Source organism: Phallusia mammillata, chromosome 4 (genome assembly GCF_965637545.1).
Source record: "Phallusia mammillata chromosome 4, kaPhaMamm4.hap1.1, whole genome shotgun sequence".
NCBI lineage: Eukaryota > Metazoa > Chordata > Ascidiacea > Phlebobranchia > Ascidiidae > Phallusia > Phallusia mammillata.
Genome location: NC_137255.1, coordinates 14,132,271 through 14,348,192, shown reverse-complemented (window position 1 = coordinate 14,348,192; position 215,922 = coordinate 14,132,271). Strand labels below are relative to the sequence as shown.

The following is a 215,922-nucleotide window of genomic DNA, read 5'->3' as shown; positions in this document are numbered from 1 at the left end:
TTGAACATGGGTTTTAGTGTGTGTTAAATTTCTCAAACCTAAAATGCGTGAAGTGCATGAAGTTTGTTACTTGCTTAAAAACTAGTTTACTTTACCGGCGCACCGCGTATTTCAGAGGTGCACAACGTGCGGCTGTACGACCACATGCGGCCACAGAGGCGAGTTTGTGCGGCCGTGAACATGTTTATAAAAATAAACGCAAATAAAACTTTTTGCGAAATATTTTGATTTCCAAACTGCTCCAAACAAATTTTGTGGGACTGATAGTAGTACCAGCCTAGTAGCCACATGTGTCAGGCTTTTTGTACGCCCATTATGTGCAAATATTGCAAAAAAACAGGTATTACAAGCGTCACAATACAGATTATGACGTCATAAACAAAACTGGTGGTCATGCAGGCTGTTCAACTCGAGCGATCTGTGTATTAAGTATTATATTAACTATTAAGTTAGGAATTCAACAAAAACAAGCAGGTTAATTGGCGGTCGTCGGTAACATAGGGATCTGCGATGTGGCCGTCGTAGCGAAAGGTTGTCACCCGTCACCCCTAGTTGTGCAGTGTGCACCCCTGACTTGGATGGTAATAGTTCCGGTCACGTCTAAAACTGCGGGCCCACTTGGATCACTTGGCCCGCTTGGCCCAGCACTTCATGCAATTGAAAAACTGCGGGCCCACTATATCCAGTGCTTGTCACGTCTCTTGCAAGGAAAAACTGCGGGCCCACAATATCCATTGCTTGGCCCGTCTCTCGCAGGGAAAAACAGGCCAAGTACTGGGCCAAGTGGGCCAAGCGGGCCCGCAGTTTTAGACGTGACCCTAATAGTTCACATTAAAATGTGCTTGATTTCCAACAGCAACATAATTGTTTGTTTTATTATCTCTAGTTAACAAATAAATAAAAAACTTTTTTAGAATTGTGTGTTTCATAATGAAGCTCGAAATAACAGATATTGAGACAGGAGATCCAGCAAGCCGTGCACAAATTTTCAACCTTGTTGTTCGAATAATTTGCACTGGAGCTGCAGGATATTTTCTGTACAAATATGTGGACAAACTTATCAACATTGTGGACCCAACAAAAAAGCAGAAAAAGGCATCAGAAGAAAAGGTATTTCGATTAAAATAAAACATGTATTTTATACAGGTACATTGGTGATAAAAATCTGTATTTTTCTTTTTCTTAGGCACAAGAACTCTTGAAACAGTTGGGCAAAGGCAACATAAAGGACCTTAAATTGACGGAATATGAACTAAACATTGCATCTCAACTTATTATACCAAAAGGTGATGACTATTTTTCTGCTAACTTAGTTATTATGACTTGATTTTAGTTACATGTTACTTGATGTGTTGCTTTTTAGTTTAATGAATTATATATCTTTTGTGCAGACATACCAGTATCATGGAGACATATAGGTGGACTCAACGACATTATTGAACAAATTAAAGAAACAATTATCTTGCCCTTTCACAGGAGAGATATTTTTAAACAGTGCAAGTTATTTATGCCACCTAAAGGTAAGACTACAAAAAACTTAATAATGAGACTAATTTATCAAAATATATTTATAATGTACTGTTGTTTTAGGAATTTTGCTGTATGGTCCACCTGGATGTGGAAAAACCATGATTGCTAAAGCAACAGCAAAAGAAGCTGGATGTACTTTCATTAACATTGAGGTATCAAAAGTTAACACCTTTTTATCATGTTAGATTTTGACAAACATTTGTTGTGTTGTTCATTGAATATTGGCTATGCTATTTGCCATTGAAATCAGGTTCAACAGTTGACTGACAAGTGGTATGGAGAGTCACAAAAACTTGCAGCAGCCGTGTTTTCATTGGCTCACAAGTTGCAGCCAGCTATCATATTTATTGATGAAATTGATGTGTTTTTGCAAATGCGGTAAGAAAACCTGAAATAAAATACTATAGTTCTGTCTTGGTCAGTGTATGCTACATGCATCAACAAGAACAAACCCATTTATGCATGCATATATTTTTAATTATGGGTCCCCTTCCCTGAAGGGGACACATATTGTTTTTGTCCGTATTTTTTTTATTTTTTCTGTCTAACGCAGGTTTGTTATACGCGTTTGGTCAAGAAAGAGTGCTTCAAATGTATTTAAATTAGGGCAGAAGTTAGTTATTAATGTAAATTTGATCCTCCTGAAGTTTGACCTTGAATGACCCAAGGGTTCACCCACAGGCCCCCAAAACGATTTTTTTAAAAAACCGCTGTACTTACTAAAGTACAGCATCTCTGAGTGATATGCTTTGATGTTTGGGTGCAATGTAAGGTATTTCAAAGAATTTTGTATCTTTTTTTTCGATTCACCCATTTTCACCCCTTAAACCCCCAAAAATTCATTTCTGTCTAACGCTGGTTTGTTAAATGTGTTTGGTCAAGAAAGAGTGCTTTAAATTTTTTTCAAATTTGGACAGATGTTAGTTATTAATCCAATTTTGATCCTCTTGAAGTTTGCCCCCAAATGACCCAGCGGTTCACCCACAGGCCCCCAAAACGAAGAAAAATTAAAACCGCTGTACTGACTAAAGTACATAATCTGTGAGTTTCATGCTTTGTTGGTTGGTGCAATGTAAGCTATTCTAAAGAATTTTGTAAATTTTATTGGATTCACCCATTTTACCCCTTAAACCCCAAAATAATAAGTTTTAGGCCAAAAATACAAGCCCTATTGTGCTGAAATGTTAAACAATTGTTTGCAATAGGTTATTCGTTCAGTATTTAAAATTTTGCCTTAATCGGCCAAATAGTTACTTTTACAGCCCATAATATGTGTACACTGTCAGTCAGATAGAAGTCTCAACTCTCAAGGGAGTAATTCACTTGTTTACGATTAAGGCGGGTGAATGCAACCGGACGGACGTTTTACGAGACAGTCGTGTCGGTGATTAGAATCAGCTGTTTTTGCGTAGCTATGCTATGTCGTTTTATTAAGTTATTAAGCACATTTTCAGTTGTGGAAAATTGTGTTTAAAAACTGACCTTGAACGACAATATCAAGGTCAAAGCATGAGATTAAATTAAAAGTATTTTTCCTGTTCTTTTTTACTGTTTTATGTAATTATATGACAATAATGATGCAAAAAGAAAGAGACAAAACTTTTAAAGTTGGGTTATTGCTAATGTTGGTTAAGTTTTTCCTTAAGAATCTTAAAATAACCAGGACGTTTGTTTACTGTAAATCCGCACAAACGTGCGTGTGGGGACCGATTCGTTTTTGCTTGCAAAAACAATCATATGTGTATAGTAAATTGGTAAATATCATGTAGAATATATAAAATGGAAGTATATCAGAAAGCCACCTTTCTAGTTTTATTTATTTCTTTAGATCTGACAGAGACCATGAAGTTACTGCCATGATGAAAGCAACATTTATGAGCCTCTGGGATGGTTTATCATCAGATAATGAAAGTCAAGTCATGGTAATGGGTGCTACAAACAGACCGCGCCAAATTGACCAAGCCATTCTACGAAGAATGCCCATCAGACTTAATGTGCCCATGCCTGTAATTACCACATGCAAACATAAAAATGCCAGTTAATGAATAGTGATAACCTAATGCAAACACAATCTTTATGCAGGATGTTCAACAGAGAGCAAAAATTCTTGAGATTGTTTTAGCAGCAGAGAGGTTAGATCCCACTGTGAATTTATCTGAACTTGCAATTACACTGAATGGATTTAGTGGCAGTGACATTGGGGAAATGTGTCGTCATGCATCTGTTGCACGAGTTCATGAACACCTAAAATCTGAGAGGTATGTGGTGCAACATTTTCAATGTGTTTTTAACCCTGTGATCACACATTAACTGTTGTTGCATTGTTTTGTTATATCTCATTTATATGGAGTCTTAATTTTCAGGGATAGTGAAATGGCAGAGCTGCGTGCAATTCATATGGAAGACCTTGAAAAGGCCTCAAAGGTTATGCAGAAAAGCAAATGTTCTGAAGTTCCCTACCTATTTCCACAAAGTGTAGAAATCAGTGAATGAACTGAAGTTTGAATCTGTTGTACAATATTGCTTTATCACCTTGGGTGATTAAAAATCTGTTGCGATCCTTCGTAACAACTTGGATGTTGTTTGGTCATCATTAAAACATTTCTGATTTTGAGATTTTTGAAAAAACAATTTTGAGTTGGAATAGTAATTTATTGTATCAAATACATGTTTTGTTATTTATACATGTGAAAAACTGTGTGCAAGTGTTTTGCAGTTTTAGGAAATGATAAATGTAAAATGTTTTGTTTGAAGCGGTTTTTCAATGGACAACAAGCAAGCCTGTGTGCAAATATAAGTTGACAATTTATTCCGATTCATTGTTATAAACAAAGTGGATAAACATGCTTGGCTGATCAATTGTTTGGCAATGTGCTTTTAAAAAAAATGTCATAGCCACAAACTGGGTTGCCACTAGATGGTGTCACACGCCGTTTACAGTTGCAAAACGTTCGTGGGCGAAAAGGTGGTGCCTTTGGTTAATGTAAGCAATTGAACTCGATTCAGTCTACACACTGTAGTCCATCAAGTAGTCCATTCGTTTATATACTAGGTCCCGCGTTTAGTGGTGAATACACGATTACACGTGCCAAACATGGCGGACACCCCAAAAAATATAGTCACTCTTTTTGTAGCATTATGAAATATTGGTCATGATACATTTTTAAAATGAGATTTGAAACAAAACCATTTTATTAGTCAAGTAACGTTTTTGTTGAACCGAATTCGGAACCCAAAGAAAACAAATACTTTTCCGAAACCTAGCGGCCCTATCAGTTCATTCAAGCGTTAAATTATAAAATTTATTTTTTATTTCTTCTGTAATGTGTCTGTTGTTTTTCACGTGGACTGTATTAATTTGTTTTGATTAGTACAAAACATAGCGTCCATTGGAACAAAACTGAACTTTTGACACTGGCAGTTATGGAAAAAACATGAACTTGTCAATAAAAACTAGTCAATATTACTAAGGTTTCTAATTTCTTCAACAACTTATATTTTATTTGCGGTTTAAAGCCGGTTGCACTTAACTCCTTAATTATGAAACATTTGTTAATGTTTATTGTTGCAGTGTATATGACTAGGCTTAGTACGTAAATTCAGAGAAGCGAACAGTCTGTGCGTTTTTGTAACATTTTTAAGACAAATATAGTGAATTGCCTTGCTCTTACATATTTAATTGCGATATTCAAAGCAAATAACTTTTAATTGCTAAATTATTCAAGTCTTGCTAATAATTATGTAGTAGAAAACAGAACTATTTAGGTTAAACGTACTAATGAGCAAAGTTCCGCAAGTAATCAATTTTGTCTACCAATGAAGTTTTTGAAGAACACATGTTTATGTTGTTCAGATCAATGAACTTTAGTATTTAACTAGAGTTGATTAGGACATATTCTGGTGTTGCAGCTAAAATTGCATTACTTAGTAAGATACTACTGTACATGTCATATACTTTAAACAATTCAGAAAAATATGTGATTTTATGCATTAAAAATTTAAACTAACCCTAAAACAATATATATTCATTAATGTTTGATTAAATCCATAAACAAGTAGCTGATGTAAATCTTTGTGGGTCGACTTATAATGTTTATGCTGGATACTGTATTACATATTTTGATCTTCCAACAAAGTTGCTTAATTTGAATTTAGCCATACATGTAAGCAATCAGTTACACATACTTCCAAGCATCTTTTCATGGTATTTGATTTTTAAAATATTGCAGCATTTTTTCGCAATACATTTGTGGTGGTATATGTAGTATAGTAAACAGGTGTTGGTTTACAGGAAAATTGTAACTAAATTTAATAATAATGTCCAACTCACCAACTGTGGATTCAAATACAGAAGTAAAGGATGATAATCCTGGTTGCAATGAAGGTACTACAGAGGGCAGGAGTGCAAGTTTTTAGGGGTCAAAATATACCAAGGGTATAAAATACAAAAATGAATTAAACCCCAGTCATGGCAGTTTCCGCGAGATCTAGGGCTTGCAGGATCAACATGCCCCACATTCGCAAATGCATTGCACACACCAAGTGATAGTGGTCAAGACCAAGATAATTAAATGCCAAATTTCTGTGTGCAGCCCTCGAAAATTGGCGTACAAAAAAAGTTTTTACAAAAAATTGTGTGTACAGTTGCAATACTCTATATACTGCCCTAAACCCCTTTAACTGGGTGTACTGGTTTGTGTTTGACCTTTTAACTGCATACCAGACTATACCCAAGTATTTAATTGCTAAATTAAACCTATAGTTTAGGAGCAAATTACTAAATTGAATTGAAAATGTATAATTGTCTGAAAAGATATCTTAGTTGGCAAAATGAGTCCTAATTTATCAGTGAAAAGGATTGTACCTTGGTTTTGTCAACAATGCTTTTCTACTCTTTTATTCAGCTGATCAGCAGCAGAGCATTGATTTAAAGCGATCTATGAAACGCGCAAGGACTGGTTGTACATCCTCTGATAACAATGATGATAGTGAACCTGATGAGAAGCGGCCTACTTTTCGTTTGCAGCCACCAACTTTAATTCATGGCAAAGCGAAACCTGTACCTAAGCAAGCAGATGGAGAGGGTATAATAAGTTTGTTAGCTTTATATTGATCAGAGTCATCATTGGTTACCATTTATTCCTTTTGTGTTTCTGAATTCTGCTCTGGAACTTGTTTTACAATTTAGCTTATTTTTTGTAGATAACACCACAAGCAAATGCAAATTTTTACAACCATCGAAACTTTCAGTTCCATCAAGCTCCACAGCTGCTGCAGGTACAATTTATGAGTGAATAAAATGGCCTAAACTTTAGCACACCAAAGTTGTACGTTTGAACCTGATGGTTTGATATCCTATTACTTTTTTCAATATGTTAATTTTGCCAGAGAGAAGCATAGGATGTGATTATGACTATAAAAACCCAATTTCAGTTCAATAAATTCTTATAATTATTTATGACATTTAAATTGGATTGAATTGGTCCCAATGTGAACATACAAATGCCTAAAAAAATGGCCACTTTTGTTACTCTCAGTACCGTATTTTACAGATCATAAGGCGCAATTTAAATCCTTTTTTTCTCATAAATTGATCGTGCGCCTTATAAGCTGGTGCGCCTAATGTATCAAGTAGTGCTTTATTGCCTACCCTCAAAACCAGTACCGATACTATTATTATATAAATAAACCACCGTCTTACACAATAAACTACGGTAAAAGCAACTAGCAACTGTGATATTCACCAGGCTCATTTTTTCTTTTGCTCATTTTACTATTGTGACTTGCTTACATTTATTACGTAACAAATAAACTTTTATTTCTCTTGCTCCTCACAATTGTATAATGCGAATACTGCTTATATCACCCTTAAAATATGTTGCGTTTTATAGCCCAGTGCGCCTTATGTATGAACAAAAAACTAATCAAAGCAATTTATTGAAAGTGCGCCTTATAATCGGGTGCGCTTTATGGTCCGTAAAATACGGTACTTAAAAAAAAACTATGAATAAATTTAGAATGTTTTTGGCACATTCAGTAAATCAGTTTGCAGGGACTGTACAGGATTGCTTACAAAGCATATGCTTTTACATACAAACAACAAAATATATATTGAAACCTGTTTTGTTCGTGTCCACCTACTATTATTTCTGATGAGGAACATGTTGGTGGGCATTAAAATTATTGATTTCTTATCAAACATTGTATCTAAAATATGCTGTCAATAGAATGTGAATATTTTCTTTTTAATCTTGTTCTTGTTGGTTTTAACAGGCATTACCTGGTCCTCCTGAAACATTAAAATTGCTGGTTTTCTGGTTTTGTCACACATCTTAAACATTTAAAGTGAACAAGTGATACATGTAAAACATGTAGCAAAGTGATACATGTAAAACAAAAACATTATTTGCTTTTGGTTGTAAAGTTCATTTTAAAACCATTTATGCTTGTCTTTTTAAATTTTAGTTGCTGTAGAACCTGCCCCTGCACCTACTGAACCTGTTAGGATTGGTCGTCCTGTAGTATCACGAAGCAATCCATTCCTTCTTATGGCAGAAAAAGAAAACAATGAAGAAAATAGTGAAGTACAAGTACAAGTGGGTTCTAATATTAGTTTTAGGGGTTGAAACTTTGTGATCATTTTCAAGTTAATATAAAAGCTGCTTTACATTTTTTTTACTAAAACAGTGTTCATGTAAAATGATTTTTTTTAAGAACAACAACAATCAGGAATCTGGATTTGTATTCGGAAGCAATCTAGAGGGACGAGCCAAAGTAAATGGGGCAAAGGAAACTTCCTTGCCTGACAGCACCACCGACACTGATGTTACAGATAAGGTACTTTATATTTGTGAAGTATTTGCAACATTTAAATTTAAAAAAATGTGTTTTTATTTGCTTGCTTGTCATCTAGGTTTTGCACTTACGACACAGTGTTTAGAAGAAGGTTGGGCCTGAAATGTTTAAAATTATTGGTTTAGTTTGTGCTTAGTTACACAATTCATGATTTAAAAAGTGTGAAACAAAAAAAAACAACTTTTTTTCATGTTCAAATGAAGTGTTTGCTTGTTGCCTAAATAAATAGGACCAGAAAAATATTACTTGATATTTCATGGTGAACGGCTATGGTAGTAAAGTCACCAACCTAATTTTTTTGTAGTTATCACGATATGAACCAATATAATATGAAGCATTTAAGGGACACATTTTGTGTAAAAAGTTTTCTTTTAATTATCCGCCCTTTTCATTTTGCTTTTACTGAAGTTGTCTTTTACCAGGAAACTGATGGTGGTGAAAAACAAAACCTTTTCCTTTCAAGTAGTGATGGTGCCAACTCCTCAGAAACAACTCCAGGGGGATTTGTCTTTGGAAGTAAGATGGAAGATCGTGCAATGGTTAGTATTGTGAAAATATAATGCTATTTTTATGTGTAAAATTGGCTAAGAATAACTTGTTATGGGTCCCCTTCCCTGAAGGGGACACATATTGTTTTTGTCTATATTTTTTTTTTCTTTTTACTTTTTTCTTTTTTTCTTTCTAACGCAGATTTGTTCCCACGTTTTGGTCAACAAAGAATGGTTCAATCTTTTTCAAATTTACACACATTGTAGATATTGGTCTAAAGATGGTCCATGTGAATTTTGACCCCGTTTGATCCCTCGGTTCACCCACAGGCCCCCAAAACGTGAAATTTTTTGCGCGGATTTGTTCCCACGTTTTGGTCAAGAAAGAATGGTTCAAACTTTTTCAAATTGACACACATAATAGGTATTGGTCTAAAGATGGTCCATGTGAATGTTGACCTCGTTTGATCCCTCGGTTCACCCACAGCACCCCAAAACGTGAAATTTTTAGCGCGGCTATTGTTCCCACGTTTTGGTCAAGAAAGAATGGTTCAAACTTTTTCAATTTTACACACATTACAGATATTGGTCTAAAGATGGTCCATGTGAATTTTGACCCCGTATGACCCAGAGATTCACCCACAGGCCCCCGAAACGTAAATGTGTCTAACGCTCGTTTGGTCAAGAAAGACACTGTAGGCAGAAGTACCAAGAGAGTAACTCACTGGTTTACGATAGCGGGAGGGCTCAGCTTGACGTCGGACAGACGTTTTACGAGACATCGTTTCAGTGATTAGAAATCAGCTGTTTTGCACAGCAATGCTATGTCGTTTTATTAAGTTATCACTCACATTTTTAGTTTTGGCGAAGGTTTTACACCTATGACGTGATTTAAGCCTAATAACCGTGCTTCGGTTTTGTACATGTCAAGAAAAACTTTGTTAATAAAAGTTAAGATGAAAAAATTAACTTGACTTTTTTGCCAAATAAATGTTTTTTTAAATGCTCGCTGTCAGGTTGGCCGCCGCATGATCACGGGTTACTTAAGGTCAACTAGTCGGTATTACAAACACAGCTCAGAACTTTCTTCATAACGTAGCGTTTTTTTAACAATCAATTTAGGAGTCAATACTCAAGGCATGTATAAATTAGGCTTAACAGTATTGTTGAACACGAATGACGGCGTGTAAAAATCACCGCAACATTTGTTTACCGTAAATCCGCACAAACATGCGTGTGGGGACCCATTAGTTTTTGTTTACAAAAACAATCATATGTGTAGATCAAATGATGTGTATAGTAAATTGGTAAATATCGTATAGAATATATAAAATGGAAGTATATCAGAAAGCCACTCTTCTAGTTAAATGTTAGTTTACATCAACATGGGCCTTCTTCCCCAAAGGAGCTCTCACTCTAAAAATTTTTGCAAAGACTTAGGTTCCTCGCAGCCCCCTGAGCTGATCAAGTAATTTACACACAAAATAGTGTACGTAGCTGTAATCTAGACATCGCTGAGGTCCACTTCCAATGCCTCAAAGGTCCAGGTATGGACCACAGTCCCTGATGTAGGTTGTCAACCCATGTCATAAAGCCTTCCCAGCACTTTGTTTCTGCAGAAAAAAACATGTCTGTGTCGAACTGTGTTGTATATGGGCTTCAAGGCAGAATAATATGTTATACTTTTTTGACTATTGAAGCTCAAATGACAAAACGAGCGTGAAACCCTTGCTTAACCGTAAGTTAGTCTCATATTGAAAAAAATGTGAGTAAAAACTGTCAGCAAGAAATTAGCACCCCATATTTTTATTGCATTACTCCTTTTTTGTCACTTTTCAGTTTTATTGTGTGAATGAAGTTTATGAGACTATGGAAACTAAACTGCTAGAAATACAATTAACCTGATTGGTGGCTACATGCCAAATAAAGTACATTAACATCCAAGTGTACGTTTGGAAAGTACAGTCAAATTTAATGGGTGGTTAGAAAATTAATAGGGGGAGTTGTAAATAAAAGAAGACATAAAGTATGATAAAAGCAAACATTTAATTTTAACAATATGCTTTGTTTCAGGTAAATGCGGAAACTATACCTGATGAACATGAATCGGGGGATAATGCCTCTAGTGTATCATCTTCAAGTTTTGTTTTTGGACAAAATCTTGCTGAAAGGGCTAAGGTAGGTTTTTATTTTGTTTAATTTGCAAGCATAAGAAATTGACCACTTGTTTTGGGGCAGTTTTTTTATTTTGTTTAACAAATTACAGACAACAGGTATTTATGCTGGGTGCTTGGCAAAATATTGAAGTGATAATCGTGTTTAAAGTAACATATCAAAAGTTGTAACTGGTAAAGCATAAAATGATTTCTCACACCAAGTGGACCAGTTTTTTTTATTACACTTTTGTCTGTTATTTCTAGGCAAGGGTAAGAACTTTTATATTTAAAGTGTACAAGCACAAAGAAGGTTCCACAACTTTAAAGCATGTTTTATTTTATATTTCAAAAAGTACATTTTATTGTACCACAGTACCTATGTTTGTTTCTTGCACCAGCATTATGTCAACATAGCTGCATACCCAACCAAAAACTCTTGTTCATAATTTTACCTCTCCTTTCCACAGGTTTCACCAAAAAGTTCCGGTAATGAACCTGTTTCATTTATGCCTCAACCAGCAGTGGCTGAAGGTATATTTTTTTATTTGGTTTGTTTTTCAGTTGATTAATATGAACTTATAGGCATACAGTAAATCGATTTAGTGATAAGTGAAAAGTTGAGTTGTTCTGTTTCGTGGCATACACACTTATTAGTTTTTTTATTGTAAATGTGTACATATGCTAACTGAATTCTTAGTTTTTGCTGCAGGCAAATACACCATTATTTGTACTTTTATCAGCAAATCTATATTGCAAATGATTCCAATCTCTGTGCAAACTGCTTGCCTATAAAATGTACAGCAGGTTACATTGTGTGACTTAAAAAGCAGGTTGCAGTTTTCGGAAGGTGTATTGTCAAACTCCATGTAATTGTGAAGTCTGAATCAGATTTCTTACTGTTGTCGTTTACTGTAGAGGTTGAAAAAGTCAACAAACACTGTTCCAATAAACCACAGTAAAACAGCATGTTTTGCGCCTCAAACAAAACTATCTTTTTGTCCCATTTATCCACAGCAAGTGTCCACAGTAAAGGTTATATTTTAATGTTTTACAAATTATAGACTGCCAGGAATTGCTAAACCTAACTCCTTATTGTTTTGTAAGGAGTCCATATTTTGTGTAATCTATAACCCCACTACCACGTTGCAACTCTTTTTAAAGCATTTTCCGATTTCAAAAGAAACAATTTAACATTATGCATTAAAGCTGATTCATCCACTGGGACAAAAGACAGTGTGGAGAAAAGTGGGGCATCATCATCATCTGGAGGTTTAGAGGAAAGTGCTGCGGCACATTTTGCAGCTTCACAGAATCGAACAATCATGCCTGAAGTGGAAGTAGTTACTGGCGAAGAAGATGAAAAGAATGTTTTGCAGGTTCTTTTTTTTTCAACACTAAATATTATCTGTCATGGCATGACATGTAGTGCAATGGCAGGCAGTTTCAGCTGTTTGACGATTTAGACATGTCCTGGAAATTCAGATACAATTGTTGTTGTTTTTTTAGATGCAATGCAAGTTGTACCAGTTTGAAGCTGTTTCACAAAACTGGCTGGAACGTGGTGTTGGTATTTTGCATTTAAATGATGGAAATTGCTCGGATGATGACTTGCATTTTCCATCCCGCCTGGGTAAAAAAAACTTTCCTGTTGTGGTGCATTTTAACCGTTAAGAACGATTTAAAAAATCGTATCCAGCAGTGAACTAAACTAATCCACCTTCTTCTATACTTAGTAATGCGGACACACGGAAGCCTGCGACTTGTTCTCAACACCAAAATTTGGGCCCAAATGACTGTAGACAAAGCAAGCAAGAAGTCGGTGCGCGTATCTGCTCAAACTGGGGATGGCAAAATCGGAGTTTTTCTCATAACGGTAAACACCAACCCTTTATAGTTTACTTGCCTTTTGTGATACTCTTAAAACGCGTCTTACAGGCTGCAATCAACGATGCGGAGCAAATATACAGAGCCTTGGAATACAGGATCCTTCACCAAAAACAACTAGAGGACAAACGAAAGGCACTGAAGGAGAGTCTTGAACCAAAGGACAGTGACGTTGCCCCTAGTGCCCCTACAACGTGTGACAATGATTCTAATAGCGAGAGCAAGGAAAAGCCAACCGAAGATAAAACTTTACCGGAATGTAAATCCGCTTCTGTTTGCAATAGCCAGTCGACCACAGCCACCGTTAACGAACTGAAGGACCAAATCGACGCACCTCCCAGTGAAGGTGCAAACGATGTCACTGAAAAGTCAAAAACCACCACTGAAGACCAAACCTCCGATGTGACTACATAATGTTGCAATGCGTGCATATCGCGTACGTTTGTGCCACTTTGCCAGCTTTTCAAGCAACAAAACTTTCCGTTCGTTGCCTGAATGCTATTTTATGACCGACTGTATTTAAGGCTTTTCGAGGCCCAGTTTGTTCCAACAACTTTGATATCTTTGCTGACTGTCGCACCTTTACCGTTACTTTTGGGGGGGATTTGTTGGGAGGGGGCTTGATTGTAAAACATCCTGAGGCGTCTGTTTAGTTGATTAAGGCTTGTTTTTCCACAAACAACAATGGAATTTTACAGACCTTGCCACAAACAGTACCAAATAAGTTCCCGCATTTTTGTTTATATCTCGGTAAGTATTTGGCCATGTACTCTGTGAAATACTGTCGCTGGCCAGATAACCTTTTGTCATATTACACTGACACCATGTTTCAACATATAGTTCAGCATTACCCTGGATCTACGCGCTTCTACATCCTAATGACCACACATTGTAAAAACAGGTTGTATTTTATAAGCTTCAACATTTCGAACTTCCGTTTATGTTGACACTCAACATTAGAAAGCCATCTCACAGGTCTGGTCGTTTTTTTTTTCATTTTCCGCCGCCCTATAACTTACTGTTTATTACAAACTTTCCGTAACTGCGAACAAATGTGATTCTTTTATGAAGGAGATCAGATAACACAGATGTAAAAAGTAGGGGTAAGGTTATTCGTAGTAAACTCCATAGACAGTTGCAGTCGCCCACAAAGATTTGCCTTCGTAAAATGCACAGACCCAGTTGTCTCTTTTGTCATCCCACAGACATCGGCTACCCACCCGGATTCCTTGATCTTGAAGTTGTCCAATGTGCACTAGGGCTATTATTTTATGCCTATTAAAAATACAAGGTAACTGATAAGCTTTTTGAAGTAAAGTGGGTGCCTAATTGTAATAATTATATTGGTCAGTTTGACCGCTGTGTGGCGCCCATACACTTGTTTTAAGCCAACAAATAAGTTATTACTTTGTCGGCTCATAATCGTTTATCTTTCGATTTAACCGTTTTTTTGTGAAGAACATATTAAAATAAAGTGGTTAATTCTTGATTAAGCTTATTGTCATCCACTTCTAAATTTACCTTTTGTACCCAAGATTTTGAACAGCTTTCACAATCTTGTCACCTATAGTTTTGCATGCTTGACGACAGCCCGCCACATTGTATTCGATGTCTTCCAGGTAATCCTAAACATAGGCGTTTGGAGAAGCAAAATTAAACATATCTGACTCAAAAATGCTCGCACCATTAAAACTTGTTCTGCTATGGCTTGAACTTTACCACATTCGAAACGTTGGTCAGGTTCAAGCTTATATGTATTCTGATATCGTGTCGAAAGTTTTTTGATGAGAAATGTTTCGCTAGTTGGATCTTCCCTGCATAAAAAAGGCACACAAAATTGGTGATGTTGTCATTATAAGGCTCCAAACAAAGCCCATGTTGCTTTGTTGTGCGTTCTTTGCTGATAAATTATTACATATTACATTGATTACAATAATCTCCTTACCCAAATGTACGAGTGCTTGACCCGACTGGATTGAGACGGGCAAGGGATCCATCGAACATGCTCCCCCTTCGTTTCATTGAGGAATTCATTACGCTCGCCATCGGATTTGTCATACTTAGAAACTAAAGAAGCAAGAAATCTTATTATAAGCTCATCAAACACACAAACAGCTATCCTGTGTTATTGATCACAATTACAGTATAATCAGTCATTGTTACACGACAGACAACTAGTTAAACGAATTTTGTGCCGCAAGCGGATTGGTCAGTTTATCACGGCAGCGCCAGTTTGTTGCGTATTTGGTTTTGTATTTCGAAAGAATACCTAATGTTTTTTAATTATGTCAAAACGCACACTTGCTTTTAAACTTGACCTGTGAACTATGATCTGATTCATCCTTGTTTCAAACTCACTCTTACAATGTTTTCACAACTAGCAACATAACCAAAACGAACATAAAACCCGTACATTGCTTAGCTAACACAATGATACATACATCACTTTCTGCTTGATGTTGTGGTTTGTTCTCTGTAAGGAGTACGTGCGGCAATCGAAAACATTACCGCGATAACCATAGTTGCCATGGATTCATAGATATCAGTTGGAAAATATATTTATTGTATCTTTGTTTAATCATAAATCGATGTTTCATTTAACTAGTAGATAAGAGAGTAGCAACTAGTCCATTGGCAATCGTTACACAGAATGTTTGATGGTTCCGTAACTTTGGCCAAACAATACTTTCTTGCTTTCTTTCACTGCCTGCTGTCTAGCCTAAACCCAAAAGCAGAAAATATTTTTTTCAAACTTTTGACGGTAACTTTATTTTCCCATTAATTTATCAACCAACAAACGGAACATCGGATAAACAGGAAAACGATTTTATGATAACTAAAACGCCCACCACATCATGGTTGACGTAAGTGATACGTCATAAATATATATTCGGAGTCACTCGGAGTATACAAAAACAAGATTTAATTTATTTTGTGTTGAGAAGGTCGAATTATTAAACTAGCGTACAGAAACATTTTATCTGAGACAAATTTGTCGACCATTTTTTTTCATCAAACCAATGTGCAAAGTAAAAAATAAATACTAAGAGCTAGGGAAAGATCAAAACAAATTAGGGAAAGTATTTTTAAATGGAAAGTTTGTCGTTCTGTGCTAGAGTTATTGGTTGCATCTGTGTCGTGGCGGGAGGGATTGGTTCACGCCGGGCGCGCCATATGGACGTGTAATTGAGACCAGTAAAACAGCTTCGAACCATTGTCACAGTGACCAATAGCACTCCGTCTTGATTAAAAACAAACGTGTCCACTTCGCAAACTTTACAAATAAAGTCTGCCAAATAAAAGGGTAAATTGCACACAGGTTGAAGATCGCATACAAGCTGCAATAAAACAATGCTAGCCTTCGCAGCTCTAACTAAACGAGAGTTACTCATTCAGCCAAAAGCCCGTGTGAGTTTTGGATACAGTTCTGGGTTAAGACTATCCAGCGAACAGTATCTAAGGCAATCGGATTGCGAAGAGAAAAATAACATCGCCTGAAGAAAAACTAAAAGGTATACATATGTTAAGTACAGTTACAGACGCATATAGCGGACAGCTGTGCGGGATTCAAGTAGCTGTGATTGTGGAAAAACTTAGTAAAAAGCACCTGCTGCTACATAAGTAAGAAATTGAACAAATGATTTTTCGCTCGATCCCGCCAAAAAGCTGCTGATTTTTATGACGCATCCGTTGAATTAGTTTTGATTAAACATGCTACTCCGGATATTAGTCCAAGCGAAAAGGTAACAATGGAATAAACGTGGCAGTGTTCCGTGGGACTACCATACAAAAATATGGGCAAAAACACAATGCCGAGAACAGCAGCGGCAAACATCTCAATCGCGGAGAAAAAATACTAAATGATCAACAAGGAAGGAAATTTCCGTTCAATTCCCCCGTGGGCCATTGGATAAGTATATAAGTTCGCATAAGAGTGAAGAAAAATGCTGAAACGCAGGTAACAGGGCAGGTAAATGCAGATAGATGACTGCGCGCGTGTGTTTGTGTGACTGTTCCGTATCGGTGGCAGTCTGCGTGGCACCGCTATTTGCTTGTCTTTTGCGGGAATACCCGCTTGCGGTTGGGACACGTCAACCCCGGGACTCGGGGCAGGCATCGCTCTCTCTGAAGAATCCTCGAGCACAATGTCAATACCATGCCAATTTTGCACCCTCACGATTTTTCAACCTTGCGCTTCGACCGTCCGCTGGGTTTCGACTGGTCGTCTGCAATAGGATTTTGAAAAGGAAAACTGCTTGGACGGCCTTGACCTACTGGAACAGGTGTTCCAATATCTTCTTCATCCTCAGAGGCAGATGAATCCGCGTCGATGGTGCCTTCGTCGCTTGACTTCGAATGTCCGGTTTGAGAAGGACTAAAGAATTAAAAAATATGGTCAAATATGCATATAACACAAAAGAGTGTCATTAGGCGGGCATGAAAATCCGTGGTGCTGGCGATGCACATTTAGCATTTTTTATGGGCTATAGCCCCAGCCTACTTCGTCTGGCACAGTTGCTAACGACGAGAGCACATGAAATGCATGAGCGTTGGACTGCAACATTCATTAATCGCTGCCACGTTATAACGAGCAGTGAAATCAATCACGTTGCGCAATAAAACTGCCACATGTGCTGCCACAAATAACTGGCGCTTACGTCATTGCAATATTGTTACACACCTGCTGGGCATAAGGTTTGCGTAATATTCGCGGTTATTCGCCAGTGATTCCATGATTTCTTGTGCATAGGGGTTCACAAGGTCCGCCCACGTTTCGAGTAACGGATGTACGACGAAATCAATGAACATGACCTGTTAGAAAACAAGACAATTTTTATACCATGCATCGAGGTGGTAAAGTTATCACGTTCGTCGCATATTGGGGTTACCTTTAAATACCAATGCTAACAGTAAGTTATTCAGTCGCGACGTGCGATTGGTAAACAAATGTTTAGTTGTTTTAACAACCCAAAAAGTCTAATCTAAACAAAAAGTTTTCTTTTCAGCTTTGTATTTCTTACCTGCGACTTTTCGACAGAGGTGTTGTGGCGATCGCACATTGGACTGATTTCAATGCCAGCCTCCCTTTCTACGTCACCTTGCATCCAGTACTCAGCCATAACCCGTTCATTCCACTGCTTGTACATTTCAATAGGCTTTGCAGGATTACTGAGGTCAGCACAATGTACCATGTTTTGCAGCACCTTTTCAGAAAAATTTTGTTGATAATATTTAGTATTAATTTACATAAGGCATGCGTGCAGAATGTGCTCTATGGATGTACGTCATATGCCCACGTACTACCCGACGCGAATGGTTGATAGTTGGTACATAGCTTTTAATAATTTAGAGCTTGTTTTTTGCATGTGAAGCTGGGTGCTACTGTGAACTTTGGCTCGATTGTATTCAGCACACATTCGCATATATATGATTTTATACTTTTTGTTCGTTCATACAAAGTCTACCTTAACTTTTCCGCTTTGAAACGCAAATCTTAGGTGAAAATGTATGTTGTACCTGAATACGGTCAGTGTAATTGTCGAGCATGAGCACACCAGATCGAGCGACTTTCTTCGTTTCCACCATCGTCTTTAGATTAGAAAGCAGCTGCATATGTTTTGACATGTCAGTAGCCAGAACCTAAATCAAAATGAGGCGTCAGCGGGCTTCCGAAAAATCCATACGGGCGGCGAGAAAATTGATTTCTCTTTAGTGGTTGCTTGCCATAAGGTCTTCAGCACGACTAACACGGCGACGGGACTTACCATGTCGATAACCATCTTTCGCAGACTCTGCCATTGCTTCTGGGTGAAATTATCAAACACGCCGCAGTAGTCTTGCTGCATAAGCTTGAAGCCAACCGCCAGGTGGTGATTTTCTAGCACAGATTCGTCGTTGTACATCAACGCCAACTCAGTACCTGTGCAAAAGAAGTCCTGAAAAAAGGGTTGGACGTGCAACAAGAAACAATCGATGACGTACAACAAGCAACAATCGACCGATTCTGCACTGCCTGGTTGTCCCTGCCGTAACAAATATAGTGAATAATTCATGCCTTCACGTCTAAAGGGATTGACGGAACCCTAAACTTTAAACGGAGAGATTCAATCGATGGCGCGCCTGGAGCAATGTGTGCAGAAGCAAAGCGGTTCAAGTCACAGGTCGCGACCTGCATGCTGCTCGGGCGACTAAAAAATCAAATTAGATTTGTCGAAGTGGGCACTTACTGTTATTGCAGTGATACTGGTTGTTCAAACCGGGATGGTCAACGTCATGCATTGCGCTCGCCAGGAGAGCAGCCAAAACTTCCAGGTCTGTGAAGACGCTCTACGAATACAACACCGACATATTAGTACAACTAAACGAGCTAGCGAGCGGAGATCACAAGATTACGTCCAACACTATCAACAACGGCAAACAGGCCCAGGACACGATTCACTCGCCCACACAAATCAATCGGACACGCGGTGGATAAATGCTATCGGGGAGCAGCATCTGCAGCTGAGTGTTTGGTATGGGAACAAAAACTTACATCGAGAGCGGCTGAGGAGAGCAGTACGTGCACGGATTGTGCAACATCGCTCGCATGGACGCTGTTGTGGTAGGGAACGTTCCTATAATGATCTTCAAGGGTCATCAGGTACGCTAGAAATTTGTCTTGTGCAATTTTGAACTTGTTGAACATGTCCCGTTTCTACAAATTGAAAATTTCGTCAAGGTGATATTTCTCAACATTAGTAACAGTGATGGTTGTTGGAAGTTAAAATGATACGAACTCCTGACGTGGGAAGAACTCGAAATGTAGAGCCGCTTACCTGGCAGAGATGATACACGACACAGGTGAGTGGACGGTTGTTGCTGATCTCAGCAATTTTGAACAGGTCGATGCCTCCCCATTCGTCGATATTTGCCAACTCCTGAATCAAACGAAAAAAATTAACCCGCCTACCAAATTTCAACATCAGTCAGCAATGAAACTACTCGGCGCTGAGCATGAAACAATACCACCGTGTTCCAAACGATTGCCCGCAAAGGGCGAATATCGATTATTGGACATGGTACATAATTTTGCACACCCATTCGAATATAGGAACTGCATAGTATTTATGGCACCACCCTGGTGGTTCGCAGAACCAACAGTACGCTTTGCTATTTAACGCTAAACACAAACTTCCCTTTCCGCTGTTTTAGAGTCGTTTATTGGAGGTGTTGTTGATGTAGAACATTAACTTACCCGCGCTAAGGCATCTTCGTTGCTTACAACAACGCCGTATGCTGGGATTTTGTGCCATTTCAGTACAGTGTCTTTATGTCGGCTTGAATTTTTTATACCTGCAACGAGAAGTGGATTGTTGAATCAAAAAACAAACCTCGCACAACTTTCAAAAAGGCTACAACTAGCCTAATTTCATTGTATAACACAGCTGTTGAATTTATGACTGGTCTACTGTTGCGCAATATTGAAAACAGATGGCGGCCGTTTACATGGGATACTTTGACGTCAGACGGTGTAAACGAGCGTGACGAAATTGGCCGGTGGAAAATAAGTTAAAGTTAAAGCCGTCAACGGTGTAGCACTAAACGTACAGCTGTTGTTTTTCATGCACTACACAAATCCAATCGATACCTGTTATTTTTCCCATTATCCGCCCAGCAGGGTTGACGAGATGGGGTCGGTTGCCAGGTTTGGTGATGACGCCGTAATTCGGCGAGGCTGGTCGCTTTTCACGTTCGTCTGTTGGATCGTTCGGTGACATGACGTCATTCTGATTGTCTAAACAACAAACAAAAGATTGGATTTAGGCAAACTTTAAATTTCAGAATACGGGTTGTCGGAAACTCGGGAGTCTTGTCGCGCGCTAGGTTGCTGTAGCATTAATGACGCACTTTAGCTAAACGTGCGACGCAACGTGCCAAGTATATTTGCATGTACATACGCTTAATTGGTTGTCAGTCGCGAATTCTGAGCTCGCGCTCGACAGATGCTGCCACGGTAAATCTGAGTGAGCTTCAAACAACAAATTCTAATCGTAACATGAAAACATACTGAAGAATCCGGAATCAGCTGAGTAGCGCGCCGACAGTCTTCTGTGGGATCGTGGGCTGCCAGAAGCACTGACAGATTGATGGTGGAGGTTGGCGTCCAAGCCACTGCATTGCGTATAATCCGTTGACTGTCCGGGGGGAATTACATGCGTGTATCCAGAGCGTGTCGGTAATAGAGAAACAGATAGAGTCCTACTTGATGCGTCCCACGACGCGTTATAATACGACGGTCCCTGGTCGTTGGCTAAGTCCGTACTTGCGGTACTGACGCTATCAATGCTTTCACTGCGCGATTGATAAAAGTTGTTGCCATTGGTGGCCACTTTCTCATCCAACGACAGTAAGTGCTGAAGCCGCAGCGTCACGCTTGCTATCAATTGTTGTAACTTGTGGTCGCTGTTAATGACGTGGTTTATTGCATCACCGGACTGTCTCGGCGCCTGACCGCTAGGTCGACGGCTGGGGACATAGTGTGGCCCAAAACAGACCTCTGTTTCGCAACGCGAAGAAACAAAGCTGTTCCTTTGTCCCACTGTCGATGAAACAATACATCCACATCTTGAGGCGGCAAGGGCGATACCATCCGAGGCACGACGCAGAGTCGCATGTTCGTTTCGGCACGTATCCAACATACTGTCAGCGTCTGAATCAACGCCACAGCAAAGTCCAGTGGCAGAGGCAAATTTTCTAAAAGTTTTCAATGTAAAACAACGCGGCCAATTACTCTTGCGTTTATCGTTGGCGATGCTTAAAATACTCCGTTGTGAGTTTCGTCTCTTCGGCATCATACAGCGCAGATCAGTCACGACAGCGCTACATTAATCACACCTATTCTGCACGATTCAAATAAAACACAACATTGAATCAAATCTCTATGCACTGACATTGAATCCAAGTACAATACTGCGCGCTGTCTTACTGATCAATACTCTACTGCACTACTATAAACCTTGGGGACGTTGTCAAATCCAGGCAGTTGAGGCGCCTGAGCAATGTCGAGCGAAGAAGGTTCGTTTTTTTTTCTTTGCTGTGTGCGATCAATACCGGCCTGCATCACTTGAGGCGCTGAAAATGTCGTTATCGCATACATTCATCTTTTATGCGGGACACTGCAATTTCTCAGCGTCAAACCTTCACATAATATGCAACAGTTCACCTCTCCAAGCTTTTGAACTTGACTACGGTGTAAACTAGTGGTTCTCAAACTCGGTTTTCGGGGCCGCATGCGGCTCCCAGCTACTTATTTTGCGGCTCGCACCAGACCTCAGAAAACCACCAAACATTGCTATTTTAGCTTTCAAAGCAATAATCTTTAGTGATTTTCTCAAGGTTTCGTTTTTTTTGCGGCTCCCTACACACTTAAAAAAATACCATTTGGCCCCGACAATAAAAAAGTTTGAGAACCACTGGTGTAAACTGTCTATCTTTCGTATCGATAATGATAACATTAGCAGCTCGCTCGTTTAACGACTACTCATTAAAACTTCCTTTGGATTGACTCCTGCTAACGCAACAAACCTGCCAACGCAATGGCCTAAACTTTTTAACTAATGCAATTCATACGCCTCGCTCTGAGAACGCGTGTATTGGAAATAAGAAAACCAACAGTTGGTCATCATTGGTATCGCTCCAGTGACGCAAACGGACGTCAGAGTTGAAATCACCTGAGTTCAGTCGAGTGAGGTGAACCCTGTATACTTTTAGTCAGAAGCAATTAACGCTGTTCGCCAAACATTGATATCTCATCGGTCTATTATTGCTCAAACTAAAACCGACGCTTCCTGATGGCAGTTTGAGTCTACAAAATGGATATCGCCCACGATAAGATAACTCTAAACTCGATTCACCTTTGTGCTTTGTTTTTTCAGGGATGCACGTCGCTAATACTTGCGTCAGCGTTCGCCTTACAAAAATATTCGTTTATTTTCCATAGCCCGTTGATAGACTAGTTACGGAGCACCTTGTGGCGCCACTTTACTTACGCACGTTCCTGCGTTGCGGAATGCGGACGAGCTTAACATAAAATTAACAAAATATCTTAAACACCAAGTTATCGATTTTGTTGTTTCTGATTTTCTGAATGGCTCGTTTACTGTCAGGAATATTCTACAAAGAGCGCACGCACGACCTTTCCAAACTACGCATCTGCCCTTCTGCGCTGGATTTCACCATCTTGCTTAAAATCTCAGTGGCCACATTCCTCGTTCGTCACGCGGTTGTTGCTGCGGTCAAGCGCTTGACGTCAAACTTACATCAATTCTATGCTATTCACTCCCAATCTAACATGGATGACTAACCGCCGCTTGAGAAAGAGAGTTAACCACTATTGGCTACAACAGCCAAAAACCCCGTTACCGCTTGGCAGCCAGCTGTATCGCTAAGGTCTCTGGATCACTGCTTATAAAAAACGACTGCGCGGTTCGCTCCCCAGCGCTCCAGTTTCTGAAATCGTGCACCAGGCGACGATTGGCAAAAAAGGCGCTCTGACGTCACAGTCGCAACCCAGCACGCCGCGAGACCAACGCGATTCTCTGTTCCCGTCGAAGACAGGAACAAAGCATGCCACAAAGGCAGGAAGTTGCTGTAGGTAATCAACTGCGAGTCAGATTTCGCCTCGTTGCACTTAGTACCCAGTTCCCCATTACCTGTGTATATGTACCTGTGTACAAACATGTTTTTTCGAGCCCTTATGTTACCGGTTCTCCTGACTGTATCTTCTGAAAAAGCAAGACGAAGACCAAATATTTTCGCACCGCATACAAATCCAAAGGAAAAGCAAACAAACCAAAGTTGCCTCATTCAACTCAATAACAGCCATAGGTTGACCCGATTAAACCTAAGCTAACTAAATTAAAACCCCTCACCTGAACCTGCCGTGTGTTTAAGCATTTCTGTCAACACGCTGTGCCAAAACACTCGTATCAAAAAGTACACCGAAACGCGTTGCATTCTAGGCCCCTTTTTCAGCGCATACACGTAAAAGGCTGCACAATTCAGTGCTCCCGGAAATCATTTCAATTACCCATTGACGTAGCAGCGAGGAAACATGCAGCGTAGGCTCGCTGTCATCAGATCAATGGCCTGGAATGGCGCACTATTTGCAAATGATTGGCACCAACTCGGCTAGGTGCGGAAAACATTGGCCAGAACAGTGCGTTAACAAAGTTTATGGACTTCCTCAACTTTTTACGCCTGTGTTGTGATGAGAGGAACACCCAAATTTGCACGTGTTTTTTATTATTGTTTCACTGACAAATCACCTATCGCCAACACTATCGAAAATTGGCTTGACTGATGCATGGTACATGCGTCATGGTAGCTGTGCGCAAACCGCTATCGAATTTTATGTGGTCAATGAGAAAAGCGTGATAAAAGTGGTCGTTAGACAAGCGCCTTGAACCAGTGCAAATGTTCCAAAACATTCCGTGCATTAGTTTCTCACTTAAGGTTAATGTCAAAATGACCGAGGAGGGTTTTGTGATAACGCAGCGAGAATGTAAGTTTAATAATCCATCTGCGGTCATCGCTTGAAAGTCCCAGCCTTGAATAAGTTTGTTAAACTGTCACAAGCGGCTTGCTTCACAAATTGTTTCTCGACCTTAAGCTCCTAATTTAAAATCGATTTGTATTGGGATTAGTTTGAACTGTACTGGTGCGTGATCCTAAAACGTCACTGGAAAGTTCACTGCCTTTTTTGCGTTACTGGGAGTAGGAACAAGCGCCAAACATCGGAGTGCTACAATATTGTCATAACAAAGTGGCCTAAAGGGTACAACGCGTTTATCACATAAAGCGCTGGTCGCAATTATGGTTGCGGACAGTAAGCCACGTTATCATGTAAACAGAATGTCAAAACAAACACTCGAATTTCGCATTAAGTGCAGGCAACGGTTTTGTTTTATGGTGTTTTAAGCTAAAGCTGTTGCTCATTCGGAAAAAGTTTTAAACGATTATTATCTCATTCTCTTAACTGTTGCGGCTTTGTTGGAAATTATTTATTTAACGCTTATTTGCGCAGCTGCAGTTAAGCGCTTCACTTCAGAAATACGCAGGATGTAGTCAACCTCTTCATAACCGCGTCACCAAATTTTACCTACATTGTGACACATTCAAATCATCATATACATAGGCAAGTGGGTTACAGAGAGATCATAGACAAAAGGGGAACTTATTAGGCTCTCATGGAGTCCGTTTGAAAGATGATGACGCGAAATAAATTTAGAAACCAACATCATTTTTCTCGTGAGACGTATAGTAAAGCGCCAGCTAGGGCAGTAAGTCAACGCTGAACCATTCATTGTTGCTTGGGGTTCATGCTATGGCACGCCCCTTTAGTTGAATAATCTTTTTGTCCACACCAGCATGAATGCCTAGCAAGGTTTCATTGACGTCAGAGCGGTCTGTTTCGAAACATTTCGGCATTGTGCGGAGGTCTGACGCGCCCACTCACAGCCAGTACAAAACCGATCCTATTTTAAACAATCAGCATTCCAAAATATCTTTGCCTATATACTTCTCCCGGAAGAGATTGGCAGCCACGCTATCTTCGTTGCTCTCTGAGGTTGTTGGCAGCGATGTTATTTTTATGGTTTGTTATTTTTAATTTGGGTTTTCTATCAGCTCTATTCAATAAAACAATATATGAAACCAGTGCTATGAAAAGCTTCCGTGTACACATGAACAGCGTTTAGGCAAAATTCAGCTATCTTGTGCTTATCGGCAAGAGCACGTTCCCATGTCACAGTTAACACGCCATTGTTGATTTTACTTTCCACACAGACTATTCACACAACCGCCCACTGCACTCCAACGCGATGTGTACTTGCATTGAGGTGTGCCGGGCCTTAGTTTATAGGTAAGATGCAAATCACAGGTAACCACTATTCAAGGTTTAACGATCCTCCGGTAGACGCCAGGTTTATTTGTCTTGAGGTTAAATTTATGCTGTTCGGAGGAAAATAATGGCAGCGTTCCCCCAGGCACAGTCGGCCATCACCAGAATATCTTACGGCACCAGCTGGTTATATCACGTGATTGCCACTCACTACAAACATGACGTCACGCTGTAAGTAGTGTGTGTCTACGTAAAGACGTGAACGACAAGGAGTGAGCGTGCAAGTGTGAAGTGCGGTGACAGTCTCCTCGCGCAAGAGAGCAGATAAGTGCGTCATACTAGTGTGGGAAACCATGCATCCGTCCGTCTGGTGTGGCTGGTCATCACTGAAACTATCGATAGTTTCAGATGCATTTCATGTTTCGGTATCCGTCCCGTTCGCAATAACAGGTACGCAAAATATCAGTTTGTCCCATAAAAAACACAATTTCAGAAAACAAACATGACCCTGTGTTCATTTGATACCAAATCGGTTGGTTTTGATAAATGTTTTCTATTGTTGATCTCTTGCGCCCCATCGTGGATGAAAACCTTATATATTTCTACTGAACTAACATATACCACTCATTTACTCCATAGCGCAGGTTAATGTAACCGAAAAATATATATTTTATGTATTATTGCTTGTGTGGCAAAAATACTGGCGAAGTCTTGAACCAACGATTTGTCAACCGATGCAACTTACCTAAAAATGTGGAGGAAATATATTCTGACACCTCGTTGCCGGATTTACTTGTCCCCGAAAGCTGGTTTAACTCTTTGTTCAACATTCTTTTAAACTGCAAGTCAGCAATATAATGGATAAACAAAAGATAATTCGTTAAAATACACTAAATACAAACAATTATGGATTTAGTGAATGTTTATTATATTTATATGTTGCTAAATTCGGGATTTTTTCACCAGGCGTTTACCATCAGTTTTGTTGGGACACGAATTGAAATGTCTCATTATGCATGATTTGGCAGACCACAAGTAATCAGGAAAACATATCTGCTTATATTCTGTCACGAACGCTTTCGGATGTAAGCAAGTGTAATTTCATGTAGCATGAAAACCGTTTCCTAAAAAACCCAAACATGACCGCGTAAATCGTGCGGATGAAGGGAGTGTTGTAATTTTGAATGCTGATTTCGATGTGCTTTGCATATAGATTGGTAAACATAATGGCATCAAGACATACAACACCCTATTGTAAATACGCAAATCTATGTGATGAAAAAATACCCTACGGGTATTTCTTACGTTCGCGAGATATATACAAGCCTGGTAATTTACCGGGTTGTATTCTTTAATATTGCAAATCAATCAAACCAGCCAATAATTGATATTAGCTGCGCTTAAACAGCAAATAATTAATATAACCAACTCGTAGGAACCTGCAAAAAGTATTTTTATTTCGAAATGTATTGAACTCACTGATGGGCACAAAGCCAACATTATTACTAGAAAGGCGCCATAAAATGAAAATTTTTAAGGCCAAACAATGTGTCTATTGCGTTCCATGGATAATCCAGAAAATACTGCCTACAGGCGTAACAAAAGGAAAAATTCTCACCTTATTCGAGGCCATTTCGCTGACGGAACGATGCGTCTGCACCGTGTCAAGTTGATCCAGACACCAGTCCAGTTCTTCCAGTGTATTGCTGGCGCGTTGCATGAACTCCTCTGTGCCGGGAGTGACAGTGCCTGAGTGCGGTGCCGAGTTAAAGGTCGGACTCGGAGGGAGTTTGCTCTGCCCCACCGGTGACCGCCGACTGGAGATTGAACAATAATAGATCATGAGCACAAGGTTAAACAAGGTCACGAATGTGATTAAACAGGGTCAATGAGGGTCACGGATGGTCAAGTTCTGCCAACTATAGACTACAAAATTAACTACGGAAAAAGTATTAGATTGCCCGACAAAAAACATGATATCCGTTTAATCAGGGATTTCACATTTAAATGATTATGTCATGGAATTTTAGGTAGGTCATGTTCATTCATGGGTGACTAAAATTTTATGGCGGTAACACTCATATTTTCGATCATGTTTTTGAACAATAGCTCAATTCAATTGAAAAATGCGGTTTTCCTATCCGACAGAATAATATCTTAGATCATAGGATACAGTAGCATGATCAAACCTAACCTGTTTTGAGGAAGGTTGGTTAGTATCATGAAGTCGTTTCTGACACGTCGCAGACTGGCAAGCACCTGTGCAACATACCGTAAACGAGATTTAGTTAAACAGGTTCCACGCATAACGTGTGACTGAAGTTGGTACAGTCCATGCGTCATAATGCTAAGCTAGCCACACAAAAAATACGTCATGTCGCGATACCACAAATGAAATAGCAGAAAAAGGGAGAAATGTCAACGACATGGTACTACTACCTATTGTATGAGGTTCCTCAAACTGAATGCAGGGCCAGATAGACAAGATAGACAGTTATTTTTTTACACAAAACCTCCCTAACCCCCATTATCCTGACCCACTAATTCAATTTTTACAATAAAGTAACGCCAGCTGATAAAACGTGCATCTAACCAAGGCGTTTTGAAATAATCATATACAAGTGTACTGTTTAGGCGTCAGTCATCATAAAGATTGGTGCTATTGCTGACATACTGAGTCTGTGCCAGGAGCGATGATTAATGTGACTGATCTCATCTTGTAATATGTCAAGCGACGCCTCGAAATAACTGCTAATAAGTTTGAGTTGCGCTAATTTGAATGTGCAAAGTAATTTCTGCCATACTTGTAGTCAATGTGCCTGTATGTAATAAGGAGCTGCATCACATGTGTTACGCAAACATTTGTACTCAAGCCCCGAAAAACTATGATACAAAATGTCAGTTTGTGCATTAGAGTGTTGGGTTTAATATGCGGAAATTAGAAAACACAAAGATTTCAAGCTTTACAAAGCTAAATGATGCGCAAAGTCGCACGGTCATTTATTATAAAAGCCTATCCCCACGAACTATACGTAATACAATAGGAATACACGTCACTGATCAAGCGAATTTCACAAACCGACAAGCGTGCGGTCACAAACGGATTTATGACCGAGAACTTCGCTGTTCCAAACTGTCGGTCACGTGAGAACCCGTAAAAAACTCTACACCAAGTGGAAAAACGGGCGATATGCAATCGAATGACGCAAAGGCTATGAAAAGCTTGTTGGTTTTGTTGTTTAAGTTATGAATCATACATACGCCTGGGAGCTAGCGGAGAAATGCTGGGTTAAAATTAGACTTTGGTGCTTAGGGCTAACCGACATTGCCAATTGAGAAACGAACGTTTGCACTTTAAAGGAGTGTTTTAAACTAAAGTCTTTTAGCCGCAAATACTGCTTGCATTTTGTGGATCGTGACAATGCAAATTTTACTGCGGTACGAATAAAACGTTCACGTGCGGTTAATGCTTTTGATTTGCTGGTATTCGGCAATCGGTAACAATATACAGATGGACTGTGAAAACGCTGTTACGGATAACGAAAGTTATTGGTATTTGTTTTAAAATGGCTTTCATTTCAAATACCTAAAGCTAAACAATTGCAATTTGCAAAGCTTTCGAAATCGATAGATCAAGTCAGAAAGTGCACTTAACCATGTAGTGCAGATAAAAAGCTGAGGTTAGTTTGGCTGCGCTAGGGAACCCCATTCCCCCAATCAATCCAATTGTTGCCTTGTAAGACATGAAAAATACGGATTGCAAGGAAGACTTTAAATCTACAGCAACAAAATAAAGCGGAAAATTTGACCAGCAGGTTAAAAACCCTTAAACGGTCAAGTACCATATACCGTCCAACAAGTATACACTGTTATCGGGGGTGTACGTCATGTATATACTTCACCAATCAGTAGCCCATTCAGACAAGTTGACCTGTAGGTCGAGCACTGCATATTGCCAAAATTTAGGATTTGTTTAGCTATGCTACTTTTAGCCACGGATTCGGTTCGCTGAACTACTTAGGAGGGATTTTAGAGTAATTACTTCTTTCGACTGAAATCATTATTTTGCTTTTAACTGGGGAAACTCCAGTCAAAACACAAATACATACTTTCCGTTGAATATGTTTATGACGTTAAGCACTTCCCAGAAAACCGATATTTTACCGTTTGTGACAGTTGTAGGTGAATAAAACAGTGGTCAGATCGCAAAACCAGCTGCCGGATATGTCGAAGGGTGCAACGTGGCTGAAACACGGGCCTAACAAGTGCTGCCCTTACAGTGGATTAAGGCAGAGTTATGTTAAATCAAGAGTTATGTTGGCGCAGTAGATGGGCTTTGTTTTAAGTGCGTCTGACAAAACTGGATACAGATCTACGTGATCGTGACATTGAACACATTATGTGATTGCATTTATATCTTTGCAATACAAAACAATTACTCTCGTTGTTTTAATTACGTGTAAGGTGTGATGTATCATCAGATTTTTTTGCAAAAATGAATTACTTTTTCGTCATTAGTTAAGTTTTGGTTATGTTTTTTAGAGCCATTTGTTGCTACGTTACACTATAAAATAAAACTTGTAAAAATTGAATCCACGTAAATTGGCAAAAAATCGTTTCGAAAAGGTCGCTTCGGTTAGGTGTTCTCGATAAAGGAACCTCAGCATGACTTTTTGCTCCGGCATTTAGATTATTTGCCGTTGGCTACTAGCAAAGCATGCAAATCTGGTAATACACACCTGTGCAAATGGTGTAACGATAAGGTCCTCCACACCATGCCTGGAATACAAATAACATTTAGATAACGGGTTGAAACTGCTTTTTGAAGCAAAAAGTTACAACAATCCCTTCTAAATCTAAAAGTACAACAAGTCAAGAAGTTGAAAGCTGCAATATTACATAAATTACAAACACTTACGTGTCGCTGACAAGGGACGAGTTTCGAGATCCGATCTTGGGGGACGATTGATCGAAGTCATTGTCAGACCGATACAAAAACGATTCGCGCCGCTGGCTATGTGGCATGTTACCGGAATGCAAAACCATTCCTGGCGACGATTGCGGATCAACCGGGCTTCGCATGGGAGATATCCCGTTTTCCACATCGAAACTGCAAATAAAAATCAAATTTTAATTCTATAGACAGTCTATTTCATAACCCTTAAATGTCACACACAAAAGACACACATGTTTCTAGGATCTTGGATCTATTTACAAACCAAGAATAAAACCAGAAATTTATGACGCGGTGAGCTTTTGAAATATATGTGTGATACAACAGATCCACCTGTATACTCTCTATGGAACCTATAATCATATTATTAAGCAAACAAAGAACTGGAAACATCACCACGAGGACAAGTTCCGCGCCACGTTCTAGGGCAAAACTGCTATTTGCGGTAGCAGCGCAAAGAAGTGAAAATATACCCGCAGCACATTGCATTTCAAACAATTACAGACCCGTAAAAAGCATCAAGACAGTGGAACAACAGTTGCTATGAACTTAACCGTGAAACCAATAAAGGATCGATGTTGGGCAACGACGCGCGACAGTACGAGTTTCGCGGGTGCAAAGTGATCGACCGCCTTCCCATTGTATCTCCTGATGAACTGCGCTGGTACTCTGGATTACTCAGTCTCACACGTAGTGGCCTCAACACACGACTGTCGTGACCATCCGACAGACCCCTTCTGCATATTCCCACTTTCTTGCGTTCCGGTAAGTTTGGCTGTTCTGCCATCGTTTACACTTTCACCTTGTATCACCATGGACAGAAGTCACAATATAGTTACACCGACACAGCTGGTATCTTTCACTCAAAGTCAAATTACAAAACTGCGGAGACCGGACCTGAAAGTGGCACCCACACAGTGTTATCTGCTCTTGACGCTGAAGCCTGTCTGGCAAACAAAGAATGCCGCCGTCCAAACAACACAATACACGTTACTTTTTCAACCGACTGCTATGGGAAGCAAATGACAACTGTGGTAGAAGCGCTTGGTGGTTTTTAAGTGCGCGTTTAAGCCTCCCGTCGACAATGACGTACAACGGGCGTTTGCGATCGTCCGGGCAATGACACAGAAAGGGACCATAAACATTTCTCTAAATCTACAAAATCCTTCCCAGGCCCGCGACTAGGATATTACAAAATAAGGGATGGTACCAAGAGGGATGTGACTAGAAACATTGTCCCATAACACATTAGTTCTTGTGCGATAGCCGGTGCGTTATGCCGTGGAAACTCTGCAGCGATAATAAGCTACAATCGAGTTCCATGGTTTTATGGCATATAGCCCCGGGCCTGTGCGCGATATTAGCCACGGTTTACTGTACACAAACCTTTCTAAATCGGTAACACGTCTATATTTCATTTTTAACACCCAACAACTAGTCGACTGAGTCTTATAGGTTTGAAAGACCAATTCCTGGCACCTAACACAACTTTGAAAACTACAAGTACGCAAAATACTTGTACCCAATATCTGCGTTACCCAAGATTGTTAAAGTACTCCTAACTTTAACCAGATGCCTATAAAGTGTATACAACGTCTGCTCACCATAATCTTCATCTAAACGCGTTCTAGCACGAATATTTAATCGAAAAACAGTGGGTGGCGTCATGAAACGGATGTTGCGTAGGCAACTACTGTGACGAGCGCACAAACAACGTCCTACCAATTAGTCAAAATGCATTGCATAAAACATGGGTAGCTTGGGTTGCTTGGGTTGCTTGGGTTGCTTGGGTTGCTTGGGTTGCTTGGGTTGCTTGGGTTGCTTGGGTTGCTCGAGTTGTCGAGCCATTCCAAAGCATTTCAAACAAATTTCGCCATGCAGCATTGTGTCGAACACGCTTGGTTTCTCTCAGTAAACCGCAGATCAGAGTGAGCGTGACAACATCATTTCAACAAAAACGACAAAGCCTCTCTGTTTTCTCTCTTTAACTAAAAAACACAGGCACACAGCTGAACATCAGATGCGTTGACAAGAAGTCGTTCGTCACCTGAAGCGACTTCCTTTTTAGTGGAAGTCGCACACCGACGCACACAGGCTGCAATGCAAATACAAACAACTGCTGCACAACGCCCGTTCACCACGCATGGCCACCCTTACGTACAGTGCTCTACAACCTCACCACACTTCTGCGAAACTGAACTGCAATCCACCACAGGAAATAAACGCAAGCTGTGGATTAGGCAGCTTACCACACTAAGGCTGATTAAACTAATACTTAGTTTACCCTTATTGATTTTGATGCAAGTATAGTGCAATATAATATTACGGGGCAGACCGACATTTAATTATGCCACAACGACAAACCACACGCGCTAATAAACAACGCCTACTGTGTGTGCAAATGTTATGTTCAAGTCGATTGCGAGTAAATCGACAAATAGGAAGTCGTAGAGTCGAAGTTTAAGTATTTTAGCCTGTGCGAAGCCAAACAAGGCATAGTATCTGGTTCGGTAACCTTTTCCCTCGCGAACGCATCGTTTAACTGAGCAGACCTTGGAATTAAAACTAAAAATAGCAACTCGATTTGAAAGCGCATTGAACCGCTAAGCTCAACAACAAAACGCTTGCCACTAACTGCTTGGCTGTCTTGCACTTGACGTTACAAAACCTTAGTTTGCTAACACTTGCTAAAATCTTTGCAGTTTTGACTTTTCGCCGCCGTCCATGCCTACTGGCAAAACACTCTTCACGACATTTACCTACCAGCAGACTTTTTGCGACACTATTGGTACAGTGGGGAAACGTGTAACAGTTACTCGCCAGTCGTTGTCCGCTAATCGATTGGCAAACAAATTGCATCCAACAAAAGCAATCAATGAATGTGTGTCCGCTCCAAGTAACTTGTCAACAAAACACAGCACTTAAGCAAACAGCCAGGACACAAATGATAAACTGCAATCATAACCACGCATACTATATTGCTTACCTGAAAGCAGCTCTCTTGGTTTTTGGAAGAAAACTAAATAAATTCGGACTTGCCATGATGTATTGTAAGGCGTCGACAACGTAAAACAAAGGCAACATTCATGCACGACTGCGCAACCCTAAACCAGCGTGCGTTGCCAGCATTAAAAACACTCGCCCACACTCAATCACGGATAGACTTCCTCTACCGACCAATAGAGCTAGTTCCTCTCATAAAACGCATGACGATGGCAATATCACCAGCAGCAGTAATATAGCTAATGGGAATGAGCATTTAACATCGATCGTTTAGAGATAAAAAGTTCCGAAAACTAAACCGATCTTAACTGGCGGTAATAGATCATTGCAACAATCAGGTGCTTTTGATGATAATCGAGTTGTTTTTTAAAACCGTTTAATGAATTTTATCACCTAAATAATTTATCATGACGCACGAGACCCTATAAGTTGAGTACGTAACCAATTTGCACATAGCCTGTTGGTCACAAATACCACTTCCCTGCAATTTAGTTTGAAACGGTAAACAAGCCAAACTATTACCATCTCACTATCCAGCACAGAAGTGTAAATACATTTATCATGGAAGAACAATAATTCAAGGAAAGTCTGACTTGTTAGTAAATAATTTTAAATGTGCTTTGTACAATACTTTTACAAAAGCATTTGCTGGATTAGTCTAATAATGGCACAAGATACCATCGTTTAAGTCGTAAGGGGACAACAAACTACAAGGCGATATGGATCGCAAATTGAAGTTAAACCAAGAAAATATTCGCCCCAAGCAAGATACGTCCGGTGTAGGTGAAACCAAGTCAACCCGAGTGTCTATTTAAGAAGTTATTAATCAGTGGGTGGTCTATAAATACGTCACAAATGAGATCAACGCTTATCGTTCTGAATCCAAAGCAAACAACTAAATAATATAGTACGTCAATTTAACAATTGATTAAGTCTTTTAAAATAGTCAGAGCGTTTACCAATGCCAACATAAAACTGATGGGCACGCAAAGTAAAAAATGTCAAAGCAAAATATAGACACACAAGGAATTGAACTGTGCCGAGGGTGTACCCGTGCATTGAACCATGCTAAGTGGCCAAAGTAAACCGCTATGCTTATGACATGGGCACAAGCTAATGAACTATTGCAGTGCTTCCTAAAACGTTCAGGGAAAATTAAACGCCTATTAGCGACGAAGCGTAAATAGGATTAGAGGTTACTTAAACGTCTATTCAGCATCTGCTCCGTATAATGATAATACTTACTTGAATGAAAATATTCGCTTCACCTTTGGTGTCGGGGTTGATATGTTGTACACAATACTTAGTGGGGCCGGTCGCATTTTTCCTTTTGACATAATAATAAATCCCTGAAGTCCTCACCGTAAAAAACACAGGTTCCATACCATTACAAAGTCAAACACGCAAACAGGATACACCTCTACCCATCCGCTCGCCTGCGATGCACATATAAATCAAAGCTTTGTTGGCGAGAAACAAATTAATCTTGCTCGCTGTTTACGTTTGGTCTATCCAAAGCTAGTGCTTTTGCTCAGGTCGAAGGCATTATCCATGTCTAATGCTGCCACTGATTCACGAAACCTTTTCTCCTGTCAGTTATGGTAAGTGTGCCAAGGAAACGCCAACCAAAGCACACGTTCCTAACTTCTTATCGGCGTCCCGAAAGGACTTCTACCGCTGCTGAACACTATATAATTGACGAAGTCCGGCTGGCTGAATACTGCGCAACAATGACCTGCTTATGCTTCGTTTTTTTCACGCAGCCAAGTGAGTATGCATCAGTCCGGATGACTAAAGGCCATAGCTCAGTGACGCGGACGTTTGTTTGCGTCGCAAGTACGATGTAGGAAGTAATACTTCGACGCAAGTGATGCTGCCTAGATTTTCTGCACGCGCAAACGAAGAAATGCGCCCAAAGCTTATCCCGTCAGTGCAGCAACCTGTGCCACGCCTGAATGGCTGCTGGCGAACGGCTTACCGCAAGTGAATAGACGCGGCATCGCACTGGTGCCCATGCTGACTTATATGTACGCATACATAGAACGCAAAGTTTGCCCAGCGCTATTGTTTTGCCCGTCACTGCTACCTCGATGCTGGTGAATCACATGTAAAAAAGTGGTTGTACGTTTTGGTGCAATGTTGCAAAATTATAGGCCGGTATGTCAAGATTTTGATATTTCCCACAAGAAAAAAATAACATAAACTAGAAGGGTGACTTTCTGATATACTTCCATTTTATATATTCTGTACGATATTTACTATACACATCATTTGATCTACACATATGATTGTTTTTGTAAACAAAAACTAATGGGTCCCCACACGCGTGTTTGTGCGATCAAATGAAACAAATGTTGCCGTAACTTTTAGATTTGTAAGGACAAATTTTTAGCAAGCATTAACCCAACAATAAAAAAATTTTGTTCGTATTCTTTTTGCACTATTATTGTCATATAATTACAAAAACATTAAAAAAGAACGAAACAAATACTTTAATTTAATCTCTTGCTTTGACCCAGATATTGTCGTCCAAGGTCGGGTTTTAAACACATTTTTTTCTAGAAAGCTGTAACAGTTGTGTTACAGACATTTTAAATTAAAAAGCAATTTGCTACAAGTGTACACATAACAATTTGTTTTTCATTTAACTTTGTTTCGCAAAACCATTGACCTGTAGTAACCTCTCAGGGTGCACACGCCAAACGACTGTTTGACCTATTGACACCGTTTTCAATAGCACGCCGTCCTTACTGTTCAACAACGCCGTTTAACCTAATTTATACATGCCTTGAGTGTTGATTCCTAAATTTATTGCCAAAAAAAACGCTACGTTATGACGAAAGAAAGTTCTGAACTGTGTTAGTAATACCTACTAGTTGACCTTAAGTAACCCGTGGTCATGCGGCGGCCGACCTGACAACGAGTATTTAAAAAAAAACATTTATCTTGCAAAAATGTCAAGTTTATTTTTTCAACTTTATTTTGATTAACAAGTTTTGCTTGACATATACGAAGCCGAAGCACGCTTATTAGGTTTAAATCACGTCAAAGGTGTGAAACCTTTGCCAAAACTGAAAATGTGAGTGATAACTCAATAAAACAAAATAGCATTGCTGTGCAAAACAGCTGATTTCTGATCACCAAAACGACGTCTCGTAAAACGTCTGTCCGACGTCAAGCTGAGCCCTCCTGCTATCGTAAACCAGTGAGTTACACTCTTGGAACTTCTGCCTACAGTGTCTTTCTTGACCAAACGAGCGTTAGACACATTTACGTTTCGGGGGCCTGTGGATGAACCGCTGGGTAATTCGGAGTCAAACTTCTGGAGGATCAAGTTTGGATTAATAACTAACATATGTCCAAATTTGAATAAATCTGAAGCACTCTTTCTTTACCAAACGAGCGTTACAAACCAGCGTTAAAAATTTTACGTTTCGGGGGCCTGTGGGTGAACCCCTGGGTCATTCAGGGTCAAACTTCAGGAGGATCAAATTTTGGTTAATAACTAATATCTGTCCAAATTTGAATAAATTTGAAGCACTCTTTCTTGACCAAACGCATATAACAAACCATGTTTTAAAAATTTTGCATTTTGGGGGCCTGTGGGTGAACCGCTGGGTAATTCGGGGTCAAACTTCAGGAGGATCAAATTTAGATTAATAACTAACATCTGTCCAAATTTGAATAAATTTGAAGCACTCTTTCTTGACCAAATGCGTTTAACAAACCAGCGTTAGACAGAAAAAAGAAAAAAAGAAAAAAGAAAAAAAGAAAAAAAAATACGGACAAAAACAATATGTGTCCCCTTCAGGAAAGGGGACCCATAATAAAATCAATGTTATATAATCCACTCAACAGGAGGAATTCACGTGATAAACATATCGACAAGGATATAGTCATGGCAACTGGCCGTTGTGCTACACAGCGACAACTAACGGTCAGCAACCAACAACAACCAACCGCCACGTGGAGACATGTGTATGCGTTATATGAAATCAACACAAATCCAACCCGCCGCAACAACAACGCAACTGACAAACCACGTCAATGCACTTACCAAAGTCCTTTGTCTGACTCATTCAGTTGCATTTTTACCATTGAAAGAATTTGATCCTCGTCATAAGTCAAATAAAGATCGTATCCGAGTGACGTTTTGACCACTGTGATGGGCACAGGACAAAATAATAAGGTAGACTGATAATCTGACGTTGGTTCAGTTTGATAAGTCTCGTGGTAATAGGCTCCACCTTTTTGAAGATCACGACTTAGGGCATGGTTTTCCATGTAACGCAAAAGTGAGTTATAGGCCAAGGAGTTGGCGCCACTTCTTCTCGAAGCCATTTCTGGTGACGACGCGGATTTTGTCATCGATCCGCGGTCGCTGGGTTGTGTGTTCACTGTTTTTGCATGAGACGAAGTCGTACGCGGCGCAAGCGTTGAAGGTACTGAATGTCTACCTTTGGAACTGGAAGCAAAGCTGTTTGAATCATTGTCAAATGTCTGTGGCCCGTCGGGCGAATCACAATTCAAGCCAGTACGCGATGTCGTATAATTGTCTGTCAGCCTTTGCTTAATGTCGGAACCAGTGCTAATGCTTGGGCACGATTTTCTTGAAGGGGAAGAAAATGAAGATTGATCACTCGTTCTGTTTCTTCTCCAGCGACGCGATCCTTCTTGATAGCTGCTCTCTTTGTTAGAGCTTAAACTTCTACAGCGGTCTGTGTTTGACCGAAATACATCGTCATCATCGCCAATCGCGGCTAGATTGCTACCTTGTTCTCTACGTTGTCTGAATGCCTCGCGTCTTTGTGCAAGAGAGGAAAGACCATTATCCCCTACAGATTTGGAGGTTGGAGATCTTGAAGATGATGACGTTGCTGATGATAGAGATCCGAGTCCATAACGACGACTCGAGCTTCTTGAATAGTTATACGATGTCATATCACCTGAATATGTTCTAAGATTCGATCTTGATGATTTGATCATGGCTTCGTTTACGGGCAATGGCTTCAACATCGTTCCTTTGGATGGCTGTGAAGGGCTTTGAGTCAATGATGGCGGTTCGGATGATGAACTAACTCCCGAATCCAAACGACGCCTGTTGTGCTCCAACGGCATTTTTCGAGTTCAAATTTATATACTTGCAACAATTAACTACAACTGTTCACCACTTTCCAAACTTTTTCAACCTTCTTTTTAGCAAACTTACTAGCCACTAAAGTTCCATTTCAAAATTTGAATTTTTCATTTTCGAATAAAGTTCTTTGTTGCTAGTATACTGACTACGATTAAAGAGCGCCCTTGCAAACACCCAAACAATACCTCGAACCGACCGTTGCCACAACTTCTATACAGCTGGCGTTGTTTGGTGTGGGGAAAAAAGCAATCGACAGAACAAGGCCAACATCAAGCGTGTTAAACGACTCAAGGCTGTCAACACTTTAATGTCTGCCTAGTGCGCGTCCAACTGACCCAAAACATGAATGTAAACAATGGTAGTTTTGCTAAAAAGTCTCCAAATACAGAAAAATAACCTCGATATAACGGTAATATTGGCCACAATACACCTTGCTATTTTCATCTGTTAACTGTAGAAACATGGATTTTTTGGTTGATTCGACAACTTGTAAAATGTAAACGAAAAGTACCACCGAAATATGTTTTACGTGTGCATGAAATAACACATTTTCTCAACCTACCGAAAATTTTATAACCAGTCTCATACACCAAACCGACTCATGACATCACCAGTCCGACAGTGACGTGAGAATGACGTCAATACATCGTTACTGTCCGCTGAAAATCTCATTAACATATCATTAACAAAGTCGGACCCGGTTGTATTTTCCATCAACAAACCTTGTGTATTCTATCGAAAACATACACCTTTTTGTAAAACTGCTATGGTACATCTTCAGTTTGACAAAACTGAACATTTTGGTCAGTATTTATAGGCTACTTTCATTGAAAAGTTGCCTAAAATATTTTGCTATATCTGAATACCAAATCACAGTTCAAGGTTTTAAACAAATGTACCAGATGCATGTTTAAATCAAATATGTTCGCAGTACCACAAAAAGTCCACGGCTTACCGTAACCTGACTTCGGGGCTACTGGATACAACAGGAGTGTTAGGACTGCTGCACACTCTACGAACAGGGATAGGAATGGGACGTGAAGATTTGGACATAACTATCATATTTCGTTTCTGTGTGCCCATACGTTGGTTCGGCACAGACTGTTGTGGAGGTTGGGCGTGAAGCACATAATTCTTTCGCAGCGCAGTGTTGGGAGATGGAGACTTTGTTTCTCGACGGGACGAGGTGCGTCGTTTTTCCACTACAGCAAGTTGCTTTACGCCACTTGGGGTTTGGCCAGTATCGATGAACCACGACTTGGGAAAGGAAAATTCGCTGGACTGAAGCTTGCTTACATCAACAGACATATCAGGAAGACATCAAGACTAGTATATCCACAATTAATACACAACCAATCTAAAAGTTGTTTATCTTGTTTGCTATGTGGTCTGTAATGCTGCACCTGATCAAAACACAACGTATGACTGTACAGAAAAACATCAAGCCCTATAAGCTTTTAAACCTTAGTGTCACATTAAAGGACAGCCAAAATAAGGCAACCTAGGCGAGGTCAATAATCGTAAATTAAGATGCAAACAAGGAAGGGGTCGGTTATAGCCTTAAACAACGCGGCGGCGTTTATTCACCTCGAAACACGATTACGAGCTCTTTAAATACTATTTCACGATTGTGTAAATTTGTTTGCGTAGGAGCAAGGGAAAAGCCGCGATCTAGCTTATCGTTTTTTACCTCACAAAAGAGCGCGAGCACCCTTGTTGATGATTAAACAGAGCAGTGTATACGAGAGCAGGTTTTGTTGTCATACCGCCCCGTGATCTCACACCCTACTATTCAAGTGCGCCTCGCTGCTCGCCATTGACGTCATTCGGCATTTACCAAACAAATCGACGAAGCCGGTTACCACATTCACCACCTGACCCCACAATCGACCTGTTGCGAAATATTTTGTCGATAAGCGGAATTTGCTCACAGTAATTTTTGCGCCCGCGTTATGATATGACGCCAATCTATACTCTGCGAACGGAGATAGCGTATTCAAACATTTACAAAGCAGTTCTGAAACTTTTCAAGAATTTGGTATTACCTGGCTCGTCTGACATTTCACATAATGTCTTAAAGGTTCGACCAAAGGTTACTTGCCTTAAAATGCAAACAAGTTCAGCATTAACATCCAACGCTTACAAGTATTTTATGACCCGAAAAAAATCTTGATGCATTCTATGCGGAAAACCAAAAAAATATCATGTAGGTATTGCAGGTGTTTTAAATGTACCAAACCAAGGATTTGGGGCAAAACTGAATTTCGTAAAGGTATTTTATTTACCTTACTATAAACTTACTTTGTATTCTTGTCTGTTACATTCTCGAATCCTAGCATGAAAACATTTTTACGTTAATGACAATCCGTCACCTACAATGCTGACTATCTGATAGATGAGGCAGTTGCAACAACTCGCACATCTTTTCACCGCGTTTGGCTGCAATAAAACTGGTTCCAAATGGACCGCGCTTACAAACGACCGTAGCTCAACGGATGGCCGCACTTTGTTTTTAAACGAAAAACTTTCGGTAAATCATGCGGAAAGACAATGCCGATGCCCCCTATTAAGCATCTACGATGCACTTTGATAAACCTTTTTCTCTTCCTGCTTCAATAACAGGCTGTAAGCGCAGGCTTAACACCTTGCAACTTCTGGGGCTATCCATGGTATTTGTCGTACAATACAACTCTGGGCAGTGAACCATTGTTTGTTTTGACAAGTTATCTAAAGATTACAACTGATACAAGAACTGATATACACACAAGCTGACTTACTTATATGCGATCATTTCATGTATTGTGTCTGAATCTAAATCTTTCATGCAAAACATGATACTTCTGTCATACACCAAAGTTTTAATCATTGAAAACAGGTTGACGTTTAACCCAGCTAGTCAACAAACCATATCCCTGCGCTACGCCTCAATGCATATCAGTAGGGTTAACACGTCATACTTGTTTCTAGGAAACGTCCAGGGAATTACAGTTAATGCTGAAAACCAAGAAACCGATGGTTAACCGATTCAAAGCAATTGCGTTTCGATTGTTGTCGAAGTTCGGATTAATCTACATTCGAGTGATGCAGTCACGTAGGATATTTAAATTTCGACACTATGACATCGCTGCTTGATTTTCTATGTTCTTTGGTGTGCGAAAAAACTTGCACGCCTTGTGTAATTCGTTGTTCGCTTTCCTGTAACTCGTCGGCGGTCTAGGCGACCTGCCAAAGAGTCAACAATTTCCTACTGCTGTCACACAAAGTACCAGACTACAGCAGTACCATCCGCACGTTGACAAGTTACAAAGTACGATTGTCGTCCAAAAAATCACTAGGACAGTGTTCTCACCTCGCGCTGCATAAAACCCCCAATGCAAGATTTAATCACTGTTGACTTTAAACAGAGTTCCTGCCTGTCAATCATTAGTGCCTAACTTGCACGTCATGGGTTGAATTTTTTCTCTTGTGCCAAAACATCGTTCATTGCTCTTATCTTTGAATATGTTCATTATGGTTGTACGTTACTAGAACTGTCCCCCAAAACCTTTTATCTGCGTGGTATTTGCTCAACTATGCCTTAACCGGTTAGGAATAATTAGAAATAGCTTTAGCTAAGTGTAAGTACCGCACCGAGTCTAAATATATTGACGATGGGTGCCCTTTGATAAATGCTGTTTATTCAGCTCAATGGCAAACATCCACATTAAGACGACTAACTCGTGTACGCCGCTCAGTCACAATTCATTCCTCGAAACTTGTTTTCGTATTTGGGTTGCGATCATTTTCTCCCGCTCAATATGTTTTCACATGGAAGCGACGTCAAACCACTGGGCTACGACAAGCCACCTTTGTCTAATTTAGTCAAGATGGAAAACCACAACTCAGAACGCGTTATTTTGGCCTCATTAAATCCGGGCGAACACAAATGTCTAAAGTTAAAACCAACCTCAAGGTCAATCGCACACTTTTGTTTACCTGATTCGTTTCATAAATTGACAAAAATTATGAAAACTACGACAAAACCAAACATTCGCTTTGAGGTTCTGCAAGTAGTTCAAATACAGCAACATTTGTCCATACACAACATATGTTGATGTTTGTCGGTTCGCTTCACTCGCTATATTACGTGCGGTCGTAATTCTCTACAGCAATATCAACAGTGCACTGACGTGCTGGTGCACTTGTTCAATAGTAACAAGGTTTTTACAGAAGACCAATATAAATTTGATTTGCAGCCAAAAAGGGAAGCAGCGCTTAAAGAGCGATCTCTACTGGTCCCGCTTAATTCAGTTCACAAACCCAAATGAACTCGTTGTGACAAAAACATCGGGAAAAACATAATCTGCTGTACAGGAAAAACATATGGGCAATTTGATATAATGTTCCCATAGGTTTATATCCCCCGCAATGTATTTTCAAATAATAAATCAACACAATATAGCAAAATCTTTTGTTAAGGTTTCGCAGCATATCCGATTCCAATCAACAAATCGTGAATCATAAACGGAACCACCAAAGTCGAAATTCGAAGCAAGGGGAAATTGACAACTTGGCGGTGATTCATGCGTGACCCACGGTAACGTCACGTAGTGACGTACAGGAAGGCGTAACCTTGGGCTCGAACAGATCTGTGTCATAACATTTTACTGTTTCATCGTCTGCGGTTGGCGCCGGCGAGTCTGTTTCACTTACCTCAAAACACATGGGGTTGCCGAAACTGGTGTGGTGGAGTAAAATTAAATCCTAGATAGTAAGAAGATGTGAACATGAGTGCTGGGAGTAACGCTGGAAACTCAAATTGCGAAAAAAATCAACTAAACGCACGAAACCCACTTTCCCCTACAACTGCACTGGTTCGTTACGCCCTCTGACGGACACGCACAATACTTTCTTACTATGATATATTTTACATCCTAATTCACGTTTAGCACACAAACATGACTTTAATGAGAAAACTAGCGGCCCAAATAAACTTAAAAAATGACATGCTTTATTAATCAAACGTTTTGGCAAATGATAATGCCATCAAACATGACTTGTTGTATGGTTTCCTAGTGGAAATTTACACCAAGCACAAACATTACATACCATATCCAAGAGTGTCGTCGGAAGTGAGGTGGACGTGTGACCGAAAGGCGTACATGGGAAGACTTGGATAAATGGTTACTGCGAGGATCAGCACAATTACCAAGATGTCTTGAGTTTAAATACGTAAGTTCTTCGTTGATTCTATCATCGTCACTGTCGTCTCCGCTACTTTGACTAGGATAAAAATCACTGTCCCCTACCGAACCACAACCAAAGCGTTTGGTCTCACCATTTGGCTGATATGGTTCAGCGATATTACGGCGAAATCGATGGACAGTTGACAACTCGGGCGAGCAACCCAGAGGCGAAGGGGTCGTCGGCAGAGACTTTGTAGCGTTGCGCTGCTGCGGCACAGAGCATATCTTGGTTGCGCTACTTCCGTGCTGTTCTAAAGGCTCATCAATGTCGTTAAGCCGAATAGTTGGAATTACCGGTAAACTGGTTGGTATCTTGCAACAGTTTGTCTGATTTGTACAAATATTTGGCATGCTGGTCTTGAATTTGGTTGTCACATCCATTTACCAAACTCCAGTGGACTAAAGCATGGTTTCATTCACTTTGCAACCAGTTTTGTACCGTAAAATTCCTTATCTAGATAATATATTGTTAGGCTCACTATCAGAGAGCAAAAAATCTGAATATCCAAACCACTTTCAGTTAAAAAATTCCTATAACATTTCAATACAACAAACATCAGCTAGACAACAACAGCAGCATATAGAGTGTTGGCAAATTTGCGACTTTTAGCTGGCTCCAAATTAGTCATAACACGTCAGTAACATCAATCGGGTAACCTTAATTAAAGCCCAACAGCATAGGGTCAATATGGTGTCTGCTACAAATGAATCTGCCAGTTTCGTCACAAATCATTGTTCCGCAATAAAGGTTCCACCTGCTCTATCTGACTACTTATATCTCAGCCACATGAATTCACGACAGTTTATGATTGTTAAACATTTTCGCAACAGAAAAGATTACAACCCGTTAAGCGCCAAGACTGCGTGCGCAATGCCACGGAGATTGGCTTTTAATAGCGCGCTTGATCTGTCAGTGATTGGGTCGCCATGTTTCCGCATGCCGCTGGAAAATAATGCTCTATTCCACACACTCTTTGATCAAGCTAACCCTCAGCACTAAACCGCGAGGTTAAACTGTGATAACAAGCGTCATTATCTCCATACCACTCTGCGCTTCAGATAACCTGTCCTCTCTAAACACGGCCTCTTTAACCACTTGCGACCCTGAACGAAAACGGACCAAAAGGGCAATTAGTCGTTCCATTACTTGCGACGGCAGCAAGCTAAATAGGCCAGTGCACAAATTGCGACCAATCGCATCGATTACCCTTGCAAGCGCCTTTGAATTTGTGTCTGTCCCCACTGCAAAAACGAAGCTGACAGGCGAAACATTTAGCGCTATGTTCGAATAGGAGATATGATAGTAACATGTGTTTAATGTCATTTTATGACGCACTTGCGGCGAAGCAAAATTGACCACGCCACCGTGGTACATAAGGGCGTATGTAAACATGTAAAATCTAATTTAAAAAAGCCTTTTGTTTTAAACCCTACGTTCGTGCGGACTGAGGCTTTGAATCGAAAATTTATCACTGTGCAGCAACTCGCATCTTGCAAAGGCGTTGTAACAAAATTCCGCTTATCAGCACATTACACCCCACATGTTAAACCAACTGTAGGCGAGATATAAATAAACCATATTGCCACTGTACACACACTAGGTCTATTTTTAAAAGACATTGCGCATATTTGCAAGATTATATTACGTTGGATACTATGTCTTTTCAGCATAATTATTTTGGCTTGCACAAACGCTTGGGTCCCCATTGCACGTAAAAATGTTAATTTCACATGTAATTCGAACATTGGCAAAGATTCCAATTTTGACAAAGATTAGCATTTCAACATGAGAAATCACTACAAACAACGTATTCGCTTCTGCAAGTTGATTATGTACAAAAACGTGTTGATAGCAAAACGTATAAAACACGTATTACTTTGGATTAATGGAAGTAACGTGGTACCTAATGAGACAAACTAGTCACACGAAATATTTGGTACACCTACATAGCTATGTATAGCAGCTTGGTGGGGCTCACGTGGACACCCATAACGCAGGTACATGAAGCTGCATTATTCATTTTGTTCAAGCGTTTTATTATTCATTAAGAAAAAGACAGCACGCAGTTGGGCGTTTTGCATCCATTTCAATGCTTTTATTTTACTGTTTCAAAGCTGGCTGCAACTCATGTTTTGGTAGAAAACGTCACTCCCGGACGTTGCCATGTTGAGCATATCCTGCTGCAGTTACCAGCGTCAGTGAACTGGAAAAAAGGCGCTCATATGTATTGGACTCTGCCTGTCATCTTGCTACAAATCATGATTAGACTACAACAATTGAATCTTTACATATAGACACAAGCCCTTGCATTAAACTTGTTCCTGTCCGAGCTCCTACATATTGTGGAAACGTCCATATTTTAGTTGCGAAATAGTAGCACAATACATACCGGTTTTAAAATCACTGCCCTTGAAATAGGCGTCCTTTTTCTGACATACAACAGCACGTTACATAACCGCTGATTTGAACTACTCAGAAATTCTGACTATCTTACATTGACGTAAAAGTAACGCGACCAAGTCTTTTACACAACGTTGGATAACCCATGTTTTAGTCTAGTAGCAATCAATTGTTTCCGTCTTATCTTGATCTCCACCTTCCTCTGAACTGTGACTTCATTTCTATGCTCTGACCCTTAGCTTTGCTACTAGAGGCTTTCGGTGATGCTACGAGTCCACAAAATCCAATTACAGCTGCTATGACGGTGGTCGCGCAATAGTACTTAACAACCCGATTTTGCCTGCATACATTCGATGATTTTTATATTTAACGTTCGTTTACGAACACAGCGAGAACACTCAGCCTGACACGTAGACATTATAACAACAACATAGTGTTGTTTGTTAACATTACTACCCGCAGCCAGCAAGGCACGAACTGGATACAAATGCCAGGCATTGATGTCCTTCAAACTTTCGTTACGGGTTTGCACACAAACATAACTTTGGGTATGCGCACTGGCCGAAGCTATACAATTTCATTTCAAAAAGCGGCATAACTGCGCTCGGGGCATGTTCCCTCACTTCAGCGGCGACACCAATAGAGTTTAATTCGCCTGACAATCTTAGATAAGGACTCGCATTTTCTCTGCAAAGCACGGTCATTCTCGTTGCTTTTCAGCTCGAAAATAATTCTTACTGATAATGCTGGCTTCACAGTGCATAATCATCTTTACAAGTTCTATACCTTGTTTGCATCATTAACATGGAAAATCTACTCACAGAATTCATACTGATGCAGTGAAATAATCGCGTGCTGTAATCCGATCCATGCCACGACAAAGGAGGCCATTTGGACATTTTAAGGGCTGAGTGGGTTTGATATTGTTAGGAGCGAACAATGCTGAGGAACTCTGCCACAGCCCTATTTAGGTCCGCCGGCGATACCTGATACCTGATTCATTTACTTAACGAAATTTCAACTGGTTTAGTCAGTCGGAACCAAAACATAAGGGGTCTGTCATACCACGTAAACAAAAAAAAAACAGAAATATTTACTGCTGGTAGCAGTACCAAGAAAGAGTGACTGCCCCAGAGAGACTCAGCACTGACATGTTGTCACGAACTGATGGTAATAAAACTGTTGGTGGTAAGGGAGGGAATTCCAGCTTTTATTGTGGTCAAGTACTCAATCATCTACCCGCGGCACGAGGCCCAAAATAGATCGTCAACTGGACAATTCGGTAACGCGCACTGACAAAGATAAAGATTTGGACAAAGCGACCAGATCTAATATCTGTTGCAAATGAACATTCGTGTACAGCTGGCTTTTACACCGAGCCATGAAATATTTATAGCGTCGCTGAACAAGACCAGAGCTGCGCTCCAAAGAGCGAATTTAAACACCAAGCGAAGGTTTGATGATGGTATTGATGTCAGTCGAGGCGTGACGACTCGGTGTAAGTGACCCCACTCAGAGAGGATACTTGCCAAGAAAACTGCAATTTTGTCACATAGCAATAAAAAGTATTCTAGTCGTCTGCTTTTTTCGGCGCCAATAAAAAAATGAATATGGCAAAGGAGACCCAGCTATTTACGATTGCTAGAAAGTAGAAACAACATAAAACAGTGACGATGGACACATGTTGTAAGCACCACACCATGGAGACCTTTACAAGCAGTTGTCTTGGAACTACAAATTCCTGCAGTCTGCATGTATAGAATAGAAAAGCGGCTAGTAAACTTATACATATTCGCTGTGACAAAACTCGCCCACTATTAACATACCAGTTCAACTGACTCATGAATGCTGTTGCGTCATAGCTTGTCCCTGCCAAATAGCTTTCACCTAACTGTTGACTTACCTACTATTTTCCGTACATCTATATTAGTCCTTTAGATTTTTGTTTTTACAAAAAGTAAAACAGAAAACATGGCGGACTTTTAAGTGGCTTGTTGTTATTCCCACTGACTACGGGTAAAGTGGAGTCTAATTTAGAGCATTTGCAAAACTGCTGACAACTGACCCATTGTTAACTGCCTGATACATTTGCACGACCGCATAACACAACCCTGACCCCCCAAGTGCCTAAACAAACTATTACTCTCTGTCCAACTGTCAAGCGCAGCTACGAAAAGCTCGCTAGTATATCAACATACAGTGCATTATACTAATGAAAACCAATCCACAGAAGCTAGACCTTTATTTACAGCAGATGCATTGCAGCAGCGATGGATGTGGCAAAGACTGCTCGACTGCGGCAGACGAAATTAAAAACATGATGCAAAGGACTGTGACCCGCCCGAAGTTTGTAGCTGTACAATGTTCTTACCATGGCCAATTTTAGCGTGGATAATTCTCCCGTAAACCTCGAATCAAGTTTCGGCGCCTGGTTGTATTTGGCACGCAACAGCCGCAAAAAGCAGCGACAAAAACCTGTTGTTACGGACAACACATGGAGGCGTAGATTGATGTGGGCGGCAATATGATTACCTGTTTCGAGTTGTCACTTAACCTAAGCACGCTGCCAAGCGAATTTAAAACAAAATGGAAAACGGTGTATTTGCTCGATAGTCTCAAAATAATTAATAACTTGATTGCAAACTGTTTGTAGATGCTGTTTAAAACATGTGCTGCAATACCTCCGTGTTTTTCCAGCATCAAATACGAGACACTGAACACCACAGTTCCATTTACACGCATCATACGACGTAAAGTTCAAACCGAAAAGCGACACAAAGACGTCCGGCAAAACCATTACCCCCGAGAGCTCTGTAAAAGGTCTTGTACGCTCCCCATAGGTTTCAGTATATTATCTTAACATGTATAATTTCAAAAAAGTCTACAAAGCGCCTAAGTTATGTATTGTTATCTACATGTTTCGAAAATAAAATGCAGCACCTGGTTCTAGCGACAGTGAAGCGACGACTTGAATCTCCACCTCGCTTTATCATGAACCGTCGCATAGTTTGTGGCGAGACCGGGGGTGATGGACCAGGACTTGTACCGCCTTGTGGTATCAAACCGCTTCGTTGTCTTTCCTGCTGGATCTTAGCATACTGGTGCTTCTGTTCCAAACGCCGTAAAGTCCTTGGCGATAGGTGCGGCACAAAACAGCTAGGCTGCGTAGGCACGTCGTCCGGTTCTTGTATTTCCATTTTGGGATAGACGCTTGCATCGTGCGCCACATCCAACCTTGTGTCTGCATTTACCGTTGAGCTGTGACTAGAGTCCCTTTCAGGCAGCGTGTCCAACCTGTTAAATCGGCGGCTGAAGGCCGGGGACGAAAGCAAGTTGTGTCGTTCCGCTTCGCTAAAGTTCTGGGGTTTGCTTTGGCTCGTCGTGCTTAGCTGCTGAACTTTCGCTCTGCGGCTGCTTGACGTAAAGCTGAGTGGATGAAGTATGCTGAGTTTTTTCCCGCTGGCCGACATGTTTTGACAGTTGTTGCTGGGGATTTGTTTCTTTTAAGTATAGGATCTCACAGACATGGTCGATCGAAAGTCAAGCTATTGTTTACTAAGCTCTAAAGAACAAACCGTAATTTACATGAGAGTGAAAAACCAACAAATTTCCCACTTATCCCACTAATCAGCATCGAGGAGAGTAAAGTCAACACATAATTTTAATTAAAAGCTAGCCAATGGTGACTGCCCAACCTCACAAAATAAATTCTACACAATAAAGCATTCTCCCTGTTGCCTCCTTGCAAGTTAGATCGTATGTAACTCGAAACACTTGCCATAACCTCATCTGCACCACAAGTCAGTTTACAACAGTGCTGCAGACCGCAATGCGCCCGTCGTTCTAATCTAATTGTACTCCGGAACAGAGGGCTCAAGCGTCACACTGTTGATTATTTGCCAGGCCACCGAGAAGGATCTAATCAGCGAACAACGACGAAATCAATACCATCTTTCAGTGCAAAAAGCTGTCATACTGCCTTGGTTATCTGTTAGGAAGTGCTTAGTGCCGTCGTCAACTATCATAAATCACTTGTTTAGGTGTATGACCACCACGTTAGTATTACGTTTGTTGAAAATGGTTTAGAATTAGACGCACCCTGAATAATTGCACAGCCTGCCTCTCACAGGAACAGTACGTCAAAAAGTATTGATCTTTGAGAACAATAATTCTAATGCAAGCATTTCAAACAAAACGTACCCGACAAAAAAGATATTTTGATGCTTTGCACCTGTGCGGTTACGATATATATGTTAAAATTGCGAAAATAACAAGAGGGCCTATACCTGCACTATTTTATTTAAAATCTTTGGTTGAACATGCGGTTTTAACGACGACTTAAACGTGCGACTGGAACATTTCGAGCGTAACGCAAATATGGTAAATGTGGAACAAGGCCCGCTAACTGTGTGGAATAACCTCTATGCAAACTTCGGATTTGTATGTTTGCACCTCGCGAATGACAAAGAACATGTTGAACAAGATAAAATGCCAATAAACGGACGAAAGTTCTTCGCTTCAACGCTATGTTACGATACGAACAACAAAATCGTCAACTCCCTTTTACGTTGCACGGATTGATGTGTTCTGACTCATATATGATACCGCCCATGGCAAGGTTTAGGCACCAGGTTTGGTTAAAAAGCAATTAGAATTCGTAAACGAGTTTTGTTTGAGACATAAAAACGCAAATGGAAACTCTTACTATGAAACTTAAGAAACAGTAAATTTCTAAGATGCGAAAAGCATCACACGACAAAACCACCAGTCAGTAGAAATTAATATCGAGCAATGATCAATCAATACGAAACCGACGCCTCTGGCAGCAGCATACAGTTCTCGGACTACACTTGTGGGAAGTTTTGCTTTATTCTACCTGTTTCCTCAATTAATACCATCAAACATGTCAAGCACTAACATACATACATTATGGTTCGTTGGTTTATTTGTGCATCGGTGACTTGCTTTATGCTCAAGAGCGCGTTAACTTGTACTTGAGAGTGACATCTGCATTGCGACCTCTGTTGAAACACCAGGCAACGTTTAAAGCCCCCTTTTCATTCTTTGCAGTAAGGTAACAAACTCTTTCTGAATACTTATTGACTTAAATTAACAAACTGGACAAGTTTATAGGACTTTCAACCCATACATGATTTTTAACAAAACATTAGGTTGTATGCAGCCTATTCGTTGTTTAACAGCAAAAACCAATACCGCATTTTATACGGCTTCCTATGTCTGGTCAAAGCGCCTAACCCCACTTGTCTGAAACCGCATCTGCTTTTAGCTGCTGCGTTTAGTGCTTCTTACCAATACAGGTAGGCACAGCAGCGCGATCTATTTGTTTAATTAATCTTCGATTCATTAAAAATTTACGGTCTCGTCTTGCAACAACCCATTTGGTCCGAATGATGCATGATGTTCGTCAGCATCTGCGGTCCACTCTGCCAAACGCAAAAAGGTTAAGAGCGTTATTAAATTTCTTCCATTACAATGCAATGGATATGCACGCGATTACACGTCATTGGGTGTATGGTATGTTCTAAGCAAAGTTGAGTTTCTATAGCGGACATGTATAAGGCTTACATCCTGACGAGGGACATGCAACATTAAACTTTCCTGGAGAGTCATCTGAAGTCAAAGCTCGTGGAGTCTGAAACAACCTACGCTTAAAATCGATACTAAAGATGAATTATACATTAATCCGATGAAATCGAGCCCCAACAAAAAAAATTCGAGCACTTTATTTGGAATTTGTATTGACATTGCTGGCGCATTCCAATAGTCTGTGCCATTATCGTCAAGTCGTAAACGTAAACGCTTCACCTGCCTGAACCTAAGGCGCTACTGCCTTACTTAAATAGCCTATAGGCTAGTACACTAAATATCTTACGATTGCTTCACAACAACTTGCTTTAAAGGTCTAATAAGAACTATGAGCAGAATGAATGATCATCGGCCCTGATATTTCACACGTCTGTACCAATTCAGCTAATGGTATATTTACTATAGTGATGTTACCCAAGATAGAAATACCACCCTAGATCCGCTCAAAAGGGTACCGAAAACGGTCGATATCGGTGTAAATATTTACACAATTGCCTATAAGCTTAAGAAAGCCGCAGAGCCTGACTACGTTGTTTACAAATAAGTTCCAGGCTAATATTACGACTGCCGTTGTCGATTTGTGCAACATGTCAAGCGACAATTTTCGCGGAACAAATGAAACGCATCAGCAAGCTTCCGCAACGTCCTGCGTTTAGAGCCTGCAAACAGCGAGCATAACACGACCGACTGTTACTGCACCAGGTGGAAGTCGAAGCAACGTTGCGCTTTGCCTCTGGGCATTGCCAGTTACCTGCTACCAATTGACTGAATACAACTCCACAAAAAGCATTAGGGCTGCTAATAGCAGCGTACGTATACCGGACTTGCTGAGTTAGCAATACACGTCGATATATATATTGATTGCAGCTCTGCGCCGTGCAAAACCAAGCTTCCAAGCTCGCTGTGTTTGACAAGAATGAATAATTAAACGAATATTACGTTCAGGCCTGCTTGCATAACGATGACCAATATACGTCGCTGCTTAATGCCGGTAAGACCTGAACTGTGGACTGTCGCCGTGTCAGTGAACAACAGACGATCTTGTAATAAAATGTCGACAAACCACTTTATCCATTGTGAAAATATGTATGTCCACTGCTATACTGGCAACAGGTGTAGAATTACAAAGGAAACGTACCTGTCAAAGCCTTTCGGGTGTAGACAGAATCTGATCTAATGCACGTAAATGATAACAGGATGGCCTACACTGAGGTAATCGTTTTGATTTCGGTTGTCCGGGAAAGACAAAATGCACACAGTGTTTTTCTTTGCCACAGATCCACATACAATGTTTGCAATGTCAAATATCATAAGAAGGTGCGTTTACCTTCGTTGATTGGTGGTACTCAAAATAAAACAGCATCAGTGTCTTCTTTAAATTGCTCGGCCAAATATCGATGTAATTGAATATTAGCTTGTTTTGTTCAATGTATTGGATTGGCTCGAAAATTGAATGTTTGTTGGAGCCGAACGTACAGTGGAAATAAGTAAACGAAACATCGCAAGAGGGGAGGGTTTGACAAGTAACTTGATTACAGTTACAGGAAAAGAGCGAAAGAGCGGGAAAGGGTAGTGAGGTAGAAATTTAGCCAGTGCAAACTTCCCGCTATAACTTCCGTTCATTATTTGGGGAAGTAAAGAGGACACGAGCGTTGTTACAAACGACCCTTCCGCATGGCCAACGAGGAACAGTTCAAAAACATCATGTAAAAAATTGTTGTTCTAAAATTGCATTGTTCTTATACAAATCCTAATACATTTGGAGAAGATCCTATAAATCCACTGATGTTTTGACAGGAGGAAAACACAAAAAAGCTTGTAGAAAGAAGGGTCTCGTTCAATTTAACATAATGCACGAACCAATTATAATAGATTTTTTAACGGGATTCGAACCCTGCGCGTTCCCGACTACGAATTCCAAATTTTATGTCCGCATATACAGATCAATACCATTCGGTTGAGTTTTTGCCGAATTCAGAGGGATTTTACGCAGTTTAAAGCAATGGCGCCATCGCCTGGTGGAAACATATTGAGCCTCAAACATATGCTTTTGTCACAACTCACTTGTTTTGTTTGGGCCATATCTAAATGACATATAGGTATTTTTGTAATCAAATGGACTAACCCAGATGTTCAGGTATTCAATTACAAACGCTAATAAACATAAAAACGCTAAAGACGTTTTGTGAATTACCAGGACAGCAAGGTAAGTCGGGTTACTAAAAAAATGCTACCTCTTATGGGTACACGCAGTTTTATAGTTCCCCGAAGTCAAAAACTGTATTCACAATCCAAGTATTCAAAAACCTTAATGAATGTGCAACGTCAGCACTAAGCAGGCATTCTTGGGTGGTTTCCAGCGCACTTCGCTTCTGGATCATTAGTTATCACACAAATTGCAAAATTCTTGAAACAAGTGCAATGCAATGTGCAATCAACTCAAACGTAAAATCAACTCGCTGCACTTTATTGCATCTTACCAACGTAAGAAAAGTTTAGTAAACATGTTTTGCACTGTTATTGTAATGGATGCTGATGTAAACTACTACGAATATTATTTTATTCCCATTTTTGAAACGGCTACTCTCTTGAGGTTCACTGTAATGAATGTTTAATGATTTTATGGTAAATTGGAAAGTGGAATTTGAATTAAGAAAAGCATGAGGGACGAATGGACGCTGGTGTATCGTTTTCCATGTTTATGGTTGATCTAAATTATTCATTGAACATGATCGAAACACACTCAAAAACGGCACTCGGTTTATATTTGGTTCATGAATAAATCAGCTAAAACCATTAAGTGTTAGGAAAAAACGGTCCACTTGAAGCGGGCAAGTAATCATTTTTCCTGTTTATTTACGAACTCCTACAACAAACCTGTAGTTCGCGTAGGACCATTCACTCATGCGACGTCTTGCGCTTAAACTAGGAAGTCTTACAGCAGATGCTCGACGAAGAAAAAGTGGACGCAGTTGCGAATCTTCGTTTATTAGGTCCAAGTCATCACCTGTTCAAAAAACGAAACCAATGAAAATATCAACCGATAAAGGCATATTGGTGTCAGTACACAGCCTCATAGAAAAGTTTGATAATCTTCAGCAACGGAGAGATAATGGCTAGAGATACAATGCTGTAGGTTATATAAACACTTCGGTGCCTGACTAAATAATATGAACCCATCCGAAACGATGGTGATTGTTGCACTTAGTTTGGTTTGGCCGTTTCAATTTTCGTGGATTTACTACATACAAAACTGTTTAAAATTCTATTTTAGGCAAGCACAACAGAGTGCTCCAACAAGTCAGTTTTCCATGTGATTTGCAATGCACAGACGCGTTCAAACGATATAGTGTTCAAACATTAATATTTGGTTTGAACGTTATTTAGTTTTTTTATTTCCTTGCACGAAATTAGCAACGAAAAAATGTTTTTTGCCAATACGACTGAAATTTTATGCCCCTTACAGTTTTTTTTTACTAGGACGTAAGGTTTCAACTCAAAGTTATGAATTTTTAATCACAGTCTTTGTATTTAAAAACACGTTAAAAAGTCGAATCAAAAACCCACCAACGTAATCGACAATGCAGGGTCGGTGCCCAGTGACGGCGTCACCAGCCGATTTGGATCTTCCCATCGTGCACTTTCTTGATTCTTCCACTGCTGAAACGAAAAACAGTCATTCAAAACTCTTCACACATGTGTACATGTAATTTCAGTAACAGGACGAATCAATAGTACACATAACCTTACTGCGTAGGCTAGCTATAATTAGTCGTTCTGTCCACGTCGACGACAGTAAATTAATTATATCCGTTCGACATTAACATTTCCTCTGTCCTGGCGAGTTGCGTTGTTGTTCGGTGATAAATTATGCAGGAAGCTAGACAATCCACTTATGTATAAAAATAATTTAAAACAGACCATAGGGATACTGGATACGATCCAACTGATTAAATACGCTTTTTTAAACCAAAAGCAATTCTAAACTCGTTTTGATGCACTTTAGAAAGATTGCAATAGGTCAAATATGCGTTTTGCGATGTTGACCATAATAGAATAGTTTTCCCTGTATGGTCCAATGTTTATTGCATAAAGAAAACAGGCTAACCAGCTTAACGTCAAAAACATAACCTCTTGACGAATAGCGCCAGGCGAACATGACGTACATGAATTTGCCTGCAAACTTTTCGTTATGTCGTGTAATCGTGTTAACGAAGGACGCATTTACATGCAACCAAAAGTAACTCTTGTGTTTAAACATTGACAATGTGCGGTACATTTTAAAACAACGAAATGTTTCGTACATATAAATAAGCACAATCATCTGCTAAAATGCCAAACTTTCGATGGAAACAGATAACATATTATTGACATGGTACATCGTTCGAAAACATTTGCAACATTTATTCAATAAGAAAAAGTTACGACTTACCGATACGTTGGGGACTTAGTTCAGCCATAACTACCAAACAACTTTACAAACTTAATTAACTGTTTCAAAATACGAGCAAGGCTTGAAAGTAAAAACAACATCATTATAGCCAAACCACAAAAGTCAATTAGGCAGTGTTGTCTGTTTATGTCAGTATCTTTACTGCTTTAGCTGTGACATCTGCCGGGCACTCACTAACTGATACCAGACAAAAAATGTGACGATAGCAGGCACGGTAAGTCAACTAAATGAATAGCTTCCCGAAAGCTTTTACCCTATCAGAGACCCTTACCGCCAACCTACACAATGCCCAAGAACAGCACGAGCAGGCAGCTGGATTGCCTACAAGAACCACCTGAGCGTAACGACAGTCTTGTTAAACGCTGTTTTTCTCCATGCGTCTTTTTGCAGCATAAAGCCTTTGGCATTGTATTACGTTCTAGCAATTGCCTGATGTGTGCAATCTGTTTCGCTCTGACAGCTTTTAATTACCTCATATCAAATAGGAGCTTAGTGACAAACAAAGCAACACAGTACTGGCACCAAGTAGGAATCGTAAACAACTGCAATAGACTGTTGATGACTAAATGAAAGCATGATTTGTTCAAGGGACAAACAGTGCGTGATGTTATATTAGTAACATAGCTGCCACAGAATTCTATACCGACAGAAGCTTGATGACTGAAGCTTTAAATTACATCCCCAAGCGGTATTTTAAGGAACTAAAAGTGCGGTTGATTTGTCAAAGAATCTAATCATGAATTACTTTCAGGCTAATCATGATCGTAACTTTCAGGCAGCTATAGATCACAATGCAATTCGCAATTCAAAATTGCAAACATTTTTAACTGCACTTCAAGATGCTTAGTGGCCACACAAGTGCAAACATGGTCACAGCGAGTAAAACCAGCTATATTATGACGTGATGTGCGTCAAGTACCTCTTGTGCACCTCTTACAAATCTTTCATACGAACACTTGACCAGCTAGCTACGCGATTTTTACGTCGCAGTCTTGCCACTGAATCGAACAGCAGTCCCTTAAATCTATCAAACGCAGTTATGTGTCCACACCATGACTAGAAATGTAGTGCGGTGCGTAACTTTATGACACTGTTTGGTGCCAATGTTTGCCAAGCAAATAGTGTAAAGCGAATGGACGTTTTATCTCACCAGTTGACATATTACCTTAACTAAATGTGCCACACAAGAACCTTCGGTTGAGGTAACACAGAGGGCCGTAATATGAAGTCATACACCGGAAGTTTATCCTAGGACACAGAAGCCCAGGTTGAAAGACATAATGGAGATACACGAACAATTTGCTTATTGATTTACAATTGTTGCGATAGCGTGCACTGAACTTCTTCGTTTTCAGCTGCACTTTTGTTCCCTGACACAGCCTATTATGTTGCGCAGTAAAAACATGCGGAGACGAAAGATTTCTTTTCAGTTCAAACTCACTTGGTTTTATGTCTTTATTCCAGCGTTGTCGAATTCTGTAGTTCGATTCTTCTTCTGAAATTAAGTCCTCGCCATCGTCGCTGTTAGTGCTTTCCTCGCAAGGACTAGTCTTACTGTTGATACCAGTTTCCGAAGCAAATCTTTGAAGAAACGATTCCCAACTGCAAATACCTTGATGCTGGTTCGACTTGAGTCTTGTGAACTGACCAGTCGCGTTTCGCTCCATTCTTATTCACAATTCAGATTTATAATACATGTCCATTCGTGTTGGCCTTTTAGCTCGCACTTGTTCAGGTGAACATATTGAAGAAACCTACACCGCCATTCTGTCATGTACATTAACAGTTAAGTCTCACAGCTGTGCGCTACCGATCGTTGGCGTCAGATGGTTTTATGTTGCAACTACGCCTTCCATAAATCTGTGCTGTGTTCCAATACCGGACACGCTGCTTCATGTAACCACCTCGACTGCTGCCTACTCATTCACATAATAGGCAAAGACAACAGACATTATGCGCGGCCAGCTTAAAATCTACTAACGCGTATTTGTGAAAATCGAAAGGCAGCAACTGACCCTCTCCCGGCGCGGTGCTATAATTTTGAAAGTTTAAGCAGCCACTTGAAACGTGCGTATGACATTCAAACATTTAAAAGAAGGCTACAATTAAATTCCAGAGACATAATCATGCACACATGTTTAGCAACAAAACATTCAAATGTTCACAAAATAAATTGCGCTGACCAACACCGATTCAAAGGAAACGTGCCTGGATTAGGTTATTAAGGATTAAATAACATTATAAAACAGCTCAATAGACTGCCGCGTGCCTTGGTAACTGCCAGGCCCAAACAATCTATCATGAAAAGAATTACGTGCTCTGCATACTAAAAGCTGCATTGCAATCCACAGTCCAGTTTGTTATTGACTCAACAGTGCATCCGTCGTTTTGTTTACTTTGCAACTAAGCTACAGTGATTTCTCCGAGCAAAACAACAGGCTGTGATACTGCATTTCTTATGAGTGCCAGAACTACGAAGCGCCATAATGCTATGAATCATGTCAACAACATCCAAAAAACGACAATATACATTATAAGTCTTTCTTTTGCGGACGCCTGAGCCAGCTGCAGAAGAAATCTATGCTGTGGGTTGGTCGTAAAATAACTAGAACTTGCGCATACTGTGTGGCATATACGGTTGGTTGAATTCCAGTTGCAACCGATGGACAACAGAAACAGAGCTAACACAACCTCGTCGCTGGACAACCTGAAGAGTGTACGACCAAAATTGCCTTTAAATGTCGTATCTTCCCGTAGGCCAATGCGCGGGCTTAACGCTTAAACTGGCAATCACACTTTGAATAGCTGCTACGCCACCCACCTATTGCTGCTGTCGGTCAAACACTGGACAAACAACCAATTCGAGACAAACATCATCACACGACTAAACCTCCGTTTTAATTTTGACAAGATAAGCATGCAGTTTCTGCACTAACTCGGTATCATGAATATTTTATCCGGATGCAGCCATTTAAGTTGCAACAGTTATATTAAATTTGCTGTGCATAAATGCCAAGGCGGTGTTGTGTTCGGAAGCGTAAACACCTGCCTATCGTTTCCTGTCTAGGCTTAAGTGACCTCAAGAGATTTCATCTGTAAGTTACAGACAAACAAAGTTTTTGTGTCCAGAGAGAAAATAATTTAAAAACGTGTTGCAAACATCGTGTTATTTTTTTACACCCCCCAAAACTAAACAAGATTTGTTTCCTTTAAATGCACACAGATCAGTTTATCGGTTGTCAGTCCAACACAGAAAACAAATGCACAGACGTTTCTTGACTACAATTGCTTTTGACTTTTATGAACTATGTCGCCGAAAAATTATCACACCCTGTTCACCAGTTTCGGATTTACGAGATGTTCCCCTTAGGCTTAGGGAGGCAATGTTAGGAAACGATCGAGTAAACCATATTAATGTATGGAAGAGACTGGGCGTCTATCAGTTGAGGCGTACAAACGCCCCTTATACAGCGTGAGGTTGTCATAATTGACAGGTCTGGCAGGAATTCATGTCATCATACAATGTCATTCAAGTGTTGCTTTAGGTTTGCACTGATTTAAATTTACAGTTCTGATTACATAGCTCCATTTTCTGATTGGTAATAGGAAGTTGCCAACGGCTTTTAGTTCTGAAAGATTACTATTACAATCACCGAACAATCCCATTCAAAATATCTTTACATCAGTACAACGGCCAACTAAACTGCTCTGTAGATCCTTTAGTTGGTAGATAAATGAAAAACTACTTCTAAATTCTCAAAAATTATCAGGGTTATGGGCATTCAAGCGAGAAAACAAGTGAATGCAATCTTCTGTAAACCCAAATCGTCTTCTGTTTACCAAAACAAAATGTTTTGCGGAAGTAATACCGCAGTAAAACTTTGCCAAACACATTTGCTAGATTTGATGTGAACTTACAAGGCTACATCGAAAAGCTTTTAGAAGAATTAAATTTAAGAAGTGTGGTTTTGGGTACTTGACTAAGATTGCAAGTATGCGAAGCATGCGATGTCACTGAACCATGAAAAGGGCTATTTTTGGTTTCCCTGCAACCAAAATAGCACTTACAAAACAAGCAAGATCTTACCTCGCAAATGGTTGAACATGTTTTCTTTTGTTTCTTGTGTGACTCCACCTTGAAGCTATAACCACTGCTATGATCAGCAATCAGCAATTTCCGAGTAAGCCCATATGCCGTATGCGGTCTAACGCAGTACAGAATTGGGATGGCGTGTTACGACAGCAAACCGGCAATATACCGCTTGTTACCACATACGTCCTGAAACAAACGCAAGGAAAACGTTAAATTCGAACACTTGTACCCCAGATATTGATTTTGACTGCGATATGTCACATTGAATTGTTACTGGCCTTGTATACGAATTAGTCGAAATTAGCCTCAAGCTATGTTTTTAGCTTCGCGTCACTGCTCTTTTTGCGTCAACCAAAATGAGGAAGTCATGTTACTGTGAGTTTGATGTGCCGCTGATGACCTCTTTATTTTATTCTCCCACGATCTGTTTTGGTGCATTTAAAAAATTGTTCGCGCTTACTGACAAAAAACTGGAAATCTTTTTGAACATGATCGCACACATTTCAAGCGTTTAACAACAAGGGTTTTTAACCAGCGGGTGACATTTATTTGCCCGTGTGCACATATGTTTCCTATCCAATCTCTTGTCACCCGCCGTTGTGACGTAAGCGCGCACGTCAGCCAACCAGGGCCTTCGCGTCATCAAGGGAAGATTTTCGCGTGCCCAGTGCGTCACCCGTTTTACTGTTCGATATCAGTTTTTGCTGCTAGATAACAAAAACAGCCTTTGAACAAAATCTAAAAGACTGAGGCAAATAAAACTGAGATGTACAAAAATCGTGAGTTGCATGTTCTGATTTCTCATCACTAGCATTGCGTTCATACTATTTCAAGCATTCGATAAACAAACAATTGAGCTGATACCTCCCTACAAGTTTAAACTCAATCTCAAATCTAGCAGCATCCAAAGAGTACACTAACTTCGCGCCTCTGCGATATTCCATAACTATCACATTCGAGTCTGTAACAGGCGATCAGACGTTTGATGTTTTGTGTTTTACGACGATCTACAAAATCTGCAATGTTCTTGCGTTAACAAGGCAGATAGCTTTTCTTGAACCAGTTTGTTGTCTACTTTCAAATAATGGAGCATCGTCTACGTTTCACTGAACTGATGAAAACGTATTTAAAATCATCGGCGGTTTAAAAGCGGATATTATTTGACCACACGCGAACAAGCCCTGCTGTCAGCATCTTGTCATTAATCAATAAAATTGACAAACCGACCTTTTTTTCTCGCAAAAACGTCGCCTTCTAAAATACGGAAAATGTCAGCGAGTCTAACACAATAATAGGTATTTGATATCGTTGTACCTGCGCATTCTGCCTTCTGTTAAATGTTTTCAAGGCGTGGGCGTATTTATGGAAAACGCCATTACATTTTTGCTGTGTGAAAAAAGACGAATAAAAATTGCAAAAAGATCATCCTTTTACTAATATAAACCACTGGGTGCAACCAGAAATGTAGGTTACTACATTGTTTTTTTGTTTATTATACTCGGACCTAATTAAACATAAGTTTCGCTGCTAAAACAGAGGCAACTATCCTAGTGCCACATTTAGTACTCGCGTTACATATTAATAACATAGAAGTATTTTTTTTCGAAATAAAGTATTGGTCCTTTGCCTGCCACATATTTTACAAGTAGTCAGCATAACCTTTGCAAACATGAATAAATAAAACGATACGTTACCAAACAAACGACTACAATACAAAAAATGGACCGGTTACATAATTTTGGAGTTATTTGTTTAAATCGCATGTCATATTTACTACCTGAAACAAATTTTCGCACGCTTGTATTTGATATGTAATGTTTAAAGGTAACAATGACTTTCAACATCCGAACACAGTTAAAGCAAAACAACAAGCATCAACTGATAACATCCGCATTGTGACGTGATTTGCAGGACATAAACCTGTTATGCAGCAAGTAAACTACCTGTTGATGTTTGTTTACTTTTCACGTGAAAACCGACAAATTTGTTGTAATTTTACAACGTATAGGATACAAAAAGTTTTGTCGCATGGTAAGTGTGATTGCTGATTGTTTAGTTTTGCTTGTAAGTCTGAAAAAAACAGGTATGTTGTAATACCAAAATTTTTTTTATCAGGACAAAACCAGTAGACGTTTCCACATATTTGCCTTTGTTTAGGCCGGTCTACAACGTACATTAAAAATTGGGACAAATATCATTTTATAATAGGCTACCGTATTTATGGATTATCAAAGAAGGGGACTTTTATTGCCACTTGGTGGCATGAGTAAACTCTATAGCGAATTAAAGCAAATGCTGGCTCAAATAGAGTCAAGCACTTGATGTATAAATGTTTAAATTTGAACCAGGTTTCAAAACCCACTTGAAACGCAAAAACTGAGCCAAGTCAAACATAAATAGGGTAGTACATCTTAAACTTTGTACGAACCAATATATTTTTGGTCGTTAATCCAACGTTGGAATAACAATAAACCAATAATTCCCATATTTTGTTTGTCATATCTAAATCAACTTTTATAGCATGAACACCAAAAATTAATAGCAAAAAAGAGATGCTTGGAATCCGCACAGCTCCAAAGGAAGACCTGCAGGCTTCATCGGCCGAACTTGTTTACGGCTCTGCCATCACCGTTCCAGGCGATTTTTTCCGCCCAGAACACAACGAGCATTCACCCCAAACGATTATCCCATCGTTGAAGGCTACGGTGCGTCACGTTTTAAGCAAGACAAAAAGACAGTTCAAGTATTAAGCAACACAGTTGCCGTCGCGTAAGGAATCACAACCTGACTGAAAACGTAAAAATAAAAATGATTGACAGCAAAAAAACAACCTTTGTTTTAATTATTAGTTTAATATTTTCGGATCTGAATTTGACTAGATAACGTTTTTTGTAGAATTTTTGTTTCATGTGATCAATACATGTGTGTTATCTTTCCAACATGTGGCGAGGTTAACCATTAACAGCTTAGATGTCGTATTCGTCGGATTTGTATTGGTTGTACAATTAAATGGATTTTACAACTTTCTCGCTTTTCCAATATTTGTCTGTCGCCATTGGCACAAGGGTGCGTTGATTCGCAGCTCGTTGAGCAAACAACGGCAACAGAGAATCATGATACGACGACAGTCACTAGTGGATGCAGATTTTGTGCGATATGAGACAATAAACAGATTATGCATAGCTTATCAGTCAGTTGGGCCTAAATGTGACTTTGTAACTTTTTAGTTTGTCGTTATAACTTTCCACACTTTTTGGTGTTTTGTAGCGTTTATTGTGTAAGGGTTTGATAATTTATGTTGATTTTCGAGAGTCTATACTCTACAGTAACAACAAACACGATGCCTGTTCTAGCATTACGTATGCTTTTTGTAACCAGATAACAATAGTTTGCTAACATAACAAAGTAATGCCACAACGTTGTCGTAATGCCAGAAAAACATGATGACCGTTTTGGAGCAAAGTTGCCTTTTATTGTTGTCTTGTAGGTGAATGACTAAGATTTAGACACAATGAAAACAAGCCATCCCACTGTAAGATTTGCGAAAACTATAATCACTATCGAAGTCAGGTCTTGGTGTGTTTGGTTGGAGTTTTGTTTTGATAAGCAGCAACGTCGAGAATCGCCGATACGCCGGTTAATGTCCGATACAATGGACGCCGAGAAACGTAAGGCGATAAACAAATTTTCCTTTGTCTAGGGGGGCTCTGTCCTAACTTCAACCCCACGCCTTGATGCTCCAACTTCTGGATTGACTTCAGATTTAAGTTTTGCTTTATGTACCTTAATCCATTTGGCTAGCAGAACTCACGCATCTAGCATTAAAAAGTTGTTTTAGACTAGTTTAAATGGATGAAGCTGCTTACAGCGTTCTAAGTGTTGAAAGTATGCCAACAGAAGCAAAGTATAAAAACATCGATCAAGAAATAGGACTATAAGTTTGTTCAAAGTGTGAAGTTTTGGCCGCTCGAAGTCGTAATATTGCACATTAACAAAGCATTGTAGTCAATGGCAAGTGTGTATTTGTAAGTGCAAACAGAAACCCTCAGTGTGCCTGGAGCTTTGTTAAACAAGAATGTCGACAAAATTAATGACAGCGAATGTTTGCGAAGCTGCTGTGTCACCCTGAAAAAGTACACTTACAATGTTTTTTTTGTGAAATTATTTTCAAATGTTGTGACATATGTCTCTTAGGCTACTTGTGTATTGGTAAAAAATATGAAGGTAAACATGATGGAAAGTCGTTCGTCCAGATCTATTGGCAGACCTAGATTCAGTCAAGAACAAATGAGAGATCATTTTTCCAATGAACTTGAGGAAGATGATTACTCGGGTAGAACAAGTAGGGAACGCAACAGCGTTATACTTCAGCGTGATGAAGCTCTTAAGGTAAGCAATTTCGTTGTTTACTTCCTGAGGTGATTTTGTTGTAGTTTTGGCAAACTTTTGGTAGTGACCATAAGATATTAAATATACTCGGTTTTAATGGAGAATGCGTTGTTTTCCATCGTTGCAAAACGAAAAGACAACGTGGTATCATAATAAAAAATCGCATTAGATGTAATTTTATTTGGGATATGCAATAATTAGGAACCCACAGCGCGTTCTGCTCGTCAAGTAAACCATCATTATACGTTACCACTTCTACTACTTTACACGCAGTTTGCAATGTCAGCGTTGCTTCGACAATCGTTTAACTTCGAGAACTTCTGAACAGTTTATCAATTATGTCCACAGTCTTTCACAATAGGGTAAAGCACAAATGAAATATAATTCGGCCGCCTTTTCACATGACTTCGACGGTTAAAAGCCAACACTTCATTTTCAGTTGACGTGTGTGAGTTCAAGGGAGCATTTGTCGCCTGGAGTTCCAAAACTCCTACAACACATATCAATAGCTCGATCTAGTTTTGGATAAAAGCCGATAAGTTCGCGGTCTTACTGTGGCGCAAATAATGTACTTTAGTTGACAGGCAACTAACTTTACAAAAAAACTATGTGGTTTCAGCGAGAGGAAGCCCTTCGCGACCGTCTCAAGTTACAGGAAGCGATCAACCAGAAGCAAATGCAGGAGCTGAGAGCGCAGACCAAACGTCTATCCGCCGAAAACCTCAAATTACAAAGAACTTCGATGTTTGGAAGCTCATACAAAACGGACAAGAAAAAAGACGGAAAGGTATTGTTTCCACCTAAAAATTGCAAGTGATTTGTTGTTGTTTTAGATGATATTTTGAGATGTAGGAATTGAATACATAATTTTATCTACAAATAAATGATACTTATACTCGGTTAATCATTTTTTAGAGTCGAGAAGTTAGAGAACTAAACAAGAACGTGGAACAACTGAAGCTTGAAAAACAATCTCTTCAACAGAAGCTGGATGGACTTTCAGAATTTATTCGGGTTCGTTAAAATGTAAACAAATCTATCAAACTCGTATAATGATTTAAAAATAGTTCATAAAACTGTAAACTAATTAAAACTATTATTTTGTATTAACTCTTACTAAATTCACTATAAGGTCACAAGTTAGGGCCCTCATAAAGTTTACATATTCCTGCATGCTTTTAGGTTGCCGGTGAATTAAAAAACGAGGCAGTTTCGCAATGTCGTGAAAAGAATGAAATTATTCGACGACTGCGCGAGGAAAAAGAACTGGCACAACAGATGAGAAACGAAGAAACTCGACGTCGATTTCAGGTGGAGGGAGAACTTCATTCATTGCAGTTATACGTAGAATACACAGAGCGTAAGACGCGAGAGAAATGTCGAAGCAAGAGCGTCCAAACTGATACTTCCATTCCTTTACGAATGGGTTTAGCTGGTCAACGAAGTTCGACTTCAATCGGAAACCCGCCCAGAAGATCGTCATCGCTGTTAGGCAGACCAAGTTTGCGGTCGTCGCATATTGGTAACACGACCGATGGTGGCGCCAGTTACAGCGCCCTTACATCAGCTGCCGCGCTGTGGAAATTGCGTTCTGTAGAGTCTGGGTTTCAAAAAGACAGTATGGCTATGAAGAAAAAATTTTGCCAAGCAACTCAGGATTATCCAGGTAAAAACACCAAGGCAGATGTTAACTCTTCAAATTTGCACGGAAGGCATTCTTACCCTCCAACAAACACTGAGACACAGAACAGAACAAGGTTTGCTAATTATGTAGACGTCAAGCGGAGCAATATGCAATCAAATGTCAATCAATCAAACCAACAAAGCAAATCATTGATCCTTCCCCCTCCCCCACCGCCACCACAACGACCCCCTTTGGGGAATGGAAACAGTTCAAGACAGAAGTACACTCAACACACTGCGACAATGGCTCCGGCTGCAATGGTCTATAACTCTAGAATAGAAATGTAGGCAACTCTGTTGTACAAGAAGAAACAAATCATCGTTGCACATTCGTTCCTTCCAAACATAAATGTTTCAGCCAATAACTATATTGCAATTTTACATGAGATTTTTGTTGCTTAAGGCAGACTAATTTTATCATTTTGCAGTTTTGTGGATAAAAACTTTCTTCTTGTATACCGACTTACCTTCTTCAAATGACCAGTGTTTCCTTCAATCGTCGGCAAGTGTTTAATTCTGGCCTGATACGGGTACGACTTTATGTTTTGTTTACTTTATAGACTGATTTATTTACATGACGATGCGTGCAAACCTGGTTTGTTTTATGTTACATTATTACAGTTAGGACTATTGGCGGCAAAGAATGTTTCAGCTATCTTTTTACACACACATATGTGTAGATTAGTGACAGAAATGCCACATTGTAATCCGAAACTGATTTATGTGTTTAGCTCGTAAATAGAAGAGCCTATGTGTAGTGTTTTGCCTGCGTTTAAGTTAGTGCGAGTCCAATAGGCTGCATGGAGCAGGGGTACATAACCTTTTCGTTTTGACGGCAGCATCACACTTTTTCTGCCGCCAGTGTGCCCTAGTTTTTGTTAATAAGAACTGAGATTTATTTCATGATATGCCCCAAAGTCAGAATTGTTTTCTAACTTTGTCCATACATTGAACTAAAGTAAAGGAATTGTTGGCCACTTTTAAATGTTCATGACGTCACTATTAATATCGTTATGCCTCGAATTTTCTGTTTATTGTGCATGGTTTGCACACAATGAGTTTACAAAAGTCTGGCGTTTGTCTACGTGGTTTGTACCAGGGGGTCGAACCGGAACTGAACCCGAACCCGCGAACCGGTTTCAGCGGTTTATTTCACTATAAACCCGCACCGAACCCGAACCGCTAATTACGATTTTCTGAAAAAAACGAACCAGAGTTGAACCCCATATTTTGTTTGGCGGTGGACCCGTACCGGAACCGAACCAGTATATATGCAGTCTGTATATATTTTTTTATATGTTGTGATTCTGTTTCAGAACAGCGCACTGTAGAATACGCGAGATAACAGTTATAGGGCGTGTCAAAAATAAAAGTGCACAGTCAAAATTCTTTCAGAGTTTGATAAGGCCAGGTAGATGATGATTAGAATTAAAACTATAAACGAAAGAAAATTTAAACCGGTTTGGTCCGGATAATTTGGCCGAACCGGAACAAAACCCAAACCCGAAAATTTTCATTTCAAAAACCTGAACCGAACCCGAACCCTTAAAAACAAAACAAAGTGAACCCGAACCGAAGCTGAACCCATATGACAAGCGGTTCGACTCCCTGGTTTATACTATACCTTTACAGCTCTCAAACTACCATGCCAGCCTTAAAAGCTAATACCCTATCTTGCAAAAGAGTTTTAATTGATACACGGCCGCTAATATGCAAAGCTGTACCCGCGGCGGCAACCTGCGGGTTGAAGTTGTCTAAAACGTATGACAATTTGTGTTTTCGTTAATTCGAGTCATTTTGCCTTTGCTGGTTTTCAAGGCTACATCATTGTGGTTGTTATCACTGAGACGCCAATATATTATAGTTCAGAATCTCCCGTAGATATAATGCAATTTAGTAAAGTGAGCTTAATGTCCCTAGATAGTATCAAACATTCTGCTTAAGAATAGCGCTTCTCAAACTAGAGTCCACGGTCTTTTAGGGGTCTGTCAAGCGATATTAAGGGGACCACGAGGAGCTTGAAGTATTTCTACAATTTTATGCAATATCCAATCTTGCAACCGTATAGGCAAAGACGTAAATAAGGTACATGAGTGTCCATTCACATAAAGCGATCTTTTATTCCTTGCATAACTAATTAAAGAGGATATTGATTGCGCACATTATTAATATGATTTTCTTCCTGTTTGTGACGTCTTCTTGTCACCACCCATATTTTCAAACGAATCTTGAACGACGCTGGGGTAAAAGTGGCAATGAAACCCCTTAAAACAATTGGACAGTTGCTACCAAAACCTGAAGATGCCACTATACCACAGGAGTTGTTTACCAGGTCCCTTGTCGTGATTGTAATATGGTATACATTGGCCAAACTAGGCGAAATCTAAATTCACGCCTCAAGGAACACAAAGTGGCAGTCAAAAACATGGACGTCAACAAGTCCGCCTTATGCGAACACGTTTTGGAATGTGATCACCGCATTCATTGGAACGATGCCCAAATTTTGAAGCAAGAACCGAATTGGTCGAAAAGATTGGTCTTTGAAAGTTGCCTCATAAATTCTAATTCAAATGCCCCCCCTAAAAACGATCCTAGATACGCCACTGTCTGTGACTCTGTGTAAAATTGTTGAACAGTATCTGAGATATTGTTGTGCCCTTCATAGCAGATATTTATTGATTTCTATAATTATAATGTTTTCTAGTGCTAGTGGGCGCTAAACTCGTTCCACTTTTGTAAACATTTACGTTCCACATGAATAATCGCCGCTTTTCTCCAGAATGTGCAATTTCGTGAAAAATAGTATGCTAAAACGTTTTTAAAGCTCTGTAAAAATGTGATAAGCAAAGAATATTGAAATGGAGAATAGCAAAGAACATCCTTTGGTTTTAAGAGGTAGTCATGTTTAGGCCTACCATAAAATTGTACAAAAGACTACATAATGTTTAATAAATATTATTTTGCAGTAATGAGGCTGACCAAGCCTTCTATTATCACTTCTTTTCCAATATCAAGTGAAAGTCATAACTTGAACCCTAAAACTCTTGGTCAGTGCAACACCACCCTGAACTCATTTGGGACAGGTATAATCAGTGCTTGTGTGAAGAAGCTGTCATTGGATATGTACATTGTTTGTTTGTCACTGTAGGTGAATTACTGGTGCTACCACAAAGCTTTGGAAACATTTTTCTTGGTGAAACTTTTGTAAGCTATTTAAGTGTGATCAATGAAAGTCCCGGCAGTGTGTCTAATGTCAGCCTCAAGGTATGTTACAACTTACAACTACAGGGTGATACGAAACACTGCATGTGAGAATATCAATCTTAACGAGTATCCAAGACCATGTTTTAATGTTATTTTAATGATCGATCCTCACTCCAACCCGATAAAACTGCATTATGATGGGTATCATTATATGGCATATAATATCACTGTAACTACATGGGCAGGTTTGTAAGGATTAACTTCATTACAAAACTTTCTGACAGGCTGATTTGCAAACAGAATCTCAACGACTTCCAGTTTCACTTGCCAAACCTATTCCCAATCTTGCTTCTGCAAGTTCACTGGATGAAGTAATTAATCATGAGGTCAAAGAGCTTGGCACACACATGTAAGCTTTGCACTGATAACACCTTTGTCAATTACCAACATTTTAGTTATACCTTGCAGGTGTTTTGTTTTAGCGTATGGTTTGTTTCTTACCCTAGTAAAAAGTTTATTTTGAAACTAAATTATGTACAGACATGGTAAAAAATTTGTGTTGTTACAAACTTCAACTCATTCTTGATCTTTTTCAGACTGGTGTGCATAGTTTCGTACAACAGGCCTGACGGTGAATTGAGAAGTTTTCGTAAGTTTTTTAAATTTCAAGTGTTAAAACCATTGGATGTGAAAACGAAATTCTACAATGTAGAGGTAGCTCACACTGTAATTTTAGCATCATATACAAGTTCAACTAAACTATCTATTTATCTAAGTGTGATGAAGTGTACCTTGAAACACAAATCCAAAACATCACCCAATCGTTAATATGTATGGAAAAAGTAAATTTGGATCCATCACCAGCCTATGAAGTAAAACCATTAAACAGTGGCACAGAACAAAGCAGGTACATATTTAACATGCAAAACCTCATTGCTGAACTTACAAATAAAGCTTTTGTAGTGTGCCCATGCAGACGTACATGAAGCCATCTGAAATCCGTCAATATTTGTACCAGCTGAAGTTAAAACCAAAGTACTCTTTACAAGTGTTTAGTGATGGTGCTGGAGCTATTGGCAAACTAGACATTGTTTGGAAATCAAGTTTTGGAGAGAGGGGGCGCTTGCAAACAAGCCAACTGCAACGGGCTGTATGTTAATATACATCTAGAGCAGTGGTTCTCAAACTCGGTTTTCGGGGCCGCATGGCTCCCAACTACGTATTTTGCGGCTCGCACCAGACCTCAGAAAACCACGAAACATTGCTAGTAGTTTAGCTTTCAAAGTCATCTTCTTTAGTGATTTTCTCAAGGTTTCGTTTTTTTGCGGCTCCCTACACACTTAACAAACTACCATTTGACCCCGACAATAAAAAAGTTTGAGAACCACTGATCTAGAGTCTCAAATGTTTTTGAGGTTAATGAATAAAATGTGTTCAGGTTACAAGCCAAAGTGACATACGATTAGAGGTTGATTCTGCACCAAATGAGCAAGAAGTGAACAAGCCATTTGAAATGAAATATAAAATCACAAACCACAGGTGCACTATACAAACTAATTAATTATGTAATGAATTTATTATTGGTGTAATAGTGTCAAAAAATGCTGGAGCCATTTTTTTCATTGTCTAAATTATCTGTCATATAATTTTATTGAAAACTTATCCAGTCGATAATACATTTCAGTGAACGAGTGAAGAACCTAATGGTAAAATATGAAAACAGCACAAGGATGTTGTGGCAAGGCCGTTCATCGTACCACCTACAAAAGTTAGCTCCAAAAGATCATGTTTATGTTGCAATGTCTTTGTTGCCAATATCTCCTGGTCTTCAGGTATATATACTACTTAACTATTTTTGATTTATACAAACAAATATATAGTATTTATTTCTTGTTCCAGACCATTTCTGGATTGCAAATAACTGATACGGAACTGAACAGAACATACGACTTTGATGACATTCATCAAGTGTTAATACTTTCGAACTGAAACGAAACCCTTTTTTGTGCAATAATTGTTTGAATCAAAACCTAGCATTTATGTGTGAGTTGTACATATAAGAGGGCCGGGCAATAGAAAGAGAAATTGAAAGTTGAACAAATAGATAAAAGGAAACTCAAGTCAGTTTAACTACTGTAGGAGTGCTCAATAGCACCAGGCTCTGCAGTGGGCAACCAATTTGGCCAACAGCTACTAATCTTAGTTTTATAGCAGCAGTGCATGAAATGCCAGGTGGAATGCGGAGTTTGATTGCAACATCTTGCCAACTGCACCATTTATTCCACAAGCATTTGTGCCTCCATTGCATCAATAGAGTTTTCCAAACATGGAGGAAACTGTCTGTTTACAGGCCCATTACTCTGAAAGTTCTCACCATTACTCATGGCAGCTTTAGAAGTGTTGGAGTCATGGCCTGACTTTAAAGAATCCTTTGACACTTCACACATAGCTTGTTGAATGTCTTCTAACATTGATTCACTGTATTGCACTCCTGGTGGTGGTGATGGGGGAACGTTGCCTTCAAACATGGGTGGCCCTGACTGCTGCTCATTAGATGTGGCACTGTCATCCCAGTTTATTTTGAACCTTGTAACACGTGGTTCACTGCTCAAAATGTTTCTTACCAGCTGCAAAATTAGTTTATACGGTTAATAGTGCTATGTTTGTAACAGTGGTTGTAAAACTTTATATGGTTGCCCCTCACCAACAAACTGTTTTTTGCAGTTTAAAAACACCAAAAATAAGTTTTAACTATATTGCGGTAGATGAGACTGCTTTGGGTAACAAGTAACCTCACAATATTGCTGTAGTATTGTCATGAACATCCATACTTTAGAATTAAAGCCTAGAACATGAAATCAGAATTAAATTCAAATATTTCAAGGAGCAGTAGTAAGCTGCCGCTTAAAAGTTCATGGCTTAAAGGTCATGTCCTTACATTTTACCTTTGTAAAATCTGGCTTATCTGGTGGGTTTTCCCGTAGTTCAGGATCAGAATACTCGTTGTTAACATAGTAACCCACTCTGACAAATTCATGACCATGATATGTACAAGTTAAAATAACAATGGTAACACCAACAACATCCTCAACTGGAATTCGCTCCGGCTTTGGTGGTTCCGCCTGAACATACAATTGTGTTCAGTCTTATCACTTTATTAAGCATTCCATTTTGTAATACAAGCATTACCTGAAATACAAATTTATGTCTACCGGCAGGTACAGGTCCAACCAAAACAGAATCTAGAATCTGATCAAATGCTTCACTTTCAGCAGAACCAACATAAACAATTTTCCATTCTAAATCTAATAAAAACAACAGAGGAAATAAAAAAGGTGTTCACACCAAAGTATTGCATTTTTTCTGCAAAAACACACATAAGCATCAAGTAACGCTTTTATAGTTGTTTTCACAGTCTCTTACCATCTCTTAGATTCTCCAGACAATCAAATGTAATTTGAAATTGAAATGGATTGTAAAAATTTGAGGGATTATCTAGAACTTCAACATTTACAATTTGTACTTTAGTCATTTTTATGTTTCTGGAATGAAAGGAAAAAGGTTAGGAAATTAATTCTTATTTTTGCATGTTCTTGTATATTTATCCAGTTTATTATTTGTCTTTCACACTTTTCATATCTGCTATATATTTGAGGGAATGTATCTAGTCAACTGATTAATGACAATAATGAGACACATGTCAAAAATAAAGTTTTGGGTCACACTTTTTGGCTGGTTTAAACATTTATCAGTTTTAAAAATTAGGCAACATAAGGTATAGTTCCTTGTGTAATGAAGAAAAATGTTTTAACTGACAACAATGCACAAAACAAAACAGAAATTTAAGTGTGTAACTATTCACATCACACATTATCCCACTAATGTTGTGAATAACAAATGAAAATCGCCCGACTTTGAAAACTTATATTCAACCCTTTTTTAGACATGTGGTATCAGCCAGGGTTTTTGAAATGTACACAAACAAGTAATCTGTTACAAAACATGTTACAGTCAAAGGACATGTTTAGATTGTTTAGAAAACGGTCTCAGGTTGTTTGGTGGCCAGAAAAAAATTTAAGATTAGATGCTTTCTGGGATGTGACAAATGACAAGTACAATTTCAGAAGTCAAAAATATACACATACTACAGTACATTTATACAACATGTCATACAATTTACTTTTAAAGAGTATATTCAGTATGTTCCAAGCTAAAGAAAGAAACTCAACTCCGGTTCACATTTTCTAAATTCTTTGCCGCGGTTAGTGGTAAGGATTTATGGATAAACTTTAGGCACTAACGTCTTCGACTCTTCGTCTTGTGGTCTATCGGTATTTCGTTAATATACCAATTAATATAATTATAACATACTACTCCGAAATGCATGGCACATACTCAACCCCTTACGTGCAACTTTGCAAGTTTTTAGTCTACCAGAGGCCATTTTAAGAAAGAGTAATCACAAATATGAACCACGACCACCGTCCATCTCTATTGTTCTCAGATCTCACAAAATTCCGAATAGCGCCAAAAACTCTTTGGGCGCCAAGGAAAAAGATACGATTTATTAGTCAACACTAGGGGGCAACGCACCACAGATTACGTAAATTGTGATTCGCCAACGAAACCAGTCTACATTTCAACCAAAATCATTTTATTTAGTTGTATAGTTTTTGCGACTTACATGACAAATGCTTTCTTGTAAAAAAAGTACATGTTGCACAACGTAATGCATGAACGACTTTACTTCGTGCTCGGTCATGCAGAAAATTGTAAATAGCGCGACTGTTTAGATGTCTGCAGAACGATTGAACCGTAATGCATTGAATTGCCAAAATAGCGTTCTTTTCCAAGTGTTAAAATGCTGTAAGATGTTCTACCACCTACGTTTTTTCATGTTCTTTGCTGCCGTTTTTTTGGGTGAGTATTTGCATTTTTGTTCATGATTTTGGTAAAGGTATAAACAAAGGTGAAAATAATCTGCAGAACTTTACCCGTGCAAAGGTCAGGACGTATATGAAACTGCCCATGGATTTTCATGTAGTGATTCAGCTTTAAACCGAGACTTTTGCTCAATCCATAAAGAGCAGGGACATTGTGATTGGCAATTCGTGACTGATCAATGTCGTCAAACATGTGAATTGTGCAATCCTGCAAGAAGGTAATTTTAACAGCACCACAATGTCCATACTAATATGTTTTAAGAATAGTAGGCATATGGAGCTATTCTTAGTATTAATCCGTATGTTTTGGAAAGATTGTAACATGAGTTTTTGTTTATGAGGTGGGGCCCATGGAGTAAGTGGAGCAAATGTAGCAGAGAATGTAAGGGTGGAAAAAGACTGCGCACCAGATCATGCATAGACATTGGCTGTAACAGCATTAAATATGACATGCAGGATTGTGCATCCTATCCCTGCAGAGAGACAAGGTAAAAAAATACAAGTAAAAATGCATGTGTAGTGCCATAGGTCTAGGCCAGGGCAACTCGATTAGTTTTGTCAAAGGTTCAGGTAAAAAAAGGTAAAAATTACCAAGAACAAACAAAAAACAAACACTTAAATTAGTTGATTTTCCTTGGGATACATGGGCAAAATGTTAGCATTTAACTTGAAAAAGTATACAGCCCGGTAACAAACTCCTCGCAAACCAGCACCGGGTTGCGGACCAACGGTTGCCGACCACTGTCTTAGCCTATTTTGGTTATAGCTAATGTGGAGAATCGTTTTCTAACTATACACAATCATCTGTAATTTTACGACTTAAATGCATATGGCCACTAAAATGGTAGCATTGTGTGTGTTTTTTATAATCCTTTCTTGTCCCAAGTAAGGTTTAAATGGTTTGGTTTAATTTTTAAATATACCTCAGATGCAAATTCAAATAGTTATACTATGTTTGAAGAAAAGCATTTTATAATGCAACATTCATATAGAAATCCACATTCTGCTCTATCGCCCATCTCATATAAAATCGGACGATTTTTTGATTAAGTGATAGGTTATGGTTTGTGATTCACCCTCCCTATGCAATTAGGTGATATGTCCATATTTGTTTGTTATATAGTGTTCCTCAGGGAAGAACAAATGCTAATGATTCGGAAATCTACCTGAAACCAGGTGGAAGAGCCGCATCTAGTCCAAGTGGTAGATCTGGGGGAACCATCCATACTTGTGCTGCAAAGCAATTTTCATGTGGTGATGGACAGTGTGTTGATGAGTCAAAGGTACTGTTCATATTTTAAATATAAATTACCATTTTAGGGTTTGTTTGCAAGTTATATATAACTTTTGTTGTTATTTAAATGAAAAGAATTGTTGTTTCAAACTGGCACGGAATCATTCCAGTGATGTTTACAAATTGCAACAAAAGTATCCTCTTTTTAATTTACAAAGCAAAGAAGTATATTCTTTGAAGTAATATTATACATGGTCAAATGCACTCCAAGATATAAATTAGGTTTAAACTTTTATGGGCCTGCCTGCAACTAAGTTATCAGTTTTGTTTACCGATAAAGCGGTTGTACTTCTAGCCACAAAAATATATTACTTTATTTTCCTCATAACTTGTCGACAAGTTACCCTAGTATCCATAGCACACCAAAATCTGTAAAATTATCAAATTATGTTTAAATTGGATACAGTTTGTAGAACATGCAACATTAATGTTTGAACATAATGATCCCAGCATTTGCCTTGATAGTACAGTACCTCATAATGACTAAAACTATCATACAATATCAGTGTTACAGTGTTTAATTACTGCTATTGCAACAATATGTTTTGAACAGGAATGCAGTGGATATTACAATTGTCGTAATAAAAAAGATGAGGACAACTGTATCCTTGGACTGCGATGGGATGGCTTACGAGTTTTAATGAATTGGAATTCACACAAATGTTTAGATGCCAACATAACAGCTGAGGGACCTAAACCTTGGTATGAAACAGGTTGTAGATGTCTATACTACTTGACAACTGTGGTATTTTTGTCTTTGCTGCAAATGCGAACATTTGTTGTTTCCCTGAGTTATTGCAAGGGAATGCATAGTGAGTTGGTATGATATAGTCAGAAAAAAGTAAGGATAAAAAATGTATAAACAGTCTGCTTTTAAATGTTGCCAAGATGGGGTATAATGTCTAAGTCTAAGAGACGATATCAAAAAAAACTGATACTTTACTTTGTTGTTTGTGTTCAATATATAAAAAGTTGTTCATTTGATGAGTTTTGAGCAAATTATATCACTCATTTGTATGTTAACTTTATATTACGTAACCGACCTTGGAATTCACTTTTTTTCACAAGGGCTTTTCGACGCTGTCCTGGACACAAAAGCCCTGATTTAAAAAACTTTTGGTGGCAATGGAGGCTTGATTTTAACCTTGAGCATATAGCTACAAAGCAATGTCTAGCTGTAAATCGAACTGGTCCTAATTTGACAGAGGTTATTGTCATTTTTAAACCTTGTGACATTGATGATGCACATCAAAATTGGTACTGTAAGTTGATCTACTTTTGTAATTCTAGAGATTTCTGTAAAACAAAAAATATGCAGAGTTTAACATAGTGATTAGCAAACTTTTCCACTTGTTCCAAAAAATCATGCCATACTACAATAGCCGCCATCAACACAGTATTTTTGTTTCATAAATATGTGAAATGCGAATAAAGTATTTATGGCACAAAGTTTTATCTAAAAGGTCATACTGATTAAATAAATCTGATTTAACTATTTTTAGCTAAAGTAAACCACTAGAAAGGCCTTAGCCTTAATATACCCCTGGTCATAGGGTTGTCACACTAAGAAAACAAACTTTTTCGATCCACGAACTGCTTTAAGACATGCATGTTTCATCAAAAGAATAATGAATGTTGCCAAGTGGTTTATTGCATCATTTTAGGATAATGCACGCTTTTTGGTATCTTCTTAACAATTTACTTAATTGCAAATAACTTATTGCAGGTGAATATCGTTCCCTAAGAGTTCGATTGAGATTTCTTCATGTTTTACCCAAGGAAAAACCAAACCATAAATATCTTGCAATAAGTAATAGTGGACCTAGCTTAAATCTTGAGATGAGAGAAACTCGTGGCAGTTCCACTGATTTTCATTTGCTTAACACTGACAGGCTTAACATCTGTGCAAAAAGAGGTAATTAAAAAACGGCAAAAAAGATGGTTTCATAATTTTGATAAAAAACTGTTTTATCAGAATTTAGATGATGAGTGAATCTTGTAAATATTTTTTTCAAAGGTCATAAACCAGGTGCCTAAACATTTTATATGTTGCCTAACACAGTTTTGTGTGGCCTGCAAAAATGGTATGTATGCAGTCTTTGAATAGATTTGCATAAAAAATGTTTTTCTTAGCCACAGCCCTAAATAGAAATGCATCAATAACGTGCTGGTCAGCAAACGTAACTCTGCATTAAAATATGATCCATGTCCTGTATCATATCTATTTGCATTTGCACTCAATTAAGCAGTGATTGAATTACAACACACAGAAAAGGATGGCTATTGAAACACCATTACAATAGTTTCAGTAGTGGATGAAAGCAAATTTTCACCCAAGTAAAGTTTTACCTTGTGTAATGAAAAGTTGCAGTCTAACTATGTTAATTATATTCAACATATCAGTGTTAATGGTCACACACCCCTGCATTGGATTGATTAGAACCAAGGTAACTTACTCCTTTAAAAGAAAAAGTCATCTTTGTCCCCAACTCTATGTAACTAACTGTATTGTAGCCTTTTTTGCTCTCAGTATTGGACCACCTCAGTGTTATATATTATTTTAGGGGTGGAAGTTGTTGCACCACCAAAATGTTCACGAACCTGCGGGACTGGTACCATCAAAGTATTAAGGGCTTGCGCGAAGTATGGAAGAAGTGATTGTGATGGCTCTGATTATGAAGCCGTCCCTTGCAACACTCAACCCTGTCCGATATTTTGCCCCCCTGGTTGGGATTTTATGCAGTCTTTTTTCTATCGAGGCGATTTTACCTGCTATAAGGTAAATACCCCCTGGAAACGGTCTGAAGGCAAATTTTATTATGAATGCTTTACAAACACTGGGTAATGATGGGGAACTTTAGTGTATTTATATATACCATGACTCTTTAAACACACAGGTTTGCTGATCTGTTTAAATTCTTATTCCATCTGACATGTGTTGATAGTTTGAAAATGTTACAACATACTGTATTTACAGTGAAATAATTTAAATGAGAAAATGAAAAAACTTTTTTGTATGTGACTATCTAAACTGTGTATGATCCATGTTTGTTGAAAAAAGTTATAATTTTAGGCATTCTCAGACCCCAAAACATACATAGAAGCTCAATCATTTTGTGCAGCCAACAACTGGACCCTGGCTTCTGTCAAAAACAGGCAGAGTCTGAATCGTGTGTTGCTTTTACAAAGACATTCTGAGAAGTCCTACATTGGTATGAACTTTATAACATCACTAGAACGCTAACTGTTAGATGTATAGTGCATAATGTTATGCTTTTTATGCATGCATTTTTGATGCACAAGGTATAGACCAGAAGAGTAGCATCACCACTAAGAGCAAAATTTACATTAACGTCGCATAAAAGATAGTCGCAACTAAAACAGTTAAACATGTTGCATGGCTTATAAATTTGTTTGATGGTATATACTGTACTCAGGATATGTAACTAAATACTATCTATGAAATAAAACCTAATCTATAGGAACTGTTGTGTTCTTAAAATGTATAAAAATGCAAAACAGACATTTTTATAAATGGACAATTGGCATGGTTTTTATATCAAGGTATGTTTGAGGACTTGGAGCATCCACAACCAGACAGTGATACACATACTCTGCGTTATACTTACGACCGTCAGTTGGTTGGTGGAATGCACCCATGGAGTCTTCAGGGGACCAGCACAAGTGTAGAAAAACCAAGTTGTGTAACTGGTTTGGGAAGTACATTTTTTGGGGCAGTTCGTACAGCCAGCAATGGACTTCCATGTGAAAAATGGTCTGTTGCTGCTGATACAAAAGAACACAAACCACCAAAAAGGTTGGAAGCTGGTGGGCTTGACCCTCCAGAAGGTGACAATCACTGTCGCAACCCAAATCTTGATCTGAAAGGCGTGTGGTGTTATGCTGGAAGTGAAAGAGTCCCAACTACTTGCAATGTAACGGATTGTTTGGATGTCATGCCAGAAAGTGGGTTTGGAGACAGGTTTGTACGTCCTGTAAGTCTAGTATTGCAGTAAATATTCCAGTGCAGAACATCTAGAATGTTTTTGGACAATGATTGTATTATTTATTTTATTGTTTTACTTGACAAGACATTAGATACTAAAATGCTTTTAAGTCATCTTATTCACAGTCGATTTAGAATTTCAAAAATAAAACACGGTTTAGAATATGTTTCGAGTGTTAGTTTTAGGTTTTAAAGCAACTTTAACTGTCAACTTTAACAAATAAATAATAAAAATATTTTTCTTTGCCAGGGTTTTTCCTAAAATTGATCTGCAACACCAGTTTCTCATTCGTTCACTTCAACGCTCGGCAGATGATCAGTATTTTTGCTTGGTTGCAAGATTTATAAAAAGAACTCATGTACTTCAGATTGATAGATGTGATTTCAGTGATAAGAATCAGAGGTTTTTCTGGTGGTCATCACAAGCAATCGTCAACATGGGTTACAAGCTGTGTATTAGTTTATCAGCACGAATTCCCAAACATGGTGATCCTGTTGCATTGTTTCCTTGCAAGCGAACACTTGGCAAATTGTCTCAGTATTGGATAGAATCAGAAGATTATATTTTTTCGGGATGGAAGTTTGACAGCAGAGAGTCTGGTCCCCTTCACAAACTTACTTTCGATGCTTTAACAAAGGTTCTTGAAGTTCTTATGTATGTTTCAAAGTTGCATCACCGACCACTGTACATGGGTCTGTTCATAAGTCTAATGTTTTAAAGCCATTTATTTACATAAAGTGTTTGTAAAGTTGATAATGTTTGAGCGAGTTTCTAGGTTTATAAATTCTCTTATATCTTATATGTGGTAAAACAAATATTTGAAACACATTTTCTAAAGTTTTATGTTGAGAAAAATGAAATAATAACCAAGATTTTATGCTATTTACTGAAATTTTGTATGTTTTTTTTTGTTTATTTTCAAAGGTGTACATATCTGACCTGAGAAGTTCGTTATTTACCACCTGGTTACCTGGGTCAGGAATCACCCCATTTTCAAAAATGTCGGCAGAAACACCACCTGGTGCATATAAATTTCTTACAGGCTGTGGAAACTGTCTTTCTCATGCTGTCTCACTCTCTTCTAACCTCATTCATATGACACCTTGTGACGATGAACTTTCATCACAAAGGTATGACTACTTGTGATTGTGATAACATGTCATAAAAGATGTGGTGAAAAATTTAAAGCAGCAAACTCTGTGGGCATTTACAAACATATGTACCTTACCACTGGTTCTGGTGAGTCGGAGTTTAGTTGAGCATTAAATACATATGTTTTAAACATTATGCAAAAAAGACATTTAAATCAAGCATGATTGAATAGGATAATTTTCTATTGTTAGCAACAAGCAAAAGTCGGAGTCAGACCTATGCAATTTCTAGCAATTGGTGTCGAAGGTACAGACAACCGACTCCCCAGGCCTGCTAACAACACACCAAAGTAAAAGGGTAATTTTTTTATCTTAGGTGGATAAAATTTGGAAATCGACAGTTAATGAATGTGGCAAGTGGACTATGTTTGTCATCATACCAAATGCATATGTATGTGATTGCTGAAGATTGTGATTCAAGCAAACCTTCACAGAGATGGAGATGGTTACCACACGAAACTGATGTTGGGTCGGAAAGTTTTAATCTTCTGCATATTCAAAGTAGATTTTATCTTCGCTGTGGTTGTAAAGGTATTTATTTGGCATACTTTTGTATAATTGTTTATCAGAGTTAAATACTGAACAAAACAAATTGCTGCACTATATACGAATCTGTTCATAAGTTTAATGGTAACATAAGCATATACATGAAAAAACATTACCGTATTTTACGGACCATAAAGCGCACCCAATTATAAAGCGCACTATCAATAAATTGCTTTGATTAGTTTTTTGTTCATACATAAGGCGCACCGGGCTATAGAACGCAACATATTTTAAGGAGTATGGGTTATAAAAGTTTACTTGTTACTTAATAAATGTAAGCAAGTCTCAATAGTACAATGAGCAAAAAAAATGAGTCTAGTGAATATCACAGTTGCTAGTTGCTTTTACCGTAGTTTATTGTGTAAGACGGTGGTTTATTTATATAATAATAGTATCGGTACTGGAGTGTAGGCAATAAAGCACTACTTGATCCATACATTAGGCGGCTTATAAGGCGCACGATCAATTTATGAGGAAAAAAAGGATTTAAATTGCGCCTTATGGTCCGTAAAATACGATACATACTTGCAGCAATTTAATGGTGAAAATAACGGCCCAAATAGACGTAAAAAGCGACATGCTTTATTTTTCAAACGTTTTGGCAGATCACTGATGATGGCATGAGTATTTGCCTAAACGTTTGAAAAATAAAGCATGTCACTTTTTACATCTATTTGGGCCCTTGTTTTCACCATTAAATTGCTGCAAGTATGTAATGTTTTTTTCAAGTATATGCTTAAGTGTATGCCCATTTGTGCAGTTTTATTCTTAACTTTTTTGACATGAAATGTTTTATTAATTTCTAGGAACCTTTTATCATTACTATGTGTAAATATGATATGATTGTCTGTAGATCAGAGAATTACTTCATGGGTAATTTTTGTAATGTTCTGTTTTAAAGGGATTTGAATTGCAATATATTATAGGTCTCAGCTCAGCATGTATGACACCCACTGTAGGTGTATCTAACATCACATGGCAGTTTATGCCACAGTCGTCTGAGCTCACGGAGCAAGCGGAGACAGATTTTACTAAGTCAGGTGAAAGTAGAGGTTCTGCTGGACGCTCGTTTGTTTTTCAAAGCCCATTTGATTTGACAAAATGTGCAAAACCAGAGGTTGAACAAGAGATGAGTGGCAATAAATCTGTACACATTAAAGTTGTGTTTGTCCCCTGCGAAGTCGAAAACACGATTTTCTTTTGGTGGCTGTCAGGTACGTACTTAACGTTTATTTGTTTATGTATGTAGGATTGTCCTAAAAGTCAGAAAGGTTGTGTATGCACACTTTTTCCAATTTGTGTTTTACACAATAGTGATCACCGTCATCAATAGTTTTGTTTGCACCTTGTGCCTACATTATTTTAATGTTAATTATGGATCCCCTTCCCTGAAGGGGACACATATTGTTTTTGTCTACATATATTTTTTCTTTTTTTCCGTCTAACGTGGATTTGTTCCCACGGTTTGGACAAGAAAGAATGGTTGAAACTTTTTCAAATTTACACACATTACAGATATTGGTCTAAAGATGGTCCATGTGAATTTTGACCCCGTTTGATCCCTCGGTTCACCCACAGCCCCCCAAAACATGAAATTTTTAACGCAGATTTGTTCCCACGTTTTGGTCAAGAAAGAATGGTTTAAACTTTTTCAAATTTACACACATTAAAGATATTGGTCTAAAGATTGTCCATGTGAATTTTGACCCCGTTTGATCCCTCGGTTCACCTACAGCCCCCCAAAACGTGAAATTTTTAACGCAGATTTGTTCCCACGTTTTGGTCAAGAAAGAATGGTTCAAACTTTTTCAAATTTACACACATTAAAGATATTGGTCTAAAGATGGTCCATGTGAATTTTGACCCCGTTTGATCCCTCGGTTCACCCACAGCCCCCCAAAACGTAATTTTTTTAAAACGGCTATACTTGCTAAAGTAGATGATTCTGGAGTTTCATACTTTTTGATTGGTACATTGCAGCGTATTTTAAAGTATTTTGTAACTTGAAGTTGTATATATCCATTTTCACCCCTTTACCCCCAAATATTTGTTTGTTTGTTCACATGTTAATGAGGTCAGAAATACAAGACTTAACGTGCTGAAATTTTACACAGCTGTGGATAGGGTGCTCTTTGTTGCCTGGTAAAAATTTCAGTGCAATCAGCCCAGTAATAGTAAAAATATGTTTTTAAATGCTGTCTTTTTTCAAATTTGTGCTCGCTCAGTGCACAGCTGACGCAATGGGAGTGATTGACGATAGTGGCGCATAAAAAATGCCTCTGCTTCACGCATGAACGCAGTTGTCACTTGACCATTTTCTCACTGGTTGGAATTAAGATGTTACGATGTTAGTTATATTGCGTTGTAAACGTTAATGTAGGTCAACTTATAGGTGTTTCAAAACGCAGAGCGACAACGCAGTACGATTTGTTACACCTGTGTAACGTGACTTCTCAAACTGAAAGCGTTAATATAACTGTTTTAGAACAGGTTTTGGACATAAAAAGCCCAGCTAAGCAATCGTATTGTTGGTATGTAGAAACTTAACGGCGCCAGGGTACGCTATGTGCTGATTAAAAATCATAATTCAACAAACAAAGGGCTGTGACTGTTACAAAACAAAAGTTTATAAATATTTCTTTAATACGACAAATGTCATCTGTGCAATTCAAATTCTTACCTAGCATATGCATGCGCCATTCATCCTGTTACAAATTCAAAATATATGTGTGTGTGGGGACCCATTGGTTTTTGCTTGCAAAAACAAATATGCTATAACAGGCCACAAAAGTATTGGTACCATACTGAATGTATCCATCAAATATATATCCCTTAGAATTATAATGAATGGTGCGTAAATATGGCACCGTTTCTGTAAAATGGAATATATAGGAAATCCATTATTCCAGTTTAACAATGATTGTGCCCTATTTCTACTGTTTATGCACAGGTGTGGGGACCCATTAGATTATGCTTGCAGAAACAATTATGACATAAAGTGCCAGGAAAAAGATAGGGACCCAATGAAATTTAGGTGCCCCATATATATACATTATAAATATAGTAAATGGTATATGTGATACATCGTTAAATATGATGTAGTATATATAAACTGGCAATATATAGGAAAACCACTATTCTAGTTTTAAAAGTGGTTAAATTCTACATGTTGTTTTTAAAACAATTTTACTGTCTTAATTTATAAGTGTGAAATAATCTTTTTTCTGGTAATGCTATTCTTACTACGATACTGACTCCAACCCAATGGTCCGTTGTACAGCTTTGACTCTAGCAATTCTAGAACCCTAAACCTGATTTCTTCGGGTTGCCATGTGTGTCTAGAAGGCAGTTATTGATAAAATAAAGTTTTAATGCACCCCAGTTAAAAAAGTACTTTAATTAGTTTTTTATCTTTTACAAAACTTATTAAATCAGAGTGAGAAATCATATGATTACCGTATATACTCGCGCATAGGACGCAACTTTTTTCCTTATATTTAAAAAAAATATATAGGTGCGACCTATCCGCTGGACATAAGTGCAAATCACCACCTAGTCGGAACAAAATTGAAAGTTTTGGGCTAAACAGGGTTAGGGGTCCGAATGTACTGGCAATGACATACAGTTTTGTAGCGAGTTGGTTATTCATGAAATCGTATGGCCGGCGCTTGCGTACATGCACTTATTACAGCTCACAGGTGTCGATAAACATATTTTGATTATATTAAACGCTACAAAAAAACAAAATAGGAAGATATATATGCAAAAAAGCTAGAGAAAAGGGCGTTTTAAATCTCTAGATTTTCAGTGCGACTTATGTGCGAGTCAACTCTAAATTACACTTTTTTAACACAAAACTAATAGTGCGACCTATCGGTGAGTATATACGGTACATTCAAACCTGACACCTTCTTAATCTTTTGAGTTCTTACTTTGCACTGCTGTTTTCTATTCAATACTTCATAGAGTTTTTGAGACTATTTTGCAACACAACAAAAGTTTTAAATTTAGAACTGAACTAACCTACAAGCTTAACTTAATGTGTAAAATATCTGGATTGCAGGATATTTAACCCAAATTAAACATCGCAACTTGGACATGTGTCTTGATTCAATGCTTGACAGTGCTGACGAGGGAGTAAAACATTCTGTTATGCTAAAACCTTGTGAAGTTGTTCGGTTAAAGTATCAGTCATGGGTATATGAACCTGTAGCACAACTTCACGGAAAAGAAGAAGTTGTGGGAGATTTTATCCGACTTGCTTCAGACAAAGAATATTACTTGTCCCTCGATTCATTTACATCAGAAAGTGGAATTGCATATAATTTGGTCCTGAGAGTAAGTAACCTAAAAGAAACCTGTGCCTTCTTTATTAACTCTTTTTTCTAATTTTGTGTATGTTTAGCAAAAGGGATATTCTGATAAATGGGAAGCTGTAACTGCGAAAAGAAATCCTGTAGGTGTATCGGAAATGATTGACTGTGCATTGCCATGGGTCAAAATGAGAGACTATCGTGGGACAAGGTACTTGTGGTTAATGGTAATATGTCTGCACAAAACAACTTTTAAAATGCATTTCACATATTTTCAAGCTTTTAATAACTTGTTGCAATAGGTTGGTTTTTGTAGTTATACGACAGGCAAATAAATTTTCAGATCATGGACCAGGGATGGTATAAGATGTCAGCCATGGATTTCAATGGTAAATATGTAGTGATAGTAGAAAGTATAAATATGTCTTTTTGTGTAATATGTGATTTTAGAGACCTCACCGACACCCTTTTAAACCAGAAAATTTCACTGAGTATGATTTGAGTGGTAACAAATGTAGAAAACCTCCTGGACCTCCCAATGAAATATTAAGAAAAAAATCAGAGGACCATGCTTGGTGTATGACCTTAAAACCTGATGCACCATGGCAAGACTGCCTTGTTTCCAAGTAAGTCCTTTAATAATGATTTAGTTTTTTGTAAAGTTTCAAGTTCTAAAAAAAATTATTTAAAAAAAATTCAAAGGTGTCCAACGCCAGCAGTTGTGGTATTAAATTCTGCCACAAATGAATGGGAAGTAAGCACTGGAGAAGAACCACTGCCATTTACATGTCAATCAGCTGGAGAGTGCTATTATGGGACTGGGACGAATTACTATGGTATTTATTTTGTATCATTTTCCGAGTAAAACAAGTTTTAATAAGTAAGTGATTTTCAAAGTGGTTCAAAAAAGATGACTTGAAGGAATAGAATTGCTAATTATTAAAGATTTTTGATGTATTTCTGAAACCTTAGTAACAATTATAGCGGATTTTGTTATATGTAAGGGTCAAGCTTTCCAAATTAAGATTATGCAATGTACATTATTGTGTCTTGGTTACTGTTTTTATGCTTTATTTGATTCTGTCTTCTTTTTTGGTAGTCATCTGAAAAACTGTGGAAGATAAATGATCATCTGTTTAAAAAAGGTTTCAAAATCACTATCATTTAAAACAGAAGACTTTTTAACATTAGATTATTACAGAAAATAATAATAAAACCCAGTGTGATAACCCTAAAATAGCAGTTATAGGTTTTAACATGTTCTGGTTTTCTGGAATGGCAATTTTTTTCTACTAAAGTTAGCATGAATAAAACCTGAAAAAAACATTTGGCATCCTAGTAAAAAATAATGCTCCAATGCCTGCAAACATTTGCCAGAAAAGCATTTTCTACAGCCTTACTTTTTAGGTTATACCAATTGGACTGAAAAAGGTTACTGTATGAACTGGAGGAAATATTATAATGGCGACACAAACTTCCCAGACCACAACCATTGCAGAAATCCTGGTTCAAATGCTCCCCAACCTTGGTGCTGGGTGAAAAAGAATGTGGCACAGTTTTGTACAAGCATTAGAAAATGTACATACACTTGTACATTGCCCAAATTAACAAGGTAATAAAAGTTTTAACAACAGCATAACAATTTTAACAACACAAATTTTTACTTTTGAACAAATCTGCTATGTACAGGATGAAACTAATGAGTATTTCATATTCAAGTCCATCATACATGTATCCAATTCTTACAAGAGTGCAAGTCATTTGCAGGAAAGGTTACAACATAACTGCAGCTAAGCAAGTTCAAGTCATCACTTGTTCGAGAGGTAATATTCATTGTACTTGGATCTATGACCTGGCCTTTGGTAATTATTGTGGTTTAGGTTTTTGGACGCCCAAACTTGTGGAATGTAACAGAATATTTTGCAACCAGCCAGCAGAGGTATCCAATGCAGTTTTGCTCACTTCAAAATCACAATACAGTTATGGAAGTGAGGCTGTGTTTCAATGCCTGGATGGTTACTTAACACAACCTGGTCAAAAATTGGTTCAAATTATCTGCCAAGAAGATGGGACGTGGTCAGGAGCAAAGCACACTTGTGTACCTTCTTGTCCACCGGGCTGGTTTTCATTTAATAGATGTAGGTTTGCATGTTTCAAAAGCACCTACTACTTTTATTATTATTATTTGAAAATGGAAAATACTGTAGCTACAACTAGGTTTGCTTTATGACAGTGAGTTTTCCACCAGTTTTTGTTGGTATTGGAATTTCTATGACTTAAATTTGAAGATAACCGTCAGCAAGATGCAGACTATAAATGTTTTCATATCACTACGTTTTGAGTTGCGGCTTCTTAAAGAAATGCCATGTATATTCTATTGTCTTGCAGCATGCTATCATGTGCAGTCAGATTATACAACATTTTCCAGTTATAATGAAGCTCAATTAGTGTGTGAAAAATCTGGAGGGCACTTGGCTTTTCCACACAATGAGATTACATACAATCTGTTTAAGTGGTTAATTGAATCAGATGCCGGACATTCAAGTAAATACATTTTTTGTATGTGTCCTGTGTACAGTGATATTTACAACAAGGTTTTATAATAGTCTACTTATTTTACTTAATTTTAAAAATTTTGCTAGTATTCTTTTCAGAAATAAATTTTTAGTATTGCATCCGTTAAACTAGAAAAAGTGCTTTATCAATTTATGATGTACTTTAGATTATGAATACTGGTTGGGGATTAAAGATATTGGTGCCAGAAAATCTGACTTGGCAAAAAGAGTATGGCAAAGTCATGATGGCAAGTTAACTAAAGATGGTCTCTATCTCGAAACTTTACAGAAATACCATGCTTTCAAAATACAAAACCTTGGTTCCTTGTTGAAAGGAAAAAGAAGATTGGCATATACTGACAGGTACGAAACGTAAACAGTTTGTGTATGACATGCCGTTGGTCGTTTTATTGTTCAACAGGTGCCTGTCTGGTGATGAAAAAACTAATAACGTTTTTTTGAGGTCATGTTCTTTTGAGAACAATACTGGGATGTGGTGGACTTGGCTGACCCATGATCATCTTTACAATGTAGACTTAGGTAGCAAACAAATAGTTTTATAAAAGCAATAAGCTGCAGTTTAGTTTTTTGCAGGTCTGTGTCTGCAAGCAACAGCCTATGACCACAGTGGTGGAACAAGTGGAAGAATGAATAATAGTGTTTTCATAGGAACCTGTGAGTTTTCCAATGTAAATCAAAGTTTTACATGTGGACCACATGGTGGATATCTTTTAAGACTCAGGTAACTTTGTAGATTTGATGAGCCTCAGCCAAGAGAATACTTTTTAGTTTCAAACAGCATTTTTATGTAGCAGCATTTTATTTATTTAAATTTTTTTTTAACACTTTAGTTGAAATTGACAGTAACATCTTTTACTATTAAAAAGACTTTTGCTTCAGTTTTTTTATCAAAATACGCTGTTTTGTGAAGGTTATTGTTTTTCATATTTATCAGCTGTTATTTTGTTTGTTAGGAGAAATTCCTCATCTAATTTTTTAGTTGTTGACCCAGACAGTTCACAAGGGGAAATAGTAGTCGGTGGAAAACATGTAACTGGTCCACTATCACTCTGGGCATCGCATGAAACCTTCCAGTATTTGTGTCACTGGGAATTAAAACCACCAGGTTTAAGGCAAACTGAGCATATTTTTTACTTTTTAACACATTTTATGTTTAGATTCCTACTTCATTGTGCATAGAGGTGTTGCTCCGACTTTTAACAGTTTTACGTACTTCGAGACTCATAAATGTTTACAGAACCGAACTGGTGCATCAATGGCTGTTTCGGACAATATAACTGCCATTGGCATTGTTCAGGAAAGTATGTTTAAAAACGTATTTTTGCATGATGTTTAAAGTGTTAGTTATACCTGTTTTCTGTAAAATATTTGGTTTTTATTAAACATGTTTGTTTAGTGCACTATAAACTGATCTGTTCATAAGTTTATTGGTGAAAATAAAGGCTCAAATAGATGTAAAAAGCGACATATTTTATATATTTCAAACGTTTTGGCAAATGCTCATGCCATCATCAGTGATACGAAGGCCACATCAGTTACACCCGTTTATATACACTTGAGTCACATGAAGGAATGATATAAAGGTGCAAAACAAGCGTCGCATAAAAACGATAGATAAAAAGGTGCACAGAAGTGAGGTGTCAACCACCTGCAAGTGTGAGTAGTAAAGCATGTCCCTTTGTTACGTCTATATGGGCCATTATTTTCACCTTGTTTGTTTATTGTTTGATGCCTAAAATTATTTACCCTTGTACGAAGTAGAAAAACTTTTACTAATCCTTGTGATGTTTTGCTTAAGAACTCAACTGGTGTGGATGTCTATACATGAAAAACATTAATGACACAGAAATCAGTGCAGCTCCAATCCAAGATACTGATTGTTATGTTGCCGACAACAAGTTTGCAAACTTTACAACATCTGGGACATACACATGTAATGTAAGATTGAAAATGCAGTTTTTACTAATTTTTACTGATTTTTTATGAAAATGTCTCTACAAAAACCAAGTCAAATTTCCTAAATACAGGATCATACAGAAGTAGTAATTTTATTTACAGGTACAGGAACTAGGTGACAGCATTTGTGAAAGAACGGATGGAAGTTCACCATCTCAGACACCTGTACCCAATTGGTGTGTGGCCATGATAGTCAAATCCAGAGGAATTCATAAAATTGAGTCAAGGTTTTGTTCCAACAGACTTGCTGGAAGTGTTTGCGAAGCAAAAGCCAAGTACATAACTATTCATTGTGGTGGCAAAAGATTTTCAGCAAATATGTTGAAAAAAACCATATCAAAATGCTTTTACACTTATACTAACGTTGTAGCTGCAGCCCGTTACCATCCATCCACCAATTGTGCCCTCACCTTTGTTGTACTTTATAGTGTCCCAATGTTGCACAGCTATTTCCGGCTTAATTTAGCACAAATATGCTGCTACAATTTGTATCATCCGGCAAAATAAACTTAACTCAACTTTTCAGTTAAAATATTACAGATGGGTTTGTGAAGCACCATTTCAACCTCCACACTCAGTTTCGGTTCTGGAGAGTGTTGGTTTCTCTGGTACAAAGTTTGCATATGGTTCAACCATTACACTTAAGTGTAAACCTGGTTACAGGTTTCTTCCTCCACACAAGACAGCTTCCATTACCTGCAATCAGTTTTTAAACTGGGAGGTAAGCTTGCAAAAGTTTTTATTGATAAATGTGGTAACTAGTGGCAAACCTTTTAAACGTACAAAAATAAAATGTTCTTTGTTTAAATTTGTAACTTGATTTTGCATAAAAACAGTTGGTCACATGCAAATAATGATGCTTTTTGTGAGCTTTACCACTAGTGCAGACTACTGAACTGAATCGTTTAACCTAGATAACAAAGACAGTGAAAGATTATGAACTAGAAGCTTACATTAGTGACCGCAAAGTAAGGGAAGCAGAGATGTTGAGTTTGCGGTGCTACCACATTAACTGCACAAAACCTGAAAATATATCAGGAATGGATCTTTCTGTACCTTTTGTTGAAGGTTGGCAAATATTTTCAGTTTCTCATGTAAGGTAATGTTTATCAGGTAGTTATGGCATCCACCATCATATAAAATGACTGCATCACAAAATGAGTTAAATGTACTTTTTGTAACTTGGTAAAAAATTAGTAGTAAATTGATTCTCGGAATTAATTCCTGTTTTGTTAGCATTCCTACAACCATTTCCATCTTTCATTTTATATGATCACAAGTGGCTATCTGATCTTGTAGCTGACTAATTTTAACCTGGAAATAAACATTTTAAACATAAAAAATTGGATTTACTATCATCAAAATGTATTTGCAAAGGTGACAGCTATCGATTTGGGGTAAATGCATCTTACACCTGCAAAAAAGGAACTATACTGCAATCTGGCAAACCTGAACACACTGTTACATGTATGGAAGATGAAACATGGCAACCCAAACTACACAATGATATTTGTGTTTCTGTATGAGCCTTTACACATCATTTAAATTTGTTTTATTGTATGTTTCCTTATATTTGTTCTTTAAGATTGAATGCAAACCTCTGCCTCTTATTCCCCATTCTTCTGCATTTTCGCCTTCCTTTGCATTTGGTGGTATAGCTAGGTATGAATGTGACGAAGGGTTTTGGTTCAAAAAGAATCAGTTTGGTATGGAAATTAAATGCAACAGCAGTGGGAAGTAGGCAATGTTGTTCTTACATTTGTGGGTTCTGGTGTTAAGCACATACATCCTTATTTCTAAAAGGTGGAATCCAGATCCAGATAAATCAAAATGTTTACCTGTGACTTGTGATGCTCCATCTGTTGCTGATTTAACTCGAATCAAAGCAGTACAGTTGGCCCCCAAAAGAAGCATTATTCCACACAGCTCTAAGATGACTTTGAGATGCCTTCCAGGTGATGTGAATAACATTTGTTGATGACTTGAATGTGAAATTGTTGCTTGCAAATTTTACTTTCCTGGTATATTTAGGAAAGTGGCTGGACAGGGAAACATTTACAGCAGACTTTAAATGTGAGATTGATGGCACCTGGTCCCCATTGGCTCCATCTAAGATTCGCTGCCGTCCGCTTCTTTGCCCTCCACCTAACAGTGTTCCTGGAGCTATAATGCGTGGTTCAGACAGAAGCAGTGGAAATATAATACGGTGTGAAGCCGGTGTATTAAAGAATATTTGTAGATTAAAAGCAACACCACTGAAAAAATTATTTAACAAAAAGTTCTTAATATTTAATTTAACTAAAAACCTGCTGTTCTGTGTGTGCCACCCACCTCAGCATAAAGTACAGACAAATTGGGGATTTATATACAAGTATAGATATAGGAAAGCTGATATGAGTTTCTTTGTCTAAATATAAATAAGGTGTACATTGATAGAACTTGTCATGTTTGTTAGCTATGAGTGCGCTTCTACACACTGGGTCAGACCGGCCTTTACTCTTTATTCACCTCATTGGGATGTATGCATTTATGTTGATGGAGGGAAAAATCCTGAGTTTATTGATGTGGAATCTGATGATTTGATCCCACCGCCAATTAAAGCTATGTTGCGACCTAATTGTATTGGATATGCTACTGCCAGGAATTTGTGGGTTTGGCATTGGTCATTTCATTTAAAGAACAAATACACTGATACTTGTCTCACAGCTGTTGCCTTGCCTGCACTGAAGGTAAGTTAGTTGATTTGGTTGGTGGCTTGTTTGTCCATCATCTTAATAAGGTGTTGGGGCAAGAAAATAGGTACCTTAATCCTAAATTATAAATGAAGATCATTTCTTAGCAGAACTTATATAATTAGTTGTGCAAAGAAACATTGCTAATTTTTCAATTTTGCTTTTCGTTGCTATAGTCAGCTAATATGGCTCAGTGTTTTATCTCTTTGAAGCCATAATTTAGTTGAAAAAGAAGTAAGACAATTTTTTTTTCTTTTGGCCTTTAGGGCTCAATTAGAATTATGGGTCCCCTTCCCTGAAGGGGACACATATTGATTTTACTCGAATTGTTTTCTTGTTTTTTCTTCCCAAAGTTTGTCCGACTCGTTTTTCCATCAAATGTTTGATGGATTTGGCTGAAATTTACACAGATGGTAGATATAGTTATGTAGATGTGCATCCCACTTTGTTTTTGTTGATAACCCCAGTATTTACCCCGCTAGGCCCCTAAAATGGGTATTTTTTACCCAAAGTTTGTCCAACTCGTTTTTCCATCAAATGTTTGATGGATTTGGCTGAAATTTACACAGATGGTAGACATAGTTATGTAGATGTGCATCCCACTTTGTTTTTGTTGATAACCCCAGTATTTACCCCGCTAGCCCCCTAAAATGGGTATTTTTTACCCAAAGTTTGTCAGACTCTTTTTCTATCAAATGTTTGATGAATTTGGCTGAAATTTACACAGATGGTAGACATAGTTATGAAGATGTGCATCCCACTTTGTTTTTGTTGATAACCCCAGTATTTACCCCGCTAGCCCCCTAAAATGGTATTTTTTACCCAAAGTTTGTCCGACTCGTTTTTCCATCAAATGTTTGATGGATTTGGCTGAAATTTACACAGATGGTAGACATAGTTATGTAGATGTGCATCCCACTTTGTTTTTGTTGATAACCCCAGTATTTACCCCGCTAGCCCCCCAAAATGGGTGAGTTTTTAAACAGTGTCAGAATTGGCTGAAATTTGGATTTCTTGAAAAGTATGCCGTTTATAGGTGTCGATTGTTGTGTTCAACCCTGTAGTCCTAACATTTACCCCACAAGCCCCTAAAGTGTAAAACGTATTTGTATGTTACTGGGCACCACAAACGAAAGATTTCTTAGGCGCAATAGTGTTACAAGGGCAAGCAGTTGTATGTTGCTCGTTGGTGGTTTGCTTGGTGGTCGTTTTTGCGCCATGGCAGTTAGGGGCTTGTTAACAGCCCTATGACGTCAGAAACATTAACGGTTGTTGCTCAAAACACCTCTAGTGGTCGAAATTTTAAACATTGGCGGATTGGGCTGAAATTTTGCAGTACTATTGATTGAGTCATTGTGGTTTTTATATATTTTTTAATTTGTGTGTCGAACCCAATTAGTTGCCCTACTAGCCCCCTAAAATGGGTCAGTTTTTTAAAACGTTAAATAGGACATACTTCAAACAATATCTGGGGTGAATCTAATTTTATAGTTTGTATTCTACATAGCACTATTATTTAAGCCCAGTGCCGATCACTGTGTTTTACCTTACAACACCCGACTTTCTTATGGTTATCTCTTGAATTGCATTATTTTCAACTTTGCATGTGTGGGGACCCATGAGTTTTTGCCTGCAGAAACGACTAAAGTTATAAAAGACGGTGACTAATATGGGACCCAATACAAAATAAGCATAGGAAATATATTTATGTTTTAAAATAGGTTATAGTGTATATCCAAGGGCAATATGTGCTAAGCCACCCTTCTAGTTTAAAGATAAAAACATTAACTTGAAAAATTCCATAGTAAGGTGCAAATAATCTGAGTGTCGCATGCGATACCCTTGGGAAATTTTTTATTAAAATTGCATTTGTAGTTCTATAAATGTACATTTAAAGCATGTTCATTACACACACACAATATTGCTGTTGCAAATTATAACTAAACGTTTTGGCATTTTTTGTGTGATTAGGAAGATTTAGTCAATGTTGTCATGAAATTATGTGACAAAAATAACATCTATCAACATTGGGAGTGTATAAAAGCGAGAGATGGCAGTAATGCAAGGTTACTAGCTTTGCGAGCAGCAATGTCTGGTGGTTATCTTACAACCAAAGCTGCTGAAGTTGCATATGAATCAACAGAGAATGCTGTAAACCTTTTTGTAACAGGTATTGGTTGCTGACTTATTATATAGGGTAGCTAACATGATTACTGCAGAGTCTTCAGCTACCCCACACATTCTTAATTTTTAATGTTTTGTTTTTGAAATATTGTGCAAATAAACTTAGCTACTGGAGCAGTAAATAGTAAAGTAAGTAAATAAAAAAAATATGCCCAGCAACATTGTTTTGTTATGTTCTCGCTTCAACAGGTCACATATTTTTTCTCAAGGATGTGTTGAAAAATATTTGTATGTAGGATTGTCTAAAAACAGGTTCTAGTAAAGAATATTACAAGTACAAACTGAGAACCCATAGTTTTTGAAATATATGTTTTAGTTGTAAACACAAAATGTTCCGTAACCTGCTAGATAAAAAAACTCAGCATATAGGGTTTTATTGCCACATGTATTTCTTTTTGAACGTTGTCACCTGTTAAACTATAAAACTTTAAATGCAATTTGAGAGTTGTTATTCGGTTTACTCGTTTAGAACTCAAATTAGGATTTTTCTATTTATAGTAATTATACAAATGTTACCATTTTGTACTACAAAAATGACATAAAGCCTTGCCAAGGGCCTGAAACTGTGTGAAAACATTATTGTTCTTAAAAGTATTTCTATTTTTAAAGGCAACAGACTTGCTACAGACGTGAAGAGTTATTGGCAGGCTGGTAAAATTGGAGCTGGTAACTTTTTGGATGTGTGCACTTATAGGGAGGGTTACCTGTATGAAGAATCTGTATGTAACAGGTGGGATATTTTAAGTTAACATTTCTTGGCATTTTTAAATAACTGAATGTTAATTACCAATACAAACTGAGTTCATTTTCTGCCATTAAGTTTTGGACGTTGGAATCCAGACACATATGACATCGAATGTAGTCCTGTTGATTGTGGGCAGCCTCCTAGTATTTCTCACACTTCAATGACTGTAACTAGCAGACCTGAAACTAAGTCTTTGGGATCTGATTTTTCTGCACCAAACAAATGGGAACATATTGGATCAAACTATAAAAGTGGTAAGTTGAAACAGTACTTAAAATATAGGCATTTTTTATGTAATCAAATTCTGCAAAAAGCATTACAAGTAAAACAAAATTTTTTGTTTTTAGCTGGCAGCTTTCCGGTGACAACAACTGTGAAGTATTCATGTCATAAAGGAAAATGGGTGGAACCAAACAAATTTTCGTTTTCTCTTCATTGTAGTGCAATTGGTGTTTGGCTTCCACTGAACTCCAGTGTTGATAAAATAGTATGACCCTTTATTATGATAAAAAAGCATAAGTAAATATGTATGGCAAACAGAAAGGTGGATTTCCTATTGATAATACTGTCAATGTATGTAGTATATGATAACATTCAAATATTACTTTACATCACATTGTATTTGATAAATATCGCACCATTAGTTGTGACTAAGACTTCTTCTTCTGCAAGGTACACTGTATTCACTGACCAAAGTTCGTAACAACAAAGAAGAAACACTTATTTATAACTTAGGATTTTATCTTTGACCAAATGGGTCTGCAGAAAGTTTTGGGGTAACAGGTGACAATAGAATAATGTGGTGAATTAAATAAGTGACAGGATTAGAGACCATCACCTCTTGAACACAAGACAGTCTGCTAAGGCAGTGTATAGTTACTTTGGGGTTTAAAGGTGTATTGATCACCTAAACATGTGTGTGCTCAATAACACTAAATACCATTGATTTTATTTTTTTAATTTACAGGCGTGTGTTGATGTAACTTGTCCTATGCCCACAATACTTGCTCATTCTGTAGTTGATGTTTACCCTCCAAAACACAACTCGGATCCTGATTCTGGTGTTTTTGGAGCTCCAGTTATTTATGCAAAGGGGCTTAATCAAACCTATGTCCCGGCTTATGGCTCAAAGGCTGTCATTAGCTGTTTTTATGGATATTGGGTATTAAATGTGTTTCTCCAAGATCCACCAAACATTAAACGGAATGGGTACCAATTTTATAAAGTTCGACAATCATATTTTATTGCACTTTTTAGGTGCACAAAATTGTGTTTCAAGTTGTATCTTAAGCAATATTTCTACATTGTAGATCACTTAATACATAAAAATAAATATGATCTACTTCAAGTCTGGCTATTTTCACCTCTGATTGTTTGAAATATGTTTAAGGTCAACAAGTGTGGATGCTGTGTGTGGAGAAAGGGGAAATTGGTCACAGACTATCATTGAAGATGGAATTGAATGTAGAGAAATAGCATGCTCAGATCCTGGTCAAATTCAATTATCACATCGATCACCAAATACATCAGACTTTGTGTTTAGTTATGGCTCAATTTTCCAATATCAGTGTTTTCAGGTTTTTATTATTTTTAAACAAAATAATGTGGTATTTTTTTCTGGAACCTTTGCATCTTTGAATAAAATTTATTTGATAATATTCGTAGGGCTATTGGTTCAGTCCAGCAAGAATTTATACAGAAACAGTTTGTACTCGTGAAGGAACTTGGAAGCCAGATCCTTTGAACTTGACATGTGTAGTTGCCTCATGCAGAGATCCTGGTCCAGTTCCATTTGCTTTTCGGAAGGGAACTGGATTGACAGTTGGAAGTCAGGTAGTGTAAACATGCTCCTGATTACAAGTTGAATGCAATAATTTCGTTATACGTAAACTGGAACTGAAAAAAAAAACTCTTGTAAAATCCAATTAGTTTTCAACTCTTCCTGAATTTTCATGACTGTACAAAAAAATAGAAGTCATTTATGTTATGTTTAAAGTTTTTGATTTAGAACACAAAGTGTAGAATTCATACATTTACTTACATATAAATATTTTTGTGTTAATGTAATTAATCAACACTAAATAAACTTGTCATAATGAAATATCACAGTTCAGTTACTGCATGTAAAAAATATGTACTGAAAACAAAAATGCCCTGTTCTTTTTGCAGGTTACTTACACATGCATGCCTGGTCGTATGATTGCAAGAACATTGACATCCACAACAATCACATGCCAATCTGACAATTTGTGGATTCCTCCAACCAAAACAATTAAGTGTGAACTATTGGTTTGTGACACACTACCAAAGATTGAGCATTCATTCTATCATAACATTTCCCAAGTGGGTTTCATTTTACTTATAGCTTTTTTTCGGTTTTGTCCTTAAAGTTTTAATAGACCAGGATAACATTTTCATGGATGAAACAACTGTTAATAAGCTAACAAGCGTTTAAAATTGGTCCTGTTAAAATTGCCGAATGTGGTTAGATTTTATATTAAGACAGATTGTGAACATGCTATTGTAGTAAGTTTAAAGAGCTCTTCTGGCAAATGTGATTTTATTCCGACGTTTCGACGTCCTATACAGGTCGTCTTCATCAGGGTAAATAACACTGATGAAGACGACCTGTATAGGACGTCGAAACGTCGGAATAAAATCACATTTGCCAGAAGAGCTTTTTAAACTTGATACTATGCCTGGCAGCAATAGCTTATATATTGAATTGAAAGGTCTGTATGGACCCGACGTGCTTTCCACCATCAGAAAGTACGTTGACACGAGACACTCGATTGCGAGGCACATGGTACACCTGCATTTCAACCACGGGTGTATCAAGGAAAATATCTTGCCGCGCTCTTTGCACTTTAAATCGCCTGACAATTCTTCAGGTGGAAGGAAAATCATGAGAAAGTGTGGATTTGCGTTTCTAAAGTTACGCATTAACCAGTCTCACCAAAGAATAACGCAATGCAAGGCTCGTTCTGATGGAGTGTTAGCTTCGCTACGTGCAGTTCTGACGCAAGACCAGTTAGAGCGGCTTTTAGATCACACCAACGTAGGAGTTAATACACGTTACAATCGTGCGATGATTGATTGTAAAAGGCGTTTGACATCGCTGAGTTCCATGTGCGACAGACGAAGACCTGCAGTGGAAAGACAGAAGATGTCTGATTACCAACCGACGGTTGATGAAACCAAAGTTTTGCAACTTGGTCTTAATTTTGCCACTGCACCACGGGCAGTACCGAAAGAACAAATTATTGCTGCAGTCGAGAAAGGAATTTGGTAGCAACCCGCGCACATTAAAGCATTCATTCAAGGCAAACTTGCATACTGCCTTCGCACACACAGAATGGGTCAAAGCAACCTCAGTAACACCGAGCACCAGGCGATCCGAAGTTTAAGGTCAAATGAAGATATCTCGATCTTATCCGCAGACAAAGGTAACTGTACTGTCATCATGAACCGCCCAGATTACGACAAGAAAATGTCTGACTTATTACTGGATACTTCGACTTACAAGCGTTTAAAGCGTGATCCAACACGTAAGTCGGAACGCGTCCTTAATAAGTTCGTGGGGAAATTGCACACAGAGAGGCAATGCATTTCTGAAGCCGTATTCCATCAACTGCATAGCACGGACGGCTCCGCTCCGCGCATCTACGGCTTACCAAAAATACACAAGGAAGGCATCCCTCTGCGACCAATCGTTTCGTTTGTTGGTACTCCAACCTACAATCTTGCGAAGTACCTAGCGAAAGTTATTTCTCCGCTTGTGGGCAATACGGAATGGACTGTTTCGAACTCGTCCAAGTTTGTTCAAGAGATAGCACAGTTGCCGCCCCTGTCCAACGAAGAGTTAATGGTGTCGTATGACGTCGTGTCACTTTTTACAAGTGTTCCTGTGGAATTGGCGATGGACATCGCGTCATCCAGGATTTTAAACGACTATAGCCTTAAAGACAGAACACCATGGGTCCCGTTGGATATTGTGGACGGTTTGCGGATTTGCTTGGAGCAATCCTTTTTAACATTCAGGGGAAGCTTTTACCAACAGGTTCAAGGCACAGCGATGGGTTCCCCGGTCTCCGTGGTTGTCACAAACATGACAATGGAAGCGCTTGAGGAAAAAGCCTTATCAACATTTGCCAACCCACCAAGATTCTGGCGGCGATATGTTGACGACATTTTTTGTGTCATTGCTAAGAACAAGGTTGAGGCATTTTTACAGCATCTCAACGAGGCGCAACCAGGCATTCAGTTTACCATGGAACTCCAATCGGTAAACTGTCTTCCATTTTTAGACGTTCAAGTCACAAGAACCGATGACGGCGTCTTGTACTCGAGAGTGTACCACAAGCCAACGAGTACCGGCAGGTATCTCAATTTTCGATCTCATCACCCCACATACCAGAAAAGAGGGGTGGTTCGTTCCCTAAAAGATCAGGCACGACGCTTGTGCACTCATAGCGACGACTGCGAGGCGGAACTGGCTAAGGTTCGCAAAGCCTTGAAATACAACGGCTACCCCAACTGGATTCTCCGTGATGGACGGGCAACGTGTCCCAAACAGGTGACCCATCCAAAAACAGAGGGTTTTGTGACACTTCCGTACATACCGAAATTGACGGATATTCTACGGCGTATGTTGCGTGACTTCGGCGTAGCGGTTGGCGTTCAACCTGCCAATACTCTCCGCAAGCTACTGAGTCACCCGAAAGATCCAATCGACACCCTTGAACAACGTGGTGTTGTATATTCTATTCCCTGCGCCGAGTGTCCGTTAATATATATCGGGGAGACTGGAAGGTCACTCAACACCCGCCGAAAAGAACATCAACGGGATGTTGCCAACAGCGACGCAAAGAAGTCGGCCCTGTCCAATCACGCGGTATCACAAGGCCACCGTATTGATTTCAATGCGGCATCTGTTGTGGCCCGGGAGCCTGACTACAGGAAAAGACTATTTCTTGAGTCATGGAATATTCACCAACGGGTCAACACAATGAACATCAAAACAGACGTGATGCTGCCAGCGTGCTACAGGCACCTGCTTAAAGATTAGAGGGTCAATCATTTGTTATCGCGCGGTGTTTTCGTTGCGTTGTTACGTGCTTTCGTTCTATTCTTTTTTCCTTTGTTTATCGTGCACTGTACTAGTCGCATTCAGTGTTATTTACCCTGATGAAGACGACCTGTATAGGACGTCGAAACGTCGGAATAAAATCACATTTGCCAGAAGAGCTCTTTAAACTTGATACTATACCTGGCAGCAATAGCTTATATATGCTATTGTAGTGTTTATTCTCAGAACCTAAAGGCTTCTCTGCTTGTTTCTTTTAAGGTGTCAATTGAACAATTAGCACACTGGTTTAAAAATTTGGGCAATTTATGTCATCAGCCATTGTGCTGTATCGGTTGCTTTTTGAAGGCAAAATGAAAACTCTTTGTAAACATGGCATTCTAATGTTTAAAATACTGTCACCCTTACAAAAAATCAAAATATTAGTATATTTTTGCCCTCAAGTAAAACTGTAGTCATATAAACAAAACAATATCCATTGGATAAAAGTTCATGTTACCAGCACATTTTTTTTTCAGCTATACAAAGATCAGTATGTGGCTGGTGACCATGTTAGTGTTTACTGTGATGATGGATATGCTATAGACAGCACAAGCTCACACATTGATTTCTCATGTAGTCTTGATGGGGTTTGGCATCCTAAATTTACTGATAGATTTAGAACCATATGCAAGCCTGTGCATTGTCCAACACCACCTGAAAGGTTAAAGTCAGGTGCAGTGCATAAAGGTGGATCACTGCTATACACAAGTGGTGATACAGTTACTTATATCTGCCCACTGGGGCAATGGGTTGGACCAAGTGGTCCTTCACACTCATTTACTTCTACTTGTGTTGCTACACGTTCTTTAACAAAGGTAGCAGGTGTTCCTTCATATGACACTTCTTGGGTACCAAATGTGGATAGTTTCAGTTGTGTTGATGTGAATTGCCCCCAACCAGGTATGTTGTAGAATGTGTGTTGGCAAGGATCATTTACTCAAACCTAAAAATAATATTAATTTTAGTATAACTTTCATATTGATGTTTGCTTTTCTGCAAAAAAAACTATTCTAGTTTTCCAAAATATTTCAAAAACAAGACTATACTTCAAATAAATTAACATTTAAATAATAAAAGTTACCTATCAAAAAGATCTTCTTATTATGGGACTGTTACTGTTTTATTGTATAATTATTCTAAATTAAAATCTCACGCTAATAAATTTCTTTTTTTTTTGCATAGGCTTTGTTGATCATGCTGGGTATTCTGTATCTACATTACTGTATCAATCGATTGTCACTTACACTTGTGAGTTGGGTTACCATATCCATCAGCCACTATCTAAGATGTTTTCCATATCTCAAAAATCCACATGTAAAGCGAATGGGCAATGGAGGCCTTCTTCAGATCAAATATTTTGTGTACCAATAACATGCGATCATCCAAAAACAGTTAAAAATGCACTTGCATCTGTAAAGCCTCCATCAGAAAATTACTATTACGATGATACAGTGGATTACCGATGTAAAAAAGGATTGTACTTTGTCCAAACCACATCAAAGCAGATTAGGTAGCACAGTTTTGCAAACATCAATCACAGAATTCATTGGTTTCCGAACTTTTTTGTGTGCAACATTATTAAAATATTTGAAAATTAGTCTTTATGCTGGGAAATGAGCACTGTGTTTTGGTTGTTAATCAATAGTAAAGGGCCTTTTTCAATGTTACTGTGAGTTTACTGCACCACAATGATTAATTTACAAACAAAAAAGCAGAAATTTCAGTGCAGGTTCCAAACCACCAAGTAATAAGTTTAAGATTATGCACAATGGTTGAAAGGTAAAAGTTTAAGTAACTGATTACACAATTACAGGACTTACAAACAAAACAAGTGGACAATTACCTGTCAGTATGACGGCTCATGGGATATGCATCCTGATGACATACTTATTGCTTGTCAACCTATTTTGTGTCCAAGTCCCCCAGTTATCCCTTTTGCTCAGATTACAATCAGCTACAGAGGGAAACCAAGTAAATAGTGTACATTGACCAAATTTTGTTAGTTTTACTTATTTTTTCAAATGTTTAGCACCAGCCTACTACCCAACTCATACTGTATACAATGTCTCCTGTGTTGCTGGTTATGCTTCTTCTACTTCTGGAAAACAGATTTCAACATTTTCCTGCAAAAGTAATGGTAAGTTTGGGTTTCATGAACATGGAACAGACATGTTAAAAATGAGTTTTTTACTGTACACATTTGGTGCTGACGTGGAAGTTATTGAAACAAATCAATCTCCCGTTGATTTTTTAATCCACTTTATGATTAAATATTTTATATATTTTTTTGAGTAAAACAAAAGCTATATAAAAAAAAAATATTACAATGCTTGTGACTTTGTAGGTGAATGGTTACCATACAGCCCTGGTTTAACTGTTTGTGAAAGAATAAATTGCTTTGATCCTGGGGAGCGGCCACATTCCACAAGAGTTGTTGGAGGTTTTCACTACCTTGATCGCATCACATACTTTGCGGATGACGGCTATGCATCATCAACATCTAATTTAACAGCAGCACAATTAATTGTGACATTACAATGCAGTGACAACGGACAGTGGAATGTATTAAATGCAACTCAATTAAATATGGATAAAGGGGATGGAACGTCCAGGGTTAGAAGGTGCTGTATTACTTTAGTGTATTTTATTAAGTGCTTCAAGATTGCATATGTACTGGGCTATACACTGGGCAAAGGTTTAATTTTTTGATTTGTTTTACAGAGCTGTTGAAGATGGTACACCTTTTATTGGCATGCCATTGACATATATCACATTTGTACCTGTAAGTTGCAAAGCACCATTTGTTCCGAACAATTCCAGTATCAAAGACTTGGGGTCAGGTCACTTTGCCTATGGGACAGAATTAACGGTTGAATGTAATCATGGTTATTTTGTTGCTGGTGATGTGAACAGCTTAACAATTTCTTGCAGTGGTGGGATACAAACGAGAAATGTATTTTATTATTTCCTACTTTGTTCATTTGTTTCAAAATAGGAAAGGGTTGGTGGCCAGACCCAGAACACATTCTTTGTTTGGAATCTTCAGACTTCAATTGCAAATTACCATTGCCACCTGAAAATGCAATAATTGAACGTAGGATGATTTTTTTCAAATACCTTTATATCATGTCATACAAATGTCCATTCTAATCATTAGTTTTCAAGCAGTTCAAAGTGCTATCCTATCTCCATGCCTTATGACACATGCTATGCCAATTAAAAAAATGATTTTGCTAATTCAGTCGATAATATATATATTTGATAAGCTGCAGACAGTGCACACTGTTTCGACCTATAAGGTGTAGCCACTAGCCAATGCGGCCGATCTCTCGTCACCAGCTGCACTGATGAGACCTTATAGGCCGAAACAGTGTGCACTGTCTGCAGCTTATCATTTATTGGCTCTATACTTTTACAATAATATATTTGTTAACCAAACACTGATATTACTGTCGCAAACTAGTCGGGTCAGATATCCCTACTGTTGCTATTTGTGTTGACGCTGTCTTTGGCACACCGAGAACTTTCGAGATGTTTACTGTATTCTCTCCACAATAGAATTGACCTCGTTTAAAAACGCACACGACAGCACCCAAAACACAGGTTACTCTAGTTCAAACACAAGGCGTGACATGGCGTGATGATAGAACCTATCAGATGCATTGTTACGTCATAAGATGTCTAGGTTGCAATGTACTGAACAAGTTAATTTGTGGCAATTACCTTTTTATGAAAAATTAAAACTTTTTTGAATGCAGTGCACTCCTACCAGCTTGATGGAACAGCCACCATTCGTTGTCTTTCAAGTTTTGAAGTTCGCCCAGGAATAACAACAGCAACTGTTACATGTTTAAAAGGATTGGTTTGGGATCCTGATCCTGAAACAATTTCTTGTGAAAGAATTGCTTGTGAAAATCCACCTGTTATACCACACTCCATTTCTAACTTTACTGGAACAAAGTACCATGATTTGGTAAATGTGTTTTAAACCAAGTAGTTGTTGTTTTAAGATTTCTCATGCAATAATTGGTTTGTGTGGTTTTTCTTACTGCCAAAAAATTGTTCAAACAAAAAAAAAACTTTTGTAATGATAATGATATCACAGAATTATAATGCCAACAAAATCTGCTGAACACTTATTATCTGGAAAAAAATAATATGCTGTGTTTCTTTGTTCTGTTATACTCCACAAGTTACAGCATTAGTGCAGAACTTGACACTAATGTACAGTCGTGTACTTTAGCTACACTTATCTATCATTTGTACTGAAAACTAAATATGGTATTTATGTTTGTATAGGTGCATTATACCTGTAATGATGGCTACAGCTTTTCATCAATGGCAAACAACACTAAACTTTCCAGCATGTGTGTAGCTCACAATGCATGGCAGCCTAATCCCCACAAAATGCAATGCCGTCTGCTTGACTGTGGTCCACCAGTAAAACTTATTCTGCCAAGGACACAATCAATCTCCTACACAAAAACAACATTTGGATCAAACGCTACATATAGCTGCGAAACTGGATTTAATTTTGTTGATGGAGTTGGGGTCTATTCACATACAGTAAAAGGTTTTTTAATTTTCTTATTAAGTGAAATATTTTATTAACAAATAAACATTTGATAATAAATTAGTAGTGGGAAGAGTATTAACATGGTTGCATTAAAATACCGCTTTGTTAGGGAGTAAAGAGGCCCAACTTTTAAAAAAACTGGTGTAAACAGAATAGAAATGTGATACAATATGTTTAAAATAAATACATAAGCTTAACAAGGTGATCAAAACACGAACGAACTGTTCCAAAATAAACCAAGGTGTCTAGTCCAACCTAAAATTGAAACACAATAAGCAAGTTGAAGGTTGCCATAGATACCCACCATAGGAGCAATAACACATTTTGCTAAAAAAATGTTGGTTACTTTGTTTCTAGCTGTTTGTGGAATTGATGGTCATTGGACAATTGATGCAACAATACTTTCACCAGATGCAGGCTGTGTAGCCATTACATGTGGAGAAGTACCTCCGATAGAAAATGGGGTTGTGACGGTTGTTACTGGTTATGGTTACATGGTATGAAAAAACATTGCTGTTTCTTGTCTTACATTTTGATATTGGTTTATAGACAAAATATACAACGAAATAAGACACATTTCATGCCCTAGCAAGTGCCAACAAATACTAAATCTGAGAAGCTTTTACATAAAAAAATCATTTGAACTACAACAAATTAAGCTCAATTTTTGTTTTGCAGTCCAATGCATTTTACAGATGTGATTTAGGATATAATATACTTCTGCCTGATGCTGAAACAAGTGTAACAACATTTTTTGCAACTTGTAATGAGAATGGTGATTGGGTCACTTCAAATTCTGTATACCATGCTAAATATTTTTGTGAACTAATTCAATGTCCAACTCTTTTGCCAAAGTAAGCAACAGATTTTAAGATTAAAAACCAAATCATAATATATATTTTTCAAAAGTTTCAGCAACAGCTCTTGTTGGTGAATTTAAAGATGACTGTCTATATTAATTTGATTTTGTGTTAATTCTGTACTACAAATACTGTAACAACATTCATGTATTGTGCATCTTTGCAGGACAAATGCACAGTTTGCTTATGTAAATAGTTCACACACACAGTTGTTGGTTGGTGCCACTGCTACTATTTCCTGTGATGATCGACACTCCAGTTTAGTGTATGGACAAAATATTACCTTGGAATGTATGTGGTATGGACAGTGGGAACCAGATCCTAGTTCCATAACTTGCACTTCTTCAAAGTAATTTATGTGACAAATTTCAGCTTTTATGTTTTACACAAACTATTTGTTCAGTAGATGTTCCTTTAACCAGGTTGTGATTGGTAATTACTAAATCGTTAAATGTGAAAAAAGGTGGGTTATTATCCAAGATTTGATTGCTATTTATGGGTCCCCTTCCCTAAAGGGGATTTTGATGGTACTCAAAATGTTTTTTTTTCGCCCTGCAGTTTGTCCACCCTCTTTTGCAATCAAATGTTTGATGGATTTGGATGAAACTTACACAGATGGTAGATATACTTGTGTAGATGTGCCATCTGCTTCTTTTGCCTTGAAAACCCCAGTATTTACCCCGCTAGTCCCCAAAGTGTAACATGTTTTTGTATGTTGCTGTGCACCACAAACGAAAGGTTTCTGTAGTGGAATAGTGTAACAAAGGTAACCAAACATACGTTACCTGTGTTTGTCATCTACTTGCATTGCTTGGTGGTGCACATGGCAAAGGGGTTTTACTAGCCAAGCCTTGTGACCTCAGAAGAATTAGCTGTTGGTCATTGTGGTGTGGTATTTTTTCAGTTCGAGTGTGGAAACCCATCAGTTACCCCACTAGCCCCCTAAAATGGGTCACTTTTGTAAAATGTCAGTATTACATGGAATTTAGACAGTTTACATAATAAATCATTTTTACCCTATGAGCCCCACTTTTACCCCATTAACCCTAGAATGTGTTCAATTTGTAAACATTGACCAAATCGGATAAAATGTTGACAGTTTATGTAATATGTTATTTTTAGGTGTCGCTTGTTAAGTTTTGCCCTAGATTAGTTAACAGTTTGCTACATATGTCATTTTGAGTTGTTGATTGTTAAGTTTTACCATGCAGCCCCATCATTTACCCCACTAACCCCTAAAATGGGTAAAATTCTGCATAAATTATCATGCTATTTGAGCTACAAACTATCTAAATTGCATTCAATTCAAAACAATTCATGCAGACTCTTTCATCACTGTGTTTAAACTCATATTACAAACTTATCATAGTTATCTCATAAAATGCATTATTTATAACAGCATGTCTGGGGGACCCATGAGTTTTGCCTTGCAAAAACAAACAAAGATGATAAAAATGTTGGCTGTTTTGCGACCCATAATAAAGTACCTAAACAAAAAATCTATATGTTTTGAAATAGGCCATGGTGTATGTTCAATGGCAATATGTGTTCAGCCACCCTTCTAGTTTTGTTTATTTTTCACAATATAAAGTTTTCTTGTGTGTTAGTTGTGAAGACCCAGCAGTTTTGCCACATGCTACTGGCTCTGGCAGTACACTAATTGGTGGAGTGTGGACATACACATGCAACTCGGGATATGAAATTACACTTGGTGTGAATAGTGTTGACATTCAATGTTCACAAATGGGTAGGAAAATACATTTCAATCATTCAGAAAGAAAAAAAAACTTAACTCAGAACAATCAATAAACTGCTTGCTGAGCATTATTATATTATTTTTATATTTTATGCATATATTAAGCACTCTGGGTCCCACATTTTTCAACTTTAAAGCACTGTGACAAATTGTCATGTTGGGCTCCAGATGTTTTCCCTTTTTACACTGATCTGCTCGATTTGGATGGAACCAAAATGGTGTTGAAAGGTAAAAGGCTAATACAAATATATTTCAAATAAGCCCAATATGTTGACTTTTTAAAACAGGCTTACCATCTGACACTTTCCTGTATATTGGAACAGTACTTCAATATCGCTGTCAGCCAGGATATTTTGTTCGTATTTTAAACAGCACCACACAAAACATTAAATGTACTTCTGAAAAAATCTGGGAACCTTCACTTATTTACTTAAAAAGCTGTGAAAAGGTCGTCTGCCTTGCCCCTCCAATGGTAAACCATTTTATTATCTTGCATTATTTTATTATTGTTAAAATTTTGTTATTAGTTACCATTGTTACCTCCTATTAACAAGGCTGGTAGTAATGCATACATTTCAATTGCTTTGGTATTTACAAGGTTATTGGAAATGCAAAGGCAATGAGTAATATTTCAACTGGCATTTACATGTACGACAGTGCTGTTATCTATACCTGTCCTGCAGGCATGTTTTTTGTTCAAAATCGAGAGCAAATTATCAAGGTATTTGTTGTTTTTCTTGTAATGTTTATCCAACAAACATCTGTGGTTCTGTGTTGTAGTCCACTTGTGTTGGTTTGGGAAGATTTAAGCCTGATCCATTCTCGCTTAACTGTACAGACATAATATGTCCTGATCCCCACATGTCCAATGCTGGCAGGACATTGTTTACAAGTCGACATGTAAATGGAGAAGTTGGTTTCAGGCAGGTTTAAAGTTTGAATGTAATTTAGATTTTTTTACAATTTAGAAATGTTACTTTTGGTGCATGAACTGTACATTAAATATCGAGGGTTTACCAGATTGTTTTGACTATGTTTCATAACCTATAAACTAGCATCGCAACAGAACGTTATACCAGTACGAAATAAATAATTTTTGGCTCAAATACCAGAACAAAATGCTGACATTTAAAATATTAAAAATACCGGAACGAAACAAACTGCCATTATCATTTATTCCAGTACTTCATTTGACACAAAAAGTTGCTACAAATTTAGTGCCATTGCACCATAAAAACAATCAAAGCTCGATCTGTTTCACTAATTTCGACATATTTTATGTGACTGACAATAGTTGTTGTGTGATGCATTTTTCTTTTTTTTACTCTTAAGAGTTGTTAAGACCACAAACAGATCTTTTTTGTCAAGACCGAAATACCAAAAAAAGATCATTATAAATTGATTTCGGTCAGACAGACAAAATGAAAATATCTGCCAGGAATGAGCGACGAAATAAATAGTTTGCACACAATGAACAATGCCATTTTGTTCTGTTCGTGTATGAAACACTGACTAAAACCCATCTTTTTTTTTGAGAACCAAAAACACAACCATATGTGCAGGTATTTAATAAGTAACAATGTATTGTTTGAAATAGGTGTAATACTGGTTATTGGTTTGAACAAAATGTCACCAAACAGTCGTACAAATGTGATGTGGATGGAAATTGGGTGCCTGATATAAACACAGCCAAGTGTGTACCTATTACATGCTACTTCAAAAAAATCCATAATTCCATTAATCAGGTATGAAAAGTTTTTGTTATACTTACCAGGATAACATACAATCTGTCAACCTGCAAAATAGTGTAGAGACAAATGTGGTCAATCACATAATCGCTTTGCCAAGCTATTTTATCCATTAACCCATAATTTTTTTAAACAAATGGATATGGGTGGGATTTACGATCCCTACGCAAATAAGCAGATTGCACATTTAACCGGATTTGTCTGTATTTTTAATTTAAAGCACTTCAATATGAATAGTTTAGTAATGTGTATGGTCTGTTATAGATTGTTCCAGCAAAATATTTATTAAGTGCTGCCTTAATCTCTTAGAGCAAGTGTGTACTTTTTAAAAATTAAATTTGATGAATAAAACAAGAAGTTTTATTTGACTAGGAAACTGAAGTACTATACGGTGCTCCTTTGACCATTTCTTGCAAACCAGGCTATATCATTGTTGGAGATTCAAAACTAAGGTGCCTCGAAAATGGAAAATTACAGCATGCAACAGGACAATGTCAGCCAGTCTATTGTGGTTATCCACCCTTACCAAAGTTTTCAATCTTACAAGGCTCAGACTTTTTTTACAGTAAGCAAAACTGCCCTTTTCTCATCAATAAAAATATGCTTTGGTTGTTTTGTTTTTCAGATAACTCAATTACAATTGAATGTACCGAAGGTTTTTGGATTTCATGTGGCGTGTTTTTAGCTGACTTCACATGTCAGGCAAATGGAACATGGCATGAAAACATTACCAAGGTAAGTTTACAAAAAAATTCAGGCCAATGTATACAACTTTAAATTGTTCTTAGTTGCGATGTGAACCTTTGTCATGTGACATACCTGCCCCAGTTATCATGGGAACAAACACATGGAACAGTACAAACTACAATGCAAGTAACTTTCTTGAATGTGATGAAGGATATTGGATTTATGAAACCAAACAACTCTCAGTAAAAAGCACATGCAGTCATAGAGCAATATGGCTGCCAGTTTTACCCAATGCCTGTTGGAGGTACTGTTTTTGCATAAAATGACATTTGCAATATGAAGCTCTGCTTAACCACTACAGTTTGGTTCATTTGTTAAAAGAGCTGTGAACTATGAAAATGTTTTGTTCATTACTTTTTTAGCTCTTGATTATACTATTGTGATTACATTAATAACACTTTTGTCAAATTACCTAATCGTTTCATGCCCTTTGCTTTCATAAAGTTGTGGTTAGTTTTTTGGAGGGACATTGCAAAACATTTCTTTCTGAAAACTGTTTTGTTTTGACAGTATTTCATGTCCTACTCCACCTCAAATGGATTACTCTATGTTACTGTTGAATAGCACTGGTTATAAAGCTGAGGCGGAATATATATGCAATGTAACTTATTGGATGGCTACCAACAATGGCACACATTATGTTCACTTAGGTAAATTCTATGAGCTATTTAAATTGTGTTTTACTCATAGAAATTTCATGTGTTATGATCAAGGACTAAAATAGTTTTTGTTGTCAATTTTGGGTGCTCTGTTTCAGAAAAAGAAAAACAAAGAAAGTCGGTTTGTACCAAGTATGGAATTTGGCAACCAAAGCCTGTTGTAGATTATAGATGCACAGCTATTGATGAAAGGCCCTTTCCTATTAATGGTATATTGGACCAAACAGAAAGTACTTTCTTTTAAATACACATTTACATCCACTTTTTTTAGGTTTGGAGGGCAGAAACATTCCAAAAGCCCCTCCCACTCCTGGCCCGCCATATAAAAAGTTACTGACAACTTTACCAATGAGCTGGCTCAAGTTTGATGAAAATACTATGGGAATTTCAGATGGATTCAAAGCAAGAAATGTGTCAAACACAACTCAACCATATCGTAGTGTAAAGTAGGTGTTGCGGAGATCAATATGTTTGTAATGTACATTCATATAATTAAATGTAAAATATCAAGTTTGGTAATATGTATTTACATGTATTTTAAATGTTACTGTCAGATTCATTTGGGACAATAATCCACTGACTTTTTGGCAAGCCCAGAACTGGCTAGGTTTTGGAAAGAAGGAATGGTCAATTGAAGTCCACCTAGGAAAACCCAGGGCAGTGTTTGCCATCATGATTATGTGTGCAGATGATGGCTTGTCCGATATAACTGACTTTACATTGGAGTATGTTGGGAGTGACAGAAGATCAAAGAGGGCTGGTCCCTTTAAGGTACATGTTATGTTTAATGTTACTAAATTTTTATGTTAGTCTAATACTCAGGTTTTTCACTAATCTGAAGCTAAAATAAGGGCAACTGGAAAGAAATCCTATATTTTCTACCAAAATTAACAAACATTTAACTCTGGATAGGATGCTAATAGTGGTCTTTTCATAAATAAAGTTGTAGTTTTATATTAGATTACAAGTCATGGTGGTGAACATATAGGGTCATTTCTTTTGAATAAGGATAATGCTTTCTCTAAGATGTTGTCCATCAAAATAAGGACAAATTTCAAAAAGCACAGCAGTCCTGCTTAATCTGATTATTTAATTATTTTTTACCACAGGTTTATGGGGATTCTGGAATTAGCGGTAAAACTAATGTTAATTTGGACTTTAATATGCCCTACACATCTGTCGCAACGACTTGGATATATGATGGCATACAATCAGAAATGCTTTGGTTTCGGTTAATTATACATGGTACTCTGGACCCAAGTGTCCCTCCAGCCATACGAGAAGTCAGTCTCTATACTTCAGAAGTTGAATGGATTTTATCCTACCCAGTGGACCCAACCCCTGTACTGTTTTTGGTCACTGGCATTTTGTGTGTTATGGTTTTGTTCTTTCCTGTTGTGTATTATTTGCAAAAGCAAGTTACAGAGACCAGTCTTGCTATTCCACCACCAGTTAAACGAAGAAAAGCTAACTACGAATTAACCTTTTATTACCAATGCACCCCTAAACCTGACTGGTATCGCCATGTTATGATGCGACTGTCCAGCGCAGATGCTCCACAACTACCTGTAGTTTGGCTTCGAGGCAATGACCACACTCAATTGTTCAACACAGAAGTTGGAAAATGTATAATTAATCTGCCTACATTTCCACAAGGTATTTTGCCACAGACAATGAAACTGGATGTTGTCAGCTGGCTTTTGGTTGAAGATCCTTATGTTGGGTACGCAAGGGTTACTGCACAACAGGAAACACATGAGCTTCAACTATGGATAAATAGAATTAAATTGCAGCATCTGGCAAGTGGTGCAGTTTGGTGCTCAGAAAAGCATGGAAGATTCAGATCGGTGAAACATAATGTTTCATCTGAGCACTTGTGTTCTTTGACATTAAAGCAAGTTTCAAGGTCTTTGTGGCACAACAGTTTCGTTAAGTTTATGCAATGCCATTTGTTGGTATCTTTTTTTATACCACCAGCAAACTCATCTTTAACAAAGGTGGGTCGCTTTTTATGCTTTATGGTGCTCTCAGTGACCTGCATAGTTTCAACCTTGACTTTTCAAATTATGTTTTTGGTTTTGCCTGGTGCAGAATCAAACCCAAGCTTTGTCAGTGAGTTAGGAAAGACACTAAGTCCTTCAGATGCATTTGGTGGTGAAATGGCATTTATTACCATGGCTATATTCGGGGCTCTGGTATGTATTCCTTTAGCCATCATTGTGAGACTCCTATATCTGTTTGGACAGTGTGTATGTCAGTCAACTGCCACTGAAGGGTATTTGTATGACTTTTGTTCACATTTTGTTTTTATGCGAGCAACTGCTCTCCAATTGCCTTTTATGAAAGTGATCAAAGGTCCTCTGATAAAGTTGCTGGGCATTACACTAACAGACCTGCCACAGCAAGATGTAGCTACAATGGTTCCACGCAACATGATAAATGACTCACTTTTTATTGGAAATGATAGTGATCTTAAAAGAAGATGGTCTGATCCAGCCATTGCGGGCAAGAAAAGCATGCAGAGCTCCCTGCATCCAAGCTACAAAACTGCATTGACTCATATTGAAGGTGATGACCAATACAGTAGTGGAAATATGGAGGTTTCTGCTGGGGTAAGGGCAATAAAATTGCATACAGATAAAGGCCTAATTAAACACCAACCAACAACAGAAAGTTGCAATAACAACGAAAGTGTAACAGTTGACTTGACAGATGCATGTAACTTAACTGGAATTTCATCCCAGTTTTCTATAGCAACTTTGTCATCATCATTCACTGAGTTTAACATGGATTTTACTACTGATCAATCTGTGTGTGACAATACAACAGAGGAACAGAATGTGCAAAGAAATGACAAAAAAGTGATCACTGAAATCGCCCAATTATTAGACATTGAAAAGGCTACAATGTCAGATTACTCCCCCAATGTAGCTGAGCCAACAGTGGAAGAAAGGATTGTGCAGGAAGCAAAAGTACAGAAATTTTTTATCAAAAAAAATATAAGGGAACAGGTTGGATCTCCAGAATTAGGTGACAGTTACTTTTCGCAGGATTCAGACAAATTGCTAGCAGAAGCGAATTCCAGTGAGCAATGTACTTCAAAGAAAGTGCCTATCAATGAGCACCATAACTCAGACAAATCTAATTTGGTGTTGTCATTAGCAGAATCACAACTCACAGAAATCACAGGGGAGTTTAGGGACATATCTGAAATTAGTCCCCAAATGGAAGGTTGTATTTTCAGTGAATGTGATACACCCAGAAGTGAAAACTATAACAGCATAGCCTTGGTGAATCCGAACATGATTTATTCCATTTCATCGCAGTGTAAAACTCTGTCTTCCTTGGAATATCCATCAACAATAGAAAACACAAATGTTATACAGTCCAACGAAAGCTCTACACAAGATTCCTCAGTAACTTTGATTGAACAGCCAATAGTTTCTGCCATAGCGAGTCAAATTGTAGGCAACAAGAACTTAGTTCCAGTTCCTTCAGCTAGAGTTACTACAGATGAAGAAACAACGTTAGTGTCATCTGAAAGTGAGAGTTTGGATTTAAGCATAACGACACACTCCACAATCACAGCAGAAAGCAAAAAGAGTGTTGAAAAAACAGCAATTATGAACCGAGACAACTCTCCGCCTAACTGTTCGGGTGAAAGTAAGCTTCACCATGGCATTGTAACACATTTACATGAGGATAAGGGCTTGTGCCCAATTCCACTGAGTTTTAATTCCATGTTGTCATGGATACTAGCCTGCATAATTGTTGCTGGATGTGTTTATCTTATTTTACTAGGACAGTTTATCAACAGCAATTCAAAACCAGATGTGTACAAGGCATGTTTGCTATCACTGATTTTAACTTATACTGTTGTCATGTTTATTGATGCAGGAGTGGCAATGTTAGTATTTAATGAACAGCACTCTCGTCTCCGGTCAAAATAATGTAAAAGTGTTGTGTTTGTATGTTGAGTTCAGTTATAAATATATAATACACTGTTATTTGCCTCACGTTTTTTATTAGTAAGCCAATTACAAATAGGCTTGTGCAAAAGGATGATAATAAGTCTGAATATGAAGAATTGCCAACACACAAAGACCAAACAATAAAAGCACATAGCGTAGGAAACTAACACTGGCACAAAATCTGCGACTAAAATAATAAACAATCACACATTTCATTCAATTACGTGTATGTTTATAATGATTAATATTAAATAAAACATCTACTTGGTAAAAGTACTCTAAGCTAGCAATTTTGGAGCAGCAACTACATTTTCGTGCTATGGCACACTTGTTATTAGCTGGGGCAATGGCAGTGTTGACATCATAAAAGAAATAGAAAACAGTACTTGCTTAGCAACAGTCAAAATACAACTAGTACCTCTCACAGAGTTAAAGATGGGGCACAATTACCTTACACAATGGGCACAAATATCCAATTTTCATCAAGCAAAGTTGTGTTTTCCCACAGAGGTTACTCAACCAAACAATGCTGGTTAAATAATTTCATTGTGTTAGGAATTAAAATCCAAGTATTGGATAACAGGTGGGACAAAAGCATCAGTAAACATTACCACTTGTCATTTGACATCAAGTCTGATCATGCTTGGTGTGAACAGTAGGATGATAGTGGTGTAACAAATAACTAAGAAAATTGAAACTTGCCAAGAATAAAACTCATAACATGGAACTTTTTGAAGTAAAAACAAAACACAAAATACAGTCAACAAGTATGAACTACACCTTTTTATGGTTCATCACAATTATTTGCAGAAACCTTTGTAGGTGGGCTAGAAGCCAGTTGCATGAGCGCCAATGCGCCATCCCATCGGTCAGAAAAAGTTTCACTCTTGTTTGGTGCAGGGGATCTTCTGGACTGTTGCTCAGCAGAATCCCTTCTGACTATAACACTGCATGTATTTGGTTGCTTCACAGGTGTGCTTTTTTCATGTACAGATTCAAGATCCTTCAAAAAGCTATACTTTTGTAAGGGTGATTTCTGTTGCTCAAGCTGCAGCAAGCTTTGAACAGGTGAGAGTGATGAATCATTACCAAGGTTTAACTTTCTTTTGGGTGAGTTTATTGATGGAAGAACTGGTAATGAGCGCTCAATTGGTGGCAAAGTAACCTTGTTCTCTGGTTGGTCTTTCATTTGCTTCATTAGCAATTGGTTGTATGCTAGTATTCTTTTCTTGACTGGTTGTCTGGGGTCAATTCGTGGCACTTGTACAACTTGGTTTAAACGTTTCGGAGATAAGGGTATTCGGACTGCACCATCTTCAGCTTCATTGAGTTTTATAAATGACTCCTTGTTTTCATCTGTGAGCAACTGTCGTTTCACTGATGATCCTCTACTTGGCATAATAGTGGGACATTTAATGAGAGGAGAAGTCTGTAAATTTAAAAATATTGTTGTAGCCACATGCATTTTAAATCTTGGCAGCTTAACAACCAAATCATAGATGTACTGAATATGTTTTCAACTTGTGTAAGAGCAGGGTAGACTCCTGGTAATTTATACAACAATATTATAATGTACATTTTTACCAGACAAAACACAGTGTTGAAAATTATAATATTTTTTTAACTTGCATGTTTTACGTAGAAGGTAAAACACATGAAAGTAAATTTTTTTAGGAAAATAATTCCTAAACAACAAGCCACTTTGCTGAACACTTTTTAGGAAAATCACCCATTTGGTCAAAGCACTTGTACTTACCACAGGTTGGTCTGAACTGGTTGATGAAAGTGAGTCACTTTTTGACATACCAGATTCTTCATCTGAGCTTACACTTGTTTCTGAAGATTCTCTTTTAAGATGGGAACGTTGAGTATTATTGGTTCTGTCAAGCCTGCAATGCATAAATTTGATTAGGGTTTATTTGGGACTTTGACAATAGTCTTACATCAAAAAGTATATGTATTAATTTTGTATTTATTTCAAGTACTTGCTTTGGCCCACCTTAAAGAGACCTACCTTAGTCTCACATATTTATCCAGCCACTCTGTTATGGTAGAATCTTGTTTCTGTGCTCCAACCAGGAGTCTCTCTAGTGCTCCCCTGTCATCTCGAACAAGCTTGGCATTTGGATGATCCGGACAATGTCTGTTGGCATGAGTAAACCGCACCAAACAACCATCATCTGAACACTTAAAGGGTTTTTCTCCAGAATGTAGTCTTTGGTGTGTTTTCAACTGTCCACTTTGCACAAATGACTTTGTGCAGTTTGGATAATCACATCTAAAAGTTAACATTGACATTAACGAAAATCAATAGCAAATTTTGACAACCAGACAAGCGGCACAGCAGAAGTAGTTTTAAATTTTCGCGCCATTGCTTCAAGTGTACTTCTCTTGAAAAGAGCACATGGTAATTGAAACTTAAGTGGGCACCTACATATAACAATTTTGTCGACTTTTTGCGCCCTGTGACAAATCACAAGTTTCAATGAAAATTTTATTACTTCAATCCATACCTGTATGGTCTTTCACCAGTATGGGTTCTTAAGTGTGCCTGAAGAGATTTTTCTCTTGGAAATACACGGTGGCAAACATGACAACGAATGGTACAAGAGGAATTTGATCCAAAATATTGCAAAGTTGAAATGACATCAGCTCTAGGTCGCCCACGCTTCGATCTGAAAAGATTTTAAAATTTTTGGTGATGGTAAAACAGGCAATTAGCAAAAAATCATCTAAAAATGATAGTGCCTTCTACAAAAATAATATGCATTTGATACACACATACCCAGTGGGTGTTGAAGTTAGGGGGCTGTTTGAAAATGATGACAGACTTTGTGTTTTCAAGTCATCAACATTTGGTGAAGGTATTCCATGCATTATACCAAATGAAGAAGCAGTCTCTGGTACATGCATGTTACATCGCAGAGTATGATTTACAGGTGTGGGTAGCACTGTGCCTGGTCCAAACCTTGTCGCATTAAAAGGGAAATATTAGTTGAAGCAAAACATGCAAGTGCGTTTGTTGTTTGAAAATCGAAGATTGCCCAGGTTTTAGTATGGATTTTGACATACACATATTTACATATATTTGTTTTAATATTGCTACAATGCAAGCTTGCATACCATACCTATTAAGATGTGGCAATTGCATTGGTGGAATGGTATCAGCAGGCCATTGCCAATTCGAATAAAACATGAGGTTCTTGAAGTTAGCATCTGCAACAACAAACATTAACTTGAAATACTGTTTTCTCCAAAAACATTACAATTTTAATCCACTTGTTCTTACAAAAACATTTGCAAATCAAATTTTACAGCTAAATACACCACTGCTGACCATAATCAGTGTAGTTTGGTACACTTGGTGAGTGTAATTTCATGGAAGGTTGCATCATAATGCTACTTTGCTGGTCTCTTGATTGAAGGTATGGATGTGAATATGTCATATTTATTACAAACTCATTTCTGACACAAACAAAAACTAAACACAAATCATACAATTTAATTACTGCACTGCTACATAGTTTTTATTCTGTAAGCACTTGTTTTTAAAAAAAATCGAAGACACTAATCAGATAGTCAAAAACATGCACATAATAAGCTACGGCCTATCTGCTCTTTCACACTGAATATGAAACAAAATGGGGCAGATCAAACGAACATTGCTCCCATTTCGCGCCAAATCAAGTGGTTGGTTCGCGAGAAAACGCAAAAAGCCCATCCTTCCTTCCCCGCTAACAATCGGGAACAAATCATCACAATGCACGTGCTGTTTCGCGCGGTTTTGTTGGATATGCGTTAAACGTTTGTCGTTGTGCGCCGTTGTGTAAACAACCATGTCGTCCTTACTCCTTACCAATACCATCACATAAATGACCCTGTGTGCCTGCGCGCCTGTAAAACGTAAACTGAACAATTATTGTAACCATAAAGCCACTAACTACACCATGATACAGTTATAACGTACGATAACTAATTTATCGACTAAACAAACATATCTAGCATATCTGCTATTCATTCAACGCTCATCAGTGCACACTGCCCAGCATTGTAAAACTGTTTCCCGCCGAAACGTTTGGCCGCGTTCACGTGAGCAGCGTCAACGCGATTCAAAAGAAAAAGGCGAGTTAAATGCCCGCGCACGTCTCGCTCTAAGCGTGTGTGTAGCGTTAGGTAAACAAACGAAAAGCCGTTTAATTTTCGCGTCAAAGGTCATGCCTAGACTAGATCGCTTAGCCCCGAAAACGTTAATGCGTCCTCTTTTTCAAAACTCAGTTCTCAAAGTTCTCACTTACAAATAGACGCGGAAACGTAATTGTCTCAAAGGAAACAAGCAGATTATGTTCCATTTTAAAATGTGGGAGTAGACATTGCGCCTTGCAACGTGTTTAAACCTGCAACTATCGACGTCACCTGTCGCAAAACGAATCATTTGTCCGAGGTAGCCTAGCCTAGCCAAGTAGCATAGGCCAATATGCTCAAAATAGCTGCAGAAATTGTTTGACCCAAAAGAGTTGGCCACATATTCAAAGTAAAAACTTTATTTTAAATCCTTGTGTTTGTTCACGTACGTGCCCTTTAAGTATCAGAATAGGATACAACTCCCTGTGTGCTTGTTAACCTGTTGTAAGTTTGATGCTACCTGCTTGTAAAAAAATGGTTTTGACACAAAACTAGCAAAACGGTTTTCTGTGGGTTCAAGTAGCCTACCTTTATTATAATAAGCAACAAAAAAATATTTTTTTTACTGGTGTCAGTAATGTTTTAATTGATTTTGACTAATTTTAGTGCCCTGATTTCAAAAATGCAATCGGTTTATCTGTATCACGTCTAGTTTTCATGTTATGGTACATCCACGTTTGAAAAACAATCTATATGTATACACTATAGTGAAACTGGTTTTGAGTATTTTATGTGGAATTACCGTTATTGCAAGAACAAAGTTTCGATTTAATTTTAAATGTAACAGGTAGACACTCCTAACAAACAAAATTCCACACAAAAAACAAAAAAAAGGTTTCAAATTTGTAAGTTGTCAGGTAGCCTATATCGGATATAGGCCTACCCTACACATGTACTTCTGTAACTTTTGGAAATGACTGGCAGCAATATCGTCCCGTTTAATTTACCACCAGTAATTAGCCAGGATCACATTATTCCTTCTTCCCCGACACGTTTCGTTTCACTGATATCCTGTTGGAACCTTAATTCTCATCATTTATATCCCCTACGTTTTAAGGGAAGTGTAGCTTTATACTCATTTTCGTTCCGAATTTTTCAGACCGCTTAATAACTTAGTTTTGTACTATGTCTAGTAATGTTAGTATCTTTCTACTGTTTTTGTCCATTACTGTAATATTCCAATCAACATTAGGTAAGTGGAGCCCATTGCTTGTCCTAAACCCCCAAAGTCACATCTAAGTGTGCAAGATATGAACATTTGATACAGATCTTTTTTTTCTTTTTGGTTGTGTTCTATGGGTATTCACCAGTAATGTAGAATAAAACATCTTGGTAATTCATGCAACACCTTATAGATGACCTAGCCACTATTAATTTTAGTTTTACCACCTTGCTTTACTAGTCTGAAATCACTCCATAAAACACGTATAGTTTAAAGTTACCACTAGCCTACACCAACCATTTTTAGACAGAGCATAAGCATAGAACACATGTTTATGTTATAAAACCGACTGCACTGTAGAAAATTGATGTGTTTAATGTAACAAAACTTTAACAAACATATAAAAGCGTGATTTTAAAGTCATTGAACCAATATGGTCATAAATTTTGGTTTTGTAAATAACTTAAAAAGTTGACCTGATTGAAGAAAACCGTAATGATTTTTGAAATCAGTCAATATCAGTTTTAACATTAAAGACACCAAAAATTGTGTTGGTCAGTGAAATTATCAATCCGCACACGGCCACCTATGTTGTGTGAACGCTCAGCTGTTTGTTGATTTTAAAACTTGTATCTCTTCTTATCGGACTGGCTTAATTTCTACATCTATGTCAAGCAAGCGCCATTCTTTACAAAACTACACGAATAACGAAATACTTTTAGTATTTTTAAATGTCGAAGAAGAAATACAAGTCACAGATATACAGTATTGCAACAAATTAAGCTTAAATAAAAGCTCCATCGGCGTAAGCTAGACGTTGTCGACCGAAGCAGAAGAACGACAATTTAATCATGGCTCTTGGTGTTGAAAAGTTTAGCAAGTCGCTTGGCTGTAAACAATAAATAAAATATTTTGTAAAGGAATAGTTCCAAACCCACGCTTTACGCAACTTAAAAAATAACATCAGTCCGCTATTTTCACAAAATCCAACATTTTCAAACAGTGGTAGTTACACGGTATAGTGTAGAAAAAATACTTCCTCGTTAAAGACAAGCAATTTTAAACCTGAATGAAACGGAACCTAATTGTTATTTTCTCAAGAATTGCAACAAAAGTTTCCAATGCGTACCATCGTTCAAAGCAGTGCGAAACTTCGTTGCCCGAAGCTGAGAATCCAGGTGACCGGCCGAACCTTCGCTGAGCATTTTGTCCCCAACTTTTTTTAAAGTGTCCAGTTCATACAACAGCATAACTGAATTTTGTATATGATCCATCTTGAAAAAAAATCCATTTAATTTTTTTTAAATTTCAAGTTGTGCTTATTTCGCCGTGTGAAACAAATCGTAGCAGTATAATTGCGCTAAAATATCCACCAATCCGAAAGTTAGGAACTTCTTACCAAGTTTTTTCTTTCCTGTCTTGTTTCGCAAATTTGTTTTTCAAGTTCACCATAGCGTCGGAATTGTTCTCTATTGGCAAAGTGTTCGCAAGGTATTTCTTTGGGACACTGAAAATTAAGGTCCCTGTGTAAAAGAACAATGAGGTTAAATGTGCTATATATCTGTTTGGCAGAGGTTTTCTTTTATTAACAAGAAAAATCGCTTGGACACTTTATTATTCTATGGCAGTGTTTTCCAAACATTTTGCATACCACCTGGAATGTTTTCATGTACTACAGTTTGGGAATCTTTAACCATGGCCAAAAGTTGTTTCTGCATTTGTCCATATTTAGGCAAAGTTGTCAATAAACATGTAATACAATATATAAAAGACTGATGCAGTCAAAACATGCAACGTGAATTATGCAGTCCAAACTAAACACATATTGGACAAACATACTTTTAATAATTGTTTGGAGAGACTAGCTCATTAACTGGTAGGCTAGTAGGATCAAAGCTATCCATGTACTGCAATACTATATTGTACAAAATGCATCTCAATCATTTTTGTTGTTTGACATGTAAGCATAAACACTTAAATGGGCACACTATTTCGACATGTTCTTCAAACTGTCCCAATATCAACCAATTCGGACATTGTGTCAAAGTTTTTATTTACTGTAAAGGTAATTAATTATTGTGAATTGTGGTGTTAAAATTAAAACAGATTTGAACTAGAAGACAATATCATAACACTGCAAAACTCCAACTAAATCCATGAAATACTTCATGCCTAAAGTATGCACACAAGATGACGAAGATAAACAAATTATTGAGTTCAAATTATTACCAACATTTAAACTCTTGTGACAAATTTCAATGCAGTAGAGAAGATATGATGAGCATAATGACACCAAACAACAGCTAAGTAAAATGGGCCCACCTTGAGGCTTGCACCCAAAAGCTTTTGGGAAAATTCTGCATTGTTTCTTTTCCCAACAACGTTACTGCTTCACTTGCCAACTTTTCCACAGCCTTGAAAAAATGTCCCATGTTAAGCACAGATTGCATTGTTTATATCAAGCTGTGTGACTTACGGAGGAATTTGCATGGCCATGGTGTAGCAACTTTTTGTTGTATTTCTTCACCACATTTTCTATAACAGACTGCTTCATCTGGGAAGAATGTCCTACAAGACAATATTTTTTTACAAATAGATGTTAAATATGGCGACCAACATGTTAAAATGACATCACTTAAAAATAAATTTTGTGGCAAATCATAAATCCCTAGCCTAACCAACATATGTCTGATACCAACCTGACATGCTGGTCTTGAATGATCGTTCAATAACTCCAGAGAACATGATCGGTTCCCTTATGGTACTAATTTGTCTTCGTATAAATGATCGGTGATCAGGCGATGTTAACTGTAAGTCTGCTTCTAAACAAACAAGTTACAAATTATTTAACAACTACAAAACTGTTTTAAGATAACTTCAACCTTTTGATTTGGCTTTTCTGGGTTCTGCCACAAGGAGATTGGAGTCATCAGTTTGGGGTGTTACTTCATTTCCGGTAAACAAGTTAATGTCTCTGACATCTTCTGTAGTTCTGTTTGCTAGTGATGGTTGCTGATTATTCACTTTGGGACTACTTAATTTATCATTAGACCTTTTCGATTTTGTCTTGGTTTTATTAGTTTTAGATTTCTGTCCAGTTTTTTTAGGTGAAAGTGTTTCTGAGGTTCGTGACAAGATATACTTCTGTGTTATAGATTCTGTTGTATGATTTTGCTCAGTTAAACCTGCACTTTTAGCCTTTCTTTTTTTCATTTGATTTGGTAAATGTCTGTTTGTTTGTATTTGTTCATCACCTTCCTTGGTATGTTTAGTCAGTTTTGAACTTTTACTTGAATCAAAAGATGCAGAAGGTCGTTTTCTCAGTTTTTGCTGTCTTTCTTGAACCAGTGTAGCAGAATGCACTTCAGGCAAATCTTCTGTGTAGGTTACAAACCTATTTGCTTCATCTTGAAGTAATTGTAGTGATTTTCGGGGCCCCCTCAAATTTTGTTTTTTTCTGGATTCATTTTTCCTTGATTGTTTTTTCCTAAAAGTGTTTTGTACAGTTTCTTTTTGTATTTTTACTGCATCATTGCTTGACATTCGATTGGGGTCAATAGTACCAACAGCAATGTCATGGTCGTTGGCAGACAAATCAAACATGTTTTCATGTAAGATTGTTGTTGTTTCAATATTTTCTGTTTCTGAAGGAGGACGTAAAGTTGTAACTAAGGTGGATGATGTATGTATTTCCATGTCTTTCATCTTTTGAATTTGTTTCAGCGATTTGGCACTATGTCGGATTGATTTGCGAGCAGTTTGAACTTTCCGAAAAAATTTCTGTTGGTCAGGAATGTCCCTTGATGTTTCCCCTGTTTGTTCAGTGGTTTTATGTTGATCCACTTTTTCTGCAATTAACCATATTAAAAGAATTTTAAAATATAATATTGTGTAACTACTATAAGTTTGTGTTGTACATTTTAGTTCTGCAAATCTACAAAGCATGGTCAAAAGTCGATATAAGTCAAACAATCAGTATTTTACCTGTTTCAGGAGCAGGGAGACCAGAATATAGTGTATTTCTGCAACAAAAAAGAATACTAATTGCATGATACATGGAACTGCATACATGTTCTGTAAATCACAGTATGTGATATTATGTTTGCACTATGTTATGTGTGATGGCCAAGTTTGACATAGTGATTTTTTAGTAACATTCAAGTGTGGTTAATTCAACACATGATCTACAGTGAGACAAGCTGAAAAAGATTTCTGTTGCTGCAGTTTAATTAGCATCATCGTATCATTTTTATATCTGGGTAATCGTAAATCATCGAATAAACATATGCACTGTTCATACTGCATTTGGATTATCAAAATTTGTCTGGAACTCCGATTATACTACATGTTATATACTACTAGGTTATTTATAATCAAGTTCATTTACATTTGTCTGCCCTTTGCCATTGGAGTTGATGTTGCTGAGCTGCTTGCCATCTGCAGTGATTTGAAGTATCTATTTAAATTGTCATTTATGTTTTCTTGCTGGCTGTTGTAATGTTGTAATGCAGCTTCATTGAACAGCCCTGTCAATGACTTTGCAGCTTTCCTGCAAGAGATATTGTAGATTTAGAATCGTGTTTTCGATAGCTATAAATGATTTATTAACTTACCGATTTGTGCTTTTTTTCATGATGAAAATCCACAAGCCCAATTTTTTTTACTTTTTTATAAATAATGCCTGTACTAATAAACAAATAAATGAGTGATAATAATAATGCGAACTGGATCACTAGTATACACACTACAGCAGTGGTTCCCAAGTCCCAACTATGCGTCGCGGCACACTGGTGTGCCACCAGATGTCATTAGGTGTGTCGCAAAAAATATTGAAATTAAAATCAATCAAGTAGAGTAGTAGTACCAGGTGCTTCATAGACCACTAGGCCAACATGCTCCACGTCTCTGAGATGTTCAACTAGGCTATTTAGCTATGAAAGTGACCTGTATAGCGGCTTTATGACCTCATAGTTAGTGCCTTTGTCAGCTAAAAAAATTATTCAAATGTTCGAAGTGCGCCAAATAATTTTTGTTTTTTTCTAAAATGCGCCTTAAAAGAAAAAAGTTTGGGAACCACTGCACTACAGTGATAACTGATATCAATTACCATAAAATGTAAAGAACACGTCGAGCAAAACAGTTTCTTGGCTAAAGTGTTAAATGTTGACGTCAACATCTAATGCAACTCTTTTTGCTGTTACCTAATTTTTTTGTAAAGAATTCGCCGTTTGTCTTCCTCATAGCTTTCTGTGCTTACTGCTTAATTAAGTGCATGAAGTCCGATTCTAAGAGGGGGATTTTTGATGGAAGCGGGAATTTGAATAATAGTTTGACCGATGCTGTAGCGGTACAAAATTTATGACAACTTGCAGTTGCAGATGCTCAGTCATTAACAGTGTTTATTAAAACAAACTCTCTTCGACGAAAGTGCACGTTTATATATTTTTGGATAAAAAAACATTATAAGCCGGAGCTCACAATCGAATAAATACGGTAAAAACCCTCGTTCGCATGTGGTTAAACCATCCATCACCACGACCTTTCTCTGTTTTAATTTAATCCACTCGTTACTTTATTTAAAATCCATCATTGCGGTCCGCACCACCCTTATTCGGTTGGCCGCATTTTGCCCGCGAGCTGGCAAAACGGCAAAAAAAAGCAAAGCGACATTGTGCCCATATGATATTATTACAAATTGGAAATGTTTATTTCCGGGTTAAAATTTTTACAAAAATCATTTCTTACACATTCCTACAAATATCAAATACAACACATTTTGCTAAAAAGGCAATCAGTGTCTATAAAGGGCAATAAAGGGTTTGTGTAGTATATGATATTAGATTACATATACACCTTTCTCTTTTAAGACAAACTATCAAAATTATTGGGTGGACAAAGAGTATTACCAAGAAAAATTTGGAAGGAACAACACTACCCAAAGAATTGCAGCCGTGGCAGATATCCATCGATTCGCTCGCATTGTTTTGTTGTCACGAAAGTTTTTTAGCGTCACTTCTTGCATTAGTGCTCGCTCCCAGGTTTGCAGCAAACCGAAAAAAATGGCACTGAAGTTGTTTGTGAGTCGTATTTCCAGCTAGCTAGATTTTACTGGCCTACTGATTTCTACACAAGTGTGCGCGGATCGCTGGTCTGCATCGACGCTTCAGTGCTCATCCCAGCTATTCATCTATGTCTTAATGTATTTTCAGCTCAGTATTATATTTATAACAACAAAATAAATTGCATGGCACGACAGGCGGCAATATAGCTGTATTCCAGCAAGTCCCAACACAAAATTACAGTTTTTACACAAAAATGTAAAATTTTTAGTTTTTTACTCGGTCCAGCACTGACTGATTCTTTACCTGAGATTTCAATCAATGTCACTATGCAAGCAGCATTAGCTTCTATTCTGCACCAACGCAATGTGAACAGGTCGGATTTAAATATGTGGCTAGCAAAAGTACACCTTAGGTATGCGCTACATGTCAATTTGTTTTCTTATCCTCATCAACATTTCCAAATTGAAAACAATGGAAAACTCCTAAAAAAAGTAAAAACGATGTGCATGACAGCGTTGATATCATGACAGGAAAAATATCTGGATATCTTCCTGGTGGTTTCAAAACATTCATCAACACCACAAGTGCAGCAGAGCAGATGACTGATAACCAAAACTAAAAAAAAAAACAATATTACATTTACCATTATGAAAATACATCATATAGCATAAACACTAACACATAAATTGCTGCATTTCTATCTTACCACTTTGATAACTAAGTTGTCAAAAACTCTCTTCATAAACTTGTTTGTGAGGCCAATATTTCTTGACACCATCATGATTGACTTTATCGAGAACCCATGACACATATAGCTCAACACAAGAAAAATCATAGACGTTGCAAAAAGCTGCAATGTTAAACCATCTTTCATCAGCAATGGACTCATACTAAAACTTGTTAAATACAAAAACCAGGATATAAAAAATCCAGGGATCTCATCATACAACAAACAAGCAGATCTGTAACATATGAAGTGATTAACAATAGTTCTGTGAGGGTAATTAAATGATTTATACGTACACGGCAGGAATAAGAATTGATTTTTCATGAACTTGGTAAGAAAACAGGAAAAAAATTAAAGAAACATTAACCTACAAAATACAAATACATGTTATCCATAAGATACACAGTGGAGAACATTAAACCTTACTAATGATAGCTTAAAGTTTCTGAAACTCGGATTGCACAAGAGGTGTAGGGATGATGGCAATGAAAAAAAGAGAGTTGTAAGTGCACATAATCTCACAATGGCTTGTTGTTCAAACATTTCTTTGATTTTAAGTATCTGAAAGAACAGCATTCATAATGTTTAGAAGAACGCCATCATTAGCAAAAACTAAAAATGGAAAAATTACAGGCGCAACAGAGCACCAAAAACTGGCAACTTTGTCTTCATAAAGGCCACGATTCAAAGGAAACAGTCTTTGGAAAACAGTGCTTGCACTTTCAACGTCTGACAAAAAAGGGGCCCAAAGTATTGCAAAACTGATGAGTACAGTTAATCCCAATTCAACAATTTTCTTCAAGCTGTCAGATAAATGTATATCAGGTAATTATAACATGTGTTTAGAAATTTCAAAGCTTACCAAGTTGACCAGGAATTTTTCATGGACTTTCCCAACAGGTAAAAAAATACTGGTAGGGCATGGTATAATTCCATTTGCTTGTAGTTAAGAGCTAATGAAAAAGCAACTGAGCCAAGTAAGTTCCTCTCACATCTAAATGCAGTGATAGACCAAATCATCAGGCCTAAGCTAAAATTGTTGTATTGAAAGTGGCCATGATCAATTAGAATCAATCCGGGGTAGAAAAGAGTCAATAGGGTTGATGTTGTGTACAAGAAGTTGCCCTTTCCATTGTTTCTCATTTGTGCAAGTCTTAATACAAATACAGCAGGAAAAAACATCAGAATATCAACCAACAAAACTGTAGATCTCATAAACAACTTGTGTTGAGAACTTTCAGTGCCCCTGGATGTTGGCAGCTTAACCCAATCCGGTTCAATATAAAATGCTCTAAAACAAAATTATCAACAAAAAATCGTTGGTACGACTAAGGGAACAGAAAAGTAGGTTACTTTAACCTACATAAAACCGCAAAGCCAACTGTGATATGCTGTTAAAGGTGGATAGTCCAAACCCCAATAAAGCATGTCATTCATCGATGAGTTGGTGTACCATTCTTGAACAGGTAAGTTTAATGTTATTTCTTGCCAATGTCGTTGTGCTTCATAATCCCCAAACATTGGCGGAGTTCCTTTTCCTGAATACAACACATTTTATTTTTCATAGACCTGGAATTGTTTTTCATGTGATTTTTCACACTTACCTGAGTATGGCCCAAGACCAACACACCATCTTACTAAAATAGAGCCAATCAAATGTATAAACACTGCACCAGTACCCTGCATCAGAAGGACTTGTAAGCGCTTCATTGTATTTTTGGCAACAATCTACAAATTATAAAATTAATGCTACTGAATACACATGTTTGGAATAGAGTGAATCATTATAATTACAACGATATATTTGTTGCTTTCATTAGTGTCATGTCACATAGTGTCATTTTATTTAAAAGTGCAAATATTTGTTTTCATAATTATTTAACAGTGCATGCATTTGCCACAGATTAGGAATTGCATTACACAAAAGGGGTGCAAAAACTGTTTGCTGAATTAATAAACAGACATGTAAATGTTTAAAAAATCACCGCTTTTATGGGTATGTTATCCGTTTTTTCTGCTATGTAAAAAAAGCACTATGGGGCTAACGCAAATAATGTTAAAATATCAAAACGTACCTGGAAGTACAAGCACCGCCAACGAGCACGAGCTGCCTAAATTGTCATAACAATTACACACGTCGGCGTTAAGTTAAAAAAAGGTTTGTTTCTGATCAGATGTCACTACGTTTGAAGTGACGTAGCATTAATCAGCATTTATAGAAGATTTAGATTATAGCTAAGATTATAGCTACTATAAACTCATTTAATGAGATTTTTTCCCAATTTGTTGGTAGTTTTTTTAAACAAACAATAGTAATAAGGTAAAGGCATAGAATCGAGATGATAAATGTTTTTAGTTTTCCCCGCTTTGAGTAAATGATGACGCATGACATTACAAACGAAAAAAGTGCCAGTCTGCCGGCAATCAGCAACTGGGGGGAACTACAGTTTCACTTCGCAATCTCGAACCTTGATAAGGATTAGATTTTAGAATATATTCGCCCCATGTATAGAAATGACCGTAACTAGTGGTTTGCAAAATCAACTTTTTTGTTCTCTGTGACTTTGTCAATTCTGTGTGTTATTTTGTTCTGCTTTCATGGTGTGGTCTGTAGATACAAACATAGTGTGTGAGTTGTGAGAATTTGCCCCGTATCTCGCATTGTAGACGAAATTTGGTCGAAGATGTTTTGCAATTTTAGCGGTAATTCAAAAAATGGCTGTCAAAATATTTATCCCAGAGGTAAAAATTTGGCTGTAGAGAAGCCTTCTGCTCACAAAAAAATGTCGATGATTAACTTATATGGTTTGTAAAAGACCATCTTAGAAAAACTTTGTTGAAAATGTTTACAGTAAAGTAGCAGATTACACCCAGATTAAGCTTGTTTTAATTCAACTGCATGATCTAAAAACGCATATTTCGTTTGAAGAGAAAACAACATAAAGTTAGGTATTGTGAATGATATTTTTGGTAAATCTGTTTTTTCGGCAAATCAAGCATCTGAGTCACAAAATGTCAAAGCCAGAAGTTGTCATGGTTCTTGGTGGACCAGGTTCTGGTAAAGGTACTCAATGCTCCAAAATAGTTGAGGTTAATGCCCTTTTAAACATTTTGATTTAAAAAAAGTAATAATAGCATCACAGTTTTTATTGGCATCAACAGAAATTTGGTTACACTCACTTGTCTGCTGGTGACTTACTTCGAGCGGAACGAAACAATCCAGAATCAACAGTGGGTCAACTAATTGCTAATTACATTAAAGATGGAAAAATAGTACCTGTTGAAATTACTTGTGGACTTTTAGATAAGGTGTGTCAATGTAAAATTATTGAAAGGTGTTAACAATTTATTAATATTTTTAAATAATTTCTACAGGCAATTTTTGCCTCAGGCAGCGATAAAATACTTGTTGATGGATTTCCAAGAAATCAAGAAAATGTGGATGGCTGGAACAAGCAAATGGGAGATCGGGTTTCCCTTAAATTTGTCCTCTTTTTTAGCTGTCCAGAAGAAGTAAATATTTTATTTATTTTTTACACGTACTATTTTCTATTTTTAAAAGATAGGTTAAATCAACATATACAAGACTTAAACTTTACTTTTTTCCCTATAAACCAAAGGTGTGCACAGCAAGGATTATGGAGCGTGGAAAAACAAGTGGAAGAACTGATGACAACATAAAAAGTCTTCAGAAAAGATTTATCACATATATTAATGAAACAATGCCCATTGTTAGGTATTATGAAGACTTAGGAAAAGTTCGAAAAGTGGATGCAGACAGAAAACCTGAAGAGGTGATTTGTATGAGATGGTTGTGTGCCTTATCACTTACTTCTTTTTTATGCAGGTTTTCTGTGATGTTGAGAAGCTGTTTTCCTGAACTACATCTTCATTTAGGCTTGTCTGTCAATGTATGGACAGAAAGCAGAATAATCAACATTAATTGCGATTTGAGCTGAATCATTTTAAGAAATTAAACAGTTTTTTTTTTCCATTTATGTAGATGATAGCACTACATTCTTGAATTGCTGTCAGTCAAACTATACAATGTCACACGTTTTTTTTACACCCTTTGGCACTTATAAAATTATTTTTGCTTTTTACCTGGCTGTGGGAGTTTTTATGACAAACTTGTGACAAAAGTCACAATGACAAAAGCATGTTTACTAAAATAGAGTGCTAATTGTTTTACTGAAGCTTAACAAGTTCAAAAATTAACAAAAATTGTTCACTTCTTTGTCCTGAAACTGTACAATTTGTCCACTTGTATTTTTCTTCCTCCATCCTTAACTGAAAGTGTGTGTGTGTGGCCCTGAATGTTTTTTTCTTCTGCTTGTCAAGCTTCAGATAATTTTAAAAACAAGTTTCTTACGGAATTTTTAACTTCCACATATGTTTATATATGTGATAACAGAATGTGCAGATATGAAAACTCTGATAATACATAAACAAGTCAATATTTATGAGTAAAATAATGCAAATCGAGTTGACAGATGGTAGGTTTAGTAGTATAGTCCGAAAAAAAATTGTGACTTCATACAAGTTGGTTCAAAATTGCACCGAATTGTGCACAAGTGTTTATCTTTTGAATGCCCCCCGGTATACCAAAAGGTAGCCTAGATTGCAAAAAAGACATGAATTATGTTCGGTTTATTTACACTATAATCGATAACAGATTATGTCTGTGCGGTCTACTGCACTGCGTGGCAAACACCAACCTTTTGCAACACGGCGATCGAGCAGCAGTTCACTACCTACAACAGTGGTTTTGAACCACGTAACACAGTATGTATTAAAATAATTTAGCGCGTACCAAACAATATTTTATAAAGATGTAATAAAGTAAACAAACTCACACTCAACTACTTCATTGCAATTAAGCAGCAACAGACCCACGCAATAACATACTTATTAATTCACAACGAGGCGTATTATTATACAACAATAAATCTCAATGCAATATTCCCACTGGTGATAAGAGGCAATTACTTTCATACAAGAAATAATTCTTTTATGGACAGGTGATCTATGGGATGCCAGTCAAAAGCAACAAATTTATCGCGGAACACCAGTTGAAAATTACCTGACTTAAACAACTTTCGTCTGTTTCGCAGAAACGAAATGCTGTGAACGGCTCTTGAAATCGAACGTAGTAAGTGCGTTTAAATATTAAAACCACACTTGGCTTAAGCCAAGGTAGTTGATACGGTTTGCAAGTCTTGTAAAAATACAGAAAAAGGTTTAACTAGTAATATCACATCAAATATTAGCAGACACATGCGATTGTCAACAATTTTCTTTCATTGGCGTTGTGTGTGCGTAGCGAACTGGTCAACGCTGTCAAAAATCCCCCTACTTCCATTGTCACGTCAAACTTTGCATGGCGTCTTTAGATGACGTCTACGATTTCCGCACATGCCAGTTTGAGTTTCAGCATTTAGAGAATGTTACGGGTTTTGCTACAGCAGTATGCCCCCCTGGCATTTTAACAGTTTGTCATTACGCATTTTAAAACTTTAAGCATTCATTACAGTGATTCATGAATCTTTACTGACGTATAGTTTATTGTTGCAAGCTGCTTGTCAGTCTTACGCCATCGATTAACGCTGTTTATGTCATACCAGTACCTAACAGCACTAACTTTCGGATCACTAGAAAACATTTGGCTAACTCGAGATTACTTTTAGGAAACTTTAACATTCAGCAAGGTGGTAAGCAGTACAGACGGGCTAGATTGAGCATAAATCACATTATCATGGCTTTAAGGGGGCCTTAATAATTGTTATATTCTCATTTATTTTAATTTGAAATTTAAATGCCTAAGTTCACAGGCTTTTATAATTTTCAGTGAGTTAATGCGCAGAGTTAAGGGAGTTTAGGGCTAAATAAAGTTATGGTAACGTGAAACACAGCACTAATCTTTTTTTACAAACTTTGCGATACAAAGAACTTTTTCGATACAAACCACGCATATTAGTCAATTCAGTGCTTTACGAAACTTCCAAAACCATTATGTATATAGACCAGTGGTTCCCAACCGGGGTGCCGGTTGGGAACCAATTCATGTTATTGGGATTGACTCATTCTATTTTTGACATTCTATCCATGTGAATGCTGGCGCGGAAGTATGACTCATTATAAGACTAAAGCAACTGAAACATACCGATGTTTTTCCCATAACTTTACTATCTTATTTTGTGTGAAGGTTTTGTTAAAAATGATTGTTACGATTTTATTATGCCTCACCGCATTGAAAAAGTTTGTGTACTTGGAGATACAGACGTTGGGAAAACCTGTATAACTTTGCGCTTTGTTGAAGACCGCTTCGACTCATCTATCACAAACACTATAGGCGCTGCTTTTAAGTCGCGCTATTTTACTTCTGAAGCTGGAACAACATTTAAATTTCAAATTTGGGACACAGCTGGACAAGAAAGGTACGAGATGAAACAAAACAATTTTGTAATGTTTGTTATTTGTGGTGATGTTTTTGTGGATTTGTGGAATTATTTGTCCAATGTGGTGATGTACAAAACAGACCCACTGGACTATTTTTGGGTTCTCTACTCTATATGACACAGGTGAAGTGTTCACAGGTGAAGTGTTGCATATATGGGTATGACCTGTTGGTAAATTTTTCAGTCCGACAAATTTATTCAGACCAGTTTTTAAAGACGGCCGCGAGCACACAACATATATGTTCATGTCCACCAGCAACACTTGGCGGCCGTTGGTGAAATAAAGGCCCCTGATGCGGCCGTCAATAGTGAAAAGGTTGTGCACCCCTGGCCTAAACCTAAACTTTATACCTGAAGGTGGTAAGCCTGCGCCTGTAATTTCAACCGTAAACAACTTTACTTTGTATAGGTCTGTATGTACGTGAGGCATTGTCACAAAACGAACTTTTTTCTCGGAAATCCAGGGGAAGCGTTTTAAGGTCGAACCCCCTGGCTGCAGGAATTGCCAAGTTTTTAGTCGTTTTATGGTCATGCGAGCCCATTTCCAAAGTTGCTGTGCTTTTTGGTCAGAAAATTAACACACATGTATTTCCCAGAAAAAGGTATGCTTTGAGAAACTTTTTAAAAGTTGTTTTTTACACAGGTACAAAGCTCTCGCGCCTATGTATTACCGTGGTGCATCGGTAGTGGTTCTTGTATTCGACCTAAACCAACGCTCATCCCTTCAAAGTCTGCAATATTGGATTCAAGAACTGCGGCAGAATGGTCCTGAGGACGTTATTATTGCACTTGTCGGAAACAAACTTGATCTCGCTGCACAAAGTCGCGAGATTTCAACTGTTGAGGGAAGGAGACATGCCAAAGCAATCAACGCCTTTTACTGGGAAACAAGTGCTAAAACAGGCGAAAATGTTCTGGAGTTGTTTCAGGACGTTTGTACCCTGTTAGAGGATCGAGCACCTACGATTAGTCCAAGCCATAGTTTTCGTATCGGTGCAGAAGCAGTGAACGGTTTATCCAAAGATAGGGAATCAGGCAATTTAAAACACCGACTCTGTTGTTCCACCTAATTTCGGTCGCATTTGCATCATGTTTTAACTCTGTGTTTTTTGTTCCTTTTGTGCTCAATGCCTGTTTTTTGTGACATTTAGCCTAAACATTAGGTATAGGATGACATCTAAAATTTTCACTGGAAACGCTTTGTGACAGTTCACTAAACGGTTAACCAAGATACTTCACAAAAAAAAACTTAAACTACGCAATTGAATGAAGTAAATGACATTACGTCACTATAACTGCGCATGACAGGGCCACTGAGAGTTCATTATAGCAGCTTGGCTGACGCATTGCAAAAGTTTGTTGTAGGTCAATATATCTGGGCTTAACTAAATTTAGAATAACGGAAGTTTTTTGTAATTCCACCACAGCCAGAGCTTTTTATTGGAACTTGCATGGGCTATATCCATGGGTTTATAGCACAAAAGTTGTTTAAAATTAGACAGCTGACACAAAGTATAATTCACAAGGGACACAAATGTTTCGGTTGAATGTTTGGTTAGTAAGTTTGCAATGAGCAATTGTATTGAAAATCAGGAAATGAGAGAAGCAATGTAATGTAACGCATGAATTATTTATGTTTGTTTTTCTTGATACTAATTGCCCTTTTGGTGCTGTATAAGTGTTTGCACCTCACGTGTCTGACCGTCTTCTGTGAGGCCAAATTAATAAATGTCTTAATTAAAGCAGGTTGCAGGGGTTAAAGAGCTTTATTGTTGCAGTTGTTTTGACGACTTAGAGCCTCTTAAATTCGTGCTATTTTCATCGAAATGCTTATCTACTCCTTTGTTAATATTGTCTCATCACTCGGTACGTCATACATAAGATTTATTGACCAAATGATTTCTATCAATAGACGAAAGCTACGAGTGGTTGTCCATTTGTGATACTTTTTCGTTTAATTCACAAATATACTAAAAAATAAATACGATATAGTAAACGTTCACTCTCTCATACCATTGTGCGGGATCGTATTTCACATTATAATGGAACTTGCAAAGTACCCATAGGGCCATATAGCGTTTGGTTGACACTTTCACATCCTTGTGTGATGTTTTCGATTTCCTCGTTTTAAACCAACATTGTGGTTTACATTCGGTGGTGGTGGCGCAAATAGACACTTTCAGTTCTGTATCACACTATACTGTTGCACAAAGTTTCGGTTTCTTATAACAGTATTAAATTTGAAAAATATCCTGAAAATTATATTCCAAAAATAAGCATGAAGTTATAGTGGTGAAAAACGTGTAAAACTTAAAGTACATGAAATTATCTACATGTATTAAAACGAATAAAAAGCGCAAAAACATCGCAACCCTAATGTGCCAAAAAAGCACAACACAAAGGTCTTTAGGGATTATATTAAAGTACTAAATAGAAAGAAAAAAAGAAAAGATTTGATAATGTGTTGGAGTTATTGTGATTGGCTTGTTAGTCGGTGTCCACTGTGTCGCAAATTTTCCACCCAATCAGTTTTGGAAATGCTTTCCTATCCACCGCATTACAGATGCGTGACTAAACTATTGTCTGTGTTTGCTTTGTCATACTCTTCGAGTAGGTGATGCAGAAATTGCCGACTATATAATTTCTGAGAAGAGGTATTACTACGCTCAGTGGTGCGAAAATTTCAGTGGAGAGATAATGATGGCAATAAAAATGACCATAGGCGTGACGTGTTTATGAACCCTAGGACAGTTGAAATTAAATGTACTTCACTGTATGGTGAGGTTTGATTCGTGAGCTTCAATGAACAAGCATGAAAACTCAAAATTTTCTCAAGTTCAAAGCCGCATTAATCACTTGCGACTTAGTTTGTATGGTAAGTAGAACAATAGTGTCGAAAATTTGTTTACAGGTTCGCTTTTAACTGTTGGCTAATACTTGGGTCGAGTGATAATACCCACAAACGGGTGGTTTCCAAATCATTGTTTTTTTATAATTAATTGATAACAATTAGGTTTGTTGGCTATGTTGATACATAAACAACCGTCGTAGTTTATTATATAGATAGACCAAAGTCTATATGAGACACAATGGTCTGTAGCTTTTAACGTTTAACTTTAGCTTTGGCTCGTACGTTGACATAATTAAAGTATATTTTAAAATTTATTCTGCTGTTTCTTTTAGTCATACGTCTGTTTAAACTCGGTATTTTTAAAATGAAAATACGTTTTTTTGTACCTTGTTAACAAACGTCTTAATTGTTATGTTAAATCAGAAGCATATACAATTGCTAATATATATATATATATATATATAAGCTATAGCGTATATAATTATAAATACTTATTTCTTAGAGAAAACGTTTAGAAATATTTACAAGTAAAGCTGTTCGTTTGCAGATTATTGGATTCGCTGTGCTTGTTGTTGGATGTTGGACCAATGTGCATTTTAGGTTAACCAGCAATATATTGTCAGCAAAGCCAATTAGTTTTGAGGACGCCACGTATTGCCTTATCGCTACTGGAACCTTAACAATCATTATCGGCCTTTGGGGAATGTGTGGAGTTTACCGGGACAATAAGATGCTGATTACATTGGTATGGTTGTTCATTATTTTTTCGTCTGTATCATACATCGCTTGTTTTTAGTATGCAGGTGGTTTGGTAATGATGGTAATATTGGGAATGGCAACAATAGTCCTTACGTTCCGCTTCAGGGGAAACTTTGCAATGAACTACAAAACGGTTGCCCAAGCATCATTGCAGTATCGCTATTACACCAAGGCTCACACTGCTGCAACAGTCACCAATGCGTGGGACAATCTCCAAATCAAGGTGTGTCTGTGACAGCGCCGGTTATATTGCAACAATGTAACAGATTTTTAGAAAAACTTGTTATTTTATGGTAACCTTTTATTAACCAGGACAATTGCTGTGGCTTTACAAACGGCTCTGACTACACCGGGAGCGTATTTTTCAACTCAACTGGACGGCCTTGGCCAACATCGTGCTGCGTGCTTACGGCAAGTGGACATGTCAAAAATCATACAGTTTGCACTGCCCAAGTTATTAATAAAGGCGCCACTAACGCCCACAAGGTACAACAAGAACATTTGTAAATACCCGGTAGTATTCGATTAGTTTGTAACAGGAGTGTTGTGCTTTATATAGGGTTGCGGTTCATTCATAGAAGATCAAGTTTATTTATACGTGGTAGCAGTTGGAACTTCTGCAATAGTGTTGGCTATCCTGCAGTTGCTTAGCATTTCGTTGTCTTGTGTCATAATGTGTACAATGGACAACACATGGATACATCTATGATAAACGATTTAACTGCAAAATTCTCCTTTAAATACATTCTTATTGTCCACAAATAGAGTAAAATTGCTTAATCCGTAAAGTTTCTGTATCCGTATATAGGCCTATCGTGTTTTTGCTGTTTTGTGTTTTACACACATGATTCATTTGAAATGAAATAAATATGGTAAATTTAGATAAAGCACAACTCCATGGCTCAGAAAGCAGGCTTGTAGAAGCGATGCCGTAAGAAGTTAGAGGTCTTAAATTGATTGAGACTAGGACTCCACCAATAAAAAGTCACATTCGGAGCCGGATTAGGATTAATTTATCCGCCACCTCTTTCTACAGTCCAATGCCCGGTGACTTTTGCAAAAGCAGAAACAAATTATCCGCGAAAGCGCGGATAAATGCTATGAGTTCAAGTCAGAAAAAAGTCTCATAACCTTTCGACTGCAACTACGGCAAAAAGTCAAAGAACTGCAAAAACCGAAAACAAAGCAAAATCGAAGAAAACCAAAATTTCCACATAGAAACAAGTTTAAAAAATAAATAAACTACTCAGTCGAAATTATATTATAAAACTTTGTTTGCTGTCATAATTTGGAGCATACGACTGGCTTTGTTTGTTGTTTGTCTGGTAATTTAGTAAAAACTGCCACCTCTACAAATTAAAGTAATTATCAGTTTTGTTATCCAGTAGAGCTATTAGCGCAAGAACTCACAGTATCACAGTAGCCAGGTTTCCTCAAACTGTTTCAACCCATCAAAAAGGTCTTATCAGTGCAGCTGGCGAAGAAAGATCGGCCCTATTGGATAGCGTATCCATGCAATTAAAGGCATTCCGGTTTGTTGGGAGTAACAATGTAGGGACTAAATTTAACATAAAGAACTAGGTTTACAAGTTAATTTTATTGCTATTAGTATTCTGAAACCTCAGACCAACCCTAATAACCTAACCGTTAGCATTTTTTTTTAATTTTTTTTCACCGGGTTTCAACCCAGGAACCTCCCGGGGACGAATCCCGATCAGGGTTTTTTATGTCTGTATATGAGTCAGGCGCGCCGGACCATTCGACCAAGCACAAATTTTGCACAAATTGCATTTAAATTATTTGCGTGCGTCACCTACTAGAAATTAGCAAACCTGGCTACTGTGAGTTCTTATGTTAGTACCTCCACCTTGTTATCCGGTGACAAATGTAGAGCGAAAGCCCTCTTTTGTCGCACTACTGAAGCCCTGTACCGCATTGTACAACAGGTGACATTTTACCGCCCCTTTGTACCTGTCGTTTTGTTTACGTCACAAAGGCTCATTTGCGCGATTGGACAAGCTACATTATACGTAAGGGACAGGAAGGCGAGTACCTGATATTAAATATTTAACTCAGAGAAATGGATCCACCACCACGCTGTTTTGTAATTGTTCTCTTCTTATTGTTTTTGGTAAGTCGTAATACAGTTTTTCTGAACTGTGTTTGATAAACTGAATTTTTAAGATCATTAATTGTGAAATGTACAATAATGATTCAGATCACCACAATTGGTTTAAAGTCAAGTAGGATACTCTTGTTGCAGGGTGGAAGCATAGCATTGTTTGGGGTTTCGGTTTGGGTGCTGATAAAATATGAAGCAGTGCAAAACTTGGTTGCATCTACCCCGACCTTGTTGGAAGACTCGGCATTTTGTGGTATTACTGCAGGAATCGTTGCATTTCTCACAGCAATATGGGGCGCGTGTGGGATTCGTCGCAACAACAAATTCATACTTAGTGTGGTAAGCAAGAAATTTGCTAAGTTGTTCTTAACCAGAAGATTTCTGAATTTCCACGCAAATATGCAACAAAATCAGAACATGAAATCAAGTTCCATCAGTTGCTTCTGAAAGTAAGAGGATAAGTGTCAATTTTAAGACTGGAAACTTTTCTGTCAAAATTTGCGCTAAAAACCTAAAGTAAACCTAAAATTATATTTTTAATCTTTTTAATTTGTTCACAAAAATTCACAGAGCGTGGCGGGCTTGTTCATGACGGCATGTATAGAATTTGTGGTCCTCATCATGGCGTTTTTGTTCGTCGGACAGTTTGATCAGCAGTATGGCAGCATTGCCACTGCGTCATTGAAAAGGCACTACCGGTGTACAACTGCTGCAGCTGCCACAGTCACTTCAGCATGGGATGATTTGCAAACAACCGTAAGATTGTGTATCGCATTGTGCGTTTGTTAAAATGATAGTTGTTTGGCGTGACAGAATCACTGTTGCGGCTTTTTCAATGGAACCGATTATGTTGAGAGTTTTTATGACCTTACAACTTCCCATCTTCAACCGTGGCCCTTTTCTTGTTGCTTAACATCAGAATCTGGTACCATTGTTAACATGGCAACTTGTCTAGACAGTGAGAATACATCGTACACTCATGCAAACACGGTAACATAGATTGGTTTAAGCATTTTCTTTTTCGTTTGATAAAATGGTAAAAAGCTTGTAAAGTTCAACGTGAATCATAATATTGGTACTACTGAAAAAAAACTTGCTTAATTTAAAAAGCAAACCAAGTTAACAAAACAAGTTTCTGTATCGCCAGGGAATGCGCTTCCTTCAGCGCTGGCACTGATCGGTCAAACCGAAGTTATTGTTTTCTAATTACACTAGCCAACACAATTTTTGGTGTCTTTAATGTTAAAACTGATATTGACTAATTTTGGGGTGCTGATTTCAAAAATCATTACGGTTTTCTTCAATCAGATCAACTTTTTAAGTTATTTACAAAATCAAAATTTATGACCATATTGATTCAATGACATTAAAATCATGCTTTTATGTGTTTGTTAAAGCTTTGTTACATTATACACATCAATTTCATACAGTGCAGTCAGTTTCATAGCATGAATATGTGTTCTATGCTAATGCTCTGCCTAAAAATGGTTGGTGCAGGCTAGTGGTAACTTTAAACTATACGTGTTTTATGGAGTGATTTTCAGACTTGTAAAGCAAGGTGGTAAAACTAAAATTAATAGTGGCTAGGTCATCTATAAGGTGTTGCATAAATTAACAAGATGTTTTATGCTACCTTACTGGTGAATATCCATACAACACAACTAAAAAGAAAAAAAAAAACGATTTGTATCAAATGTGCATATCTTGCACACTTCGATGTGACTTTAGGGGTTTAGGGCAAGCAATGGGCTCCACTTACATAATGTTGACTGGAATATTGCAGTAATGAACAAAAACAGTAGAAAGGGACTGAAATTATTAGAAAAGAGTACATAACTAAGTTATTAAGCGATCTGAAAAATTCGGTACGAAAATAAGCATAAAGCTACACTTCCCTTAAAACGTAAGGGATATAAATGATGAGAATTAAGCTGAAAGGTTCCAACAGGATATCAGTAAAACGAGACGTGTCTAAATAATGTGGTCCTGGCTAACTGCTGTTGGTCAATTAAACTGGACGATATTGCTGCCAGTCAATTCTGAAAGTTACAGAAGTACATGTGTAGGCCTATACCTGATATACCTAAAAACTTACAAATTTGAAACATTTTTTTGTTTTATATGTTGAATTTTGTTGGTTAGGAGTGTCCACTTGTTACATTTAAAATTAAATTCAAAATTTTGTTCTTGCAATTAAACGTTAATTCCAAATAAAATACTCAAAACCAGTTTCACTATAGCGTATACATATAGATTGTTTTTCAAACGTGGATGTACCATAACAGGAAAACTAGACGTGATACAGATAAACCGATTGCATTTTTGAAATCAGGACACTGGACATAGTCAAAATCAAGTAAAAAATTATAGACACCAGTAAAAAAATATTTTTTTGTTGCCCAGTGTTATTAGCCCGCACTTTAATACGTAGGGCAATTATAAAGCATTTGTTGTCAGGGGTGTCAGGATCACTTATCATCAATGTTAACGGATTACGGCTTGGGACTTGGAATAGCTGCAATGATATTGTTGATGATCCAAATTCCACTTACAATCGCTTCAATATTTACACTGAAGTTGACGTACAACCAAAATGAAGAGTCAGAGTCACTGAAGCCAATCAGCATTGCTCTCCAAAAATCTTCACGAGCTAATGTTTACTACGATTCTTAAATTGTCGTAATTAAGTTGATTTAAAGATTTCAAAATCATTTTGAACGCACAAGATTCCTCATTGTGTTTTTTGATCACATTTTAAAAAGGCATGTGTTTTTCTGTTACCTTTTTTAAAACTTTGCAACCTAAGCAATGTATTTTGAATGTAACTGCGTTATTTTGTATCCGATCTTGCTTATTCAAAACCTGAATATCATTCCCATTTCGATTTGAATTTGAATTACCTTGCTTTGTTTCAGATGTTAATAACACGTCAAGTACACAACGTTTCATGCTGTACCTCAAATTCTGATAAAAAGCATTATTTGACATTATTTGCGATTTTGTGTTTCGGAATCATCTGCTTGTATCAGTTTTGTTAATTTTATGGATTTTGTACAGTGATTGTAACGATGCTATATTTTGTAACGATGCTATTGTGATTTTTCTGCAAAAAATATAATTGTTTCTAAAGTTTTGTTTACAGAGAAAATTGTAACGATTTAATCAGACGTAGTGCAATGCTTTAAGCACGAAACGTCGTGAAACAAATTTAGGTGCCGTGAAACAAATTTAGGTTAAAAAGTGTCAGAAAATAATTTAAAAAATTAACAAAGAGCAATGTAGTCTTTGAAATAACCTAAGTATAGGCTAAAAAAACTTCCTTTCTTTAGGAGAATTGAACTATTACATCTACTACAGGGGTGTCCAACACGTGGCAGTGGCACGCGTGTCAAAAGTGGCACGCAGGACATTTGAAAATGACACACAAGCTTTTGTACATTTAGATGGTAAACATTAGGATTTGTCACGCAATTAAATTCGTTTCTATTGATTCTTCTTGGTCTTTATTCTAACTTCAGTAAATACTATCAGTAGTAAAGTTACACAACCCACAACTAAATTGTTCGTTTTTAAAAACTGAAGCCCCGTCGCAAACTGTTTGTATCTTGTGTCGCATAAACAGAATAAAACGTTTCTATAAAACGCAAGTTTACTCGCATTTGACGATATAATTTTTTTTAACCATTTAATAGGATTCTACATATTGGCCAGATTGTCGGATTGAGCCCGTACCGCTAAGACGTTTAGGACATTGTTAGGAAAAGTACCAAACGTTGGCACGCGAGTATATTTTTAAACCTAAATTGGCACGGCGGTGTGTCCGAGTTGGACACCCCTGATCTACTACATAGGCCCATACTCCTGCATTGTGTGTTAAATGTTTTCGAAATGAGTGATTTCTTGGCAACCCCGTTACTGTATCTCTTCTCTTACCTATATTATGACGTAACAATAATGCAATTCTTCTCCCGAACGTGTTTTGTCATTGCCTAGCAGTTTTCATACATTGTGAAACACATTCACGTGAGCTAGGAATTGATTTCGCTCCGTTGCGTGAGTCGCCTTTGTCTCAATTGTTTCTTCAAGTATCATTTACATTGACACTAAAAATATCCCTTCGCGGTGACTGGGTTTGTGTATCGGGTGCCTTGTCTACTTTTTAAACAACGCGTACTGTGGGGCAATGGTACATTTCAGAGTGTAGTTGGATCACGAGTGTAGTACCTGCAATTTTAACATCACAGAGCAAGCAAAATGGAGGAAAAATCGTACAGGCGGTGCAAGAATTTGATGATTGTTTTCAATATTCTGTTTTTGGTAAGAAACAAAAAACATTTCTTATACGCCTTTGTATGGAAGCACTCAAAACTTTTAGTTAGTTTTCATACAAAGTTTGGAGATTAAATCTACCAAATAATGTTTTATCAGTAAAAGTGTTCACAAAAATTGGAGGAAACTGTTTGATTTATGTTACAGCTGGGAGGCCTGACATTACTCGGTCTTGGAATATGGGTTGTTGTGGATTACCAGTCTTTCAGTGGTGCCATCTCATCTAACGTGATTTTTCAATACGCAGCCTACATCGTTATTGGAGTTGGTTCGCTAATCGCTGTCATTTCTTTCTTTGGTTGTTGTGGGGCCTGGAAAGAAAACAAATGTCTTCTGGTTACAGTAAGTTAACATTTTTTACACTTGAAAGTTATGTTTTACTTGAAAATATTTAACACCAATTGTTTCCAACAGTTCATCACCTCAATCGTGATATTTCTTGTGATCGAAGTGGTAGCTGTTGTACTTGCATTTCTTTTCACGACCACTTTTGAATCCGTGATTCAGGATGCTTCCCTGGCCTCCATCAGACTCTACTCTGGTGACTCGTCAAATCCAGTTACTTCAAGTTGGGACAGTGTACACACGTCGGTAAGTAGTTTTGGACGCGTTTAGTAGACATTAGTCACAACAATATCATTGTTTTTTTGTAGTTCAGCTGCTGTGGATACAGAAACGGACAAGACTTCGTTGGTAGCGCTTATGATGTTGGTGCAACCCACAGTAATCCGTGGCCAGAAACTTGTTGCACCCGTCAAAGCAGCAACAGTGCCTTGTTTGTGGATCGTAATTCATGCCTAAATTCAGCGACAAATGCGGCATATACAAACGCAAATACGGTAAGTAATAATAAGCCAATGTTGATGGAAGTTACCCTTTTTCCTCGCTGGGGACACTTTTCTAACCTTATTTAATAAACATGACACGAAAGTTTATTGTTGACCGTTGGTAAAGCTTTGGTGCCTACTTAGGCTGAAACAATGGAAATGGGGGTATTTAAACGATTTAGGTCGGGTAGGGGTTGGATTAAAATCAGTAGGGCGAGGTTATGTTATGTCATCGAACACCAACGCGATTTCGCAATATAACAACCGTTTTGTTCTCAGGGTTGTTTTGAAGCATTGAGAAATCTTGTCACAACATATGCTGGGGTGGTAGGAGGTGTGACAGCTGGTCTAATGGTCATGCAACTTCTTGCCGTGATTTTTGCGTGTTGCGTAACGACCAACCTACGGTCCAACAAGGTTCACCAGACTTGGGGCTAATTGTAATCCTCAACGGATGGTTTTGTTCGTGTTTCACTTTGTGTGTTTTTGAACTGGGTTTTACTGTTTTACTTGTCGTATTTACCAACGTTACTTGTTTTTACTCTATAGATTTGAATCTGTCGTGTAAGTATATTTTTGAGATATGCTGCCATTTTTCGAGACAATAACTTGTAGGTTGGTAGACTTTCGTTACCATAGGTAAAAAAAATATTTTTTTAATTCAAAACTAAAAAAAAAAAATTGTGAATTTCTCACGTCTACATTTCATTTTTATGGAGTTTTACTGTGTACATGACTTTTGCACACTCCACGCAAAGTTGTCAAAAATGATGCACTTTTAGTAGTTCTTATTTCTCTTTCAGTTTCTTTACTGTTATTTGTAATAAATCTTTTCTATTGTAAAAAGAATGTCATTACACTCGGAACGAATTTCAGCAACACTTTTTTTGCCAACAAACACAAATAAAATGTAGAGAAAGGTAACGTAACAAATTGCAACGGCACAAAAACAACACATATCTATTTTGATAAAACGCAACAAACATTTTGGGGGACACAGATTTAGTAAGCACCACTTTTGTGATTTTAATTTTAACCACAAGCACACATTTATAACAGCCGCCTTCACGGTTGCTAGAGATATAATTTACGCCAAAGGTATGAAAAAGACGGTTTATAACAAGTTTAAAACTTAGTAACGCGAGTCATCCTACAAATATCCCAAGCCTATTTCAGGACAATAATTGCACAATGTCAACCAAAAACATGCTTTACTCATAACTTTCCTTTTTGTTTAACATATGCATCACCGGTTGAACAACGAGGAAAGTTAATAATATATAACTGGCAACAGCACTATATTCACACTTAACTCGGTTTTATTGCGTTGGGTCACTGTTATAAACCTGAACGTCATCTGAGACACTCACCACCACATAACGCGTCGCTGTTCCCACCTCTTCGCCTTCTTCCTGCGCAACAATCACCGACTGCATGTTGGGGTCAATCGAGCATGACTCCCCCTCACCCACGTGACTTTGCAAGGCAAGTTTTTTGATTGACGAATATCTTGCGTCATCATGTTGGTCGACTAAAACTTGCCCACCGTCCAACAACGACGCATCAATATTGTTGGCGAAAACCACGCCGTCAGCCATGATGGCAACGTGCATGGGAAGTCTGTCACGTGACGACATAGACAGGGATGACGTAACGCTGGTGGCAGACAGGGACGGGTCAGTTTCTGTGGACATTGCACTTGCGATGGACGATGCGCTGCAAGTCACCGATGCGGCGCTCCTCGGCAAAAATGATGAGATGCAACATTGAATTGGATTCGACAGCGAACTTTCGTCCGACTCTTGAGGAATCGCTAACAAATGCAAAACAGTTAGTTGGCTTTTATAGTTTTCTGAACTATATCGTTTTATGCTTCCAAGCAGTGGACAATATGTTTCTTAAGGAAATTACTTCACAAAATTAAAAAAATGTCACCAATAACAAGTGCAGTCAAGTCAATTTTGCTTTTAAGTTTTTAACTGAAATAACTAAGCAGCACTGAAATAACAAGTGTTGATAAGTAACAACTAGTTAACCAACTATAATGTGGAGTACTTACTTGATAACAGATAGGTTTTTCCGTCAGTGAGAACGCCTTCCCCTATTAATTTGTCAACAGAAACCACGCGTAACATGGACGGATCCAATTCCATGTTTCTTTCCTGCGCTTCTGGCAATGTCTACCAACAAACATAGGAAATAAAACTCCACAACACATATCACTATGCACTACAAGGAGTGTGTTTACAACTACCGAGTACAATGCGAGCTTCCGACGTCCCATATGTGTTACATTAAACATTCGGTTATTCGGTTTAGGCAAATAACAATACAACCGCATAAAGGCACGGAATTTAAAAAAAACAAAACAACTTTGATGACATCAATTTGAATTTAACCAAGACCGGTTACAAATGCACACTGAAGTTGTTCGCGCAAATCTTTTTCACATTTAATAGAATCCGCTTACCAGTTTCGTGTCGTCTGCAATTTTGCTGTCATCGTCTGACATCGTCAAGTCCATGGCAGGACATGACACTCGGTGTCGCTCGAGGGCAGCAGGATTCGACCAAACAAATCCGCAGTTTTCGCATTTTTGAGCCTTATCATTGGTAACCACAACCACCGGACAAACCGGACGATGGCGCTCGAGAGCTGATCTACTCGCCCACCCTAACCCGCATTTGTCACATTTGAAGCTACAAAATAAAAGGCATTCGTGTTCACCCTTGGCCGTGTGATCCCCTCACAAAATGAGCAGACTTGTTTTGTGGCCAGAAAAAAATGACTTGCCGCGAATTGGCGTGGGGTAAACACCACATCAAATACATTTAGTCACATCGATAACTTGCCAAAGGCATTGGAGTGATTCCGAACGAGAATTTTCTACACACTAACTATGAAACATATAAACAAGTTTTTTAGCAAAAAAACGAGTTTGCATTGCGATGCCGCTCTCGTATATATTCCCCAAGCAAGTGAGGCAGATCTTGAAAACCGTATTGTTCAGCCAAAACAAAAAGATCACCACTTGGGCGTAATGAACCAAAACAAAGACCTACGCAGTAACGTCGTGGATTTTGTGGACATGCTCTCGCATGTATTGAACTCTTGTAAAACTTCGTGAGCAAATGCTGCACTGATAGGGACGTTTGCCGTTGTGTCGAAGTACGTGTCTGTTGAGATCATCTGAAATATATTGCATCGAAAATAAGAAAACTCAAATATAGAATTGTACTGGAACATTTTATCCCTATTTACTATCCATTGTAAAATTAAATATATGTGGCATTGTGGTAACACAGCATTTTGATATGTTCGGCCGAACGAACAACTTTGACTCACTTTTATATTGGAACTTTTGCTCGCAAAACTCACAAGCGAAACGTTTTTCGCCTGCATGACGTAATTCATGTGCACGTAGGTTGGTTTTCTGTCGAAATGAAACCCCACAAATCTCGCAAAGGTAGGGGCGGCGATCAGAATGAATAAGTCGATGAGCGTCAAGCGGACCACGCTGTGTAAATCGCTTTTTGCATATTTTGCACCTGAATTAAAGAAATGAACAAAATTAAGAGGGCAGCTTTCACTATTTTGTGGTTGTGAGATATTGATTGTACACGTTACACGTACATAACACACAGGTTTCCATTATACTCAAAACCACCAACGTGCAAAAAGTAAGAGTTTGGGTACACAGCAGAAGTGTGTAAAAGCTAAAAGGGTCAGAATTTTACATCCTCAAAGTATATCTTTTAAACCCATTTTTGCACAGTTCAACAATATATAATTTACCAAATCAATGCAAACGGTAGCGGTGTATCCAACGTGCCAACGAGGAAAAGTCGTCCAATACCAAAATATAACAGCTACCATAAATCTGTCCCTAAATAAGTTTAACGCGATGGAATAAATTTACAATGTCACTTTGGTAGCTACGTGGCAAGACAGAGCTGAACTTACTCGAATGGTTTTTCGCCAGTGTGAGTTCGCATGTGTGTGGACACCGAACTTGCTTCAGTGAATCTCGCACCGCAAGTTTCACACTCGAACCGTTTCTCCCCTGTGTGAGTCTTCAGGTGCCGATACAAGTTCGCTTTGGTGCCAAATGTTTTGCGACAGGACGGACACCGGAACGGTCGATCACCAGTGTGAGTGCGCAGATGGTCTGGGAAGAATTTTTTAAAACGTTTGTTTATAATTTTTCAAATGTCTAAAAAGCAAAACTTATGCAAGGCGCCCTTAACAAATAGCGATCCAATACTTGTGCATACTTTCTTTTAAATTTTACAAGAAATATTTCAACAAGTTTGCAGTAAGAGTTTTGCAAATAAATGAATTAGAAAAGCGTCATTTACAATTTTTCTGGTGTAATCACATTTGCTAACGAATATAGAAGCTTAAATTAGCTAAACATCCTTTTCTTAAAATTTTACTGTGGAAAAGTTAAAAACTGTGGTTCTAGTAGTACATGGGGTACCTGTATCATTATCAAGTCTTAAAAAATATCACAAAACGCACACTAACATATTTTTGTTTCAGAAATTTGTGGTTCTAGAAGTACATTTGGTAACTGTATCATTAGTTTGTTTTATATTTGGAACGAGTACTTGCAAGAATTTTAGATTAGTTTGACGGGAAATTTATTTAAAATTTCTTACCGACAAGAGCACCCACTGTCTTCATGGACCTCAAGCACACATGACAGGTGTACGCTTTATTTTGATCGCGCATTTTGGCACTTGTGTGACGTAATGTGATGTGTTCGTGAAGGTGTTGGCGTGAGGTGAACCGTTGTGAACATACGCCGCACACAAATCTGTCCATAAAATTTATTTCCCAATTAGATTGTTACAAACAACAATTAAACTTGTTTTTTCCGTTTACAATAGGTATTTCGTTTTTACTAAATCTCAAAGCCATTTTGTAAACAGCGATGCTGAAACATACACAAATATAAACTTTGTGCTTCATAAGAAAGGTGGTGTGGTCAGACAGTAGTGGCAATAGGGGTGAGAATGAGAATTCGTAGGGCTACAACTGTTGTTTTTTTTAATTCCATAAACAACAAACAAATCGTAAATTCCAAATCACAAGATATTTATTTGTAACTTCACAGGGTGTAGACTCTAGACTTACCTTGAAACGTCTGTGTTGACTTTACTTTTTGGGCATAAAGATAATTCTGCTTTTTCTTCTTCTGCAAATGCATTATCTGATGTTTATTGTATTTTGAAACGATTCTAAACAGAAAGTACTTACCAACAACTTCTAACTTTTTTCTAGCTTGCAGCTCTTTGGAATGTCGCAAATTGGCTACCAGCAACGCTCTATGACGAAACGAACATAAGGACGAAAGGTATAATGGTAAGTGTTAACATAAAAAGCGCGTTGCACAAACGTTAACACCTAACCTTTTACTCATTTTCCGATGCGTTCTTTTTTCATGGCGTCGCTCGTGGCTGCGTTTATTTGACACAGTGGCAAATCTTTTATTGCACGTTGAACACTTAAAAGGCCGACTTCCCGTGTGGATAAGCTGGTGAGCTGCAAAATAAGATATTAGTTATCTCTATTCCTGTGGTCCACAAAGCCTTGACTTACTGTTTAGCGCCAGTTTGCATCCAAGTATTATTCCACAGCCAGGCTCAGGACAAATTAGTTTATTGCCTTGTCTACCAGAACCCTTTGGACTAAACCATAATCCAACTTTATTTTTTAAAGATAGGGATGAAAAAAGGTTTTAAAAGTTTTACATCCTTTTATAACTGTGAACAGTACACATAAACTGATGTAGGTGTGTTCAAAATGATGTGTGTTTTGTATTATCACACAAATAAATACATTACAACCATAACAACCAATTATATTCCTGCAAGAAAACACAACATACACTAGTCGCATCCTACCTTGAAGCTGTTTTGTTTTCAGGTGATTCTTCCTTTACTGCAACACATACATACAATAAGACAAATATAACATGAATGCAATTTTATTTGCCATGTGCATTGTGTAAAATACCTGCACCATATTTTCGTATTTGTTGTTCACAATAGTCAACTAGTTGTTCAGGTTCAAGTTGGAAATCAGCAGCCAATGAATCTATCAGTTCACCTGGAGGCTTTTTTTCTTCTTCCAACATCTTCAATAGTTCTTTAGGCAGGGTAAGAATTGTTGGGCCAGGGCGAACTATAATGGAAAAAACATTTTACTACAAATAAAAAACAACATTTTCTTTAATCCATATGTAATGTTCGTGTTGTGCCACTGAAGGTTGTGGTTAAACATCCCTTTACAGCGTTCAAAATAATAAAAACAATAAAAGCTCCCATTGTAACTCCAGGTTTGGGACAAAATAAACTCAAAATTAAATGTTATTGCTCTTCCCACTGACATTAAGTGGGCAAAAAAATACCTGATGTATATCCCTCCTTTAATTTTTCTGTGATTTCCTTTATGTTTTCTGCATTAAGGAACTGCATCATTTTTGTGTACATTGTTCTACCACGAGTTGAAAGATCCTGCCATGGCTTGGGGTGGTTTAGAAGGTCACTAAGTGTTCCCTGAAATTTGAAAAATTTAAACATCAGCATTCTGACTTAACGAAACACTTTCGTACGAATAACAATCAGAAATAAAACAAACAAACCTTTTACATTTAAAAAAACTTTGCTACGAAAATCGTTATTTTGACAGAACAGCACACAAATGTGATATACCTGGGTTCTCTGCAAGTAGTTTCTTGAGAAATTACCAAGTGATATTGACGTGTTCCGTAAATAGTTCCGCATGTCAAATGCAACACAAGCAGTGTCCACTTCACACACATCATCAACCAAATTACTGTGAGGTTGTTTTGGTAATTTTATGTACCACTCCTCACGCACACAAGGGTAGCAAGCTGGATCAACAACTTTACGCTCTTTGGAAGGAGTTGATTTTATATCGTCAACTCTGAAAAAAAGCAAAATGACATTCCCCCATAACAAAAATGTAAGCCTAATTATTTTAAGAGATGAAGTAAAAAGCTACAACTGTTCTCTTTGAACGAACAAAGAGCACTGCAAGTGATGCTTGAGTATGCACAGGATTTTGTGAGGTCACACGTATATGACACAGCAATAGATTACGAATATTTTTCTATTTCAAAAATAAAGTTCTTCATATTCAAGTATTCACAACATGAAAAAATCACACTAACATTGTTAAACCTACTTAAACATTGTTCAAACTTACTATTTAATGCTTAAAAATTTTAGTTCAGTACTACAAAACATAAAAAAATCACAACATAAACTTTCACTGTTTAAGACAAAACAGGAAAAACAAGTGGTTTAAAACATTCTATGGGGAGAAATGTCAAATGTCAAGTATATAACAATCTTTCTCATGCAATAAATGTCCTACCCATTAGCTCCAATAACATCCACAGCATCAGTGGTCTCAGTTGTAATAGATACCAGTATTGTGGGATCAGTCACATTTTCTTGCAAAAATAACAAAAATCTTAATAAACTAAGTGCCGACTTGGCCACAGCAAAGACACTAGAGAACTTAACATACCAGTTGCATTACACTTAGCATTAGAATTAAAAAACTTGCTTGTATCATCAGCATCAATTGTGAGACTGTCTTCTTCCCTGTCTATATTAAAATATAAATAACCATACTTATTTTGTTGCACAAAACTGGTATATTATAATACCATATAGTTAACAAACTTAATTTATTTACATACACAAATCTGTGACAGTGTTCATTGACAAGTCCTCAACTTTTACATCTTGAGCTTTTAAGTCACAATCTGATGATAAGTTGATTTCATCTCCATCAATACTCCACTTATATGTGTTGTTGACACCACTTTGCTTAATAGGCTGCACAATAAGAACTATAATTGTAATTTTACCTGTACAAAGCTACTTTCTATTTATGATGAACTTCATACAAAATGGGATTTAATTTTTAACCTGCCATCCCTGCAAAAATGTGTTTATGGTAGCAGAAACATGTAAGTCCCATATGTGAGAAAACAATTTACCGTGGAGGCTAATGGAAAAAAAAACTAGTACACAGAAGAAATACATGTCAAATATAAACAGCCAAAGTTTATTTCACTAAATTGTTGCAAATCAGTTCTAGAAAGAAAAAAAACAAACAATACCAGAAGTTTAGCATCTGGAATATTAACTTGCAGATGGCAGCAGACAACTAAGAAATATATTTATGTCCTAGTGACATTTAAGATATATTGTACATAGAACTTTCCTTTTGAGCTAGAAACTAAAAGGGTGAAAAAATGTGTCCGAAGAGATCCAATAATAATATTGATACTTCAAAAATGGCAACATGTTGATTTTAAAAAAGGTTAAAGTTGATAACCTGAGCAACAATTTGCCCTTCATCGCCCTGAAACAAACCCCATTCCTCTGGATTAGATGTATCTAATTCAATTGTTTGATCCTGAAGATCGGACTCAGAAGTCTGCAAATTAAACATCTTCATGGTGAAAAAGTCAATAACCCGAGAGTTTATTTTGCTTTAACAACATTATTATCACAACAATAATCATCAATCAGAAAAGCAAAGCATTCCATACCAGAACATCAAGTTTGGATGTTGCAGTAGGTATTTCATCTTGCTGCAGCAATGTGATTTGAAATGAGCCATTGTCTGTTGCTAGCGGTTTCAACTGTACCTGCAAAATAACAACAGAAATCTTAAACCTCTTGTTACAAGCGAAACACATCACTGTACCAGTAAGTCAATAACACTTTTGTTATACCCACATTAAAAACAAAGTTGACATATCAATGTTTAAATATCAAAACAAAACATTTGCTGAATGAACAAACTGTAATCATTAATATGAAAACCTACATCTTTTTCAGTTTGGAAGGCATTTAACCACAACTGCATTCCACTTGGGTGCATTGTTGTAAGGCTGGGTACAAGCTTCATTGCTTCTTCTAGCTATAAAGACACATAATGTTTACATGTATTACCAAAAAAAAAATGTGTTCATTATAATTTTTCACAGTGGTGGACTACGAATTGTAAGACTGCACACATATGCACATTGACTAAACTAGTAAAATAACATCCAAATGCATGATCTGAAGCAATTACTGAGCAAGTCTGCATTACTACGATTATCTCATATCTGTAGTTTTAAATACATCTGTAAATCACTCCATTTTGTGGTGCTAATGTACAATGTGACTAACAAGTGTGACTGGGGCTTCTAAACATCCATACAATGTTTAAATTTGACTTGATGGCATCATTGTAGTATTTAAATAAAAACAAGTGTTGATTTGAACAACATTTTTTTAATTTACCATACGCAATAAACATTAAACCTACTTTGTCTTTGAAAAGATTGAACACTGTCGCATCGTCCTCAGCCATATTTGGGGGCTATACGTTACTTTAAACAACCAAAAGTACATCCAAATAAGTTGATTTTAACAGTGAAACATATTTCAAAACTCTGCAGCACCGATTTTTGACAAGAGACCAGAGACGGTTCGGTAGAACTACTAACACTGCAATCTGGCTGGCCCCTGGTTGAAATTTGTTCGATAGGTGGCGCAACGGAGCATAGGCGTTTATGGTGCCATAAACCCAAATTGCTGAGTCAGCACCATAAACGCCTATGCTCCGTTGCGCCACCTATCGAACAAATTTCAACCAGGGGCCAGCCAGATTGCAGTGTTAGTAGTTCTACCATAGATAACTTAATTCACTAGATGCGCAACTCGGCGAAATCGCTCAGACAGGTCACGCTCGAATGAACCAGTACACATTGGCTTATTTACAATGGCGGGCAATGGGTGAAGAGTGAAGATATTGGCAAAAAATCGCAATTTATTGCATTAAACGTCAAATAACTTTGGAATTGAAGTGATAATAAACTTGCAGGTTACGTAAGTGTTATGTATCTCGTGTATTTTATTCGTTTTTAGAAGTTTATTGTGTGTTTTAAAAGGATCACTAACCGTTTTTGTTTGATTGATTTTGTATGTTAAATATACCATGGACAAGACCAAATTCTCGTATTTGTGATTTAGTTGTATTTCTGTGTAATAGCTAGGTCAGCCACATCGTGCCAGCCAATGGCAAAAAATCTTTGTTTAAAATTTGCAATCCTGAATTTCAAAGCAACTCTGATATGAAGAAACATTACAGCAATTTACAAAAATGTGTGCTCTCATTGCTTGACCCAACTTAGGGAGACATAATACATGCTTCATAAAGAAACGTAATATTAATTTCCTTTTAACCCACAAAATCAAACAGTAATTCTTTTCAAACTGAGCATTCATATGTGAAGATCACTTTGAAAAAAACGATCTGCTGATTATTGGTTGCAGAAAAAAGTTAAAAATTGGTGCTTTGCCATCCAAAAAAAATCCTAAACAGCAGTACAGGACAAAATTGGTAACATTGCCCATGAACATATAAATGTTTATTACAGCTAAAATCATTTGTTGTGGCCAAGACAAGCAGAAAAGCACCATTTGACAGAAAGGTTCTTTCATAAGTTAAACACCACAGCGTTAAAAGTGTTGAGAAAGCTTTTAAACAATTAGGTCCTCAGCTGAAAGTTAGTACACACTTCTTAAGTTAACAATTTATTTTAAACAACAAGTTGTACAAATTTAGAAAAGTCATTTTATAGAAAAGGCAAATACCTTTTGGTAGAACAATATAAAAATAAAATTGTTAAAGCATACATAAGGTACAGTTATGTTTATTATGAATTAATCTGGGTTTCTGTATGTTATACTTTTTGTGGCAGACTTTGCATCTCAAGCAATGTTGAGGTTGAATGGGCTCCATTTTATGGATGGTGAGTTAAACCACTATTTTTGGGTATTACTCCATTGAGGAAATCAACTTTAAATGCATTTTTAAGTATAACACCTGCTTTTAAAACAAGATAGTTTTTACTATTAGGCTTTTATTGTTTTTTGTGCATCATTTCAGGTGAGTTGGATAACTTTGAACTTTGTACGGGAGTAAGCAGGAAAAAACAAGAATATTAACAAACATGTCATACAAGCATGGAACGCCCCGACAGGCACAACCATAATGTGCTCACCTCACTGCAATGTAGCCAGTAGATATGGCAACACATTTAAAACTAGATCACCTAATATTCAAACACAGTAACAGAAAAAGGGCCGGTAATGTGTAAAATGTGTGCAAAGTATGGCAAAAAATGGAATGCAACAGAGTGCAGCAAATGAAATCCAGTGCAACTAGTAAAGAAGAATTGGTAACAGTGGATGACCGAATTCATTAGGATATCTTGGTATGCAGATTCAAATGTTTCTCATTTAATTTTGGAACAGTAATGTGTCATTTCCCATCTGCAGGATTTGGTTGAAAGTCAAAAACACTCACTAATGAGTGGCAAGCCTCATTTTTTCAAAATGCAATGTAAAAATGCTTCAAAGACCATTAATCGGAGACGGTACCACCCTGATGTGGTTCATTGGGCAATTGAGTTTTTTGCTAGAGCTTCAGCAGCATATAATCATCTCAGAACCAGTGGTGTTCCTATATTGCCATCATCACGTACTTTACAGTAGTACAGGTATAGGTTGCAATTTTACACATAATTTTTTGAACTGACATATCATCACACAATCCTTAAAAACACTGTATGGTAGATTGTTAAAAATATTGGCTCTGGTGCATGTGGTATCAACCAATTGACAGTCAATGCTCTGTGGATGCAAAGTTAGTTAACAGCAGCAATTTATGCACTTTTTCATGTTTTTTTAATTTATTATTCTCATGTAGTCAAGAAAATTGGTATTCTAGGAAGGCCACTTAGTTGGATTTATTGACTACGGGGCCAGAAATGCAGACACCATAATGGCAACCCATGTATGTAGCAATGTGGTACACATACTGCAAATTGTCCAATTCAGCGAATTCAAAGTCCAAACTTGCTACATAAATAAGGTTAATAGCCATTTTTTTATGATATTATTAAGAAAATTCCAAAAACTAAAACATTTTTATCAAATTAAACGTCGCAGCTCAAAACACTTTCGACAAGACGACAAAATATGCGTATGTTCTTACCAATGCACACGAAATGTGTACTTGTTCATTCGAGCGTGCAACGTCTGAAGGAAGGCAAAACCAATATATTCGCGTTCGTGGTAATTAAATTAGATTTGTTAAAATAAAAATGTTTAAAAAATACATCAACCAAACATAACTACACATTAAAAGTTACATCTTGTTCTATGTAGTAATTCACCCGAGAGATTTTTTTTATATTTAACCGGCAGACGAGTTGCGCATCTAGTGAATTAAGTTATCTATGGTTCTACCAGACGGTTCTGACATGGTCGGTTAGTCAAGCGATAATCACATGACCAAGCTCAGTCAACCATGCAAGCACGTTGAGTCGATAAAAGTGCAGCAACTGCAAACTATTTCTTCATGTTTACAAACAATGCACTTTATCAACCATTTTATCACTACAATGACCTAAAATCCATTCTCTGTAGGCGCATGCAAGTTTATGTGTTTTTTTTCTGATGGGAAGGGAACAGAACGTCGTTAAAATAGGATGTTATTAATTAAGATCTTTAATTTTCACTATAAAATTGTGTGACTCAGGACTGTCAGATAAATTAAACAGGTTATTGAAATAACCACTTTTCCGAACACTATATACGGATCTATTCATAAGTTTAATGGTGAAAATAACGGCCCAAATAGACGTAAAAAGCGACATGCTTTATTGTATCACTGATGATGGCATGAGCATTTGCCGAAACGTTTGAACAATAAAGCATGTCGCTTTTTACGTCTATTTGGGCCGTTATTTTCACTATTACACTTTTCCGAAATTTATAACTATAGATGTATAAATTTTACTGGAAAGTGGTATAATGTAAAGACCATAGTTTTTTTTCTTCCTGATGTATTACCATACCGACCTTACAGTGCAATATTTTTTTAAAGTTATAGTATTACTCCTGTGTTTATTATAAATGTTCTCTTGCACTACAAGTATGCTTACTATCATGAAAATAAATTTGTCTTAACCACTGTAAAGTTGTAAAAAAACAACTAAAAAATATGTTGCAGCTTAATTGCCAATCACTTTAATATCGTTTGTGCACCTTTCTATCACCTGGTGCATCTTTACACCGCTTGGTGCATCTTTATATCGCTTGGTGCAACTTTATATTGCTTGCTGCACTTTTACCTAGCGATATAAATGTGCACCAGGCGATGTTAAGGTGCATTAACAGACATAAAATTGCACCAAATGGTGATAATAATACACCAAGCGATCTAAGTGATCCTGTATATTATAAATGCACCCGGTTTTCTATGCTTCAGCAAAATATCAATAGCTATTTTGAATCCAGTTATATCTCTATTAAAAACAATTACAGTATATGTAATGGTGGCTCATGTAAACATGTGGGCTTAATATTACTAACCTATTTGTGTCTCATTGAACACTATCACCCTTATGTTGCAGCATGCTAATGTAACAAAACAATCCCATGCACTTCACCAAAATAGTTGCATATTCAAGATTTCATTGCACCCAACACTAAATTGTACCTTTAATACCTGGTTTATACGTGAAAACATTTGCTAACTTGTGGTACAGGAGAGTTTTGCTCACTTTGGTTATTAAACAAAAAAATTGATTTGTGCTCTTTGACAAAAATGTGGGCCCTGAATAACTTTTCATTGTGTAACTATTCAATGAAAAGAGATTTTTTTTCTATGAAGGTTCATTGAAAGATTTTTTTGACAATTTTTTTAGGCTTTACCATTTTTAGATTTCAATCATAAAATAATAAAGTATTGTCATTGTAAATTAAAATCCTGGTTTATGCGTTGGTGAAGTTTAAAAGAATGAGTTCATATTATGTTGGAGTGGATGTTGGAACAAGTAGCATAAGAGTTGCTGTGGCAAGTTCTGTAGGTGAAATTGTGTGTTCCAAAGAAGAAAACATTTCTATTCACAATCCCAAACCTGGGTATTATGAGCAAGCATCAGAAGAAATCTGGTCAAAATGCTGTGATTTAATCAAGGTGATTGTGTATCAGACTTTTCCAGATGCCAGGTGGGTATTTTAAAAGCCTGTTTTTACAGACTGTTACCAAAGATTTACCAAAGGAACAAATAAAAGGAATTGGGTTTGATGCCACATGTTCATTAGTAGTATTGGATGCACAATTTCAACCAGTTTCAATTGGTGGTAGATCATAACAAATTGAAAAATCTAAAAACAATTTTTTTAAAACTTTATTGTGTTAGGAATTTGTACTTTGCCGGAAAAGTGTTACAACATAATCATGTGGATGGACCATAGAGCAGAAAAACAAGCAGATGCAATAAACTCTACAAAACATGAAATACTTAAATATGTTGGTGGAAAAATGTCTTTGGAAATGCAACCACCAAAACTGCTTTGGTTGAAACAGGTTGATTATCCAAGATTTTTTAAATAAGTTTGTAGTTAATTTTTGTTTGACCAAGCATATTTTTTCAATTTGCGAAATATTTTAGATGAATGAACCGTCATGGGTTAAAGCATCAAACTTTTTTGACCTGCCTGATTTACTTACATTTAAAGCAACTGGATCTTTGAGTCGGTCATTATGCTCACTCACATGTAAATGGGGATATGTACCACAACATGGCTGGGTGAAAGACTTCTGGTCTGGCATCGGACTTAATGACCTTGCAGATGACAACTTTAAAAAAATTGGTATTGTTTATAGGTGTAGTCCATCTAAACCAGGGGTCACCAAACTGCGGCCCACATGCCGGATCCGGTCCTCATGATCATTTCATCTGGCCTGCGACCACATTTTTTGGTTTGCAAAATCGTATTAATAACTTTGTAACATTTAAAAATAATCCACTCCTTACAAATGTTTCCCTGTCATGACATGTACAATCAGTGGTAGGATTTAACTTTTTTGTCAGCTGGTTCTATCACAAAAGTCATATTTTTCAGCCGCTTCTGTTACAAAAAGTCTATTGACATTAACCAGTAATGCTTACCAGAGAATTTAAAAAAGCCAAAAGATAGTTTCATATACATAACAAAACCACATGCGGTTCAATTTTAATTACTGCTCAATTTCTATTTAGGCAACGAAATAAAGATGCCAGGAGATCCAGTTGGCAGTGGACTTTCACAAGAAGCTGCCGGGGCAATGAATTTGTTGCCTGGAACTCCAGTTGGAACTTCAATAATTGATGGCCATTGTGGTAAAACTTTTTGCCTACTTTTGAAATACATGTTACATATTTTCTTGTCACATTATATGACACATGGCACCAATATAGGTGGCATTGGTTGTATTGCTGGTAATATTGGCTCTGTGTTTCCAAACGATGATCTTCCAATGACAAAACGACTTGTACTAATTTGTGGCACCTCATCATGTCACATGGCAGTAAGCTATTGCAACTTTTATATTTTCCATGACAACAAAAAATGTTTATCAAGATACATTTGGTGTAGATAAGTGAACAACCAACTTTTGTTACTGGTGTTTGGGGCCCATATTTGTCTGCCATGGTTCCCAATCTTTGGTTAAATGAAGGAGGCCAAAGTGCAACAGGAAAACTGGTGGGTCAAGTTCTGGATGGGACATTTATTTGTTTTTTAATGGGGCTACATTTTAAAACAACTTGTTTGTAACCAGATTGATCACATAATTGACAGCCATCCAGCCTTAACGGAACTAGAAAAACTTGCATTAGAACGGTAAGACATCAATGTAAATATATGTATGTTGGTAACCGAAGGTTTGACTGTATCTTTAGATGATGTGGTGCTTGAAAAATCATTGTTTCTGTTTTCTGCTCATAAAAATTATGACAGAATAGAAAACCACTGAAGCAGCTGGTGGTAAAGACTTTTGAATAACAATATGACTTAACATTTCCGAGACATTGATCAGGCACAGGAAGATTGAAAATGGTTTTAAAAATAACTGTTGTGTAATGTTGGCAATGGGCTTACGGTTTTATGAAATGCTTTGCACATGTAACATTAGTGCAATAAGCAAACATTGTGCAATATGTTTTGTTAACTGCTACATGGGAATCCCAGTGTAAAAAAGAACATGAAAAGTTTTTCAGTTTTAGGTTGTAATACACATCTGAACTTAATTTCAGGAAGGAACATAAACATCTGCATCTTAATCATGTGCTTGAAACAATTGCTGCATCTCAGAACATGACCCATGTTGATTTATTAACCAAAAACATACATATTTGGCCAGACTTTCATGGAAACCGATCCCCATTGGCTGATTCATCCCTATGTGGAATGATTTGTGGGCTTACCTTGGACAATTCTCTTAAAAATCTTGCCAAACTCTATCTTGCAGCATTACAAGCACTAGCGGTTTGTGTTAAACTATGTTACTGTTAAACTAAATATGATTTTTTAATATTCTATTTATTATTTTATTGCAGAATGGTACCCGTCATATTGTTGATGAAATGGAAAGAGCTGGCCACCGAATAGCAGCTGTATTCATGTGTGGTGGTTTGAGTAAAAATCCATTGTTTGTACAAATTCATTCAAATGTGCTTGGTAAATACAATACAACAAAGGGTATTATTTAAATACTTTTATGAATAATTTAAATGTAATGCAGGGAAACCAATTATTTTGAGCGAGGAATCAGAGACTGTGCTTCTGGGTTCTTGTATTTTGGGTGCACGTGCATCTGGAGACTTTATGTCACTAGAGGTTTGTTTACTGTATAATTTTTAAATATTTTTATGATTACAGGTAAAATCAATAATATTTTTTTGTTTTTAGCATATGTTAGATTTTAATAATTAGATTTTGAAACAAAACAACAATAATACAATCTTGATTCCTAGGATGCCATGAAAAGTATGTCAAGGTGTGGTAAAGTTGTTCATCAAAATTCTGCAACTACAGACTTCTATGACAAAAAATACAAAGTATTTTTAAAAATGTTGGACCATCAGTTGGAATATAAAACATTGATGCTATGAGTGTGCAAATATCCATGCATAATTTCCATTTTGCAGATATTTTATCTAATTTTAATTGCTTGATTTTCATGTGCTTATTTTACTTTTTTTTACCTACATTGTGTTGCAAAATTATTGCTTAAAACGACAAATATTTGAGAAACTTTTCTGCTTTAATTGTGCAATAAAATAGAAAAATCGCCACTGTTGTAGTTTAGTTAAATGTTAAAATATTGTCAGTTGATAATCAAATAGCTTGTATTAACATCTTACCGCTGTTGGGTTAAGATTTACTATTTTAGAAAATAAGTTTCACTTATGTTATAATGATTTGTACAAGAAAAAATCAAGTGTCCTGCAGTGTGCTGAGCAAATCAACTGTTGTCATATATGAATTAGGACGAAAAACCTACATTGTCATGCCTTAAGGTAGTGTTTCCTAAATTTTTTCGCCCAAACCACACCTATTCAGTGAAAATGTCTTACTTCCTCTTCACAAGGGATAGTTTTTACGATTTAAAGAAACTTGACTTTCTTTGAGATCAGTGGTTCCCAAACTTTTTATTTTTTTTAAATGGCTCCATTGCAATATTTTTTTATTTTTCAAAACTTTACGTTTAGAAGTGAAAGTTAATTTTTCTTTCAATTAAAGCACAGTTGTTGACAATTACGCATCACTTTGTGGATGAAGGAAGTCAGACATTATCTCAATAAAAAAATTGGTTTGAGCTAGATCGTAATTCTCCCCTAAAAAAATAACTTGTCTGTATACCTGTGGGATTGGAAATCACTGCTTGATGGCAACTAAAGAAAAAACACCTTGCTTCCTAAACTGGCTTGTTTCTTACATCCACCCATAATATCACACCCAGTTGGGCTGCTGACTTCCTAACTTCTCTGTTATATGTTAACGAGTTATAAAAGTACTCTTAAAGATGTGGCTGTTGAGCTTTTTTATATTTGTGACCATGTTTTTTCACCAATGAGGTTTCACGTCAGTTTCCTGATTCTGTTTCACTAGTGTAGTGTTTTGGCCTGTTAGGTGCTGTTTTTGTGTGCAGATTCAAAACTTTCCTGAATTTGTTAACACTTTTTTTCTGTACAGCAGTGTATTGCATATTGTTAGTAAAAACCATAAATAGGTATACCATTAAAATGTGCAAGAAGTAGTATGAAGCCTTAAAACACATAGACGTTAAGACACATAACAATTTACAAGCTAAAACGTTACCATAAAATATTTAAAAGACACCGACAAGAAATTGAGCAATAGACACTTGATAAACAAGATAGGAAAAGTAAGAGGTCATTTACTTTGATGGCTGTATTATGAATTGTGCAATGAAGTTTAAGACACCAAGAACAATGATGGTGGAATGAAATATGATATCGAGCACCGTAAGGTTTCCACTTTGTTTTCTGGATAGCATGTATACAACAGAAGGCAAGCAAAAGATGTACACTAGTCCACACAAGGCGCCGCTATATCTGAAAGAACAAATTATGTACACATGGCATGTGTTGTTTTCTTAAGCAATATTTTCAACAGAATTATTTGTCTTAATTTTGTGTATTTTTAATATAAATTTCAAAAGTACCATACCTTATGATATCTCCAATGTGAGGGTAAAACATAGCAACAAGAACACAAATGAGAAGAATGGACAGGTTCACACATATCACATGCAATCGCCTGTAAAACAGAACTAGTTATTGAAGAATTGATCAAAGTGCCTATCATACTACTTACCCTGGCCAGGCTGTGTGAAATAGTGCATATAATGCATTGACACGATACATGTATGCCAACAATGGAAATACTGTCATCATTTGAAACAAAAGGAACACTCTTGCACCTGCTGCAAATGGATCTACAGTGGAAAGATTCTCTAAAAGATTCTGCAGAAAGTTGAAAAATTATAATTGTGTGTGATCGGTAAAATTATAACACACCCCAACTTACAGAAGCAATACAACTTTTTGGCAACGGAAAAGAGCCGTAAAACAAAATACCCACAGAGAGGTATGTCAATGCAGCAAGAAGATATCCAAGACCCAAGTCACGAACATTGTTTTCAGGATGGCGATTGTTTTTCACTATTGTAATTACAGCACTGAAAACAATTCAATATTGCACTTAACTGTACTAATTCGATTAAATGCTATTGGAAAACATACTTGTGTAGAAAAAATGCCAAAGACAACATTCCCGTCAGTGCAGGGAAAGTTGGTCTAAATTGTGGGAGATACTGATCTGTAGAATTGGTTGTCATGTGGAATTCAAAGTTCCAACCCCATGTAACTGCCTTTGTGGTAACAAGGGCCAGCAAAAAGAAAACAGACAAAGTACCTAAAAAGAAATGCTTTTACAAGTTGACAACATATATTGCAACACTAAATCAGTACCTAGACAATTGAACTTTGTAAAAAATGTAGGTGACTTAAAGTTGAGCAAAGGGAACACAAGAATAGCAAGAAAAACAGGAACAGTCCATTTGGAGTTCCACACTCTTTCAAATAGATCAGATTCTTTGTAATAGTTAAGTGCCATAAGACTACTTCCATTGTCAGGAAGTGGTTGTCCAGACGGACAAAGCAGATCTGGAACTGATGAGTTAAAAACACTGACATTTGTAGGCATGGTTTTATCTGCAATTCAAAATAAACAATGTTTTAACTATGAATGGGTGAAAGCTTGCATCTTGCATGTTATTACTTACTGTGTATAAAAATGCCTGTTACATACATGAAGTTTGACATCAGCACCCAGTACACCATCATTCCGCCTAAAAATGTTATCAGGGCAAAAATGACTGCAATCCATTCCCCACACCGACCCAAATAAAATTTGCAAACATCAGAGAATTCAAATACTTCGCCATCTGAAAATAAATTGTCACTAACATTTGCGTTTAACTCACCAAACAGACTTAAATACCAATAAAATCTTTTGATTGAAGGACTCTGTAAGCAGTGTACAATGTGAGACATCCAGTTAAAACAATTATCATCACACCAAATGTAAAACCAGCTTGACCCAACCCCCACGGCATTGATAAAAGTGATGTTCCCATCATTGTGTTCCAAATTGCAAATCTACAATGACAAAACACATTTTTAAGCAATTTATAAAGTTATTCATTTTAAGTAACAAAAGACAAATTCTCCTGTTCTGCTAAGCCTAACTTTAGAAGATTTGTAACGTTGCTTACATTGTCACTAAACTGCTTTGCTTGTCTGTTGACGTTGTAGGGATAATGTGAAATAATGATGATGGAAGCACATGGTTGGGAATTTGCTGAAATGCAAGTCATATTAACTGAGTAAAACGAACCATAAATGCTTTTAACAGTTTTAACAAATAACACACAATACCCATACCCAAACAAAGTAAACTATTTTGCATGTTTCCAAAGCATATAACTTAAAAAGTATTTACCAATCTGTTATCTGTTGGCTCCACCAGTCTGCTATAGTATTTGTGTCTATTGAAAGTAATTGATAATCGTGGTAGATCACCGTTTAAAACAGAATGATTAACATCTTCATGTATCTCAGAATCATCCTCCAAAGTTGCTGACACCTGACTTCCTATAGAACCAACTGCTATAAAATAACAATTTAAAGTTAATACAACTTTTTTGTGAACTAAAACAGTTGTGATTCTCTTATCGTTAAATCTTAAACTGAGTGGTGTATAGTAGTAAACAGCAACTTACAATTTGGGTTGTTGTTACTGTACCATGATGGATGCATCAGTGGTTTTCTAGGTTTGTTTGTTGTAGGTGAATTTTCAAGCTTCAATTCAGCCTCCACACTTGGAAAAATATTGTCATAATTAAAATCAGAAGTAATATGCTATTTACCAGTTACTTTAAAACAAAAGCTTACAGAGTGTAACAGTCATAAAACCATTGCAACACTAAAAATAAAGTCATGCAAAACTCTTAATATCACAAAAAAACTTACCTAAACCAATAAGAAACCAAAACTTACAAATACTTTTAACAATATTGTGGTTTTCTTGTATGTTATATGGTTAAATGTTATACAAGTTATGAACTGTTTTATAAGTTGCTGTGCATATTAAGTGATCTATAATATATTGGAGCACCAAAAATGTCAAAAAACTTTTATGTTTCCTACAGCAAATTTACATAGTTTTACCTTTTTGTAAGACGAGCGTCAGTTGGAGTAAACGATATTGGTCCGTATTCGCCAGAACCAAACTCCGAATTAAAATCCATTGAGGTCATCTTCAGGTGGAATTAATGCACTTTATCAGCAAAATTGTTGCGGCAACTTTTCGTGCAAGAATGATCCATTCATATAAAACTAAGCTTCATCATTTGCTCTTATACCTACGATGTTGCAAATAAACCGCTTACAATATCCCGTAGTCGCTCTGAAGGTCCAAAGTCGAGACAAAAGAAAACAATCGCCGTCTTAACTTTTTTGTCGTAAAGTTGTTGATCAGCTGTGATCGGCGTTGCGTGACATCTTTGTAAGTGTGATCAACCAACCATTAATTATTTAACATGTCAATATTTTCAGTTTTTAGAGGTGAATTATTTACTTTCTGCAAAGCTAAAACATATCAAATTGTATCAGATTTATTTTCTAAATTTTTGTAGTATATTTTACCTTTCAATAAAACCCATTTGTATTTGCCGTGGTCGCGTTGTGATTGCCATAACTTAGCCAAAACGAAGAAAACTTGCCTTCTAGCGATGTATACTGCCACATACATGGTAGACTACTAGACTAGGCTGCACAACGGAGCATAGGCGTTTATGGTGACAATAATTCCTGATTGCATTAATTTAATTATTGTCACCGTTAACGCCCATCCCCCGTTGCGCCACTTAGCGGAAGTTCTCTAACCCTGCTAATGTGAGTTCTTATGTTAGTAACTCTACCCACATCACTGATGTCTATAGAGATCAGTGACCCACATACATAACACTAGTCTTTAGCAACCAATTGTGCTTTTGCTTTTCTTTGCTGCCTTCCATAACGTTTTGGCAATTTTTTGGCTTCTGGTTCATTGATGGGCCTAGTGAAGGAGTGTTTCGCTATGTGTAGGCTACTTTTTCAAGAAATTAACGCAAAAATATTTCAATGTCGCCTTGAAGGATTTGAACGCTGCCGAATGTAAACATTTTTCTTTCAACCCATTTATTGAAGTTGCAGCTGAATATTTACAGCGAAGTAAGAAAAAATCATCTTTTCGCAACGATAGGAATTGAAAATTTCACGTAAATCGATATAGAATTGTGGACAATTTGAAAATGTTTAAATTGCTTGAACTAGAGCAGTGGTCGACAACCACCGGGCCGCAGCCTGGTCCATGAGGGTTTGTTATACCGGGTCGCATAAAACTTGCTAAAGGTTCACATTGAATCAAGTTGTAATAACTGCCATTAGTTTTCAGTGCTGTACATTTGTGGTTTTCAAAGGACGGTCCGTGACACAAATTTCAGTTTCTATTTTTTATTTCTTTTTTTTTCACGGGGTTCGAACCCAGGACAATCCCGGGGCCGAATCCCGATCAGGGTTTTTTATGTCTGTATATGGGTCAGGCGCGCCAGACCATTCGGCCAAGTTCCTGAACCGGTATGCAGTGCAAAAAAACCTTGCCGACCTCTGCTGGACTAGATTCTATAGTATAACTTTCGCTTGTGAAAACTCAACTTTATAAGTTTAATTTTCGTTTGACAAATAATTTTCCATATTTTGTCAATATAATTACCTGTTTATTTAGCGTGGCATATCTGAAACAGGGTTGCAGGCGTCGGTTTACCTGACTTTTACCAGACTATACAAATATACTGGTATACCAATGCAATTTTAGAAAGGCCACATCTGAGATATGCCGTACGTTAGTTGCACAAGATTTCATAAAAAAACGAGGGTAATGTTTCATTGGTTAAGTACTAATACGCTCTTACGGTCAGGCCGATACAATAAGTGATTGAGCAGTAATGTAAAACATATTTAACCAATTAAGCTCCCCAAGCTTGTCATGTTTGTCTTCGTGCACAAGTTCACAAGTGTTATTTTTTTGTACTACTTGTTAAAATCTATTTCAACTCGAATTTGTACAAAACAGAAAAACACGCAAATATGTCAAAAAAAAATTAAACATTACTGGACGTTGCAATGGAACGATTTGTCTGGTACGCGGAATTCGGATCGCGTTTTCGTATAATGCGGTACAAAAATCTCTTGGTTTCGTGTCTCATCTTTCTGCAAAATTAAAAGAAGCAATGAACTTTCTAAAAAAGTCATCTTTTGGTAATTTCAAACATTTGTAGTTTCGATGATTGCAGTGCTTAGTTGCAAAGGTAAAATAATTAGACGAAAAGAAATGCAATTGAAAAGGTAAGTAACCCAAAGGTCAATGGGGGAATATTACCTTTATAGTTTTGGATTAGATTTTAACATCAACGTTCGAGAAGCTTAGTAAACCTAAGCTTGACAATAAATGTAATTTTGGAATAACCACTTACGCTGATGCTAAGTTGTAGAAAACGGGATTTAAACATTCCGAAAAACGCAGCAGCAGATATTGGACCATTGCAAATCTCCAGTCGATAGCGTTGGTTACGTTGTCACTCACGCTGAGGGTAAAGCCCGTGTAAAAATGGTACGCTGTAATAGATAAAAGCGGTTGTATGAGGTGCTGTTTAAATGAATTTCAATTTAAATAAAGAAATATCTGCTTTATGTTTACGTGCCATTAAAAAACTACTTTGCAAAGATTTGCATGAACTAATTAAAGACAACATAGAATTTTAAAGAGATTTTGGTTTCAAAACAAACAAACAAACGAACCTGTTAACGGAATGTAACCGAAAAGGAAAGATCCAACGATAAGCCAGAGCTGAATAATTGCTTGTTTGTCTTTTTTGTATCGATTCATTTCAACAGCGCTCTTCTGACGATGTCTTGTGGTTGGTTTGTGCTGAATGTTCACGTTTACTGTGGAAGATCCCAATGTCTCTGTTGAATCTGCGATACTTTTTGAAACTGACGTCAACTGCCGATCATTGGCACGTCGGTCACCCGGCGGTTTTCGTTTTTTAAGAATGTATGCAATCCAGCAAGAAATGCCGATAATAAGAGTAGCGGGTAGATAAAGGAAAAAAGCATAAACGATTTGTACGTAAATCTGCCATGTGGGTATCCATTTGGGATCAAGGCTGCATGAAGCCCATCTCGCGTTCTCTGGATCATTTTCTCGGTCGACAATCTTAACGGTGTTGAAAAGGAAATGCGGCACAAACGCACAGGTGAAGGTCAAAAACCAAATGCCACCGATCCATATCTGAGATAGGAAAACAAGACTTGGATTTGCGTGTGACCTGAACCCGGTGTACTGTGAACAATACTTACAGTCATGTGACGAGGAGAAATTCTCTTAAAAACCGTCGGCCACTTTACACCTATCATTCGCAAAACCGCAAAAGATAGAATGTGTAAAGCTGTAGCGAAGGATGTCCACAAGTCGACTCCCCAATATAACTGCACAAACGTTTTTTAGGTTAAACAAGTTAAGCATTGTGGATAACACTGCAGATTGGAAAGATGTTATATTACTTTGCTTTGATGATTTTTAATGAGTTATGACACTCATGACTTATATTAAAACGCCCTTACCCGACAAAAAAATTCAGGCCAAGCAAAGAACAGAAAACCCCATGTTCGCCGATAAAGAAACAAAATGCTCACAAACGAAGACACAATATCTGATGCACACATGCTTGTGATAAAGGTGTAATAACGGTTTCTGAAAACGAAATGGAAGCTATTTAAATGTCGGCATTGTATTCACGAACTATAAATTTTATATACTCACTGTAATCTTGGTGACGTTTGTATTACCACAACGGTCAGTGTATTTGCGGACACGCCAAAAAGGAAAAATACAGCGAGGATACATGTTGACACAATGACCCAAGCGTCCGTGTAGGGCAAAATGTAATGATATCTGTAAAAGGGGAACATGTCATACACCCGGTTGGGTAAAATAAACAAATTTAAAAGCGAACAAGCATCGTCAACAGTGTACAACGCAATAGGTTAAGTAAATACGCATTTTTACGGACAACTAATCGCAGTTTTAATTTTCTCATGAACTAACGCTGACCAATCACAACCATAATACAAGAAATAAAATTTATAGATTTACCCTGAACTGTCTGTTGTTTCCAGACTCGAATTTGTTGTTGTAAATTCTGCTGTGGTGATCCACGACGATCCAGTAGTGCTTGTCATTGCTTCACGGGTAAATATTTGTAGAATCAGTCAGGAGTAATAAAGCAGGAATTGAAACAGGATACGATCGATTATAAGAGTATCCAGAAAATCGTAAACACAGAATTTGTGCAGGCTAAAACACAAGGTTGCCCTGAGATAAAAAATACTATTGCACATCTAAATCTAAAACTACTGCAGCTCCGGGAAGGCTCGAAACTAACTGAATTAGAAGAACGCTTCATGATCGTGGTATAATACGTAGTTTTAAGCCGATTAGGTTGCAGTAAACATGCGCGCTAAACAGATTTAAATGACAGCTGTTCGTACATAAATATTAATAACGGAGTATTATTTAGTGCAATCATAATGATCAAGTACAAGTCGTGGTTTAAAACCAACACCGCGTTTTAATTTTTAATATTGCATTGTTTCCGTCTATCTTTCATGTCTCAGTCCGGTACTATTTGCCTATATCGTAGTACGAGCTGTTGAAGCCGCGGTCTTCACAGCATAAATGTGCGATGTTTATGCGCCGATAGCGTTATATGTGGTTAGGTGCACCCTCATGGCGGCAGCAAAATATTTTATCAGTGCACGTACTTACATCGCACCGTCTCCAATACGGAAATGATGTTTAAGGTAAAAGTCCCATTGTGTAGGGGGGGATAAATTCGGTTGCGTTAAGAGTTACATCATCAAAGTGACACGATTTTGCTTTATTTAATACCAACCCAGGCGAAAACTATAGTCGTTCACTCAAACTGAACCACTGAACTATCATTTTTAACATTGCAACATAACAGCAAATTTCACTAATGTTTCCATTCCAACTAATTGTCTTGAACCGAAAGCAAAATACAAACGGTCATTGCGACCCCGTCTATGCTTAGGACACGCATTTAAAACAAAGCAATGTGTTTATAGAATGAATTGAGTTCAGTCGGTGGACAGGATGTGGTCCACCCAGCTCGCTTTATTATTTCTAAATTACGTAAGGGCACAGATGGTAATTAAGCAATGCTAAAACGATGATCTTAATCCTCCAAATTCATTAGCAAAGTTGTCTTTTTGGATGGATAAACAAGTCTCAATAATGAATTGCATGCACCTATTACACAAATCATGAAAACGTTCTGTTTAGCAACTAGTATTCCGCCATCAATTGCTGTTCCTTACATATTTGATCTTTTATTTATCCCTGTTCTCTTTTAATTTATCTAAAAAATTAGCTATATGCCTTGCGGTACTTTGTCTCTTCATCGGTCCTTCAAAGAAGCATTTTTGTAACGTTTTACATAATTTTGCACATGACGACAAACCAAGTGAGTGATGGATTTGGGTTTCTGGGACCAAAGCTAACCCACGGAAACGCTGTGGTTGCGGGCTGATCACGTTTCAGGTATTACATGACGTGTTTTAGGTCACGCACTTTACTCGCTTTTTTGCGACTGTCTAGCAAACTGCTTAATATTGAGAGACTGACCGCATGCAAATCAATAAACAGTTAAATTTACCAATTCAACTAAACATCATTACTGCTGCATATTTTACTTTTACTTTTAAAAATGCGTCTCCTAAAAAAGACGGTTTTATAACTTTCTCTCATATTCCCACATACGTATAAAAGTTATTGGTAAGTTTAAATCTAGCTAAATTTTCAAAATTTTTTGAACTGATGACCTTTGTTGCTAAGCAATAGCAAAAAATTATCAATCACTATACTACTTGGATGACAACCATGGCTTCAGGCTAAACTTGATTAATTGTAATTAGATGCTGTGACGTCGCAATTAAACAAATTTTGTTATCATGGGCGGATAGCCACCGTGGACTCGCATAATCTCAACATGATTCGACACTCACGTTTTCAAGGTGTGGCTTTTAACCCAAGTATCGCCACTTCCCCTGTCCACATTGTTAATCCATTGTAAAGCAATTTTGGTTGTCCACATTGTTAACAAACGTGTTAATCAACCAGAAATTGTTTGTTTTGTGGCAATTGCAAGTATTTTATACCAAGTTCAAAACCTGATAACGAATCTATACCAAGCTTTTACAATTGTAAAGCAATTTTGGTTGATTATGATTACATATGTCCACATGTCTACTTCATTCACACATTTTTACATAAACTTATTTAAGTTTGTCCCTCTTACGAAATTTCCAGATTTGCCCCAATTTTTGTCTGGTTTTTGCCATGTTTTAGTTTTTATTTTAGATTTAATTATACAACATGAATACATAGAAGGGCATTGTTGGACCAAGGTTCAATGAAGCGCGGCGGCAACAATGGATTTGTTTCAGTTGGCCTTCTATGTGTTCTAGCGTTTTGGACGACATACATGTTACTTAATAAACTATAGGGTCGAAAATGTGCAAAACTCTTTGTAAAAAGCTATATTTATTGGTAACGCACTACAACAATCAAATTTGAGTTGTTGCAAAAAACTGCGTATATATCAGACCTGTAAAAACACAGGTTGGGAAACAGTATTTCAAAGCAAGGCTAATTGTTTGCAACAAGAAGTGAAAAAATATATTGGAACGAAGTTTTAAATTTGTTGCCCAATTGTACAGTTGCACCGCAAAAAAACAACATAACACGCTTACAGAGAAAACCTAAATCGTTCTCTTGAAAGCAAGCGTCAACATCATGTTATTAAAAACAGCAACACGAAAACTGTAATTATGTGCTGATTACATTGTGAACGTCAGACGTCGCACGCGAGCATTTAAAACAACGATCTTTGAAAAAAACTGTTTTAGGACGAGAAACTGAAAAAAAGTTCAAGCAGTCCGGAAAATATTCAACCCCCCCCCCTTCAAAAAAGTTTACACACGTGTTATTAGCAAATTGACAAAAAAAACTGATTTATTTAAATACAGCGATACTTACCAGCTATAGCTTTATTCAAAAAAATCTTGATTGGTTTGATTTGCATGATTAGTACAAGAGTATATAGCACATAGGATTGCTACAAATGATGAATGTACATCAAATATACTTCCAAACTTATAATGCAAAAAAACACAATAACAAAAGTAAATTGCGTGTTTGTTTGCTATTGCATGAGGAATGGGACAAAGTGTATCCCTAAACTTTGTCCATACATGCGTTTTGCGCAGCGGACTTCGTGCTGTATCTTAACTTTTGCTCACTTATTATGGGTCCCCTTCCCTGAAGGGGACACATATTGTTTTTGTCCGTATTTTTTTTTCTTTTTTCTTTTTTCTTTTTTCTTTTTTCTTTTTTCTTTTTTCTTTTTTCTTTTTTCTGTCTAACGCTGGCTTGTTAGACGCGTTTGGTTAAGAAAGAGTGCTTCAAATTTATTCAAATTTGCACAGATGTTAGTTATTAACCAAAATTTGATCCTCCTGAAGTTTGACCCTGAATGACCCAAGGGTTCACCCACAGGCCCCCGAAACGTAAAATTTGTAACGCTGGTTTGTAACGCTCGTTTGGTAAAGAAAGAGTGCTTCAGATTTATTCAAATTTGGACATATGTTAGTTATTAATCCAAACTTGATCCTCCAGAAGTTTGACCCCAAATTACCCAGCGGTTTACCCACAGGCCCCCGAAACGTAAATGTGTCTAACGCTCGTTTGGTCAAGAAAGACACTGTAGGCAGAAGTCCCAAGAGAGTAACTCACTGGTTTACGATAGCAGGAGGGCTCAGCTTGACGTCGGACAGACGTTTTACGAGACGTCGTTTTGGTGATCAGAAATCAGCTGTTTTGCACAGCAATGCTATTTCGTTTTATTAAGTTATCACTCACATTTTCAGTTTTGGCAAAGGTTTCACACCTATGACGTGATTTAAACCTAATAAGCGTGCTTCGGTTTCGTATATGTCAAGCAAAACTTGTTAATCAAAATAAAGTTGAAAAAATAACTTGACATTTTTGCAAGATAAATGTTTTTTTTAAAATGCTCGTTGTCAGGTCGGCCGCCGCATGACCACGGGTTACTTAAGGTCAACTAGTAGGTATTACTAACACAGTTCAGAACTTTCTTTCGTCATAACGTAGCGTTTTTTTGGCAATAAATTTAGGAATCAATAATCAAGGCATGTATAAACTAGGTTAAACGGTGTTGTTGAACAGTAAGGACGGCGTGCTATTGAAAACGGTGTCAATAGGTCAAACAGTCGTTGCACCCTGAGAGGTTACTACAGGTCAATGGTTTTGCGAAACAAAGTTAAATGAAAAACGAATTATTATGTGTACACTTGTAGCAAATTACTTTTTAATTTAAAGTGTCTGTAACACAACTGTTACAGCTTTCTAGAAAAAAATGTGTTTAAAACCCGACCTTGGACGACAATATCTGGGTCAAAGCAAGAGATTAAATTGAAGTATTTGTTTCGTTCTTTTTTAATGTTTTTGTAATTAAATGACAATAATAGTGCAAAAAGAATACGAACAAAAAATGTTTATTGTTGGGTTAATGCTTTCTAAAAATTTGTCCTTAAAAATCTAAAAGTCACCGCAACATTTGTTTACCGTAAATCCGCACAAACACGCGTGTGGGGACCCATTAGTTTTTGTTTACAAAAACAATCATATGTGTGGATCAAATGATGTGTATAGTAAATTGGTAAATATCGTATAGAATATATAAAATGGAAGTATATCAGAAAGCCACCCTTCTAGTTTGTTTTGCTACGCGTGCTACGCACTGTTAGTGAAGCGTGCACTAAACAGCATTACAAAGCTCATTTTCGGGATTCGGCAAACAATGCTCATAACTCAACTGTTACATGGGAAGTTCAGAGCATTTGAATGGATTTGTTTGTTCTAGAAGCGTGTGTATAGAATTCGGTAACTTATTCGTGGTTAACAGTTTTGGTTGGTAATTGATTAGTTCCGTTTACATGAAATTACAAGAAACAACACTAACAAATAAACCGCTTGGTATGTTTAGTGGTCTTATTTTTGCAAAAGTTTGAAGTGTTATTGAAAGTTTTTACCGGCACCACTCGTGCTAGGCACGTCACTATCTTCCGTCACTCCATGCAATATAGACACAGTGTGTCGGAGACGAAGACTGATTTCTCTTTTCTGTTTAGCCGACAGAAGATTGTCTCCAATGTGCAACAGTTTCATCTGAAACGAAATCAAATGGCCTTTAATGTGGCGCTGTTCCAGAAGTGACCCTTATACTGTTTAGTAGGAAACCTACAGATGTTTTCAAACCAGCAATTGTTTCAGTTAAAGTTGGCATTTCTTTTATTCCACAGGCATTGATCCATAAACGTCTGATATTGCCTGTACATTGTGCAAGATCGCAAGCACCATTACTGCCAATCTTATTTCCATGAAGGTCCAAAATTTCCATCTTTAAACAAAGTAAGTACAGTTTTTTTTATACTTGAAAATTGAAAATGAGTCCTAAACTTACAGGCACTTTCCTTCTTTGAATTCCCACAGCAAGCGGGCCCACATTAACGATGTTACACTCGCTCAATGTCAAAATGTTGATGTATTCAACACATAAAGAGATAAACACAACACCTTGGTCGCGAATGGGATTGCGGTCCAATTGTAAAGAAGTCATCTGTAAGTATAAATATGACTCGTATAAAAGCACTACACGCAACTGTTTTGCTCAAATGCACATTGATCGGTAACAATAAAACCTTTGAAAGTAAGTATTTGACAATCAAAACATTTGTTGCCCATAAAACAATCGCTCACAGGCTTGGTAATTGCCGTGGTCACATGTTGTACACTGTCAGCGCTCATGTTACAGTCAATCAATGCTACTTCTTCAACATTATTGAAACAGACCGACAAGGATTCCATTCCCTTAACACCTATGTCATTCTCATCCAACTCCAACCATTTCATCTGCAAAACAATTGTTCAAAACAATTCTTATATTTCAAGATTACAAAAATCCATATTTTTGTTGCAAAGATTTAGACTTCGCATTCAAACATCAGTACACGCCAAAATTACCGGGGTCGGTCGCTTTGCTATGTTTGTTGCCAGCGGACCGACTTGACTTTTGACTATTCCGCATCTTATTAACTCCAGTCTTTCAATGTTGTCGATGTTTTTTGAGATGAGATCCATCGAAGCGTCATTTAAAATGTTGTTTGATAGATCGAACAACTGCATCTAAGAGAAAAGTAAATCGGGTCGTTAACATAAAACTAACATATATATCGCTGAAACAATATGCCATGTGGTCGTTGTGTACCGGACTTGTGCGAAGATGCATGTTTCTGAAGATGGAGGTAACATCATCAGTTGACAGTTGGTCGCAGTTGCGTAGCATTAATTCGTCAATGTCACAAAGTTTGTCAGCAATTTGTTCAACCAGGACCACCCTGTTTCCATGCAGCTTGACATCTTTCAAATGAAGTTTTTTGATCTGCAATAAAGAACAAATTGACACGTGTTGGTTGAACTAAACAAGGTGTTTTTGGGCTGTTGAACATTATGTTAAGTTTAACAGCTATAGCTACATGGCTTATTTATATTTAAAAAAAACAAAAAAAAATTAAAGCCAGGCCCGATTTAAGTCCGTTTGTTAATAAAACTAAGCCGGAACGCTGCCCAAACCCGGCCCGACTTACAAATCTGTGTTTAACTATAACGAGAAATATAAAGAAGAAAAATGTGTCCAAAATCACCATTCTAACCGCAGGACTTTTTCTACGGAGTTTTATCATACAGTTATACTTTAGGCATATCGAACCTTGTGTGGAGAAACGCGTGAAAGAAAAATTTCCAAAGCATTGCCATAAAATGTTACGGGTTCCGTAAAATCGCCCACGTTGATCTGGATTGGTTGATGTTGTCTGCATGCAAGCACGTGACATAGGCTTTCTATGTCATAAGGAAAGACCTCCCGGCCAATGAGGATTTCTTCAGGCAAACCATTTGCAATACAGGAAGTTAGACTCGGGTCTTGGGACTCCAATGCAAGGCCACAAAGATAAAACAATCTGGAATCGTTTTCACGTGACCGAAAGTCGTAATACGAAGAATCCCAAAAATCCTGTAGACGTAATGGGTTGACTACATTTCCCCTAAGATCGCGCAACAAACTGTCGCATTTATTCCAAAGAATAGCTTTCTTTTCCGCACTTGAAGTAAAAGTTGAAACCATGAGGCACAAGTCTTCATCTTTAGAAGCAATTCCAAAACACAACTTTCGCACCAGTTCTCGATTGTCGCAAGTGAAGTCTTCAAACTCCATTTCAAATTCGTCGTCAGAAGCGAGGTGCATCAGGTACAACGACGCAAAAAAGTCGCGCCAGATTTCGTGAGCAAAGATGAAAACTTGATTCGACCGATGCATGCTTGATTTAACAAATAGGCTCATTGTGGCCAAAGATTTGACTTTATCCAGATGAAATTGTGACTTGTTGTCTCGGAGACGATGGAATGCCAGAGTGCAAAATTCTTTAACCTGTTCGCAAAGGTCGTCGCTGTTCTCATATTTCTGCCATGTTTCAAAAAGAAAGAGACACAAACTGGAGAAGGTTTCTGTTCCAGATGTATTCTTATGCAAGTATGTGACTATCGGTTGGCAAAATATCGGCATAAAAGATAGCTTTGTGCTAAATGGAAACCTGGAAATGATATTATCCCCCTCCTCTGTGCTCATTTCTCCACATTCAATCTTTTTCCGTACAATTTGCTGACACATTTTCAGCTGTGACTCCTCACTAAGACCAATGATTTTGACAGTAAACAACGGTTTTGTTTCCCGATTAAAACGCTGATAGGTTTGCGGCCTCGAGAAAATAACTTTCTTTGCCAACGGAAGTACGTCCCCTCGGATAAGATTCTTCATAATGACCCCAGGAGTTCCTTCATCACCTAAACTTAAAATTCCTCCATATGTTTCCAGTGATGGAAGACAAGCCTCATCCAGGCCATCAATAATCACATGCACATTCTTAAGGTTGCTTAACCATGACAAAATCTTTGTATCTGTATTTGTGTCATTCCATTGACGTACGGATTTTAGGAGAAACCTTGTGACACTAACTGACTGATTTAAATTTTCAAACTCTTTCATTCTAACGTAGAAGGCCAGTTGGTTCCGCTGACAGAGTGCCACTTGTAAGTATTTCATTGCCGCAGCTGATTTGCCTATTCCCGCCATTCCAGTGACGCCTACAATATTTCCATGTCTTTCCACAAACCTATTTTGTGCTTGAGGATGTCTATTATGTTTGGAAACCTTTTCCGCGTAATCTCTTGCGTGTTGAAACAAGTCTTCTACTTTTAGGATTTGCGATTTGTCTTCAACGCCAACCTGGTTGCAATTGTCAGTGGAATCGTACACATGCTGGTTATTCGAAACGATGATATTAAGTGGGACATATTCCGTTTCCAACTCCTCCAGTAAATTTTGGTTAGTTGAACGCAAAGTGCTATCTGCAATTATATCACCCTCAATTTGAACCATAAAGTGTCTGTGTGTTTGCTCATTGGTTTGATTTTAAATGGTATGTTTTAGTTATATGGTTCATGCAATGCACCTACCATTGTACTAGTGTAAACTGTGCAATAATTAAAAAAGAATGATTTACTGCCACTAACATTTGCTCTTGTTCTTAACTTTTTTTGACAAGTATACATTTAAAATACAAGCTGTTATGCTACCTTCTGTTTGCACTTACAGAGTCTTTCACATTCCGATGTCGAGACGGTTGTTTCACTTGTGCTTGGGGTATTGTAGTTGTAAATATTTACATCACCGATCTGCGAAAAGAACTTTTATTTAGCATGTACGGTATGTACTCTTTCAATGTGATGCCGAATTGTTTTTTTATTGTAGTTGCCCTGTAGTCTACTTACGTAAATGTTCGGGTAAGCTGTCTTTGGTTCCTCATTTTCGTCCGTTTTCACTTCCGTTTTTGCTTGATCTGCCATATTTAAGGTTTTTGTATTTGAGTGTCCACGATTTTTACAAAATTATTCATTCATGTGTAGGCTACTATCCATCTACTTTCACTGTTTTTGTCGCATCCCGACAGCATTTATATGTACCTACGAAAGTCAAACAGACCGATACAAAAAGAGTCACAGGGCTGCTATACACTAAAAATAATCTCACGTTTTTAATCACGTACCATCATACCAACAGAAAATAAATTAAACAAAACTTGCTAAAAATAGTAAACTCATTCAAAAAACTTCTTTAGCTCATACAAAAAACTTGTTCCCATTGTTTGACGTGGTGCAAATGAAGTTTGAAGTTCAACAATGGTGTTGTTAAAAGTTTGTTTAAGGGCTTAATTGCATGCAAAATACATACTTTAGGTTAACAGAGTGACGCTCGCCCCTTATTGGATTTTTAACAAAATTTCTTTTATGAAGTACCTTATGAAATGTAACTGTAGAATGAAACGGTTACTTTTCAGCCTGCTAGCAACTGTTAAAGAAAAGCAAAAGAAAAAACTACAAGTGGTGTATTCATATATATTGCTGTCATGTGGTTTATAAGACCTGCTGCAGTTGGAAAGTCCTGACCTGCCTTGAGTTATGAGTTCATATTCTTTTTTTCGGCCTGGTTAAGCGTCAGTTTTATTGTTATCGTTAAGAGCACTGTGACTCCAGCCAACCAAATGGCGTTTGTAAACCACCTTTCATAGAGCGATTAGGCAACTAAGAGCCATACAAACGGCCTTAACAAAAAAAACAAAAACATAAAGACTTAAACTAACTCGTCAAACACGTCCAGACACGTCCAAACTAACTCGTCAAACACGCCCAGGTTTAAGCTGAAGCGAAGTACGATTTTAAACGCAATAGCCTACTTAACGCCTTGGATGATGTTGGTTATCAATCATATGTGCAAGTTGCATTTTATGAAAGTACTCAACAAAACACTGTGCTTCGCCTGACAAACTAAGCGTGACTGCATTTAGCCAAAAATAAATCAGCCTTTACAGCAGCGGTTCTTAAACTTTTTTTGTCCACTTCCCCCCTAAGATGTTTGCCCGACACTTCACATCCCTTCCGAAACAGGCAAAAAACAACTGTTTTATCAGCGGAAAATGTTTTGAACACTTGCACCAATGGGGCTACCAGAAGTCTTCTAAACCTATGTTGTAAACAAACAAACTAAAACTTTGCCTATACGCCATAATATTCCGTTGTATTCTTTTTGCAACTCGTTTGTTGTTTGCTCTCAAACAGTGCACTTTACTTACAATATAACGATTAAATTTGTTTATTTAACTTTAGACTCACACCCCCTTTGGAAATGTCTCACGACTCCCGAGAGGGGCGTATCCTTCTCGTTAACTGCTCTACAGTGTAGAGTCTACACGGTTTCATCTCGAAGGTTGACCTGCTATTAGTTTTTCAGTGTGCGCCTTTTCACCTCTAATCGCTTTGAAGTAATGTTGTTTTAGTCAACAAGAATTGACGTAATATGCTGTTAGTTCCTCTGTCACTTAAGTTACGTTAGGGTAGCTCTACACAAAAAATGCAATTCAAAAACAACCACAGCTCAAGTGTAACGGTCCCGTGAACACGCACGGGTTCAAGGCAGGAAACATCAAGGGAACTTAAAACTCGCCTCCCAAGACCTTCAACAAACTGTTCACATAGATAGGTGCTGTAAATTTCGTTCGAGCGAACAGGTAAAATGCAAAGACGAATGGTTACGTAATGAGACGGTTTCTACAAAAAAGCATTGCACTACACACTGTACTTCAAATGCAGAAGTGCAAATCAAAGCTCACCAACTGTTGCAGGAATCAGAAAAAAAAGAAAAAGACATACCATACGAAAAATCCTAGCACTCAATGTCACGCCCTTAAACATACAACGAAGTAAAAGACTACAATGCGCTATTATGATGTCACACAAATCCTTACCAAAGCTATGCGGGGCGACATAGTAGGAGTAGAATTTACCCTTGACGTGAGGTATCGCGGATTAATTCACAAACGCTGTTATAGTTTGCCAATAGATTAATTCATGTTAAGGAGCCGTCAAACGCATTCATACAAAAAAATTACTATCGAAGGCGGCTTGCAACGAGGGCTGCTTACAATGAAGTAAATACGCTATAGTTATTCGGTCTTGACTGAACGTTTTGATTTGTTCTGATCAGAGACTACCAAGCAGCAGAGGTGGGCGGATCGGGAAATTTGAGATCCGAAATCCGATCCTAAATTGTGATTTTCCACTCCGATCCTGATCTAAAATTTTCGAGCAACAATAAGATCCGATCCGAAAAATTTTCTTACTTTATTAGAAATGTTTAGTTCACTACAAAAAATATCTAAATGTAACATCTAGCCTGAAACAACAAAGAAATATTAACATCTCACAACATAAAAGAAATACAACCTCCATTGACCAATTACTAGTTCAATGATCATGCGAATAGTCTCATATTGGTTTCTGCTGTGGACTATTTCTGTTATTTATTTGCTCTCCACTCTATCCGTTCAAAAAAAAAGAATTTACATCAAGCAATGAATCTACAGTTGAAGATGATAGTTGAATGCGCTTTTTTTGTGACAGTTTTGCCACAAACACTGAAGGCTCTTTCACTAGATCAGTGGTTCCCAAACTTTTTCATATTTTTTTCAAAACGGTCCCTTTGCCAATATTTCGATCGCTCGCGGTCCTTAAGCCTAAATGTGTATTTCATAAAAACGAAAGTTGATTGCAGGATTTTAGCCAGTTATGCAAAATTGCGCATAACAATCATTTAAAGACAGCATGTGATATCACAAACAGGACAAAAACATTACGATTGTGCGCGAACAATTGCATTTTTGATAGTTGTCATTCAAAAAACACCATTGTTTAGCAATGGGGACAGTCGATTCTCAATTCTACTTTGATTTTAAACTTATTTAGTGGCACAAACTGACGCCAAATAAGATTATAGAATTACTTCAACCGCTTCGCGGTCCCCCCAAAATTGCCTCACGGACCCCTAAGGGACCGCGGACCCCAGTTTGGGAACCGCTGCACTAGATGCACTTGAAGCTGGCACACTAAGTACTCCAACCGATAGTCTGCTTAATTAGGGAAATTTCCTCAATAAGTTATTCAGTGTTTCCCCTCTAAGTCTAGAATATATGCATTTTATTTTGTGCACTAGGCCTATGCGGGATGCACTCAGTATGCAGGGGGGAAAATGGTATTTGATACAACAAATATTCACAAATATTATATTATTTTCCCTGAGTAGGCCTATGTTGTACAAAAAACTGGACTGGATAATCCGGATCCTGATTCGGCAGCTGTAAAGTAGTAACCCGATCCGATCCGGTATCCGTCAAAAAACGAAGATCCTGCCGGATCACGATCCGGTATCCGGATCCATGCCCAGCAACTCTGCTAAGCAGAGACTCACTGATCTCTATAAACACTGGATTGCGCTACTCTGTTGAACGGTTGGGGGATTTTTGAAGCAAATTGAAGCATAATGGCGGCTGCTCAAGGAAGCCCCAAAAATGCATTGCGGGCAATGGGGAGAGAGTGGAAAAATGTTTATAGAGGTCAGTGCAGAGACTGCACACTGCGATTTTTTATTAAGATCGGTTCCGCTTGAACGCAACCAGTAAGATTGCGGCGTTTACAATAGAAAAGGATAGGAAAAGTTGTGTTGTCGTCTGTTTTTTGGTGTTTACGTAAAGTGTAGGCCTTTGAATTAAATTTTATTGATTTGTACATCAACTTGACTACTTCTGAAAACATATTAAAGAAAGAAACTTTCCGCAGGCGAAAAAAAGGCAAAGGTGACGATTGAATGCACGAAATTTGCTACCAAACTTTCGGATGTACATGTTTGACGAAAAATGAACTATTGCCAACATCTATAGATTATATTTGCGAAAAGAGATGTAATACGAATTGCTGGCAGTTACAAATGTTCTCAAAAGAATGTAACTAAATTTTAAAATCTGTCATAACTTATATAAATAAAGACCATGCTATGCCCAACACTTTTAAAATGCAATAAATTTTTTCATCTTGCCTTTTGTTCTGGTACTTGTGTTTTTTAAAATATCAATTCAAGCAGTTCAAACTAACCAACCTCATAGGTGTTGATTCCGAAAATATTATTTTGATGATTATCAGGATGAAACTGGAAACAGCATATGTTCTCAAAGGAATGGGACTAAATTTTAAAATCAGTCATCATCAAATAAAGACCATGCCAGGCCTTACACATTTAAAATGCAATCAATTTTGTCATTTCGCTTTTTTTTCTGGTAGTTGTGTTGTTTTTTAATCACAGCTAAATTTTTTACACAAAAGTGATTTTAGATGTCGTTTTTTCAGCTTAAACCAGTGGTTCCCAAACTATGTGCCGCGGCACACTGGTGTGCCGCCAGATGTCATTAGGTGTGCCGCAAAAAATATTGAAATTAAAATCAATCAAGTAGAGTAGTAGTACCAGGTGCTTAGACCACTAGGCCAACATGCTCTACGTCTCTGAGATGTTCAACTAGGCTATTTAACTATGAAAGTGACCTGTATAGCGGCTTTATGACCTCATAGTTTGTGCCTTTGTCAGCTAAAAAAATTATTCAAATGTTCGAAGTGCGCCAAATAATTTTTGTTTTTTCTAAAATGCGCCTTAAAAGAAAAAAGTTTGGGAACCACTGGCTTAAACTATCCAATCTCGTAGGTGTTGATCCCAGATATATTAGTTTGATCATCAGGATGAAACTGGAAATAGTTTTATGCATTATTTTAATCGATATTGCCATTAGTTTTAATATATAATTTTTGAGGCATTTGACAAGCTTTATGGTATTGCATTTAAAATACAATTGAGGCTGGACTGTTTTGAAATCAACTGCCTATTTTTTTATGTGTTTTTTTGTTTATTCCATCATTAAAGCAAACTTTTTTTATTTTTTTACTTTGTTCAGTCATATATTTCATCTATTGTTTATCTTTAAGTTGTGACATTTTCATTTGCATGAGTCAAAGTCATTTTTATTTGTGTGTGGTAAAATTGACAAAGCAACCACTGCATGTGCATGTAATTTTATTTTCTCTACCAGCTAAAATCTTCCTCTGTTAAGCCTCCACTCAAATACCACTTAGTAAACAAATGTATTGTTTTGCAGTAAAAATAAAAAAGTATAAAAGATACACTTTGGAATTGTCTATCTCTGAACTTTGAAGTAGCAAGGTATACAAATTCAGTCTGTTACAAAACATAACAGAAACTGCTGATTTAATAGTAACAATAAACTTGTGTCTTGGTTTCACATTTGGATGAGTTTAAGTGTGTTGCTGTGGTTGCGCAACTCTATCTTCTTAAGTCAGAGCCTATCAACAGCTTATTGCCATTCTAAAGTCACAGTATTCTAGAAAAAAATTACAACAACATTAGTTTCAAAAGAAAAGTTTTACCACAGCCCTTGTAAGTTCAGTTCAACAATATTCAGACAAATAAATCGTTTGGGAGTACTGTATTTCAGTCAATACATTCTTAGTATAGAAGAGAGCTAAAAACCCGCAGCACAACTTAAAACCAACCTATAGCCAATTTTGACTAAACACATGTGGTCATATCAGAAATCTCGCTTTCTACCACTACCTTGGGCCTGTATTTCCATGGGCCGGATGGGTGTTTTACCTTTATATCTTTGAAAAAGTATTCTAGTTTCTTTAACAACCATTCATATCCTATTTAAAAGCCTACGCTTCACGTAAACACGAAAAAACAGACGACAACACCACTTTTTCCTATCCTTTTCCATTGTAAACGCTGAAATCTTACTGGTCGCGTTCAAGCGGAACCGATCTTAATACTTGCAGAGAACATTTTTATTTTTAAAACACAAATGAAGTTTAATAAGGAATAGATTAAAATGCCTCAAAAAAATAATTAATTCAAATACATATACAAAATTTTAGTTCGATCCGTTGCGTATCGGCAAAGATATCGCCCCATTTATGTCGTCGCTAAATGGGCAGTGTGCAGTCTCTGTTCTGATCTTTACGCCGGCTTCGGTGCATTTTTGTGGCCTTTTCCGTATAAGCTTTGCGTTGCTTGTAGAATAATTGTCAGGCAACACTGTCTAATACAACAGACTCGTCTACACAAGAAAGGCAATACTTTTTTCGTTTTAAAATACAGAAAATGTAAGATGTATATACATGTGTTGAATTAATTTAAAATTATGATTTCCTTTGAAAAATGTATGCTCTGTTTGTGATTAAATCTAATAAATAAAAATGTGTTTCAATTGTCACCTAAAATAATTCAGTTGGAAAGAGAAACAATTTTACTTACACAGGCAGCAACTCCATCAGCAACAAGTCAAAATCAGTGGTTATCAACTTCAAATGCAGGATAACAGGAAACAACAAGAATCTGAATAGCTGCAGTATGATTACTGATTCTGACTGATGATACACAATACAACAAACAATTACCTTTGTACGTAATTATTCTCGGTAATATATTTATTGGGTTGAATAATGATTGTGTTTAAATATACTGCATTGTAAACTTTTAAAAATAGTAAATTTCAAAACATTGTTTTTTTTGCTATTGTAGCTTTCATGGTGATAATAATCTTTAGTGATTTTCTGAGGTCTGGTAAGGGCGGCAAAATAGATAGTTGGGAGCCGCATCCGGCCCTAAGAGCCGCGGTTGAGAATCGTGGAAGCGGGACGTATTTTTAGAATGCAAATTTTACGATGAATCAAAAACTATTATAATCACAAACAAACTGCTGTCTGTCTAAAACAATTTTTTTATGTTTAAGGGTTTTTTATGTTTTTTTTATGTTTCAGCATAGATATTATAAATATCGTATCTATGGTTTCAGTTAGGCATTTCATTGGCAAAATTTATAGTATCTATGGTTTCAGTTAGGCATTTCATTGGCAAAAAACATATTATTGGACCGCAATCTGGTCGCACCACACTAACTTGTATTTGCCTAAAAAACATGTACTTTTATAGTTCTAAAACCTACTTGACATATCACATCCATGTTAACATTGTTAAAAGGTTTAAAATGTCACAAAACAAGTACAGACCTCTGCTCCAAGTTTGCTTATAACTTCCCTCCGCACCAAACGAAGACAATGGAGCGTCACATTGCCCTCTATGACGAACATTTCCACTCAGGCCAGAAAAACATAACAATGGAACGTCATAACGGTTTCCAAGTTGTACAATGTAAAACAAACCAATGTTTTTAAAATTGAATCAACTGGAAAATATTGCATTGTTGTGTACAGAAGTGCTCTGTATTCTCCACAGAAATTCCTGTCAAAATGGGAAACTGCTTTAGGCGCCAACAAAAAGCGAAGGTAAGAATAATTTATGATGTAAGATTGTTTTTAACGTATAAATGTGTCCTTTTAGAAGTCGAAATTTGCCAATCGATGCAAAGAGGCCAGGGTCAAATCATCTTCAAGTTGTCAAGAAGTAAGAATTCATAACTTCTTTGTCTTGTCTTTAAAAGGAACAAACTATGCAGGATAACTATTGGCACCTGTTTCCACAACAAATTAAGAATAACTTTGTTACAGGAGATATTTGATGTCGAAACTGGTGGTAGATTGACGGAACCAGAAAGTCCGGTAAGATACAATTTAAAAAACTATCTGCTTTCATTTTACCTGTTTTTCATGAAATTGTTTCGCAGAAAATCCATGGAAGGAAGATGGTTGTGGCTGTTGACGTCCACCGACGTTTTGACAGCGAAGAAAATTTACAATTAGCAGCATCAGTTCAGGTAAGAATTGCAACAACTCTTTGCCATTTTTTAAGAACCTTAACGATACGTGAATCTATTTTTAACGATAGCGTCTCTGTTTTACAAGAAGAAACAAACGATCTTGCTGCTGGAGAGCTGTGTAACGTTGAAAATCAGGTAAAGTTTACTCAAATATAGTTATATCTTGTCAATGTGTATGCTCGTTGTTGCGTTTTTTATCCAGATTAGTGTCTGTCTCCAACATTATGGTGCAACCGCATAAAATGTTTTGTGTTTTAGGTGGATGTTAAGACCACAGACTTCGAAAGTCAACCGGTGGTCGAAGATATGATACCAAATTTGAATGTCGCTGAAAGGCAGACCTTGTGGAATGGCTTTTCTGTTGTCATTCATATTTTGAAAGATGTTTTCGAAAGGGTAAATTGATTCCTATTTTTTTGTTTTTTTGTGTAATTTTAGTTGTTTGTTAACAAAAGCAAGCATTACAAAATTGAATACTTTACCACCACACACATAATGTAAAACAATATGTGTATTTTCAGAACCACATCCACAACTGTGCATTGGCGTTCAGCACCATGGAATCAGAAAGTCCAAAACTGTGTATCATAACATTAGACGCGGAAATTCTGGATGGGATCCACAATCTACCAGAAATCCAAGTCTAGATGGAAGCGGTCACGTGGAGTTGTAAGCGGGCCCGAACCCGATTGTTTTCATGCAAAAAACATAATTAGACCAAATAGTTAAAGAGCCCCGGCACCGGAAAATTATTTTTTAATATGTTTTTTGCTGAATTTTTATAAACACGATTTCAGGTTTAAAATTACAAAAATCGATGTTATTAGTCGAATATTTACGTTTAAAATCTAAAAACACTGACACCTTGCGGATATTTTGTCACTTTGTCCAAACGTTATGTGACGTCACCTCGGACCAACTTGGTTTGGAACTTTGGAGCGTGTTTGTTGTCGGTGGTTGTAAACGTTCAGCGACGCCAATAACGTTAGTCAGTTAAAGTATTTTGGTGTTTAATTGTTCTTATTTTTAGACTCAAGTGCAAAAATGCCTACAGTGTGTTCTGTGTATGGTTGCAATTCGAGAGGAAATCGAATGCCCAGCAATGTGACACTTTTTCGCTTTCCAAGTATAAAGCGAGTTCGGTCAGCATGGATTAAATTTGTTAACTTAAAGAGAAAGTGGAAGGGACCAAAAAAATGTAGTGTTCTGTGTAGCCTTCATTTCGCATATGAAAGTTTCACAAATAAATTGCAGTATGACAGGGGTGTGGCAAAAGTTCTGGTGTTAAAGCCAAATGCTATTCCATGTATTCATGCTAATAGTCTTCTTCAGCAAGATATGCCAATGAGATCAGCTGCAAGAAAAGAAGCCACACAGTGTATGGTATGTGTTAGTTAAATGTTTTCTGACCTAGTCTCATTTAACATTATAGTCACATTTTTAATGATGATAGAAATATTGTCTTTTTATCATAAAATTGTTTTGACGACTTTTTATTGTACATAGGGAAGGGTTTATATTGCTTATCAAATGTACATTTTGTGAACTATATGTGACTCTTGCCTGTTACTTTTTCCACCAGGAAAAATGTGAAAGAAAAGTGACATATGAGACAACTATATAAAAAAGGCAGAAAATCCAATGCTTCAAGATTTATACACAACACCAGGTTTGTAAAATAAATGATTTATGTTCCATATTTGTAATTAACCAACCATATGTGTTATGTTTTGTAAGGCTTGGACTCAAACAATATGCTATCAGAGTACTGTAGGGAAGGAATTCTGATCAAAAATAACATTATTTTTCACATTGTCATTTTAATTTTGTAAAAAAGGTTTGTGTTTTATATGAGAGATGGAAACAAATCAGAAAAGTTAAATGAAAGATTACACTTGTGGATTAAACAAAATACACTCTCGAAAATTACGACCAACAATACATTCATTGTAAGATTATTTTGCTTGTTTAGTTTTTGCTGATCCAAAACAACTAGACTTCTAAACTAACTTTTGCATTTATGTTTTTGTTATTTGTAGAAGACCTGCAGGCAACAACCAGCACATTGTCAAATTATAAGAAGGAAGCTGCTGATGTTAGGATTGCCTTTTATTTTCCAAAATAAGAAAAGGCTGGGTGCAATCAAAAAAGTGTACATGGGTTTTTTAAAAGCAAATGAAATTCTTTAGAAGTATGAAGCAGTGTGTGTAAATACACAGATAATCCTTTAAGTGTTGTTCATTTCTGGATTTATCCACATTGATCATGTGCCCTGTGTGTTACTTCGACACATACAAATTATATATGTACTTTTTTGTGTCTGCTTTGTTTTCAGGAATAAAATACAAACATTGTGTGACATTTGTTTTCCACTAGCGTTGTTTTGTCCTGACATAGTATTTTAGCAAGGTTGAGGACCAGCAAAAGCAAAGGGTTGGTTGGATAATGTTGATTGTAAACATTTTGATTTATTTTATTGGTGGGTTCGAGTTATATTAAAATCCCACCAGCATCGTGAAGACCCAAATACACGAAATTAGCGGTCTATACCACTAAACGCATCCACTTTCGAAGGTAATTTACGGACCGTTTTTCGCATGCGTTTACGCACGTTGACGCAATACGCAGTCTGTGTACAGCCATCTTAACTGTCAACTAAATATTTACGTTGGTTCTATCAGTTGTAAACAGTAAAACATGTACGCATCAAAGCTAAAACAAGCAACAAAAACAACAGCTGACCAACGCCATTGTAAGAAGTTGGTACGACGTGACGTAACAATCGCTGCTGCAATTTAAACCAAGGTGTCGCTCGAGAGCTCATTGTTTGATTGAATATCTCGAAAACGACAAATCATAAGACAAAAAAAATTAGTGATACGGAATCCCCGAAGTACGGCAATTCCAAAAAGCTAAAATGTAGAAAAAGTCACATCGTCGCTGCCGGGCCCTTTGAATTTAACAAGGGAAAATTGCGTTACAAATGTGGCCTAGCGCAACGCAGGGAGGAAATAAGCCCGTTTTGTAGACACTTGAGCCCGAAACCGAACCCGGCTCGACTTACAACTCTGCTTTCACATCAGCGGTTCCGAAAACACGTGTAAATGCAAGGTCAATTCTCTGCACTACATATTAAATATATGTTTTTACGTTTACATGTCGCCTGTTTATACTAATGTGTCTTAAATAAACCACACAAACCCAAAATGGTTCGGATATTTTTTGCTGTGTAGGTCTATATGCTGGATACAATTTTGTCTTATTGGGTGAAAAGTTTTATAATTTATAAATCACTTTCCGCGACCAACTTTCAAAATTTTTTTGCTGACAATATTTTAGTTTTCACAGTTTGTAGCTAGCTAAAAAGCAATTAGGTTTAGCGCAAGATGGTGCTACATGATGTAGACCAGTGGTTCCCAAACTTTTTCATATTTTTTTCAAAACGGTCCCTTTGCCATTATTTTGAAGGCTCGAGGTCCTTCAGCCTAAATGTGTATTTAATAAAAACGAAAGTTGATTGCAGGATTTTAGCTAGTTATGCAAAATTGCGCATAACAATCATCCAAAGACGGCATATGACATCACAAACAGGACAAAACATTACGATTGTGCGCGAACAATTGCATTTTTGATAGCTGTCATTCAATAAAGGCCATTGTTTAGCAATGGAGACAGTCCATTCTCAATTCTACTTTGATTTAAACTTATTTAGTGGCACAAACTGACCCCAAGTAAGATTATAGAATTACTTCAACCGCTTCGCGGTCCCCCAAAAATTGCCTCACGGACCCCTAAAGGACCGCGGACCCCAGTTTGGGAACCGCTGATGTAGACTAATACATTTTATTCAATCTGAAGAAAAGAGCCATACTTGTTGCATCCATGCCTGAATATCCAAAAGTATATAATGCATCAAAAACGGAAAAAAAATTCCTTATGTTGTTTGAATAGAGAACAATATCTCATTTCGTATGCAACATTTCTTTGATAGTGTCTGCGAGTTCCCCATCTTCAGTGAAAAATCTTCTGTGCTTCGGTTCTTTTACGTATTTTGCTAGATCTGGTGACCGCACGCTAATTTCTTTTTACACTGAACTTCTTGGCATAATAAAAATCAGACCAATTGCATCCTGACGATGGGCAGAGTGCAATGCCCAATTTGTTCAGTGAAACGTACCCACGTGCAATCAGATCATTCTAACAACAAAGCAAACTGCATTGATTATATTGTGGACCTTAGATGTCGCCATAAGCATTAGGAAAAAAAAGTCATAGGTAAATCTTTTTTCGGCTGGGCGGGACCTTTGCCGAATAGTCCGGTGCACCTGACCCACATGCAGACATAGAAAAACTGAATCGCCATTCTTGTCCGGAAGCGTCCTGGGTTCGAATCTTGTGAAAAAAAATCTGTATCAGGACGAAAACTTGAAAAATATTTCAAGGCGTCCGGAGCATCGAAGGGAATGATATGATTTCTATTAAGAAAAGAAATATTTCCTGAAAGAACAAAGAAAAACAAAAACTTTGCCCTGACATTCAGACATGCTGTAAAACTTAAAACGCTTCAGAAATGTAACAGGTTTACACACATATTGTTGGAAAATTGATAAAAAAGCACATAACGTTTAAATGCAGCAAACCTGAATGAAATCCGTAAACCTGTGATGCAAAAAAACACTAACAGAAGCAAGATGCATGTGTGCTTATTGTTGAATGGACAATGTGACAAAGTGTATCCGTAAGCTTTGCCTCTGCACGCGTCATGAGCAGACTTCTAAACTTTGTGCTTACTTATTTGGAGTTTTTAGTTTGCACGCATGGCACGAAATGTTAATGAAGCATGCGTTTTTAACACCAATGCATAACGAGTGAAAACAGAAACATTTTCAAGCACACTTTAAGAATCTTTCTGTAATAAGTGCACGTAACAATGCTTACAATCTAACTGTCACACCGGAAGTTCAAGTAAAAAGCGTCGGAATTGATTTATTTATTTATGGCAGCGGTTCTCAAACTAGGATCCGCGGTCCTTTAGGGGTCTGTAAGGCAATTTTTGGGGGACCGCGAAAATGTTGAAGTAATTCTGTAACCATGTTTGGCGTCAGTTTGTGGCACTGAATAAGTTTAAATCAAAGTAGAATTAAAAATCGACTGCTTCTATTGCTAAACAATAGCCTTTATTAGAAAACTACTAAGAAAATGCAGTTGTTCGCGCACAATCGCAATGTTTTTTGTCCTGTCTGTGATGTCAGATGCTGTCTTCGGATCACTGTTATGCGCAATTTTGCATAACTAGCTAAAATCCTGCAATCAACTTTCGTTTTTTTGAAATACACATTCAGGCTTAAGGACCGCGAACCCTTGAAATAATGGCAAAGGGACCGTTTTGACAAAAATAATGAAAAAGTTTGAGAACCACTGCTTTATGGGGACCTCCTCGTGGTTAGCAACTATTGATGTAGTCGGTTAATTCCAGGTGGAAAAATGTGATAAGCTGAAAATTACAGTTTGTGCTCGTTTGTTGCAAAAGTTTGAAGTGTTATTGAAAGTTTTTATCGGCACCACACGTGCTAGGCACATCACTATCTTCCGTCACTCCATGCAATATAGACACAGTGTGTCGGAGACGAAGACTGATTTCTTTTTTCTGTTTAGCTGTGAGATGATTGTCTCCAATGTGCAACAGTTTCATCTGAAACGAAATCAAATGGCCTTTAATGTGGCGCTGTTCCAGAAGTGACCCTTATACTGTTTAGTAGGAAACTTACAGATGTTTTCAAACCAGCAATTGTTTCAGTTAAAGTTGGCATTTCTTCTATTCCACAGTCATTGATCCATAAACGTCTGATATGGCCTGTACATTGTGCAAGATCACAAGCACCATTACTGCCAATCTTATTTCCATGAAGGTCCAAAATTTCCATCTTTAAACAAAGTAAATACATTTTTATCTTCAAACAAAAAAATTGAAAATGAGTCTCAAACTTACAGGCACTTTCCTTCTTTGAATTTCCACAGCAAGCGGCCCCACATTAACGATGTTACACTTGCTCATTGACAGAACGTTGATGTATTCAACGCATAAAGAGATAAATATAACCCCTTGGTCGCCAAAGGGATTGCGGTCCAATAATAACGAAGTCATCTGTAAGTATAAATAAGGCTCGTATGGCAGCACTACACGCAACTGTTTTGCGCTAGTGCACATTGATTGGTAACAAAACTGAACCAGGGCACTGAAAGTCGTTACACTTTAAAACAATCGCTCACAGGCTTGGTAATTGTCGTGGTCACATGTTGTACACTGCCAGCGCACATGTTACAGTCAATCAAGGCAAGACCTCCAACGTTGTTTAAACAAACAGACAAGGATTTGATTCCCTCAATACCTATGTCACGATTCTCATCCAACTCCAACCATTTCAGCTGCAAAACAATTGTTTGGACAATTATCATATTTTAAAATTATACATTTATGTTGCAAAAGATCAGACTTCACATTCAAACACCAGTACACGGCAAAATTACCGGGGTCGGTCGCTTCGCTATGTTTTTTGCCAGCGGTGTGACTTGACTTTTGACTATTCCGCATCTTATTAACTCCAGTCTTTCAATGTTGTCGATGTTATTTGAGATGAGATCCATCGAAGCGTCATTTAAAATGTTGTTTGATAGATCGAACAACTGCATCTAAGAGAAAATTGAATCGCCGCGTTAACATAAAACTAACATATATATCGCTGAAACTACTCCATGTGGTCGTTGCGTACCGGACTTGTGCGAAGGTGCATGTTTCCAACAAGGGAAGTGACATCATCAGTTGACAGTTGATCGCAGTTACGAAGCATTAACTCGTCAATGTCACAAAGATTTTCAGCAATTTGATCAACCAGGACCACCCTGTTTCCATGCAGTTGGGTATCTTTCAAATGAAGTTTTTTGATCTACAACAAAGAACATATGTTTTATGTCTTTGAAGGTTGGAAAAAATGCTTAAATCATGTTACAGGCGTAAAGCACACTTACTACATAAATCTAAATAACTACGCGTTTCTTTAACCATAACACATAATGGACATTTAATAATGTGTTCATGAAAGTAAGCAAACACAATCGGGTTTTTAAACTCTATGCTGTTTTATCTTACTGCTACATTTTAGGCAAACCGAACCTTGTGTGGAAAAACGCCCGAAAGAAAAGTTTCCAGAGCGTTGCCATAAAATGTAACGGGTTCCGTAAAATCGCCCACGTTAATCTGGATTGGTTGATTTTGTCTGCATGCAAGCACGTGACATAGGCTTTCTATGTCATGAGGAAAGACTTCCCGGCCAATGAGGATTTCTTCAGGCAAACTATATGCAATAGAGGAAGTTAGACTCGGGTCTTGGGACTCCAATGCAAGACCACAAAGATGAAACAATCTGGAATCGTTTTCACGTGACCGAAAGTCGTAATACGAAGAATCCCAAAAATCCTGTAGACGTAATGGGTTACCACAGACTATATTACTCCGAAGATCGCACAACAAACTGTCGCATTTATTCCAAACAAGAGCTTTCTTTTTCGCACTTGAAGTAAAGGTTGAAACCAAGAGGCACAAGTCTTCATCTTTAGAAGCAATGCCAAAACACAACTTTCGCACCAGTTCTCGATTGTCGCAAGTGAAGTCTTGAAACTCCACATCAAATTCGTCGTCAGAAGCGAGGTGCATCAGGTACAACGACGCAAAAAAGTCACGCCAGATTTCGTGAGCAAAGATGTACACTTGATTCGATCGATGCATGCTTGATCTAACAAATAGGCTCATTGTGGCTAAAGATCTGACTTTATCCAGATGAAATTGTGACTTGCTGTCTCGGAGACGATGGAATGCCAGAGTGCAAAATTCTTTAACCTGTTCGCAAAGGTCGTCGCTGTTCTCATATTTCTGCCATGTTTCAAAAAGAAAGAGACACAAACTGGAGAAGGTTTCGGTTCCAGATGTATTCTTATGCAAGTATTTGACTATCGGTTGGCAAAATATGGGCATAAAAGACAGCTTTGTGCTAAATGGAAACCTGGAGATAATATTATCCCCCTCATCTGTGCTCATTTCTCCACATTCAATCTTTTTCTGTACAATTTGCTGACACATCATCTGCTGTGACTCTTCATTAAGACCCGTGATTTTAACCGTAAACAACGGTTTTGTTTCCCGATTAAAACGCTGATAGATTTGCGGCCTCGAGAAAATAATTTTCTTTGCCAACGGAAGTACGTCTCCTCGGATAAGATTCTTCATAATGACCTCTGGAGTTCCTTCATCACCTAAATTTAAAATTCCTCCGAACGTTTCCAACGATGGAAGACAAGCTTCATCCAGGCCATCAATAATCACATGCACATCCTTAAGGCTGCTTAGCCAAGACAAAATCCTTTTTTCTGTTTTTGTGTCATCCCAATCACGTACGGATTTTAGGAGAAACCTTGTGACACTAATTGACTGATCTAAATTCGCAAAGTCTTTCAATCTAACGTAGAGGGCCAGTTTTCGCTGACTCAGTGCCACCTGCAAGTATTTCATCGCCACAGCTGATTTGCCTATTCCCGCCATTCCAGTGACGCCTACAACATTTCCATGCTTTTCCACAAATTTAATTTGTGCTTGAGGATCTCTTTTACGATAAGATTTTTTTTCCGCGTAATCTCTTGCGTGTTGAAACAAGTCCTCGACTTTTAGGATTTGTGATTTTTCTTCAACGTCAACCTGGTTACAATTGTCAGTGGAATCGTACACATGTTGGTTATTCGAAACGATGATATTAAGTGGGACATATTCTGTTTCCAACTCCCTTAGTAACTCTTCGTTAGTTGAACGCAGAGTTTTACCTGTAATTATATCGTTTCTAATTAACCATATAGTCTGCTGTCAGTGCCTTTTGATTTCAAATGCTATCCGGGTCATGCAAATGCCTATCAATTTAGTGCAACTATACACCAATAAAAAAGTGATTTTCCGCCACAAACATTTGCTCTTGTTCTTAACTTTATCTGACAAGTACATTTAAAATGCAAGCTGTTATGCTACCTTATGTTTGCACTTACAGAGTCTTTCACATTCTATTGTTGAGAGGGGCTTTTCACTTGTGCTTGGTGTATTGTAGTTGTAAATATTTACATCATCAATCTGCGAAAAGAAATTTTATTTAGTATGTCGGATATGTATACGCTTTAGATGTTGTTTGTATACGACTTGTTCTTTGCATAATCCTAATTGTTTCTCTGTTGTGTTTACGATGATCACAATATACATACAAGCAGTTATAATAGTAACGAGACAAAAGTAAAACTTGCACCTAAAGCGCTGGAAAATTACCGATTTTGAAATGAGATTTTTTATTGCAGTTGCACTGTAGTCTACTTACGTAAATTATCGGGTTAGCTGTCCTTGGTTCCTCATTTTCGTCCGTTTTCACTTCCGTTTTTGCATGATCTGCCATGTTTTAGGCTTTGTATGTGAGTATATGAGTGTCCACGATTTTTACAAATTATTCATTCGTGTGTACTATCCGTCTACTTTCACTGTTTATGTCGCATCCCGATAGGGGCCAGCATTTATATGCACCTTCGAAAGTCAAACAGACCGACACTAAATGAGTCACAGGGCTGCTACCCTAAAAATAAGCTCACGTTTTTAATCACGTACCATCACACCAGCAGAAAATATACTGGACAAAACTTGCTGAAAATAGTAAACTCATTCAAAAAACTTCTTTAGCTCATTTAAAATACTTTTTTCCATTGTTTGACGACAAATCCTTGGTGCAAATCAGGTTTGAAAACGATGGCGTCGTTAAAAGTTTGTTAAAGGGCTTAATTGCATGCAAAATACAGACTTTAAGGTAACAGAGTGACGCTCGCCCCTTATTGGATTTTTAACAAAATTTCTTTTATGACGTACCTAATGAAATGTAACTGTATAGAATGAAACGGTTACTTTTCAGACTGCTAGCAACTGTTAAAAAAACCAAAACAATAAATTACAAGTAGTGTATTAATATATATTGCTGTCATGTGGTTTAATAGACCTACTGCAGTTGTAAAGTCCTGGCCTGCCTTGAGTCTTATACTATTTTTTCGGCCTGGTTAAGCGTCAGTTTTGTTGTTATCGTTAAGAGCACTGTGACTCCAGCCAAAGAGCGTGTGTAACCCGCCTTTTACAGTGTGATTAGGCAACTAAGAGCCATACAAACGGCCTTTACAATAAAAACAACAACATAAAGACTTAAAACTAGCTTGTCAAACACGTCCAGACAGGTTTAAGCTGAAGTCAAGTATGATTTTAACGCCATAGCTTACTAAACGCCTTGGATGATGTTGGTTATCAATCATATCATCTTATGAAAGTACTCAACAAAACACTAACAATTGTGCTTCGCCTGACAAGTTAAGCGTGACTGCATTTGGCCCAAAATAAATCAGCCTGTACACCCCAAGATGTTTGTCCGACACTTCACGCCCCTTCTGAAACAGGCGAAAAACGACATTTTTCTTCAGTGGAAAATGTACTCAAAGTTTGCCAATGGGACTACCAGAAGTCTTCCCGACATATGTTGTAAACAGATAAACTAAAAACTTTGCCTATATGTCATTATTTAAAATGTGTATTACGTCATAAGATATTGCGCCATAATATTCCGTTTTTTTGCAACTCATTTGTTGATTGCTCACAAACAGTGCACTCCCCTTGCAATATAATGATTTAATTTGTTTATTTATTTTTGTACTCACGTCCCTGTTGTAAATGTCTCACGCCTACCTAGAAGGGCGTGTCCCTCTGGTTAAGAACCACTGCTGTACACCTATCCGAAAACAAACACAGCTCAAGTGTAACGCTCCCATCAACGCGGGTTCAAGGCAGGAAACATCGAGGGAATTTCAAACTCGCCTCCCAAAACCTTCAACAAACTCTTCACATAGATAGGTGCTGTAAATCTTGTTCGAGCGAACAGGGTAAAATACAATGACGAATGGAAACGTAATGAAACGGTTTCTACAAAAAAGCATTGCATTTAACACTGTGCTTCAAATGAGAAATGCAAATCAAAGCTCACCAACTGTTTTAGGAATCAGAAAAAAAAACATTCAATACGGGCAATCCCAGCTGTCTTGGCCCTGGCCTAAACAAACAGTGAAATCCTTACCAAAGAGTAGAATTTACGCTTGAAGTCAGGTATCGCAGTTTAATTCACATAAATAGTAGTTCACTAATAATTGTGCCCTCCACTTTTATGCACTCCATAACGTTTCGTCGTTCCGTACTATTTGCGGCTTGGTGATTGTTTCAGTGCAATTGTGTCGCTATGTTGTCTTTCACCAAGCGAAATAAACTCAACTCAACTCAATAAAGTAATTCATGTTTAGGAGCCGTAAAATGCATTTGTACAAAAAAACTCGCCAATAATAATCGTCCATACGACAAATCATGCCTTTTCAACCGACATTGCACCTTGAACCAGCACAGAAGTCAAGAACGAAAAAAAAACTTAAGCACGTTGCAGACAAAAACTTCCAGGTAATTGTTTCGTCACAGAACTTAGTAGATTGCAACACCGTAAGGAAAAGCGGGAATTAATAGAAAGCAGGAATTACTGACAAATAAATCCTTCACCTCTGCCAACAGTCAATTATATGTTTAGACCAAAAACAAACGCTTTGCGACGGTCTTGCCATTTAGTTTTGTACCAGGGAGTCGAACCGGAACTGAACCCGAACCCGCGAATCGGTTTGAGCGGTTTATTTCATTAAACCGAACCGAACCGCTATTTACGATTTTCTGAAAACCCGAACCGGAGTTAAACCCCACATTTTGTTTGGCGTTGGACCCGAACCGGAACCGAAGCAGCAAAAATGTGCATATATTTTGTGATTTTGTTTTAAAAGAGCACACTGTGGAATACGCGGGATAACAGTTATAGGGGGTGTCAAAAATAACAGTGCACAGTCAAAGTTCTTTTGGAGTTTGATAAGGCCAGGTGGATGATGGGTAGAATTAAAATTAAACAAATGAAAATTTACACCGGTTTAAAACCACAAACCGGTTGTGTTTGGATAATTTGCCCGAACCGGAACAAAACCCAAACTCAAAAATATACATTTTTAAAAACCCCTGAATCGAACACGAACCCCTAAAAACAAAAAAGTGAACCCGAACCGAACCTGAGCCCATATGACAAGCGGTTCGACTCCCTGATTTCTACACTCCAACTTTTAAACTTTATTGGGTAGGTACATTTGGCCAGGTGCATTAATTATTATCAACATATCTAACATATATGGTTCCCCGCCCCTGATTTAGATCATAGGTGAGCAACATGTTTGCATGCGCGGGCCAAAAAGTAGTGATTTATTGCGGCGGCGGGCCGCAACGATTATTATGCAATAACAGAGCAGCTGTTTTCAAACTAGAGCCAAGTGGTTGTGTACTGGTACACAAAGCGATTTCCGTAGGTCTGCCAAGAGACCCAGGTTCTACAATCTTACTTGTGTTGCAAAAGAACAATTGTTTGCGCATAATCGAATGTCTTAAACTTGTCTGTGATGTCACAAGCTGCTTTTAGATTAATATTGGCAAACAAGCGAGTTTCTACATTAATAAAATCCCGAATGTTGTTAGTGAGGGTGGAAATGTAGTGAGGAATTTTATTTAGCTTGGACCGTAAGTTCAATAGCACATCGACCAGTCTGTAAGTCAAAAAATTTGAACATCACTGTCCTTGGCCTGGCAAATAGTCTGTGCGGCTCAAACGAGTGTCGATAAACCGTTTGGCGGCCTTCACAAACAAAAAGGTTCCCCACCCCTGATCTAAATAGTAGCGTGCGGCTTACAATCGAGGGCGGCTAGAAGACGAGGGCACCTTGCAACCAGTAAATACGGTAGTTGTTCGGTCTTGACTGAAAAGTTTGATCTGTTCTGGTCTTCATGCTCGTTTAGATGCATGGCTTGTACAAAGCGAATTTTTTTTCGCTTGAAAATACAGACAATTTAAGATTTATATGCTTGTGTTGAAACTAACATTTCAAATTCTGATTTACTTTGAAAAATGTATGCTCTGTTTTTGATCACTGATGAGACTTATAATAAATATGTTTATCACCTAATATAATCCAGTTGGAAAGAGAAACAAATTTTGCTTACACAGGCATCAACTCCATCAGCACTACGTCAAAATCAGTGGTTATCAACCTCAAATGCAGGATAATAGCAAACAACAAGAATCTAAATAGTTGCAGTAAGATTACTGATAGTGATTTATGATACACAATACAACGCACAATCACCTTTGTGCGTAATTATTTTCGGCAATAGATTGATTGGGTTGAATAATAAAAGTGTTTTTTTTTAAAGCGTAGTATTTCCAGTTAGGCATTTCATTGGCAAAAAGCATGTTATTGAACAATATTCTGGTCGCTACAAACCAACTTGTGGTTGCCTAAAAAAACGCATACTTATATATTCCTAATTGACAAATCACATCCCTGTTACCTTTGTTAAAAGGTTTAAAATGTCACAAAAAAGGTACAGATCTTTGTTCCTAGTCCGCTTATAACTTTCCTCCGAACCAAACAATGGAATGTCACATTGCCCTCTATGACGAACATTTCCACTCAGGCCAGAAAAACGTAACAATGAAACGTCACAACGGTTTCCAAGTTGTACAATGTAAAACAAACCAATGTTTTTAAAATTGCATCAACTGGAAAATATTGCATTGTTGTGTACAGAAGTACTCTGTATTCAACAACAAAAATTACATGTCAAAAATGGGAAACTGCTTTAGGCGCCAACAAAAAGCGAAGGTAAGAATAATTCAAAGAGAGTTGGCATGATTTAAGATTGTTTTCAACGTAGTTTGTCCTTTTAGAAGTCTAAATATTGCAAAGGGATTAGGGTCAAATCATCTTCAAGGTGTCAAGAAGTAAGAATTCAAAACTTCTTTGTCTTGTGTTGAAAAGGAATAAACTGTGCAGGATAACTATTAGCGCCAATTTCCACAACAATTAAACAATAACTTTGTTACAGGAGATATTTGATGTCGAAACTGGTGGTAGATTGACGGAACCAGAAAGTCCGGTAAGATACAACTTCGAAAAACTATCTTCCTTCATTTTACCTGTTTTTTATTGTTTCGCAGAAAATCCAAGGAAGGAAGATGGTTGTGGCTGTTGACGTCCACCGACGTTTCGACAGCGAAGAAAATTTAGCAGTATCAGTCGAGGTAAGAATTGCAACAAATCTGTGCCGTGTTTTAAGAACCTTAACGATACAAGAGTCTCTATTTTACAGGAAGAAACAAACGATCTTGCTGCTGGAGCTGGAGAGCTGTGTAACGTTAAAAATCAAGTAAAGTTTACGCAAATATGTTTACATCGTGTCAATGTGTATGCTCGTTGTTGTGTTCTTTATCCAAAATATTGTCTGTCCCCGACATTATGACGCAACCGCATAAAATGTTTTGTGTTTTAGGTGAATGTTAAGACCAAAGACTTCGAAAGTCAACCAGTGGTCAAAGATATGATACCAAATTTGAATGTAGATGAAAGGCGGACCTTGTCGAATGGCTTTTCTGCTGCCATTAATATTTTGAAAGATGTTTTCGAAAGGGTAAATTGTTTCCTAATTTTCTCATGTAATTTCAGTTGTTTGTTAACAAAAACAAGCATTAAAAAATTGAATACTTTACCACCACACACATAATGTAAAACAATATGTGTATTTTCAGAACCACATCCACAACCATGCATTGGCGTTTAGCACTATGGAATCAGAAAGTCCAAAACTGTGTATCATAACATCGGACGCGGAAATTGTGAATGGGATCCACAATCTACGAGAAATCCAAGTCTTAGATGGAAGCGGTCACGTGGAGTTGTAAGCGGGCCCGAACCCGATTGTTTTCGACTTACAACTCTGCTTTCACATCAGCGGTTCCGAAAACACGTGTAAATGCAAGGTCAATTCTCTGCACTACATATTAAATATATTTTACTTTTGCATGTCGCTCTTATATGCCCTTGTTTTTACGTTTACATGTCGCCTGTTTATACTAATGTGTCTTAAATAAACCACACAAACCCAAAATGGTTCGGATATTTTTTGCTGTGTAGGTCTATGTGCTGGATACAATTTTGTCTGATTAGGTGAAAAGTTTTATAATTTATAAATTTTTCCGTGACCAACTTTCAAAATTATTTTGCTGAAAATAGTTTAGTTTTCACAGTTTGTAGCCAGCTAAAAAGCAATTAGGTTTAGCGCAAGATGGTGCTACATGATGTAGACTAATACATTTTATCCAATCTGAAGAAAAGAGCCATACTTGTTGCATCCATGCCTGAATATCCAAAAGTATATAATGCATCAAAAACGGGAAAAAAACAAGCTCCTTATGTTGGTTGAATAGAGAACAATATCTCGTTTCGTGTGCAACATTTCTTTGATAGTGTCTGCGAGTCCCCCATCTTCAGTGAAAAATCTTCTGTGCTTCGGTTCTTTTACGTATTTTGCTGGATCTGGTGGCCGCACGCTAATTGATTTTTACACTGAACTTCTTGGCATAATAATCAGACCAATTGCATCCTGACGATGGGCAAAGTGCAATGCCCAATTTTATCAGTGAAACGTACCCACGTGCAATCAGATCATTCTAACAACAAAGCAAACTGCATTGATATATTGTGGACGTTGGATGTCGCCATAAGCATTAAGAAAAACCAGTCGTAGGTAAAGAACTTGACCGAATGGTCCGGTGCACCTGACCCTCATGCGGACATAAAAAACTGAATCGCCATTCTTCTCCGGAAGCGTCCTGGGTTCGAATCTTGTGAAAAAAAATCTGTTTTAGGACGAAAACTTGAAAAATATTTCAAGGCGTCCGGAGCATCGAAGGGAATGATATGATTTCTATTAAGAAAAGAAATATTTCCTGAAAGAACAAAGAAAAACAAAAACTTTGCCCTGACATTCAGACATGCTGTAAAACTTAAAACGCTTCAGAAATGTAACAGGTTTACACACATATTGTTGGAAAATTGATAAAAAAGCACATAACGTTTAAATGCAGCAAACCTGAATGAAATCCGTAAACCTGTGATGCAAAAAAAACACTAACAAAAGCAAGATGTATGTGTGCTTATTGTTGCATGGACAATGTGACAAAGTGTATCCGTAAGCTTTGCCTCTGCACGCGTCATGAGCAGACTTCTAAACTTTGTGCTTACTTATTTGGAGTTTTTAGTTTGCACGCATGGCACGAAATGTTAATGAAGCGTGCGTTTTTAACACCAATGCATAACGAGTGAAAACAGAAACATTTTCAAGCACACTTTAAGAATCTTTCTGTAAAAAGTGCACGTAACAATGCATACAATCTAACTGTCACACCGGAAGTTCAAATAAAAAGCGTCGGAATTTATTTATTTATTTATGGCAGCGGTTCTCAAACTAGGATCCGCGGTCCTTTAGGGGTCTGTAAGGCAATTTTTGGGGGACCGCGAAAATGTTGAAGTAATTCTGTAATCATGTTTGGCGTCAGTTTGTGGCACTGAATCAGTTTAAATCAAAGTAGAATTAAAAATCGACTGTTTCTATTGCTAAACAATAGCCTTTATTAGAAAACTACTAAGAAAATGCAATTGTTCGCGCACAATCGCAATGGTTTTTGTCCTGTCTGTGATGTCAGATGCTGTCTTCGGATCACTGTTATGCGCAATTTTGCATAACTAGCTAAAATCCTGCAATCAACTTTCGTTTTTTTGAAATACACATTCAGGCTTAAGGACCGCGAACCCTCGAAATAATGGCAAAGGGACCGTTTTGACAAAAATAATGAAAAAGTTTGAGAACCACTGCTTTATGGCGACCTCCTCGTGGTTAGCAACTATTGATGTAGTCGGTTAATTCCAGGTGGAAAAATGTGATAAGCTGAAAATTACAGTTTGTGCTCGTTTGTTGCAAAAGTTTGAAGTGTTATTGAAAGTTTTTATCCGCACCACACGTGCTAGGCACATCACTATCTTCCGTCACTCCATGCAATATAGACACAGTGTGTCGGAGACGAAGACTGATTTCTCTTTTCTGTTTAGCTGTGAGATGATTGTCTCCAATGTGCAACAGTTTCATCTGAAACGAAATCGAATGGCCTTTAATGTGGCGCTGTTCCAGAAGTGACCCTTATACTGTTTAGTAGGAAACCTACAGATGTTTTCAAACCAGCAATTGTTTCAGTTAAAGTTGGCATTTCTTCTATTCCACAGTCATTGATCCATAAACGTCTGATATGGCCTGTACATTGTGCAAGATCACAAGCACCATTACTGCCAATCTTATTTCCATGAAGGTCCAAAATTTCCATCTTTAAGCAAAGTAAATACATTTTTATCTTTAAACAAAAAAATTGAAAATGAGTCCCAAACTTACAGGCACTTTCCGTCTTTCAATTCCCACAGCAAGCGGCCCCACATTAACGATGTTACACTTGCTCATTGACAGAACGTTGATGTATTCAACGCATAAAGAGATAAATATAACCCCTTGGTCGCCAAAGGGATTGCGGTCCAATAATAACGAAGTCATCTGTAAGTATAAATAAGGCTCGTATGGCAGCACTACACGCAACTGTTTTACGCTAGTGCACATTGATTGGTAACAAAACTGAACCAGGGCACTGAAAGTCGTTACACTTTAAAACAATCGCTCACAGGCTTGGTAATTGTCGTGGTCACATGTTGTACACTGCCAGCGCACATGTTACAGTCAATCAAGGCAAGACCTCCAACGTTGTTTAAACAAACAGACAAGGATTTGATTCCCTCAACACCTATGTCACGATTCTCATCCAACTCCAACCATTTCAGCTACAAAACAATTGTTTGGACAATTATCATATTTTAAAATTATACATTTATGTTGCAAAAGATCAGACTTCACATTCAAACACCAGTACACGGCAAAATTACCGGGGTCGGTCGCTTCGCTATGTTTTTTGCCAGCGATGTGACTTGACTTGTGACTATTCCGCATCTTATTAACTCCAGTCTTTCAATGTTGTCGATGTTATTTGAGATGAGATCCATCGAAGCGTCATTTAAAATGTTGTTTGATAGATCGAACAACTGCATCTAAGAGAAAATTGAATCGCCGCGTTAACATAAAACTAACATATATATCGCTGAAACTACTCCATGTGGTCGTTGCGTACCGGACTTGTGCGAAGGTGCATGTTTCCAACAAGGGAAGTGACATCATCAGTTGACAGTTGATCGCAGTTACGAAGCATTAACTCGTCAATGTCACAAAGTTTTTCAGCAATTTGATCAACCAGGACCACCCTGTTTCCATGCAGTTGGGTATCTTTCAAATGAAGTTTTTTGATCTACAACAAAGAACATATGTTTTATGTCTTTGGAGGTTGGAAAAAATGCTTAAATCATGTTACAGGCGTAAAGCACACTTATTACATGCGTAAATCTAAATAACTACGCGTTTCTTTAACCATAACACATAATGGACATTTAATAATGTGTTCATGAAAGTAAGCAAACACAATCTGGTTTTCAAATTACATGCTGTTTTATCTTACTGCTACATTTTAGGCAAACCGAACCTTGTGTGGAAAAACGCCCGAAAGAAAAGTTTCCAGAGCGTTGCCATAAAATGTAACGGGTTCCGTAAAATCGCCCACGTTAATCTGGATTGGTTGATTTTGTCTGCATGCAAGCACGTGACATAGGCTTTCTATGTCATGAGGAAAGACTTCCCGGCCAATGAGGATTTCTTCAGGCAAACTATATGCAATAGAGGAAGTTAGACTCGGGTCTTGGGACTCCAATGCAAGACCACAAAGATGAAACAATCTGGAATCGTTTCCACGTGACCGAAAGTCGTAATACGAAGAATCCCAAAAATCCTGTAGACGTAATGGGTTGCCACAGACTATATTACTCCGAAGATCGCACAACAAACTGTCGCATTTATTCCATAGAAGAGCTTTCTTTTTCGCACTTGAAGTAAAGGTTGAAACCAAGAGGCACAAGTCTTCATCTTTAGAAGCAATGCCAAAACACAACTTTCGCACCAGTTCTCGATTGTCGCAAGTGAAGTCTTGAAACTCCACATCAAATTCGTCGTCAGAAGCGAGGTGCATCAGGTACAACGACGCAAAAAAGTCACGCCAGATTTCGTGAGCAAAGATGAACACTTGATTCGATTGATGCATGCTTGAACTAACAAATAGGCTCATTGTGGCTAAAGATCTGACTTTATCCAGATGAAATTGTGACTTGCTGTCTCGGAGACGATGGAATGCCAGAGTGCAAAAATCTTTAACCTGTTCGCAAAGGTCGTCGCTGTTCTCATATTTCTGCCATGTTTCAAAAAGAAAGAGACACAAACTGGAGAAGGTTTCTGTTCCAGATGTATTCTTATGCAAGTATTTGACTATCGGTTGGCAAAATATGGGCATAAAAGACAGCTTTGTGCTAAATGGAAACCTGGAGATAATATTATCCCCCTCATCTGTGCTCATTTCTCCACATTCAATATTTTTCTGTACAATTTGCTGACACATCATCTGCTGTGACTCCTCATTAAGACCAGTGATTTTGACCGTAAACAACGGTTTTGTTTCCCGATTAAAACGCTGATAGGTTTGCGGCCTCGAGAAAATAATTTTCTTTGCCAACGGTAGTACGTCTCCTCGGATAAGATTCTTCATAATGACCTCTGGAGTTCCTTCATCACCTAAATTTAAAATTCCTCCGAACGTTTCCAACGCTGGAAGACAAGCTTCATCCAGGCCATCAATAATCACATGCACATCCTTAAGGCTGCTTAGCCAAGACAAAATCCTTTTTTCTGTTTTTGTGTCATCCCAATCACGTACGGATTTTAGGAGAAACCTTGTGACACTAATTGACTGATCTAAATTCGCAAAGTCTTTCATTCTAACGTAGAGGGCCAGTTTTCGCTGACTCAGTGCCACCTGTAAGTATTTCATCGCCACAGCTGATTTGCCTATTCCCGCCATTCCAGTGACGCCTACAACATTTCCATGCTTTTCCACAAATTTAATTTGTGCTTGAGGATCTCTTTTACGATAAGATTTTTTTTCCGCGTAATCTCTTGCGTGTTGAAACAAGTCCTCGACTTTTAGGATTTGTGATTTTTCTTCAACGTCAACCTGGTTACAATTGTCAGTGGAATCGTACACATGTTGGTTATTCGAAACGATGATATTAAGTGGGACATATTCTGTTTCCAACTCCCTTAGTAACTCTTCGTTAGTTGAACGCAGAGTTTTACCTGTAATTATATCGTTTCTAATTAACCATATAGTCTGCTGTCAGTGCCTTTTGATTTCAAATGCTATCCGGGTCATGCAAATGCCTATCAATTTAGTGCAACTATACACCAATAAAAAAGTGATTTTCCGCCACAAACATTTGCTCTTGTTCCTAACTTTATCTGACAAGTACATTTGAAATGCAAGCTGTTATGCTACCTTCTGTTTGCACTTACAGAGTCTTTCACATTCTATTGTTGAGAGGGGCGTTTCACTTGTGCTTGGTGTATTGTAGTTGTAAATATTTACATCATCAATCTGCGAAAAGAAATTTTATTTAGTATGTCGGATATGTATACGCTTTAGATGTTGTTTGTATACGACTTGTTCTTTGCATAATCCTAATTGTTTCTCTGTTGTGTTTACGATGATCACAATATACATACAAGCAGTTATAATAGTAACGAGACAAAAGTAAAACTTGCACCTAAAGCGCTGGAAAATTACCGATTTTGAAATGAGATTTTTTATTGCAGTTGCACTGTAGTCTACTTACGTAATTTATCGGGTTAGCTGTCCTTGGTTCCTCATTTTCGTCCGTTTTCACTTCCGTTTTTGCATGATCTGCCATGTTTTAGGCTTTGTATGTGAGTATATGAGTGTCCACGATTTTTACAAATTATTCATTCGTGTGTACTATCCGTCTACTTTCACTGTTTATGTCGCATCCCGATAGGGGCCAGCATTTATATGCACCTTCGAAAGTCAAACAGACCGACACTAAATGAGTCACAGGGCTGCTACCCTAAAAATAAGCTCACGTTTTTAATCACGTACCATCACACCAGCAGAAAATATACTGGACAAAACTTGCTGAAAATAGTAAACTCATTCAAAAAACTTCTTTAGCTCATTTAAAATACTTTTTTCCATTGTTTGACGACAAATCCTTGGTGCAAATCAGGTTTGAATTTTAACGATGGCGTCGTTAAAAGTTTGTTAAAGGGCTTAATTGCATGCAAAATACAGACTTTAAGGTAACAGAGTGACGCTCGCTCCTTATTGGATTTTTAACAAAATTTCTTTTATGACGTACCTAATGAAATGTAACTGTATAGAATGAAACGGTTACTTTTCAGACTGCTAGCAACTGTTAAAAAAACCAAAACAATAAATTACAAGTAGTGTATTAATATATATTGCTGTCATGTGGTTTAATAGACCTACTGCAGTTGTAAAGTCCTGGCCTGCCTTGAGTCTTATACTATTTTTTCGGCCTGGTTAAGCGTCAGTTTTGTTTTTATCGTTAAGAGCACCGTAACTGAAGCCAAAGAGCGTGTGTAACCCGCCTTTTACAGTGTGATTAGGCAACTAAGAGCCATACAAACGGCCTTTACAATAAAAACAACAACATAAAGACTTAAAACTAGCTTGTCAAACACGTCCAGACAGGTTTAAAGGGCCCCGGCAGCGGCGATGTGACTTTTTCTACATTTTAGATATTTAGAATTGCCAAAATTCAGGGATTCCGAATCACTAATTTTTTTTGTCCTATGATTTCTCGTTTTCGAGATATTCAATCAAACAATGAGCTCTCGAGCGACACCTTGGTTTGATATGTAGCAGCGATTGTTACGTCACCTCGTACCAACTTCTAACAATGGCGTTGGTCAGCTGTTGTTTTTATTGCTTGTTTTAGCTTTGATGCGTACATTTTTTTATTGTTTGCAACTGATAAAATTAACGTAGATACGTAGTTGACAGTTAAGCAATAAATAACAACTGTTTGCTTAAAAAGGTAGGTGTTTTGTTGTTGACAAAAGGTATTTTCCACGTAACAGAATTATTGTAGGTGTTTATGTACTAACTATGTGATAATGGAGGAAAGAAAATCATGCGTTTGCTGCCATGAAATTAGTAAGTGCAACAGCAGTTAGCCAAGTTCAACGAATATTCTGAGTCGAATCTGCTTCGTATAAAAGCATATCATGGATTTGAATCTATATGTCTCAACGTGTATTAGAAGCAGCATGTTATCGATTTAAACGTCATTTGGGAAAACATGATGAGGGTAATTAACACCCGTCACGAGTAAGTTTTACTGTACTAACTACTAACATGCAATATGCCACCAGCAACCTCTATGCATTACAGATATACTGCCTACAGAAACTTTGTTGAATGGTGCTGGGGAAGACTTCAGAGTTACGTTGCCAGACTGACAGCCACTTGTTGTGACGTTGCTGCACAACAATACATGTGGTTCCATATGCTTTTCACCCAAGGTCCCAACTCTTTGCAATAGGCTTTGTTAGAAAGTGCTGTCAGTTTCTTTTGGATTTCTAAATTCAAAACCATAAACACAAATATACTGGTGTATGCTCATCTTTTATTTCTATCATATTTGTAGCTACATGCCAAACATAATGTTTTGTTTCTGACGATTCTTCACTAATGTATTTAATGATTTGTGGATGCCTGTCAGTCACAAAGGCTTTAATAAACAATCCTTTGCTTGTGAAGTTTTCAATGCTTCCCAAGAATCCTTCTTTTTCCATATCATTGCTGTTTGCCACTTTATTGCTCTAGAAAATATTATGAAATTACCATCTGAATACATGAACAAGGTTAATAGCAACATTTTTATCGTTCCAAAGATCCATCATCCATCATTGTGTATGTAGCAAATTTAGCTGAGTGTCCAGGGAAATCTGCAGTTAATTTACTTCTGGTACACCATTTAAGAGGTAAAGAAGTTTTCCTTTACACACAATGTATTTTGGTTCATAGCTTAGAATGGGTGGTTCCCTACATGAAAATGTATTGATATTATCACACCTTTTTTTATTACCACACTTTTTTGTTATTACCAAGTAAATGGCATGACAATAAACTAAATTAGTATAACATAATGGTAATATTAAAGACTATAATGTTAAATAAGATTATGTCAGAAAACAATTAACTAAAGCATACCATATGCTGCTTTTCTTGCAGCTGCTCTCAATGCCATTTCTTGCTGAAGAAGACTGTTCTCATGAATACATGGAATGGCATTTGGCTGTAACACCAGAACTTTTGCCATACCCCTGTCATACTGCATTTTATTTGTGAAACATTCATCTGTGAAATGTAGGCTACAAAGAACACTGTATTTCGTTGGTCCCTTTTTTTCACGTTAACAAATTTAATCCAAGCTGACCGCAATGGCTTTATATTTGGAAAGCGAAAAGTGTCATATTGCTGGCCTTTTGATTTCCTCTTGAATTGCAACCATACAAAGGACACACTGCAGGCATTTTTGCACACTTGAGTATAAACATGAAAACATTTAAACACCAAAATACCTAAACTGACTAACGTAATTGGCGTCGCAGAACGTTAACAACCACCGACTACAAACAAGCTCCAAACCAAGTTGGTACGAGGTGACGTCACATGACGTTTGAGCTAAGTGACAAAATATCCGCAAGGTGTCAGTGTTTTTAGATTTAAAACGTAAATACTTGACTAGTAACTTCGATTTTTGTGGTTTTAAACCTGAAATCGTGTTTATAAAAATACGATAAACAACATATTAAAAAATAATTTTCCGGTGCCGGGGCTCATTAAGCTGAAGTCAAGTATGATTTTAACGCCATAGCTTACTAAACGCCTTGGATGATGTTGGTTATCAATCATATCATCTTATGAAAGTACTCAACAAAACACTAACAACTGTGCTTCGCCTGACAAGTTAAGCGTGACTGCATTTGGCCCAAAATAAATCAGCCTGTACACCCCAAGATGTTTGTCCGACACTTCACGCCCCTTCTGAAAAAGGCGAAAAACGACATTTTTCTTCAGTGGAAAATGTACTCAAAGTTTGCACCAATGGGACTACCAGAAGTCTTCCCGACATATGTTGTAAACAGATAAACTAAAAACTTTGCCTATATGTCATTATTTAAAATGTGTATTACGTCATAAGATATTGCGCCATAATATTCCGTTTTTTTGCAACTCATTTGTTGATTGCTCACAAACAGTGCACTCCCCTTGCAATATAATGATTTAATTTGTTTATTTATTTTTGTACTCACGTCCCTGTTGTAAATGTCTCACGCCTACCTAGAAGGGCGTGTCCCTCTGGTTAAGAACCACTGCTGTACACCTATCCGAAAACAACCACAGCTCAAGTGTAACGGTCCCATCAACGCGGGTTCAAGGCAGGAAACGTCGAGGGAATTTAAACTCGCCTCCCAAAACCTTCAACAAACTCTCCACATAGATAGGTGCTGTAAATCTTGTTCGAGCGAACAGGGTAAAATACAATGACGAATGGAAACGTAATGAAACGGTTTCTACAAAAAAGCATTGCATTTAACACTGTGCTTCAAATGAGAAATGCAAATCAAAGCTCACCAACTGTTTTAGGAATCAGAAAAAAAAACATTCAATACGGGCAATCCCAGCTGTCTTGGCCCTGGCCTAAACAAACAGTGAAATCCTTACCAAAAAGTAGAATTTACGCTTGACGTGAGGTATCGCAGTTTAATTCACATAAATAGTAGTTCACTAATAATTGTGCCCTCCACTTTTATGCACTCCATAACGTTTCGCCGTTCCGCACTATTTGCGGCTTGGTGATTGTTTCAGTGCAATTGTGTCGCTATGTTGTCTTTCACCAAGCGAAATAAACTCAACTCAACTCAACTCAATAGAGTAATTCATGTTTACGAGCCGTAAAATGCATTTATACAAAAAAACTCGCCAATAATAATCGTCCATACGATAAATCATGCCTTTTCAACCGACATTGCACCTTGAACCAGCACAGAAGTCAAGAACGAAAAAAAAACTTAAGCACGTTGCAGACAAAAACTTCCAGGTAATTGTTTCGTCACAGAACTTAGTAGATTGCAACACCGTAAGGAAAAGCGGGAATTAATAGAAAGCAGGAATTACTGACAAATAAATCCTTCACCTCTGCCAACAGTCAATTATATGTTTAGACCAAAAACCAACGCTTTGCGACGGTCTTGCCATTTAGTTTTGGGAAAAACAAAAAGTTTACGACTTATCAAAAGCTTAGACTTTCCCTGATGGTTAATCCAGCCTTGCACAAAAGAGGTTCTGCCTAATGAAAGTTTGCAAAAAATTTATGCGTCATAAAAAAGTTCATTTGGCGAAATGAAAACTTCGCTATGTCGACAAATATTGGTAAAAAAAGGTCCGAGGAACTTTAATACAATGCTCAACTGCGCTCCACTTATCCACAGTGTCAGTTATGTGACGCTCTCTCGTTCTTGTCTTTCCATTTCGACAAAATGATAATGGTACCAGGGAATAATTTTCTTTGCTTGAATGTTTTCAATTAAACCCGTTTAAAACTAAGTTAACGCCCTTACGGCGCTATCTAGCGAACAGCGTCAACATTGATCTTTCAAATGAGTTGAGTTTATTTCGCCGGGCAAAATCGTAGCAGTGTTCAGACGTTTAAAAGCACGACAAAATTGAGGGTACAATTGGTGGAGGTATCACTGTTAGCAAAACTGGGTAACTAACACCCAAAATCATTGGGTACTTCTATGCCAAACAGGGTACATTCGTGGGGACACCCAATATATTTTTTTGGGTGATTGATACCCAAACCAACTTGGGTATCATACTTACTTACCCAATTTTCGTTTTTGGGTGTGATGAGTTTCCACCCAAACGCTATATTGGGTAGCTGTGGTTTGTACCTTATTTAATGTTCTGGGTACATTCGTGGGGACTCCCAACTTTGTTGGGTAAAAATTACCCAAATAAAATTGGGTTCTATCCACCTTTCACTACACAAATGTAGCAAAATGTGTATTAAAAAGAACAGTGCTGGAAGAAAAGAAAAAACAAACAAACAAACAAACACGGAACTGTCAAAGCAAAGCATTAAACAGTTATAGGCTTATTTTCATCACCAATTCTTTGACTGAATCATATTAACACCTGCTGTTTGGATACCTAACCAATAGGTTTGAAGAAACTGAAGTGCCAAATGAACATAAGGACAATATTTATAGTTAAACACATAGTAGTAGTATGCAAACAAAGCAATATATGTCTGTGTTACGCTTTTCACTTCTATCAGTGGTTGTTTTTCACAACAAAGGCAGATTTTCTTGACTTCTTCTACACTGCCAAATACTGCAATGAATGGCTGGTGGTGATCCGGAACAGCCTTAATGATGTCATCTATAGTTGTGTTTTCCTACAAAAGCAAAATATGTCATAAGATTGAACTCAAAGAAGACCTTTTCAATGTCTCAATCACAATTTATTGCCACCCAACTTACCGGGTACAGATCAAGCAGATACCTCTCGCTGCAGTATTCCTTTTTGGTGTTTGACCGATTAATATTGCTACACCGTTACTAAAAGAGTTATGTGGCAGGGACTCACATCAAATATAACATATTTTTCAGAAAATGATATATTTGTGTTTAACACTTCAAGTTTATTATTCGTAGCGATAGATGAATTGTACGAGACTTATAACATAATTACATGTATATAGTGTTGTGCTAAATACCGATATAAATATATATTTTTGACACACTTAGACATGAAGTGATAAATTCACTTGTTGTTTATTTAAACCTTTTAGTCCAGTACTCTTCCAACTTTTTAGTGGAACGAAACCCGTAAGGTATTTTGTCAAATTTTGCAAAATTCTCCCAAAATAATTTTAACACTTAAAGAAAAAAGGTTACATCAAAGAAAAAATGCCTTTTTAATTGAATTGACTTTAGTAAAACTTTCTTGTATATTTTAGTCTGAAGATGTCTTTCGCCGTCTGGTATGTTGTTTTCGCACTTTTCATAAAGCAACCTAAACGCTTTCCAAATTATAATTTGTTAATTTCTGTTACCCATGGATATGCTCGGGGTATCTGTTTTAGTTGCACTTTGAACTGTAAAAGGTCGCTTTTTAAGAGTTTAGGATTTAACAAAATTTTCATTTCAGTTCCAGCCACATACCGTATTACTCGATTGTAAGCCGCGGCTTCTATTGTTTAGTACCTGCTGTTTTTGCGGCTTATAATCGGGGGCGGCTTACATTTTGATTATGTATCGATATTACTTCTACCAGGGAGTCGAACCGGAACTGAACCCGAACCCGCGAATCGGTTTGAGCGGTTTATTTCATTAAACCGAACCGAACCGCTATTTACAATTTTCTGAAAACCCGAACCGGAGTTAAACCCCACATTTTGTTTGGCGTTGGACCCGAACCGGAACCGAAGCAGCAAAAATGTGCATATATTTTGTGATTTTGTTTTAAAAGAGCACACTGTGGAATACGCGGGATAACAGTTATAGGGGGTGTCAAAAATAACAGTGCACAGTCAAAGTTCTTTTGGAGTTTGATAAGGCCAGGTGGATGATGGGTAGAATTAAAATTAAACAAATGAAAATTTACACCGGTTTAAAACCACAAACCGGTTGTGTTTGGATAATTTGCCCGAACCGGAACAAAACCCAAACTCAAAAATATACATTTTTAAAAACCCCTGAATCGAACACGAACCCCTAAAAACAAAAAAGTGAACCCGAACCGAACCTGAGCCCATATGACAAGCGGTTCGACTCCCTGATTTCTACACTCCAACTTTTAAACTTTATTGGGTAGGTACATTTGGCCAGGTGCATTAATTATTATCAACATATCTAACATATATGGTTCCCCGCCCCTGATTTAGATCATAGGTGAGCAACATGTTTGCATGCGCGGGCCAAAAAGTAGTGATTTATTGCGGCGGCGGGCCGCAACGATTATTATGCAATAACAGAGCAGCTGTTTTCAAACTAGAGCCAAGTGGTTGTGTACTGGTACACAAAGCGATTTCCGTAGGTCTGCCAAGAGACCCAGGTTCTACAATCTTACTTGTGTTGCAAAAGAACAATTGTTTGCGCATAATCGAATGTCTTAAACTTGTCTGTGATGTCACAAGCTGCTTTTAGATTAATATTGGCAAACAAGCGAGTTTCTACATTAATAAAATCCCGAATGTTGTTAGTGAGGGTGGAAATGTAGTGAGGAATTTTATTTAGCTTGGACCGTAAGTTCAATAGCACATCGACCAGTCTGTAAGTCAAAAAATTTGAACATCACTGTCCTTGGCCTGGCAAATAGTCTGTGCGGCTCAAACGAGTGTCGATAAACCGTTTGGCGGCCTTCACAAACAAAAAGGTTCCCACCCCTGATCAAAATAGTAGCGTGCGGCTTACAATCGAGGGCGGCTAGAAGACGAGGG

The 215,922-nt window shown here is 37.5% G+C and overlaps 23 protein-coding genes, 2 long non-coding RNA genes and 1 pseudogene across 47 annotated transcripts; 15 read left to right on the top strand and 11 right to left on the bottom strand.

The window, feature by feature from the left end:
• Positions 1-868: 868 nt before the first annotated feature.
• LOC145223279 (outer mitochondrial transmembrane helix translocase-like) lies at positions 869-4,339 on the top strand. The gene is made up of 8 exons (XM_080089676.1): positions 869-1,110; positions 1,187-1,286; positions 1,392-1,520; positions 1,591-1,682; positions 1,781-1,908; positions 3,359-3,536; positions 3,613-3,788; positions 3,894-4,339. The coding sequence occupies exons 1-8, from the start codon at positions 931-933 to the stop codon at positions 4,021-4,023; spliced, it is 1,113 nt and encodes a 370-aa protein (XP_079945802.1). The 5' UTR covers positions 869-930; the 3' UTR covers positions 4,024-4,339.
• Positions 4,340-4,881: 542 nt separating this feature from the next.
• LOC145223278 (ran-binding protein 3-like) lies at positions 4,882-13,528 on the top strand. Of its 2 annotated transcripts, none has more exons than XM_080089675.1 (12): positions 4,882-5,914; positions 6,435-6,614; positions 6,733-6,807; positions 7,996-8,120; positions 8,245-8,367; positions 8,808-8,924; positions 10,947-11,051; positions 11,497-11,560; positions 12,236-12,405; positions 12,536-12,659; positions 12,763-12,902; positions 12,965-13,528. In XM_080089675.1, exons 1-12 carry the CDS (start codon positions 5,848-5,850, stop codon positions 13,325-13,327), a joined length of 1,653 nt encoding a protein of 550 aa, XP_079945801.1. In that variant the 5' UTR covers positions 4,882-5,847; the 3' UTR covers positions 13,328-13,528. The 2 variants fall into 2 exon arrangements, with proteins under 2 accessions (XP_079945801.1, XP_079945800.1); XM_080089674.1 differs by having other exon boundaries at positions 4,884-5,914; positions 7,996-8,126.
• Positions 13,529-14,022: 494 nt separating this feature from the next.
• LOC145223280 (dynein light chain Tctex-type 5-like) lies at positions 14,023-14,974 on the bottom strand. Its single transcript, XM_080089677.1, has 4 exons — positions 14,859-14,974; positions 14,598-14,727; positions 14,435-14,538; positions 14,023-14,188 (listed from the first exon to the last, which is right to left on the bottom strand). The coding sequence occupies exons 1-4, from the start codon at positions 14,969-14,971 to the stop codon at positions 14,023-14,025; spliced, it is 513 nt and encodes a 170-aa protein (XP_079945803.1). The 5' UTR covers positions 14,972-14,974.
• A 680-nt stretch (positions 14,975-15,654) lies between these two features.
• Positions 15,655-60,694, bottom strand: LOC145224917 (3',5'-cyclic-AMP phosphodiesterase 4C-like). 13 transcript variants are annotated; one of them, XM_080091542.1, is made up of 18 exons: positions 60,661-60,694; positions 55,688-55,777; positions 54,998-55,127; positions 30,712-30,903; positions 30,533-30,572; positions 27,988-28,052; positions 27,412-27,610; positions 26,539-26,632; positions 20,541-20,687; positions 20,148-20,245; positions 19,729-19,830; positions 19,446-19,607; positions 19,141-19,240; positions 18,679-18,833; positions 18,431-18,553; positions 17,935-18,117; positions 17,595-17,725; positions 15,655-17,288 (listed from the first exon to the last, which is right to left on the bottom strand). In XM_080091542.1, exons 1-18 carry the CDS (start codon positions 60,677-60,679, stop codon positions 17,087-17,089), a joined length of 2,232 nt encoding a protein of 743 aa, XP_079947668.1. In that variant the 5' UTR covers positions 60,680-60,694; the 3' UTR covers positions 15,655-17,086. The 13 variants fall into 13 exon arrangements, with proteins under 13 accessions (XP_079947668.1, XP_079947662.1, XP_079947663.1 ...); XM_080091536.1 differs by lacking the exon at positions 60,661-60,694 and adding an exon at positions 58,015-58,346 and having other exon boundaries at positions 55,688-55,780; XM_080091537.1 differs by lacking the exon at positions 60,661-60,694 and adding an exon at positions 58,015-58,346.
• A 3,298-nt stretch (positions 60,695-63,992) lies between these two features.
• LOC145225356 (uncharacterized) lies at positions 63,993-68,124 on the top strand. The gene is made up of 4 exons (XM_080092043.1): positions 63,993-65,055; positions 65,675-65,842; positions 65,971-66,069; positions 66,238-68,124. The coding sequence occupies exons 1-4, from the start codon at positions 64,885-64,887 to the stop codon at positions 67,024-67,026; spliced, it is 1,227 nt and encodes a 408-aa protein (XP_079948169.1). The 5' UTR covers positions 63,993-64,884; the 3' UTR covers positions 67,027-68,124.
• A 1,369-nt stretch (positions 68,125-69,493) lies between these two features.
• LOC145224241 (trafficking protein particle complex subunit 13-like) lies at positions 69,494-71,982 on the top strand. The gene is made up of 10 exons (XM_080090698.1): positions 69,494-69,633; positions 69,705-69,821; positions 69,887-70,002; positions 70,227-70,351; positions 70,539-70,656; positions 70,719-70,849; positions 70,906-71,092; positions 71,381-71,481; positions 71,627-71,774; positions 71,842-71,982. The coding sequence occupies exons 1-10, from the start codon at positions 69,597-69,599 to the stop codon at positions 71,929-71,931; spliced, it is 1,170 nt and encodes a 389-aa protein (XP_079946824.1). The 5' UTR covers positions 69,494-69,596; the 3' UTR covers positions 71,932-71,982.
• Positions 71,574-74,453, bottom strand: LOC145224242 (histone chaperone asf1b-B-like). Of its 2 annotated transcripts, XM_080090700.1 has the most exons (6): positions 74,350-74,453; positions 74,123-74,267; positions 73,366-73,484; positions 73,132-73,247; positions 72,888-73,064; positions 71,574-72,569 (listed from the first exon to the last, which is right to left on the bottom strand). In XM_080090700.1, the coding sequence occupies exons 3-6, from the start codon at positions 73,472-73,474 to the stop codon at positions 72,219-72,221; spliced, it is 753 nt and encodes a 250-aa protein (XP_079946826.1). In that variant the 5' UTR covers positions 73,475-73,484; positions 74,123-74,267; positions 74,350-74,453; the 3' UTR covers positions 71,574-72,218. The 2 variants fall into 2 exon arrangements, with proteins under 2 accessions (XP_079946826.1, XP_079946825.1); XM_080090699.1 differs by having other exon boundaries at positions 74,123-74,453.
• A 283-nt stretch (positions 74,454-74,736) lies between these two features.
• LOC145222210 (uncharacterized) lies at positions 74,737-115,879 on the top strand (annotated as a pseudogene). The gene is made up of 70 exons (XR_013859304.1): positions 74,737-74,862; positions 74,929-75,103; positions 75,227-75,373; positions 76,009-76,168; positions 76,733-76,881; positions 77,248-77,441; positions 77,906-78,094; positions 78,744-78,958; positions 79,253-79,391; positions 79,744-80,161; positions 80,436-80,823; positions 81,111-81,316; positions 81,654-81,868; positions 82,810-83,097; positions 85,947-86,221; positions 86,289-86,407; positions 86,540-86,585; positions 86,647-86,822; positions 86,899-87,032; positions 87,604-87,808; positions 87,886-88,019; positions 88,077-88,334; positions 88,585-88,740; positions 88,919-89,291; positions 89,346-89,493; positions 89,726-89,877; positions 89,930-90,073; positions 90,571-90,710; positions 90,831-91,003; positions 91,269-91,449; positions 91,643-91,796; positions 92,106-92,248; positions 92,314-92,465; positions 92,532-92,683; positions 92,760-92,934; positions 93,184-93,457; positions 95,432-95,630; positions 96,254-96,374; positions 96,465-96,643; positions 96,737-96,876; positions 97,357-97,598; positions 97,780-97,966; positions 98,055-98,222; positions 98,559-98,732; positions 101,994-102,417; positions 102,700-103,027; positions 103,331-103,488; positions 103,547-103,654; positions 103,862-104,138; positions 104,239-104,450; positions 104,513-104,611; positions 105,276-105,490; positions 105,817-106,090; positions 106,451-106,590; positions 106,772-106,947; positions 107,120-107,302; positions 108,561-108,700; positions 108,815-108,937; positions 108,997-109,181; positions 109,308-109,430; positions 109,490-109,632; positions 110,307-110,454; positions 110,830-111,022; positions 111,083-111,192; positions 111,246-111,448; positions 111,715-111,854; positions 111,962-112,072; positions 112,135-112,309; positions 112,418-112,634; positions 112,973-115,879. The product of XR_013859304.1 is annotated as an uncharacterized LOC145222210 (transcript).
• LOC145222208 (uncharacterized) lies at positions 99,010-101,633 on the top strand. Its single transcript, XM_080088274.1, has one exon. The coding sequence runs from the start codon at positions 99,745-99,747 to the stop codon at positions 101,455-101,457; it is 1,713 nt and encodes a 570-aa protein (XP_079944400.1). The 5' UTR covers positions 99,010-99,744; the 3' UTR covers positions 101,458-101,633.
• An 18-nt stretch (positions 115,880-115,897) lies between the features above and the next one.
• Positions 115,898-119,869, bottom strand: LOC145222209 (uncharacterized). Its single transcript, XM_080088276.1, has 7 exons — positions 119,172-119,869; positions 118,963-119,050; positions 118,620-118,802; positions 118,348-118,509; positions 117,849-118,112; positions 117,591-117,723; positions 115,898-117,263 (listed from the first exon to the last, which is right to left on the bottom strand). Exons 1-7 carry the CDS (start codon positions 119,278-119,280, stop codon positions 116,619-116,621), a joined length of 1,584 nt encoding a protein of 527 aa, XP_079944402.1. The 5' UTR covers positions 119,281-119,869; the 3' UTR covers positions 115,898-116,618.
• Positions 119,870-121,883: 2,014 nt separating this feature from the next.
• Positions 121,884-125,886, bottom strand: LOC145222869 (uncharacterized). Its single transcript, XM_080089098.1, has 10 exons — positions 125,792-125,886; positions 125,566-125,727; positions 125,163-125,200; positions 124,061-125,026; positions 123,878-124,000; positions 123,655-123,746; positions 123,501-123,592; positions 122,578-122,701; positions 122,308-122,452; positions 121,884-122,067 (listed from the first exon to the last, which is right to left on the bottom strand). Exons 1-10 carry the CDS (start codon positions 125,809-125,811, stop codon positions 122,024-122,026), a joined length of 1,806 nt encoding a protein of 601 aa, XP_079945224.1. The 5' UTR covers positions 125,812-125,886; the 3' UTR covers positions 121,884-122,023.
• A 1,492-nt stretch (positions 125,887-127,378) lies between these two features.
• On the bottom strand, positions 127,379-130,152 carry LOC145222871 (dolichyl pyrophosphate Man9GlcNAc2 alpha-1,3-glucosyltransferase-like). Of its 2 annotated transcripts, none has more exons than XM_080089100.1 (9): positions 130,043-130,152; positions 129,572-129,647; positions 129,331-129,505; positions 128,830-129,258; positions 128,599-128,770; positions 128,394-128,528; positions 128,264-128,334; positions 127,947-128,202; positions 127,379-127,855 (listed from the first exon to the last, which is right to left on the bottom strand). In XM_080089100.1, the coding sequence occupies exons 3-9, from the start codon at positions 129,486-129,488 to the stop codon at positions 127,667-127,669; spliced, it is 1,410 nt and encodes a 469-aa protein (XP_079945226.1). In that variant the 5' UTR covers positions 129,489-129,505; positions 129,572-129,647; positions 130,043-130,152; the 3' UTR covers positions 127,379-127,666. The 2 variants fall into 2 exon arrangements, with proteins under 2 accessions (XP_079945226.1, XP_079945225.1); XM_080089099.1 differs by having other exon boundaries at positions 129,572-129,695; positions 130,043-130,150.
• Positions 130,153-130,870: 718 nt separating this feature from the next.
• LOC145222874 (UMP-CMP kinase-like) lies at positions 130,871-132,426 on the top strand. Its single transcript, XM_080089104.1, has 5 exons — positions 130,871-131,057; positions 131,130-131,276; positions 131,343-131,480; positions 131,588-131,761; positions 131,815-132,426. Exons 1-5 carry the CDS (start codon positions 130,926-130,928, stop codon positions 131,845-131,847), a joined length of 624 nt encoding a protein of 207 aa, XP_079945230.1. The 5' UTR covers positions 130,871-130,925; the 3' UTR covers positions 131,848-132,426.
• A 700-nt stretch (positions 132,427-133,126) lies between these two features.
• Positions 133,127-136,189, top strand: LOC145222873 (uncharacterized). The gene is made up of 2 exons (XM_080089103.1): positions 133,127-134,404; positions 135,069-136,189. The coding sequence occupies exons 1-2, from the start codon at positions 134,205-134,207 to the stop codon at positions 135,493-135,495; spliced, it is 627 nt and encodes a 208-aa protein (XP_079945229.1). The 5' UTR covers positions 133,127-134,204; the 3' UTR covers positions 135,496-136,189.
• Positions 136,190-136,267: 78 nt separating this feature from the next.
• On the top strand, positions 136,268-139,189 carry LOC145222872 (tetraspanin-1-like). Its single transcript, XM_080089101.1, has 5 exons — positions 136,268-137,300; positions 137,824-138,021; positions 138,073-138,258; positions 138,348-138,521; positions 138,595-139,189. The coding sequence occupies exons 1-5, from the start codon at positions 137,238-137,240 to the stop codon at positions 138,742-138,744; spliced, it is 771 nt and encodes a 256-aa protein (XP_079945227.1). The 5' UTR covers positions 136,268-137,237; the 3' UTR covers positions 138,745-139,189.
• Positions 139,190-139,332: 143 nt separating this feature from the next.
• LOC145225248 (tetraspanin-18-like) lies at positions 139,333-143,298 on the top strand. Of its 3 annotated transcripts, XM_080091933.1 has the most exons (5): positions 139,333-140,166; positions 140,299-140,496; positions 140,728-140,913; positions 140,971-141,147; positions 142,615-143,298. In XM_080091933.1, exons 1-5 carry the CDS (start codon positions 140,116-140,118, stop codon positions 142,828-142,830), a joined length of 828 nt encoding a protein of 275 aa, XP_079948059.1. In that variant the 5' UTR covers positions 139,333-140,115; the 3' UTR covers positions 142,831-143,298. The 3 variants fall into 3 exon arrangements, with proteins under 3 accessions (XP_079948059.1, XP_079948061.1, XP_079948060.1); XM_080091935.1 differs by lacking the exon at positions 142,615-143,298 and having other exon boundaries at positions 140,971-141,540; XM_080091934.1 differs by lacking the exon at positions 140,971-141,147 and having other exon boundaries at positions 139,336-140,166.
• A 1,096-nt stretch (positions 143,299-144,394) lies between these two features.
• Positions 144,395-146,162, top strand: LOC145224249 (tetraspanin-18-like). The gene is made up of 5 exons (XM_080090706.1): positions 144,395-144,474; positions 144,634-144,828; positions 144,901-145,077; positions 145,140-145,325; positions 145,593-146,162. The coding sequence occupies exons 1-5, from the start codon at positions 144,412-144,414 to the stop codon at positions 145,749-145,751; spliced, it is 780 nt and encodes a 259-aa protein (XP_079946832.1). The 5' UTR covers positions 144,395-144,411; the 3' UTR covers positions 145,752-146,162.
• Positions 146,163-146,179: 17 nt separating this feature from the next.
• Positions 146,180-154,882, bottom strand: LOC145224248 (uncharacterized). Of its 2 annotated transcripts, none has more exons than XM_080090704.1 (22): positions 154,680-154,882; positions 154,194-154,286; positions 153,913-154,011; positions 153,696-153,797; positions 153,052-153,190; positions 152,877-152,957; positions 152,721-152,799; positions 152,033-152,267; positions 151,729-151,876; positions 151,335-151,502; positions 151,223-151,259; positions 150,918-151,006; positions 150,728-150,860; positions 150,576-150,643; positions 150,453-150,528; positions 149,975-150,132; positions 149,277-149,481; positions 148,659-148,861; positions 148,376-148,502; positions 147,784-148,012; positions 147,373-147,493; positions 146,180-147,126 (listed from the first exon to the last, which is right to left on the bottom strand). In XM_080090704.1, exons 1-22 carry the CDS (start codon positions 154,722-154,724, stop codon positions 146,633-146,635), a joined length of 3,129 nt encoding a protein of 1,042 aa, XP_079946830.1. In that variant the 5' UTR covers positions 154,725-154,882; the 3' UTR covers positions 146,180-146,632. The 2 variants fall into 2 exon arrangements, with proteins under 2 accessions (XP_079946830.1, XP_079946831.1); XM_080090705.1 differs by having other exon boundaries at positions 150,453-150,513.
• A 4,227-nt stretch (positions 154,883-159,109) lies between these two features.
• LOC145223844 (FGGY carbohydrate kinase domain-containing protein-like) lies at positions 159,110-162,547 on the top strand. 3 transcript variants are annotated; one of them, XM_080090247.1, is made up of 12 exons: positions 159,110-159,404; positions 159,466-159,568; positions 159,631-159,797; positions 159,883-160,084; positions 160,474-160,593; positions 160,672-160,781; positions 160,850-160,957; positions 161,034-161,095; positions 161,509-161,740; positions 161,812-161,932; positions 161,997-162,091; positions 162,229-162,547. In XM_080090247.1, the coding sequence occupies exons 1-12, from the start codon at positions 159,225-159,227 to the stop codon at positions 162,364-162,366; spliced, it is 1,638 nt and encodes a 545-aa protein (XP_079946373.1). In that variant the 5' UTR covers positions 159,110-159,224; the 3' UTR covers positions 162,367-162,547. The 3 variants fall into 3 exon arrangements, with proteins under 3 accessions (XP_079946373.1, XP_079946372.1, XP_079946374.1); XM_080090246.1 differs by having other exon boundaries at positions 159,111-159,404; positions 159,466-159,571; XM_080090248.1 differs by lacking the exon at positions 159,466-159,568 and having other exon boundaries at positions 159,372-159,436.
• Positions 162,548-163,477: 930 nt separating this feature from the next.
• Positions 163,478-166,855, bottom strand: LOC145223843 (neutral amino acid transporter 9-like). 2 transcript variants are annotated; one of them, XM_080090245.1, is made up of 12 exons: positions 166,513-166,855; positions 166,065-166,162; positions 165,785-165,948; positions 165,558-165,643; positions 165,284-165,441; positions 165,066-165,227; positions 164,752-164,994; positions 164,524-164,695; positions 164,309-164,459; positions 164,096-164,244; positions 163,949-164,038; positions 163,478-163,833 (listed from the first exon to the last, which is right to left on the bottom strand). In XM_080090245.1, exons 1-12 carry the CDS (start codon positions 166,599-166,601, stop codon positions 163,656-163,658), a joined length of 1,740 nt encoding a protein of 579 aa, XP_079946371.1. In that variant the 5' UTR covers positions 166,602-166,855; the 3' UTR covers positions 163,478-163,655. The 2 variants fall into 2 exon arrangements, with proteins under 2 accessions (XP_079946371.1, XP_079946370.1); XM_080090244.1 differs by having other exon boundaries at positions 165,785-165,951; positions 166,513-166,853.
• A 1,546-nt stretch (positions 166,856-168,401) lies between these two features.
• Positions 168,402-170,811, bottom strand: LOC145223811 (alpha-1B adrenergic receptor-like). Its single transcript, XM_080090201.1, has 7 exons — positions 170,540-170,811; positions 170,207-170,338; positions 170,008-170,137; positions 169,744-169,872; positions 169,183-169,675; positions 168,858-168,999; positions 168,402-168,594 (listed from the first exon to the last, which is right to left on the bottom strand). Exons 1-7 carry the CDS (start codon positions 170,623-170,625, stop codon positions 168,486-168,488), a joined length of 1,221 nt encoding a protein of 406 aa, XP_079946327.1. The 5' UTR covers positions 170,626-170,811; the 3' UTR covers positions 168,402-168,485.
• Positions 170,812-188,293: 17,482 nt separating this feature from the next.
• On the top strand, positions 188,294-189,679 carry LOC145224600 (uncharacterized). Its single transcript, XR_013859700.1, has 3 exons — positions 188,294-188,709; positions 188,909-188,995; positions 189,366-189,679. It is a non-coding gene; the product is annotated as an uncharacterized LOC145224600 (long non-coding RNA).
• A 3,186-nt stretch (positions 189,680-192,865) lies between these two features.
• Positions 192,866-196,805, bottom strand: LOC145223493 (uncharacterized). The gene is made up of 9 exons (XM_080089907.1): positions 196,731-196,805; positions 196,411-196,492; positions 194,498-196,194; positions 194,097-194,270; positions 193,855-194,016; positions 193,597-193,752; positions 193,316-193,471; positions 193,095-193,250; positions 192,866-193,018 (listed from the first exon to the last, which is right to left on the bottom strand). The coding sequence occupies exons 1-9, from the start codon at positions 196,803-196,805 to the stop codon at positions 192,866-192,868; spliced, it is 2,811 nt and encodes a 936-aa protein (XP_079946033.1).
• A 4,482-nt stretch (positions 196,806-201,287) lies between these two features.
• Positions 201,288-202,435, top strand: LOC145224951 (uncharacterized). The gene is made up of 5 exons (XM_080091584.1): positions 201,288-201,439; positions 201,501-201,584; positions 201,653-201,709; positions 201,833-201,970; positions 202,089-202,435. The coding sequence occupies exons 2-5, from the start codon at positions 201,519-201,521 to the stop codon at positions 202,239-202,241; spliced, it is 414 nt and encodes a 137-aa protein (XP_079947710.1). The 5' UTR covers positions 201,288-201,439; positions 201,501-201,518; the 3' UTR covers positions 202,242-202,435.
• Positions 202,436-203,367: 932 nt separating this feature from the next.
• LOC145223492 (uncharacterized) lies at positions 203,368-208,275 on the bottom strand. Its single transcript, XM_080089906.1, has 9 exons — positions 208,201-208,275; positions 207,881-207,962; positions 205,968-207,664; positions 205,563-205,736; positions 205,321-205,482; positions 205,063-205,218; positions 204,782-204,937; positions 204,561-204,716; positions 203,368-204,484 (listed from the first exon to the last, which is right to left on the bottom strand). The coding sequence occupies exons 1-9, from the start codon at positions 208,273-208,275 to the stop codon at positions 204,332-204,334; spliced, it is 2,811 nt and encodes a 936-aa protein (XP_079946032.1). The 3' UTR covers positions 203,368-204,331.
• Positions 208,276-209,104: 829 nt separating this feature from the next.
• On the top strand, positions 209,105-210,694 carry LOC145225343 (uncharacterized). The gene is made up of 3 exons (XR_013859865.1): positions 209,105-209,735; positions 209,799-210,391; positions 210,642-210,694. It is a non-coding gene; the product is annotated as an uncharacterized LOC145225343 (long non-coding RNA).
• Positions 210,695-215,922: the final 5,228 nt, after the last annotated feature.

Coding starts and splice junctions, on each gene's coding strand:
- LOC145223279 (XM_080089676.1), top strand. CDS start 931: ATGAAGCTCGAAATAACAGATATTGAGACAGGAGATCCAGCAAGCCGT. Junction 1,683..1,780: donor GTACTTTCATTAACATTGAG/GTATCAAAAGTT, acceptor CATTGAAATCAG/GTTCAACAGTTGACTGACAA. Junction 1,909..3,358: donor GATGTGTTTTTGCAAATGCG/GTAAGAAAACCT, acceptor TTATTTCTTTAG/ATCTGACAGAGACCATGAAG.
- LOC145223278 (XM_080089674.1), top strand. CDS start 5,848: ATGTCCAACTCACCAACTGTGGATTCAAATACAGAAGTAAAGGATGAT. Junction 11,561..12,235: donor TCAACCAGCAGTGGCTGAAG/GTATATTTTTTT, acceptor TATGCATTAAAG/CTGATTCATCCACTGGGACA. Junction 12,406..12,535: donor ATGAAAAGAATGTTTTGCAG/GTTCTTTTTTTT, acceptor TTGTTTTTTTAG/ATGCAATGCAAGTTGTACCA.
- LOC145223280 (XM_080089677.1), bottom strand. CDS start 14,971: ATGACAAATCCGATGGCGAGCGTAATGAATTCCTCAATGAAACGAAGG. Junction 14,539..14,597: donor TAGCAGAACAAGTTTTAATG/GTGCGAGCATTT, acceptor GCCTATGTTTAG/GATTACCTGGAAGACATCGA. Junction 14,189..14,434: donor CAAAATCTTGGGTACAAAAG/GTAAATTTAGAA, acceptor TATTTTTAATAG/GCATAAAATAATAGCCCTAG.
- LOC145224917 (XM_080091533.1), bottom strand. CDS start 38,868: ATGCCGTTGGAGCACAACAGGCGTCGTTTGGATTCGGGAGTTAGTTCA. Junction 20,246..20,540: donor GATAATGGGAAAAATAACAG/GTATCGATTGGA, acceptor TTCTCGTTGCAG/GTATAAAAAATTCAAGCCGA. Junction 17,726..17,934: donor CCTCTGTCGAAAAGTCGCAG/GTAAGAAATACA, acceptor GTTTTCTAACAG/GTCATGTTCATTGATTTCGT.
- LOC145225356 (XM_080092043.1), top strand. CDS start 64,885: ATGAAGGTAAACATGATGGAAAGTCGTTCGTCCAGATCTATTGGCAGA. Junction 65,056..65,674: donor AGCGTGATGAAGCTCTTAAG/GTAAGCAATTTC, acceptor ATGTGGTTTCAG/CGAGAGGAAGCCCTTCGCGA. Junction 65,843..65,970: donor ACAAGAAAAAAGACGGAAAG/GTATTGTTTCCA, acceptor ATCATTTTTTAG/AGTCGAGAAGTTAGAGAACT.
- LOC145224241 (XM_080090698.1), top strand. CDS start 69,597: ATGGAGAATAGCAAAGAACATCCTTTGGTTTTAAGAG. Junction 69,634..69,704: donor ACATCCTTTGGTTTTAAGAG/GTAGTCATGTTT, acceptor ATTATTTTGCAG/TAATGAGGCTGACCAAGCCT. Junction 70,003..70,226: donor TGTCTAATGTCAGCCTCAAG/GTATGTTACAAC, acceptor ACTTTCTGACAG/GCTGATTTGCAAACAGAATC.
- LOC145224242 (XM_080090699.1), bottom strand. CDS start 73,474: ATGACTAAAGTACAAATTGTAAATGTTGAAGTTCTAGATAATCCCTCA. Junction 73,065..73,131: donor GACATAAATTTGTATTTCAG/GTAATGCTTGTA, acceptor TTGTATGTTCAG/GCGGAACCACCAAAGCCGGA. Junction 72,570..72,887: donor ATAAGCCAGATTTTACAAAG/GTAAAATGTAAG, acceptor CTAATTTTGCAG/CTGGTAAGAAACATTTTGAG.
- LOC145222208 (XM_080088274.1), top strand. CDS start 99,745: ATGGGTCAAAGCAACCTCAGTAACACCGAGCACCAGGCGATCCGAAGT.
- LOC145222209 (XM_080088276.1), bottom strand. CDS start 119,280: ATGACATATTCACATCCATACCTTCAATCAAGAGACCAGCAAAGTAGC. Junction 118,803..118,962: donor CAATTGCCACATCTTAATAG/GTATGGTATGCA, acceptor TAATGCGACAAG/GTTTGGACCAGGCACAGTGC. Junction 117,264..117,590: donor CCAGTTCAGACCAACCTGTG/GTAAGTACAAGT, acceptor TTAAATTTACAG/ACTTCTCCTCTCATTAAATG.
- LOC145222869 (XM_080089098.1), bottom strand. CDS start 125,811: ATGAAAAAAAGCACAAATCG. Junction 123,593..123,654: donor ATGGCCATGCAAATTCCTCC/GTAAGTCACACA, acceptor CATTTTTTCAAG/GCTGTGGAAAAGTTGGCAAG. Junction 122,453..122,577: donor GACAGGAAAGAAAAAACTTG/GTAAGAAGTTCC, acceptor TTTTTTTTCAAG/ATGGATCATATACAAAATTC.
- LOC145222871 (XM_080089099.1), bottom strand. CDS start 129,677: ATGAAGCGCTTACAAGTCCTTCTGATGCAGGGTACTGGTGCAGTGTTT. Junction 129,259..129,330: donor AGTTGGCTTTGCGGTTTTAT/GTAGGTTAAAGT, acceptor ATTTTGTTTTAG/AGCATTTTATATTGAACCGG. Junction 128,203..128,263: donor TCAATTCTTATTCCTGCCGT/GTACGTATAAAT, acceptor CATATGTTACAG/ATCTGCTTGTTTGTTGTATG.
- LOC145222874 (XM_080089104.1), top strand. CDS start 130,926: ATGATATTTTTGGTAAATCTGTTTTTTCGGCAAATCAAGCATCTGAGT. Junction 131,277..131,342: donor CTTGTGGACTTTTAGATAAG/GTGTGTCAATGT, acceptor TAATTTCTACAG/GCAATTTTTGCCTCAGGCAG. Junction 131,481..131,587: donor TTTTTAGCTGTCCAGAAGAA/GTAAATATTTTA, acceptor TATAAACCAAAG/GTGTGCACAGCAAGGATTAT.
- LOC145222873 (XM_080089103.1), top strand. CDS start 134,205: ATGCCTCACCGCATTGAAAAAGTTTGTGTACTTGGAGATACAGACGTT. Junction 134,405..135,068: donor GACACAGCTGGACAAGAAAG/GTACGAGATGAA, acceptor TTTTTTACACAG/GTACAAAGCTCTCGCGCCTA.
- LOC145222872 (XM_080089101.1), top strand. CDS start 137,238: ATGAAAACTCAAAATTTTCTCAAGTTCAAAGCCGCATTAATCACTTGC. Junction 138,022..138,072: donor ATAAGATGCTGATTACATTG/GTATGGTTGTTC, acceptor GCTTGTTTTTAG/TATGCAGGTGGTTTGGTAAT. Junction 138,522..138,594: donor GCGCCACTAACGCCCACAAG/GTACAACAAGAA, acceptor TGCTTTATATAG/GGTTGCGGTTCATTCATAGA.
- LOC145225248 (XM_080091933.1), top strand. CDS start 140,116: ATGGATCCACCACCACGCTGTTTTGTAATTGTTCTCTTCTTATTGTTT. Junction 140,497..140,727: donor ACAAATTCATACTTAGTGTG/GTAAGCAAGAAA, acceptor AAAAATTCACAG/AGCGTGGCGGGCTTGTTCAT. Junction 140,914..140,970: donor GGGATGATTTGCAAACAACC/GTAAGATTGTGT, acceptor TTGGCGTGACAG/AATCACTGTTGCGGCTTTTT.
- LOC145224249 (XM_080090706.1), top strand. CDS start 144,412: ATGGAGGAAAAATCGTACAGGCGGTGCAAGAATTTGATGATTGTTTTC. Junction 145,078..145,139: donor GGGACAGTGTACACACGTCG/GTAAGTAGTTTT, acceptor GTTTTTTTGTAG/TTCAGCTGCTGTGGATACAG. Junction 145,326..145,592: donor CATATACAAACGCAAATACG/GTAAGTAATAAT, acceptor TTTTGTTCTCAG/GGTTGTTTTGAAGCATTGAG.
- LOC145224248 (XM_080090704.1), bottom strand. CDS start 154,724: ATGGCTGAGGACGATGCGACAGTGTTCAATCTTTTCAAAGACAAA. Junction 151,503..151,728: donor AAAGGAGGGATATACATCAG/GTATTTTTTTGC, acceptor TTTCCATTATAG/TTCGCCCTGGCCCAACAATT. Junction 150,133..150,452: donor GTCAACACAGACGTTTCAAG/GTAAGTCTAGAG, acceptor TTTTATGGACAG/ATTTGTGTGCGGCGTATGTT.
- LOC145223844 (XM_080090246.1), top strand. CDS start 159,225: ATGAGTTCATATTATGTTGGAGTGGATGTTGGAACAAGTAGCATAAGA. Junction 160,594..160,671: donor AATAATTGATGGCCATTGTG/GTAAAACTTTTT, acceptor GCACCAATATAG/GTGGCATTGGTTGTATTGCT. Junction 161,933..161,996: donor AATTCATTCAAATGTGCTTG/GTAAATACAATA, acceptor AATGTAATGCAG/GGAAACCAATTATTTTGAGC.
- LOC145223843 (XM_080090244.1), bottom strand. CDS start 166,601: ATGACCTCAATGGATTTTAATTCGGAGTTTGGTTCTGGCGAATACGGA. Junction 165,644..165,784: donor AGCCAACAGATAACAGATTG/GTAAATACTTTT, acceptor CTTGCATTTCAG/CAAATTCCCAACCATGTGCT. Junction 164,039..164,095: donor TTTCACACAGCCTGGCCAGG/GTAAGTAGTATG, acceptor TCTGTTTTACAG/GCGATTGCATGTGATATGTG.
- LOC145223811 (XM_080090201.1), bottom strand. CDS start 170,625: ATGACAAGCACTACTGGATCGTCGTGGATCACCACAGCAGAATTTACA. Junction 169,676..169,743: donor TTTCTCCTCGTCACATGACT/GTAAGTATTGTT, acceptor TTCCTATCTCAG/ATATGGATCGGTGGCATTTG. Junction 169,000..169,182: donor CGGTTACATTCCGTTAACAG/GTTCGTTTGTTT, acceptor TATCTATTACAG/CGTACCATTTTTACACGGGC.
- LOC145223493 (XM_080089907.1), bottom strand. CDS start 196,805: ATGGCAGATCATGCAAAAACGGAAGTGAAAACGGACGAAAATGAGGAA. Junction 194,017..194,096: donor TGCACCTTCGCACAAGTCCG/GTACGCAACGAC, acceptor ATTTTCTCTTAG/ATGCAGTTGTTCGATCTATC. Junction 193,753..193,854: donor TAGCGAAGCGACCGACCCCG/GTAATTTTGCCG, acceptor ATTGTTTTGCAG/CTGAAATGGTTGGAGTTGGA.
- LOC145224951 (XM_080091584.1), top strand. CDS start 201,519: ATGGTTGTGGCTGTTGACGTCCACCGACGTTTCGACAGCGAAGAAAAT. Junction 201,585..201,652: donor ATTTAGCAGTATCAGTCGAG/GTAAGAATTGCA, acceptor TCTATTTTACAG/GAAGAAACAAACGATCTTGC. Junction 201,710..201,832: donor TGTGTAACGTTAAAAATCAA/GTAAAGTTTACG, acceptor TTTGTGTTTTAG/GTGAATGTTAAGACCAAAGA.
- LOC145223492 (XM_080089906.1), bottom strand. CDS start 208,275: ATGGCAGATCATGCAAAAACGGAAGTGAAAACGGACGAAAATGAGGAA. Junction 207,963..208,200: donor CAGCTAACCCGATAAATTAC/GTAAGTAGACTA, acceptor TTCTTTTCGCAG/ATTGATGATGTAAATATTTA. Junction 204,717..204,781: donor TTGAAAGACGGAAAGTGCCT/GTAAGTTTGGGA, acceptor CTTTGCTTAAAG/ATGGAAATTTTGGACCTTCA.